Source organism: Oncorhynchus nerka, linkage group LG18 (assembly GCF_034236695.1).
Source record: "Oncorhynchus nerka isolate Pitt River linkage group LG18, Oner_Uvic_2.0, whole genome shotgun sequence".
Taxonomy (NCBI): Eukaryota; Metazoa; Chordata; class Actinopteri; order Salmoniformes; family Salmonidae; genus Oncorhynchus; species Oncorhynchus nerka.
In genome coordinates, this window is record NC_088413.1 from 59,140,840 (window position 1) to 59,405,793 (window position 264,954).

The window sequence follows — 264,954 nt, forward strand, 5'->3', positions numbered from 1 at the left end:
AGAATGGTCCCCCACCCAAAGGACATCCAGCCAACTTGACACAACCATGGTAAGCATTGGAGTCATCATGGGCCAACATGCTTTCGACATATTGTAGAGTCTATGCCCTGACCAATTGAGGCTGTTCTGAGGGCAAAAGATGATGCAACTCAACATTAGGAAGGTGTCCCTAATGTTTGTTGTACTCAGTGTATATCTGGTCTACATATTTGGATATGGCATGCTATATGTATGTTATGATATATGTACAACATACTATACATTCCCAAATTACTTGGTTAACCTGTACAGCATTTATTGCAGTTCTAATTTTCATAATTAATTTTCATACTTTTTTCATTCCCCCTTCACTCAAGAACAAAGATTTCATAACAATAGAGATACTTTAAATGTTGACCTAATGTAGTACTTTTGCGCCTTTGCCAAAGCTATTGAATGTTCTCTGTTTAGTTAGGCCTTGCTCAGTCCGCACCACAGGTTGAATCCAGATCTGGTCCCGCATGCCTTTCTGAATATAATGAATAATACTTTGAAATGTTTTCCAATTTAAAAGATACGTTTTAGCTGACACCATCCATCAGCATTAAACATGATGCAGTGATCTGAGAAGCAGACCCGTCTCCATCCAGCAAACATGTCACTCCTCAGCAGACTGCTGGACAGATGATCTGACCCCTCACCAAGTGATCACAGCCAGCATTTATTCAGCTTCTCATCACAGTCACAGTCACTATCCATAAGGGGGATGAAAACACAAATGTGGTTGAAGGAAACAGTAGGACAAACACAAACATGGCCACTACTACAGCCCTTATGGAAATCACTGTTTCTTTCTGCCAACTCTCCTCTGCTGTCCATTTCATGAGTGAGGTCATTCTGTCTTGTTAGAATGTGCATAGTCATGGTGCCAAACGCGAATGAGTCTGTGTTTATTTTCAAAGGGATCCTGAAAATGCTCCGAATACATCCATGGTTAACAGGGCTGTATATTAGTGCCACAGGCCAGTCCTAATTTGTGAACACTGACTGGCTTTCATCAGCTCACTCAAAACACACTATATTTTGTAAAACATTGACAGCCTTATGGTCCTACTTCCACAGACACACACTTCATTTAAACACACTCTTTTCTGAATGAAAGGTATGATTCCCAACAGCCATGGGGCAGCTGAAGAACATTAACCCAACACCTCCCAGACAGTACATTAAACGTTGTAACCTACAGTATATTTGTAAAGTGTGTCACCGTGTATCTGTAACTCTTCTCATTCGCAGTAGGAAGTATAGCTACACTATCTGAGGATCAATAAAAAATATTCATATTTGAGAGAAAATGATGTAAATCAATGTAACAAGGTAAAATGCTTGTTTCATTTCTCAGGGTTTACCTGTGTGGCTGCTTTCTGCCACATTCCAGGAGTCAGCCCAGTTAAGTACAACATGCTGAAAGGTAATTGTGAAATATTATTTTGTTCGTTCACAGGTTCTGATATTTGTTTTGTCTGTCCTCAGGTGCCTGTCTCCAGCTGTCATTCTGTACCTTTTTAACCAACCTTTTTCCTACAGTCTCAATAGGACAGTTCCCAGCATGGGCCAAATTTGAAAAGGACTGTGAAAGGACTGAAACTGGGTGACTCACTTTGACTGGAGGTTGTTTTGAGACCATCCTGGATGGTCTAGTGGTAATGCCACAGCCTCCTTGCCTATTCCCCTTTGATCCAACCTACCGCCTGTTGACACAACCTCTCTCTTTCCCCACTGTCATCCTCTCCTACTGTCCATCCACCATCAGTGCATACAGTGTAACAGATGACTGTTATAGTACTACTTCTCTAGTACAGTTATATTACACTCCTGGTTCTGGCATTTGCCCCTGGACCACAGGTTTTATAGTGTGTGTATTTTAAGTTTTATCTGAATTGAGAGCTATTTAAAGTATTCCTGCGGGGTGAAGTTTATGGTGTACAGTACATCTAGTGTAAATTTGTGAGGGAGTGGGGATGGATCCGAGAGGCCTTTGAGCAAGGAGGCAGCCTGACACCCTACTGATGTGTCCATGTTCCCACCACCTCCCAACCTTGCCTTCCTCCTTTTATCAGGAAGGCACTAACAATCTTATGACTACTGGGTCAACCCTTCCATGTAAGACAACGGCTACTGACAAAGTATCTGAAAAGCTACTGATCCTCCTGTGTTACGGGTGAATGTTGGAGACTGAGCGGTGTTTGGCTGCAGGTCATTCACGATATCTGGTGTCATGAGGGAGAAAGAAGTGACTGAGTGCACAAAAGAAAATCACCTTTCCTGGCACTTGGGCTGTGTAGGAGCATGTCTGTCTGCAGGCTTATTAAAACTTTGCTCCTTAATGACCGTTCACCCTTGAAGCCTGCTGGGTGCTCAGCAGCGCTCAGGAGCCGAGACCATGGAGCACAGGGCCTCTCTTCCTGCTCTCTCCTGACTGCTCAACTCTGTAGCCCCCATAGGCTGCATGAGGACTTGTAATATAAATACAACAACGGTACAGTATAGTAAACACATGGTGGTTGTTCGTCAACATGTTATGCAGATACAGTACCAGTCAAAAGTTTGGACACATTGACTCATTGAAGGGTTTTTCTTCATTTTTTAAAACTATTTTCTACATTGTAGAATAATAGTGAAGACATCACAACTATGAAATAACACATATGGACTCTTGTAGTAACCAAAAGAGTGTTAAACAAATCTAAATATATTTTAGATTTTAAATTATTCAAAGTAGCCACCCTTTGCCTTGATGACAGCTAAGCACACTCTTGGCATTCTCTCAACCAGCTTCACCTAGAATGCTTTTCCAACAGTTTTGAAGGAGTTCCCACATATGGTGAGCACTTGTTGGCTGCTTTTCCTTCACTCTGCGGTCCAACTCATTAGTATTTTATTTTATTTCACCTTAATTTGTCCAGGTAGGCTAGTTGAGAACAAGTTCTCTTTTACAACTGCGACCTGGCCAAGATAAAGCAAAACAGTGCGACACAAACAACAACACAGAGTTACACATGGAATAAACAAGCGTACAGTCAATAACACAAAATAAAAAAAGAAAGTCTATATACAGTGTGTGCAAATGGCATAAGGAGGTAAGGCAATAAATAGGCCATAGTAGCGAAGTAATTTCAATTTAGCAAATTAACACTGGAGTGATAGATGTGTAGCGGATGATGTGCAAGTAGAAATACTGGTGTTTCAGTCATGGCGTCAGCGGGAGTCGACTAGGGGCAAGCCTATGTGGACCAATCCTTCCCATGTCACCCTTGCCTCCCATCTAACACAAACTCACACCAGCTCTTGGCATTCTCTCAACCAGCTTCATGAGGTAGTCACCTGGAATGCATTTTAATTAACAAGTGTGCCTTGTTAAAAGTTAGTTTGTGGAATTTCTTTCCTTCTTTATGAGTTTGAGCCAATCAGTTGTGTTGTGACAAGGTAGGGGTAGTATACAGACGATAGCCCTATTTGGTAAAAGAACGAGTCCATATTATGGCAATAACAGCTCAAATAAGCAAATAGAAATTACAGTCCATCATTACTTTTAGACATGAAGGTCAGCCAATCCAGAAAATCTCATGAACTTTGAATGTTTCTTCAAGTGCAGTCGCAAAAACCATTGAGCGGTATGATGAAACTGGCTCTCATGAGGACCGCCACAGAGAACGAAGACCCAGAGTTACCTGCTGCAGAGGATACGTTAATTAAAGTTTCCAGACTCAGAAATTGCAGCCTAAATAAATGCTTCACGGAGTAACAGACACATCTCAACATCAACTGTTCAGAGGAGACGTAAATCAGGCCTTCACGGTCAAATTGCTGCATAGAAACTACTACTAAAGGACACCAAAAAGAAGAGACTTGGTTGCACCAAGAAACACGAGCAATGGACATTAGACATGTGGAAATCTGTCCTTTGGTCTGATGAGTCCAAATTTGAGATTTTTGGTTTCAAGCGCCGTGTCTTTGTGAGACACAGAGTAGGTGAACGGATGATCTCCGCATGTGTGGTTCCCACCGTAAAGCATGGAGGAGGTGGTGTGATGGTGTGGGGGTGCTTTGCTGGTGATACTGTCAGTGATTTATTTAGAATTCAAGGCACACTTAACCAGCATGGCTACCACAGCATTCTGCCACGATATGTCATCCCATCTGGTTTGCACTTAGTGGGACAATCATTTGTTTTTCAACAGGACACTGATATATTCTTGATACCATTTGCAAGGAAGCACTTTGAAGTTTGTAGAAATGTGAAATTAATGTAGGAGAATACAACACATTACATCTGTTACATGTTTATTTTATATCAATTTTTTATCATCTTTGAAATGCAAAAGAAAGGCCATAATATACTATTGCAGTCTAGGCAGTCTAGGCAGTTTTGGCCACTAGATGGCAGCAGTGTAAGTGCAACGTGAACCATTGCAATACGTCAGAAAATGTTATATCAAGTCTGCCCAAATGTGCCGAATTGGTCAATTGATACATTTTCAAGTACATAACTATAGAGAACATACAAAACATGATATGGTAATAAAAAAATAAGTTTACACACTCCCAGGAAGGACATACATGATGGAAAATTAGCTTCCAAACAGAAAAGACACTAACCTTCATACATCTAGATTGATGGGGAGGGGTGGTTCAAACTTTAGAACCGTTCTTACATTTGAATATAAAAATGTATTTTATCAAACAAAACGATTCCTGAATGTAAGTACATTATTTACCTTCAGAGGTGAATGTATCAAGCCAGTTGCCATGATAAAAGCATGGTATTTTTTACATTTACATTTACATTTAAGTCATTTAGCAGACGCTCTTATCCAGAGCGACTTACAAATTGGTGCATTCACCTTATGACCTCCAGTGGAACAGTAGTGCATCTAAATCTTTTCAGGGGGAGGGGGGGTGAGAGGGATTACTTTATCCTATCCTAGGTATTCCTTAAAGAGGTGGGGTTTCAGGTGTCTCCGGAAGGTGGTGATTGACTCCGCTGTCCTGGCGTCGTGAGGGAGTTTGTTCCACCATTGGGGGGCCAGAGCAGCGAACAGTTTTGACTGGGCTGAGCGGGAACTGTACTTCCTCAGTGGTAGGGAGGCGAGCAGGCCAGAGGTGGATGAACGCAGTGCCCTTGTTTGGGTGTAGGGCCTGATCAGAGCCTGGAGGTACTGAGGTGCCGTTCCCCTCACAGCTCCGTAGGCAAGCACCATGGTCTTGTAGCGGATGCGAGCTTCAACTGGAAGCCAGTGGAGGGAGCGGAGGAGCGGGGTGACGTGAGAGAACTTGGGAAGGTTGAACACCAGACGGGCTGCGGCGTTCTGGATGAGTTGTAGGGGTTTAATGGCACAGGCAGGGAGCCCAGCCAACAGCGAGTTGCAGTAATCCAGACGGGAGATGACAAGTGCCTGGATTAGGACCTGCGCCGCTTCCTGTGTGAGGCAGGGTCGTACTCTGCGGATGTTGTAGAGCATGAACCTACAGGAACGGGCCACCGCCTTGATGTTAGTTGAGAACGACAGGGTGTTGTCCAGGATCACGCCAAGGTTCTTAGCGCTCTGGGAGGAGGACACAATGGAGTTGTCAACCGTGATGGCGAGATCATGGAACGGGCAGTCCTTCCCCAGGAGGAAGAGCAGCTCCGTCTTGCCGAGGTTCAGCTTGAGGTGGTGATCCGTCATCCACACGGATATGTCTGCCAGACATGCAGAGATGCGATTCGCCACCTGGTCATCAGAAGGGGGAAAGGAGAAGATTAATTGTGTGTCGTCTGCATAGCAATGATAGGAGAGACCATGTGAGGTTATGACAGAGCCAAGTGACTTGGTGTATAGCGAGAATAGGAGAGGGCCTAGAACAGAGCCCTGGGGGACACCAGTGGTGAGAGCACGTGGTGTGGAGACGGATTCTCGCCACGCCACCTGGTAGGAGCGACCTGTCAGGTAGGACGCAATCCAAGCGTGGGCCGCGCCGGAGATGCCCAACTCGGAGAGGGTGGAGAGGAGGATCTGATGGTTCACAGTATCGAAGGCAGCCGATAGGTCTAGAAGGATGAGAGCAGAGGAGAGAGAGTTAGCTTTAGCAGTGCGGAGCGCCTCCGTGATACAGAGAAGAGCAGTCTCAGTTGAATGACTAGTCTTGAAACCTGACTGATTTGGATCAAGAAGGTCATTCTGAGAGAGATAGCGGGAGAGCTGGCCAAGGACGGCACGTTCAAGAGTTTTGGAGAGAAAAGAAAGAAGGGATACTGGTCTGTAGTTGTTGACATCGGAGGGATCGAGTGTAGGTTTTTTCAGAAGGGGTGCAACTCTCGCTCTCTTGAAGACGGAAGGGACGTAGCCAGCGGTCAGGGATGAGTTGATGAGCGAGGTGAGGTAAGGGAGGAGGTCTCCGGAAATGGTCTGGAGAAGAGAGGAGGGGATAGGGTCAAGCGGGCAGGTTGTAGGGCGGCCGGCCGTCACAAGACGCAAGATTTCATCTGGAGAGAGAGGGGAGAAAGAGGTCAGAGCACAGGGTAGGGCAGTGTGAGCAGAACCAGCGGTGTCGTTTGACTTAGCAAACGAGGATCGGATGTCGTCAACCTTCTTTTCAAAATGGTTGACGAAGTCATCTGCAGAGAGGGAGGAGGGGGGGAGGGGAGGAGGATTCAGGAGGGAGGAGAAGGTTGCAAAGAGCTTCCTAGGGTTAGAGGCAGATGCTTGGAATTTAGAGTGGTAGAAAGTGGCTTTAGCAGCAGAGAGAGAAGAGGAAAATGTAGAGAGGAGGGAGTGAAAGGATGTCAGGTCCGCAGGGAGGCGAGTTTTCCTCCATTTCCGCTCGGCTGCCCGGAGCCCTGTTCTGTGAGCTCGCAATGAGTCGTCGAGCCACGGAGCGGGAGGGGAGGACCGAGCCGGCCTGGAGGATAGGGGACATAGAGAGTCAAAGGATGCAGAAAGGGAGGAGAGGAGGGTTGAGGAGGCAGAATCAGGAGATAGGTTGGAGAAGGTTTGAGCAGAGGGAAGAGATGATAGGATGGAAGAGGAGAGAGTAGCGGGGGAGAGAGAGCGAAGGTTGGGACGGCGCGATACCATCCGAGTAGGGGCAGTGTGGGAAGTGTTGGATGAGAGCGAGAGGGAAAAGGATACAAGGTAGTGGTCGGAGACTTGGAGGGGAGTTGCAACGAGGTTAGTGGAAGAACAGCATCTAGTAAAGATGAGGTCGAGCGTATTTCCTGCCTTGTGAGTAGGGGGAAGGTGAGAGGGTGAGGTCAAAAGAGGAGAGGAGTGGAAAGAAGGAGGCAGAGAGGAATGAGTCAAAGGTAGGCGTGGGGAGGTTAAAGTCGCCCAGAACTGTGAGAGGTGAGCCGTCCTCAGGAAAGGAGCTTATCAAGGCATCAAGCTCATTGATGAACTCTCCGAGGGAACCTGGAGGGCGATAAATGATAAGGATGTTAAGCTTGAAAGGGCTGGTAACTGTGACAGCATGGAATTCAAAGGAGGCGATAGACAGATGGGTAAGGGGAGAAAGAGAGAATGACCACTTGGGAGAGATGAGGATCCCGGTGCCACCACCCCGCTGACCAGAAGCTCTCGGGGTGTGCGAGAACACGTGGGCAGACGAAGAGAGAGCAGTAGGAGTAGCAGTGTTGTCTGTGGTGATCCATGTTTCCGTCAGTGCCAAGAAGTCGAGGACTGGAGGGAGACATAGGCGGAGATGAACTCTGCCTTGTTGGCCGCAGATCGGCAGTTCCAGAGGCTACCGGAGACCTGGAACTCCACGTGGGTCGTGCGCGCTGGGACCACCAGATTAGGTGGCCGCGGCCACGCGGTGTGGAGCGTTTGTATGGTCTGTGCAGAGAGGAGAGAACAGGGATAGACAGACACATAGTTGACAGGCTACACAAAAGGCTACGCTAATGCAAAGGAGATTGGAATGACAAGTGGACTACACGTCACGAGTGTTCAGAGAGTTAAGCTTACGTAGCAAGAATCTTATTGACTAAAATGATTAAAATGATACAGTACTGCTGAAGTAGGCTAGCTGGCAGAGGCTGCGTTGTTGACTAAGTAGGCTAGTTGGCATTGGCTGCGTTGTTGACACTACACTAATCAAGTCGTTCCGTTGAGTGTAATAGTTTCTACTGTGCTGCTATTCGGGGCTAGCTGGCTAGCTAGCAGTGTTGATTACGTTACGTTGCGTTAAAAGAACGACAATAGCTGGCTAGTTAACCTAGGAAATCGCTCTAGACTACACAATTATCTTTGATACAAAGACGGCTATGTAGCTAGCTATGTAGCTAGCTACGATCAAACAAATCAAGCCGTTGTACTGTAATGAAATGAAATGAAAAATGTGATACTACCTGTGGAGCGAAGCGAAATGCGACCGGATTGTTGAGTGCAGAAGTTCTGTTCGGTAGACGTTGGCTAGCTGTTGGCTAGCTAGCAGAGTCTCCTATGTTAAGGACGACATAAAACTACACACTCTAAACTACACAATTATCTTGGGTACGAAGACAGCAAAGACAACTATGTAGCTAGCTAACACTACACTAATCAAGTCGTTCAGTTGAGTGTAATAGTTGTGCTGCTAATCGGTAGACGGTGGACTAGCTAACGGTGGACGTTAGCTAGCTGGCTAGCTGCAGGGCAGTGTAGACTGCGTTAGGACGACGAAATACGATAATTACGCAATTATCTATGATACAAAGACGGCTGTGTAGCTAGCTAAGAAGGAATCGCTAAGATTAGACAAATCAAACCGTTGTACTATAATGAAATGTAATGAAATGTAATACTACCTGCGGACCGAGTGCAGATGCGACCGCTCGCTCCAACCCGGAAGTGTAATAGCTACTGTAAATTGGATAGTGCAGTTAGATAAACAAGAATGTAATCTTTCTGCCCATATGAGACATGTCTATGTCCTGGGAAATGTTCTTGTTACTTACAACGTCATGCTAATCACATTTGCCCACGTTAGCTCAACTGTCCAGGTGGAGGGACACCGATCCTGTAGAGGTTAATGTCGTGTGTGGAAATCCCAGATTGGGTAATGAAGTTGTGAAAAAGGCTGTGAGTTGTATTTCCCGCTTCACAGAACACTTTGGTTTTGATGGTGGGACATAGCCTGTAGCATCTAGCAGATAAAGGTCATAGCCTGTAGCATCTAGCAGATAAAGGTCATAGCCTGTAGCATCTAGCAGATAAAGGTCATAGCCTGTAGCATCTAGCAGATCAAGGTCATAGCCAGATCAAGGTCATAGCCTGTAGCATCTAGCAGATAAAGGTCATAGCCTGTAGCATCTAGCAGATAAAGGTCATAGCCTGTAGCATCTAGCAGATCAAGGTCATAGCCTGTAGCATCTAGCAGATAAAGGTCATAGCCTGTAGCATCTAGTAGATAAAGGTCATAGCCTGTAGCATCTAGCAGATCAAGGTCATAGCCTGTAGCATCTAGCAGATAAAGGTCATAGCCTGTAGCATCTAGCAGATAAAGGTCATAGCCTGTAGCATCTAGCAGATAAAGGTCATAGCCTATAGCATCTAGCAGATAAAGGACATAGCCTGTAGCATCTAGCAGATAAAGGTCAGATCCACAGCTCCACAGCCTGAGTTGATAAAGCTGCCTCTGCACTGACTGATACAGGTTGACACAGAATAAAAGGAAGTTCAAAGAGCTGCCATTAAAGTGGCATGATGAATGGAGCCCTTTTTCCTAACATCTGTCTAAAGCACTGGGAAGGGAAGGGCGAGTGTCTTCCTGCCTGGAGGCCTCTGCAGCAGACTAGAGAAAGGGGCCTGTTCCCCAGCCTCAGAAACACTGCCTTCCCCATCACACTTCTCCACTCCCATTCCTCTCAGACTGTCCTCTCACCCAGGATCACATGACCCTAACAAGGTTTAATTGATTTTCATACACAGAGACAGAGAGCTTCAATCTTAGTGTTGCTGCGGAGACAGCGCTTCACTCTCAGTGGTGTCGCTAGCTATCAGTGTTTGCCTTCTGAGCTCTGACTTGAAGAGAACCTTACCTCCTGCTCTTCTGGAGTCTAATGATTAGTTATGTTTAGTGACAGAAATCCCTGTTGATCTCTTATTTGTGGTGTCATCCCTTGTTACCGTAAGCAAGCTCTCAGACGGCAAATCCTAACTTTCTCTTAAGTCAATTCACTTTGTCATGCGTTGATGTCAATGGAAGACTAAGTGATTCGTCCTATGAACAAAGCTCAAGTATACCTCGTCAGCACATTGTGCTGTAAAGCCTAAGTGGGATGTGTTAAGGTTTAATGGTTTGAAAAAGAATGCACTTATGATGCTTAATGGGAACCTATTAAGGTCAAATTTGCCTTATGTTGTGGGTTAAATCTCATCAAAATGTTCTGACCCTTAAACCTCATTGTTAATTGGGTTCAATTGAGGCTTATACTTTGTTGAGATCTCCTCCAATGGGTACTGAAGAGAGCACATGATGAACCTCAGCTTACAGTTAATCAAGCATGGGTTCTTTCTAAAACAAAATAACATTGTGGGAATGATTGATAAATCCATATGGAACCAAAATTAAACATTTTTGTTGTCGAATGTTACATACTATAAACATCTACCATAGTATGTTAAATGGATTGTCAAATCAAATAAAATTTTACTTGTCACATGCGGCAAATACAACGGGTGTAAAATAATAACACAAGAGGAACAAAAATACACAAGAATGGAGCTATATACAGGGAGTACCAGATCAATGTGGAGCTATATACAGGGAGTACCAGTACCAGATCAATGTGGAGCTATATACAGGAAGTACCAGTACCAGATCAATGTGGAGCTATATACAAAGAGTACCAGCACCAGATCAATGTGGAGCTATATACAGGGAGTACCAGATCAATGTGGAGCTATATACAGGGAGTACCAGTACCAGATCAATGTGGAGCTATATACAGGAAGTACCAGTACCAGATCAATGTGGAGCTATATACAAAGAGTACCAGCACCAGATCAATGTGGAGCTATATACAGGGAGTACCAGATCAATGTGGAGCTATATACAGGGAGTACCAGATCAATGTGGAGCTATATACAGGGAGTACCAGATCAATGTGGAGCTATATACAGGGAGTACCAGATCAATGTGGAGCTATATACAGGGAGTACCAGATCAATGTGGAGCTATATACAGTGAGTACCAGATCAATGTGGAGCTATATACAGAGAGTACCAGATCAATGTGGAGCTATATACAGGGAGTACCAGATCAATGTGGAGCTATATACAGTGAGTACCAGATCAATGTGGAGCTATATACAGAGAGTACCAGATCAATGTGGAGCTATATACAGGGAGTACCAGATCAATGTGGAGCTATATACAGTGAGTACCAGATCAATGTGGAGCTATATACAGAGAGTACCAGATCAATGTGGAGCTATATACAGTGAGTACCAGTACCAGATCAATGTGGAGCTATATACAGGGAGTACCAGATCAATGTGGAGCTATATACAGTGAGTACCAGTACCAGATCAATGTGGAGCTATATACAGTGAGTACCAGATCAATGTGGAGCTATATACAGAGAGTACCAGATCAATGTGGAGCTATATACAGGGAGTACCAGATCAATGTGGAGCTATATACAGTGAGTACCAGATCAATGTGGAGCTATATACAGGGAGTACCAGATCAATGTGGAGCTATATACAGTGAGTACCAGATCAATGTGGAGCTATATACAGAGAGTACCAGATCAATGTGGAGCTATATACAGTGAGTACCAGTACCAGATCAATGTGGAGCTATATACAGGGAGTACCAGATCAATGTGGAGCTATATACAGTGAGTACCAGTACCAGATCAATGTGGAGCTATATACAGTGAGTACCAGATCAATGTGGAGCTATATACAGGGAGTACAGATCAATGTGGAGCTATATACAGGGAGTACCAGATCACTGTGGAGCTATATACAGGGAGTACCAGATCAATGTGGAGCTATATACAGGGAGTACCAGATCAATGTGGAGCTATATACAGGGAGTACCAGATCAATGTGGAGCTATATACAGGGGAGTACCAGATCAATGTGGAGCTATATACAGTGAGTACCAGATCAATGTGGAGCTATATACAGGGAGTACAGATCAATGTGGAGCTATATACAGGGAGTACCAGATCAATGTGGAGCTATATACAGGGAGTACCAGATCAATGTGGAGCTATATAGAGGGAGTACCAGATCAATGTGGAGCTATATACAGGGAGTACCAGATCAATGTGGAGCTATATACAGGGAGTACCAGATCAATGTGGAGCTATATACAGAGAGTACCAGATCAATGTGGAGCTATATACAGGGAGTACCAGATCAATGTGGAGCTATATACAGTGAGTACCAGATCAATGTGGAGCTATATACAGAGAGTACCAGATCAATGTGGAGCTATATACAGGGAGTACCAGATCAATGTGGAGCTATATACAGTGAGTACCAGATCAATGTGGAGCTATATACAGGGAGTACCAGATCAATGTGGAGCTATATACAGTGAGTACCAGATCAATGTGGAGCTATATACAGAGAGTACCAGATCAATGTGGAGCTATAGTACAGTGGAGTACCAGATCAATGTGGAGCTATATACAGGGAGTACCAGATCAATGTGGAGCTATATACAGGAGTACCAGATCAATGTGGAGCTATATACAGGGAGTACCAGATCAATGTGGAGCTATATACAGGGAGTACCAGATCAGTACCAGATGTGGAGCTATATACAGGAGTACCAGATCAATGTGGAGCTATATACAGAGAGTACCAGATCAATGTGGAGCTATATACAGGAGTACCAGATCAATGTGGAGCTATATACAGAGAGTACCAGATCAATGTGGAGCTATATACAGGGAGTACCAGATCAATGTGGAGCTATATACAGTGAGTACCAGATCAATGTGGAGCTATATACAGGGAGTACCAGATCAATGTGGAGCTATATACAGTGAGTACCAGATCAATGTGGAGCTATATACAGAGAGTACCAGATCAATGTGGAGCTATATACAGTGAGTACCAGTACCAGATCAATGTGGAGCTATATACAGGGAGTACCAGATCAATGTGGAGCTATATACAGTGAGTACCAGTACCAGATCAATGTGGAGCTATATACAGTGAGTACCAGATCAATGTGGAGCTATATACAGGGAGTACAGATCAATGTGGAGCTATATACAGGGAGTACCAGATCAATGTGGAGCTATATACAGGGAGTACCAGATCAATGTGGAGCTATATACAGGGAGTACCAGATCAATGTGGAGCTATATACAGTGAGTACCAGATCAATGTGGAGCTATATACAGGGAGTACCAGATCAATGTGGAGCTATATACAGTGAGTACCAGATCAATGTGGAGCTATATACAGAGAGTACCAGATCAATGTGGAGCTATATACAGTGAGTACCAGTACCAGATCAATGTGGAGCTATATACAGGGAGTACCAGATCAATGTGGAGCTATATACAGTGAGTACCAGTACCAGATCAATGTGGAGCTATATACAGTGAGTACCAGATCAATGTGGAGCTATATACAGGAGTACAGATCAATGTGGAGCTATATACAGGAGTACCAGATCAATGTGGAGCTATATACAGGGAGTACCAGATCAATGTGGAGCTATATACAGGGAGTACCAGATCAATGTGGAGCTATATACAGGAGTACCAGATCAATGTGGAGCTATATACAGGGAGTACCAGATCAATGTGGAGCTATATACAGTGAGTACCAGATCAATGTGGAGCTATATACAGGGAGTACAGATCAATGTGGAGCTATATACAGGGAGTACCAGATCAATGTGGAGCTATATACAGGGAGTACCAGATCAATGTGGAGCTATATAGAGGGAGTACCAGATCAATGTGGAGCTATATACAGGGAGTACCAGATCAATGTGGAGCTATATACAGGGAGTACCAGATCAATGTGGAGCTATATACAGAGAGTACCAGATCAATGTGGAGCTATATACAGGGAGTACCAGATCAATGTGGAGCTATATACAGTGAGTACCAGATCAATGTGGAGCTATATACAGAGAGTACCAGATCAATGTGGAGCTATATACAGGGAGTACCAGATCAATGTGGAGCTATATACAGTGAGTACCAGATCAATGTGGAGCTATATACAGGGAGTACCAGATCAATGTGGAGCTATATACAGTGAGTACCAGATCAATGTGGAGCTATATACAGAGAGTACCAGATCAATGTGGAGCTATATACAGTGAGTACCAGTACCAGATCAATGTGGAGCTATATACAGGGAGTACCAGATCAATGTGGAGCTATATACAGGGAGTACAGATCAATGTGGAGCTATATACAGGGAGTACCAGATCAATGTGGAGCTATATACAGTGAGTACCAGTACCAGATCAATGTGGAGCTATATACAGTGAGTACCAGATCAATGTGGAGCTATATACAGGGAGTACAGATCAATGTGGAGCTATATACAGGGAGTACCAGATCAATGTGGAGCTATATACAGGGAGTACCAGATCAATGTGGAGCTATATACAGGGAGTACCAGATCAATGTGGAGCTATATACAGGGGAGTACCAGATCAATGTGGAGCTATATACAGGGAGTACCAGATCAATGTGGAGCTATATACAGAGAGTACCAGATCAATGTGGAGCTATATACATGGAGTACCAGATCAATGTGGAGCTATATACAGGGAGTACCAGATCAATGTGGAGCTATATACAGAGAGTACCAGATCAATGTGGAGCTATACACAGAGAGTACCAGATCAATGTGGAGCTATATACAGGGAGTACCAGATCAATGTGGAGCTACATACAGGGAGTACCAGATCAATGTGGAGCTATATACAGGGAGTACCAGATCAATGTGGAGCTATATACAGGGAGTACCAGTACCAGATCAATGTTCAGGGGTATGAGGTATTTGAGGTTGATATGTACATGGGAGGGTGTGACTAGGCTTCAGGAAAGATAATAATAATAATAAGAGTAAAATAAAGAACTGAGTAGCAACAGCATATGAGTGTATAAGTGTTGCTTCCAGTAACCATATCCTAAAATACTCAGTTGATTTCCTGCCTCTTGTAACGGTCGTCGTATGAAGAAGGTGTGGACCAAAGTGCAGCGTGGTACGTGTTCATGATTTTTATTAACTGAACACTGAAATACAAAACAACGTGAATAAACGAAAAACCGAAACAGCCCTGTAAGGTGCAGAAAACACTAAACAGAAAATAACTACCCACAAGACACAGGTGGGAAAAGGCTACCTAAGTATGGTTCTCAATCAGAGACAATGATAGACAGCTGCCTCTGATTGAGTACCACACCCGGCCAAACACACAGAAATAGAAAACATAGAACACAAAACATAGAATGCCCACCCCAACTCACACCCTGACCAAACCAAAATAGAGACATAAAAAGCATCTCTTAGGTCAGGGCGTGACAGTAACCCCCCCAAAGGTGCGGACTCCGGCCGCAAAACCTAACCCTATAGGGGAGGGTCTGGGTGGGCACCTATCCGCGGTGGCGGCTCTGGTGCGGGACGCCGCTGACCCCGGAATGGGGACCCTCACCGCGGGCCCCGGACAGGTGGGCGACTCTGGCAGCTCCGGACAGGAGGGCGACTCTGGCAGCTCCGGACAGGAGGGCGACTCTGGCAGCTCCGGACAGGAGGGCGACTCTGGCAGCTCCGGACAGGAGGGCGACTCTGGCAGCTCCGGACAGGAGGGCGACTCTGGCAGCTCCGGACAGGAGGGCGACTCTGGCAGCTCCGGACAGGAGGGCGACTCTGGCAGGAGGAGACGCAGCTGGGGAGACCTACAGGAGGCCTGGTGCGTGGAGGAGGCACCGGATGAACCGGGCTGTGGGGGAGCACTGGAGCTCTGTTGTGCAGCCTTGGCACCACTCCTTCAGGCTGAATGTCCACTTTAGCCCAGCCCCTCCAGAGTGCAGGCACAGGCACAGGTCGAACGGGGTTGTGGGGGAGCACTGGAGATCTGGTGCTTACCACTCGCACCTCTCCCTTAGGCTCAATGCCCACTTTAGCCCTGCACGGGCGGAGCACAGGCATAGGGCGAACTGAACCCTCCCAGCGCCCCGGAGACACAGTACGCAGAGCCGGTGCAGGATACCCTGGGCCGAAACGGCACACCGGAGACCAAACGCACTGAGCTGGCACAATCCGCCCTGGCTGGATGCCCACTCTCGCATGGCACTTGCGGGGGGGCTGGCATGTAGCACTCCAAGCTATGAGCGCGCACTGGAGACACCGTGCACTTCACCGCATAACACGGTGCCTGACCAGTACCACGCTGCTTCCGGTAAGCACGGGGAGTTCACTCAGGTCTATTCCCTGACTCCACCAATCTCCCCGTGTGCCCCCCCAAAATATTTTTGGGGGGCTGCCTCTCGTGCCTGCTGTGCTGCCTTGCCTCATATTGGCGATATTCCCCAGCCTGTCTCCAGGGTCCCTGTCCGTCCAATATCTCCTCCCAAGTCCATGAGTCCTGAACCCTCTGCTCCCTGTTACCACGCTGCTTGGTCCGTTTGTGGTGGGTAGCTCTGTAACGGTCGTTGTATGAAGAAGGTGTGGACCAAAGCGCAGCGTGGTAAGTGTTCATGATTTTTATTAACTGAACACTGAAATACAAAACAACAACGTGAATAAACAAAAAACCGAAACAGCCCTGTAAGGTGCAGAAAACACTAAACAGAAAATAACTACCCACAAGACACAGGTGGGAAAAGGCTACCTAAGTATGGTTCTCAATCAGAGACAACGATAGACAACTGCCTCTGATTGAGAACCACACCCGGCCAAACACACAGAAATAGAAAACATAGAACACAAAAACATAGAATGCCCACCCCAGCTCAAGCCCTGACCAAAACAAAATAGAGACATAAAAAGCATCTCTAAGGTCAGGGCGTGACACCTCTGCTTGTAAAATAGGTACTTGTCATCAATGAGTCAACCACCAAACATTGTGTATGCCTAATCTTTTTCCCAGAAGTAAAGGTAAACACACATTTATGTTCATTAGTCAACTGACTGCAATGCCTAGTAGTATCAAAATTAACATTTTGGCTTGTTTCGCAAATACTTTCCTGCATTTGCTGCATTCCCCCTGTCCTACCCAGCTCTGTCTCTCTCTGACTTAATGTATCAGGCTTTTGGCTGTTGAGTGGTGGGATTGGGAAAGAAAAGAACGGTGAAGAACCAGCAGACTATGATTGATTACTAAACACTTTTCAGCTTCAGTAGATTACAATTACTGTCAGGACAGGTCGCTGGAACATTAAACTGTAATTTATGTTTGTGTGCAGGGATCTAAATGAACATCTTTGATTGGTAGCACTGGTGCTCCCAACTTAAAACTGTTTAGGAGCACAACATAAAAACTAGGAGCACCAGAAATAAAGATATTTTTATTGATTGAGATATAGCCTATTTTATATACAGGGCCTGATTCATTCAGGGGCTTACTTGATTGGGTAACTGATTAATGCAACAACAAACCTGCGTAATAAATACATGTGACTGGTCAATTGTGTGATTCAGGGTCTGGGACCAAGTCCGAAGGGGGCCCAACAGGCAAAAAATATATATATTATGCTATTTTATATATTATTATAATTTTGTATCCAACTACAGGAGCCTGCTCTCAATGCTCAAAATAAACCACCACGCATAATTTAGCCACAGAGGATCAATACTTTATCAGAAATACATGCAGATATCTTAGAAAATTAAGGAAACACCAACATAAATTGCCTTGGCATAGATTCTACAAGTGGACCTAAACCATGCCAGGAAAATGCAACTCACACCATAACCGATACTTTATCTTGTGAGAAAATTTGTATATATGTTTTATATTTGCATGAAAATCTGTCGCCAATTGGATGGAAACCTAGTTGCAATGTTGTACATATGTGGAGATTTTAGGGGAATGTTTACACGTTTGACATCTACATTCACTCCTTTAACAACATGAGTCATTTCTCTAAGTAACCAGGTAAAGTACATGTTGGATAAGAAATACCACGACAGACCTAATGGAAACAGCACATTTGTCTGTAAACTTTCCAAATGTTGACTAAACAAAAGACGATAGGTGGGATCTTTTTTTTGTCGGTAGAATTAATTACGGCAGAAATTGAGGTGCAAACATCTTTATTCACAAATATTGATAGTAGACTTGGAGTCACGTGATGATATTGTGTGGTCCTCCCACTAAGATTTGGGAAAACATGTCATTTATTAGGCTACAGATGAAATGAGTTATGATGAACTTCACAGGGTGGTGAAAGTGCACGTTGATGAGGTTGAGGCTCCTTTCCAATAAATATCTAGGGTCTTCTTCTGATGACATGATGATCGATGATTGGCTGCCGTTTGACAAATAAACATGATATTGATCTTTATGTCCATAATATTGTCATCATGTAGGCTATACCCGCACTGTATCTGCCAGCTGTTGCCTGGAGCACGTGTCAAGACCAGAACAGGCACATTTGCTATATAACACAACATTGTTTGTGACAAAACTATCAGTAGAGTTGAAAATGCCCTGGAAACCCATTTAACTTGTATTTTTTATTCAGTACATGGGAATTTAACCGCAAAAGTTATTTTAATTTGATGGAAACATTTTTTCTGGTGGGAAAATACGCATATTGTTTTTATGTAGGTTTTAGAATATTCACATGAAAATCTGTCTGCAATTGGATGAAAACCTAGCTACTGGGTTATAAACTACTGAAATGCCAGTAACCTTCTGGAGTGTCACCACTCCCTCCGAAGTTGCGGTGCTCGTTGTCACCGGCCTACTAGCCGCCACCTATACCTTTTTTCTTTTCTGTTAGTTTACTCTTATTAGTTGCACATGTTCCTATTCTTGTTTTCTTGATTTTCTAGCCTATTTAAGCTTGTTAGGCCCGCTCTAGTTTGTGCGGGATTATTTTGTGTTCACATTTAGTGTTGGCTGTGGTTTTGTGCTCCGGACCGTTTTACCCTGTGTTTTGGGTTGGTCAGGGTTTTCCTCCCTGTGTTTGGGCATGACCGTTTGTGCTGGAATAAATAGCCTATTTTTTTGGAACCCTCTGCTCTCTGCACCTGACTCCTACCTTCCACTCTCTGCACCTGACTCCTACCTTCCGCTCTCTGCACCTGACTCCTACCTTCCACTCTCTGCACCTGACTCCTACCTTCCGCTCTCTGCACCTGACTCCTACCTTCCACTCTCTGCACCTGACTCCTACCTTCCACTCTCTGCACCTGACTCCTCCTTCCGCTCTCTGCACCTGACTCCTACCTTCCGCTCTCTGCACCTGACTCTTACCTTCCACTCTCTGCACCTGACTCCTACCTTCCGCTCTCTGCACCTGACTCCTACCTTCCACTCTCTGCACCTGACTCCTCCTTCCGCTCTCTGCACCTGACTCCTACCTTCCGCTCTCTGCACCTGACTCCTCCTTCCGCTCTCTGCACCTGACTCCTCCTTCCGCTCTCTGCACCTGACTCCTACCTTCCGCTCTCTGCACCTGACTCTTACCTTCCACTCTCTGCACCTGACTCTTACCTTCCGCTCTCTGCACCTGACTCCTACCTTCCGCTCTCTGCACCTGACTCCTACCTTCCACTCCAATTCACCCGTGACATGGAGATGATCAAGCAAATTATGTGAATCCAATATTTTTCTCCTCGCAGAAATTGTATTAAAATGCATTTTACTGCTCCTGGTTCAAGTATAACATCTATTTAATAAGGTCTCTATGACAATCATCATTGTGAGCTAAAGGAAAGGGGAAGCAGTCTTAATGTTTCTCCAACCTCAGTGGAAGCTTTATGGCCATGATGTTGTTTTACAACAAACTGCAAGCAGCGAACTACAATTTGATCTAATCCTTGTGCCTTTTTAAAACATTAGGTGATTGTTTACACATTATATGGAATAAACCTGGATGGTAGAGAAAAGGAAATCCATTAGAATTATGTGCCAGACAGTTGGCGTCTGTACTGCAACTTCTGTCTCACCTCTCCCCCATTTCTTTTACAGTAAGAACCCTCCTTCTAATGGACTTCCAGATGTGAGTCATTCATGCCATTGGTTATGAAGTTACAAGGAGTGTTTATGAAATTGTGCCGAATAGAGACATCAGTTGCCATTAGCCGTGGCCAGATTGTTGGGAGAAATAAGTGTGTGTTGTGTTTAGTGCTGAGCACATTTTTTTTGGGAGGGAATTATTACAACGCAGCAGATATCCATTTCTAACCTCCTGGGTAGTAAAGCTGCTAATGTGGAAAATGCTTGACCCAGATTTTCCATGCTCTGCTGGTGGAGCAGCGTGAATGGGGAGCATTGCTGTGATTCGAAAAAAGGAGCTAAAGGCAGCTTCAGAGCGCAAAATGACAATCTTATGTGGAAGCCCAGCAGTGGACCCATTCCAAATAGCACAGTTGACCAGGCCACAGCAGGGGCAGTGGAGAGAGGACTCGCATGGGCTTGTACCACTGGGTATGTTAGTGTGTTGTGCTGAGGCCACAGCAGGGGCAGTGGAGAGGACTCGCATGGGCTTGTACCACTGGGTATGTAAGTGTGTTGTCCTGAGGGTGAAGGGAGGAGGGAGGAGGGAATGGGAGGGAGAGGGAATAGGAGTTCAAAGGCCCACCCATCACATCCCGTAAACCCCCACACACCTCCCTCCTCCCTTGAACATGGGCTCTGGCAAAAGCCAATCAAAACATGATGACTCTCATTAAGTATTTGGAGTTCACCAGGGACAATGCGACAGGGAACAATACCCCCATCCCACAGCAAAGTGCACTCCCCCATTCCACAGCAAAGTGCACTCCCCCATCCCACAGCACAGGGCACACGCCCCATCCCACAGCACTGGGAAAACCCCCAACCCACAGCACAGGCCACTCTCTCCATCCCACAGCACTGGGAAAACCCCCAACCCACAGCACAGGACACTCTCTCCATCCCACAGCACTGGGAAAACCCCCAACCCACAGCACAGGCCACTCTCTCCATCTCACAACACAGGGCACTCCCCCCATCTCACAACACAGGGCACTCCCCCATCCCACAGCACAGTGCACTCCCCATCCCACAGCACAGGGTACTCTCCAACCTCAAAGCACTGGGAACTCCCCACAGCACAGGGCACTCCCCCATCCCACAGCACAGGGCACTCCCACATCCCACAGAACTGGGAACTCCCCTATCCCACAGCACTGGGAACTCCACACAGCACAGGGCACTCCCACATCACAGGGAACACGCCCCATCCCACAGCACAGGGCACTCCCCCATCTCACAACACAGTGCACTCCCCCATCCCACAGCACAGGGCACTCCCCATCTCACAGCACTGGGAACTCCGCACAGCACAGGGCACTCCCCCATCCCACAGCACTGGGAACTCCCCCATCCCACAGAACTGGGAACTCCCCTATCCCACAGCACTGGGAACTCCACACAGCACAGGGCACTCCCCCATCCCACAGCACAAGGAACACGCCCCATCCCACAGCACAGGCCACTCCCCCATCCCACAGCACAGGGAACACGCCCCATCCCACAGCACAGGGCACTCCCCCATCGCACAGCACAGGGCACACGCCCCACCCCACAGCACAGTGCACTCCCCCATCTCACAACACAGGGCACTCCCCATCCCACAACACCGGGCACTCCCCCCATCCCACAGCACAGGGCACACACCCCATCCCACAGCACAGGGCACTCCCCATCTCACAGCACAGGGCACTCCCCCATCCCACAGCACAAGGCACTCCCCATCCCACAGCACAGGGCACACGCCCCATCCCACAGCACAGGACACACGCCCCATCCCACAGCACAGGGCACATGCCCCATCCCACAGCACAGGGCACACGCCCCACCCCACAGCACAGTGCACTCCCCCATCTCACAACACAGGGCACTCCCCCCATCCCACAGCACAGGGCACACGCCCCATCCCACAGCACAGGGCACTCCCCCATCTAACAGCACAGGGCACTCCCCATCTCACAGCACAGGGCACTCCCCATCTAACAGCACAGGGCACTCCCCATCCCACAGCACAGGGCACTCCCCATCTAACAGCACAGGGCACTCCCCATCTCACAGCACAAGGCACTCCCCCATCCCACAGCACAGGGCACTCCCCATCTCACAGCACAGGGCACACGCCCCATCCCACAGCACAGGGCACTCCCCAATCCCACAGCACTCCCCCATCCCACAGCACTCCCCCATCCCACAGCACTTGGCACTCCCCATCCCACAGCACAGGGCACTCCCCATCCCACAGCACTTGGCACTCCCCCATCCCACAGCACAGGGCACTCCCCATCCCTCAGCACAGGGCACTCCCCCATCCCACAGCACTTGGCACTCCCCATCCCACAGCACAGGGCACTCCCCCATCCCACAGCACTTGGCACTCCCCATCCCACAGCACAGGGCACTCCCCCATCCCACAGCACTCCCCATCCCACAGCACTTGGCACTCCCCCATCCCACAGCACAGGGCACTCTCCCCATCCCACAGCACTTGGCACTCCCCCACCCCACAGCACAGGGCACATGCCCCATCCCACAGCACAGTGCACTCCCCATCTCACAACACAGGGCACTCCCCCATCCCACAACACCGGGCACTCCCCCATCCCACAGCACAGGGACTCCCCCATCCCCCCATCCCACAGCACTCCCCATCCCACAGCACTTGGCACTCCCCATCCCACAGCACAGGGCACTCCCCCATCCCACAGCACAGGGCACTCCCCATCCCACAGCACTTGGCACTCCCCCATCCCACAGCACAGGGCACTCCCCCATCCCACAGCACTTGGCACTCCCCCACCCCACAGCACAGGGCACATGCCCCATCCCACAGCACAGTGCACTCCCCCATCTCACAACACAGGGCACTCCCCCCATCCCACAACACCGGGCACTCCCACCATCCCACAGCACAGGGCACACCCCCATCCCACAGCACAGGGCACACACCCCATCCCACAGCACAGGGCACTCTACCATCTCACAGCACAGGGCACTCTACCATCCCACAGCACAGGGCACTCTACCATCTCACAGCACAGGGCACTCTACCATCTCACAGCACAGGGCACTCTACCATCTCACAGCACAGGGCACACGCCCCATCCCACAGCACAGGGCACTCTACCATCTCACAGCACAGGGCACTCTAACATCTCACAGCACAGGGCACACGCCCCATCCCACAGCACAGGGCACTCTACCATCTCACAGCACAGGGCACACGCCCCATCCCACAGCACAGGGCACTCTACCATCTCACAGCACAGGGCACTCTACCATCTCACAGCACAGGGCACTCTACCATCTCACAGCACAGGGCACTCTACCATCCCACAGCACAGGGCACTCCCCCCATCCCACAGCACAGGGCACACGCCCCATCCCACAACACAGGGCACTCCCCCATCTCACAGCACAGGGCACTCCCCCATCTCACAGCACAGGGCACACGCCCCATCCCACAGCACAGGGCACACACCCCATCCCACAGCACTTGGCACTCCCCCATCTCACAGCACAGGTCACATGCCCCATCCCACAGCACTTGGCACTCCCCCATCCCACAGCACAGGGCACTCCCCCATCTCACAGCACAGGGCACACGCCCCATCCCACAGCACTTGGCACTCCCCCATCTCACAGCACAGGTCACATGCCCCATCCTACAGCACAGGGCATTCCACCATCTCACAGCACAGGGCACTCTACCATCTCACAGCACAGGGCACTCCACCATCTCACAGCACAGGGCACACTCCCATCCCACAGCACAGGGCACTCCCCCCATCCCACAGCACTTGGCACTCCCCCATCCCACAGCACAGGGCACACACCCCATCCCACAGCACAGGGCACACTCCCATCTCACAGCACAGGGCACACTCCCATCCCACAGCACTTGGCACTCCCCCATCCCACAGCACAGGGCACTCCCCATCCCACAGCACAGGGCACTCCCCATCCCACAGCACTTGGCACTCCCCATCCCACAGCACTTGGCACTCCCCATCCCACAGCACAGGGCACTCCCCCATCCCACAGCACTTGGCACTCCCCCCATCCCACAGCACAGGGCACTCCCCCATCCCACAGCACAGGGCACTCCCCATCCCACAGCACTTGGCACTCCCCATCCCACAGCACTTGGCACTCCCCCATCCCACAGCACAGGGCACTCCCCCATCCCACAGCACAGGGCACTCCCCCATCCCACAGCACTTGGCACTCCCCCATCCCACAGCATAGGGCACTCCCCCATCCCACAGCACAGGGCACTCCCCATCCCACAGCACTCCCCCATGGCAGCTAGGGCACCCCCATCCCACAGCACAGGGCACTCCCCATCCCACAGCACTTGGCACTCCCCATCCCACCACACAGCACAGGGCACCCCCATCTCACAGCACTTGGCACTCCCCATCCCACAGCACTTGGCACTCCCCATCCCACAGCACAGGGCACTCCCCCATCCCACAGCACTTGGCACTCCCCATCCCACAGCACTTGGCACTCCCCATCCCACAGCACAGGGCACTCCCCATCCCACAGCACTTGGCACTCCCCCATCCCACAGCACAGGGCACTCCCCATCCCACAGCACTTGGCACTCCCCATCCCACAGCACTTGGCACTCCCCATCCCACAGCACAGGGCACTCCCCCATCCCACAGCACTTGGCACTCCCCATCCCACAGCACTTGGCACTCCCCCATCCCACAGCACAGGGCACTCCCCCATCCCACAGCACTTGGCACTCCCCCCATCCCACAGTATAGGGCACTCCCCAATCCCACAGCACAGGGCACTCTCCCACCCCATAGCACAGGGCATTCCCATTCATCCCAAAACACAGGGCACTCCCCATACCACAGCACAGGGCACTCCCCCATATCAAATCAAATCAAATGTATTTATATAGCCCTTCGTACATCAGGTGATATCTCAAAGTGCTGTACAGAAACCCAGCCTAAAACCCCAAACAGCAAGCAATACAGGTGTAGAAGCACACGCTCCCCATACCACAGCACTTGGCACTCCCCCATACCACAGCACAGGGCACTCCCCCCATCCCACAGCACAGGGCACTCCCCCATCCCACAGCACATGGCACTCCCCAAATACCACAGCACTTGGCACTCCCCCATCCCACAGCACAGGGCACTCCCCAATCCACAGCACAGGGCACTCCCCATCCCACAGCACAGGGTACTCCCCCATCCCACAGCACAGGGCACTCCCCCATCCCACAGCACAGGGTACTCCCCCATCCCACAGCACAGGGCACTCCCCCATCCCACAGGACTTGACACTCCCCCATCCCACAGCACAGGGCACTCCCCCATCCCACAGCACAGGGCACACGCCCCATCCCACAGCACAGGGCACATGCCCCATCCCACAGCACAGGGCACACGCCCCACCCCACAGCACAGTGCACTCCCCATCTCACAACACAGGGCACTCCCCCATCCCACAGCACTCCCCCATCCCACAGCACAGGGCACTCCCCCATCCCACAGCACAGGTCACTCCCCCCATACCACAACACAGGGCACTCCCCCATACCACAGCACAGGGCACTCCCCATACCACAGCACAGGGCACTCCCCCATACCACAACACAGGGCACTCCCCCATACCACAACACAGGGCACTCCCCCATACCACAACACAGAGCACTCCCCCCATACCACAGCACAGGGCACTCCCCCATACCACAGCACAGGGCACTCCCCCATACCACAGCACAGGGCACTCCCCCATACCACAGCACAGGGCACTCCCCCATACCACAACACAGGGCACTCCCCCCATACCACAGCACAGGGCACTCCCCATACCACAGCACAGGGCACTCCCCCATACCACAGCACAGGGCACTCCCCCATACCACAGCACAGGGCACTCCCCCCATACCACAACACAGAGCACTCCCCCATACCACAACACAGAGCACTCCCCCATACCACAGCACAGGGCACTCCCCCATACCACAGCACTTGGCACTCCCCCATCCCACAGCACAGGGCACTCCCCAATCCACAGCACAGGGCACTCCCCATCCCACAGCACAGGGCACTCCCCCATACCACAACACAGGGCACTCCCCATACCACAGCACAGGGCACTCCCCCCATACCACAGCACAGGGCACTCCCCCATACCACAGCACAGGGCACTCCCCCATCCCACAGCACAGGGCACTCCCCCATCCCACAGCACATGGCACTCCCCAAATACCACAGCACTTGGCACTCCCCCATCCCACAGCACAGGGCACTCCCCAATCCACAGCACAGGGCACTCCCCATCCCACAGCACAGGGTACTCCCCATCCCACAGCACAGGGCACTCCCCCATCCCACAGCACAGGGTACTCCCCATCCCACAGCACAGGGCACTCCCCCATCCCACAGGACTTGACACTCCCCATCCCACAGCACAGGGCACTCCCCCATCCCACAGCACAGGGCACACGCCCCATCCCACAGCACAGGGCACATGCCCCATCCCACAGCACAGGGCACACGCCCACCCCACAGCACAGTGCACTCCCCATCTCACAACACAGGGCACTCCCCCCATCCCACAGCACTCCCCATCCCACAGCACAGGGCACTCCCCATCCCACAGCACAGGTCACTCCCCCATACCACAACACAGGGCACTCCCCATACCACAGCACAGGGCACTCCCCCATACCACAGCACAGGGCACTCCCCCATACCACAACACAGGGCACTCCCCCATACCACAACACAGGGCACTCCCCCATACCACAACACAGAGCACTCCCCCATACCACAGCACAGGGCACTCCCCCCATACCACAGCACAGGGCACTCCCCCATACCACAGCACAGGGCACTCCCCCATACCACAGCACAGGGCACTCCCCCATACCACAACACAGGGCACTCCCCCATACCACAGCACAGGGCACTCCCCCATACCACAGCACAGGGCACTCCCCCCATACCACAGCACAGGGCACTCCCCATACCACAGCACAGGGCACTCCCCCATACCACAACACAGAGCACTCCCCCATACCACAACACAGAGCACTCCCCCATACCACAGCACAGGGCACTCCCCCCATACCACAGCACTTGGCACTCCACCCTTATTTACTAGTTTAGTAAAGTAATTTCTCTATTGATTTATGCTTGACTGATTCTATGTGAGTATGAGAGAGTCTCAGACTACGTTTGACTGATAAATGGAAGGTCTCTCATATATGGAAAATGTATACTTGCTGGAAAGTTATGGCAGCAGGGTCTTTCTTGGCCTAATTGGCTGCCAGCGTGATCTGCCCTTTGAATTGGTTCCAGTGGCATTTATCAACAAGGGCAAAGACATCATGCAGAGCTTTGTTTATAAAGGGGACACTTCTAAATCAAATTTCCAGAGACATGAGGACAGTCTGCCTTCCACACCATGTGCAGCAGAGACAAGGTGTTGACTTAAGAACCGATTCACAATGAATGTGTTTGTTTATTTCCTGCCTGGCTAGAATGGAAATGTTGATCTGAACAGAGATGTTTTTTAAGGGCCCATCTGGGTTGCCATGGACAAAATAACTCTGATGTGATAAATCTGAGACAACTATGAAACAGTCCTCTTCATGTTGGTCTGGTCTATGTCCGAGGTTCTGCTGCCCTTGATCCAAGTCCCCTGGCCCAAATCACACTTCACTTCAGCAGCTGAACCAAAACCAGATGAATGAGGAGGGCATGGAGCTGGGCAATTAAATCTCAAGCACCTTAACATTGTGATTTATGCTAATGAGAGGCAGCTGGCCTGATCACATTTCAAATTTCAGTCGTTATGTTTGGTAAACGAGCTTTTCGGAGAGTTGGGCCGACAGAGCTGGATGGGACCGGCGGGAGACCCTGTTAACCTTCAGCCCGTTGCATTCCAGCTTGCAGATGAGTTCAATCTCTGCAGGGAAGGGCCGGCAGGCGGCCCTCATGGGGCTCTCCATGCAGACCACTCAGGAGGGAGAGTGAGAGAAGATTCTATGAGGAAAGCCTGGCTTGTTGAAACACAGGCTCCATGTGTTGAAACATTGGCTTCCTCTGATTTCAGAGTAGGGGCCCCGTCCACTATAGACACAGTTTATTACACGGGCCAGAAGACACACAAACAGGGTCGCTGATTCCCTGCCGTGTAACCCAGAACATCAGAAACAAGACAAAGACTGTGAGCGCTACCCACACAACACATAGCCCCCCTCAAGTCAGGCAGAAACCTTACTGATCGGCCTCAACCAACACTGGACCCTGGATGGTCAGTAGGGTCATTGAGCCATACGTACGTATACCTAACAAACACAGACTCATAACACATGGAAAAATAAAGTTTGGCGGGATGATTTGAGTCCTTTTGTGCTGCAGAAAGGCCCTGACTTCAGGCCTTACCTCATTTGCTGCAGCTGGCCCCTGGATCCCTATAACTGCCAGGAGTTATCCATATCACACACTTTGCTGTGGGAGCAGCATGTAGATTATGTACTGGCAGTGCCTTTGCCAAGAAGATGTTAAGATCAAGCACGTGTCCAGTGATGAAGGTTTGGGAGGTTGAAAGGGGTGATTTTCATTAAGAGGTTGTGGATTTGAGGGAGCTCCACTCTGAAGTTCTTCATCTGATCACGTCATCTCTGTGTGGCTAGTGCATGAAGTCTTTGTTAACCTTAAACAACTCATACCCGCAAATGAATGAAACAATCATTCAGCTGTGAAATAATGCAGTGTGGATGTAATGCCAGTACTGGATGACATACTTGAAACTCATTGCCAAGGGTGCTGAGTTCTGTGTAACTTTGAAGTGTTACTAGACTCCCACTCTCATTTTAACATTGAGAAATGTTTCCACTTCTTCTCCAGCAATCCAGGAACTGAAGAATGACACACGCACACACACTCACAAAGTCTATATCGGTGTAGTGTAGTGCTCTCTCAAGCCAGTACTCGCAATTCCACACAAAACATTTCAAAAGCCAAGTATGAGTATCATGAAAGGAGAAGTGGCTGTCTTAAAGGCAGGTTACCGTTTTTCATCTTATATCTTGTTCTGGAGGCAGCTCTGCAGAGTGGTCACAAGTTGGCATAGCCACAAAGTCATACAATTTTGAATTTGCTGCTGGCCCATCTCGTGGAAATTGCGCTGTTCTGCCTCCAGGACAAGACTCATCCCAATAAATGTCAACCTTCGCCCATGTGACCTAGTTCCATTGCCCCCAATCTGACAGCACCTCATTCGTGCAGTACAAGCTGGGGGGGGCATCTCAGTCTTAGCACATTACAGTTATCTTCCACCGCTTCCCTTTGGTCAGGGAATGCCTCTTTTATGTAAAGTTTTTACGATGGAGGTCTAAAATGATATCTGCTCCAAGGAGAAGCTGTAACAATAAAAAAGATCATTAATAGAATGGATATTCTATTTAAGCTGTTCCAAAATGTTATTCCATTCCAAAACGAGTCCCATTTCTCTTCAACTTATAAGATTTGTATTCCCTCCCCTTTTCCCCGGGTCTTGACTGCTGCACAGCCTGTATTATGTCTGCAGTTGGGCAGCTAAAAGGGAGCAGAGGATCTTGGTACAAATGGCAGAAGGTAGCTAAGAGATTGACATTCTACACGGTCTCCTCCATCAAGGGTAGTCACTGAGGCTGGTTCAAATTGAACACTTAAAATTCCGGAGCCGTGACTTAGAATGTACTGTTGATACTTGATTACAATGAGGACCCTACATTCTGAGTGTAATAATACTGTTTGGGTTTCTAATGGGAACACTTGAACTCTGACCCCAAGGCAGCACTCTAATGGTGAAGGCTCATTCAGTCATTGTGCCTCTGACCAAACGAACACAAATGTGTCACTACTGGGACAGTTCCACTGACAGGAAAATCCTCCGGTGTTTGCTCCCGGATAGAATTGATTAGAAGGTGTCAGATCCATAGAATATGATGACTCAATGGCCCCACAATGCTGACCGCCTCAATGGCCTCTCATTTCACAGCACAGAGTGATCATTCAAGGGAGGGATCAGTGAGGCCCAAAGCAAAGGCACAAAGACCAGCCTGGCCTCAGAGCCATACAAAGCACACTTTACATATTTCTGAGCACCTCTAAGACGTATGACACCCACTAATGGTCTAGTTACTTTAGACAGAAACAAAAGTAGGGAGTTGGTCGGGGAGGATGGATGGGTGTAATCCGCGACAAGCTAGCAATCTGAAGGTTGCGTGTTCGAGTCACGTTAGGGACAGCTGTAGCATTTTAGCTAACCCTTCCCCTAAACCCTTATTCTAAACTTTACCAAATTCACCTAACCACCATTTATTTCCCTCCCATACTTTTTCTTTGTTGTTACAACACAACAAGGTGCTTAATGGTTTTCTGAGGTCCTTAATGATCTTCTTGACCTTGATTTGACACCGGGTGCTGTAGATGTTCTGGAGGGCAGGCAGAGTGCTGCCGGTGATGCGTTTGGCTGCATGCACCACCCTCTGGAGAGCCATGCGGTTGAGGGTGGAGCAATTGCCTTACCAGGCGGTGCAGCAGCCCGACAGAATGCTCTCAATGGTTCACCTGTAGAGGCTCATGAGGGTCTTAGGGGCCATGCCAAAATGTATGAAACGTAACTTACGCCATCCAATTTGTAAGCTATTGTACAACCAGGTAAGATATTTTACGACCGCCATTCCATTCATAGTGTATCCTAACGTAACATGTCACACTGAATGGAGTGTTACATATTTACATACATTATAATACGAAATGCCCTGAGACCATGTTGCCGAGACCGACATACTCTCACACACATGCACACATTACATTTACATTTAAGTCATTTAGCAGACGCTCTTATCCAGAGCGACTTACAAATTGGTGCGTTCACCTTAAGACATCCAGTGGAACAGCCACTTTACAATAGTGCATCTAAATCTTTTAAGGGGGGTGAGAAGGATTACTTTATCCTATCCTTGGTATTCCTGAAAGAGGTGGGGTTTCAGGTGTCTCCGGAAGGTGGTGATTGACTCCGCTGTCCTGGCGTCGTGAGGGAGTTTGTTCCACCATTGGGGGGCCAGAGCAGCGAACAGTTTTGACTGGGCTGCGCGGGAACTGTACTTCCTCAGTGGTAGGGAGGCGAGCAGGCCAGAGGTGGATGAACGCAGTGCCCTTGTTTGGGTGTAGGGCCTGATCAGAGCCTGGAGGTACTGAGGTGCCGTTCCCCTCACAGCTCCGTAGGCAAGCACCATGGTCTTGTAGCGGATGCGAGCTTCAACTGGAAGCCAGTGGAGAGAGCGGAGGAGCGGGGTGACGTGAGAGAACTTGGGAAGGTTGAACACCAGACGGGCTGTGGCGTTCTGGATGAGTTGTAGGGTTTAATGGCACAGGCAGGGAGCCCAGCCAACAGCGAGTTGCAGTAATCCAGACGGGAGATGACAAGTGCCTGGATTAGGACCTGCGCCGCTTCCTGTGTGAGGCAGGGTCGTACTCTGCGGATGTTGTAGAGCATGAACCTACAAGAACGGGCCACCGCCTTGATGTTAGTTGAGAACGACAGGGTGTTGTCCAGGATCACGCCAAGGTTCTTAGCGCTCTGGGAGGAGGACACAATGGAGTTGTCAACCGTGATGGCGAGATCATGGAACGGGCAGTCCTTCCCCGGGAGGAAGAGCAGCTCCGTCTTGCCGAGGTTCAGCTTGAGGTGGTGATCCGTCATCCACACTGATATGTCTGCCAGACATGCAGAGATGCGATTCGCCACCTGGTCATCAGAAGGGGAAAGGAGAAGATTAATTGTGTGTCGTCTGCATAGCAATGATAGGAGAGACCATGTGAGGTTATGACAGAGCCAAGTGACTTGGTGTATAGCGAGAATAGGAGAGGGCCTAGAACAGAGCCCTGGGGGACACCAGTGGTGAGAGCGCGTGGTGAGGAGACAGATTCTCGCCACGCCACCTGGTAGGAGCGACCTGTCAGGTAGGACGCAACCAAGCGTGGGCCGCGCCGGAGATGCCCAACTCGGAGAGGGTGGAGAGGAGGATCTGATGGTTCACAGTATCGAAGGCAGCCGATAGGTCTAGAAGGATGAGAGCAGAGGAGAGAGAGTTAGCTTTAGCAGTGCGGAGCGCCTCCGTGATACAGAGAAGAGCAGTCTCAGTTGAATGACTAGTCTTGAAACCTGACTGATTTGGATCAAGAAGGTCATTCTGAGAGAGATAGCGGGAGAGCTGGCCAAGGACGGCACGTTCAAGAGTTTTGGAGAGAAAAGAAAGAAGGGATACTGGTCTGTAGTTGTTGACATCGGAGGGATCGAGTGTAGGTTTTTTCAGAAGGGGTGCAACTCTCGCTCTCTTGAAGACGGAAGGGACGTAGCCAGCGGTCAGGGATGAGTTGATGAGCGAGGTGAGGTAAGGGAGAAGGTCTCCGGAAATGGTCTGGAGAAGAGAGGAGGGGATAGGGTCAAGCGGGCAGGTTGTTGGGCGGCCGGCCGTCACAAGACGCGAGATTTCATCTGGAGAGAGAGGGAGAAAGAGGTCAGAGCACAGGGTAGGGCAGTGTGAGCAGAACCAGCGGTGTCGTTTGACTTAGCAAACGAGGATCGGATGTCGTCGACCTTCTTTTCAAAATGGTTAACGAAGTCATCTGCAGAGAGGGAGGAGGGGGAGGGGGAGGAGGATTCAGGAGGGAGGAGAAGGTGGCAAAGAGCTTCCTAGGGTTAGAGGCAGATGCTTGGAATTTAGAGTGGTAGAAAGTGGCTTTAGCAGCAGAGACAGAAGAGGAAAATGTAGAGAGGAGGGAGTGAAAGGATGCCAGGTCCGCAGGGAGGCGAGTTTTCCTCCATTTCCGCTCGGCTGCCCGGAGCCCTGTTCTGTGAGCTCGCAATGAGTCGTCGAGCCACGGAGCGGAAGGGGAGGACCGAGCCGGCCTGGAGGATAGGGGACATAGAGAGTCAAAGGATGCAGAAAGGGAGGAGAGGAGGGTTGAGGAGGCAGAATCAGGAGATAGGTTGGAGAAGGTTTGAGCAGAGGGAAGAGATGATAGGATGGAAGAGGAGAGAGTAGCGGGGGAGAGAGAGCGAAGGTTGGGACGGCGCGATACCATCCGAGTAGGGGCAGTGTGGGAAGTGTTGGATGAGAGCGAGAGGGAAAAGGATACAAGGTAGTGGTCGGAGACTTGGAGGGGAGTTGCAGTGAGGTTAGTGGAAGAACAGCATCTAGTAAAGATGAGGTCGAGCGTATTGCCTGCCTTGTGAGTAGGGGGGAAGGTGAGAGGGTGAGGTCAAAAGAGGAGAGGAGTGGAAAGAAGGAGGCAGAGAGGAATGAGTCAAAGGTAGACGTGGGGAGGTTAAAGTCGCCCAGAACTGTGAGAGGTGAGCCGTCCTCAGGAAAGGAGCTTATCAAGGCATCAAGCTCATTGATGAACTCTCCGAGGGAACCTGGAGGGCGATAAATGATAAGGATGTTAAGCTTGAAAGGGCTGGTAACTGTGACAGCATGGAATTCAAAGGAGGCGATAGACAGATGGGTAAGGGGAGAAGAGAGAATGACCACTTGGGAGAGATGAGGATCCCGGTGCCACCACCCCGCTGACCAGAAGCTCTCGGGGTGTGCGAGAACACGTGGGCGGACGAAGAGAGAGCAGTAGGAGTAGCAGTGTGTTATCTGTGGTGATCCATGTTTCCGTCAGTGCCAAGAAGTCGAGGGACTGGAGGAGGCATAGGCTGAGATGAACTCTGCCTTGTTGGCCGCAGATCGGCAGTTCCAGAGGCTACCGGAGACCTGGAACTCCACGTGGGTCGTGCGCGCTGGGACCACCAGATTAGGTGGCCCTTTGACCCGGCCACGCGGTGTGGAGCGTTTGTATGGTCTGTGCAGAGAGGAGAGAACAGGGATAGACAGACACATAGTTGACAGGCTACAGAAGAGGCTACGCTAATGCAAAGGAGATTGGAATGACAAGTGGACTACACGTCTCGAATGTTCAGAAAGTTAAGCTTACGTAGCAAGAATCTTATTGACTAAAATGATTAAAATGATACAGTACTGCTGAAGTAGGCTAGCTGGCAGTGGCTGCGTTGTTGACTTTGTAGGCTAGCTGGCAGTGGCTGCGTTGTTGGCACTACACTAATCAAGTCGTTCCGTTGAGTGTGATAGTTTCAACAGTGCTGCTATTCGGGGCTAGCTGGCTAGCTAGCAGTGTTGATTACGTTACGTTGCGTTAAAAGAACGACAATAGCTGGCTAGCTAACCTAGAAAATCGCTCTAGACTACACAATTATCTTTGATACAAAGACGGCTATGTAGCTAGCTATGTAGCTAGCTACGATCAAACAAATCAAACCGTTGTACTGTAATGAAATGAAATGAAAATGTGATACTACCTGTGGAGCGAATGCGACCGGGTTGTTGAGTGAGGAAGTTCTATTCGGTAGACGTTGGCTAGCTGTTGGCTAGCTAGCAGTGTCTCTTACGTTAAGGACGACAAATAGCTGGCTAGCTAACCTCGGTAAATTAAGATAATCACTCTAAGACTACACACTCTAAACTACACAATTATCTTGGATACGAAGACAGCAAAGACAACTATGTAGCTAGCTAACACTACACTAATCAAGTCGTTCAGTTGAGTGTAATAGTTTTTTACAGTGCTGGTATTCGGAAGACGGTGGACGTTTGCTAGCTGGCTAGCTGGCTAGCTGCTGGGCAGATAGCAGTGTAGACTACGTTAGGACGACGAAATACGATAATTACGCAATTATCTTTGATACAAAGACGGCTATGTAGCTAGCTAAGAAGAAATTGCTAAGATTAGACAAATCAAACCGTTGTACTATAATGAAATGTAATGAAAAGTTATACTACCTGCAGACCGAAGCGCTCGGATGCGACCGCTCGCTCCAACCCGGAAGTCAGCTGACACACGCATGCACACAAAGTAAACATGCATAGGTTATGTAATACATGTATATCAATTTGTATTTGTATAAAAAATATAAACAGTTATTTATGTGTATTTGGATTTATAACATGACTCTTGGTTGCAGCCATATACTACTAAATAGTGCACTGTTTGTATTGTAATTTATGTTCTGAGTAACTGTCTACTGCCAGCTATAATTTTGTTCTCTGTTTGAAAATTGATAGGAGTGGCTTGGTTGTCATGCTGGAGTTTTTTGAGGACTCTGTGGAAAAGCTTCAGAGAGATCGAGAGACTCCCTTCTAGAACAACACACTCCTACAGAGCAGCAAGACAGTAGCAGAGAAACCCCTCACTAACTGACCCTCTGAACTCATATCAAAGCTCAACAGACAGAACACTCAATCCACCAAACTCATTGAGCGCATGTACAGTAGGCTATGTTATAGACCTAGGTGATAGTAGTGGTCGATGATAGTGGTCGATTAGCCGGGGAGTGTTTACTGCATAGACAATATAACGTGTTCTATATCTATGATGTTAGGAGCAACCTTAGGAGCCTCCCAGACAATAGAGGCCAGAGCCAGGCTAACCACCCTGATGCACAGGGCAACACACCAGAGGATCGGAATGAGCACCGTCGAATCAACCCCAGAGTCAGGAGACAACTGCATCTTCCGCTCTAATTAGATTGGGCAAGAGGAGAAGCGCTAATCAGCTCCAGTATATATCCACTACACATCCCATGTCAGCCCTGCTCACGCTGGACAGTACACAACCCTGGTCAGCCCTGCTCTCCTCTCCTAACACACTGGACAGTACACAGCCCATGTCAGCCCTGCTCTCCTCTCCTAACACACTGGACAGTACACAGCTCTGGTCAGCCCTGCTCTCCTCTCCTAACACACTGGACAGTACACAGCCCATGTCAGCCGTGCTCTCCTCTCCTAACACACTGGACAGTACACAGCTCTGGTCAGCCCTGCTCTCCTCTCATAACACACTGGACAGTACACAACCCTGGTCAGCCCTGCTCTCCTCTCCTAACACACTGGACAGTACACAGCCCATGTCAGCCCTGCACACGCTCTACAGTACACAGCTCTGGTCAGCCCTGCTCTCCTCTCCTAACACACTGGACAGTACACAGCTCTGGTCAGCCCTGCTCTCCTCTCATAACACACTGGACAGTACACAACCCTGGTCAGCCCTGCTCTCCTCTCCTAACACACTGGACAGTACACAGCCCATGTCAGCCCTGCACACGCTCTACAGTACACAGCTCTGGTCAGCCCTGCTCTCCTCTCCTAACACACTGGACAGTACACAGCTCTGGTCAGCCCTGCTCTCCTCTCCTAACACACTGGACAGTACACAGCTCTGGTCAGCCCTGCTCTCCTCTCCTAACACACTGGATAGTACACAGCTCTGGTCAGCCCTGTTCTCCTCTCCTAACACACTGGACAGTACACAGCTCTGGTCATCCCTGCTCTCCTCTCCTAACACACTGGACAGTACACAGCCCTGGTCAGCCCTGCGCTCCTCTCCTAACACACTGGACAGTACACAGCCCTGGTCAGCCCTGCTCTCCTCTCCTAACACACTGGACAGTACACAGCGCTGGTCAGCCCTGCTCTCGTCTCCTAACACACTGGACAGTACACAGCGCTGGTCAGCCCTGCTCTCCTCTCCTAACACACTGGACAGTACACAGCCCATGTCAGCCCTGCTCTCCTCTCCTAACACACTGGACAGTACACAGACCTGCTCTCGTCTCATAACACACTGGACAGTACACAGCTCTGGTCAGCCCTGCTCTCCTCTCCTAACACACTGGACAGTACACAGCTCTGGTCAGCCCTGCTCTCCTCTCCTAACACACTGGACAGTACACAGCCCATGTCAGCCCTGCTCTCCTCTCCTAACACACTGGACAGTACACAGCTCTGGTCAGCCCTGCTCTCCTCTCCTAACACACTGGACAGTACACAGACCTGCTCTCCTCTCCTAACACACTGGACAGTACACAGACCTGCTCTCGTCTCCTAACACACTGGACAGTACACAGCCCTGGTCAGCCCTGCTCTCCTCTCCTAACACACAGGACAGTACACAGCTCTGGTCATCCCTGCTCTCCTCTCCTAATACACTGGACAGTACACAGCTCTGGTCAGTCCTGCTCTCCTCTCCTAACACACTGGACAGTACACAGCCCATGTCAGCCCTGCTCTCCTCTCCTAACACACTGGACAATACACAGCCCTGGTCAGCCCTGCTCTCCTCTCCTAACACACTGGACAGTACACAGCTCTGGTCAGCCCTGCTCTCCTCTCCTAACACACTGGACAGTACACAGCCCTGGTCAGCCCTGCTCTCCTCTCCTAACACACTGGACAGTACAAAGCCCTGGTCAGTCCTGCTCTCCTCTCCTAACACACTGGACAATACACAGCTCTGATCAGCCCTTCTCTCCTCTCCTAACACACTGGACAGTACACAGCCCTGGTCAGCCCTGCTCTCCTCTCCTAACACACTGGACAGTACACAGCTCTGGTCAGCCCTGCTCTCCTCTCCTAACACACTGGACAGTACACAGCCCTGGTCAGCCCTGCTCTCCTCTCCTAACACACTGGACAGTACACCGCTCTGGTCAGCCCTGCTCTCCTCTCCTAACACACTAGAGTTTGGGTTGGAAATGATCATGACTCTGAAGGGGAGAAGCTGAGCAGAGCAGGAGTGAGCCTGGTGGGTCCAATGCTCCTCTGTCAGCTGTTACTCAGAGGAAAGACACACAGCGAAGTTATGATGATTGTCTTGCATGTAGCAACTTCTGTTCATTAATTCCCAAGAAACTAGGTCAAAGAAATACAAACATAACCTACTTCACTTACGTGGGATAGAAAAGAAATGGACAGACCATGCATGCTGACCCAACTAGCCATTTACTTTTGTGATTTTTGGAAGATGTGTGCAACAGTAATGGTGTTGGCATGGTGGAGACAGGAGATGAAAGACATACTGTATAAGTGTATCATTGTGGTTTGAATGGGATGATGCGGCCAACTCTCTGTTGGTTGTTTAAGATCTTATGGGAGAAAATAAATGTTGTTTCCAGACAGTCAAGGACAGGGAAACTGATGATGCAGCATGGATGAAAGGGGAAGATGAATGGGATTTGTTATATAACTTCTCTAGTTTTCCAAGAACTCAAATTGAGCTTGAACTATGTGTGCATTACCCATATCCCCCACATTGTGTGACACAAAAATCATATTGTTAGGTCAATGTTCAATAATGAGTGCTTGCTGTTCTACTACCACTCAATAGTTAGCCGTTTATTATTAAGTTCTATATTATACATGCATGACAAATTGACTTAATCTAGCATAGCCTACTCAATCTAAATTTGCCTTGATTAGAATGACCATTAAAAAAGACTCGCAGAATAAACAATTGTCTAATTCGCCGAAAATCTGAACGCTGTAGCATTCTGTGGTATCCAAATTGCGTGCTACACGTGCTTTTTATTCAATGGCAGAATAGAAGAGCATGTTTTATTAACACACAATGAAATATTATATCATACTGTAACTTGGTAGCAATTGTGTGGCCGCTGAGCGCTTGGACCGAGGGGGGCTGAGCGTAGGCATCAATAAGACCACGAAGGGGGAGTTTCTTCTTGTAAAATGCATGCAAAGCCTCCCAAAAATTCCCGGTGATTTCAGATCCAAGAAGGTGGTCATATCCATTGGAGCACCATTCAAAGTCGAGAACTTTCACTTCGAGTAGTACTGTGGCTCCAACCCTGGAATCTCATTGCTGCCCGCGCGCGAAAAAAACCCATGAACTATTACAGATGGATTAAAATGTATCTGACATAATTTTCATAATCGATTGTTTTTGTAAGTACAGGGAAGCTTTAGATTTCGATTTTATGAGCTTATGTTAAACCTGCGAATTGATATACGTATATTTAAGATATTGATATCCATTCTGCCCAATGCTTACCTGGACATTATGAGGAGCATTTTGCATGCTTGGGAAAGAATAGGACTACATTGCTGCTAAATCATTCTGTTCGCCTCAATTTAACCACTTGATATTGCGCGTGGCTATCGAAAAAACGGAATCTTGATAAGTCACCAAGGTACACGCAGCAGCAATTTATTTTTTGACAAAAATATGAACCGGTTGTGGATTGCAGTTTTAGTGGTTTTAACCATTGCAGTTGTACGAATGTGCGACTGTCGGAAGGACTCAACAGGTGGTGGACAGGAGATGTGGGATCAGCTCCGGGCGCGAGCTAGGGGGCAAGGTCACTCCGCAGGGGGAGCGAACGACGCTGACCCCGCCAGACCATCCAGAGAAAGCTCGCACAGGTCCTCTCACAATGTATCGCACTCCGGTCGCGGGGCTCCTGTGAGCTCATTATATCAACGAGATAACAGGCACGCGACGGTAATTAAACCAGTTCCAGCTCCCATTACAGAAGCTTCCCACCGGGCGGACGATTCCACCGTTGCACAAGATGCTGCGCGTAGAGCCGCAAGACAGCTCGGCACCCACCACTCATCACAGTACAGACCCCGAATAATTTACAGACAGAGCAACAAACCCAGCTCCACGCACACCAGGCGCCTTGCAGGGTAAGATTTGGCTTGTTATCGGTTGTAAAAAAATGCCTGCAGGAGTGCGTTTGGGTTTGTCTACAGATGTAGGATCTTAATTTGAGCCAGTATGCTACAGCAGGAAAATAATCCTTTAGGGGTTGACACATTTTTCGTAAGGGAAAATCAAGACTGACATTTCAAAGTGGAAATGACAAACTTCTCAAGCCTTTGTAAACCTCAAATGCACAAGTCAAATACACTACAAGTCTCCTGCAATGGTGTGATGACATTTAGATCCTACACATATACCAATAATTGAAATCCTGTTTTTTGTACTTAATACCTGCTGTCTCTTCCCGGGGTTGTAAAGTGAGTATAGGGTTCAGTGAGTGTATACCTAGGGTAGTTATGAACACCTGTATCAAGGCTACATCATTGTCATTGGTGTTCAGAGACAGTGATTGATGTTGGTGGCTTGTGGGGAATGTCATGAATAAGCACAAGTCCATTAGAGTGAAACTTTTGCTTAGTTGGTAGGCATACGCTTGCTGTTACTCTGCTACACAACAACGATTGTATTATACCATCGAGCAGGGTTCCCCAACTGGGAGCTGAATCTTGTTGGTGATCTGTAGTGATCTGTAGCCTATGCAGTTGTGTGCTTGCTAACTGCAAACTGGGTGCTTATATCACACATATAGGCTAGGAAACATTGGCTATATTGCCAGTGGTGTGTATTCATGGATGCCAAGGGAAGCCAGGCTTCCCCTTTGTCTCTGTATGTGTAGGCCATCTATCTGATGCTGTCTGGTCTAAAAGAGTATGACATTGTTGCGCCTCTAGCATTGAGTGCAAGGGAAGCCAGTGAGCATTTGGCCTCCCTTGATCATTTTTTTGTATAAAATAATAGCCAATCAATGTTGAGCTAAACTGAGTGAGCTCAACTCTGAATGGCCCTGGAGCACCAAAACAAAAGTGTCAAGGGAAGCCAGTTTGTATTTGGCTTCACTTCAATCACATCGCACCGAGAGCATACGTTTTAACAGAAACTCTTTGTGCATCTCGTTGTGTTTGTTGGCCTCCGGTGGCTAGCTAGCTAGCTAGAATTGGCCTTTTCCTAAATTAGCCATGGATGGAGATAGGGATTTGGACCCGGCCTTAGGCCTATATATCACGGTCGCAAGGCATATGAATAAACAGGTTATAGAGCAAGTAATGCAATTATCACGACACATAGGTTGTAATATGGCGTTTTTTTCTGGCTTGGCTTCCCCAGTGATTTTACCCACCTCTACTGTATATTGCTCTAGTCTAATCTAATTAATGAAACACTCTATGTACTGAAGAAAAATATAAATGCAACATGCAACGATTCAAAGAATTTACTGAGTTACAGTTCATATAAGGAAATTAGTCAATTGAAATAAATGAATTAGGTCCTAATCTATGGATTTCACATGACTGGGAATACAGATATGCATCTGTTGCTCACAGATACCTTTAAAAAAAGGTAGGGGCTTGGATCAGAAAACCATTCAGTGTCTGGTGTGACCACCATTTGCCTCATGCAGCGCAATCACATCTCCTTCACATAGAGTTGATCAGGCTGTTGATTGTGTCCTGTGGAATGTTGTCCCACTCCTCTTCAATGGCTGTGATAAGTTGCTTGATATTGGCGGAAAGTGGAACACACTGTCGTACACGTCAATCCAGAGCATCCCAAACATGCTCAATGTGTGACTTGTCTGGTGAGCACAGTATGCAGGCCATGGAAGAATTGGTACATTTTCAGTTTCCAGGAATTGTGCACAGATCCTTGCGACATGGGGTCGTGCATGATCATTCTGAAACATGAGGTGATGGCGGCGGATGAATGGCACGACAATAGGCCTCAGGATCCCGTCATGGTATCTGTGCATTCAAACTGCCATCGAAAAAATGCAATTGTGTTCATTGTAGCTAATGCCTGCCCATACCATAACCCCACCGCCACTCTGTTCATAACATTGGCATCAGCAAACTGCTCACCCACACAATGCCATACACATGGTCTGCGGTTGTGAGGCCGGTTGGACGTACTGCCAAATTCTCTAAAACAATGTTGGAGGTGGCTTATGGTAGATAAATTAACATTAAATTCTCTGGCAACAGCTCTGGTGGACATTCCTGCAGTCAGCATGCCAATTGCACACTCCCTCAAAACTTGAGACATCTGTGGTATTGTGTTGTGTGACAAAACTGCAGTGTATTTTTATCAACCCCAGCCCAAGGTGCACCTGTGTAATGATCATGCTGTTTAATCAGCTTCTTGATATGCCACATCTGTCAGGTGGATGAATTATCTTGGCAAAGGAAAAATGCCCACTAACAGGGATGTAATCAAATTTGTGCACAACATTTGAGAGAAATAAGCTTTTTGTGCATATTGAACATTTCTGGGATCTTTTATTTCAGCTCATGAAACATGGAACCAACACTTTACATGTTGTGTTTATATTTTTGTTCAGTGTAATTTCTCTTGTGTCTCTCTCTGTGTTTTCATAATTTTCAGTCGATTCGCAAGTCGCTGAATCTCACCTGAGATATCATCCGAGCTAGGGAAACAGCTCCCCTTTGTCTCAGTATGTGTAGCCCATGTATCTGATGCTGTCTGGACCAAAAGAGGGTAACATATTGTCGCCGTAGCATTTGATTGATTGATACCAGCAAGCATTTAGCCTCCCTTGGTTTTTTCTAAAAGTATTAGCCAATCAGCGTTAAGCTGAGCTCAACTGTGGGTTGCCCTGGTGCATCAAAACTTCCCCCAAGGGAGGCCAGTTTGGATTTGGCTTCACACCAATCAAATCACTTCCTAAGCAAAATGTCATTTTCAGAAAAACGTGTCTGTTTCTGTGCTGCTTATGTTTATGTCCTGCAGTAGCTAGCTTGTGTTGATGTCCTGCAGTAGCTAGCTTGTGTTTCTGTCCTGCAGTAGCTAGCTTGTGTTTATGTCCTGCAGTAGCTAGCTTGTGTTTCTGTCCTGCAGTAGCTAGCTTGTGTTTATGTCCTGCAGTAGCTAGCTTGTGTTTCTGTCCTGCAGTAGCTAGCTTGTGTTTATGTCCTGCAGTAGCTAGCTTGTGTTGATGTCCTGCAGTAGCTAGCTTGTGTTTATGTCCTGCAGTAGCTAGCTTGCTAAATCGGCCCTTTCTTAAGCCATGGATGGAGATGGGGATTTGGACTTTTGACTTAATTCTCTGTACAGGCCAATGATTATGACGGCGATTCTGTTCTAACCATAAATTAATATGTTGTGCCATTGGCCAAACAGAACCACCGTCGGTTTTGTCCATTAAAACCTATTTATTTTTGCTAAATGAACCCTCGTGCAGCCAACCCTGCTTGTTCCACAAGACAAAGGAAAGAGGTGTTTACATTATAATCAGAATGGACGTTAAAAGTTCACCTTGGGTTACAGACATTACCTGAATGTTAAATGGAATATTCTTGTTTGAGTATGTCTTTACAGGGCCGCTCACCGAGCCCTATAGGAATCAGGTTAAATACAGTACATGGCCAATTTCTGAGGGACACTTTATTAGCAATATGAGGATCCATTCTAATTGGGGGATGAAAGCACATACAGTGTATAGGCATGGTGAGGAATGCCTAGCAGACTCAATGTCTGACATTGAGTGCCCTGATTTCAACCCCCGTTCTGCTTTTGATATCTTGCTCAGGTAGGCTTTGTTGCTTGGTTCCAGAAAAGCAAACGCAACACATACATTGGTCTATGGTTCCCATAGCCTTTCACAGGGAGATTTAGAGACACTCAAGCACCAGTGTGTTCAGCACCAATGTCTTTATTACTGTAACTGAAAGCAGAGCATGAAGCACTTACGTCCACACAACACTATGGGCTTGATTCCATCATACTCGGTACTGTAACCAAAAACATCTTATTTATTGTGCTTTAAGAATGCACGTTTGAATTCATGTACTCAACAAGCCAATGTTACAAAATGTGAATACAAAATCAATTCCAATCCATGTGGCTGTCAACATGCTTTTTCACTGCACAAACAGCAGGGGCGCAACTTTCACTGGGGAAGGGGGCATGTCCCTCCCACATTCTGAAATTGCAATTTTGTCCCCCCCGGTTTTATCATTTGAATGTGATACAAAACGATGCACCGGTGTGCTTTAGGACCATGCGAACGCCTCCGAGTGATTGGGTAGGCTTTTTGGAGTGTTTATCACACTGGATAAAAAATAAATAATAATATTACGTCCCCCCCCACTTCTAAAACCAAAGTTGCTCCCCTGACAGAAAGAGTGTTATTATTTGTTTATCCAGAAACCTAGTTACTAGTTTGATTAAATAGGGCACTGTGAGTTTAAGGGGGTGTAACAGTTAAGGTGCCATAAATCTTCAGAGGCATTACCCCGTGGTAATTCACATTTTTTTCACCTCTTTCTGATTCATTAGCTTGAAATGAATCCTCTGCTGGTCGTTAGAGAGCGTGTGTCTGCATGACACATTTCCTCTTGGAATTCCCACTCTCTCCTTACTCACCATCTGGTTTCTGGTGAGCCCTCGGGGAGATGCAGTTTCATACGGTGTACCTGTCATGTCCTCTCCAGCAAAGTCTGTCAGGAAGACCGCTGACTGCTCCAGCTCAGAAAACTGCTCAGCCTGGCTGCATGAAATGGGTCATGACGAGTGCAAATGTGACATCATTGATATTTATATAGCTTTTATGAATGGTTTCGCTATGAAGAGCTTGGAATTCTTTTACCATGCTAGTGTACTCTCCATGAGGCTTTCAGGAATGATCCATCCATATCAGGGCTCTACAGTGCGACCATTTTATTCACATATGTGCCTAAATATTTCGCTGTGCACCCTGGAATTTGAACGTAGGCGCACCGGTGCACCTATAAAAATGAAGGATTCTAGCTTTAATACCTCAAATATTTTTTCTTGTGCTCCTACATTTCTTTGATTGTGCCTACATTTTTCAACTTAGGCACACATGTGCTCCTTCTAAAAAAGGTCAGCGTAGAACCCTGCATATAAGCATCAACATCCCCACAGACCTGGTCTGTTTTGTGTGGTTCATATTCATAATATATCTTTATAAAAATGTAGGACTATTTTATGGGAGGTATTGTTTTCTAAGTATTGTGTAGTTCTTGAAAAGGTAAAGGTAATTAATTACCTTCCTAGCAACTACTTTGCTAAAATCTGATTGGTCAGATGTGTATTAATTGTCAAAAGAGAACAGTTGACTTGATGCATGTTTGTGAATGTGGTCAGTTCATCATTAAATGTGCATCAGAGTAATTGGTCTCCTTCCAGTGTTTGTCTACACAGAGAGTCATCCATCCATCCATCCACAATCTAAAGAAGTCTCAAACTAGAAAAACAACAGCTGTCTGACCAGGTGATGTTAACAGGAGGCAGACAGTTCTACTGTATCCCTGTGTTTACACTAACAGTTTACTAGTCATCTCCTGACTCAGCCTAGATATCGTACCGCATCTGCATAAGTCATACAATCGCTCAACAAACTGCCATTAATATCTTGTGGCAAGATGATGGGAGGTCGATTTATACAAGCACTATTGTTTTAGGTTTGAATTTGCCCCGGAGTTGCTCTTGTGGTGTGGTGGCTTTTCATGTATTTCCCTGTAAAAATTGGCCAGTGCTGTTCTTACTGATTAAAGTATGTAAAGAATCCAGTTATTACAGTTTGCCTGGAGATTTATGTAATGCGCAGCCTGGCTGCTTTTCCTGTTTCTCCTCTTCCCTCCTAGGCTCAGATAGCCATGTATTTGTTTTCACTCTAGACTCCATGCAACACAGAGAGAGTGGTGTGTGGCTCTACACTCACAGATCGAGTTTCATGCTTTGCCTGAAAATGTTATTGCTTCAAATGTAATTATGTTCGAATCTCTAAGGTGCTCCTTCAATAGGCCAACCACATTAAGGGATGTGGAACTATAGTGGGGTCAGAATTAAATCTCAGATAGGAATGTTAAGGTTTGAGACCATGAACACTCAAACCATTATTCCCCTTATGAATTATGAATTGTGGGGTGCTGTATTTCCTGCATGCCAGTCCATTTTAAACATTACGTACAGTATATATTACATATCCCATTTCTGTCTCTCTCTCTGCAGGCCTAATGTATGTGGAGGTCACCAGTGCTGCTCTGGATGGGCTGTGGCTTCTGGGACCAACCGCTGCATAAAGCGTAAGTATTCATATCTGCCCTTAGGTAAACAATCATTCATGACTGTCTCTTGACCATCTCTCTCAATCACGTCTCAAGTTGTTAACTGCTCATTCTCAGGCTTGGCCCTGGGTATGAAACACACCAAATCCAATGCCTACGAAATGTGTAAGAATATAGTGTCAGATGGTATTACGAGTGTGTCAATATTCCCTCCATGGTCATGTTATTCATGTGGATTTGCATGTAGAGTTGTATCATGTAAATTACCAGTGTTTAGCATTTGGCTCACTCTGTTGGACGCAAGGGCTTCATTTAGGGTGTAACTGCACTATTTTTACCACAGAAATATTGGATCTTAACTGCCGCATAAAAGTCAATGGCAGATACTGGGAGGGAGTGAATAATTGCCCACTTTTTAAAACACAATTTCGGCAGAATTTTAACAGCTTACAAGTGTTACCACGCTTTTCATTGTAACATTCTTGACATCTGCCTTTTTACTGTTCTGTGGGTTGTTAAGTGCTCTGTATGCTTCCTAGTAGGGGCAGCAGCCTTAAAGAATCTCTTTTGTTGAGGGAGGATTGTGACCTGCAAACCAGCTCCTGGTTGCAAATATTATTCTACAGCCTACCAAAACATTTTGAGAATGTTTTTCCTTTTATTTGTGTCTGTCATCATGTTGCAGACTGAAATATCAGGATTTATAGGAGAAGCTGTTTAATAAAGAGTTATCTTTAAGCTTTACAAGCACAGAATGTGAAACCCTCACAACCTGCATTTCTAGGCTGAAACAGTTCCCACAAAGACTAGACAGCAGTACACACACACACACACACATACACTGTCCCATGCTACAGAAGCTGATGTTGTTTGCCTATCAACTCAGTCAATAAAGTCAACCTCATCCGATTGCAAAGCAAGCTCATTAGCCAGCCTCCTCATTATCTCTCTCCCTCCCACCTCTGGTTCTGCCTCTTTTTCTCAAGCCAGCTGAAGGCACACTTACAGAGGTGTCAATTACTTAGGTTGAAGCAGATTCACCTGCTAGAAAGTAACATGTCCCTTCTAAACCATTCATGTTAAACACAGTACTGTAGACCATCTAAGAAGGTCTCCATCCCACTACCATCTGGTATCTGTTAGTAGTTTGGCCCTCAACCAGGTGTGGCTGGAGGGTAGGGTACTATCAGCTGTGTAGTTAACCCCACACCATGACCCCGGGAAGGGCCCTGGCCTGGTGCTAACACAAGGACCCCCCTTAATGGAGAACCTCCTCCGTGGTGGTGGAAACCCCTCATTAACTATCACATTCTCGGAGTGTGTTACTGCAGACCCTAACAGGGCAGCAGTAGTTGGGGGCGGCCGCATGAGAAAACATTTGAACTAACCCTGGGGGAAAGAAAAGGATGTCAACTGGGCCATAAGTAAAAACATATCCTCACTGAGCCACGTCGAGAAAATTCTATGTGAAGAATTTGAAGTGGTAAGTTTCACCTGGGAAAGCGGATTTGGGACTGTGACTTTGGTGTCTTGTTGTGGTTTCTCAACAATACATGCTTGTTGAATCAGGTTGAAGTCACAGCAAACACTGTACATGGCAGGAGTTAGCTTGTTAGTTGTCCAGTTAGAATGCCGACAAGGATTTTTATTTTTATTTTTAATTTATTTATTTATTTTTAATTTAACCCCTTTTTCTCCCCAATTTCGTGGTATCCAATTATTTAGTAGCTACTATCTTGTCTCATCGCTACAACTCCCGTACGGGCTCGGGAGAGACGAAGGTTGAAAGTCATGCGTCCTGCAGTTCAGCACCCTTAACCACTGCGCCACCCGGGAGGCCCTAGGATTTTTAAATGTTATGTTTATAAAAGGTCTGGGTTTCTGTGTGTCCCCCCACACATACACAAATCTCTCTCACGCAAAATTTGGTAATGTACAGTTGAAGTCGGAAGTTTACATACACTTGTGTGAAGAGTGTGAAGGAATGTGAATGAATGTGTGTGGTGTCAATATGCGTGTGTGTGTGTGTCAGTGTGTGTGTGGTTAGAGTCCAGTGAGTGTACATGGAGCCTGTGCAAGAGAGTCAGTGCAACAAAGAATAATACAGTTGAAGTCTGAAGTTTACATACACTTATACCCTGACTACACTGCTCGCGTCGGGTGCGCGAGCGATGCAAAATAAATGTAGGAATCTGTATTATTCAATTATTGCACCCCCACTGCTCACGTGCGTCAACGAGCATCTGCGTTGCCAAGGGCTAAAATAGAAGTCAGTTCTATTTCTGATGCAGATCACGCTGAAAGTCCTGCCTCTCCCATCTCCTCATTGGTTTATAGAAGCAGGTACCCACGTGCCATCTCCTCATTGGTTATACCCACGTGGGTGATTGAAAGACGAACTGTTTTGCCGGTTGTCGTGGTAATACTATGAAAGTTAGCTAGCAATTAGCTAGCAAGTGCATGCTAACTAGCTAAATTGCCATACATGTTTAATGCTTTTCGACCTGTCCCCTAATTAATGTAATTGGTTCAGAGTTTGTTTTGATATTTTAGCCTACGTGTCGTGATCGCGTTAGGTGTAGAGTGCCACGAATTACTAAGGTGGGTGGAATCAGGCGCAGAGAGCAGGTTTCAGTTATTTGTCAGTTTATTCTCCGGCGCACAAACAATGGTCACGCCAACACACAGGGCGAATAAAATACCCAGCCCTAACACAGGACCAAATAGTCCGGAGAATAAAACACACGAAAAACCACCATATAACAGGATAACAAAAACAATCCCGCACAAAACAAGGGCGGGACAACCTACTATATATAAGGACGCTAATTAAACTAAAATACACACAGGTGAAACAAAGTTGTGGACAACAAAGTCAGGGTAATAGAGTGGCCATCACAAAGCATTGACCTCAATCCTATAGAAAATTTGTGGGCAGAACCGAAAAAGTGTATGCGAGCAAGGAGGCCTACAAACCTGACTCAGTTACACCAACTCTGTCAGGAGGAATGGGCCCAAATTCACCCAACTTATTGTTAGAAGCTTGTGGAAGGCTACCCGAAACGTTTGACCCAAGTTAAACAATTTAAAGGCAATGCTACCAAATACTAATTGAGTGTATGTAAACTTCTGACCCACTGGGAATGTGATGAAAGAAATAAAGCTGAAATAAATCATTCTCTCCACTATTATTCTGACATTTCACATTCTTAAAATGAAATGGTGATCCTAACTGACCTAAGACAGGGGATTTTTACTTTGATTAAATGTCAGGAATTGTGAAAAACTGAATTTAAATGTATTTGGCAGACTGCTTGACTTTTTCCACATTTTGTTATGTTACAGCCTTATTCTAAAATTGTTGAAGGATAATGAGGATCTGCACACAATACCCCATAATGACAAAGCGAAAACACGTTTTTAGTCATTTTTGCACATTTATTAAGAATAAAAAACAAAAATATTTTCTCTACATAAGTATTCAGACCCTTTGCTATGGGACTCGAAATTGTGCTCAGGTGTATCCTGTTTCCATTGATCATCCTTGAGATGTTTTTATAACTTGATTGGAGTCCACCTGTGGTAAATTCAATTGATTGGACATGATTTGGAAAGGCACACACCTGTCTTTATAAGGTCCCACAGTTGACAGTGCATGTCAGAGCAAAAACCAAGCCATGAGGTCGAAGGAATTGCCCTTAGAGCTCCGAGACAGGATTGTGTCGAGTCACAGATCTGGGGAAGGGTACCAAAAAACATCTGCAGCTTTGAAGTGTAAGAAGTTTGGAACCACCAAGACTCTTCCTAGAGCTGGGTGTCCGGCTAAACTGAGCAATCAGGGGGAGAAGGGCCTTGGTCAGGGAAGTGACCAAGAACCCAATGGTCACTCTGACAAAGCTCCAGAGTTCCTCTGTGGAGATGGGAGAACCTTCCAGAAGGACAACCATCTCTGCAGCGCTCCACCAATCAGGCCTTAGGGTGACCAGACGGAAGCCACTCCTCAGTAAAAGGCACATGGCAGTCCACTTGGAGCTAGCCAAAAGGCACCTAAAAGACTTTCAGACCATGAAAAACAAGATTCTCTTGTCTGATGAAACCAAGATTGAACTCTTTAGCCGGAATGCCAAATGTCACATCTGGAGGAAACCTGGCACCATCCCTACGGTGAAGCATGGTGGGGGCAGTATCATGCTGTGGGGATGTTTTTCAGTGGCAGGGACTGGGAGACCAGTCAGGATCAAGGGAAAGATGAACGGCGCAAAGTACAGAGAGACCCTTGATGAAAACCTGCTCCAGAGCACTCAGGGGCTCAGACTGGGGCAAAGGTTAAACTTAGAAAAGGACAACGATCCTAAGCAAACAGCCAAGACAACTCAGTAGTGGTTTAGGTACAAGTCTCTGAATGTCCTTAAGTGGCCAATCAGAGCCCGGACTTGAACCCGATCATCTCTGGAGAGACATTTAAATAGCTGTGCAGCGACGCTCCCCATCAAACCTAACAGAGCTTGAGAGGATCTGCAGAGAAGAATGGGAGATGTGCCAAATACAGGTGTGCCAGCTTGTAGCGTCATACCCAAGAAGACTCGATGCTGTAATCGCTGCCAAAGGTGCTTCAACAAGGTACTGAATAAAGGGTCTGAATACTTATGTAAATGTGATATTTCCCGTTAATTGTTTTTTATACATTTGCAAAAATGTCAAAAAACTTGTTTTTGCTTTGTCATCATGATGTATTGTGTGTAGAACGATTTAATCAATTTTAGAATAAGGCTGTAACGTAACAAAATGTGGAATGTTGATTGTTTATTTCTCTACCATAAGCTGCCTCCAACGTCGTTTTAGAGAATTTGGCAGTACGTCCAACAGGCCTCACAACCGTAGACCACGTGTCCTGAGCCCTGGTCCTTCAGCTTCTTCACATGTGGGATCGTCTGGGGGGGGGATTGGCAGGGCCTGGCTGCCAATTATCATGGCTGCATCCCTGCCCAGTCATGTGAAATCCATATATTAGGGCCTAATGAATTTATTTCAATTGACTGATTTCCTTATATGAACTGTAACTCAGTAAAATCTTTGAAGATGTTCCATGTGGTATTTATATTTTAGTTCAGTATACATTCTAATCAGGCTTTGAAGTTCATGTTTGACGCTGTTGTCTACATGGTCAGATGTGACCGTGGTCTGATCCAGTTGATAGCTTTCATAAGACATATAGCTCTTTGGGTTTTTCTGCTTGGATTGACAAAGGCCATAAAGTGATGCGAGATGTAACTGTGGCCAATGGCCATAGAAAAATGTCCAATTTATATTCATATTTATTTACAATCATCATTTAGCCTAGCTACACCCCACAAGACCGAAATGGTGCATCTGGTTTGGGGGTCATCCTCTGTTCTCTTTACAAAAAGAAGCCTCAGTCCCAGAGAGCAAGTTTTTCTGTAAAGCCCTAATACTGCTCCACACATTTTTGCATGATAAAAAATAAGTGCAGGTTCCTCCTTTTGCCAGAACCGGGTTTAGAAATGAACTTAGTCAGTGGCCAATATTAATTTACAATCACAATTCACAGTTTTAAATCAAATCATGAATAAATACTTCACCAGCAAACCAGTAATTCATGAAATGAACCAGGAATGGTAAGCAGTGGGAATGCAGTCCATCTTGATAAACAATTATTGCCAGAAAAAGAGAGGCTGAACATCGGATTAGTGGAATTCCTTTGCTTTGTATCGTAAACAGCCACAGTAACCTGTTTCCAAAATAGCAAACCCTCCAAATGAAATCAAATGAGGTAGAAAGAAAAGGTCACCTTGTTAGATGGAAGGACATTTATCTTTCTGATTTGTTGTCACAACCGTACCAGAATTGGAATCCAGTATTTATAATTCAGTAGATAGAAATAGACTCTCTCCTGTTCTACTCATGCTTCACTTAGATATCTCACTCTAATCTATGGACCTGTGGTATTGAAAGTAAGATTCACAGCAGTTATCACACAGTGAACATGATCTGGGCTACAGTATTACACAAAGTTGATCTGAGCATTCAGCTCTCATCTATTAGTAGTGTTTAGTTTTGGTTGGTTAGGAGGTTTATTCCTATTCCTCTATTCCTATCAAAGTTGCCATTTAAATCCTGACCAACAGGTGTTTACATACTGAGTGTGGCACGTGTCCACCGGCCATAGAGACAGGGCTAGCCCTTGGCATCCACACCGCCCGGGTCACTATGCATCAGTGTCATTGGGTTTGCAATGGCTTCTCCTCCCCACAATTTAGGACAGAATGCAGAATGCCTTTCACAGGAGAGAGAGTCCCCACCGTGCATCTGTGTCCTCCTGACCGTCTCACCCCAGCACACTGAGTTTATCCAGTGTCATGGCACAAAGACTTATCGATCCAGTAAGCTATTTCTGCAGTCATACTTACTGTACCTACTATAGTAAAGACAAAATAGTGCATGGTATGTATTGAATTATTTCATCATTCAACAAGTATCATCAGCCATGAAAGAATGGCCCCACCATGAAAGGCATAGCATTGCCTCTTGATTTAAATCCTTAGCTGTCTTTGAGAGGGCAGATGAAAGGTGCATCATTCAAGAAAATAAATAACGTTGTTCTCAGCCTCTTAAGTAGCCGGTGATTGACAGAGTGAAATGCAGTAGAAAGGAGGTTCTTTTTGATTTTCCTTCCAGCTTTCTTTGGCCTGCTGTGCTGCTCAGGGCCCCATCCAACCCTAAAATAACTCTTCAAGCAGAAAGTCTGCCTCGGTCTCTTTCATTCACCCATTCCTTGCTATTTCTCTCCCTCTTTCCAAACATACAATTCTCACGTGGAATGTTTCTTTAATTCCATCATATCCTCACTGCTGTTGGGGCTAGATTAAAGCCTTCCAGTGCACTTAGATTTGGAGACACCGTTGGGAATGATGTATATTTTGCGTCAGGCTGTGCTGTGCTGCCCACGCTCAGAATTACATACTTTGTAGTTACCTCATAACATAACATATGCCTATGTACATATGCTGTATGTATGAGTCGTGGGGTTGAAAACTGTTTAATTGGGGAAAATAGTCACATTTCACAGATGAATATAATATATGTGAAATTGTGTTCATTTACCTGTCAGTTCTTCTAAGAGTAATTTGTTTTACTGATTTGAGTTCTTTCGGTCCGTGTTGTCAAATAGACGGCTGGCTGTAGTGTACATGTTGTCCGTGCTCTCCCACAGTGTCTTCTCTTACAACACTGAGCCCCAGTGGTTTACAACCATCCTACTGAAACCACATACCTGTCTGGATCTCTCATTGGGGACCTGTCATGAAGCTGTCATTGGGGACCTGTCATGAAGCTGCCATTGGGGACCTGTCATAAAGCCGCGGTGTGAAACAGAGTCCACTTTTAATATATGTTCCTCTCACATCAACATGTGTCCACCAGCTGGTAAAGTATCAAGGACATACATGTGTGAGCGTTTTGTAAAGACTACCTTCACATAAAGACCTTCACAATCATGTTGGGTATTATAGATTCAAAAATGTTTTGGCTTGTATTAGTGGTGCTTTCTTCCTACTAAATAGATGATTGTGCTCCAGAGGCTAGGCATGCATTGCTACAGCTCAAAATATGTTTTAGCGTGAAGTCTGTCTTTGCATCCAACCAGTGCATATTCGAGCCTATCATTGAATCTGACAGTGTTCCTTTGCCTCCATGTCTGTGGGCCAGTTGCTCATCCTTATCAAAACCATATCTGCTTCTCAGCCAAGTCACCTGTATGAGGTTTTGTTGGGGGGAAAGATTTTTATGTTCCATTCAATTGTTTGAAGAGCATACACTGCTAAATGCATTAGCTGTATGAAAGAGATATCAGGCCAATATACTGTGGAAAATGTGGTTTATATGTATTGTCATCTAGCATCACACACACATAGAGTTCAGCCTGAAATATCTTTGAAAGGAAAGAGCATACTCAGTTTATGTATATAGGGGATGTTGACCAAATCTGCCTAATAATGTGGCTTGTCTTTAAGCCACTGGCCTCTCTGGTGACGTTGTTCAGTCAGGGGTGAAATAATTGCTACACAGACAGCTGTGTAGGCCAACTCTGCTTTACAGGCACACTGCGGATTAGCAGAGGGTTGCACAGTTCACAGTTCAGGGCATAACTCTCCCTGGCAGTCTGGATGGCTTTATGGGCCATTAGACAGATCCTGTAATCAATACACACACCATGCTCACACAGCCCTATCATTACCCACACACTGGACACTTTACATTACTCTTCCCAAACCAGGAGTCCTGCCTTCTCCTCACCAGTTGTTGTCTGTGTGGAGGTGGCAATCAGGTTCTTTTTGGGCCTCCTCTGGCCATATGTTTTTCTAATTGCTACCATGGACCACAACATAGCTAGAATGAGTTATTATGGACCACAACATAGCTAGAATGAGTTACCATGGACCACAAAATAGCTAGAATGAGTTACCATGGACCACAACATAGCTAGAATGAGTTACCATGGACCACAACATAGCTAGAATGAGTTACCATGGACCACAACATAGCTAGAATGAGTTATTATGGACCACAAAATAGCTAGAATGAGTTATTATGGACCACAACATAGCTAGAATGAGTTACCATGGACCACAAAATAGCTAGAATGAGGAACCATGGACCACAAAATAGCTAGAATGAGTTATTATGGACCACAACATAGCTAGAATGAGTTATTATGGACCACAAAATAGCTAGAATGAGTTATTATGGACCACAAAATAGCTAGAATGTGTTACCATGGACCACAACATAGCTAGAATGAGTTACCATGGACCACAAAATAGCTAGAATGAGTTATTATGGACCACAAAATAGCTAGAATGAGTTCTTATGGACCACAACATAGCTAGAATGAGTTACCATGGACCACAAAATAGCTAGAATGAGGAACCATGGACCACAAAATAGCTAGAATGAGTTATTATGGACCACAACATAGCTAGAATGAGTTATTATGGACCACAACATAGCTAGAATGAGTTATTATGGACCACAAAATAGCTAGAATGAGTTATTATGGACCACAAAATAGCTAGAATGTGTTACCATGGACCACAACATAGCTAGAATGAGTTACCATGGACCACAAAATAGCTAGAATGAGTTATTATGGACCACAACATAGCTAGAATGAGTTATTATGGACCACGACATAGCTAGAATGAGTTATTATGGACCACAACATAGCTAGAATGAGTTATTATGGACCACAACATAGCTAGAATGAGTTATTATGGACCACAACATAGCTAGAATGAGTTATTATGGACCACAACATAGCTAGAATGAGTTATTATGGACCACAACATAGCTAGAATGAGTTATTATGGACCACAAAATGGCTACAATGAGTTATTATGGACCACAAAATGGCTACAATGAGTTATTATGGACCACAAAATAGCTAGAATGTGTTACCATGGACCACAACATAGCTAGAATGAGTTACCATGGACCACAAAATAGCTAGAATGAGTTATTATGGACCACAAAATAGCTAGAATGAGTTATTATGGACCACAACATAGCTAGAATGAGTTACCATGGACCACAAAATAGCTAGAATGAGGAACCGTGGACCACAAAATAGCTAGAATGAGTTATTATGGACCACAACATAGCTAGAATGAGTTATTATGGACCACAACATAGCTAGAATGAGTTATTATGGACCACAAAATAGCTAGAATGAGTTATTATGGACCACAAAATAGCTAGAATGTGTTACCATGGACCACAACATAGCTAGAATGAGTTACCATGGACCACAAAATAGCTAGAATGAGTTATTATGGACCACAACATAGCTAGAATGAGTTATTATGGACCACAACATAGCTAGAATGAGGAACCATGGACCACAACATAGCTAGAATGACTTCCCATGGACCACAACATAGCTAGAATGAGTTATTATAGACCACAACATAGCTAGAATGAGGAACCATGGACCACAACATAGCTAGAATGAGTTATTATGGACCTCAACATAGCTAGAATTAGTTATTATGGACCACAATATAGCTAGAATGAGTTATTATGGACCACAACATAGCTAAAATGAGTTACCATGGACCTCAACATAGCTAGAATGAGTTACCATAGACCACAACATAGCTAGAATGCGTTACCATAGACGACAACATAGCTAGAATGCGTTACAATAGACGACAACATAGCTAGAATGAGTTATTATGGACCACAACATAGCTAGAATGAGTTATTATGGACCACAACATAGCTAGAAGGAGTTATTATGGACCACAACATAGCTAGAATGAGTTATTATGGACCACAGCATAGCTAGAACGAGTTACCATGGACCACAACATAGCTAGAATGAGTTATTATGGACCACAACATAGCTAGAATGAGTTGCCATGGACCACAACATAGCTAGAATGAGTTACCATGGACCACAACATAGCTAGAATGAGTTGCCATGGACCACAACATAGCTAGAATGAGTTACCATGGACCACAACATAGCTAGAATGAGTTACCATGGACCACAAAATAGGTAGAATGAGTTACCGCACTGTCTCTCCATATACAGTAGTTGTTTTTCTGTGGATGAGGTGAAAGGGTTGTTTTTCTGTTTACACATTGGTTTTGGTAGGCGAGCCTCTGTTGATGTAGGGCCACTAGAGAGGGGAGCAGAGCACTGCTACACTGCTCCAGCCATAGGAAGTCTGTCCAGTGTAATACATTCTTCAATTACATTTAGCTGTTTCTGTTTCTTTGTGTGTGATGTAACTGGTGTCATGATGCAGAGAGTGGATATGTCAGAAATCTCTTAAATGGAGAGACTAGAGAACTGCAAGACTTTGCTTTTTTGTTGATTTACTTAACCCTTATTTGACCAAGTAAGTTGACTGAGAACACATATTCATTTACATACATAACACCAAACAAAAAGCTATCCCCACCTCTGCGTCCCCCCCAACACTGTCACAGTTTATTGTGAAATAAACACGAATTACTTATTTGAAGTTCGTGGCACCACGTGGTTTTCTGTTTCATAACTCATATTCCAAATTCCAATTTGTTGTGGCTAAAGTTAGCTCAGTGACTAATGTTAGCTAGGCTATGGGTTAAGGTTAGGGGTAGGGGTTACGGCAAGGGTTAGATTTAGGTAACATGCTAGCTAAGTAGTTAAAGGGTTTTAAGGTTAGGGTTAGCTGACATGCTAAGTAGTTCAAAAGTAGCAAGGACTTTCAAAGTTGTCTATCATGCTATTTGAACACACAACATTTGGGTTATACACGTCGCATTATACACCTACCCAACCTCCCCGACAAACCCTCTTCCTATTGTTTCTGTCTTAAGTAACCTAAGGTCTTTATCTGGGATTGAAATGCACTGTATACAACATTTTTGTGGTGACTTTTTTCTTGTGTCTGTCACGAATTTCACGTAAGTAACTTTTATCTATTTCACAATAATTTGTGATAGCCTTACACTCTCCTGCACGCCAAAGTTTAGTCAGAACAACACACAGACAATCATATATCATGCTCCCTCCGGCTCTATGGCCGTATGGAAAACGTTGTGATGTTATCCCCAGGAGAATGGAGTTTGTGGGTTTTGGTGACCACGACCTCTCACGTTCTTAAGTTACACATACTGTAGTGGGCACACACCCCTAGATATCCCCCAGTACATTGCTCGTTATAGGCTGAAGTAGGGAGCCTGTGGGGTGCGGCGAAGAGACATAGTGTGGCTAAAGGTAATGCACACAATGTCATGGGTCAACCTCAGGTTAACTAAACCCCCCAGACAACTTGATGTGGTTGGAGAGAGAGTGAATGCCCTAACTACTGTATTCGGTTGAAAAACTGCACTGTGACAGAAAAAGTGAAAAGATATGAAAAGGGCACCTCCATTTTCTGAAAGATTACCCCTTAAGGATTTCCCATAAAGGGAAAAGAGCACAAAGTACCACAGAACTACCACAAAGGACCAGTCATCAGTCAGTCCTGAGCTGAGCTCCCTCACTTCTGCTGGTAATGATTAGGCTGCTAGATAGTGGTAGGTGAGAGGGATGATTCATAACTTCTGTTTTTGGATGATATATTGGGCAATGGACAGTGACAAACTCTGAAATTATTCTTAGGGATGTTAAATGATGGTAATGAAATGTGCAAATGCTCAATTTTGAAAACAATATAACCTGTGCTATTTAATAACCTAAATAATCTGATCAATATCAGGGGTGCTAAAATACTAGTGTACCACAATTCTGCTGAGACAATTCTGCAGTGTTACCTATTTGTTAGGAAACATTTTAGAATTGCTTCTTTCCACTTGTAGTACCATATACTACAAGTGGCAATATATCTAGCCGATCCCAGAATCCATAACACTTAACATATAAATGGCTTCTGTCCGATCTCTGGTTCTTACCCTTCAATAGAAATGATTTCACCTCCCAGAGCCTGGCCTACCGTTTAATTATTTTAAAAGACATCCGTTCAGAAGCAAAATACAAGAGTCCTTTCCTTAGTCAGTCCAAAGTTAAATAATTATGAAAATGTGCTTTAATAAAACCTCCTGGGAGCAGGTTTTTGTTGTATTGTAGAAGGTGAGGGAGCGTGGTAAAGTGAGGGCCAAGTGTTAGTGTTATGACTTCTCTCTGATATCACACAAACACGGCTCAGTGTTCCAGAGTTTAGCATGTTTCCATTCTTCACTTTGAACAGATATTCTTCCATATATTTTGAAAGGGCCCTTGGTGGTGAGCTCTTTAGTTATTTGTATTCTCTACAAAGTGAGCCTCAATCCTAATTTGTTGAATGGCTCCCTGGCCCTAATGTTCTGAATGGCACATCATTTCCTCCAACCGTAGATTGAGGGGTTCCCCAAGATTATCACTATTCCACTGTCGTTATTTATATAATTTTCAAAAAGCACCAATATCAAGTTAGCGGAGGTAGTATTGTTGACCTGTAAGATACATTTGAGACATTTTTATATGTGTTTGAGTTTCAAATTTCCTGGGCTGAGAGAGAGGATTGTAAAAGTTTGTGAGGTGGAGAGAGGGGGCAAATTTTCAGCAAATAGTAATGGCCTGAAGACATGCACTCTGTTGGAAACGGGAGCCCGGCCCCATGCAGTGAATAGTAGGGCTGGGAATTGCTAGGGACCTCACGATACAGTGCCTTGGGAAAGTATTCGGCCCCCTTGAACTTTGCGACCTTTTGCCACATTTCAGGCTTCAAACATAAATATATAAAACTGTATTTTTTTGTGAAGAATCAACAACAAGTGGGACACAATCATGAAGTGGAACGACATTTATTGGATATTTCAAACTTTTTTAACAAATCAAAAACTGAAAAATTGGGCGTGCAAAATTATTCAGCCCCTTTACTTTCAGTGCAGCAAACTCTCTCCAGAAGTTCAGTGAGGATCTCTGAATGATCCAATGTTGACCTAAATGACTAATGATGATAAATACAATCCACCTGTGTGTAATCAAGTCTCCGTATAAATGCACCTGCACTGTGATAGTCTCAGAGGTCCGTTAAAAGCGCAGAGAGCATCATGAAGAACAAGGAACACACCAGGCAGGTCCGAGATACTGTTGTGAAGAAGTTTAATGCCGGATTTTGATACATAAAGATTTCCCAAGCTTTAAACATCCCAAGGAGCACTGTGCAAGCGATAATATTGAAATGGAAGGAGTATCAGACCACTGCAAATCTACCAAGACCTGGCCGTCCCTCTAAACTTTCAGCTCATACAAGGAGAAGACTGATCAGAGATGCAGCCAAGAGGCCCATGATCACTCTGGATGAACTGCAGAGATCTACAGCTGAGGTGGGAGACTGTCCATAGGACAACAATCAGTCGTATATTGCACAAATCTGGCCTTTATGGAAGAGTGGCAAGAAGAAAGCCATTTCTTAAAGATATCCATAAAAAGTGTCATTTAAAGTTTGCCACAAGCCACCTGGGAGACACACCAAACATGTGGAAGAAGGTGCTCTGGTCAGATGAAACCAAAATGGAACTTTTTGGCAACAATGCAAAACGTTATGTTTGGCGTAAAAGCAACACAGCTCATCACCCTGAACACACCATCCCCACTGTCAAACATGGTGGTGGCAGCATCATGTTTTGGGCCTGCTTTTCTTCAGCAGGGACAGGGAAGATGGTTAAAATTGATGGGAAGATGGATGGAGCCAAATACAGGACCATTCTGGAAGAAAACCTGATGGAGTCTGCAAAAGAACTGAGACTGGGACGGAGATTTGTCTTCCAACAAGACAATGATCCAAAACATAAAGCAAAATCTACAATGGAATGGTTCAAAAATAAACATATCCAGGTGTTAGAATGGCCAAGTCAAAGTCCAGACCTGAATCCAATCGAGAATCTGTGGAAAGAACTGAAAACTGCTGTTCACAAATGCTCTCCATCCAACCTCACTGAGCTCGAGCTGTTTTGCAAGGAGGAATGGGAAAGAATTTCAGTCTCTCGATGTGCAAAACTGATAGAGACATACCCCAAGCGACTTACAGCTGTAATCGCAGCAAAAGGTGGCGCTACAAAGTATTAACTTAAGGGGGCTGAATAATTTTGCACGCCCAATTTTTCAGTTTTTGATTTGTTAAAAAAGTTTGAAATATCCAATAAATGTCGTTCCACTTCATGACAGTTTTATATCTTTATGTTTGAAGCCTGAAATGTGGCAAAAGGTCGCAAAGTTCAAGGGGGCCGAATACTTTCGCAAGGCACTGTACTTAGGTGTTGATACAATATGTATTGCGATTCTCACAATTCAATATATATTGCAATTCGATACTGCGCTTTTTAATTTTAAATTTTAAATTTCACCTTTATTTAACCAGGTAGGCCAGTTGAGAACAAGTTCTCATTTACAACTGCGACCTGGCCAAGATAAATCAAAGCAGTGTGACAAAAACAACACAGAGTTACACATGGGATAAACAAATGTACAGTCAAAAACACAATAGAAACATCTGTATACAGTGTGTGCAAATGAAGTAAGGAGGTAAGGCAATAAATAGGCCAATAGTGGCGAAGTAATTACAATTTAGCAATTTACACTGGAGTGATATATGTGCAGATGAGGATGTGCAAGTAGAAATACTGGTGTGCAAAAGAGCACAAAAACAAAACAAATATGGGGATGAGGTAGGTAGTTGGTTGGATGGGATATTTACAGATGGGCTGTGTACAGCTGCAGCGATCGGTAAGCTGCTCTGACAGCTGACGCCTAAAGTTAGTGAGGGAGATATAAGTCTCCAACTTCAGTGATTTTTGCAAATCGTTCCAGTCATTGGCAGCAGAGAACTGGAAGGAAAGGCATCCAAACTAGGTGTTGGCTTTGGGGATGACCAGTGAGATGTACCTGCTGGAGCGCGTGATACGGGTGGGTGCTGCTATGGTGACCAGTGAGCTGAGATAAGGCGGGGCTTTACCTAGCAAGGACTTATAGATGACCTGGAGCCGGTGAGTTTGATGAATATGCAGCGAGGACCAGCCAACGAGAGCATACAGGTCGCAGTGGTGGGTAGTATATGTGATAGACTGCATCCAGTTTGCTGAGTAGAGTGTTGGAGGCTATTTTGTAAATGACATCGCCGAAGTCGAGGATCGGTAGGATAGTCAGGGTATGTTTGGCAGCATGAGTGAAGGAGGCTTTGTTGCGAAATAGGAAGCCAATTCTAGATTTAACGTTGGATTGGAGATGCTTAATGTGAGTCTGGAAGGAGAGTTTACAGTCTAGCCAGATACCTAGGTTTTTATAGTTGTCCACATATTCTAAGTCAGAACCGTCCAGAGTAGTGGTGCTAGTCGGGTGGGCGGGTGCAGGCAGCGATCGGTTGAAGAGCATGCATTTCGTTTTGCTAGCATTTAAGAGCAGTTGGAGGCCAGTGTTGTATGGCATTGAAGCTGGTTTGGAGGTTTTTTAACACAGTGTCCAAAGGAAGAAGGGCCAGATGTATACAGAATGGTGTTGTCTACATAGAGGTGGATCAAAGAATCACCCGCAGCAAGAGTGACATCATTGATGTATACAGAGAAAAGAGTCTGCCTGAGAATTGAACTCTGTGGCACCCCCATAGAGACTGCCAGAGTTCCGGACATCAGGCCCTCCGATTTGACACACTGAACTCTATCTGAGAAGTAGTTGGTGAACCAGGCGAGGCAGTCATTAGAGAAACCAAGGCTGTTGAGTCTGCCGATAAGAATACAGTGATTTTACTGCGATTCGATCTTCCAAACATATTGTTGCAGAGGGACAAGAGAGAGCCATAAGAAAACGAGATTTTATCAGTCATGGGAATAATTGTGCTAAACCATGTTGTCTCGCAATTTCAAAAGAAGATGGAGAACAACCTATAAAAGGCAGAATACTGGAGTTTTGGCGAAGGTACAGCTGTCTAGCGCAAAAATTATATTACGATACTGACAAAAATTATATTGTGATATATTGTCAAATGATATCCCGATCTGTAACTGTATTGATTGTTTCTCCCATCACTAGTGGATCTTATTTTAATATACACAATTTACCACTAAATCAATCAAGAACTCATACAATACATTATCTTCAAATACTGTATATGCATGCTTTTTTAGAATGTTTTTATGGTCTGTTGTACAGGATTACTTTGGCCACAGAGTGAATGTTGTTTGGAAATTAGGGATTCTGCAGTAGTCCTCAGCTGTCATGGATTTGTTCAGGACTGTTATCCCCCTGACATCTCTCCCTTCCTTAAAACTGCCCTGAAATAACTTGGACTGGAGATTGATTTTAAGGACAGAACTTGGGCTGGAGATTGGTTTTAAGGACAGAACATGGACTGGAGATTGGTTTTAAGGACAGAACTTGGACTGGAGATTGGTTTTAAGGACAGAACATGGACTGGAGATTGGTTTTAAGGACAGAACATGGACTGGAGATTGATTTTAAGGACAGAACATGGACTGGAGATTGGTTTTAAGGACAGAACATGGACTGGAGATTGGTTTTAAGGACAGAACTTGGACTGGAGATTGGTTTTAAGGACAGAACATGGACTGGAGATTGGTTTTAAGGACAGAACATGGACTGGAGATTGGTTTAAGGAACTTGAACTGGATTTCACATTCATACAGTTACATGTTTGAACTGAGCTCACAAAGTAGAGCTGTGATTAATGGACAGTATCTGCTTGCTTGGATTACATGGAGTACATGCTTCCATTGAATGACCAGGTCCAGTAATGCCCACGTTTATGCACTTTTCAGACAACTGGCTCTGGAATCTGTTGCTTTAAATTGCTCATTCAGTCTCAGTCATAATTAACCACAACAATGACCCTGCCAGGTATATGTTTCCCAACTTCTGTTTAGTGTTTCAAAGAAAATGAGTATTTATTATTATTCCCCAATGCAATAATTAAACCACATATTTGTGAAATAGATGGAATGTGAGGCAATTAGTTTTAATGATGTGCAAGAAAAATCTGCACGACAGCAATTACCGCGACAAAGTGTTCACCAGCCAGGCAGGGAGGCAGGCCAGCCCCATGCAGCAGGACAGACCAAGGGAAGAGAGACAGACAGCGACACTGCAGCAGCCAGGCTTGTGTGGGACTCTAGTAAGAGTCAGAAGGGTCAGGGTCAGTGCCCACTACCCAGCCAAGCCCATTGTCAATTAATGGAATGCATGTTTGGTGCCACATTGTGTCACTTTAATGACTGCTGTTGGGCGACAGAGCTGAAGAGGGTCATGTATTCAGGGTCACATACACAAACTGTGATGTATACCAACTGTACAATTAGGCAATTTTCTAGGCCAGTTACACAAATTGATAAATTAGTATACATATTTGTTCCAATTCAGATGGCATGGTGTCAGAGTGGGTGTGGTGGTTGGGAGGGGTGGAATGGGAAGGGGGGGGGTTGCTCATTTACTGAACTCTACCTCATATGTCAATCAACTCCTTGGACTGTTTGATCCTCAAAGTTTTCCTCAAACCCTTGTAATCTCTGAGGTTGAACAGACTCTGGACACGATGATATATTTAACTCTTTGCCAAATAGAGACAAAGCATTTCTTATTTTATCCCATAGTGTACTAGAAAACTCAGATCACATACCAAGTTACATTTCCCTGACTGAATGTGTAGTATACTTCATCATCATTTCCCTGACTGAATGTGTAGTATACTTCATCATCATTTTCCTGACTGAATGTGTAGTATACTTCATCATCATTTCCCTGACTGAATGTGTAGTATAATTCATCATCATTTCCCTGACTGAATGTATAGTATACTTCATCAGAAAGGGCTGGATTTTCCCCAAAGCAGTTCAAACTAATGCTCTAGCAAATGTGTGGGTTTAAATAGACTTCCCCATAAACCACAGGAATATGGTCAAGGACTATTATTTAAATCCCAGTTTGTACCCTTTTGTCATCATGTTGCGATGATTGACTGTTTGTATTGCATACTCTCAATTAGCATACATCATGTTGTGAGAAAGTTGTGTTGAATTCAAAACCATGTGGTGCTAGTTTAATTCAAATTGCAGTTTCATGGCAATTTTAGGTATATTGCTCGGATACAATTAGAGAGAGCGAGAGAACAAAAGACTGAAGCCAAGCTGTGAGCAATAATGCCTGAAGGGGTGTGGTATATGGCCAATATACCACGGCTTAGTGCTGTTCTTAGTCACAACACAACGCTGAATGCCTGAATACAGCCCTTAGCTGTGGTATATTGGCCATATACCACAAACCTGCAAGGTGCCTTATTGCTATTATAAACTGGTAACCAACATAATTAGAACAGTAAAAATAAATGTTTTGTCATACCCGTGGTATATGGTCTGATATACCGCGGCTGTCAGCCAATCAGCATTCAGAGCTCGAACCACCCAGTTCATAAATTAGAATAATCATGTTCCTTGGTGTGGCAGTCAAGGACTCGGTCATCCTCATGCATTAGAGGACACCTAGGAGGTCCATTCGTCTCTTACACCAGACAAACTGGACCCCATGTCTGAATGGCATCATATTGCTAAAACAGGAAGCCTACAGCAGGTAGACCATGCAGCCCGTGGGGCCCTTAGCTACCAGCTCTCCTCACAGTGCCAAAAGCAGTGGAAGTTTTCCTGCCTGCGATCTGTCAGTGGCACGGCATCTGTGTCAATAGCATTCCACCACTGTGGACAGAGCAATGCAGTTTGCTTTAGCCACCAGAGAGTAGCAACCTGATTTAGTGTTTGAGAACAATGTCATCAATTCTGCAGTGCTATCCAGTGCATACATTTGTGTCACAAGATGGAAAGGTTGTTTGCTATGAATCTCATGCCACAGGTCTAAGAATAGTGTTCAAGTAGCCAGACTGAGGTGCAGGGAGGGCCCAAATTTGGACGTGTGCAGATTGTTTTGCCATAACCATGAAATTACCTCAACGATTGCTGTATTTGCAGAAAATTGAGAACTATTGTTTATACATCAATCGTTGACCAGACAAGGAAAACACATCCCCACATCCCCTGTAACAGCACGCATTAGATTTGGAATCAGTGACCAAAGGAATTTCTAGAAAAACTGCTGATCATTGGAGCACCAGCAGCATTAAGCACAGCCAAGGAGCTGAAGTGACTTACCTTAGTGAGAAATGGGTTAAATGTAAGAGATCACATACATTTAGACTTAACAGGGCTGTCTTGGGCTCAGGTGAAATTGAACATGACATTCCCTCCAGGCTTTGTACTATAAGGAAACCAGAGTAAAAGCAACGGCATGGACACACAACTAATTGGTCTTTGATTGAATCACTTAAAGTAAAGCTGGCTAGTGCTGAGATAATGTAGGCCATGTCTGGAGATGCTCTTTTATGTGAAAGGCCACATGTTCTAACATGACACCGTTAAACATCTGCCTCCATCTCTCTCTCTGCCCCCTGCAGCCGACTGCCAGCCCCCCTGCCAAAACCGTGGCTCCTGCAGCAGGCCCCACACCTGTGTGTGCCGCTCTGGGTTCCAGGGGACCCGCTGCGAGGAGGCTGCCCCAGAGCAGGTGTACATCCACACCGGAGGGTCCCTGAGGCGCATCCAGCCAGGCACCAACCCCTTCCAGAGGGAGCAGCCTAGGAGGAAACCCACGGAGAGGCAGGCCGTAGACAACCCCAGCCCTGAGACCACCAGACAGTCTCTCCAGCCTGTGTAAGTCCATCATTGCACTGTACCTCCTTCCTGATGGAGTATTTAGACATTTATAGATGGTTACTCACTGACCTTATTTATATCTGTTTAGCTGGAGGAACAATGTGTTTTCCCAATATAAGCTACACTCTTAGAATAAGGATTCCAAAAGGGTTCTTTGGTTGTCCCCATAGGAGAACCCTGTTGGGTTCCATGTAGAACTCTTTCTGGAAAGGGTTCTACATGGACCCAAAAGGGTTCTACCTGGGACCTAAAAAGGTTGTTCAAAGGGTTCTGTTATGGGGAGCAGCCAAATAACCCTTTTAAATAAAATAAAATACAATTTGCGTCAAATGCAACAGGTTGTAATGATGGGGCGGTGAGTCGGAAGCAGGTGAAACATTTGAATAAAACCAAGAACACGACACTAACTTAAGGCAGACCGCTGATACACAAGAACAATATCAACTGGTGAGTGAACATGGGAGAGTGACATATTAAGGGGGGGAAATGATGAAGGTAGTGGAGTCCAGGTATGAATCATAATGATTAACAGGTGTGTGTAATGATGAATCCCAGGACGGGTGGTTAGTACTCTGGCGACGCCGGAGGGGAGGAGCAGGAGCAGACATGACACAGGTGTAATCCTTACCATGAAATGGTTACTTTACGAGCTCTAAACCAACAATGCATAGTTTATTTTTTTATTTGATTTATTTCACCTTTATTTAACCAGGTAGGTCAGTTGGGGAACAAGTTCTCATTTACAACTGCGACCTGGCCAAGATAAAACAAAGCAGTGTGACAAAAACAACAACACAGAGTTACACATGAGATAGACAAACATACAGTCAATAACACAATAGAACAATCTATACACAGTTTTTTTCCCATTTTTTTTCACCTTTATTTAACCAGGTAGGCTAGTTGAGAACAAGTTCTCATTTGCAACTGTGACCTGGCCAAGATAAAGCATAGCAGTGTGAACATGGAGTAAACAATTAACAAGTCAACACAGTAGAAAAAAAAGAAGAGTCTATATACATTGTGTGCAAAAGGCATGAGGAGGTAGGCGAATAATTAAAATTTTGCAGATTAACACTGGAGTGATAAATGATCAGATGGTCATGTACAGGTAGAGATATTGGTGTGCAAAAGAGCAGAAAAGTAAATAAATAAACAGTATGGGGATGAGGTAGGTGAAAATGGGTGGGCTATTTACCGATAGACTGTACAGCTGCAGCGATCGGTTAGCTGCTCAGATAGCAGATGTTTGAAGTTGGTGAGGGAGATAAAAGTCTCCAACTTCAGCGATTTTTGCAATTCGTTTTAGTCACAGGCAGCAGAGAACTGGAACGAAAGGCGGCCAAATGAGGTGTTGGCTTTAGGGATGATCAGTGAAATATACATGTTGGAGCGCATGCTACGGGCGGGTGTTGCTATGGTGACCAGTGAGTTGAGATAAGGCGGGGCTTTACCTAGCAGAGACTTATAGATGACCTGGAGTCAGTTATAAAAATTAAGTAATAAAAATGGGCTAAATAAACTAAATAAATCAACTAAATAAACTAGGAAAAATAGTAAGACAATAAAAATAACAGCAACAATAACGAGGATATATACTGTAGAAGGGTTACCGGCATTGAGTCAATGTGCATGTAGGTAGGGGTAAAGGGACTATGCATAGATAAACAGAGAGTAGCAGCAGCGTGGGTGAAAAGTGTGAAGGAATGTGAATGAATGTGTGTGGCGTCAATATGTGTGTCAGTGTGTGTGTTGGAGTGTCAGTGTAGTATGTGTGAGTGTGTGGTTAGAGTCCAATGAGTGTACATGGAGCCTGTGCAAGAGAGTCAGTGCAACAAATAATAATACAGTTGAAGTCAGAAGTTTACATACACTTAGGTTGGAGTCATTAAAACTCGTTTTTCAAACACTCCACAAATTTCTTGTTGACAAACTATAGTTTTGGCAAGTCGGTTAGGACATCTACTTTGTGCATGACACAAGTAATTTTTCCAACAATTGTTTACAGACAGATTATTTCACTTATAATTCACTGTAGGTCAGAAGTTTACATACACTAAGTTGACTGTGCCTTTAAACAGCTTGGAAAATTCCCGAAAATGATGTCATGGCTTTAGATGCTTCTGATAGACTAACTGACATAATTTGAGTCAATTGGAGGTGTACCTGTGGATGTATTTCAAGGCCAACCTTCAAACTCAATGCCTCTTTGCTTGACATTATGGGAAAATCAAAAGAAATCAGCCAAGACCTTCACAAGTCTGGTTCATCCTTGGGAGCAATTTCCAAATGCCTGAAGGTACCACGTTCATCTGTACAAACAATAGTCCACAAGTATGAACACCATGGGACCACACAGCCGTCATACCGCTCAGAAAGGAGACGCGTTCTGTCTCCTAGAGATGAACGTACTTTGGTGTGAAAAGTGCAAATCAATCCCAGAACAACAGCAAAGGACCTTGTGAAGATGCTGGAGGAAACAGGTACAAACGTATCTATATCCACAGTAAAAACAAGTCCTATATCGACATAACCTGAAAGGCCGCTCAGCAATGAAGAAGCCACTGCTCCAAAACCGCCATAAAGGCCAGACTACGGTTTGCAACTGCACATGGGGACTAAGGTTGTACTTTTTGGAGAAATGTCCTCTGGTCTGATGAAACAAAAATAGAAATGGTTAGCCATAATGACCATCGTTATGTATGGAGGAAAAGGGGGACGCTTGCAAGCCGAAGAACACCATCCCAACCGTGAAGCACGGGGGTGGCAGCATCATGTTGTGGGGGTGCTTTGCTGCAGGAGGGACTGGTGCACTTCACAAAATAGATGGCAACATGAGGGAGCAAAATTATGTGGATATATTGAAGCAACATCTCAAGACATCAGTCAGGAAGTTAAAGCTTGGTCGCAAATGCATCTTCCAAATGGACAATGGCCCCAAGCATACTTCCAAAGTTGTGGCCAAATGGCTTTAGGACAACAAAATCGAGGTATTGGAGAGGCCATCACAAAGCCCTGACCTCAATCCTATAGAAAAGGTGTGGGCAGAACTGAAAAAGTGTGTGCGACCAAGGAGGCCTATAGGAGGAATGGGCCAAAATTCACTCAACTTATTGTGGGAAGCTTGTGGAAGGCTACCCGAAACGTTTGACCCAAGTTAAACAATTTAAAGACAATGCTACTAAATACTAATTGAGTGTATGTAAACTCCTGACCTACTGGGGAAATGATAAAATAAATAAAAGCTGAAATAAATCATTCATTCTACTATTATTCTGACATGTTCACATTCTTAAAATAAAGTGGTGATCCTAACTGACCTAAGACAGGGAATTTTCACTCTGATTAAATGTCAGGAATTGTGAAAACTGAGTTTAAATGTAGTTAGCTAAGGTGTATGTAAACTTCCGACCAACTGTAGATAAAGTAAAGGGGTCAATGTAAATAGTCTGGGTAGCCATTTGATTAACTGGTCAGTAGTCTTATGGCTTGGGGGTAGAAGCTGTTAAGGAGCCTTTTGGTCCCTGACTTGGCACTCTGGCACCGCTTGCTGTGCAGTAGCAGAGAGAACAGTCTATGACTTGGGTGGCTGGAGTCTATGACAATTTTTAGGGTATTCCTCTGACACCGTCTGGTATGTAGGTCCTGGATGGTAGGGAGCTCAGCCCCACTGATGTACTGGGCCGTATGCACTACCCTCTGTAGCGCCTTGCGGTCGGATGCCGAGCAGTTGCCATACCAAGCTGAAAGACAGGATGCTTTTGATGGTGCATGCCCAGTCTTTTCAGCCTCCTGAGGGGGAATAGGCATTGTCGTGCCCCCCTTAAGACTGTGTTAGTGTGTTTGGACCATGATAGGTCCATAGTGATGTGGACACCAAGGAACTTGACACGCTCAACCTTCACCACTACAGCCCAGTCGATGAGAATGGGGCATGCTTGGCCCTCCTTTTCCTGTAGTCCACGATCAGCTCCTTTGTCTTGCTCACATTGATGGATAGGTTTTTGTTCTGGCACCACACTGGCAGGTCTCTGACCTCCTCCCTATAGGCTGTCTCATCGTCGTCAGTGATCAGGCCTATCACCGATGTGTTGTCGGCAAACTTAATGATGGTGTTGGAGTCCTTCGTGGCCATGAAGTCGTGGGTGAACAGGGTGTACATAAGGGGATTAAGCACGCACCCCTCTGAGGGGCCCCCATGTTGAGAGTCAGTGTGGAAGAGGGGGGCCCGTCAGTATGTCCATTATCCAGTTGCAGAGGGAGGTGGTCATTCCCAGGGTCCTTAGCTTAGTGATGAGCTTGGAGGTCACTATGGCGTAGTCAATGAACAACATTCTCACGTAGGCTTTCCTACAGGGCAGTAGTCATTTAGGCAGGTTACCTTGGCTTCTTGGGCACAGGGACTATGGTGGTCTGAATTGATTTAGCATTGATTTGATTTAGCCCGTCTGGTATTTATAATCCGTAATGGTATGCAAGCCCTGCCACATCCGACAAGCATCAGAGCTGCTGTAGTGGAATTTGAATTTAGTCCTGTATTGACGCTTTGCCTGTTTGATGGTTTGTCGTAAGGCATATCAGGATTTATTTTAAGATTCCGTATTAGTGTCCCGCTCCTTGAAAGCGGCAGCTATAGCCTTTTTTTCTCAGTGCGGATGTTGCCTATAATCCATGGCTTCTGGTTGGGATATGTACGTACGGCCACTGTGGGGACGACGTTGTCAATGCACTTATCAATGAAGCCGGTGACTGATGTGGTATGCTTCTCAATGCATTCGGATGAATCCCGGAACATATTCCAGTCTGTGCTAGCAAAACAGTCCTCTAGCTTAGCATCCACTTCATCGGACCACTGAGTTTTTGCTTGTAAGCGGGAATCAGGAGGATACAGTTATGGTCAGATTTGCTAAATGGAGGGCGAGGGAGAGCTTTGTACGCGTCTCTGTGTGTGGAGTAAAGGTGATCTAGAGGTTTACCCCTATTTACACATGTGATATGCTGGTAGAAATGAAGTAAAACATATTTCAGTTTCATGCATTAAAGTCCCCGGCCACTAGGAGCGCCGCCTCTGGATGAGCATTTTCTTGTTTCCTTATGGCCTTTTACAGCTCGTTGAGTGTGGTCTTAGTGCCAGCATCGCTATGAAAAATATACAGTCGTGGCCAAAAGTTTTGAGAATGACACAATTATGAATTTTCACAAAGTCTACTGCCTCAGTTTCGATGATGGCAATTTGCATATACTCCAGAATGTTATGAAGAGGGATCAGATGAATTGTAATTAATTGCAAAGTCCCTCTTTGCCATGCAAATGAACTGAATCCCCCAAAAACATTTCCACTGCATTTCAGCCCTGCCACAAAAGGACCAGCTGACATCATGTCAGTGATTCTCTCGTTAACACAGGTGTGTGTTGACGAGGACAAGGCTGGAGATCACTCTGTCATGCTGATTGAGTTCGAAAACAGACTGGAAGCTTCAAAAGGAGGGTGGTGCACGTGCCGTCATCATTACTTTGCACAAAAAGGGCTTCACAGGCAATGATATTGCTGCCAGTAAGATTGCACCTAAATCAACCATTTATCGGATCATCAAGTACTTCAAGGAGAGCGGTTCAATTGTTGTGAAGAAGGCTTCAGGACGCCCAAGAAAGTCCAGCAGGCGCCAGGTCCGTCTACTAAAGTTGATTCAGCTGCCGGATCGGGGCACCACCAGTACAGAGCTTGCTCAGGAATGGCAGCAGGCAGGTCAAATCAAATCAAAATGTATTTGTTACATACACATGGTTAGCAGATGTTAATGCGAGTGTAGCGAAATGCTTGTGCTTCTAGTTCCGACAATGCAGTAATAACCAACGAGTAATCTAACATAACAATTTCACAACAACTACCTTATACACACAAGTGTAAAGGGATGAAGAATATGTACATAAATATATATGAATGAGTGATGGTACAGAACGGCATAGGAAGATGCAGTAGATGGTATCGAGTACAGTATATACATATGAGATGTGTAATGTAGGATATGTAAACATATAAAAGTGGCATTGTTTAAAGTGGCTAGTGATACATGTATTACATAAAGATGGCAAGATGCAGTAGATGGTATAGAGTACAGTATATACATATGAGATGAGTAATGTAGGGTATGTAAACATTATATTAAGTGGCATTGTTTAAAGTAGCCAGTGATACATTTTTTACATCAATTTTTCCATTATTAAAGTGTCTGGAGTTGAGTCAGTATGTTGGCAGCAGCCACTCAATGTTAGTGGTGGCTGTTTAACAGTCTGATGGCCTTGAGATAGAAGCTGTTTTTCAGTCTCTCGATCCCTGATTTGATGCACCTGTACTGACCTCGCCTTCTGGGGTGAACAGGCAGTGGCTCGGGTGGTTGTTGTCATTGATCTTTATGGCCTTTCTGTGACACCGGGTGGTGTAGGTGTCCTGGAGGGCAGGTAGTTTGCCCCCGGTGATGCGTTGTGCAGACCTCACTAGCCTCTGGAGAGCCTTACGGTTGTGGGCGGAGCAGTTGCCATACCAGGCGGTGTTACAGCCTGACAGGATGCTCTCGATTGTGCATCTGTAAAAGTTTTTGAGTGTTTTTGGTGACAAGCCGAATTTCTTCAGCCTCATGAGGTTGGAGAGGCGCTGCTACGCCTTCTTCACCACGCTGTCTGTGTGGGTGGACCAATTCAGTTTGTCCGTGATGTGTAAGCCGAGGAACTTAAAACTTACTACCCTCTCCACTACTGTCCCGTCGATGTGGATGTAGGGGGCTGCTCTCTCTGCTGTTTCCTGAAGTCCACGACCATCTTCTTTGTTTTGTTGACATTGAGTGTGAGGTTATTTTCTTGACACCACACTCTGAGGGCCCTCACCTCCTCCCCGTAGGCCGTCTCGTCGTTGTTGGTAATCAAGCCTACCACTGTAGTGTCGTCTGCAAACTTGATGATTGAGTTGGAGGCGTGCATGGCCACCCAGTCGTGGGTGAACAGGGAGTACAGGGGAGAGCTCAGAACGCACCCTTGTGGGTCCCCAGTGTTGAGGATCAGCGGGGTGGAGATTTTGTTACCTACCCTCACCACCTGGGGTCGGCCAATCAGGCCTGTGCAACAGGAAGTCCAGTACCCAGTTGCACAGGGCGGGGTCGAGTTTGGAGGGTACTATGGTGTTAACCTGTTGCGACGAGCAATCCCGTATCCGGGATCATAATTATAGCCTCAAGCTCATTACCATAACGCAATGTTAACTATTCATGAAAATCGCAAATGAAATGAAATAAATATATTGGCTCTCAAGCTTAGCCTTTTGTTAACAACACTGTCATCTCAGATTTTCAAAATATGCTTTTCAACCATAGCAAAACAAGCATTTGTGTAAGAGTATTGATAGCTAGCATAGCATTAAGCCTAGCATTCAGCAGGCAACATTTTCACAAAAGCAAGAAAAGCATTCAAATAAAATCATTTACCTTTGAAGAACTTCAGATGTTTTCAATGAGGAGACTCTCAGTTAGATAGCAAATGTTCAGTTTTTCCAAAAATATTATTTGTGTAGGAGAAATCGCTCCGTTTTGTTCATCACGTTTGGCTAAGAAAACCCCCCGAAAATTCAGTCATCAAAACGCCGAACTTTTTTCCAAATTAACTCCATAATGTCGACAGAAACATGGCAAACGTTGTTTAGAATCAATCCTCAAGGTGTTTTTCACATATCTATTCGATGATAAGTCATTCGTGGCAGTTTGGTTTCTCCTCTGAATCCCATGGAAAAATACATGCAGCTGGAGATTACGCACCAATTTCGACGGAGGACACCAGGCGGACACCTGGTAAATGTAGTCTCTTATGGTCAATCTTCCAATGATATGCCTACAAATACGTCACAATGCTGCAGACACCTTGGGGAAACGACAGAAAGTGTAGGCTCGTTCCTGGCGCATTCACAGCCATATAAGGAGACATTGGAACACAGGGCCTCAAAAATCTGGCTCACTTCCTGTTTGAAGTTCCATCTTGGTTTCGCCTGTAGCATTAGTTCTGTGGCACTCACAGAAAATATCTTTGCAGTTTTGGAAACGTCAGAGTGTTTTCTTTCCAAAGCTGTGAATTATATGCATAGTCGAGCATATTTTCATGACAATATATCTTGTTTTAAAACGGGAACGTTTTTTTAATCCAAAAATTAAAAGAGCGCCCCCTATATCGAAGAAGTTAAATGCTGAGCTGTAGTCGATGAACAGCATTCTCACATAGGTATTCCTCTTGTCCAGATGGGTTAGGGCAGTGTGCAGTGTGGTTGCAATTGCATCGTCTGTGGACCTATTGGGGCGGTAAGCTAATTGGAGTGGGTCTAGGGTGTCAGGTAGGGTGGAGGTGATATGGTCCTTGACTAGTCTCTCAAAGCACTTCATGATGACGGGAGTGCTACGGGCGATAGTCGTTTAGCTCAGCTACCTTAGTTTTCTTGGGAACAGGAACAATGGTGGCCATCTTGAAGCATGTGGGAACAGCACACTGGGATAAGGTGTGAGTGCATCTGCACGCACATTGAGGCAAAGGCTTTTGGAGGATGGCCTGGTGTCAAGAAGGGCAGGAAAGAAGCCAATCGGGGACAGACTGATATTCTGCAAAAGGTACAGGGATTGGACTGCTGAGGACTGGGGTAAAGTCATTTTCTCTGTTGAATCCCCTTTCCGATTGTTTGGGTCATCTGGAAAAAAGCTTGTCCGGAGAAGACAAGGTGAGCGCTACCATCAATCCTGTGTCATGCCAACAGTAAAGCATCCTGAGATCATTCATGTGTGGGGTTTTCAGCCAAGGGAGTGGGCTCACTCACAATTTTGCCTAAGAACACAGCTATGTATAAAGAATGGTACCAACACATCCTCCGAGAGCAATTTCTCCCAACTATCCAGGAACAGTTTGGTGACGAACAATGCGTTTTCCAGCATGATTGAGCACCTTGCCATAAGGCAAAAGTGATATCTAAGTGGCTCGGGGAACAAAACATTGATATTTTGGGTCCATGGCCAGGAAACTCCCCAGACCTTAATCCCATTGAGAACTTGTGGTCAATCCTCAAGAGGTGGGTGGACAAACAAAAACCCACAAATTCTGGCAAACTCCAAGCATTGATTATGCAAGAATGGGCTGCCATCAGTCAGGATGTGGCCCAGAAGTGAATTGACAGCATGCCAGGGTGGATTGCAGAGGTCTTGAAAAAGAAGGGTTAACACTGCAAATATTGACTCTTTGCATCAACTTCATGTAATTGTCAATAAAAGCCTTTGACACTTATGAAATGCTTGCAAATATACTTCAGTATTCCAGAGTAACATCTGACAAAAATATCTTAAGACACTGAAGCAGCAAACTTGGTGGAAATTAATATTTGTGTCATTCTCAAAACTTTTGGCCACGACTGTAGATGTAAACTCTCTTGGTAAATACTATGGTCTACAGCTTATCATGAGGTACATTACTCAAAATCAGGCGAGCAGAACCTTGAGACTTCCTTAATATTAGCGATTGCGCACCAGCTGTTGTTAAGAAAGAGACAAAGACCCCCCCCGATCTTACCAGAGGCTGCTGTTCTGTCTAGTAGATGCACGGAAAACCCAGCTAACTGTGTATTATCTATGTCCTTGTTTAGCCACGACTCAGTGAAACATAGGCTATTACAGTTTTTAATTCCTGTTGATAGGATAGTCTCGAACAGAGCTCATCCAATTTATTCTCCAGTGATTAAACATTCGCCAATAGAACGGAGGGTAGAAGTGGATTATCCACTCACCTACTCAGTCTCACTAGGCATCCGGCTCGCCAACCCCTGTAACCCCCGTCTCCTCTTCATACGAATGACGGGGATTTGGGCCTGGTCTAGGAGGAGCAGTATATCCTTTGTGTCTGACTCATTAAAGAAAAATAGCTTGTCCAGTTTGAGGTGAGTAAATGCTGTTCTGATGTCCAGAAAGTATTTTCAGTCATAGGAAACTTTTTCAAAAACATTATGTACAAGAAAAGTTAAAACCAGTACAAACACACAAAATAACACAATTGCTCAGGATCCCATAAAACGGTGGCTTAAAGAGGATAGGGGCTTTAATAGGATAGGTGCTTTAAGAGGATAGGAGCTTTAATAGGATAGGGGCTTTAATAGGATAGGGGCTTTAATAGGATAGGGGCTTTAATAGGATAGGGGCTTTAAGAGGATAGGGGCTTTAAGAGGATAGGGCTTTAAGAGGATAGGGGCTTTAAGAGGATAGGGGCTTTAAGAGGATAGGGGCTTTAAGAGGATAGGGGCTTAAAGAGAATAGGAGCTTTAAGAGAATAGGAGCTCAGTAAACATTGAATATGTAATACTGGGGTGGCAGGTAGCCTCGTGGTTAGAGCTTTAGGCCAGTAACCGGAAGGTTGCCGGATCGAATCCCCGAGCTAACAAGGTAAAATTCTGTCGTTCTGCCCCTGAGCAGTTAACCCACTGTTCGTAGGCTGTCATTGTAAGTAATAATATTTTCTCAACTGACTTGCCTAGTTAAATAAAGGTTAAATATAAAAAGAGGATAGGGGCTTTAGGAGCTCAGTAAACACTGAATATGTAATTCTGGACTTTTGCCCAGGATGCACACATTCTGGATTTTTAACACACTAAATAACGGCGTGACAGTCAAACATTCTTGTTTCTATTCCAAGCAGACAGTGGGCCTTTAAAGTGTAATCAATACTGATGTTCTAGATCACTGACATCTGAGATTTGTTTAAATGATTGTTGTTCAGAAGAGGATTTAAACCTCCGATGCCATTTATTTTGATCTATGATGGCAGTCTGACATGTGGGCATGCCAACCCCGAGGCGTATTGAAATGTTTTTGGCCGGTGTCATGGCACACTGATATCCTTCTTCATTTGAACATGGAACACGTCAAACTTGGACTCAAGTGTTGATTCTGCGGTTTATTCTGATAAAACGTTGCTCATATAAAAACCTCTAAGCTCCTCATTTATAAAGTACGAACACAATACATTTTTCTCATCTAATGAAAATCAGCCTTATTCTTGACAGGAGTAAGTAAAGGGAGTAGAAAGGCAAAGTACTCTCCCCACCACCATTAGTTACACTACAACAACAGTTACATAGACAATGTAATACATGCTGTCATGTAAGTGCAATGATATTCTCTGTGATGTATATGTACAACATACAGACGTTTTTTTATTCTGGTTTGCATTATGATTTGTGTTTGTTATTTGGTTGAATCAAACCAGATGAGCGGGTCCATATGTTAAATGTTTAATACTTAAGGCTTTATGCTGTGTAGAACCAGAGCTAAACAACCTAGCATGTCTTTCTTTCTTCACCATTGAAAAGAGCTGCTCCGTGGCTCAAAACCCATGAAGATCAACCAGATAGGAAAGTCACAGTAACGCTTGCCATTTGCTATGAATATATAAACCTGATTTGAATGAATAATGTATTTTCTTTGGGTTTGTGTAACACTACAAAAAAATGACATTTTTTCTATGACTCATTGGACTGGACTAATAATGACTGCCGATGCACATAGCGTGACAACTGGTCAGACTAGGCCCTCTCACAGCACATTCAGCTACTCTCAGAAGACCAGTAATCAAACCAGAGAATGGCATCAGACTTTTGGCTTCGACATCAGTCTATTTTTGTCGCAATTACTCTGGAAATGATACTCAACAGCATTATTCTGCTCACAACATTGAACTTTTTCCTCCCTCCGCTGTTTGCTTTAGGACGTTGTTAAGCCTGGAGGTCACTGCCAAATCTTCTGATTAAGGTTGTGTTATGGTTTGAACCGTACTTCTGACTGAGGGTGTTGAAATGTGATGCTTGTTTGTGTCTATGACTGTTCAGGCATATTGTTTGCTATGAATGGGATAGGTTTATCTTGTCAAATGCTTCTCTGCCTTGGATGAGAGCCCAATGGTTTTCTAATCCTCAGGCAGTTGTATAAAGTGCCATAATTAGTTTGAGCACTGAGGTCACCCTTCATTTTCAGCCAAAGTGTCATCTGGGTAATATCGTTTTCCGAAAACTCCGTATTCTATTCGATTAGAGTTGACGTTTAGGGTCCAGTATGTTCTAATAGCGAGTGCCTTTTACGTGGATATGTCACATCGTATTTCTGTGTTATGGAATTACTCTGGCAAAACCCCTCTGATGCCTGTAGTAGCTTGAAGTAACCCAAGTAAATGTTTTGGCAGATGTTTTCCTAAAGCAGTGTTACTCTTTTTCACTTGCATTGTTTCTTAGTCACGATACATCTTTAGTATGTAATCAATGCAAGGCGTGTGTCAAAAGTGCACAGTTGCTATACATATGTTTGCTTTGATATTCATTGAGTGGACATATTTGTAGCCCGAGTCACAGATTTGGGACAAATAAGAGCAAAACTGCACATTTTACATTAGAAGAGGAAGACACCATTACTGAGTCACACACAACTTGGCGATGTGCGGCTTGATCGCTCTTGTCTCTAATGGAGCTGACTAACACATCTCAGCAGGTGCTGTTAATCTGAAGATGAGCCATTTCCTATTCCACAACACAAGCCCACTCAAATGAAAGCTTGTGGACGCGCTGGCATAGAAAAAAGGGGATTTGAAGACAGAAACAGGGCCAAAATATGAGAAGTATAGAAAACAGTGTGTGTGTGGACATTTGGAAAATATTATTCATATAGCCCACTCGGAGAGTGGCAGCCCACATGAAAAAATACTACAGTTTACTATAGAATACTACAGTACTTACTATAGAATTCTATAGTAAACTGTAGTATACTGTAGAATACTATACTAAATACACACTGTATTATCCCTCGAACATGTGTAGTACTTACTATAGAATGTTGTAGTACACTGTGGAATAATATAGTAAATACTACAGTATTATCCACTAAAAAACGATGTAGTAAATAACACAGGAATGTCCGCAAAAACACTATAGTAAATACTACAGTATACTACAATCCACAAAAACACTACATTAATTACTATAGTGTATACTCTAGTTTTCTTTTACTAGAGTATTTATAGTATAGTTAACTGTATTCTACAGTAAATACTATTGTATTCGCTGTAGTGTTTTTGTTGACTTTAGTCTGGGGGAAAAACTACAGTGAAAACTACATTAAAGTCTCAAAAAACAATACAGTGAATACTATAGTATTTATACCATAGTATACTTTAGTATTTTTTTCATGTGGGAGGTTCACATTTGTCTGCATTTAGTTAGTAGAGAGCTGGTTCTCAGAATAAGTTTATGTGATGTATTCTGTTGGTCAGGTTCTAGTGAGCAACATTCTCCGCTCAGGCTCTGTTGAAAGCCAGAAGTGGAGCAATTTACCCCTGGATCATCAGGGGACCTGGGTCTTTGTCTTAGATATCAGGTTTTGGTTGTGCTGTGGTCAGAGGTGTAGGAGCAATATGAGGTCACTGAGTGAGTGTAAAGCGGTGCCAAGCCCAAATTAACGAGTCAGGGTAGCCACCTCTGCAAAGATTACAATGTCCTGCAGGTTTTACCCTCTCTCCTCTCTTGGCTTGGAGAAGGGCACAACATCCCCAGACCACTGCCTCTGCTGCCTCTCCTCTCCTGCCTCCAGCCTGTCCAGGCCTTTCCTGTTCTCCATAAGAGGGAAGGTGTGAGGTATGTCTGGGAAACAGATTTGGGTGGTTATGCCAGTAGCACCTAGTTGCTGACTTTGCCTGTATTGCCTGTTGGGTTGTGCACTGACAATGGGGGCATTTTTATTAGCGCCTTCAAGCGGAGCTGGGCTTAAGGTGGGCCAAATTGGCCAGCAGTGATAAGGGCATGAGAAGTCGCCTGGCTGGCTGACGTGGAGTGGTTTGGGAGTCCAGACGGCCTGCTCTCCAGACCTGCCAGTTGGCCTCCCTTGGTAATGAAATCACCCTGTGTGCACTGCGTCAGCAGCAGATGGGGAAAGCATACTGTCTACTGTATTTCGTGAAGTGGTTTGTCAACACATGGGAATATCGGGACGGTCTGTAAGACATTCCAGTAAAACAGGTGTAGATTTTTGCTGCACTTAACTCAATTTACAGAAGGCCTGTGTAGAGTAGTAAAAGAGGCCACTCGGGAAAGAAAAGAGTGTTCATGATGTTTGCAGATGACATGTTTTACTGTAACCATGCCAATAACATTCTGCATCAGGGTTTGTCACTGTTTCCACCTTTGTTGACTGGCTATCATCAGCAGGTGGAACGCTGAACTCTTCACTGCAGCGGATGGACAGTTCCTTAGGAATGGCCTTGCCGGCAGGTGTCACTGATCGGTAGTTCTGTCACTTGGCGCCATGCTTGGGTTTGTGGCTACAGCTGTCTAAACAACACGGTGATGCCATATTAGTTATAAAGACCTCTTTTAGTCAAAATTCGATCTGCACTTCATTCACTTTACCACTATATGGGAAGGCTGTTATATCCATTCCATTACGAATTGTCTGTCAGACTCTACTTGGAATTTGAAGTCGACTTGACTCATACAGGCAGAAATTCCCAGAGAGTGAGACACTTCAAATGTAATTTTACGAAACCCAAACGTGGAAAAATTTAAATGGCAATCCTGTAGCATCAGATGTTCTTAAAAATATGTTCTTTCATGGTCACGCTAGCAAGATCCCACTGTAAAGGGCCTCCAGCTCTCCAGCAGAGGAGGATAAACTATTATTGTGGATAAACTGCAAAGTGAATAATCAAATCAAAGTTTATTTGTCACTTGCGCCAAATACAACAGGTGTAGACCTTACAGTGAAATGCTTACTTACAGACTCTAACCAATAGTGCAAAAAAGGTATTAGGTGAACAATAGGTAAGTAAAGAAATAAAACAACAGTAAAAATACAGGCTATATACAGTAGCGAGGCTATAAAGGTAGCGAGGCTACATACAGACACCGGTTAGTCAGGCTGATTGAGAAAGTATGTACATATATGATGAACAGAGAGTAGCAGTAGCGTAAAAGAGGGGTTGGCGGGTGTTGGGACACAATGCAGATAGCCCGGTTAGCCAATGTGCGGGAGCACTGGTTGGTTGGCCCAATTGAGCTAGTATGTGCATGAATGTATAGTTAAAGTGACTATGCATATATGATAAACAGAGAGTAGCAGCAGCGTAAAAAGAGGGGTTGGGGGGGGAACACAATGCAAATAGTCCGGGTAGCCATTTGATTACCTGTTCAGGAGTCTTATGGCTTGGGGGTAAAAACTGTTGAGAAGCCTTTTTGTCCTAGACTTGGCACTCCAGTACCGCTTGCCATGCGGTAGTAGAGAGAACAGTCTATGACTGGGGTGGCTGGGGTCTTTGACAATTGTTAGGGCCTTCCTCTGACACCGCCTGGTGTAGAGGTCCTGGTTGGCAGGAAGCTTAGCCCCAGTGATGTACTGGGCCGTACGCACCACCCTCTGTAGTGCCTTGTGGTCAGAGGCCGAGCAAATGCCATACCAGGCAGTGATGTTGCAGCTGTAGAACCTTTTGAGGTTCTCAGGACCCATGTCAAATCTTTTTAGTTTCCTGAGGGGGAATAGGCTTTGTCGTGCCCTCTTCACGACTGTCTTGGTGTGTTTGGACCATTCTAGTTTGTTGTTGATGTGGACGCCAAGGAACTTGAAGCTCTCAACCTGCTCCACTACAGCCCCGTCGATGAGAATGGGGGCATGCTCGGTCCTCATTTTCCTGTAGTCCAATCATCTCTTTAGTCTTGGTTACGTTGAGGGATAGGTTGTTATTCTGGCACCATCCGGCCAGGTCTCTGACTTCCTCCCTATAGGCTGTCTCGTCGTTGTTGGTGATCAGGCCTACCACTGTTGTGTTGTCTGCAAACTTATTGATGGTGTTGGAGTCGTGCCTGGCCATGACCAACATTTCAAAGCAATTCATGGGTACAGACGTGAGTGCTATGTGTCTGTAGTAATTTAGGCAGGTTGCCTTTGTGTTCTTGGGTACAGGGACTATGGTGGTCTGCTTGAAACATGTTGGTATTACAGACACAATCAGGGACATGTTGAAAATGTCAGTGAAGACCCCTGCCAGTTGGTCAGCACATTTTATTTTATTTTTATTTAACCTTTATTTAACCAGGTAGGCTAGTTGAGAACAAGTTATCATTTGCAACTGCGACGTGGCCAAGATAAAGCAAAACAGACACATACAACAACACAGAGTTACACATGGAATAAACAAACATACAATCAATAATACAGTAAAAAAATCTATATACAGCATGTGGAAATGAGGAAGGATAAGAGAGGTAAAGGCAATAAATAGGCCATGGTGGCGAAGTAATTACAATATAGCAATTAAACACTGGAATGGTAGAATGTGCAGAAGATGAATGTGCAAGTAGAGATACTGGGGTGCAAAGGTGCAAGACATGCCCGGAGCACACGTCCTGGTAATCCGTCTGGCCCCGCAGCCTTGTGTATGTTGACCTGTTTAAAAGGTCTTACTCACATCGGCTATGGCGAGCGTGATCACACAGTTGTCCGGAACAGCTGATGCTCTCATGCATGCCTCAGTGTTGCTTGCCTTGAAGCGAGCATAGAAGTGATTTAGCTCGTCTGGTAGGCTCGCGGCTGTGCTTCCCTTTGTAGTCTGTAATAGTTTGCAAGCCCTGCCACATAAGACGAGTGTCGGAGCTGGTGTAGTATGATTCAATCTTAGCCCTGTATTGACACTTTGCCTGGTTGATGGTTCGTTGCAGGGCATGGCAGGATTTCTTGTAAGCTTCCGGGTTAGAGTCCCGCATCTTGAAAGCGGCAGCTCTACCCTTTAGCTCAGGCAAATGTTGCCTGTAATCCATGGATTCTGGTTGGGGTATGTACGTACAGTCACTGTGGGGACGACGTCCTCGATGCACTTATTGATAAAACCAGTGTGGTGTACTCCTCAATGCCATCGGAAGAATCCCGGATCCTGGAACATGTTCCAGTCTGTGCTAGCAAAACAGTCCTGTAGTTTAGCATCTGACCACTTTTTTTTATTTTGTATTTTATTTTACCCCCTTTCGTGGTAGTTACTATCTTGTCTCATCGCTACAAATCCCGTACGGGCTCGGGAGAGAGCCATGCGTCCTCCGAAACACAACCCAACCAAGCCGCGCCGCTTCTTAACCCAGCGCGCATCCAACCCAGAAGCCAGCCGCACCGGAGGAAACACCGTGCACCTGGTGACCTGGTTGGCGTGCACTGCGCCCGGCCCGCCACAGGAGTCGCTAGTGCACGATGAGACAAGGATATCCCTACCGGCCAGGCCCTCCCTAACCCGGACGACGCTAGGCCAGTTGTGCATCGCCCCACAGACCTCCCGGTCGCGGCCAGCTGCGACAGAGCCTGGGCGCGAACCCAGAATCTCTGGTGGCACTGCGATCCACTGCATCACCCGGGAGGCCCCCATCTGACCACTTTTTTCACTGGTGCTTCCTGCTTTGATTTTTGCATGTAAGAAGGAATCAGGAGGATAGAGTTGTGGTCGGATTTATCAAATGGAGGGCAAGGGAGAGCTTTGTACACGTCTCTGTGTGTGGAGTAAAGGTGATCTAGAATTTTTTTTCCCTCTGGTTGCACATTTAACATGCTTCAAGATTGCTTCGATCACGTGGACTGGGATATGTTCCGCATAGCGTCGGATAATAACATTGAAGAATATGCTGAGTTTATTAGCAAGTGCATCGGTGATGTTGTACCCACAGCAACTATTAAAACCTTCCCCAACCATGGATTGATGGCAGCATTCGCCCAAAACTGAAAGCGTGAACCACTGACCGGAAACATGACCGAATACTAACAGTGTAGCTATTCCCTCAGCAAGGCAATCAAACAAGCTAAGTGTCCGTATAGAGACAAATTAATGTCGCAATTCAACAGCTCAGACACAAGAGGTATGTGGCAGGGTCTACAGTCAATCACGGACTACAAAAAGAACCAGCCCCGTCGCGGACCACGATGTCTTTCTCCCAGACAAACTAAAGAACTTCTTTGCTAGCTTTGAGAACAATACAGTGCCATCGTCACAGCTCGCTATCAAAACCTGCGGGCTCTCCTTCACTGCAGCCAACATGAGTAAAATATTTAAACGTGTTAACCTTCGCAAGGCTGCCATCCCAGACGGCATCCCTAGCCGCGTCGTCAGAGCATGCGCAGACCAGCTGGCTGGTGTGTTTACAGACATATTCAATCAATCCTTATCCCAGTCTGCTGTTCCCACATGCTTCAAGATGGCCACCATTGTTCCTGTTCCCAAGAAAGCTAAGGTAACTGAGCTAAACAACTATCGCCCCGTAGCACTCACTTCTGTCATCATGAAGTGCTTTGAGAGATTAGTCAAGGACCAGATCACCTCCACCCTACCTGACACCCTAGACCCACTCCAATTTGCTTACTGCCCCAATAGGTCCACAGACGACGCAATCGCAAGCACACTGCACACTGCCCTAATCCATCTGGACAAGAGGAATACCTATGTAAGAATGCTGTTCATCGACGACAGCTCACCATTTGACACCAGAGTACCCTCCAAACTCGTCATTAAGCTCGAGACCCTGGGTCTCGACCCCGCCCTGTGCAACTGGGCCCTGGACTTCCTGACGGACCGCCCCCAGGTGGTGAGAGTAGGAAACAACATCTCCACCCCGCTGATCCTCAACACTGGGGCCCCACAAGGGTGCGTTCTCAGCCCTCTCCCTGTTCACCCATTACTGCGTGACTATGCACACCTCCAACTCAATAATCAAGTTTGCAGATGACACTACAGTGGTAGGCTTGATTAACAACAAAGACGGGGCGACCTACAAGGAGGAGGTGAGGGCCCTCGGAGTGTGGTGTCAGGAAAATAACCTCACACTCAATGTCAACAAAACAAAGGAGATGACCGTGGACATCAGGAAACAGCAGAGGGAGCAGCCCCCTATCCACATCGACGGGAGAGTAGTGGAGAAGGTGGAAAGTTTTAAGTTCCTCGGCGTACACATCACGGACAAACTGAAATGGTCCACCCACACAGACAGCGTGGTGAAGAAGGCGCAGCAGCGCCTCTTCAACCTTAGGGGGTTGAAGAAATTCAGCTTTTCACCAAAAACACAAACTTTACAGATGCACAATCGAGAGCATCCTGTCGGGCTGAATGACCGCCTGGTACGGCAAATGCTCCGCCAGAACCGTAAGGCTCTCCAGAGGGTAGTGAGGTCTGCACAACGCATCACTGGGGGCAAACTACCTGCCCTCCAGGACACCTACACCACCCGATGTCACAGGAAGGCCAACATGATCATCAAGGACAACAACCACCCGAGCCACTGCCTGTTCACACCACTATCATCCAGAAGGCGAGGTCAGTACAGGTGCATCAAAGCGGGGACCGAGAGACTGAAAAACAGCTTCTATCTCAAGGCCATCAGACTGTTAAACAGCCACCACTAACATTGAGTGGCTGCTGCCAACATACTGACTCAACTCCAGACACTTTAATAATGGAAAAATTGATGTAAAAAATGTATCACTGGCTACTTTAAACAATGCCACTTAATATAATGTTTACATACCCTACATTACTCATCTCATATGTATATACTGTACTCTATACCATCTACTGCATCTTGCCATCTTTATGTAATACATGTATCACTAGCCACTTTAAACAATGCCACTTTTATATGTTTACATATCCTACATTACACATCTCATATGTATATACTGTACTCGATACCATCTACTGCATCTTGCCTATGCCGTTCTGTACCATCACTCATTCATATATATTTATGTACATATTCTTCATCCCTTTACACTTGTGTGTATAAGGTAGTTGTTGTGAAATTGTTATGTTAGATTACTCTATCTCAAGGCCATCAGACTGTTAAACAGCCATCACTAACATTGAGTGGCTGCTGCCAACAAACTGACTCATTTCTAGCCACTTTAATAATAAAAATTGTATGTAATAAATGTATCACCAGCCACTTTAAACAATGCCACTTTATATAATGTTTACATACCCTGCATTACTCATCTCATATGTATATACTGTACTATCTACTGCATCTTGCCTATGTCGTTCGGCCATCGCTCATCCATATATTTATATGTACATATTCTTAATAATTCCTTTACACTTGTGTGTATAACGTAGGTGTTGTGAAATTATTAAATTACTTGTTAGATATTACTGCATGGTCGGAACTAGAAGCACAAGCATTTCGCTACACTCGCATTAACATCTGCTAACCATGTGTATGTGACAAATAAAATTTGATTTGATCTGGTAGAACTGATTTAAGTTTCCCTGCATTATTGTCTCCGGCCACTAGGAGCGCCGCCTCTGGGTAAGTGGTTTCCTGTTTGCTCATTTCCTTATACAGCTGACTGAGTGGGTTCAGCATCTGTGTGTGGTGGTAAATAAACAGCCACGAAAAGTATAGCTGAAAACTCTCTAGGCAAGTAGTGTGGCCGGAAATTTATCACAATATACTCTACTTCAGGTGTGCAAAATTTAGAGACTTCCTTAGATTTCGTGCACCAGCTGATGTTTACAAATATGCACAGACCCCCCCCCGTCCCGTCTTACTGGAGTGTGCTGTTATATTTTATAGATGAACATCCCTGTCGTCATTCAGCCACCATTCCGTAAAACATAGGATATTACAGTTTGATGTCCCGTTAGTAGGATATCGTACCTCATCTAATTTATTGTCCAATGACTGCACGTTGGTGAGTAGTATTGACGGTAATCTGGCTCTTTGTCCTCTGTACCTGCATCGCTTCCTCTTGCAAATAACGGGGATGTCGGCCCTGTGGGGTGTTTGGAGAATGTCCTGTGCGTCCTCCTTGTTGTAGAAACAGTCTTTGTCTAATCCGAGGTGTGTGCGATCGCTGTCCTGATATCCAGAAGCATTTTTTTGCCGTAAAATACGGTGGCAGAAAAATCATGTACAAAATAAGTTACAAATAATGCAAAAAAACCCACATAATAGCACAATTGGTTGGGCGACCGTAAAACTGCTGCCATTTCTTCCGCCGCCATTTTATGAGTGACAGTCAGGGGGTATCAGTGCTGAGTCAATGTGCGGCGGTACAGGTTAGTCGAGGTAATTTGTAAAGTGACTATGTATAGATAACAAACAGCAAGTTGCAGCAGTGTAAAAACAAAGGAGGAGGGTGTCAATGTAAATAGTCCGGGTGGCCATTTGATTAGTTGTTCAGCAGTCTTGTGGCTTGGGGGTAGAAGCTGTTAAGGAGCCTTTTGGTCCAAGACTTGACCCTCCGGTACCACTTGCCGTGCGGTAGCAGAGAGAACAGTCTATGACTTGGGTGACTGGAGTCTTTGACCATTTTTTGGGCCTTCCTCTGACACTGCCTAGTATATAGGTCCTGGATGTCAGGAGGCTTGGCCCCAGTGACGTACTGGGCCGTACACACAACCCTCTGTAGCGCCTTACGGTCAAATGCCGAGCAGACCTGACAGAGGTTCAGCGGAACGCAATATTTCCTGTGGGGGCCTTTGCTCAGCTTAAGTAGTGAAACTTCCTTCCCTGCCAGCAAGAGATCCTGGTGGTCACAGCCAGTCTGTCAGCCCGTTTTTATGAGGGTCAGGGCCAGCCATGAACCGCTCCATTCCAGGCTCAGCTGAATCGGTGATAAAGAACGGCATGGAGGACACATTCACTGCCTCCCCTGGGTCCTTCCTCTCTCCCGTCCCTCTCTGACATCAGGCCTCCACAGGAAACAGGCCAGGCCAGGGGCAGAGCAGGATGTGTGTGCAGCATGCACTGACATCTCTCCAAAGGTGATTTCTCTATGTGCTCCATGATTACATAATCACATATGGAGGAGGAGGAGGGACCTGGATCCTACTGCATGACATCCTAAATAGCAATCTTTTCACTTGTGCTAGCTTATCTGGAAATGGCAGATTTTTTTATGGAATATCTACATAGGTGTACAGAGGCCCATTATCAGCAACCATCACTCCTGTTTTCCAATGGCACGTTGTGTTAGCTAATCCAAGTTTATCATTTTAAAAGGCAAATTTATCATTAGATAACCCTTTTGCAATTACGTTAGCACAGCTGAAAGCTGTTGTGCTGATTTAAATAAGCAATAAAACTGGCCTTCTATAGACTAGTTGAGTATCTGGAGCATCAGCTTTTGTGGGTTCGATTACATATAATAATGATAATGGGCCTCTGTACGCCTATGTAGATATTCCATAAATAATCTGCCGTTTCCAGCTACAATAGTCATTTACAACATTAACAATGTCTACACTGTATTTCTGATCAATTTGATGTTATTTTAATGGACAAAAAATGTGCTTTTCTTTCAAAAACAAGGACATTTCTAAGTGACCCCAAACTTTTGAACGGTAGTGTATCTTACTGCAGGCTGTAACTGTTTTCCTCATATCGGCCCACCTTTGTTGCTGGTTGACTAATAGGCCCAGTGGTTACAGCGCTTGTTGACTCGAGGCTTTACACTGACCCACACAGTCACTTTTAAGAGGAAACTGTGGTCAGTGAGGGAGTTCTCCATGTTAATCATGGAACAGTCATTCCTTTTAGGCTAACCCCAGACAGACCACACCACTCTCACCACTGCAAGCTACTGTCAACATGCCACCGTAGGTGTTTACTGAACTGCCAGAAAGTATTACTGTTTCCACATAAAAAAATACTATAGTGTATACTATGGTAGGAATATTATAGTATTCACTTTAGTGTTTTTGTGGAGTTTACTATAGTAATCACTGTAGTCCGCAAAAACCCTACAGCGAATACTGTAGTGTTTACTGTAGTATTCTGTAGGCAGGTAGCCTAGCGGTTTAGAGTCTTGGGCCAGTAACCGAAAGGTCACTGGTTTGAATCCTCAAGCTGATTGGTGAAAAATGTGCCCTGGAGCAAGGCACTTAACCGTAATTGGTCCTGTAAGTCAAATCATATTTTCAAATCAAATTGTATTTGTCAAATGCGCCGATACAACAGCCTTACAGTGAAATGCTTCCTTACAAGCCCTTAACCAACTATGCAGTTTTAAGAAAAATAAATGTTCAGTAAGTCACTTTGGATAAATGACTAAAATATAAATGTATACTGTAGTATTTACAGTTTACTAAAGTATAAATACTGTAGTAAAACAAGAGTAATAAACTATAGTAATTACTGTAGTGTTTTTCCAGACTGTAGTACATTATAGTGTAGTATTTACTGTAGTGTTTTTGTGGGCATTACTTTAGTATTCACTGAAGTTTGTTTTTGTTTTATTATCTTTGACATACGTGGGTGTCATGCCCTGACCTTAGAGATCCTTTTTATTCTCTATGTTTGGTTAGGTCAGGGTGTGACTTGGGTGGGAAAGTCTATGTTTTATATTTCTTTGTTTTTGGCCGTGTGTGTGTGTGTGTGTGTGTGTGTGTGTGTGTGTGTGTGTGTGTGTGTGTGTGTGTGTGTGGTTCCCAATCAGAGGCAGCTGTCTATCGTTGTCTCTGATTGGGGATCACATATAAGTTGTAATTTTCCTTTTGGTGATTGTGGGATCTTGTTTTCTGTTTAGTTTTTTTCCCTGACAGAACTGTGTGCTTTCGGTTTCTCCTTTTGTCATTTGGTTTGAGTGTTTAAAAAAAAAACATTAAATCATGAACACTTTCCATGCTGCACTTTGGTCTCATTCCTGACGACAGCCATTAGAGTGGGGGGCTTTCTCCTACTGGAGAAATACTAAATGAGCAAATGTTCCATAACGTGTAGGTAGGACAGGGTTGTGATCAGAGAGTTCAAAGCTTCTGCTATTTTCTATACCCATAGGGAACTAAATATATGGTGTGTATATACTTTGACTGTACGTTTCTCATGTATGTGTGGCACAAACTGGGAAATGGGGGAGGGGAATTGACATGGTATATCCAAATTAAACACTAGTATTTTTTATAGTAAAATGTTTTATGTTTTTGGGGACTGTAGTGTTTTTGCAGACATTTCTGTAGTATTTATTACTTTGTTTTTGGGGGATAATACTGTAGTATTTACTATAGTACTCTACAGTATACTGCAAAATGATTTACGAAGTACTATACTACACAGGGAGATACTACAGTGTATAGTATACTACAGTTTACTATGTAATTCTATGTTAGGTACTATAGTATTCTCTAGTAAACTGTAGTATTTTTATGTGGGTTGTTAGGTGATATATCTGTAGCTGTTATTGTTGTAGAATTAGGAGCAGTGTGAGACATGGTATTAGCAGTAGGTTTGCTGGGAGGCCTAGTGAGGGTGATATAGATGGTTTTTCAGTATACAACACACTGACGTCAGGCACGGATGTGCACACATCAAGGATGCAGAAAGAGCGCCATCCCATCTGCCCCCATTTAACATAGCTTACATTTACGTAATTATTACTTTTAAATAAAAATAAAAACGTTTTGGGGTTCTGATATGCTTACAATGTTGTTTTGATTATTGCTTGAAAAGTCGCTAAGATGATGTATTTGGCTGTCATCTTTGCAAAATACCCATTTTGAATGCAGTAATCGTTAGCTAGAATGTCAACGGTCATTGACATAGGCTGTAGCAAATGCAAGCCAAAGAGCCATTTTACTGGTTGAAGTTGTTTTTAAGTGTAATGAAGTTGATTTGTGATGATGACACAAACATTATGTTAAGCAGGACATTCATACAAGCCTTAAATTCCAATTATAATCCAAACGTAGTGTGAAAAGCACTCATAAGCAACATGTACATGGCACTCTATGAGAACTTCTGTGTTCTGCCATTAACATGGCACGCATCGCTCTCATTTACAAACACAGAAAGGGGTCTATTAGCAATAGTGGTGGAATGGCAGCTGTAATGTTGAAAGCAAGGAAATACATTTTTCCTCATAACTACAGAGTAGGGAAAAATGTCAAAGAGCAAATCCCATGGTCGCTTTAGTTGAGGTCTCTGATACTCTTGGCACTTTGAATCCTGTATGCTCTTTATGCTAAGCCGTTCTGCCTGGGAAAGTTATCCTGCCATCTGGTAGTCAGCTATCCTAATCAGGGAGGAAGACCAAGAGTCATCCCCTTGTCTCCAGATTCTGCAGCCAAAAGAGTATGCCTTGAGCTGGGGGAATAGAGGGCTATGTAGGGGGAGTTCGGAATCAGTGTTAATTCCCATATGTCATAACTGTTTAACCTTTACCCATTTCAGTTCAATCTGTTCTTTCTAACCTCTGCAGGGATAGACTGTAGGGTGTGGATCCCTGATCTGTTTCACTAGTCTGGGTGTGAATGAACTTGAATGAGGCCTGGGCAGGGTTAGTGTGCAGTGTTAGGGAGGGAGGGACGGGCTGTTTGTCTTTGTGCTGATGCTACAAACTTGACCTCTGGCTCGACCCTGGTCACCGATGAGCACTTTCACTTGTGATGTGAATGGATAAGGGCATTGTGTTTCTCTGCCAACTCTGGATTACAGAACGTCACATGGCAACGAGTGCTGACTCTGCTCTGGAGGCTACTTTGTCCTCACATGAACCCTTGTGGGGCTTAGGATGGGAAGGTGTGGGGATGTTTGGAATTTGTACAAACCAGCTGTCACATTTAAAGTTACTTGTTTCTGCATACTTGTTTGTGTGTTTATGTTGGTATTCTATGGAAGAGCTGGTTTGTTGTATATCAGTCAAAGTTTACATTTGACATGAAATTGAGGGAAACAAAAGAATGTGAAACAGGAAATTAGAATGTTTCTGGTGATATTTAAATTGTAATTATATAAACATGTACTAACTGCAGTGTGGGTATACAATGCTACATACTTTTGCTACATACAATGGTACATATACAATGCTACATAAAACTATGACAGGCTTAGATGACTGATTTGGGAGAGGGAAGTCAACTCAACACAAAGAAAGTAGCCTTTAGCACAGACACAGGGATATTGGCAGAGTAAGACTGAAGATTAGAGTTTGTTCCCCTGTTGCAAAGATAAGCCCAACAAAGACCCATGAGTGGTTGACTTCCTTGTCAGGCCACAGGGAACAAAGGTTCTTAGAAAGCTCTGCAGCACGGAACAGATATGGCTCTATGTTCGCCAAGCTCTCTAGGGCCTCGTCAGACACCCACTTACTGCCACAGTGCCGGCCCAGCCTGGTCTGGCCCGGCGGGCTGTAGGTTCCAAGCCAAATCCTAATCCAACACATCAATCAGCAGGCCTCTCTGATGCAGCTGTCGTTAGCAGAGACAACAACAACAATTTATGTCCCTCCCACACTGCACCTCATCATCCAGCACAACATCGGTCTGAGTTCCCATGATGGGGCTTGGTGTTGAAAACAGGAATTATCAGTATGGCTGTGCATGCATGGGACCAGTTAATCCGCAGAGGTTAGAGCGCTGGATCCCTGGGGACTAAGGTTGTGTCTACACTTGACACTTACTTTTATTTTTTATTTTTTTACCTTTATTTAACCAGGTAGGCTAGTTGAGAACAAGTTCTCATTTGCAACTGCGACCTGGCCAAGATAAAGCATAGCAGTGTGAACAGACAACACAGAGTTACACATGGAGTAAACAATTAACAAGTCAATAACACAGTAGAAAAAAAAGGGGGAGTCTATATACAATGTGTGCAAAAGGCATGAGGTAGGCAAATAATTACAATTTTGCAGATTAACACTGGAGTGATAAATGATCAGATGGTCATGTACAGGTAGAGATATTGGTGTGCAAAAGAGCAGAAAAGTAAATAAATAAAAACAGTATGGGGATGAGGTAGGTGAAAATGGGTGGGCTATTTACCAATAGACTATGTACAGCTGCAGCGATCGGTTAGCTGCTCAGATAGCTGATGATTGAAGTTGGTGAGGGAGATAAAAGTCTCCAACTTCAGCGATTTTTGCAATTCGTTCCAGTCACAGGCAGCAGAGTACTGGAACGAAAGGCGGCCAAATGAGGTGTTGGCTTTAGGGATGATCAATGAGATACACCTGCTGGAGCGCGTGCTACGGATGGGTGTTGCCATCGTGACCAGTGAACTGAGATAAGGCGGAGCTTTACCTAGCATGGACTTGTAGATGACCTGGAGCCAGTGGGTCTGGCGACGAATATGTAGCGAGGGCCAGCCGACTAGAGCATACAAGTCGCAGTGGTGGGTGGTATAAGGTGCTTTAGTGACAAAACGGATGGCACTGTGATAGACTGCATCCAGCCTGCTGAGCAGAGTGTTGGAAGCCATTTTGTAGATGACACCCCCGAAGTCGAGGATCGGTAGGATAGTCAGTTTTACTAGGGTAAGCTTGGCGGCGTGAGTGAAGGAGGCTTTGTTGCGGAATAGAAAGCCGACTCTTGATTTGATTTTCGATTGGAGATGTTTGATATGAGTCTGGAAGGAGAGTTTGCAGTCTAGCCAGACACCTAGGTACTTATAGATGTCCACATATTCAAGGTCGGATCCATCCAGGGTGGTGATGCTAGTCGGGCATGCGGGTGCAGGCAACTTCTGCTATCAGAATCCGAAGATCACATTGAAAAGACTGGTCTCGACACAAAGGTCGCTTTGTAGTCTGATTGTGTTCAGATCTGGCTGACCACTTCAGGAGGTGGTCATGGATGCATTGTGTGCGGATTTCTCCTCAGTCTGGACCCAATCAGGCTACCGAAAGCGCATACAGTGGGCGACGTCATCAGCATTCCACCCACAAGACTCCAGAAAACGTGTTTTGGAACAGAGGCACCTTTTTATTATAATGATGGAGGAAATATGTTCCCAGCGTGTGAGGAATATGTTTGCTGGCCTCATAAATGCTAGCAAGCTAGCTAATATTTAGAAGGAAAAAAATGTTTGGCTGGAGTTATGCTAATCCGTCTGCAATCCCTTTAGCGTTGCTTGATGGCTTGCTGACTAGCTACAGAAGTTAGCAGTCTAGTTAGCTACAGTAGTTAGCTACTGCCATCAGTTGTTGGTGAGTTAATATCATATTTAGCGTATTCTACCGTTTGTAGAATGCCCACTGGCATTTTAATATAGCACGGGAAAAGGGAATTCAGACCCACAGGGGACACGGTAGACACATTTAAATGTAGGTGTGGACACATAACGCGCTTGGAATTTCATGATCAGAACTCAAAACAAATCAAAATCACATGTTATTTGTCACACACTCCAAATACAGGTTGACCTTACCATGAAATGCTTACTTATTTAACCAACAATGTAGTTCAAGAAATAGAGTTAAGAAAATATTTACTAAATAAAATGTAAAAAGTAACACAATAAAATAGCAATAACGAGGCTATATACAGCGGGGTACAGGTTAGTCGAGGTCATTTGTAATATGATCAGAATGCTAAAGCTGCATGAACTGTCAAGTCTAGATACAGCCTGAGGCAGTGGAACACAACTTCCAGCTCAAAATATCTAACCATGTCCGCCTCTGGTCCTTGGTGAGCACTAGCTAGTTTATGGTGTGCTGCTCAATAGGTGATTACATACATATCTGACATGTGTTGGTCCCCCACTGAAAAATTGAATTTATCGCCGGGTCTTGTTTCCAGATGTCGGAAAAAACGATTTTTGTTGGACATTTTTGCTGTTTTTAGGTTGTTCATGGCTGTGCATGCAATGGGACCAGTTAATCCAGGCAGAGGTCAGAGAGCTGGATCCCTGGGGACTGAGGCAGTGGAGCACACCTTCCAGCGCAAAATATCTAAATGACTTAAATGTAAATGTAAATGTCCGCCTCTGGTCCTTGGTGGGCACTAGCTAACTGATGGTGTGCTGCTCAATAGGTGATTACATATCTGATGTGTGTGGGTCCCCCACTGAAAAATATCATTTATCGCTGGTTCTTGTTTCCAGATGTCGGGGGGGGGGGGGAATAATTCTCTGGCCTTTTTTTGCTGTTTTTAGGTCGTTCTCAGTATAAAGAAATGTTTTGTATTGCTTTTAAATGAACTTCCTCGGGCTGTATTCATCAGTCTTCTTGTTTGTGCACCTGCTCAGCTTAAAGGGCCAATCAGCAGTTGAAACAATAACAAAGCGTTTCCCCCGCCACTGTTTCAGTAAACGCTGAGGGATGGGGGTGGAGAAATGGCATCACTCTCAAATTCATAGACAGACCTATGGATGCAAGGACTGACCATCCATGATATCAACATAGTTTTAACTCTGTTTTGAGGCTATACCGTGTTTGTTTACATTTACTTAGCTTACAAAAAATGGAGTAAAACAAGCTTATATTTTGGGTTAGGATGGGAACGACACTAAGCTCATGAGACATGTATACGTTAAATTCTTCAAGAATGAATGAGTACATACCATTAAAGGTAGACTCAGCAATATGATGGACACTACATGTATGTGGACAACTCATTTCAAAATCATGGGCATTAATATGGAGTTGATCCACCCTTTGCTGCTAGAGACTCCACTCTTCTGGGAAGCCATTCCACTAGATGTTGGAGTACTGCTTAGGGGACTTGCATCCATTCAGCCACAAGAGCATTAGTGAGGTCGGGCACTGATGTTGGGCGATTAGGCCTGGCTCGCAGTTGGCGTTCCAATTCATCCCAAAGTTATTTGATGGGGTTGAGGTCAGAGCTCTGGGCAGGCCAGTCAAGTTCATCCACACCGATCTCGACAAACCATTTCTGTATGGACCTCGGTTTGTGCACAGGGGCATTGTCATGCTGAAAGAGGAAAGGGCCTTTCCCAAAATGTTACAACAAAGATGGAAGCACAGAATTATCTAGAATGTCATTGTATGCTGTAGCGTTAAGATTTCCCTTCACTGGAACTAAGGGTGAGAAACACCCCCAGACAATTATTCCTCCTCCACCAAACATTACAGTTGGCAATATGCATTGGGCCAGGTAGCGTTTTCCTAGCATCCAACAAACCCAGATTCGTCCTTCGGACGATTCATCACTCCAGAGAACGTGTTTCCCCTGCTCCAGAGTCCAATGGCAGCGAGCTTTACACCACTCCAGCCGACGCTTGGCATTGTGCATGGTGATCTTAGGCTTGTGTGAGTCTGCTTGGCCATGGAAACCCATTTTATGAAGCTAATGACAAACAGTTATTGTGCTTACGTTGCTTCCAGAGGTAGTTTGGAACTCAATAGTGAATGTTGCAACCGAGGACAGACAATTTTTATGCGCTATGCGCTTCAGCACTCGGCGGTCCCGTTCTGTGATCTTGTGTGGCCTACCACTTTGCGGCTGAGTTGTTGTTACTCCAAGAGGTTTCCATTTCACTTACAGTTGATTTGATTTGAGTTGACCGGGGCAACTCTAGCAGGGCAACTCTGTGTCTCATTGAAAGTCACTAAGCTCTTCAGTAAGGACATTTTACTGCCAATGTTTGTCTATAGAGATTGCATGGCTGTGTGCTCGATTTTATACACCTGTCAGCAACGGTATGGCTAAAATAGCCGAATCCACTAATCCGAAGTGGTGTCCTCATACATTTGTATAAATAGTTTAGATGCAGAAAGTGAACAGCAAAGTGGGTCAATTTCTGCAACAACTACGAGCGTCGAAGCGTGAAGCTCAACATCTCTGCTGTTTTGGCCAAGCGACTACCACGATGTCAACAGCGTGAATCGAACCCATGCACATGTGCAGATACTGTGTGTGACTGGGTGAGAGTGAAGTCTTGCATATAGCTCATCTCAGTATCTGCAATGCTGCTCGTGACAACCTCATTTTGCTGAGTCTACCTTTAATTAACATCCAAAAATGGATGTAGCAACTACTGATTGAAAATCTAGGAAGATCTGACATTTCAGAACAAAACCATGCTTTTATTTTATTAGGACTTGGCATCACAGAACACCTCTTCCTGCTGAGCTGTCTCGCTATAATTTGGTAAATTAATTATCAGAGCGACTGTAATATATTGGAGAGGTTTGAATGGCCTCTCAGTTTTCCATGTCTTTTGGGCCTATTCCCTGAACCAGACAAACCACAGGCCTCTCTTCCCCTCCCATCCTGTCCAGGCACAGCTCTCTGGCCTGCCTCTCACAGCCTTACACTCCTCACGCTCTCCAAGAACCCAGGTGGAAATTGATGGACTGGCGAGGGAGTCACATAATATGGCCCCCTAGGGAGGGGAGGACGTAACAACAGATTATTTCACAGATTTTTGGCCAGAAGTAAACCGGACGGAAGTATAGTGGACAGAAATATAGTGGACAGAAATATAGTTGGCAGAAAAATAGTGGGCATGAATGTAGTGGACAGAAATATAGTGGACAGAAATAAAGTGGACAGAAATATGGTGGACAAAAATATGGTGGACAAACATATAGTGGACAGAAATATAGTCATTCACTTGCACATAGAGCATCTGTGGACCTCGTTGGAATCAAGTTTAGAAAAAGTATATTCTGATGTAAATCATGAGGGGGAAAATGAAGGATAAGGGTTTCAGTTCTATGTGGTTAGCACCTAAATCAAACCCATTAGAGTACCTTGTAGGGAGGAGAGGGGACTGTGCTGTGCTCACTCTCCTACCTCCGGAAGGCACAGTTTGTCCTCTGATTTAAGCCTTGTCCCCTGGGGGCACATAGAGGCTGAGGTAGGAGTTGGCACTTCAATACAGCTCACTGATTTAATCTACCTCTATTCTAATTCAGGATTCCTGGGAGGCTAGACAGGAGAACATGAATTAATCCAGCATCTACAGCTAGTATGATCCGCTCTGTGACGCACCCAGATTTTCATGAGGGGAAAATAATCTGCCAGGAGCCACAATTAGCCAAGCCATAATGACTAGAGGTGCTATCAAAGCACAATAGGCCAATCTTGGCTTGATGTTTGGCCCTGTGCAACTATGTAATGAGAAGACCCAGAACTCTCCCCTGTTCTGTGGTTAGAACATTATGTCCACTAACCAGGTGTTTTTCTCTTATGAGATGGGACCAACAATAGCACTAACGTGCAGTGTGGTTGGTTGCATGCATATACGCCGGAGAAAATACCTCAAAGTAACATCTAGTTTCAGGAGACAGGGTTGTTTAGGGATTCATCAAACACATAGGAAAAACACATGGGCGTGTTGTAAGGTTTGTTACTTGAATTGCAGTCGCTCTGGGTTTGAGAATGTGTGTGGATTACATGGGATAGAGGGAGGTATTTGCTCCGAAGTGCAGCCATGGCGGATGTTCAGCAGCACTGTTCAGGCTGCTTCCAACATGGAGGTCAGTGGTGCAGCTTCTATCTGCATAGCGATGTGTTATTTATTTCAACAGTTGGTTGGTGCTTTTTAATGTGGTGCCGATCTGCAGCCAGGAGAGGGTGAAACTTCAGTCAAATCCTCAGTTAGCTTCGTCAGCTGCTCGTTTGCTGCTCCCATAAAAAAAAAGTATTTTGGATAATGTCGTAATGGGAGCTCGCTAGAGAACGCTCCTCGTATCCCCCTGTGTCCTCGCTCCTGATTGAATCCACATATATCTGGTAAAATGTTACTACATGGCAAATTGATAATGAGGACATTGTTTCCTTACATCCCGTTAAGTAAGATCGAGGCAGATGTCAATAAACATGAATTGCTAAAGCCTGTGTCCAAAGGAACAACGGATAAGGTTTTATGACATTTTTGGATGAAGATGTATTGTTTGGTTGAGATACAAAGAAGCTCCAGTGTAGGAGCAACAGCTCAGCGCCAGTTCTGAAAACAGGCCAATGGCTTTTTTCTCCCCAAGCTTTCACTTTACACCACAACCCAGCAGATATGTAGGGCCCGGTTTATACGACTGACCACAGATTAAACCTTCACAGAGGCTATAATTATAGGTCAGGCTTTGATGTGACAGAGACTACTGGGTTATTTTAGGTTTTCCAATGAACACCAATGTTTCCGTGGCTCACTGAATTGTCCAAGTTGCCATGAGGAATAAGCTACAACAATACATGAAATAAGCCCAGTGCTGTCAGGGTATCATATTTATTATAGCCTGTTCAGTGTCAAGCTTTGAGGTCTTTATTGAAAGGAGCACAGAGAGAGAGCTCAATCCACCCATTGCATATGGGCTCTAGAAATAAAGCCAGGGAAATTAGATATGCCACTGGAGTGGTGGTTGACCACTGTGGGGGCAGCTGTGCTGCTATTCTGTTTAAGTAATAGAACATTCATGCTCTCACAGCCTCTTCTCACTGTTTCCCAAACAACCCAGTTGAATCTACAATGAATTTCCAGACAAATAAGAGATACAGTTGATGTCGGAAATTTACATACACCTTAGCCAAATGCATTTAAACTCAGTTTCACGATTCCTGACATTTAATCCTAGTAAACATTCCCTGTCTTAGGTCAGTTAGGATCACCACTTTATTTTAAGAATGTGAAATATCAGAATAATAGTAGAGAGAATTATTTATTTCAACTTGTATTTCTTTCATCACATTCCCAGTGGGTCAGAAGTTTACACACACTCAATTAGTTTTTGGTAGCATTGCCTTTAAATTGTTTAACTTGGGTCAAACGTTTCGGGTAGCCTTCCACAAGCTTCCCACAACAAGTTGGGTGAATATTGGCCCATTCCTCCTAACAGAGTTGGTGTAACTAAGTCAGGTTTGTAGGCCTCCTTGCCCGCACACACTTTTTCAGTTCAGCACACACATTTTCTATAGGATTGATGTCAGGGCTTTGTGATGGACAATCCAATACCTTGACTTTGTTGTCCTTCAGCCATTTTGCCACAACTTTGGAAGTATGCTTGGGGTCATTGTCCATTTGGAAGACCGATTTGCGACCAAGCTTTAACTTCCTGACTGATGTCTTGAGATGTTGTTTCAATATAATCACATAATTTTGCTCCCTCATGATGCCATCTATTTTGTGAAGTGCAGCAGTCCCTCCTGCAGCAAAGCACCCCACAACATGATGCTGCCGCCCCCGTGCTTCACGGTTGAGATGGTATTCTTCAGCTTGCAAGCCTCCCCCTTTTCCTCCAAACATAACGATGGTCATTATGGCCAAACAGTTCTATTTTTGTTTCATCAGACCAGAGGACATTTCTCCAAAAAGTACAATCTTTGTCCCCTTGTGCAGTTCCAAACCGTAGTCTGGCTTTTTTATGGCTGTTTTGAAGCAGTGGCTTCTTCCTTGCTGAGCAGCCTTTCAGGTTATGTCGATATACAGTTGAAGTCAGAAGTTTACATACACGTAGGTTGGAGTCATTAAAACTTGTTTTTCATCCCCTCTACAAAGTTATTGTTAAGAAACTATAGTTTTGGTAAGTCGGTTAGGTCATCTACTTTGTGCATGACACAAGTCATTTTTCCAACAATTGTTTACAGACAGATTATTTAATTTATAATTCACTGTATCACAATTCCAGTGGGTCAGAAGTTTAAATACACTAAGTTGACTGCCTTTAAACAGCGTGGAAATTTCCAGGAAGTGGTGTCATAGCTTTATAAGCTTCTGATAGGCTAATTGACATCATTTTGAGTCAATTGGAGGTCTACCTGTGGATATATTTCAAGGCCTACCTTCAAACTCAGTGCCTCTTTGCTTGACACCATGGGAAAATCAAAAGAAATCACCCAAGACATCCGAAAAACAATTGTAGACCACCACAAGTCTGGTTCATCCTTGGGAGCAATTTCCAAACGCCTGAAGGTACCACATTCATCTGTACAAACAATTGTACGCAAGTATAAACACCACGGGACCATGCAGCCGTCATACCGCTCAGGAAGGAGACGCGTTGCCATCAAGAGATAGTGAAGACATCAAAACTATGAAATAACACATATGGAATCATGTAGTAACCCAAAATGTATTAAACAAATCAAAACATATTTTATATTTTCCATTCTTCAAAGTAGCCACCCTTTGCCTTGATAACATATTTGCACACTCTTGGCATTCTCTTGACCAGCTTCACTCACCTGGAATGCTTTTCCAACCATCTTGATGGAGTTCCCACATATGCTGAGCACATGTTGGCTGCTTTTCCTTTACCCTGCGGTCCAACTCATCCCAAACCATCTCAATTGGGTTGAGGTCGGGTGATTGTGGAGGCCAGGTCATCTGATGCAGCACTCCACCAGTCTCCTTGGTCAAATAGCCCTCCCATAGCCTGGAGGTGTGTTGGGTCATTGTCCTGTTGAAAAACAAACGATAGTCCCTCTAAGCGCAACCCAGATGGAATGGCGTATGTAGAAAATAGTAAAAATAAAGAAAAACCCTTGAATGAGTTGGTGTTTAAACTTTTGACTGTTAATGTAAGTATTCAGACCCTTTGCTATGAGACTCAAAATTGATTTCAGGTGCATCCTGTTTCCATTGATTATCCTTGAGATGTTTCTACAACTTGATTGTAGTCCACCTGTGGCAAATTCAATTAATTGGATATGATTTGGAAAAGCCATTTAGGTAGCCATTTGATTAGCTATTTAGCAGTATTGTTTAACAGTCTTATGGCTTGGGGGTCAAAGCTTTTCGGGGTCCTGTTGGACTTGGTGCACTGGTACAGCTTGCCGTGCAGTAGCAGAGAGAACAGTCTATGGCTTGGGTGGCTGGAGTCTTTGAAAATTTGACACCGCCTGGTATAGAGGTTCTGGATGACAGGGAGCTCGGCCCCAATAGCCAGTCAGGATGCTCTCAAAAGCTGTAGAGCTTTTCGAGGATCTGAAGGCCCATGTCAAATCTTTTCCGTCTCCTGAGGGGGAAGAAGCGCTGTCGTGCCCTGTTCATCTATTGTTTAAATTCAACCCAGGATTCATCTAAACATAGACAAAACATATTCTGTAGGCCCAGGGTTTCAACCTCAGGTTTATTTCAAATGTAATGCTATTTGGTGATATTGAACTGTGTTTGGTTGTCAACGCAACCAAATATCAACATTTGAAGGATATGTATTTTCTGCTGCGATAGTTCCATCTGTGCCACGGACTTAGTCTGGCTTTAATTCCAGTTTGTTTACAAATTAATAATTTTTATATGTTGGATTCACATCTCGATTTCAACCAACCATTTTTAAGTTAAAGAATAGGACAAAATGAAATCAAAATTTATTTAAAATGCATTTAAAGTTTGATTCGATTTAGCCCTATTCTTTAACTTATATTTTTGGTTGAGATGGAGATGTTAATACAACATAGCCTATCAATTATTAATTTGTAGACAAACTGTAATTAAAGCCAGACTAAGTCAGCGGCACAGATGAAACTATCCAAGCAGAAAATACATCTTCAAATGTTGATATTTGGTTTCGTTGACAACCAAAAACTATTCAATATCACTTTTGAAATACAATAAATGAACTTGTCGACAACTGAAGTGAAAAATGATCTCCAACTCAACCAACAATACAAGTTAAAGAATCAGATTAAACCAGTAGCTCAGATGGAACTATCCAAGCAGTAGATAGGCCTCCATCCAATGTTCCTTCTCCCCCGGGAACTGCTGTGCAGAAGAAATATCAACCCACGCAGAGGAGCAAGATATTTTTATTTATTTATTTTTTATTTCACCTTTATTTAACCAGGTAGGCTAGTTGAGAACAAGTTCTCATTTACAACTGCGACCTGGCCAAGATAAAGCATAGCAGTGTGAACAGACAACACAGAGTTACACATGGAGTAAACAATTAACAAGTCAATAACACAGTAGAAAAAAAGAGAGTCTATATACATTGTGTGCAAAAGGCATGAGGAGGTAGGCGAATAATTACAATTTTGCAGATTAACACTGGAGTGATAAATGATCAGATGGACATGTACAGGAAGAGATACTGGTGTGCAAAAGAGCAGAAAAGTAAATAAATATAAACGGTATGGGGATGAGGTAGGTAAATTGGGTGGGCTATTTACAGATCGACTATGTACAGTTGCAGCGATCGGTTAGCTGCTCAGATAGCAGATGTTTGAAGTTGGTGAGGGAGATAAAAGTCTCCAACTTCAGCGATATTTGCAATTCGTTCCAGTCACAAGCAGCAGAGAACTGGAACGAAAGGCGGCCAAATGAGGTGTTGGCTTTAGGGATGATCAGTGAGATACACCTGCTGGAGCGCGTGCTACGGGTGGATGTTGCCATCGTGACCAGTGAACTGAGATAAGGCGGAGCTTTACCTAGCATGGACTTGTAGATGACCTGGAGCCAGTGGGTCTGGCGACGAATATGTAGCGAGGGCCAGCCGACTAGAGCATACAGGTTGCGGTGGTGGGTGGTATAAGGTGCTTTAGTAACAAAACGGATGGCACTGTGATAAACTGCATCCAGTTTGCTGAGTAGGGTATTGGAAGCTATTTTGTACATGACATCGCCGAAGTCGAGGATCGGTAGGATAGTCAGTTTTACTAGGGTAAGTTTGGCGGCGTGAGTGGAGGCTTTGTTGCGGAATAGAAAGCCGACTCTAGATTTGATTTTAGATTGGAGATGTTTGATATGAGTCTGAAAGGAGAGTTTACAGTCTAGCCAGACACCTAGGTACTTATAGATGTCCACATATTCTAGGTCGGAACCATCCAGGGTGGTGATGCTAGTCGGGCATGCGGGTGCAGGCAGCGAACGGTTGAAAAGCATGCATTTGGTTTTACTAGCGTTTAAGAGCAGTTGGAGGCCACGGAAGGAGTGTTGTATGGCGTGGAAGCTCGCTTGGAGGTTAGATAGCACAGTGTCCAAGGAAGGGCCGGAAGTATACAGAATGGTGTCGTCTGCGTAGAGGTGGATCAGGGAATCGCCCGCAGCAAGAGCAACATCATTGATATATACAGAGAAAAGAGTCGGCCCGAGAATTGAACCCTGTGGCACCCCCATAGAGACTGCCAGAGGACCGGACAACATGCCCTCTGATTTGACACACTGAACTCTGTCTGCAAAGTAGTTGGTGAACCAGGCAAGGCAGTCATTAGAAAAACCGAGGATACCGAGTCTGCCGATAAGAATATGGTGATTGACAGAGTCGAAAGCCTTGGCCAGGTCGATGAAGACGGCTGCACAGTACTGTCTTTTATCGATGGCGGGTATGATATCGTTTAGTACCTTGAGCGTGGCTGAGTTGCACCCGTGACCGGCTCGGAAACCAGATTGCACAGCGGAGAAGGTACGGTGGGATTCGAGATGGTCAGTGACCTGTTTGTTGACTTGGCTTTCGAAGACCTTAGATAGGCAGGGCAGGATGGATATAGGTCTGTAACAGTTTGGGTCCAGGGTGTCTCCCCCTTTGAAGAGGGGGATGACTGCGGTAGCTTTCCAATCCTTGGGGATCTCAGACGATATGAAAGAGAGGTTGAACAGGCTGGTAATAGGGGTTGCGAAAATGGCGGCGGATAGTTTCAGAAATAGAGGGTCCAATATGTCAAGCCCAGCTGATGGTCCAGGTTTTGCAGCTCTTTCAGAACATCTGCTCTCTGGATTTGGGTAAAGGAGAACCTGGAGAGGCTTGGGCGAGTAGATGCGGGGGGGGGGGGGGGGCTGTTGGCCGAGGTTGGAGTAGCCAGGAGGAAGGCATGGCCAGCCGTTGAGAAATGCTTGTTGAAGTTTTCGATAATCATGGACTTATCGGTGGTGACCGTGTTACCTAGCCTCAATGTAGTGGGCAGCTGGGAGGAGGTGCTCTTGTTCTCCATGGACTTTACAGTGTCCCAGAACTTTTTGGAGTTAGCGCTACAGGATGCAAATTTCTGCCTGAAGAAGCTGGCCTTGGCTTTCCTGACTGACTGCGTGTATTGGTTCCTGACTGACTGAACTTCACCTAACTTTCTGGTTTTCCCCTTGTGTGAATTGTGATCGAAACAACGCAATACTAGCCACTTTCAATGCAATATACCGAAACAAAACAAACTATGCAAGAGATTTCTTGTAGGCAGAGCGCATTGGAGTAGGATTCTAATTGCTTTGACAGGGACGACTCAGGCCCATACGCTACACAGATTGGTGCACCATAAACAGTCAGAGCTGCAGTATCCCTATATGCAAATAGACCCTTTCCATATATATATCTGTACCATTCACTTTGAACACTACACATTGGCTGCTACTGTAGGCTGAATGATAGTACAGCTATTTCCATGTTAAAATGTTATGGGATGCATTTTCTCCAATGTTTTTTTTTATGGTAGGCCACATTGGTAGGCCTACATTATGATCACATAGCCACAGTAGCCTACTTGGCCACTGTTAGAACTGTAACTTAAAGCAGTTACAGCCTCGATGTTCCCAGTAAAGGCGCACCAGAAGTGTCTGAAAAGATTATAGGGAACATTGCCTACATCTCCTTTAAATGTTGATATTTGGTTGCGTTGTTAACCAAACACAATTCAATATTACTGTTGTAATACAGTAAATAGGTTCAAATTAAGGCGATCTTACAAACTAATATAAAACAAACCTTAAAATGTGTAACACATCCATGGTGACATTTTGAGGTTACTGTAACTAGAAATGTAATCATATAAAGTGTGCATTTTCAAGATAACATGCATAGGTCGTTGCAGGTCTGTGGAGATTTTCACAATTGCTGTAATCACATGCACCATGTACTTCTAATGTAATCTCAACTACCATCCAGGTCATTTGATTCTGCTAATAGATGAAGCACAGCGATTACACATGAATACGGCATTGTATTTCCATTTGTGCGTCCCTGTGCATTGAAATGGTTGAAAGACATTTGGGTGAAAACAAAAAACGGACATTGTTTTTACATTGTATTTTGATTGTGCTTTTAGATGGTTGAAAGCTTAGTGATAAAGCATTGGAAATGCAACTTTTTATCTTTTGGCTTTTTTGAGTGAGTTGTAATTGATCAATGTCTCAACCAAATATGACCCATATCCACGTTGAAATGACATAGTGTGGCCAGTGGGAAGCTTACAGTAAAGAATGACACAGTTCCCTGTTCAAGCTCATTCTCACAATATACTGTACCCATAAATCGTCTCTACTTTGATTGCCAAAAAAGGTGTTCACAGTACAATGACTGTGTAGTACAATGTTATCACTGTTGAAGCCACAATCTGTAAATTCAATAACAATTGGCCCATTTGCCAGGTTACTGTTGTTCCTCCAAATGAGTCTGATGAGCTACATATTCAATCTTCAGCAGTCAAGTGAAGTTCTCTCGCTTCTATTTTCTCATAATGAGAAAACATGTACAAACTTGGATTTCCACTTGATTTTTGATGACCATAATTTACTTTCCTATTTGCCAACTAGCCTTCAAATTGTTCCTAATTGCGAGCGATGGAGGTAAATGGAGACATTAACGCTGGAATCCTTACTGGTGAAACAGCTACATCCATTTGGGATATTACAACAACAAAGAAGTTACTCAGACACAGTTTTTTCCCCTCGGACATCATTGCACATACGATTAAAGAGCACGTTATGTACTGAACCCCGTTATGTACTGCACCACGTTATGTACTGCACCCTGTTATGTACTGCACCCCGTTATGTACTGTACCCCGTTATGTACTGCACCCCGTTATGTACTGTACCCCGTTATGTACTGCACCCCGTTATGTACTGCACCCCGTTATGTACTGCACCACGTTATGTACTGCACCCCGTTATGTACTGCATCCCGTTATGTACTGCACCCCGTTATGTACTTCTGCCGTCAAACAAGCTTGTTTAGACAGTCGATACAAAGCCAAATAGCTTTTTCCAACATCCATATCGGTCTACACTGAGTGTACAAAACATTAGGAACACGTTTCTAACATTGAGTTTCACCCCCTTTTGCAATCAGAACAGCCTCAATTTGTTGGCGCATGGACTCTCCAAGGTGCTGAAAGCGTTCCACAGGGATGCTGGTTGTGTTGACTCCAGTGCTTCCCTTGGTTATGTCAAGTTGGCTGGATGTCCTTTGGGTGGTGGACCATTCTTGATACACACAGGAAACGGTTGAGCGTGAAAAACCAAGCAGCGTTGCAGTTGAAACATTCTAACCTAACCTGCCCAGGGACTGCGGTTGAAAATGAGCCGGCTGGCTAAAGCCGGCACTTTTACTGAAACGTTGATTCATGTGCACTGTCCCTGTAAAAATAAAATCAAACTCAAACTCAAACCAGTGCCTGGCACCTACTACCATACCCCGTTCAAAGGCATTTTATTATTTTTTCTTGCCCCTTCACCCTCTGAATGGCACACATACACAATCCATGTCTCAATTGTCTCAAGGCTTAAAAATCCTTCTTTAACCTGTCTCCTCCCCTTCATCTACACTGATTGAAGTTGATTTAACAAGTGCCATCAATAAGGGATCATAGCTTTCACCTGGATTCACCTGGTCAGTCTATGACATGGATAGAGCAGGTATTCCTAATGTTTTGTACCCTCAGTGTATTTTCTGCATTAATCTGCCTGTCACTAGCCAAAGCCATGCCATTAGTTGTGGGTTCTGAGTACAGTATTTTCAAACAAATCTAGTTGAAAAGTGAGCATTGCCAGGGTAAGACAGTTGTGTCGAACAGAGTCTCTCAAAGTTCTGAGAGAGCTGTATGAAACCTGTTTGTATGAAAGCCCTGTGCATCTTTCCAGGCCACCTGGAAGTCCAACGAAACAAGATTCTGTTATTGAAACACATTAGTCTCTAACTGACTGATTTATGATATATTTAGTGTGGATTAGCAGTGATCAGACAGCATTCTGGAAGATGCTACAGTATGTCCTGTATTGTCCTGAACTATGGATCCTCTTTGCATGTTTACCAGGTTGACAATGTGCAGTAGGCCCGTGATGATCAAATCAAATTTTATTTAGCAGATGTTAATGCGAGTGTAGCGAAATGTTTGTGCTTCTAGTTCCGACAATGCAGTAATAACCAACGAGTAATCTAACCTAACAATTCCAAAACTACTACCTTATACACACAAGTGTAAAGGGGTAAATAATATGTACATAAAGATATATGAATGAGTGATGGTACAGAACGGCATAGGCAAGATGCAGTAGATGGTATCGAGTACAGTATATACATATGAGATGAGCAATGTAGGGTATGTAAACAAAGTGGCATAGTTTAAAGTGGCTAGTGATATATTTTTACATCAATTTCCATTACTAACGTGCCTGGAGTTGAGTCAGCGTGTTGGCAGCAGCCACTCAATGTTAGTGGTGGCTGTTTAACAGTCTGATGGCCTTGAGATAGAAGCTGTTTTTCAGTCTCTCGGCCCCTGCTTTGATGCACCTGTACTGACCTTGCCTTCTGGATGATAGCGGGGTGAACAGGCAGTGGCTCGGGTGGTTGTTGTCCTTGATGATCTTTATGGCCTTCCTGTGACATCGGGTGGTGTGGGTGTCCTGGAGGGCAGGTAGGTTGCTCCCGGTAATGCGTTGTGCAGACCTCACTACCCTCTGGAGAGCTTTACGGTTGTGGGCGGAGCATTTGCCGTACCAGGCGGTGATACAACCCGACAGGATGCTCACGGTTGTGCATCTGTAGAAGTTTGTGAGTGTTTTTGGTGACAAGCCAAATTTCTTCAGCCTCCTGAGGTTGAAGAGGCGCTGCTGCGCCTTCTTCACAACGCTGTCTGTGTGGGTGGACCAATTCAGTTTGTCCGTGATGTGTACGCCGAGGAACTTAACTTACTACCCTCTCCACTACTGTCCCGTCAATGTGGATAGGGGGGGTGCTCCCTCTGCTGTTTCCTGAAGTCCACAATCATCTCCTTTGTTTTGTTGACGTTGAGTGTGAGGCTATTTTCCTGACACCACACTCCGATGGCCCTCACCTCCTCCCTGTAGGCCGTCTCGTCATTGTTGGTAATCAAGCCTACCACAGTAGTCTCGCCTGCAAATTTGATGATTGCGTTGGAGGCGTGCATAGCCACGCAGTCGTGGGTGAACAGGGAGTACAGGAGAGGGCTCAGAACGCACCCTTGTGGGGCCCCAGTGTTGAGGATCAGCGGGGTGGAGATGTTGTTACCTACCCTCACCACCTGGGGGTGTCCAGTACAGTACCCAGTTGCACAGGGCGGGGTCGAGACCCAGGGTCTCGAGCTTGATGACGAGTTTGGAAGGTACTATGGTGTTAAATGCTGAGCTGTAGTCGATGAACAGCATTCTCACATAGGTATTCCTCTTGTCCAGATGGGTTAGGGCAGTGTGCCGTGTGGTTGCGATTGTGTCGTCTATGGACCTATTTGGGCGGTAAGCAAATTGGAGTGGGTCTAGGGTGTCAGGTAGGATGGAGGTGATATGGTTCTTGACTAGTCTCTCAAAGCACTTCATGATGATGGAAGTGAGTGCTACAGTCGTTTAGCTCAGTTACCTTAGCTTTCTTGGGAACAGGGACAATGGTGGCCCTCTTGAAGCATGTGGGAATAGCAGACTGGGATAAGGATTGATTGAATATGTCCGTAAATACACCAGCCAGCTGGTCTGCTCATGCTCTGAGGACGCGGCTGGGGATGCCGTCTGGGCCTGCAACCTTGCGAGGGTTAACACGTTTAAATGTTTTACTCGCGTCGGCTGCAGTGAAGGAGAGTCCGCAGGTTTTGGTTGCGTGCCGTGTCAGTGGGCACTGTATTGTCCTCAAAGCAGGCAAAAAAGTTATTTATTTAGTCTGTCTGGGAGCAAGACATCCTGGTCCGCGACGGGGCTGGTTTTCTTTTTGTAATCCGTGATTGACTGTAGAACCTGCCACATACCTCTTGTGTCTGAGCTGTTGAATTAAGACTCTACTTTGTCTCTATACTGACGCTTAGCTTGTTTGATTGCCTTGCGGAGGGAATAGCTACACTGTTTGTATTCGGTCATGCTTCCGGTCACCTTGACCTGGTTAAAGCAGTGGTTTTTTTATTGATCAAGGGGTTAGTTTGAGAATAGGGCTGGCCGATATTGCCAAAATATCATATCGCAATATTTTTCTCATTTTTGGCAGTATGTGACGGTATTTGATGTTTCTGAATGGGTGGAGCAGGGTAGTGGTGGGGTGGGTCTACGTGGTGAGGGGTAGAGCAGGGTAGTGGTGGGGTGGGGTGGGGTGGTTCTACGTGGTGAGGGGTAGAGCAGGGTAGTGGTGGGGTGGGTCTAAGTGGTGGGGGTAGAGCAGGGTAGGTGTGGGGGTAGAGCATGGTAGTGGTGGGGTGGGTCTAAGTGGTGGGGGGTAGAGCAGGGTAGTGGTGGGGTGGGTCTAAGTGCTGGGGGAAGAGCAGGGTAGTGGTGGGGTGGGTCTAAGTGGTGGGGGGTAGAGCAGAGTAGTGGTGGGGTGGGTCTAGGGGGTGGGGGGTGGAGCAGGGTAGTGGTGGGGTGGGTCTAGGGGTGGGGGGTGGAGCAGGGTAGTTGTGGGGTGGGTCTAGGGGGTGGGGGCTGGAGCATGGTGGTAGTGTATCTGGGACCATCAGATGAATGTAGGCGCTGCCTGGGGCCTAGCTTAGAGTGCTGCTGTTTCTGACGTGCACCACTAGCAGAAGTGATCTGTTTTGAGAGCCCCCCTAGTATCTGGCTGTTCCTGGTAGCACAACAAAGCCTCCTCGCAGAATATCACAACGAAAACATCGGTTTCTATACCCCCCACTTCAAAGAATGCCTGCCATTTTACTTGGCAGGGTTATTGTAATTTAAAGCTATTAACAACTCGATTTACGGGAATCTTCTTCAGTTCCTGGTTCTGTCCTCTGTTTTGATTGGGCTGTAAACAATCAACACAGGGCGATATCGCCCCCTAATTGGCCCCTGATCCCTCTCTTATTATTGTCAAATGCCACGGTAGGAGCAGCCAATCACATTGCCTGCCACTTTTTGCAAGACGTGTTATGCCTATGTCGTAATGCTGAAATAGGTTTGAAGATCATAACAACCCCTTTCCATAATAATTATAGGCCTACAGTCTAATGCTTAGGAGGGGCTACGATATGTGTTTTTCTACCAAGCAGGACTAGACTGTTACAGTGATTAGTGATTTCCCAAACGTGATAACTTCTAATTTTCTCCCACATATGTAGAATGACCAACGAAAGCAGTCACTGCCAAACCGAGCTTCTCGCTCAGAATGATTCCAAAAAGTCTGTTGTAATCATCCCAGGGCTTTCTTCAGGTGTTTGAACACAGATTGTCTTGTGTGTTTAAGGTCCTCTGAGATCCGCCAGAGTTTTGATTTCTTTACAATGATAATGCTGTAAAGTAGAAGCAGGCCTTGCTGGTACTGGGTTAAGACAGTAAAGACCCAGGCCTTGTCTCCATCCGGATCTCACCTCTACCTGTAGTGTACTCTAACTCTGAGGGGTGAAAGCATAGGATAAAATAGGGGTAAAGCCAGAATTAGAAGATATTTTAATTTGTGAAACGCCTTCCATGCAAACTCAAAACCCAACAATGCAATAATCAATAACAATGTAATACTAGAAAAAACACAAGAAATAAGAATAAATATGAAGAACACAATAAAGTAAGCAGGGCCAGTTCATATACCATATTTACAATGTGCAGGGATACTAGAGTGATGGAGGTAGATATGTACAGGGGTAAGGTGACGGATACTAGAGGGATGGAGGTAGATATGTATAGGGGTAAGGTGACAGGGATACTAGAGTGATGGAGGTAGATATGTATAGGGGTAAGGTGACAGGGATACTACAGTGATGGAGGTAGATATGTATAGGGGTAAGGTGACAGGGATACTAGAGTGATGGAGGTAGATATGTATAGGGGTAAGGTGACAGGGATACTAGAGTGATGGAGGTAGATATGTATAGGGGTAAGGTGACAGGGATACTAGAGTGATGGAGGTAGATATGTATAGGGGTAAGGTGACAGGGATACTAGAGTGATGGAGGTAGATATGTATAGGGGTAAGGTGACGGATACTAGAGGGATGGAGGTAGATATGTATAGGGGTAAGGTGACAGGGATACTAGAGTGATGGAGGTAGATATGTATAGAGTGATGGAGGTAGACAGGGGAATGGATGGAGGTAGATATGTATAGGGGTAAGGTGACAGGGATACTAGAGTGATGGAGGTAGATATGTATAGGGGTAAGGTGACAGGGATACTAGAGTGATGGAGGTAGATATGTATAGGGTAAGGTGACAGGGATACTAGAGTGATGGAGGTAGATATGTATAGGGGTAAGGTGACAGGGACAGGGATGGACTAGAGTAGGGGATGGAGAGTGATGGGTAGATATGTATAGGGTAAGGTGACAGGGATACTAGAGTATGGAGTGATGGAGGTAGATATGTGGAGGTAGATAGGGTATAGGGGGTGACAGGGATACTAGAGTGATGGAGGTAGATATGTATAGGGGTAAGGTGACAGGGATACTAGAGTGATGGAGGTAGATATGTATAGGGGTAAGGTGACAGGGATACTAGAGTGATGGAGGTAGATATGTATAAGGTGACAGGGATACTAGAGTGATGGAGGTAGATATGTATAGGGGTAAGGTGACAGGGATACTAGAGTGATGGAGGTAGATATGTATAGGGGTAAGCTGACAGGGATACTAGAGTGATGGAGGTAGATATGTATAGGGGTAAGGTGACAGGGATACTAGAGTGATGGAGGTAGATATGTATAGGGGTAAGGTGACAGGGATACTAGAGTGATGGAGGTAGATATGTATAGGGGTAAGGTGACGGATACTAGAGGGATGGAGGTAGATATGTACAGGGGTAAGGTGACAGGGATACTAGAGTGATGGAGGTAGATATGTATAGGGGTAAGGTGACAGGGATACTAGAGTGATGGAGGTAGATATGTATATAGGGGTAAGGTGACAGGGATACTAGAGGGATGGAGGTAGATATGTACAGGGGTAAGGTGACAGGGATACTAGAGGGATGGAGGTAGATATGTACAAGGGTAAGGTGACTAGGCAACAGGATATAAGATAAACAGAGTAGTAGCAGCTTGTATGTGAGTGGGTGTGCGTGTGTGTAGAGTCTGCATAAATGTACGTGCATATTACTTGTGAATGAGCAGATGATGGAATGAGTGTGTGAGTGTGCAGGGCCCAGTGAGTGTGCATAGAGACAGTGCAACACTAAAAGGTCAATAAGGATATAAGGTTCATTTGTTTTGACAGCAACATATGTTTCTAACAACTTTATATCATCCATCACACGCATGCACACACACGGCCCCTTAGTATGGCTCTCAGACGTTTGTCATTTCATTTGCTGAGTGGTAAACGTAATTATTATTTGGTCTCACATGAATTCCATCATGAAGTACTCAAAAGCCTAAGGTCTATTGAGGTGGGGAACAGTTCAGTTGGTAATTAGTTGTTAGTTGTTCAGCTGTGTTTTAGCTATGTAGTCCTATTCACAGCTCTCACAGCATTTACACAGAAAGCCCAATTCTGATCTTTTCTTCACTAATTGCTCTTTTGAACAATCAGATCCGCTCTGAAAAAGATCTGATGTGATTGGTCAAAAGAATAATTAGTGGGGGAAAAAAGATCAGAATTGGGCTGCCTGTCTATACGCAGCCTAAAGACGTTTTTGTTTGATTTTGGACACAACATTTCGGAGCCGAAGTCTACGCTCCTTCGTCCGTGATTGGTCAACAGTAGGGATTCTTCAATAAAGTCTACGCTCCTTCGTCGGTGATTGGTCAACAGTAGGGATTCTTCAATAAAGTCTATGCTCCTTCGTCTGTGATTGGTCAACAGTAGGGATTCTTCAATAAAGTCTACGCTCCTTCGTCTGTGATTGGTCAACAGTAGGGATTCTTCAATAAAGTCTATGCTCCTTCGTCGGTGATTGGTCAACAGTAGGGATACTTCAATAAAGTCTATGCTCCTTCGTCTGTGATTGGTCAACAGTAGGGATTCTTCAATAAAGTCTATGCTCCTTCGTCTGTGATTGGTCAACAGTAGGGATTCTTCAATAAAGTCTATGCTCCTTCGTCTGTGATTGGTCAACAGTAGGGATTCTTCAATAAAGTCTATGCTCCTTCGTCTGTGATTGGTCAACAGTAGGGATTCTTCAATAAAGTCTATGCTCCTTCGTCTGTGATTGGTCAACAGTAGAGATTCTTCAATAAAGTCTATGCTCCTTCGTCTGTGATTAGTCAACAGTAGGGATTCTTCAATAAAGTCTATGCTCCTTCGTCGGTGATTAGTCAACAGTAGGGATTCTTCAATAAAGTCTATGCTCCTTCGTCTGTGATTGGTCAACAGTAGGGATTCTTCAATAAAGTCTACGCTCCTTCGTCGGTGATTAGTCAACAGTAGGGATTCTTCAATAAAGTATTTGTTGTCATTCAACGAGAGATGACTCGCTTTCATACACATTTTTACATTGGGAAATACTGCACCAAACATCTTAGATGGAAAATTGTACGTCTAAGAACTCCTCGACAAACACGTACAAATTTATGACGTATTTCTTGAGTTGTCTTAGATTAATTTAGACTATTTTGAGGAAGTGTATACTGGCTACGGCGTCTCAAAATGGACAAACTTTTTCGGCTGCTTTTTTTCTTGTTTTTCAAGCGAATGTCTTTTAAGACCACTCGTTCGGTTCGGCTAGTCGACTTCAGCTAGGTGCCATGCGAACTGAAGCATGCTGGCGCCTTAAGAGATCCCAGCCTGGTTTATTACTACCAGCCTGGTCCGTGGAGTTCAGGAACACATATCTGTGTGTGAGTGGCGACATGAGACTCAAGCCTGTATTTCTATTTTGGACTATGGAATGCAAGAGCAAATTCAATACATTTGTTTCAACTAATTCAATCATTCCTCATTGCTGTCTTTTGTTCTTCATCATCATGATGATAATGTGTCCCTCCCTGTCATGGCAGATACTGATTTAATTAAAATGGCATGGTATATCATTTTCTACTGAGTGTGGACACATTTTTTGTTTGTGTGAATTCACTGGTTTTACACACCAGCCAAGCTTCTTGGAGAGCGCGATGTTTCCCTTTTGATATCATTTTGTACGGAATATTGTTTGTACGGCTCACCTCATGCTGTGAGGAAATAGTTTGCCATTGGGAGCAAAAACGTCTGGCTTGGCCCAGGAAGTGAAGTGAGGCAGGATGCGTGCAGGCCAGGTGTCACACTCAGGAACAGAAGAAAAAAAACATCATGACCTGGGCTTGACTGGCAACCGTACCGCCATGCACCTCTCCCCTGTTCCAACACCCGGCTGATTGATGACTGATACAAGCACATCAGGTTTCCCCAATGTCATTTCCTACGGAGAGGGTCTCTAGTAGGGGAGTCAGGAAGGACTGGGTCAACAGCTGTCAGCTAGGTGCATGTTGTCTTTCTGAAGGATGGTTTATATGAGGACCGTTTGTCTCCATTTCTCCTTTTCACTGAGGGTCATGTTACGCTGGCAACAGGAATGTGGTTTGGACTCTCTGAATAGCAACATGCTGAGTCTTGAGCTGCTCAGTACAGCTGAGGCGGTGGGTTTGTAGTTTAAGACAGAGGACCCGGCAGCCAATTTAGTTAGATGGTGTGGAGCAGCAACATCCTAAAAGGACCGACCCAACACCTGACATAAACCATTCACATTTGAAACAGGTATATTGTTAATGAACAGTTATTATACACTTTTACAGCAATAATAGGGCTATTGCACACTTTACATTACAATGGCCGTTAACTTGGCATGATAAGTATAAGCATTTGCGTTTCTGATAAGCAATGAAAACACCCCCGAAACGGGAGAAACCAATTACCAGGAGGCCTGTAAATACAATGCTAAACATTTCTAAATAGATTATAAAGGTAACCTGACTGCCATTTGTTCAGTCAACAAAAAGTACAATGTGTGATGGGACTAGTGATGGCATAGGCCTAGCTAATTTAACAAGCAATGTTTGTACCAAACAAACAATTGTTTGGTGAGAAATCGAGGGAAGTTCCCAACGTCATGTGACGCATATTCAGTGTGTGTGTGTTTTTTTGTGTTTGTGTGTGCCTGACTGAAAACACATATGTAATGAATGTTATTGTGATTTAAAAAAAAGTTATATATTTTTTACCCCCTTTTTCGTGGTATCTTGTTAGTAGCTACTATCTTGTCTCAACACTACAACTCCCGTACGGGCTCAGGAGAGACAAAGGCCGAAAGTCATGCGTCCTCCGAAACACAACCCAACCACACTACTTCTTAACACAACGCGCATCCAACCCGGAAGCCAGCCGCACCAATGTGTTCGCGGAAACACCGTGCACCTAGCGACCTGGTCAGCACGCACTGCACCCGGCCCGCCACAGGAGTCACTAGTGCGCGATGAGACAAGGATATCCCTACCGGCCAAACCCTCCCTAACCCAGACGATGCTAGGCCAATTGTGCTTCGCCCCATGGACCTCCCGGTCGCGGCCGGCTGCGACAGAGCCTGGGCTTGAACCCAGAGTCTCTGGTGTTACAGCTAGCACTGCGATGCAGTGCCTTAGACCACTGCGCCACCCGGGAGGCGAATGTTATTGTTATTCTAAATCAGTGGTTTCATTTCATCCTTAAATAACTTGAAGCGTTGCAGGTGTACAACTGTGAGGAGCTGATTCTCTGACTAAGGGCTTGGGTCTGTCTCCTCTCTGTCTTGTGTTGTAGTCTGCAATGTGGTCGGTGGGAGACCAGACCAGTGGGATGCAGATGTTTTAAGGGGTGAAGTAATTCCCGTCCGTGGTGTAATGCTGCCCACAGAGCCCAGGTAGAGGAGGTCTGACAGGGAAAACACGTGCCTGGTCCACTGCTCTCACATGAGCTCAGCTTCTCCCCCGCACACTGCTGCTGTTTGTAATTACACCAAATCAAATGCTCACAGCACAGGCAGCCAGAAGTGTGACCGCTTTGTTCTTCCACCAGATTTGTAATACTTCCTCCAACACTGTTTAACACTCGGGCTGATGCCCACCAGGCACACACACACACACACACACACACACACACACACGTGCAGATGGATCCAAAGGGAAATCATGAGTGTTATTCACCCAATTCCCGGATGCTTTATTTTCTCTTAATCAGTGGTGACTGGTTGTATATTACAAAATGCCTTTTATACTAAACATAATCTTCTATTAATTAGCCATGCACATGCTGCTCTGACCAACAACAGATGAGAGACAGTGGATTACTGTAGGACCTAAGTACGGTATAATATTCTTGATTCAATTAAAGCAAAATATGTAAAAACATATGGAATCAATTAAGTAATGCTATGACCTAAGACAAATATAATTCTATGACCTAAGACAAATATAATGCTATGACCTAAGACTGATATAATGCTATGACCTAAGACAGACATAATGCTATGACCTAAGACAAATATAATGCTATGACCTAAGACAGATATAATGCTATGACCTAAGACAGACATAATGCTATGACCTAAGACAGATATAATGCTATGACCTAAGACGGGTATAATGCTATGACAAATAATGATGGCGCCGGAGTGGCTGGCTGCTGTCTTATCGGCTCAAAACCAACCATGCCATTTTTTTTTTTTTTTGCGTTGTTCGTAACTTGTTTTGTACATAATAATGTTGCTGCTACCATCTCTTATTGCTGAAAAGAGGTTCTGGACATCAGAACTCCGATTACTCACCTCAGATTAGACGAAGAGTTTTTCTTCAATGAGTCGGACGGGAGGGATATACTGCAGACACCCGACCAGATCCCCATCAGACTGAGATTTCAGGGTGCCTTGTCAAGACCAGGCGACGAGTGGCTAATCTGCCTCTGCCTTCCATCCTGCTAGCTAATGTTCAATCGCTGGAAAATAAATGGGACGAACGGGACATTAAAAACTGTAATATCTTATGTTTCACCGAGTTGTGGCTGAACGACGACATTAAGAACATACAGCTGGCGGGTTATACACTCTATTTACATTTACATTTAAGTCATTTAGCAGACGCTCTTATCCAGAGCGACTTACAAATTGGTGCGTTCACCTTAAGACATCCAGTGGAACAGCCACTTTACAATAGTGCATCTAAATCTTTTAAGGGGGGGGTGAGAAGGATTACTTTATCCTATCCTAGGTATTCCTGAAAGAGGTGGGGTTTCAGGTGTCTCCGGAAGGTGGTGATTGACTCCGCTGTCCTGGCATCGTGAGGGAGTTTGTTCCACCATTGGGGGGCCAGAGCAGCGAACAGTTTTGACTGGGCTGCGCGGGAACTGTACTTCCTCAGTGGTAGGGAGGCGAGCAGGCCAGAGGTGGATGAACGCAGTGCCCTTGTTTGGGTGTAGGGCCTGATCAGAGCCTGGAGGTACTGAGGTGCCGTTCCCCTCACAGCTCCGTAGGCAAGCACCATGGTCTCTATCGGCAGGATAGAACAGCAGCCTCTGGTAAGACACGTGGTGGGGCCTATGCATATATGTAAACAACAGCTGGTGCACGATATCTAAGAAAGTCACAAGGTTTTGCTCGCCTATCTACCAAGAGAGTTTTCATCTTTATTTTTTGTAGCTGTCTACATACCACCACAGACCGATGCTGGCACTAAAACCGCACTCAATGAGCTGTATACCGCCATAAGCAAACAGGAAAGAGCTCATCCAGAGGCGGCGCTCCTAGTGGCTGGAAACTTTAATGCGGGGACACTTAAATCACTTTTACCTAATTTCTATCAGCATGTTAAATGTGCAACCAGAGGGGGAAAAAATCTAGACCACCGTTACTCCACACACAGAGACACATTACAAAGCTCTCCCTTGCCCTCCATTTGGCAAATCTGACCATAATTCTATCCTCCTGATTCCTGCTTACAAGCAAAAATTAAAGCAGGAAGCACCAGTGACTCAGTCTATAAAAAGTGGTCAGATGAAGCAGATGCTAAACTACAGGACTGTTTTGCTAGCACAGACTGGAATATGTTTCGGGATTCTTCTGATGGCAAAGAAGAGTACACCACATCAGTCACTGGCTTTATCAGTAAGTGCATCGATGACATCGTCCCCACAGTGACTGCACGTACATACCCCAACCAGAAGCCATGGATTACATGCAGCATTCGCACTGAGCTAAAGGGTAGAGCTACCGCTTTCAAGGAGCGGGACTCTAACCCGAAAGCTTATAAGAAGTCCTGCTATGCCCTCTGACAAACCATCAAACAGGAAAAGCTTCGATACAGGACTAAGATCGAATCGTAGTACACCGGCTCCGACGCTCGTCGGATGTGGCAGGGCTTGCAAAATATTACAAGCACAGCCAAGAGCTGCCCAGTGACATGAGCTTACCAAACAAGCTAAACTCCTTCTATGCTCGCTTCGCGGCAAGTAACACTGAAACATGCATGAGAACATCAGCTGTTCCAGACAACTATGTGAGTACACTCTCCGCAGCCGATGTGAGTAAGACCTTTAAACAGGTCAACATTCACAAGGCCGCAGGGCCATACGGATTACCAGGATGTGTACTGCGAGCATGCGCTGACCAACTGGCATGTGTCTTCACTGACATTTTCAACCTCTCCCTGTCTGAGTCTGTAATACCAAAAAGTTTCAAGCAGACCACCATAGTCCCTGTGCCCAAGAAGACTAAGGTAACCTGCTTAAATGACTACCAACCCGTAGCACTCACGTCTGTAGCACGCCATGAAATGCTTTGAAAGGCTGGTCATGGCTCACATCAACACCATTATTCCAGAAACCCTAGACCCACTCCAATTTGCATACCGCAACAACAGATCCACAGATTATGCAATCTCTATTGCACACCACACTGTGCCTTTCACACCAGGACAAAGGAACACATATGTGAGAATGCTATTCATTGACTACAGCTCAGCGTACAACACCGTAGTGCCCTCAATGCTCATCACTAAGCTAAGGACCATGGGACTGAACACCTCCCTCTGCACTTGGATGCTGGACTTCCTGATGGGCCGCCCCCAAGTGGTAAGGGTAGGTAACAACACATCTGATCCTCAACACGTGGGCCTCTCAGGGGTGCGTGCTCAGTCCCCTCCTGTACTCCCTGTTCACCCATGACTGCATGGCCAGGCACGACTCCAACACCATCATTAAGTTTGCTGATGACACAACAGTGGTAGGCCTGATCACCGACAACGATGAGACAGCCTGTAGGAAGGTCAGAGACCTGACCGTGTGGTGCAAGGACAACAACCTCTCCCTCAACGTGATCAAGACAAAGGAGATGATTGTGGACTACAGGACAAGGAGGACTGAGCCCCATTCTCATCGACGAGGCTGTAGTGGAGCAGGTTGAGAACTTCAAGTTCCTTGGCGTCCACATCACCAGCAAACTAACATGGTCCAAGCACACCAAGACAATCGTGAAGAGGGCATGACAAAACCTACTCCCCCTCAGGAGACTGAAAAGATTTGGCATGAATCCTCAGATCCTCAAAAGGTTTTACAGCTGCACCATCGAGAGCATCCTGACGGGTTGCATCACTGCCTGGTATGGCAACTGCTCGGCCTCCGACCTCAAGGCACTACAGAGGGTAGTGCGAACGGCCCAGTACATCACTGGGGCCAAGCTTCCTGCCATCCAGGACCTCTATACCATGCGGTGTCGGAGGATGGCCCTAAAAATTGTCCGACTCCAAGCCATAAGACTCCTGAACATCTAATCAAATGGCTACTCAGACTTTTTTCATTACCCCCCCTCCCCCTCTTTTACACCGCTGCTACTCTCTGTCGTTATCACTTTAATAACTCTACCTACATGTACATATTACCTCAACTAACCGGTGCCCCCACACATTGACTCTGTACCGGTACCCCCCTGTATATAGTCTCACTATTGTTATTTTACTGCTGCTCTTAATTTTTTTGTTATTCTTGTCTCTTACTTTTTGGGGGGTATTTTCTTAAAACTGCATTGTTGGTTACAGACTTGTACGTAAGCATTCCACTGTAAGGTCTAATACCTGTTGTTTTCGGCGCATGTGACAAATAACATTTGATTTGACCTAAGACAGATATAATGCTATGACCTAAGACAGACATAACGCTATGACCTAAGACAGACATAACGCTATGACCTAAGACAGACATAAATCAAATCAAACTTTATTTGCCACATGCACCGAATACAACAAGTGTAGACTTTACCAGTGCAGTTCAAGAAGAAGAAAATATTTACCAAGTAGGCTAAAATATAAAGTAATAATAAAAAGTAACACAATAAGAATAACAATAACGAGGCTATATACAACGAGGCTATATACAGGAGGCACCGGTACTGAGTCAGTGTGCAGGGGTACAAGCTAGTTGAGGTAATCTGTACATGTAGGTGGGGGCGATAACAGACATAATGCTATGACCTAAGACAGACATAATGCTATGACCGAAGACAGACATAATGCTATGACCGAAGAGAGACATAATGCTATGACCGAAGACAGACATAACGCTATGACCTAAGACAGACATAATGCTATGTTTTGTGTGTCAAACTCTCACAAATACAGTAGGACGTAATGTTTAACATGTTGACCATGTGTAAGTGGCGGTGTTCTGTATGTTGTTTGTGTTTGTTTAGTGACTGCTGTTGAGAGAGAGTTTTAAAGGATCTGGTGTCATCTGTCTTGTTACCAGGACCCAGGTGAGGCGAGGACCAGCCGACACTTCGTCTCCCCAACAGACTGGGACGTCTCGCACAGTCAAACGATACCCATCATCCACTGGCCCCATCACCTCCAACGCCCTGCCCAATGGCAACGGACATGACAATGGGAAGGGGAATGGTCGTAACGGCCACAGACCCACCACCAATGTCCACACCGACAGACAAGTCAACGATGCAGTGGCGCCAGCAGGTAATGACCAGAAAAGAAAAAAAGAGTTTCATCCAAGTCGATACCACTGTTCTTTATTACCCTGCTTTCTAACAAAGTTAAAACAAATATACCCTACGGTATGCAGGACACATACACACACACACATTTTTGTCCCGCACCATTGGTTAGAGCCTGTAAGTAAGCATTTCACTGTAAGGTCTGTACATGTAGGTGGGGGCGATGACAGACATAGTGCTATGACTGTAAGGTAACCTGTTGTATTCGGCGCACGTGACAAATAAACTTTGATTTGATTTGACACATACACACAGTGAATTTCTGTCTTCGCTGAATGGAACATTAGATTTGGGGGGGGAGTGGTGTTGGCTCCGTCCCAGGCTCCCCTCCCTCCCTGTGGTTTTCATCACATGAGCGACAGATGTTTGATATCTGCTCTCTGCTCTGGAGTGTCTGCAGTGTTCAATCACTGGACAGCCGTGCTCCCTCCCTTAGGACCCAGAGAGGGAGGTGGGAAGAAGAGGGAGGCACCACGGTCCTCATTGTCACCTCAGCCCCATGACAGGCTGCACCCTGACATAACCCTCCCCCACCACCAGAAACTTCCAGAAACCCCTCCAACCCTCTCAGAACAGAACAGAGCCCTCTGTAAAGCTGTCTGCTGTCTGAGTTTCTCTTGTTTTTCCCTCCTACTAGGGCAACGGTGTTGAACAGCTTCCCACCATTACAGGTTTACTCACACATCTAGAACACCTTTTCCCAATAATAAAGGCTTGGAGGACAGGCATCCTCTCAGCTGTACCATTCCATTGCCAAGGCACTGACACAAACACACTCACGCATAAACAAACACACACACGCCCAAACACACACACACTCATATTAACCTCCCCTTCTGTTGGGCTAGCCAGGCAGGAGGGCCAGAGATTGTGTCTGTCTGTCTGTCTGTCTGTCTGTCTGTGGCTTGTTAAGAATGCAGCTCTTCTCCAGCGCAGCGCTGCTCCTGCTCACCCAGGTCTCTGTGTGTCGCTGTGCTCCAGGGGCCAACCTTACCTCCAACCTGGACCGCATCAAAATCGTCTTCACCCCCATGGTGTGTCGGAGGGTGTGCAGTGGCGGCCGCTGCTACAACAACTGTGAGAAGGGTGACACCACCACCGTCTACAGTGAGAACCAGCACCAGCCACCCAAGACCCAGGGCTTCAGACTCTGTGAGTCCCCCCCCCACTGTCTGAATGTAGTCCAGGGGAAAGAGGGGATCCTGATAGGTAAACCCATTCCCACTGCGGCACTGTCAACACTGAATAGCAGGCAGTCAGGGAAAGAGACGGGACAAAGTGGGGGAGATTATGCATGGTCGGGAACAGTGTGAAAGAGAGAGAGATGGGCAGAGGGGAGAGAGCGAGGGAGAGGGGAGAGCAGATTAAGAGCAGGTCTCCCTGCCCATTGTGTTGCAGGGCTCAGTGGAGGGGGTTAAGCTGACCACACACGTGGAAGCGGCGCTCTCACGCTCCCAACACTTAGCACAGTCTTTTTGTGGTTTACGTCTCGCTCTCAGCGCCACTGTTAACCATTTAACGTGCTCACTGGGAGCAATGGAGGGAAAGAAACAGAGAGAAAGAGCGAGGGAGAGAGAAAGAGAGGGAGTAACCGCGTGAACAGGATTGTATAGGGATTACATTAAAGCTGCCATTTATCCACAGGCTTTGCTACAAACTCACACAGGAGAGTAGTCTCCCTCCCTGTCTCTCCATGGTGGGGGAGAACAATAACCAATGCTGGGGTTCCGGCCCTGTTTCCATAGTGTTCCCCTCAGCCCATACCACACAACTAAGGCTCACAGTAATCACTCAAACTGATTAGAAGTGAAGAGCGCCCATATCAAATACACACACGCCGCCGCTGCCCCACACTTAACACACTAAGCTCCTCATGGGAGGAACTGGCTGAGTTCTGAATAGATAAACAGATTGTTTTGCAGATTTATGCTCCCATTAATAGGTTTTGGGAAAATGTTAACTTACTACAAACACTTCAATGGCTTGGCAGAGAAATTTCACAATGCATTCCTTGGAACTTCTGGGTGATCCTGAGAAGTAGTTTGTTTTTATGTTTGATTTTATTTTAAAGAAATCTCTGACCATTAAAACATCTGTAAAAAGACTCTGTTAAAGGAAATTTCTCGACATCCAAGCTGGCATTTTGTTGTTGCTGAAGTGCGTGTTCCTCAAGGAATGTCAAGTGGGCAGCGAACAGTTATGTCATGTTGTTATGTTCCCAATGTGGGGCAGTAAAAACTAGGTGGATAACATCATTACACTGTTGGGCTCCCTGGATTCACAACATTGAACAGTTATTCTAAACCCTGACATTACTGGGACAAGAGACTTAGAGAAGCCATTTAACAATGCATTTCAAAGACATCCGTGGTGGTGTGGCACGGGCCTGAATTGTATCTTCCTATCTGTCTGGTAGGTAGAGGTTGGGTAAGAGAAAAAGTCAGGTTGTTGTCTAGGAATAATTCCTGCCCCATGCTGAGGTTAACTAGGGCTAGGCGGAAGTTGAAGCTGGGGACGGGACTGCATCTGCGGCAAGACTGAGACTGTGTCTGCGGCGAGACTGAGACTGTGTCTGCGGCGAAACTGAGACTGTGTCTGCGGCGAAACTGAGACTGTGTCTGCGGCGAGGCTGAGACTGTGTCTGCGGCGAGGCTGAGACTGTGTCTGCGGCGAGACTGAGACATTCCTATATGCATACCTAAATAATGTAGATACATGACGTGAAGCCACATAGAATTTTGCGCTTTGTGTGCAACAAAGCATTCCTTAACTAGCCCACAATATCTGCTGTGTGGATGGAGCAGTCAACAAGTCGAGAAGTCATTTGAAAGCGTAATGGCAAGATAATGGAATTCATTGCCCTTGATAATCAACCGTTCTCTGTCGTGGGTGATGTTGGCTTTCGCCGACTGGTCGAGCACCGGTACACACTACCAAGTGTGCTATTTTTCAGATGTTGCCCTACCGGAGTTACACAGTAATAGTGTCACTGCTATTAGCTTCACGACATACATACTATGGAATGTCGTTTGGGTCTTTGCAAGTCAAAAAAGATACAGTAGCTCTGTCAAAGCTGTACAAAAAAGCATGCAAACACCGGCCACAAACGATGAGTTTACAATACCGTGTTGGTAATAAAGCATAATTTGTTCGACCGCAACTTCTGGGGTCGTGAGCTTTAGCTTGGTACCTAGCTAGTACCAATACAAACCAGCCTGAAAACAATGACCAGTAGCAACTGCAGTCATTTTCATTATTCTTAGCAATGATTTAGGAATCCTTGTGAGTAAGTATTAGCTAGGTTGCCACTTGTTGTTCGCCTATTGAAATTGAACATTAGTTCATGAAAATAAATAGCTAGCCAGCTTCTTAACCCTGTTGCCCAAAGTGAACATTATAAGCAGCCAACTTGCTTCATCTGGCTAGTGAGGCTCGACCGGACCAGGTTATGTGTTGTGAAGCTAGCCACAATAAGGATTAGGCACAATAGTGGAATTTGCGGTTTGCCTTCAAAATAAAAGTGTCATTGACAGTGATGCAAATGAATACAAATAGTAGAATTATTCCATAGATTTATTTTGAAGGCTAACCGCAAATTCCACTATTGTGGCTAATTCTTATTGTGGCTAGCTTCACATAGATGCGTCCGACCACAATTAATCAAATAAGAACTGTCTTAAAAATGTGGGTTATTTTAGATGATGACACCTAGCTATATAGTTAGCTAGCTAATAGCTACTGAAACAGATGTAGTTTTGCTATGTTGTTTTGGGAAGAACATTGTTTGCATCCATGAGCTAGCTACCTTTCTTTTATGACCATCACTGTAGGTGCACGAGACAACTTTACCAGCATCATAGCATACGTATCGATGACTCGTTGTGACATGTGAAATACGAGTGATAATGTAATCAATGTGTAATAAATACGTAACAAATTCATGAACGTGTTAAATTATGTGAGCTGCAGTCATATTCAGGTCATGACTGGTCAATAGGGTTATTTGACACGTCAAATCGTGTTATTTGTTAAATAGTATATTTCTTGACACGCAAAGACCCAAACGGTGTTCCATTGAAATCCTGGTTGAGAATGAAATGACGGAACAAAAGAACAACGAAACAGCACAGCAAGTAAGTGACAGACATAGGTTTTGATTGTTTTACTGGTAATGGGGAAATACGTAAATGCCAACAAAATAACCTTTTGGTCAGTGTGGTGTGTGTGTAACCTTTGATTTAACTAGGCAAGTCAATTAAGAACAAATTCTTATTTACAATGACGGCCTACCCCGGCCAAACCCGGATGATGCTGGGCCAATTGTGCGCCGCCCTATGGGACTCCCAATCACGGCTGGATGTGAAACAGCTGGATTCAAACCAGGGACTGTAGTGACTCTTCTTGCACTGAGATGCAGTGCCTTAGACCTCTGCGTCCATGTGTGTGTGTTAACTATTTAACTGTACTAGATTACTTAAAAGGCCGCAAAAATGTTAAATATCGGTATCGTTATTTTTGGCAAGGAATATATTGGATATTGGTATTGGCCAAAAATGTCATATCAGTGCATCACTAGTCAGGATAAGTCTAGATATGTAGCATAAAAAAATTGAGGTAATTTTTGGTACTTTTGGACCAAAAAGGGCATCAACCTTTTTTATTTTGTTCACTTAGAATATCGCCTTTTATTTGGGCAAGGCTGTTAGCGATTTTTCATTTTCCAGGCTCAAGTATGAATGAGTTGAGGTTAAGGTTTGAGCTCCTTTGTATATCCTGGTATGGAGCAGGTATGTAGGACACTGGGACCTTTGCCAAGAGATGAAAATGCTCACACTGTCAAGCACCAGCTGCTTCTCCTTGTAGAGGAAGATTGCAGGGTTGCAGGGTGTAAAGCAAAGTAAATCAAATCAAATTATTCAAAGAAAGACAGTGTTATGTAGGGATTCAATAGTCTTATTATGAGGCCACAAGGCAAGACCCAAATGCAGACACAGGAGTCAGATGGTTGAGCTCCGATATTTATTACAACAAAAGGGGTGGGCAAAAGGCAGGTCGGGGACAGAGTTCATAAACCAGGTCAGAGTCCAGGCGATAGGCAGGCTCGAGGTTAGGACAGGCAGGGTGGTCAGGCAGGCGGATTCGGCGTCAGGACAGGCAAGGGTCAAAACCAGGAGGGCTAGGAAAAAACAGAGACAGGGAAAAACAGGAGCTAGGAGAAACACTGGTTGACTTGGCAAAACAAGACGAACTGGCACATAGAGACAGGAAACACAGGGATAAATACACCAGGGACTAATGGGGAAAACAGGTGACACCTGGAGGTGGGTGGAGACAATCACAAAGACAGGTGAAACAGAACAGGGCGTGACACTTATCTGCTCAAGAACCAATTGCCTTACTCCTTTGAAATAGGTGAGAGTTTCATTGTCAACAGAGAAAGTATCAAATATAGGAGTGTGTACATTCCTTATTTTCTTGAAACCTGGGTGTTTAAATGAGGCACATACACACATCATGGGACAGCTGAGAAAGGCTTGGCTTAATAGGGAGGGGTGATATTATTAGTGTGTGTTGCCCTCAGGGTGAAGTTGGAACTTCATAAACCCATGTCAAATGAGGTGTCTGCTCGTGAATGTGGTTATGTGAACATTCCATTCCAGAGAACAAGAAGTCTCCGTACACACTTTCTTTCAGAACTATCCCTCCTGCTTCTCATTGTGTGTATGGGTATAAGCATAAATCAACTAATTAAAGCTGGCGGTTTCTTACACCAACTAACCTTTCTCTTTGGTAATGACCTTGGTCTCTCTTGCTCTCTCTCCCGCAGTCTTCTGTCAGATCCCCTGTCTGAGTGGTGGGCGCTGCATTGGCAGGGACCAGTGCTGGTGCCCATCAAACTCGACAGGGAAGTTCTGCCACCTCCCGGCCCCCCCTTCTGCCAGACCAACCCTCAGCCGGAAGGACGGCAGCCTGGCCGGACTTAACTCCTCCTCCCACTCCATGTACACCCTGCCGCTGTCCAATCAACAAGGTAATCACCTAGCCATCTGTCTGGCTGGCTCGACGGAACACAAGGACACAGTCTCTGGCCAGGTCTCCAGGTCCTTCCCAGCCAGGTCTCCTGTAGACACACTGTTTCCTCCAGTTCTGCTCATTTTACTGCTGTCCTTTATAAATTGAATTAATCATGCCCTCTCAACTGTTCTGATTCTGTTTGAACTAACTCAGGTTTATTTGTTGATGTGCAACAGCCCATTAGTAACTGTGCCGTAATCTACCTTTGCGAAGCAGCAGTGACTGGATTCTCAGTAGAATATGTAATGGGGTGTTTTGAGGATAGTGCTCCATCTATCAACAGAAGACCCTATAGTGAATGAGAAACAGATCATGCCCTAACCAGTGCCATGAAGAGCAGGAAAATGAGCAGCCAGCGGGGTGCTGTGGGATTATTTAAAATGTCCTTGAAGAGGTAGGCTTTTAGATGTTTTCGGAAGATGGGCAGAGACTATGCTGTCCTAGGTTCAGGGGGAAGCTGGTTCCACCATTGGGGTGCCAGGACAGGGAAGCACTTGGACTGGGCTGAGCGGGAGTTGCCCTCCTATAGGGGTGGGAGGGCCAAGAGACCAGAGGTGGCAGAACGGTGTACTCGGGTTTGAGCAGAGGCTGAAGGTAGGTAGGGGCAGTTCCTGTTGCTGCTCCATAGGCAAGTAACATGGTCTTGTGGTGGATGCAAGCTTCGACTGGAAGCCAGTGGAGTGTGCAGAGGAGCGGGGTGACATGGGAGAATTATGGAATGTTGAACACCAGGCAGCCTGCAGCTTTCTTGATAAGAAGCAGGCGTTTGATGGCACAAGTGGGGAGCCCAGCCATAAGCGAGTTGCAGTAGTCCAGACGAGAGATGGCAAATGCCTGGATTAGGTCCTGCTCTGTTTCCTGTGTGGAGTAGGGTCGAATGTTGTAGAGCATGAATCAGACCATCTGGTAGGAGCGGACTGCCAGGTAGGATGCAATCCAAGAGTGTGCAGAACCTGAGACCCCCAGCTCTGAGAGGGTAGAGAGGATAATCTGATGGTTCACGGTATCGAAGGCAGCAGATAGATCTAGGAGGATGAGAACATAGAAGAGAGAGTCAGCTTTGACTGGTTAGGGTCAAGAAGATAGTTTTGAGAGAGATTGCGAGAGAGTTGGTCAGAGACAGCACGCTCAAGTGTTTTGGAGAGAAAAGAAAGAAGGGATACCGGTCTGTAGTTTCTGACTTCAGAGGGGTCGAGTGTTGGTTTCTTGAGGAGGTAGGCTATATGATCACATTGGTAATAGATCAGTTGTTGTATTACATGTGAGGCACAGCTGAGTGAGCATACATTTATATCATTTGATTTTAATTTAAATTTTACTGGCTGATGGTGCCTGCATCTGATGGTCAGTCTCAGCAGAGGGAGAGAGCAGCAGACTGATGTTTTGCCTCTCAACGTCTCTCCACTCTCCCTGTCCTCCACTGACACTGACCAAAAAGGGAGACCTTCTTCCAGCTGATGGTGTAACTTGTGTCACACCACATTATTTCTGCCTCATGCACAAATTCATATTGTTACTCCTATGAACAGAGAAATGTAATTATCCCCCCTCAAAAAACAAGCCGCTAATAACAACAACACAAGCCTATAGATGCACTTTCCAACTCATTCATTACTACTGCAGTGCTTGTTGTAGCGCGAGTGGAATTATGAAGAACACACGTTTTATGGCTCATAAAAGTGTTGAGTAAAAAGTGTTGACAGTGCTGAGTAAGAACTTAAACATGAACTCACTCATATAAACAGCAGCTCTTTAATGTATTCGTTGACGGTCTCTCTCTAGTCATGGTTTTAAAAGTTTTGAAATCTCACAGTATCAATTTTGCTGTAGATTTCTTTTATGCCTGCTATGTTACTGCAGACATGGTCATCTGAACTATCCAAATAGCCAAATAGTAGGCCTACGTGCACATGATTTGCTCACCGGGCCCGCCGGGAAGACAGAGTTTGTACCTTCAGACACATGAAATGGTTCAAACACCTGGTTGATGTGCTAACAATCATCTGCAAGTTATGAGCAGTCAGAAGTTCACACATCAAGTAGGCTACTGGGCAGCACTTAAAGTAGATGGCCCTAGTAAAAAAAACAGTACTAGACAACACCAGATTAAGACCTTTAGCTATGGAATGAAGCACTTTAGTATGTTTTAAGTGCCCTTTCAATTGTACTGTATCTCTATATGCTAAGACCTGGCTTGGGCTGAAGAGGTTATTTAAAGCCTTTTGGGAACATCCTTTGACAATCATTGAATTTCAGATTTTACTGCAAGGTCAGGTCCAGGACATCATGTTTTTTACCATGTCCATCCAGCCTGGGTTCAAAGGTGTTTCTGCTGGTGTGATGGTAGAGAGTTTTGCCTGACTGACTGTGCTGTGCATTTTGTGTCCTGTCCAGTCTCTCTACATCCGTCCCTGGTGAATGTCCACATCCAGCACCCCCATGAGGCTGAGGTCCAGATCCACCAGGTAGCCCGGGTCAAGCTTGGCCAGAGACCCCCCGCAGCCGAGGGGGGTCACTCTATACAGCAGCGCTCCCAACCTGGCCTTGGCAACGGCAATGGGCATGAGCATGGGCACTCCAATGGAAACGGACACGGGAATGGGAATGGCCACGGAAACGGACACACCTTAGCCAACGGGAACGGCAGCAGCAACTCCAGACCCCGGCAGAACGGATATGTGGGAAGGTGCTTCCAGGAGACTGTCGATGGACAGGTACAGTGATGTACACTGAACACAGTCAATTATAGTTGATGATGATCCTAGCTAGGGCTGTGGAGGTCATGACATTTTGTCAGCCGTTAACTGTCATACAAATAACTGCCGGTCTCACGGTAATTGACCCTTAAATAATAAAACGCGTTTAGTATCTGCGGGCTTCCACGCATAGCCTACAAGCCACTGATGCGGACCTTTGGAACATCTACATTTTAAAAAGTCTAATAAATGTATTTAATATCGCCTACACCTGCACAATAAATACATTATTTATTTTAGACAGGTCTAAAGGAATGATGATATGAAGAAAATGTTGTTTATTTCAGAAGAACAGAATAGCGTATTCTGAGTTGTCCTTATGTTAGGGCCTGATATGACTGTGGGCAGACAAGATTTGCTAAGATTTCCCCTACCATTATTTTATAATAAGAATAATACAATTGAACATAGCTGAATAAAATAGAAAGGATATTTTGTCCAAACGTTTTTCGAGGGAATATGCACATGCACCTATTCTGTGTCGAGCGGTTAATTAACAAAGTCACAATTTGAAACAGGTCCTACTATATGCTTGATTTATAATTATTCATGCAACTTTAATTGAGATTCAAACCTTAGCCTATATGTTTTGATTTCTAATACATTGTAAGGCTGCATGATGCAACTCTAATGATGATTTGAAAATAGGCTACGCTAACAGTTAGTTGTGATACACACCTTATATAGGCCTATGGGCAAGGCTACATGATGCGTGTCACTATGATTCTCACTCATCAGACTATTCTCAATGTAATCATGTCTTTAAATACAGTATACTAAATAATATATGTGTGGAATTAGTTTTGGTTTAGAATGGGCCGTTATCATGCACCTGTCGGAACAAGAGCAGGGGAAAAAAGACGTCATCAGTATGCACTTGAATAGCGAATGGAGGATGCTAGGATGCTAATAGCGAATGGAGGATGGAGGATGCTAATAGTGAATGGAGGATGCTAGGATGCTAATAGCGAATGGAGGATGCTAGGATGCTAATAGCGAATGGAGGATGCTAGGATGCTAATAGCGAATGGAGGATGCTAGGATGCTAATAGCGAATGGAGGATGCTAGGATGCTAATAGCGAATGGTAGGCTACTCTGTTGTAAAGCAAACCAATGTGCTAATATTAGGAAAGTTGAGAAATAAATATAGTAGGCCTTAATAAAGGCCATCAACTTAGTTTTCTCATGCAATTGGATAGTATAGCCAATAGAAATGTTGCATAACATGGGTTTATAAGAACACTTATTTCATTCCGTTCATCAACCAGATATGAGGAGCTGGCTCTCGCTCCACAACAGGTGATCCTTTTCTACTCAAACTCTGAATGCAAGAACTCTTAAGTGTTTGATTTTCAATTTAATTTGCATTGACATCAGAGTGATTAGAGGGACAGTAGAGCCCTGAGTACCAGGCCATTAGTGAGTTTGGTAGACTACTAATGACCATCAGTGGCATCAGAATGCAGTTTTGGAGAAGCCTAGTTACCATGACTGGTAATATGGTCAGGATGTTTGCCTAGTCTTTGAGGTGAAGACCAAGTTTGGCTTCTGTGTGTTTTACCGTTTGTGCCGCAGGGCAGCATACCTACCTTCCCTCCTCTGTCTGTCTGGTAGAAGCTGCCTATGTTCGAATTTATCCTGCATCCAGTTATGAGTTGTCAACACATTGGTCATCTCATGTTCCCCTCCCAACACACACAGACGTGTCAGAAGTTAGTTATGAGTTAGGCCTGAAATGAAGGGAAAAGGAAGGAGACTGAAATCCACTACTTGTCTCAAAGACAAGGCGAACTGCTACACCCACAATGCATCTCCTTCACACTCTCTCACACACACAGAGTAAATAAAGACAGAGCAGTGGTGGCCAGTGGAGGAAGAAATTGGAGGACAGGCTCTTTGGAATGGCTGGAATGGAATGATTGGAAAGGTATCAAACTCATGGAAACCATATGTTTGCGATACCGTTCCATTCCAGCCATTACCATGAGCCGTTACTCAGATTTCTAACTCCACTGGCTGCCACTGGTAATTAGAGTTCCTCACGGAGGTCCTGTACAGGCAGCATCTGTTGGCTAGGCTGTAAGAGATGCTCCTTCCTTTGTGTTTCCAACCCTAACGGTAGTTTCCTCTGTAGAGCTGCTGCCAGGCCAGTGTTGGGCTATGTGATATCTGCTGCTGGACACAGAGCAGAGGAGCAGAGGGAGAGTATGTTTGTGCTGGAGGGGATCTCTCATTGTCTATGCCATGTCTTCATCCTGCGGTTGCTTACTGGTTTTCCTCAAATAAGATCTCTGTTTGGTCTTGACTGACTTTGCCAGTGCGTGCCCTAGTTAGGTGTTCCATAGCAATGTGTCCTTATCTTTTCTTCCAAAAGATCCATGAGGCACCATTTGCCAGGCAGTGAGGTTTGATAATAATCTCTCCAAAATTAGCCAAGCTCCTTAATTAAACAAACCATGCCAGCAGCAGCAGCAGCATTACAGCTATTTGTGGATCAGCCTGATTGTGTCCTCTGCTGCTGTCTAACCAGTCTCAGGTGTGTTCTGTTCAGCTCACTCTGTCCACTTTCCGATGGGAAGACTCACACACTACTACACACCCATGCATACACACACAGCACACACACAGCACACACACACGCACACACACAGACACACAGGTATTCCACACACACAAATACAGTGACGTTAAGCAACATACTATCAAATGAGGTGGAAAAGGAAGGTGTCAGTGATGTGTCCTGTGTTGTGTGAGTGTGTTGAGATGTGTATGTGTTGTCATTGCAGTGTGGGAAGCCTCTTCCTGGCCTGACCAAACAGGATGACTGCTGTGGAAGTGTGGGAGCCTCATGGGGCCTGAACAAGTGCACAGAGTGTCCAACCAAACCAGGTGAGTCCCCTCACATACTGAACACACTGAACCACTGAACCTTCTCCAGTGCTTTACCTTGTGTTATATATTTGTTATGATGTGTTAATGTAGCTAAACATCTCCTTTTACTTCATTCATAAACACAATGTATCTCGGAGAATAACAGTCAATTACTTTAACATGGGGTGATAATTCAGGATGATTGCTGATTTGTGTATTCTAGATTAGAAGGATTGTGCCTCGACTTCATTGGCATCGGGACTTACTTGTCGTCTTATTAGAAAATTAAGCAGTTTGGCAGGAGTGCCACCCAGCCTGCGGGCAGGCAGAGAAAGAGGCTGACTCTCCCTCTCCTACTTTAAGTAACAGAAGAGAATGAACCGCGGTGGTCCCTGACCATAGCTGCCTGGACTGTCGCTGCTGTGTGTTCCCTCATTGTGTTTGTAGTAGAAGAGCACTCCTGACCCCTGATGACCCCCCCCCAAGGACCCCCAAGTGCTGTTACTGGAGCTCTCTAAGGAGGTGTGTGACGGTTGGGAGAGACTGTCCCTGCCCTTCACTGTTAATTCCTATCAGGAAGAGGTCTGGCTGCGGTAGATGTCAATTGCCTGCACAGGGTGCTGTCATAGCCTGTCCCTGTTTAGTGTGTCTGTCTGCCGGAGCTCTAATCGTGAGCAGACATCATCTCACTCAGGTCCAATTCATCACAAACACAAATCTATTCTTCTCTTCTCTCTGTGCCAGAATCTCTCTCAAGACCCACATCAGCATCTCTTTTGGATTCCAGATGGTTTCATCTCCTCTGTCCTGTGAAGTGGGGAGAAACAGAACTATCCCTCCGTTCTCTCATGATGTAGTTGTTTAGGGGCAGCTTGGGCCTCGGTCCCAGGTCACATGCAGAGTCAGATGAGAGAATGAAAGACAAAAAGAGAAGGATGAAGCCACATAGGTCCCATGCTAGTTGGTATACTTTGAAGGACTTAATAGGGAATACTTGGCATTTCTTTCCAGTCTTATTGTTCCCTGTATAGAAATATGTCCAGAACTCGCTTTAACTGGCTTGATTATACTTTGTATAACTAAAACAAGTGGACAAGCATAAATTAAGAGTAATCATTTTGTCATCCCGTACATCTCTCTGGGACTGGTCAGGTCAGTCAGTTGAAGGCTTGATGACAAAAATCTGTAAGGAAGTCATTTTGTCATGTAAGTTATTGTGGACATCGACGTCTTGCTCCCAGACAAATTAAACAACTTCTTTGCTCGCTTTGAGGACAATACAGTGCCACTGACACGGCCCGCTACGAAAGCCTGTGGGCTCTCCTTCACCGTGGCCAACGTGAGTAAAACATTTAAATGTGTTAACCCTCTCAAGACTGCCGGCCCAGACGGCATCCCTAGCCACATCCGCAGAGCATGCGCAGACCAGCTGGCTGGTGTGTTTACGGACGTATTCAATCAATCCCTATCCCAGTTTGCTGTGCCCACATGCCTCAAGATGGCCACCATTGTTCCTGTTCTCAAAAAGCTAAGGTACAGTAACTGAGCTAAACGACTACCGCCCGTAGCACTCACTTCTGTCATCATGAAGTGCTTTGAGAGACTAGTCAAGGATCATATCACCTCCACCCTACATGATACCCTAGACCCACTTCAATTTGCTTACCGCCCCAATAGGTCCGCAGACGACGAAATCGCCATCACACTGCCCTATCCCATCTGGACAAGAGGAATACCTATGTGAGAATGCCGTTCACTGACTACAGCTCATCATTTAACACCATAGTACCCTCCAAACTCGTCATCAAGCTGGAGACTCTGGTCTCGACCCCGTCATGTGCAACTGGGTCCTGGACTTTCTGACAGGCCGCCGCTGATCTTCAACACTGGGGCCCCACAAGGGTGCTTTCTCAGCCCTCTCCTGTTCTCCCTGTTCACCCATGACTGCGTGGCCATGCACACCTCCAACTCAATCATCAAGTTTGCAGACGACACAACAGTGATTGGCCTGATTACCAACAACGACGAGACGGCCTACAGGGAGGAGGTGAGGGCCCTCGGAGCATGGTGTCAGGAAAATAACCTCTCACTCAACGTCAACAAAACAAAGGAGATGATCGTGGACTTCAGGAAACAGCAGAGGGAGCATCCCCCCATTTACATCGATGGGACAGTCGTGGAGAAGGTGGAAAGTTTTAAGTTCCTCAGCATATACATCACAGACAAACTGAAATGTTCCACCCACACAGACAGCGTGGTGAAGAAGGCACAACAGCACCTCTTAAACCTCAGGAGGCTGAAGAAATTTGGCTTGTCACCAAAAACACTCACAAACTTTTACAGATGCACAATCGAGAGCATCCTGTCGGGCTGTATCACCGCCTGGTACAGCAACTGCTCTGCCCACAACTGAAATGCTCTCCAGAGGTTAGTGAGGTCTGCACAATGGTGCAAACTACCTGCCCTCCAGGACACCTACACCACCCAATGTCACACGAAGGCTAAAAAGATAACCAAGGACAACAACCACCCGAGCCACTGGCTGTTCACCCCACAATCATCCAGAAGGTGAGGTCAGTACAGGTGCATCAAAGCTGGGACCCAGAGACTGAAAAATAGCTTCTATCTCAAGGCCATCAAACTGTTAAACAGCCATCACTAACATTGAGTGGCTGCTGCCAACATACAGACTCAAATCTCTGGCCACTTGAATACATTTAATAAATGGATTTAATAAAGGTATCACTAGTCACTTTAAATAACACCACTTTAATAATGTCTACATATCCTACATTACTCATCTCATATATATATACTGTATTCTATACCATCTACTGCATCTTGCCTATGCCGCTCAGCCATCGCTCATCCATATGTTTATATGTACATATTCTCATTCACCCCTTTAGATTTATGTGTATTAGGTAGCCAATACAATTTGATTTGATACCTTAGAGAACTATTTATGACTCTTTATAGCTTGTAAGAAACTGCTAAATGTTTTTTGCACCCCATGGCAAAAAGTGTAGAATTGTAGGAAATAAGCTTTAAACGTGCAACATTTCCTCTCCAACAACAAGAGGGGTGTGGACAGTTTGTGTCATGAACGGTGCTTGTGCCCATAGAAATAGACGTGGCGCGTGCTCACATGCACAGGGGAGTGCGGGATGTTCCCCAATGCTGGAAGGGGGGCCCCAAGTGAAAAAGCTTGGGAACCTATGGCTTAGACCACTTGTTCCACCTACTGTTTCCAGAACCTTTTAATGTGTCTCCTCTGGTCAGCTCTAAGTCAAATCAAATCACATTTTATTTGACACATGCGCCGAATACAACAGGTGTAGACCTTACGGTGAAATACTGACTTACAAGCCTGTAACCAACAATGCAGTTTTAAGAAAATACAACACAAAAAAAGGTAAGATAACAATAACAGATCATTAAAAAGCAGCAGTAAATACCATTGCAGGGCTATATACAGGGGGTACCCGTACAGAGTCAATGTGTGGGGGCACTGGTGTCGAGGTAATTGAGGTAATATGTAAAGAGTTATATGTACAGAGTAATTAAAGTGACTATGCATAGATTATAACAGAGAGTAGCAACAGCGTAGAAGGGGGGTGGCACTGCAAATAGTCAGGGTAGCCATTTGATAAGCTGTTTAAGAGTCTTATGGCTTGGAGGTTGAAGCTGTTTAGAGCCTCTTGGACCTAGACTTGGTGCTCGGGTACTGCTTGCCGTGTGGTAGCAGAGAGAACACTCTCTGACTAGGGTGGCTGGAGTCTTTGACCATTTTTAGGGCCTTCCTCTGACACCGCCTGGTATAGAGGTCCTGGATGGCAGGAAACTTGGCCCCAGTGATGTACTGGGCCGTACGCACTACCCTCTGTAGTGCTTTGCGGTCGGAGGCCGAGCAGTTGCCATACCAGGCAGGATGCTCTCGATGGTGCAGCTGTAAAACCTTTTGAGCATCTGAGGACCCATCCCAAATCTTTTCAGTCTCCTAAGGGGGAATAGGTTTTACCGTGCCCTCTTCACAACTGTGTTGGTGTGCTTTTACCATATTAGTTTATTGGTGATGTCAAGGAACTTGAAGCTCTCAACCTGCTCCACTACAGCGCTGTTGATGAGAATGGGGGCGCGCTCTGTCCTCCTTTTCCTTTAGTCCACAATCATCTCCTTTGTCTTGAGCACGTTGAGGGAGAGGTTGTTTTCCTTGCACCACACTGTAAGGTCTCTGACCACCTCCCAATAGGCTGTCTCATTGTTGTCGGTGATCAGGCTACCCTGAGAGGCCCCCTGTGTTGAGGATCAGCATGGTGGATGTGTTGTTACCTGCCCTTACCACCTGGGGGCGGCCCGTCAGGAAGTCCAAGATCCAGTTGCAGATGGAGGTGTTTAGTCCTTAGCTTAGTGATGACCTTTGAGGGCACTATGGTGTTGAACGCTGAGCTGTAGTCAATGAACAACATTCTCACATAGGTGTTCCTTTTGTCCTGGTGTGAAAGGGCAGTGTGGTGTGCAATAGAGATTGTATCATCTGTTGGTGCTGTATGCAAATTGGAGTGGGTCATGGGTTTTTGGGATAATGGTGTTGATGTGAGCCATGACCAACCTTTCAAAGCATTTCATGGCTACAGACGTGACTGCTACGGGTCGGTAGTCATTTAGGCAGGTTACCTTAGTGTTCTTGAGCACAGGGACTATGGTTGTCTGCTTGAAACATGTTGGTATTACAAACTCAGACAGGGAGAGGTTGAAAATGTCAGTGAAGACACTTGCCAGTTGGTCAGCGCATGCTCGCAGTACACGTCCTTGTAATCCGTCTGGCCCTGCGGCCTTGTGAATGTTGACCTGTTTAAAGGTCTTACTCACATCAACTGTGGAGAGAGTGGTCAAACAGTCGTCCAGAACAGCTGATGCTCTCATGCGTGTTTCAGTGTTACTTGCCTCGAAGCGAGCATAGAAGTTATATAGCTCGTCTGGTAAGTTCATGTGACTGGGCAGCTCTTGGCTGTGCTTCCCATTGTAGTCTGTAATAGTTTGCAATTGCTGTCACATCCGACGTGTGTCGGAGCCGGTGTAGTACGATTCCATCTTAGTCCTGTATTGATGCTTTTCCTGTTAGATGTTTAATCGGAGGGCATAGTGGAATTTCTTACAAGCTTCCGGGTTAGAGTCCTGCTCCTTGAATAAATCAGCTCTACCCTTTAGCTCAGTGCGAATGTTCCCTGTAATCCATGGCTTCTGGTTGGGGTATGTACGTACAGTCACTGTGGGGACGACATCCTCAATGCACTTTTTGATAAAGCCAGTGACTGATGTGGTGTATTCCTCAATGTCATCGGAAGAATCCCGGAACATGTTCCAGTCTGTGATAGCAAAATAGTCCTGTAGTTTAGCATCTGCTTCATCTGACCATTTTTTTTATAGACTGAGTCAGTTGTGCTTCCTGCTTCAATTTTTGTTTGTAAGCAGGAATCAGGAGGATAGAATTATGGTCAGATTTGCCAAATGGAGGGCGAGAGAGAGCTTTGTACGCGTCTGTGTGTGGAGTAAAGGTGGCCTAGAATTTTTTTTCCTCTCTGGTTGCACATTTAACATGCTGATAGAAATGAGGTAAAACTGATTTAAGTTTCCCTGCATTAAAGTCCCCGGCCACTAGGAGCGCCGCCTCTGGATGAGCTCTTTCCTGTTTGCTTATGGCGGTATACAGCTCATTGAGTGCGGTTTTAGTGGCAGCATCGGTCTGTGGAGATACATCCCTGGATGTATCTCTCTGCTCCCTGTCTTTGTCTTCAGTCTTAACTCTGATTCCCACACCATTCCCACATCTTTCTCCTGTTGTTCTCCCTCTATCCGATGGCAAGGATTCACTGAACTCTGACTGATTTGTTAAGAGATTTCCCATCCAAGACACTGCCAGACTACATTGTTATTTTTGGTAGTTAAAGTATTATTATTGTTATATGGAGTGGAGAAAGCCATGGTGCAGTGGGGAAACTAATGGGTTTGTGTTTTTGGGAAGGACGGAGGTTGACGTAATGGAGGTTATGACAGTGAGATGTGCTTGTCAGTCCCAGGCCTACACTGTGGAAGCCCCAGCCCTGTTCAGCCTTGTAGGATCGAATGCACTGTAAACCCACATGCTGCAAATTCCAATGCGTAATGAACTCCAGTTAAATAAGACCCTGGTCCATCTCTCCTTTCCCTTTGGAGAGACTGTGCCAAACCTTTTTAAATTTCAGGTTTGGAAAGGTTGACGTGTGTCCTCTCGCAGGAGAGGAGATGGAAGCAGTTAGAGCAGCTTGTCCCCCTGGGATGCAAGATGAAACCTGATTGGATGAGGAAAGGCAAGTGTTAGGTATGTAGTTAACAGCTAATTTGCTTTCGAAGTATATTAGGAAACATATCTAATGAAGTGAATCCAGCTCTTTGTAGATACAGTAGATCAGATCACTAAAATGATAGTGCCCGAGAAGCCGGTGTTTGGAGGCCGGCTGGCTGGTCGTTCGTTCTGTTTAAGATGTTTTCTAGTGACATTTATTTGGATACATCCATAACAATTAGTTAATGATGCGCGATTTTGCCTGGCATAGAAAATGTGCTCTCTCGTTAGGACACTGTTGTTCAGAGGAGCTAGCCAACAACCCCGCACACACAATCACTGCAAACAAGCTGCATTTAATTTTGTTTTACCTGTTTTCTTTTACCTGTTTTATTTGTATATATCCATAAAAATGATGCCAGCTGATTCATGATTTCGACTGGCTGAGAAAAGCTGTCTGCCTGTCTGTCTCATCCCAACTAACGACACGTTCATTTCTATAGCACAGCTGGAGATCAAATTTCAGTATTAAAACAATGTTGCAAATGTTGAATAGACAGACAGCAAGGTCTATACAAATTGAAGTTCAGAACCAAATGCTAGTCTAAAAGAAGATAACGTCTAGATGCTTATTATAGTGCAGATCAAGTTTATAAATTGCCTGGCTGGGCTGATGAGACAGTATATTGCTCAGTGAGATGGAACAGAGTAAATAGGCATTTCACCGTCATAGCTTTAGCCGGTGGTAAATTGTGGAATAGCCACCGGCTGCTGGAATGTAGTTTTAACCAATCAGCATCCAGGATTAGACTCTCCCATTGTATAATGACAATGGTCTATCAGTGTTTCAGACTTTTTGGAACAGGGACCACCATGCTCTGGTTTTCTACATTGATCACTTTAAGTGAAAGGTTCATCATGTAAGATAATCTGAGACACTTGAGAAGAGGCCACTGGCTCTGCCCTGAGTGTGACTCTTTGACCTGGTGTGAGAGTGACTCTATATGGAGTATATGGTCACCCATAGTAATTCTATTTCTATGGTGCCACTAGGGTTGGGCAGTATACAGTCAGAGACTGTATAAAATGTTCTCAATGGGCTCATTAGCATTTAGCTGGATACCACCTAATCGCCACCACTCCCTGTGTGTTCCATGGCTTATGTAATTCCATAAAGCATGCCTCCGGTTGTCTCCCTATCTGTCATTCCGGGAAGTCTTCCCTCTCATTGACTCTTCTACTCCGGGACGCTGGGATGCTTCCCAGGGAGCAGGATCAGAGGTACCTCGGGCCCACATAAATCACAGTCCCAACCACAGGAGCCCTGGCCCTGGAGCCACCTCCTCCCGAGGCCACTGAGGTCACACCGTGATGCCACAGCATGATGATGTCAGCCTCCTGGCCCTCTGCCCCTCCTTCCTTGACCCAACCCCGCCCCACCAGGCCTGCCCTATACTGAGAAAGCACCCTCTCTTTGACTCTGACTCTCTCTCTCTCTCTCTCTCGTTATCCCTGACCATTAGATCACTAATATAAGATGAGGAGGAGGAGAGGGCAAGTTGCAAATTGACCCACATGAGATCATCCCTCCCAGTCCCATGGAGAAATGTTGAATCTGCCATTCATTTAGGACCAAAGCATGTGCGTGTTACTTTTTATTAGCAGTGATCAAACATTGAACACTTGTTAATGACCAAGATCAAAACCGAGCAATGGGTGTGACTTTGCTAAACATCTGCTGTGGTCCGTGCCAAGGTTCCAGGCTGCTCTCTCTCTTTACTGCTGCATCCGCTCTCTCACGGTGATTAGACAGAGACGTTTCCATCCTCTGATACGTTCGGATTCGTTCTGTGTTGATTTAGTTTAACGCCGGGTGTAAACAGTGTGAATCTTTTAGATAGACAGCGGTGTGGCCAAGGAGGGCTGACTTGGCCTGGCTGCTCACAGGTATAAATCCTAATGCAGACATAATCTATCTGTCCCAGAGAGCACCGCTGTCCAAGGCACCGTGCCAGTGAGTTGGAGGCACATGGAAATGAAATGTGTGTAATAAGATACATGTTAGGCTTGTTCATCATAGGGTATGGACTGTACCATGTCGTCTCTTGGCCCTTGCCCCAGTGGTAAATATTTCATGTCGAGTGGCGGCGGTGGGGGATTATGAGAGTGTGTCTGTTTTTAAATGGGAGGTCACAACCACACTGCCATGGGCTTCGTAAAGAAGGGAGGAGAGAAAATGATAAACTGTCAAACTACGAACAAAGATGCAAAATGCATCAAATGATGTTAAACACTGAGATAATGAATAGGATGTTTTTGAATAAGGATTCAATCAAACCGAACATGATTGAGATCAATGCCTTGATCGAAGCAGCTCAATTGTCTATATAGAATGTCTGCCACAACATGGTAATTGTTGGTGCCTGTGAACACACAGCTGGGAATTTAATTTACTCAATATCAAACTTTTAGCTGGTATACTGAGTTTTTTTGTAAGACAAATGTTTGCTTTGCATTAGTGTATTTATGTCTGGGACTGATCTCATCATGGGGATGTTGATGTAGGGCTAATTATTTACATTTGAGTTATTTAACAGACAGTCTTATCGAGAGCGACTGGTCCCCTGTGGGAGTCATTGCAAGCTCCATGCTCTACCAACTGAATCACAGGGGACCTAGGCTCATGTGACTGTCTCATCTGATGTCCCAGCGCTTGACTGGCTGGCTGCTACTGAAGGTCTTATTTACAGGGCTGGTGATATGGACCATGCCAGATTGGCAAACTTGGCGTGTGCCAAACAGACATTCGGCTTTGAAGGCAATTTACTTCCCGTTAGCTGTTTTCTCTAATCAGCCGTTGGCCTGGAGGCCAGAGGGAGATGACTTCTTTCTCATCTTTGTCTCAAAGGGAATGAAACAACTCCTTGTGATTAAAGAGTTGAGTTTGGTTTGCCCCTTGGGTCTCCCCATGGCGCCAGTTTGTCCCATGGCGGTTTGTTCTCAGAAAGCATGTCACTCATGTCTGTTGTGTTCCTATAGAATATCTAACGTTGGAATGGAAAGGGAAGATTGTCTCCCCTTCTCCTGTGGATTGCATCCATTCCCCCACTCTGGTCTACCTCTTCTTCTCAGGTTCTCCAGCTGAGGTTCTGGATTAGCCTGGAGGTAGGGAGTGACTGGGGGCAGGCCTCATGGGGGAGCTGGATATTGTGGGTTCAGTACAGTGCTATGCCTGTGAAGGATGTGCCAATCGGACCTCAAAATAGGCCTCTACATAATGATTGCACTAAATTTCCAATTAGATTTCTGTCAAGCAGAACCCATTTGACTAGCTAGACCTGCCCCTCTTCCTCCCCACTCCCCCTCTCTCTCCTTACCATCACTCCTCTTTTGCGTAACCTCTCCTCCTCTCTAAATACCCTCAGTAAACCCCCACATTGAAGCCTGTCCTAAGGTAGCTTTGACACCTGTTTTAGAGTAGAGCTTTCACTGAAATTGATTTGGCTCTCAAAAGAAAGCAATGCCACCTACTAAGAAATTGCATATGACGCTAAAGCTTCTATATGTATCTTTTTGGGTGACCAGACCAAATTCACATAGTAATGTGAGTTATAGATCTGCCATTCATTGAAAGCAAGTCTAAGAAGCGGTAGATATGTTCTATATGCGCTATTTCTATGCTTCCTGTTCTTAAGTTTCGTTTTGCGTCTTTTACTTTCGGTTTTGTACACAAGCTTCAAACATCTGAAAATACAATATTTGGGGTTTGAAAATATATTTCCCAACGGTTTAGATTAAAATTAGGCAAACTATTAGAATTTTAGCAACCAGGAAATGGTGAAGCGATTTCAGCATATTGCACAGTTAACTGTTTACAAGCAAATAGAGCTGAATGGTTGCAAATAAAATTCCTGATGCAATTTCAAGATGACTGTTGAAGTACAACAAATCAGTCAGGGGTGACAGTCTTTTGCAGTGAATGAATGAAGGGGGATACAAGTAAGGCCAACCGTCTGTGTCCCTGTGCTTCCTCTTTGTAAAGCACAATGAATATGCACCAGTCTGGTTTCTCTGTCCCAGCATCCATGTAACCAGGGGGAACACTAATGATGCAGCAAGGTCACTCTTGCGTTCGACTGCTTTGGGATCTGTGACAATGAACATTGTCTGGGTCAACATGACGGCATGTCAAAACCATTCCACAGTGGCATTCTACCCACAAAACATCCTGAACTAGGATATATGCTAGATACATAGCCTACAATAGATTTCGCTCTTTGGGTATGTTTGTTGTCGATTGCACTAGCCTATAACTACAGCCCAGAGTTTTTCCTGGTAGGGTAGTTAGGCAAAACTTCTGGTCCTATTTATGCAGTATATTTTTGGTTTGCCATTGTCTTTAGCAGTGGGTTGACCATAGACATGATGACTTGTCATCTCAGGTAACCTGCTGGTGAAGCTACTTCAGACAGACCTGCTCTCCTCTGTGTTCTCTCTAGTCTCTCAGTACTAATAAGCTTGACTGGGAGGCCCGCCCCCTGCTGGGCATCTCTTGGCATGTGCTCCTGCAGTCACTCAGGGCAGAATCTGATCCTGTCCTCATGGGGGGTCGCACCTGCACCACCCACTGCCCCGTCACAACAGCTCATTACCCAGATGCATCCCTGGGGATTCCATGGGTGCAGGACGGGGCGGGCAGACAGGAACAGGCGCTTCACTTTGACACAATTATCTCCGACCCAACAGAGGAGCTCCCGTCTGGTCTGACCCACTTCTGATCTGCTGTGTGAACCTTCAGGTACTTCCACTAGCCCTGCCTGCTCCACAGCCCTGAACGCACACTGCGTTGTGTCTGTCTCACAACCACTCAGATGGGATAACATGGAAAATGATTCAACACCATAAATAAGATTGTAGGTATATTCCAGGTACCCAACAAGACTTCACCCTCCTCATCCCTGCGATATTGATAGCCTGTTGATGAACTGAGGATCACCAATCCCACAAACGGAGAGAACTTTTGTAGCTGGATCTGGAATCGGAATTCCACCTAATTTTTTTCAAATTAACAGCTTATTACCTGTGTATGAAGGTAAAGGAAAATAAATGGCAGGGGTTCCCAAACAGAGGAAGAGGAGGGCTGACTGCAGGGTCTCTGTGTGGTGTGTGTCCTACAGTGCTTCATGGTGAGGTAAGGGCAGATGTGCTGATGTGGCTGTGGGGATCCCGGGCCTGTTTGCATGAAAGGGGCTCTTGTCAGGTCCTGTTGACCCACCGTCTACTTGCCTGTCAGACGGCCTGCGACACCACTGTCTGTCAGACTACCTGTCTGCGACATCACTGTTTGTCAGACTGCCTGCCTGCGACACCACTGTCTGTCAGACTGCCTGCCTGCGTCACCACTGTCTGTCAGACTACCTGTCTGCGACACCACTGTCTGTCAGACTGCCTGCCTGCGACACCACTGTCTGTCAGACTGCCTGCCTGCGACACCACTGTCTGTCAGACTGCCTGTCTGCGACACCACTGTCTGTCAGACTGCCTGCCTGCGACACCACTGTCTGACAGACTGCCTGCCTGCGACACCACTGTCTGTCAGACTGCCTGCCTGCGACACCACTGTCTGTCAGACTGCCTGTCTGCGACACCACTGTCTGTCAGACTGCCTGTCTGCGACACCACTGTCTGTCAGACTGCCTGTCTGCGACACCACTGTCTGTCAGACTGCCTGCCTGCGTCACCACTGTCTGTCAGACTGCCTGCCTGCGTCACCACTGTTTGTCAGACTGCCTGCCTGCGTCACCACTGTCTGTCAGACTTCCTGTCTGCGACACCACTGTCTGTCAGACTGCCTGCCTGCCTGCGACACCACTATCTGTCAGACTGCCTGTCTGCGACACCACTGTCTGTCAGACTGCCTGCCTGCGACACCACTGTCTGACAGACTGCCTGCGACACCACTGTCTGTCAGACTGCCTGTCTGCGACACTACTGTCTGTCAGACTGCCTGTCTGCGACACCACTGTCTGTCAGACTGCCTGCCTGCGTCACCACTGTCTGTCAGACTGCCTGTCAGCGACACCACTGTCTGTCAGACTGCCTGTCTGCGACACCACTGTCTGTCAGACTGCCTGTCTGCGACACCACTGTCTGTCAGACTGCCTGTCTGCGACACCACTGTCTGTCAGACTGCCTGTCTGCGACACCACTGTCTGTCAGACTGCCTGCTCGCCTGCGACACCACTGTCTGTCAGACTGCCTGCTCGCCTGCGACACCCTAAATATTGATGGTACTTATGGAGCTCACATATAAAGTTTGTCATACTGTGTACGTGTTTCAAGCTATGAATGAGAATGTGTGTGTGTGTGTAGACAGTATATGCTGGAAAATTTCTATCAGATGAGATCTCAATATCCTTTTCAAAGCTTGTGTTTGGCGCGATCTGATCAACTGGAAAAGACAAGAATGGTCTGGAAGTCACATGAAGTCAACATTTTTTTACTCTTCGACTGGATGTAAAGGGAGTGAATACATTGTACTGTCCCATCATGTTGAAATGAAAAAGACACCCTAGCCAGACTACAAAATTATGAGGAGGGCCATTCTCCTTTTAACATGTGTCTGATGATATTCTAGGAGGCTCTTCGTCTGCGTCTCCTCTTTCAGTTTTCCATAACTGTGAAATCTGTGACTAATCACATTGCTCCTGTCCAACATTCAGCTCCGATTTGCACCTACCTCAATCCCACCTCAACCCCTTCCCCCTATCCCTACAAGTGACGTCTCAGTGATTGCCATCTGATATTGAGAATAGCCTCCTTCCTCAGTACCAACAACTAAAGGAGCATGCCGAATTAATAATGACATCATGTTTTCAGGCCTCAGCAAGTCTATGGCTGCGCTGGGGGCATGAATGGACACAGAGTACAATGATGTACAATACTGGCTCTGTTTTTCTGTATATGTGTCCCCAGGGTCTATGTAATATGATTATTAATGATGTTGTGTGTTGTTGATGATTTTATGTGATGGCAGTACTGTCTTATAACTGTGGTTGATGGGGATCCATTTACATGGCAGCGTTTTGGTGTCCCGCAGGGCCCAGCTGTGGGTCCCCATCTAATTTCTCCCCCCGCTAAGCTCAGCACATTTGTAACATATGGTCCCCTGCTAGACATGAACCATCCCTCTCCCTCCATCTGTGTGTTATGGATGCAATGCTTTTTAAAGTAGACAAGCAGAATGTGATGTCTCTTTCTCTGATCAGTGCTTTTTCTTTTTCTCTTTTATCCCACAGCGTATGCAGTGATTGCGAACGGCCAAGTGGAATGCCCCAAGGGTTACAAGAGGGTGAACCTGACTCATTGTCAAGGTAAGGGGACGAAGATGACAGAGATGAAGATGATGTCCTGTTGATTTGCTTGTGTTTAGTTATACCATTAGCGCAGTGGTCACCAAGTTAGTCAAGCTCACTTTCACAGTCAAAAAGCAAGTTGAGCATATTGGCTATATGCCTGCCCTGACAATATTGTTCTTCTCAGACCATATTATATCTCAAACTTGAGTTTTGATAACAAAATAGATCAGTTGGTGTAGCACTTGCGAGGCAACGCTGAGCATAAAATGAAATTATTTGCTAATTATTTGCTTTTTATTTGACTGGACTGATGGTACCTGCTTCTGATGGTCATGGTGCTTTCAAGACAACTGGGAACTCGGGGGAAAAAACTATCAAATCATGATGCCAGTGATCTTCAGGTCAAAAAGTCGGAGCTGTAGAAAGATGCCAACGATTCGAGTTGGATGACCACCCGGCCAAAAAGTCCCAGTCGCATCTTGTTTTTTTGGGGGGAGTTCCAAGTTATCTTGAACGCACTGAAATTGTAAGTCAGAGATATCCGAATTCCCAGTTGTTTTGAACACGACATTAGTCTCAGCAGAGGGAGGGAGAGAGCAGCAGAGGGTCTGCCTCTCACGGTCCCTACTCTCTCCTTCCATTCCTCTGGTGAGACTGACCAGAGAGAGGAGACACCGTCTTCCACCGGATGGCAAAACTATAGTCGCACCTGCACAAATTAATGTAGTTCCTATGACCAGAGAAAGTTAAATATTCCTCTATATTAAAATAGACACTACCAGCTGCTAATAATGATAAAAAACGCAGGGCTATCGCTACACTTGGCTACTCATATATGGCAGCTGTATTGCGAGTGGAAGTAGGGAGAAGCGCGTTTTATGTTTTTAATCTTGTTGAAAAGTGTTGACAGTGCTGAATAAAAACTTAGATATGATCTCACTCATAAAACCAGCAGTTCTTTGCTGTGTTCTTTGACATTCTCTCTCTGGTCAGTGTTTTAAACCGGGATGCTGGCCTTCTAGGCAGAGTTCTTCTGTCCAGTGTCTGTGTTCTTTTGCCCATCTGAATCTTTTATTTTTATTGGCCAGTCTGAGATATGGCTTTTTCTTTGCAACTCTGCCTAGAAGGCCAGCATCCTAGAGTCACCTCTTCACTTTTGACATTGAGACTGCTGTTTTGCGGGTACTATTTAATGAAGCTGCCAGTTGAGGACTTGTGAGGTGTCTGTTTCTCAAACTAGACACTCTAATGTACTTGTCCTCTTGCTCAGTTGTGCACCGGGGCCTCCCACACCTCTTTCTATTCTGGTTAGTACCAGTTTGCGCTGTTTTGTTCTGTACACAGAGTTGTACGAGATCTTCATTTTCTTGGCAACTTCTCGCATGGAATAGCCTTCATTTCTCAGAACACGAATAGACTGATGAGTTTCAGAAGAAGAAGAAGAAGTTCTTTGTTTCTGGCCATTTTGTGCCTGTAATCGAAACCACAAATGCTGATGCTCCAGATATTCAACCAGTCTAAAGAAGGCCAGTTTTATTGCTTCTTTAATCAGAACAACAGTTTTCCGCTATGCTAACATAATTGTAAAAGGGTTTTCTAATGATCAGTTAGCCTTTTAAAATTATAAACTTGGATTAGCTAACACAACGTGCCATTGGAACACAGGAGTGATGGTTGATGATAATGGCCCTCTATGTAATGTAGATATTCAATTAAAAATCTGCCGTTTCCAGCTACAATAGTCATTTACAACATTAACAATGTACAGTGCATTTCTGATCAATTTGATGTTATTTTAATGGACAAAAAATGTGCCTTTCTTTCAAAAACAAGGACGATTCTAAGTGACCCCAAACTTTTGAACCGTAGTGTATGAACATAAAATAAAAGCTGTCAAGGACACTTTATGCTGTCCAAAATAGTGACAAGAGTTGCCAGCAAACGCAGTAATTAATTTAACTTTGATTCAACTTGCTTTTTCTGATCACTTCAAGATGTTAACTAACAGTCCCTCATTTTTGAGACTGAAAAACCAAACTGACAGATATTCACAATATTTACTGGCCAGCTTCAAAGTCTTATTCCCATTCTGCTGGAGCTCCATTCCCAAAAATCATTTTGAATTTCAGCCTTTAGAACAACTGCCAAGCATGCAAAACGGAGATTCTTCTGGGATGCTGTCATTATTATCAAGCAGGTGTCCTCCTTGCCAAAGTGTGATTCCTCACAGGAGGAGAAAGAGTCTGGTGTCATATTGTGTGTCTGAGCACAGACGTGATTCGCCCTGCTCTCTCTTTTTGCTCCTGGTGCTGGGCTCGGGGGCTTACAGTGGGCCTCGCGTCACAGATAGAATGGCCCCTCAGAAATACAAGCTGTTTTGTGACCTCAGGAGAGGCCTGTGTCTTCCAAACACTCCAGAAAAACACTGTAGAGGAACTGGTTCGGCTGGAGTCACCTATAGGGCTTCTTATGTAATGGAACATCTATGGCCTCACTGTCAGACGTTTAGTATGGGCTGAATCATTCATTTATTTTTTACTCCCGGTCTGAGATATGGCTTTTTCTAGAGAGAATATAGGCAGGACGACAGGCAAGCATTTCCATATTGGGCTTTTGAGGAATAACACATTGCTGTTCAGCTAAGGACAGGTCAAGTTCTTAACTGAGAAACATGCATCTCCAATTAATAGCAGCTTTGGAAAGGTTTGGAAAAGGATCACTCACTATTCCCAAGTCCTCGAATGGATGGGGTATTTGCCTCATGACTTATGTTTAGTGTCTGATTCAAAACATTTAAACAGCTCTGTCTTATTTGACAGAGAACCTCCCAGTCCCCACTCTAGCAGTACTCAACAATAATCCTGGATATTACTGTTAAATAAAGTATGGCTAGGTATTTCCTTTACAATGGCAGTAAATAATTATCATGGTTGTTTATGTGAATCCTCTACAAGTTTATTTTGGCCCTGCAGTCATAAAGTAAGAGATTACAGGTTGAGTGAGTTCAGGACAGGCAGGTTGTCAGTTTTAGCGCAGTCAGGGGACTCTTTGGCTGGAGTCATCATTCTGCGTCATTACTACAATAACAATGGTGTCATGAGAAACCTGTCGAGGAGAACTCTGATGGACGTCTGTGTGTTCCATCTGTACCGTGTACCATAAAAGAGAATGTCTGCGGCAGAATGAGCGCGCGACCAACCATGAAGTCAGATAGGTGTTGAGATTAGTGGAGGTCATGACAGGCTTTCATTCTCGTCAGTTCCAATCCCTTACCCTCGACCAGACTGTAGCACTAACACTATCCTGAATCAACCTAACCCTGGATTACAGACCCCATGTGATGAAGGAAGGCTGAGCCGAACGTTGAACTTCAGCCTTCAGTTCATCATCCAGATAACATACAGCTTAAACCGGTCTCAAGTAGTCCCTATAGTCCCACAGCGCCTCCACAGCAGTGTTGTTGTCTCTCTAAGTGCGAGGTAGCAGAGTTACGTTTCCCCAAGAGAAATGGTTTGGTTAGAGCTCAGTGTATAACCCCATGACAGCAGTTGTCCATTGCATCTTCTTTATGTGCCGCGTGGCTCACCCAAACAGGAAATATTGTCCGCCCATTTGCTTACAATTGAGTCAGCCTGTTTACATCATTAATAACAGAGGGGCTGGGGAAAGGTCAGCTAACGTTATGACCTTGAACTGGTTCCCCTTTTAATCCCCCATACCACCAACACACATGCATGCACACACACACACACACACACACACACACACACACGTGTAATTGTGCGCCTTACTTCACAATTGAATTTAAATGAGGCCTAACTGAATGATAAGGAGGGTGATGAGGTTGATTAATGATGAGTTTGTGTTATGCCTATTTACAGTTGAAGTCGGAAGTTTACATACACTTAGGTTGGAGTCATTAAAACTTGTTTTTCAACCACTCTACAAATGTCTTGTTAACAAACTATAATTTAGGCAAGTCGGTAAGGACATCTACTTTGTGCATGACACAAGTCATTTGTCCAACAATTATTTACAGACAGATTATTTCACTTATAACTGTATCACAATTCCAGTGGGTCAGAAGTTTACATACACTAAGTTGACTGTGCCATTTAAACAGCATGGAATATACCATAAAATGATGTCATGGCTTTAGAAGTTTCTGATAGGCTAATTGACATCATTTTAGTCAATTGGTGGTGTACTTGTGGATGTATTTCAAGGCCTACCTTCAAACTCAGTGCCTCTTTGCTTGACATCACGGGAAAATCAAAAGAAATTAGCCATGACCTCAATTCTGGTTCATCCTTGGGTGCAATTTCTAAATGCCTGAAGGTACCACGTTCATCTGTACAAACAATAATATGCAAGCATAAACTCCATGGGACCACGCAGCCATCATACCGTTAAGGAAGGAGACGTGTTCTGTCTGCTAGAGATGAACATACTTTGGTGCGAAAAGTGCAAATCAATCCCAGAACAACAGCAAAGGACCTTGTGAAGATGCTGGAGGAAACAGATACAAAAGTATCTATATCCACAGTAAGAGCGTCTGCTAAATGACTTAAATGTAAATGTAAATGTAAAATGAGTCCTATATCAATATAACCTGAAAGCCTGCTCAGCAAGGAAGAAGCCACTGCTCCAAAACAGCCATAGAAAAGCCAGACTATGGTTTGCAACTGCACATGGGGACAAAGATCGCACTTTTTGGAGAAATGTCCTCTGTTCTGATGAAACAAAAATAGAACTGTTTGGCCATAATGACCATTGTTATGTTTGGAGGAAAAAGGGGGAGGTTTGCAAGCCGAAGAACACCATCCCAACCGTGAAGCACGGGGGTGGCAGCGTCATGTTGTGGGGGTGCTTTGCTGCAGGAGGGACTGGTGCACTTCACAAAATAGATGGCATCATGAGGGAGCAAAATTATGTGGATATATTGAAACAACATCTCAAGACATCAGTCAGGAAGTTAAAGCTTTGTCGCAAATGGTTCTTCCAAATGGACAATGACTCCAAGCATACTTCCAAAGTTGTGGCAAAATGGCTTAAGGACAACAAAGTCAAGGTATTGGAGTGACCATCACAAAGCCCTGACCTCAATCCTTTAGAAAAATTGTGGGCAGAACTGAAAAAGCGTGTGCGAACAAGGAGGCCTACAATCCTGACTCAGTTACACCAGCTCTGTTAGGAGGAATGGACCAAAATGTACCTATCTTATTGTGGGAAGCTTGTGGAAGGCTACCCAAAACGTTTGAACCAAGTTAAACAATTTAAAGGCAATGCTACCAAATACTAATTGAGTGTATGTAATCTTCTCATCCACTGGGAATGTGTATGAAAGAAATAAAAGCCTAAATAAATCATTCTCTACTATTATTCTGACATTTCACATTCTTAAAATGAAGTGGTGATTCTAACTGACCTAAGACAGGGAAGTTTTACTCAGACTAAATTGCAGGAATTGTGAAAAAATGAGTTTAAATGTATTTGGCTAAGGTGTATGTTAACTTCCGACTTCAACTGTATCAGCAGCAAATCATTTGACCACACACCTTTGGGGTTGATACCATTTTCTTTTACGTTTTACTTTGTAAAAAGAAGCTGTTATGGGACAGTTTTATTTGCTATCTCTATCACTAATCGAATGTATTGTAAGGGAAATGAAAGCATGCTATGTGTTGCAGTAGACCTTTAGAGTAATGCAAAACATATCCTTGACTATCTAACTTAGTGATCGGGAAACAAACGATACCAGTCAGCCTGCGCAGCTGGTCCATCGAAACTATACCGAAACTAATATCACACATAATAAGAGTTAGCCTATAGGCAAAATGAAATGGACAATCTGATGAGCATATTCTGCAGGTTCTATTACACTTACATTTGTCAAATAGCTCTCATAATTCAAGAGTTTAGTTTAGTTTATTAATTCGACCATCTAAAAAATAACAAGCACACATAAAACTTGAAAAAGCAATACATGCACATGAGTAAAATCATGGAGGATAACACACAATAAAGTCTGGGACTTATTACCATTGTTCAATCATGGAGGATAACACAATAAAGTCTAGGACTTATTACCATTGTTTAATCATGGAGGATAACACAATAAAGTCTGGGACTTATTACCATTGTTCAATCATGGAGGATAACACAATAAAGTCTGGGACTTATTACCATTGTTCAATCATGGAGGATAACACAATAAAGTCTAGGACTTATTACCATTGTTTAATCATTGAGGATAACACAATAAAGTCTGGGACGTATTACCATTGTTCAATCATGGAGGATAACACAATAAAGTCTGGGACTTATTACCATTGTTCAATCATGGAGGATAACACAATAAAGTCTGGGACTTATTACCATTGTTCAATCATGGAGGATAACACAATAAAGTCTGGGACTTATTACCATTGTTCAATCATGGAGGATAACACAATAAAGTCTGAGACTTATTACCATTGTTCAATCATGGAGGATAACACAATAAAGTCTGGGACTTATTACCATTGTTCAATCATGGAGGATAACACAATAAAGTCTGGGACTTATTACCATTGTTCAATCATGGAGGATAACACAATAAAGTCTGGGACTTATTACCATTGTTTAATCATGGAGGATAACACAATAAAGTCTGAGACTTATTACCATTGTTCAATCATGGAGGATAACACAATAAAGTCTGGGACTTATTACCATTGTTTAATCATGGAGGATAACACAATAAAGTCTGGGACTTATTACCATTGTTCAATCATGGAGGATAACACAATAAAGTTTGGGACTTATTACCATTGTTTAATCATGGAGGATAACACAATAAAGTCTGGGACTTATTACCATTGTTTAATCATGGAGGATAACACAATAAAGTCTGGGACTTATTACCATTGTTCAATCATGGAGGATAACACAATAAAGTTTGGGACTTATTACCATTGTTTAATCATGGAGGATAACACAATAAAGTTTGGGACTTATTACCATTGTTCAATCATGGAGGATAACACAATAAAGTCTGGGACTTATTACCATTGCGGTCCTCTTGAGACGAGATGGCTAGGCAAGATCGAATACAGTTAAACACAGTATGGCATTGAGATAATAAAACATAAAAACAAAGAAGAACAACATCTATCTCGTCATTCCAGTTATATCGTAGGGGTTATTCATATGGGCACAGAAGACATCAAACATATTTTTACTTTATTTTTAAAGCTGCCCAGAGAGGACGTCGTTGTTATGGGCAGAGGCAACTCATTCCACTCTGAGGCTCCAGTATACAAGACAGTACCTTTCCCAGCATTACTCCTGAACCTGTATAAGCACACATCAGCAACACCTGATCTGGTGCTGTGATTGTGTGCATCCCTAACATGAGGAAAGTAATCACTTAGATATCTGGGCGCAGAACCATAAATACTCCTGTAAACCAAACCTAGTCTAATCTGGGACACCCTAGCCTCAACAGGCAGCCAGTTGAGTTCCTGAAAGCAGCTCCTGCCTATGTGAGTACGTGGACTCACCTTCAATACTACCCTGATCAGCTTATTATGGGCTATCTGGAGCTTCCCCTTCATAAGCTTAGATAAGCCCCCAAAACAGGAAGTACTAGTGTAGTCAAAATGGCATTGAATGAGGGCAGGGGCTAGCACTTTCATGGAGTCCTTATCAAGCAGCTTGGACTTTCTAGCCAAAAAGTTAGTCCTGGCATTAACCTTCCCTAGCACCTTATTGGTCATGCTCACACCTCCCAAGCTTCCATCAAGGATACATCCCAAGTAGCTAACAGAGGTTTTAGTAGTCAGCACCTCACCCCTTAACTCCACTCTGATTTCAGACGACCTACTCAATTTAGGTCTGGACCCAAAGTTAATTGCCTCAGTTTTCCCTAAGTGCAGAGATAGCTTATTATCTCCAAGCCATTTGCTAATGTTAGTAAGCTCTGTGCTAAATATGCTCTCCAACATAGTTTTACTTTAGTGAGACACCAGAAGTAGAGTCATCGGCATAAAGGAAAAGTTGGCAAGAACAAGCGTCTTTCATATCGTTAATATACAGTAAAAACAGTAGAGACCCAAGCGGTGCAGCTCTATTTCCAAATGTCACTTTTCCCAAGAATATCGGTGCTGCCTATGCTTTCAACACATGACCACCCGCGCGGCAGCATTGGTCTGGCAACTAAGCAAAAACTAGTAGCATAATAAACGTACCAATTTAAATATGCTATTTTGTCGCCAATGGATCAATCAATCAATCAAATGTATTTATAAAGCCCTTTTTACATTAGCCGATGTCACAAAGTGCTATACAGAAACCCAGCCTAAAACGCCAAACAGCAAGCAATGCAGATGTAGAAGCACAGTGGCTAGAAAGGCAGTTTTTCCTAGCCACCGTGAACGGGCAATAGACACCAGATAGAAACTGATAATTGTGTATGTGACTTCAGTGAACTGAATGATGAGGAGGGTGATTTAATTTAATTGATCTGAATGATGAGGGTGAAAAGGATGATTTAATTTAGAACAATAGTGTCATTTTGATGAAGAACTGTGGGTGGTCTAATTATTTTACTATGAAAGGCTGGACATGGTGTATAATTTCCCCTGGGAGAGTGAACTGAGTACAACATACAATGTGTGTAGTTCACAATGGCAAGCCGAACCAAACAAATGGAATCTAGATGAGTTGGAGTCAGATGGAGGATCAGATATTGAGCTTGAAATCGACGTTGCTGATGAAGAGCCTTCATCTGATTCTGATGTTGATATCGAGCCTCTGCCTTCGATGCTGAGCGCCTCAGGAAAAACAGAACAAAGCCAACTGAGACGGTGATCTCAACTGCCACGGTGAGACAGGAATCTGTGAGGGATGGCACGGTGAGACAGGAGTCTGGGAGGGATGGCACGGTGAGACAGGAGTCTGGGAGGGATGGCACGGTGAGACAGGAGTCTGGGGGGGATGGCACAGTGAGACAGGAGTCTGTGAGTGATGGCACAGTGAGACAGGAGTCTGGGAGGGATGGCACGGTGAGACAGGAGTCTGGGAGGGATGGCACGGTGAGACAGGAGTCTGGGAGGGATGGCACGGTGAGACAGGAGTCTGGGGGGGATGGCACAGTGAGACAGGAGTCTGTGAGTGATGGCACAGTGAGACAGGAGTCTGGGAGGGATGGCACGGTGAGACAGGAGTCTGGGAGGGATGGCACGGTGAGACAGGAGTCTGGGAGGGATGGCACGGTGAGACAGGAGTCTGGGGGGGATGGCACAGTGAGACAGGAGTCTGTGAGTGATGGCACAGTGAGACAGGAGTCTGGGAGCGATGGCACGGTGAGACAGGAGTCTGGGAGCGATGGCACGGTGAGACAGGAGTCTGGGAGCGATGGCACGGTGAGAGAGGAGTCTGGGAGCGATGGCACGGTGAGACGAGTCTGGGAGCGATGGCACGGTGAGACGAGTCTGGGAGCGATGGCACGGTGAGAGAGAAGTCTGGGAGCGATGGCACGGTGAGACGAGTCTGGGAGCGATGGCACGGTGAGACAGGAGTCTGGGAGGGATGGCACGGTGAGACAGGAGTCTGGGAGGGATGGCACGGTGAGAGAGGAGTCTGGGAGGGATGGCACGGTGAGACAGGAGTCTGGGAGGGATGGCACAGTGAGACAGGAGTCTGGGAGCGATGGCACGGTGAGACAGGAGTCTGGGAGGGATGGCACAGTGAGACAGGAGTCTGGGAGCGATGGCACAGTGAGAGAGGAGTCTGGGAGGGATGGCACAGTGAGACAGGAGTCTGGGAGCGATGGCACAGTGAGACAGGAGTCTGGGAGGAATGGCACGGTGAGACAGGAATCTGGGAGCGATGGCACGGTGAGACAGGAGTCTGGGAGGGATGGCACGGTGAGACAGGAGTCTGGGAGGAATGGCACAGTGAGACAGGAGTCTGGGAGGGATGGCACAGTGAGACAGGAGTCTGGGAGCGATGGCACAGTGAGACAGGAGTCTGGGAGCGATGGCACGGTGAGACAGGAGTCTGGGAGGGATTGCACAGTGAGACAGGAGTCTGGGAGGGATGGCACGGTTTGGGTAGAACAGAGATGCACATGTTGCTGCACATCAGAGATCGTACTGTTGCTCATGCACACAGAAAAGGAATCAGTAGGTGGGCTATGTCTATGGATGAACTGTAAGCATTTATTGCACTCTTGTATGTCCACGGGGCGTACGGCAGAAAGAGCACGGATGTGGATTCATTTTGGTCTGATTGGTATGGGTTGGACACAACCGCTTCAGAGAGATTGTGCGACACCTGCGGCAGGTGCACACGATACCATGCCCTTGAAAACAGTGCAGTACAACCGATTTGTTTGTGGGGCTTACTCACACAAAGCCCCGAAGCTGTGTGCTGATTGTGGACCCAAAGCATGAAGAGAAGATGAGATTAGTTAATGTGTAAGGGCATGGGTATAAGGGCACAATACAGGGTCCGATGCAATCAACAAATTACTGTTTTTATATCTTGTCATGAATATATTTGATATTCATTTATGCAATTCATCCTTTACAATTGTTCATGCAGTGGTGCTTTTGTTTAGGAATACAGCAAATAATTTTTCATTTCTACTTTGTCAAAATAAGCTGTAACTGGACTTAATTAATTACTATATCTTTATTACTAATCAAATCTACAAATAAAGTTGATCAAATGGATTACACTGTAATGTTTGTATTGTGAAGGAAACGAAAATATGCTATAGGCCTACATTTTTTCTAGGACTTTGTATAATTATACTAAATATATTCTTGACTAACTATTGTTGTTATTTTTATTTTATATATTTCCACGGCAACATTCTCTAGCGGGTACTTATTGTCACACCTGCTTCCGCTCCCCCTCCCTGGCGCTCGAGGGCGCCAGGCTGCCCATCATTACGCATACCTGTCACCTTCTTTACGCGCATCAGTGCTTCATTAGACTCACCTGTACTCCTTCACATTTTGATTCCCTTTCCTATATCTGTCTGTTCCTCTGTTTCATCCCTGTGTCAGTATTATTGTCATTATGTTTTTCATGTCCAGACACTATTCTGTCGTCTTCAATCATCTGTCCTTACACTTTTAGGCTGAAAGGTCAGGCAGTTCTAGGGCATCTATCATTTGTCATCTAGGGCATCTATCACATGTCATCTAAGGCATCTGTCATCTAGGGCATCTATGATCTGTCATCTAGGGCATCTATCACATGTCATCTAGGGCATCTATCAATGTCATCTAGGGTATCTATCACATGTAATCTATGGCATCTATCACGTGTAATCTAGGGCATCTATCATATGTCATCTAGGGCATCTATCAATGTCATCTAGGGTATCTATCACATGTCATCTAGGGCATCTATCACGTGTAATCTAGGGCATCTATCACATGTCATCTAGGGCATCTATCACATGTCATCTAGGGCATCTATCACATCATCAAGGGCATCTATCATATGTCATCTAGGGCATCTATCATATGTCATCTAGGGCATCTATCATGTCATCTAGGGCATCTATCACATGTCATCTAGGGCAGCTATCACATGTCATCTAGGGTATCTATCATGTCATCAAGGGCATCTATCATGTCATCAAGGGCATCTATCATATGTCATCACTTGCCAGTAGCTCATGGTTTTGATTACTTACACCCCATATTACTACTTGGGCATATCTCAATGTGTGATGATGACAAATGACTAACTTCCTCCATCTTCTCTAGCTGTCAGAAACGTTGTAGAATACAACACATTTTTGTGTATGGGAGTCTGTAATAAATGTAGACTTAGGGATGAGAGTAAGTAACTTATTCCTATACATGAAGATGTGTAATTGGATATGAGATCATTATTACATAATGAAAGAGGTTTTTGTTAGTCACGTTGTTTTCTTTTGTTGCCATCCTGACACCAAAAACATTGCCTCGATGCCTTGTTATAACCCAACAATCAGATACTGTACTATTTATTTGATGTATTTGTTGAACCTTTTTTAACTCGGCAAGTCTGCCATGGTGTGTTTTCTTCTCCTAGACATCAACGAGTGCCTGATGAACGGGATCTGTAAGAACGCTGAGTGTCTGAATACCAGAGGAAGCTACAGATGCACCTGTAAACCAGGCTACATGCTGGACCCTGCCAGGAGCCACTGTGTCTGTGAGTACTCCTACTGTCTGTTGCTATGACTGATGGCCTGTCTGTCATATGGTGTTTCCTTGGTGTGTGAAGTCTGTCTGATGAAGGTGTATATGTTTTTTTCGGACAGCGGACAAGGCTGTGTCGGACCAGAGGGGGATGTGTTACCGCTCAGCATCAGCAGGGACCTGCTCTCTGCCTCTCACCCAGCACATCACCAAACAGATCTGCTGCTGCAGCCGTGTGGGCAAGGCCTGGGGCACGGCCTGGGGCACGGTCTGGGGCACGGCCTGCGAGAGGTGCCCTCTGCCAGACACAGGTACCCACACACACAGATCCTACTTCTACCACTCTGTCTATTGCGCTCTTTTTCTCTAGTACATGTGGTGGAGATGGCCACTCCAATCAATACTTTGATTACACTAGGTGAACATTTGTTGGCTGGGTTGGATTTTAAAGGTGGTATGAAATGTGTGATCTTAATGAAAACATACGTGCTACTCAACACAACAGTCGGCTTCACTCACCGTATTATGCTGGCTGTCTCGGCCCGCCAGTCATGTAATGCAGTTCAAAGAAAACCCTAAGTGTTTCATGTGGAATAAGCTCAAAACAACAGAACCTTCATATGTCAAAGCTGCATAATGTTAAAATAGTGGAAGTCAATCTTGTATCACACAGGTTCTTGGAGGTAAATGACAGTAATAGTCCAGCTAGCAACCCCCCTTCGAAAAGAGAGTCAGGCCAAATGAAACATGGAAAATTGTTTTTATCCTATTTTATACTTGCAGATTTTATCTTCAAAGTCAGAGAAAATAACATTATTTAGAGTGGTGCCTGTTTCGGTGAGTGATTCATGGAGGTTGTCGCAGATCAGATATTTGAGAGCCAGACCAGACCTCCATGGTGCTCTGCCAGACTAGTACTCTACTCTGTGGCTCTGTGTGCAGATATAGTCCACATACAGCCTGAGTACCCTGAGTCAGACACTGGCTGTTGTATGACCTGACAATCTGTTCGAGCCATGTTGAACACAGAGAATCCCGACTCATTATTAGTAGCCTGGTAATAGGAGCACGTTGACTTCACATCATGTCAGACTTAAGGCTCTGATATGTATACAGCCACAAACCCCCAGCTCCATCCGCATTATAGACATCAGTCAGGAGACTATCATCATAGCCACACTTCCTGCACTTAACCACAATGCTATCAATATTAGAGATTCTCCGTCCTTTATAACATTCACCTCTGTTCCAGGGGCCTCTGTTCCAGGTCAGACAGGGGACAATACTGTTTAACTGTAATAGATTTACCCCTGCTGAAGTCTGTTGGGCTCCAACACAAAGAGATGCAATCACCCTCCTTTTACCTCTTCAGTCAGTCTTCTACTGCCCAGAGTTCAAAGGTCAGATATGTTATATGATCCTCTACTTCCCCCTTGGCACTGCCCTGAGTGTCTGACACATCCAAATCCACCCTGTGATATCCTCTCTGACGGCTGTCACTGCCCTGGCAGCTCCCTCCCTGGCCATGGCTGAAAACCAATCCCCTTCACAAAGGAGAGACTACAGTATGGCATGCTGTATATAATGGTATTACACGGATGGCTTATGGTATTGCTGCGAACACCAGACAGAAATGCGATCCATAATTACTGTCTGGCAGCGTTTCATCTTAGCTCAGGAGCACAAGGGGGGAATATGGCCTTATGATGTTTTCTATGGTTCTTTGTTTGCCCCTGTACGCCTGCAGACCATTTCAAGGAGATCTGTCCCGCTGGCCACGGCTACACATACTCACGCTCCGACGTGCAGATCTCCCTGAGACAGCTGGAGGAAGAGGAGCTGAGTAGGACAGGTGTTTCCTGGGAGGCCCAGAACCCTAGCCACCCCCAACTGCCCCAGCAGCCAGCTCAGCCCACGCAGCAGCTGCCCCACATCCAACAGACCCCACAGATCCCACAATACCCCCACCATCCACAGTACCCCCAAGAGCTCCCACAGCACTCCCACCATCCAGAGCACCCCCAGACACCTCAGAACCCTCAGTACCCTCACACTGTACAACAACCCCAGTACCCTCTCCATCCAGACCCAGACACACAGCATCCTGCTGAGGAGACCCACAGCCAGCCACAAGGTGAGAACAATCATAATATTATACATACTTTGTGGCGTTTGTGTCGACCACTGATAATATTATTTCTACAACACACTGTACTAAAATGGATTTAAAGTTGCAAGGTTACACAATGGAAACCCTTTTAGTAGACAAGGATAAAGTAGCTATTTACACAGATGAAAACATCAACAGGATGTATTTTATCCACAAATAACGCCTTTATCCTCATCTACTCAATATCAAACAGTATTTGCTTCCTCTATCTGTCAGAATACACCTCCCTTAAGCGTTTGAACAGAGGACTTAATCCACACAGGTCAAACATCTGCGACCTCTGGATCTTCTGTGAAACATTCTTCTGATTTGCAGTTATGAGATCATTTATCGCCATGGCCCGAGAAAAATGATTCATAGATTGTGTCTTAATTATCTAAGATACCTATTCTCCCTTCTTTATTCCATGGACTGTAGTGTACATTATTATCAGAGTCCAGGTCTTCTCCCCGGCTTAAGGGATAAATGTTTTATTAGAAACAAAGACCTTAAGATGGCTTCTAAACAGTAAAATGTCCGATGAGAACATAGATCGATATCTCAATGGTTATATGTGATAATGCAAACAGAATGTCAGCTTTCTCTACTGATGAAACGGCCTCTTCTCTGTCTCCTAACAGATGTGGAAATACTGAACCCGGTGAGTTCCTCTTCCCGGAAAAAACGCACATGCTTTTGAAATGTTTATTGTAGAAAAAGCTTCCAGCATCTCTCAGCTGTAAGACACATATGGTATTAGGTCTTTCCATACAACATATGAAGAACATATTTGAGTTTGATGGTTATAACGTGTCTTAAAACCCAATTATAACCCATTCTTGCTTATTCCACAGTCTCCTGTTGCGACAGACTCACCATTGAAGTACTCAGGTAATTTATCTCATTTCCAATTCATCAAAGAACCTTGTCACAATGGTGTCATATTCATAACTCATAATGCCGGTTTCAGCCTGTCATTTACTGTGGTGTTTTTACACAGTGGTCCTGTAGGTCATGGTGCATTGATAAAGCAAATGAGCATGCCAGAGAAAACAGAGGTTTTACCATGCAGTAAGGCACGTGGGGTCCTGATCTATTTTCTATAAATCGCTCACACACAGCACACAGCAGAGGCAGCCTGCCCCGCTACTCCCCTGCCAATGAAATTGATAAAGTATATAGGTTGAATTGATCTATGAGTCCCGCTGATGTCTTTTATTGTGCTGTTTTTAGCCAGCAGAAAAGGGCATCTTTCATCTTTACATCCCTGCCATGCTACCGTAGGATGACCTTGTGAGTGGTTGTCATGACATTGCCGGTTGGAGAAGCAGATACTATATCAGTGTCTCTCTCTCTCTCTTTCCCTCTCCCTCCCCCTCTCTCCGTCTCTCTCCCTCCCCCCAACTCTCTCCAGTAGATGTGGTAGAGAAAGTCACTCCTGACTCTCCCGTCAACCTGGGGCCTGAGTCTGAGGGGCAGCGTACAGCCTCCATCATCGTGGCCACTCAGGTCACAGGTGAGAGTCATGGTCACAGTACACTGCATGGCCACGCCACTTCAATGAAATTACGTTGAACCAACGTGGAATAGATGTTGATTTGACATCACTGTGCCTTCGACATCCACTGATGTTACGTTAGTAACAGTACATTAAAAGATGCAGTTTTATTTTGATTTGATGGGGTGAACAGTCTACTCATAATTCTCCCCAATAACTATTTAAATGATGACTTGCAAGTCAACTTTATTCTTTCTAGATACAGATGGGATCTCAATGAATTTGTGAGTTGTGTCCAACAGGCCTGTTTGATAGACATTTCTGAGGGCTGACCTGTAGTTTAGCAAGGGTCTCTTAGTGGACTCACTCCTCCAAGCCAACTTGGCTTCAGGCTTCCGAGTAGCACAGAGGGTGAGAAACCAGAGAGAGGGCGAGAAACCAGAGAGAGGGCGAGAAACCAGGGAGAGTGTGCCTTTTGGCAGAGATAAATGGACTGGACAGCTGCCAGGCGCTGGGCCTGAATGAAAAGAAGAGAGAGAAGACTGTGTTAGTGACTCGCGGTCATCCTATGGAGAGGGTCAGAGCTCTGAGCCAAACCCAGTAGCCCACCCTCAGCTTGTGCTTACAAGAACCACTTTGGACTGAAACAAACAACCGACAAGTCCAATGACAGGCTTAACAGTGCGTTGCCCTTCTTCTCGTTCGGACCCTTAATGAGCGCCCCCTGCCCCCTCTTACAACACTACACCAACCTGTCCTCCCATCCAAGGCTCCACCATAAAACAACCTGAATGTTTCCATGGAGAATAACATGTGGTGGACGAGTGAATTAGGAAGAGTTGTGTACAAAGGTTTACCCAATAGGATCGGACGAACACGGCATGTCTATGTACTGAGGTATTGTATTGAATGTTCACACAGGTTACTCAGTGTCAGTATCTCCTCACAGATATTGACAAGTGCGCCATCACTCCAACCATATGTGGCCATGGGCTGTGCGTGCCAGTGCAGACAGGCTACACCTGCTACTGTGACCCCGGCTACAAGCTGAGCGCGCTCCAGACCAACTGCATCGGTAAGACGGGAAGAGGTGGGTGGGTAAAGGGGGCTTCTCCGAGGGTTCTGTCAGCTCTCCATATCATTGTCTCAACACGAGCTTCGATGTTCACACCACATACTATACAAGCACAGAGGCCTTGAGAAATCAAGAGCCAAGTGAAAGCAATCCCTGTGTTTATGTTGACCCGTTATGCGATGCCTGACAACACGGTCGGAGTGATCCAGGGAGCTGCCACGGAGCTTTAATCCGTTACCTCACTCTGCAGTCGCCGTCCAAGCCCTGCTCTGGGCCATCACGAAGGAATGCCTGCACTGTGGAGGGGCTCCAGAGTGAAGGGTTGGAAAGTGCAAGGTCTTCAGTGGTGAAATGTAACTGAAATGTAACACTCTGGCCTCTCCTCCCACTCCACTCTCTCTCCCACTCCACTCGCTCTCTCGCTCTCTCTCTCTCACTCTCTCCCCCTCTCCCTCTCCCTCTCCCTCTCCCTCTCTCTCTCCCCCTCTCTCCCTTTCTCCCTTTCTCTCTCTCTCTCTCTCCCTCTCTCTCTCTCTCTCTCTCTCTCTCTCTCTCTCTTTCTTTTTCTCCAGATGTGAATGAGTGTGAGGAAGACCCTTGTGGAGGGAAGGGCCGTTGTGTGAACACCTTTGGCTCCTACACTTGCCACTGCTACAGCGGCTACAGCAAGGTCATCACCCAGAACAGGAAGTTCTGCCATGGTAAGAGGAGGAGGCAAAGCATGCTGGGTACTGTAGTTTTAGCTGTAGTTTCCCTGCTCTCATACCAGAATAGAACTGGTAAGGACAAATTCAGACAAGCAATGTTCCTCTAAGCCAGATTCGTTGAACAAGTCTTCATTGTTACTCTGACTTGTTGGGGTGATTCTGTGCAGATATAAATGAGTGTGACATGGCCAACAAGTGCCAGGATGGGGACTGTTTCAACACAGAGGGATCTTACTCCTGTGAATGCAAGAGTGGCTACGCCAAGTCCTGGAGGGGACAGTGTGAAGGTGAGTCCAGCACAGAGACAGATAGGCTTAACACTCTGAACTAACAGAACATCACACTGCAGCTTGGCCAGCGGTGTTTATTGACTGCCCTGGGTTCATGTCCAGTCCAGCCACAGAACAGCCATTGTTGTATTTTCCTTAGTTCTGTGCCAGGGGAAAAACAATGTAGAGACTTTAAATTGGAGGCCGTACCAGAGGGGGGCTGTTTGCATGGGTATTGGTCTGTGTGTGTGTAAATGCAGACTGGATCCAGCTAATCGAAGGCTTGTTTTAATGGTATTTCCTCACCTCCCCTCTCCCTCCCCTGTTCCCTGGCCAGATGTGGATGAGTGCCGGGACCCCCACTCATGCCCCAGTGGAAGGTGTGTCAATGCCCCAGGCTCCTTCCAGTGCCAGGCTTGTGGCCCCGGGTTCAAGGCTGCCAGAGGGAGATGTCTGGGTAAGATGGGCCTCCAAAGGCCACGCCTGGAAATGAACTGGGTTTCCCTCTTAAACTTCTTTATGATTGGATAATATTCCCCCAGCCTGCCTGGCACACTTTACGTGAGCAAAGCTTGCTGTTGGTAACACCAGAAATGACCAATAAGACGTCCTCAGTGCAACAGTGAAGGGTCTTAAGGACGTTTTGACAGGCCTGATACTCTACAGTTTGCCATCAAATTGGACACAGCTGAATTAGATTTTTCACTAGTGTTTTAGCTCAAAAGTCTGGAATCATTGAGGATTCTAGAAGAACTATCTCAGGGCTTGAGTGAGTGACTCCTAGCCTAGGTCCTCTAATCTCTCACGTTTTAATTGTTTATTTTTTTACACTTCAAATACAAACTTATACATATAACAACAACTTACAGACACACACAAACAATGACTACATCTTATCTGCCCAGACCCACATGCTCACTCCCCCATCCCTCATTATCGTTTGCCACTTGGCCTTAAATTGTAGCAATTTGTTTTTTCTCGGTTGCCAATGGTATTTCAATAATAAATCATTTGATTTTTCCATTGTGTCAATGATGGCGGATTGATTGACTTCCAAGATTTTAGTATACGTTTTTTTCAAGATGAGTGATAAGAAGAAAATCCTCCTGCCCATTGGGTCTCACTACACCCCCATATGCCATGTCTTGAAATATGCAGACAGATGGATTCAAAGTAAGTTTACATTGTAATACAGTACTTCTGACAGACAACTTTCTAGCTCGGCCCACAACTTCCAAGACTTTATAGCATTCCAAGACTTTATAGCATTCCAAGACTTTATAGCATTCCAAGACTTTATAGCATTCCAAGACGTTATAGCATTCCAAGACTTTATAGCATTCCAAGACTTTATAGCATTCCAAGACTTTATAGCATTCCAAGACGTTATAGCATTCCAAGACTTTATAGCATTCCAAGAAAGCATGGATTATTGAGTCTTTATTAGTTTTACACTTGAGACATGACTCTGCCTGAAGAATTTGTGAATTTGGTCTCTTGTATAAAAAATTCTATACATTAGTTTAAAATGGATTAAGCATAAATGAACTGTAATTTCATTAGTTATGCTCCAACTTTCCCACCATCTTGTGCCAACATCAGTTCTTTTTAAGTCTTGGTTCCAATAGTTTATATTTTTTTCTAGGAGATTGTCAGTTGGATATGCTCTCTGCAAGGTTTTATATATCTTACCTATCATATGAACATCCATTTCTGACTCAAATAAGATTCCCTCAAGGTTGCTCTGATGTCCAAAAGTGATATGCCTCTTTCAAGTTGCATGTTTTTAAAACGATCTACATTGGTCAGTCCAAAATGTCTTTTTAATTCTGCCATGGAAATACATGTACTGTCACCAAGTCATTTATGGTTTCTATGCCTTTTATGTTTCTATGGTTTCTAAGGCTTAATATGGGATGTTGTATTTTCAGGGGACTACCACATCACCCCAACCACAGTGCAGAGTAGCAGTAGAGGCCTGGTGGGCCTTGAGTGATGGCAGTGAGTTAGTGACACCTAGGCTAGGTCCTCCACTCTCTCACTCTTTCCCTTCCAGTGGCTCCATTATTTGTGTAATATCTGCCCCTCCTGCTCTCCCCACCTATCCCTGGCCCCCGGGGCCAGACCCATATTGTTTAAACACATCGCCTTGTTATTGCTGATCTTTTCATATCATCTGCTGCTGTAAAAGATTGTTTATAATACTTCATTTTGGGAGAGTCTAAATATTTTCCCTTGGCCTCAGCCTTAAACAAACAGACGATTATTTTTTTGAATGGCTCTGGCCACTGCAGTGGAGTCCGGAGTGAGGACTGAGTGAGGACTGAGTGAGGACTGAGTGAGGACTGAGATATATGGAGGGGTTAATATTACCCCACTGTTAAATTGCCCTGTCAGACAAACAGGGCTGTGGTTATTCACCTATAGCCCTGCCTCTGTTACACTATAAATCCTCTGAGGGTTTATACAGCTCCAATACACAGTCCATGACACACTATACAAGGTCTGTAGCATGCTGAAGGAGCCAACAACACAGCGTTACAACCCCCCTAACCTTGAGGTGCTCATGTTACATAAGAGGCACTCCTGGCTGGTATTGTGTCATCTTCTCCCTCTCGCCACTACCATCCCCACTCATCAAGAAAAGGGTTGAATATTTGAGCTTCTGAGGTGATTCATTTGTCAAATTCAAGTTCTCCCAGTCAGTGATGTAAAGTACTTAAGTAAAAATACTTTAAAGTACTACTTAAGTAGTTTTTTTGGGTATCTGTACTTTACTTTACTAAAATTGTGCTATCTGGTTTGCTTAATATAAGTATTTTTCAATTATTTGTACATTTACTTTTGATACTTAAGTAAATGTAATACCAAATACTTGTAGGCTTTTACTCAAGTAGGATTTAACTGGGTGACTTTCACTTTTACTTGAGTCATTTTCCATTAAGGTATCTTTTAATCAAGTATGAAAATGGAGTACTTTTCCCATCACTGCTTCCAGTCCGAACTCACATGTGAAAGGTGAACGTAATGTTCAGTCAGTTTTTGACATTTCTAGAATGTCTTCCCAATGATTCCTATGACTAAACAAGGCTGGAGCTTACCTCATGGGTTCTTTGATTACTTCAATCTGATTACTTTCCCTTCAAGGAAAGTACTACATTAGCTCCACTGTTGTCTGCTAAGAGGTCTTTAAACACATACAATCAATCCTCTCATAGCGTTCAATGTTATGATGTGGAGTATAACTAGCTGCTGAGAGGCGCTTCCTCTGGAAATGAGGTGGAACACAGGAGTTAAATAAACCCCCACTAAAAGGACCAGCAACAGGCTAATATCCACATGGTGAAGGAACTCAACTCAACCAGGGACCATGTATGCAAGCAGCAAGTGTGTTCCGCATGTTTGTTTCCAGCATCTGCCTTAGTCAGTTGCCTGTACACTCTTTACACTCTTAGAAAACCTAAAAGGGTTCTTCGGCTGTCCCCATAGAGAACCCTTTTTGGTGCTAGGTAGAACCCTTTTGAGTTCTATGTAGAAGCCTTTCCACAGAGAGTTCTACATGGAACCCAAAAAGTTGAACCTGGAACCAAAAATGGTTCTCTTACGGGGACAGAACCAAAGAAACCTTATGGAATCCTTTTTTTCTAAGAGCGTAGGACAGTAGTTGGAATCCAATTGGCTGCATAAATGGATAAGCCTAGTTGGTTGTGCGATAGAGAGAACAGCTCCAGCCCCATGTCAGACATATCGTAGAGGACTGAGAGATGCCAGGAGATTGCAGAAACAAAGTTTTGGGCCGTACTGACAGACGTGTGGCTAGAGCCACCGCAGGCAAGGCAAGGCACACACAAAGCCCTGCCTGTGTTCCACTGGATGTTTTCAGCGCTGTAGCCGTCTGTTTCTACTGTCTCATTCACCTCACATTAAAGCTGCCTGCACAGCTGTGTGGAGAGAGTTCAACTCTGCCCACTCACACACACACACATCTCCATGCTCGATCCACACACGAGATAGAGCTGTCTGGCACATGCTTAGATCCATGAAATACAGTTTTTGATTTATGCCTTTTGGAGTCTACTTTAAAACAATGTTTTTGCATGAATGTTTCTACACAAATAAAGTGTTTCTGCCGTTATCCTGTGTATTGACTTAGAGCATGAAGTGGAAAATATTAAGGCAGGGCAATGGATAACGACAAACATTCACGGTAACAGTGTATTCCTACTGATCATGTCATGGGTTGTGGGTGTTTTTGATACCTGTCATGGTGACTTTAATGTTAGTGACCTGTCTCGCCCTCAGACGTAAACGAGTGTTTGGACCAATCGGTGTGCTTCCATGGTAGGTGTGTCAACTCCGAGGGCTCTTACAGCTGTAACTGTTACCAAGGATACCAGGCCTCTTTGGACAACAACAGTTGTCAAGGTACTTGTTTGTGAGAACAGTCACACATACATTTCCCAGGTTTGGTCTTAAAGTGACAGTTCTCTGAATGGGCAATAGTGCTACTGAAGAAGCCTTAGAGGTCCAGGGGCTTTCAATAAATGTTGTTAACAGTGAGGAGCAGTGGTGGTTTAACGAGGTCCTCCTCCACACTGTCTTTTCTCCAGATATGGATGAGTGTCTGCTCCCTGGTGCCTGCCTCCATGGCAGGTGTGTCAATCTGGATGGCTCCCACAGGTGCAGCTGTAACCCTGGTTACCAAACCACTCCTGACAGCAGGGCCTGTGAAGGTCTGTAAAGGATTAGATGTGTGGAATATGACTCTTCACGGTATAACGCTGCTCTCTTTGAGCCCTGAGCTCTCTGTGGCTTTTTTAATGCCTCGTCATTGTTTTATTAGATGTCGATGAGTGTGCTACTCCTAATGTGTGCCCCGGGGGAATTTGCACTAATACCGAAGGATCCTACTCATGCAAGAACTGCAGCCCGGGATTCCAGCGATCAACTGATGGACGGAGATGTGAAGGTACTGTATGTAACCTGTACAACCTTTAGTGTTTCAGTCAATGGTATAACTACCATGTCAGATAGTGTGCAGCAACCTACTGTACATTCTTCATGGTAATCCGTGTCCTTGTTCCAGATGTGGATGAGTGCTCCCAAGCAGACATGTGTCTAGGAGGGGTATGTGCCAACACAGAGGGCTCCTTCACCTGCACCAGCTGTAAGGACGGATACCGGGTCTCCCAAGACATGCAGAGGTGTGAGGGTGAGTCCAGTGAAATCCTTCCCCAGCTGGCACATTCACCCACCCCTTCTTAGACTTGCACTTTGCGTGTATCAACTGTATCAATAGTAGATCTTGTCTGTGCTTGTCTGCATGTCTCCTCCAGATATTGATGAGTGCCAGTCTGGGTCTGTGTGTGCTAACGGAATCTGTCTGAACTCTGAGGGCTCCTACTCCTGCATCACCTGTCCCTCAGGCTACAGGGTCTCCCTTGATGGAGAGCTTTGTGAAGGTTTGTCCATCCTCCCTGAAACCACATCTAATGGTCTGTCCTGAAGGAGTTGTATGTTACCGACCAGTCTGAGTTTGTTTGTTATTTATTGGAACAGATATTGATGAGTGTGCGCTGCCCACTACGTGCCCCAAGGGAACATGCACCAACACAGAGGGTTCTTTCATCTGCACCACCTGCAGGCCAGGCTACAGAGTGACTGAGGATGGGCTGGAGTGTGAAGGTGTGTTACGGTATGCTGTGTAAGGATGTTGGGTTCTGCCCTCGGCCCTGCGTGTGTCAGACATAAGAGAGGGTGCCAGGAACACCCCACTGGGCCCAGTGTGAGTCCAGCCAGGCCTCTCTCTCACACATTGCCTGTTTTAACAGCAGGCTCAGGTTGTCTGTAAATGGCATCAGGTGTGACGACTTGGACAGAAAGCCCCTCTCCTGAGCTAAAGATCCCAAAATAGTCCTCCCAGACATCACATCATAACTGGGTTCTGGATCCCTCTCTCTCTGGCACCATGTGTTCAAAAGAATGAGCCATAGGCCTCAAATATAACACAGTGAAGTCAGCCTGTCCCACTGATAGATCAGCTGGAGAGATAGATGTGTTGACAGTGGAACTTTATGCCATATCATTTGTAAACTGATCAAAATGATTACATGCGACACACTGTCATGTCTTCCACCAGGCCTGCTGACCTCTGCGACAGCTCAGGGATGTAGTTAACAGGGCTTCTCTCTGTCTCTCTGTCCTGTTGTTCAGATGTGGATGAGTGCTTGGTGGCTAACGTGTGCCCAGGCCAGCTGTGTAGGAACAGTCCCGGATCCTTCTCCTGCAGGAGCTGTGGGACTGGCTTTACCCTGTCTGAGGACAGCTCCCACTGCATGGGTAAGACTGCCTAACTAAACTCTGGGAAACACTTACCCCCACCCTCCCCTTCTTCTCCCCAAGAGGAAGACTACAGATCCAGTCCTTTATTATTCAATGTTATTTCATGGAAGGGTGGATCGAGACTAGGACGAAGATATCCTTTTTGAAATGTTTTGCTCTGGGAAAATCCTGAAAACAAGTTCAATTCAGATTTTGATTGGGTTTTAATGGATGTCTCCATGCCAGGAAAGGATTAACGGCCTAATTTGAAATTAAACCGACCTCTGCCCTGCTCGTATGTAGTCAGCACACACTGTGGAGCCATTTCAATCACTTAACAATGGAATGCACTATTTTCCCAATATTAAATATAATCTGTACCAGAGCAAGGAATTTCCAATGATCACATAACAGAGAGCCAGGTGTTTGTGTTGAGGTGAGTGTTTGTTGATACAGTAATTATACCCAACCTGTAATAGCTTGCTGTTTTGGAATCTATGCCTGTCCTGCGTACTTAGTCTGTCTCTCCATCCTTTTTAATAAAGCACTGTCAGCGCAAGCTAATAAAGGAGGCTTTGCTTACTGTATGTGCAGACTGACTCCTTGCATTCAGCCATTAGTCATGTTATCAGGCCAGAGACTCTGAGAGGCTCTCTCCTTGCATTCAGCCATTAGTAATGTTATCAGGCCAGAGACTCTGAGAGGTTGTCTCCTTGCATTCAGCCATTAGTCATGTTATCAGGCCAGAGACTCTGAGAGGCTGTCTCCTTGCATTCAGCCATTAGTCATGTTATCATGCCAGAGACTCTGAGAGGCTGTCTCCTTGCATTCAGCCATTAGTCATGTTATCAGGCCAGAGACTCTGAGAGGCTGTCTCCTTGCATTCAGCCATTAGTCAAATCAAATCAAATGTATTTATATAGCCCTTCGTACATCAGCTGATATCTCAAAGTGCTGTACAGAAACCCAGCCTAAAACCCCAAACAGCAAGCAATGCAGGTGTAGAAGCACGGTGGCTAGGAAAAACTCCCTAGAAAGGCCAAAACCTAGGAAGAAACCTAGAGAGGAACCAGGCTATGTGGGGTGGCCTGTCCTCTTCTGGCTGTGCCGGGTGGAGATTATAACAGAACATGGCCAAGATGTTCAAATGTTCATAAATGACCAGCATGGTCGAATAATAATAAGGCAGAACAGTTGAAACTGGAGCAGCAGCACAGTCAGGTGGACTGGTCATGTTATCAGGCCAGAGACTCTGAGAGGCTGTCTCCTTGCATTCAGCCATTAGTCATGTTATCAGGCCAGAGACTCTGAGAGGCTGTCTCCTTGCATTCAGCCATTAGTCATGTTATCAGGCCAGAGACTCTGAGAGGCTGTCTCCTAGAACTGATAGGCTAGATCTGACCTCACTCTCTCTCTCTCTCTCCTTCAGACATAAACGAGTGCCTGTCCATGGGGGTCTGTCCCATGGGCATTTGCAACAACACAGAGGGCTCTTACTCCTGTATGACCTGTGACCTTGGCTACACGCTGGCGCCCAATAAGCTCTCCTGTGAAGGTACACATTTTTTTACTAGGGACTAAACTCTAATGTCCCTTCACTCATGCTGGAAGTTCTCCTATTATGCTGAGGATTTATTTCCAGTCAGTCACAGCTCTGCATGGTAGACCAACACTGATATGAGTCGTCATAATTCCCTGAAGTCAATTCTGAAAATGATGTATATTCTTGTGGGAGGTTGTGACACTTTCCTCAAAGTTTTGGCCACATTATTTGGGAGGATAAACTGAGAACCCACTTGGATTAATAGCCAATGATCTGCCATCTGTGGTGTGAATGTGTCACGCTACATTAGACTGTATGGTATGTGTGTTTCCCCTCCGTGTCCCCTCCCCGGCAGACATCAATGAGTGTGAGGACAGCGGTCTGTGTCTGGGAGGACAGTGCACCAACAGCCCCGGCTCCTACAGCTGCTCCTGTCCCCCGGGTCTGGAGCTGGTGGATGGGACGTCCTGTAGAGGTACACACACAAACACATCAAAAGTGGAATTCTAGAATCCCAACACAACCACAGAGACAAGTACAGTGCCTTCAGAAAGTATTCATGCCCCTTGACTTATTCAATTTTTTTGTGTTACAGCCTGAATTCACAGTGGATTACATACATTTTTTCACCCATCTGCACACAATATCCCATAATGACAAAGTGAAAACATGTTTTTAGAAATGTTGGCAAATTTATTGATAATGAAGTAAAAAAATCTGATTTACATAAGTATTCACAGCCCTTTGTTATGACACTCCAAATTAAGCTCAGGTGCATCCAATTTCCTTTGATCATCCTTGGGATTTCACTTCAACTTGGAGTCCACCTGTGGCCAATTCAATTGTTTGGACATTATTTGGAAAGAAACATACCTGTCTGTAAGGTCCCACAGTTGATACTGAATGTCAGAGCAGAAACTATACCATGTATAAGGAACTGTCCGTAGATCTCCGAGGTAGAATCGTGATGAAGCATATATCTGGGGAAGGGTATACATCAATTTCTAGAGTGTTTAAATTTTCCAAGCGCACCGTGGTCTCCATCATTGGCAAATTAAAAAAATATGGAACTACCAAGACTCTGCCTAGAGCTGGCCGTCCAAACTGAACAAGAAGGACCCTGGTCAGGGAGGTGACCAAGAACCCAATGACCACTCTGACAGAACTACAGAGTTCCTTGAGATGGGAGAACCTGCCAGAAGGACAAGTCTCTACAGCACTTTACCAATCTGGGCTTTATGAGAGAGTGACCAGACAGTGTCAGGGACTGGGAGACTGGTAAGGATAGAGGGAACAATGAATGGAGCCAAATACAGACAAATCTTTGACGAGAACCTGCTTCAGAGTGCAAACGACTTTAGACTGGGGCGAAGATTTAAGTTCCAACAGGACAATGACCCCAAGCGTACAACCAAAGCAACGCTGGAATGGCTTCAGAACAAGAATGTGAAAGTCCTTGAGTGGCCCAACCAAAGCCCAGACTTGAATCCGTTTTGAAAATCGGTGGAAAGACTTGAAGATTGCTCTTCACCGCCGATCCCCATCTAACTTAACAGAACTTGAGAAACTCTGCAAGGAAGAATGGGAGAAAATCCCCAAATCCAGAAGTGCAACGCTGATAGACATACCCAAGGTGACTCAGAGCTGTAATCACCCCCAAAGGTGCTTCTACAAAGTATTGACTCAGATGTATGAATACTTATGTAAATGCGACATTTCTATATTTCAATTAATACATTTGCAAAAATGTCTAAACATGTTCTCACTTTGTCATTATGGGGTATTGTGTGTAGATGGGTGAAGTCAGGCTGTAGCACAACAAAATGTGGAATAGACAAGGGGTGTGAATACTTTCTGAAGGCACTGTAAGTACAATGAAAAAGCTCTTTATTGCTGATCTTAAATGGCATTAGTTGATTAATTCTGTTTTAAACTAAGCGCCCAGTTAAACGTTTAAGGAGGCTAGGAGTTAGGACTGCGGTATAGCCTGAATTTAACATTGAGCCCAGAGGAAAAACTAACAGCTGCAGAGTTACTTCACTCACACAGAGCATTGGTTTACATTCGTGCAGGGTTGCCCACCGTACGTGGCTTCGTTGAGGGATGTGGCGTTGGTGTTGAAACTGTGTTCCCCAACAACTCTGGTGGGGAACCTCCCAGTGGCTGTGTACAGTACTTAGGCTGCACTCACTCTGGAACAAACACTTTCCTTTAGATGGTGCTTTTGTGAGCGTTGTACAGGTCCACTCTCTGTAGTCGAAAGCTGGACGGCAGACTCTCCCTGCTGCGCCAGGCGTGTCCCCCATGTCTGTAACATACAATTAGAGCATGTACTGACCTACAGCTTGGCATCACACACACTAGGCAAAAGCACTTTTCTTTAGTGTTCTAGAGAGCGTTGTAATGTAGTCATTTTCTCCCAGGCGGTCAGTGGAGAGAGACAGAGGTGCAGCGAGAAGTCAGAGTGGAGAGGTTCCAAGTCGAATGGCGCGTTGGAGGTAAGCGTCCATTTACTTTTGCCTCTAGTTCTGGGGGGCGTGTTTAGCAATTAGTTCGGGGAGGGAGGACGTGATAGGCATTGACAACAGCTGTCTCATGGTCAATATAGTCCATGCCAATCTGTAGAATCACCACACAACCTGTGAAGCAAGTAAATAGTTCATGCTATTCAATTTCACACGTGAGAATGGCAATCGTACATAACACAGCACACATGAGGCACACAGGCACTCATAAAATAGGAGATGCTAGCAAAATATGACATGCTGATAAGTAATATTATAAATATGCTGATAATATAAAGTATACTGAACAAAAATATAAATGCAACAATTTCAAAGATTTGACTGAGTTACAGTTCATAGAAGGAAATCAGTCAATTGAAATGTATTAGGCCCTAATCTATGGATTTCACATGACTGGGAATACAGATATGCTTCTGCTGGTCACAGGTAGGGGCATGGATCTGAAAACCAGTTAGTATCTGGTGTGACCACCTTTTGCCTCATGCAGCATGACAGACACATATCCTTCGCATAGTTGACCATGCTGTTGGTTGTGGCCTGTGGAATGTTGTCCCGCTCCTCTTCAATGGCTGTGCGAAGTTGCTGGTTGTTGGCGGGAACTGGAACACGCTGTCGTACACGTCGATCCAAAGCATCCTAAACATGCTCAATGGGTAAATGTCTGGTGAGTATGTAGGCCATGGAAGAACTGGGACATTTTAAGTTTCAAGGAATTGTGTACAGATCCTTGCGACATGGGACCGTTCATTATCATGCTAAAACATGAGGTGAGGGCGGCGGATGAATGGGACTACATTGGACCACAGGATCTCGTCATTTCCATTGATAAAATGGAATTATGTACGTTGTCCGTAGCTTATGCCTGCCCATATCATAACCCCACCTCCATCATGGGGCACTCTGTTTACAACGTTGACATCAGTAAACCATTCGCCCACATGACACCGTACACGTGGTCTGCGGTTGTGAGTCCTGTTGGATGTACTGCCAAATTCTCTAAAATGGCATTGGTGGCTGCTTATGGTAGAGAAATGAGCATTAAATTCTCTGGCAACATCTCTGGTGAACATTCCTGCTGTCAGCATGCCAATTGTGCACTCCTTCAAAACTTGAGACATCTGTGGCATTGTGTTTGGTGTCAAAACTGCATATTTTAGAGTGGTGTTTTATTGTCCCCAGTACAAGGTCCACCTGTGTAATGATCATGCTGTTTAATCAGCTTCTTGAAATTCCACACCTGTCAGGTGGATGGATTATCTTGGCAAAGGAGAAATGCTCACTAACAGGGATGTAAACACATTTGTGCACAGAATTTGAGATAAATAAGCTTTTTGTGCATATGGAAAATGTAGGGGATATTTTATTTCAGCTCATGAAACATGGGACCAACACTTTACATGTTGCGTTCAGAAAGAGTCAGTATCATTTGTGACACAACTATCCTCTCTCTGGGGATGTCCTTAGTGTGTATCAGTCATGTGGATTTGGAGGAAATGGGACAGTTAAATCTCCTGTTCAGCTGTGGATGAGTGTCAGTCTAGGGTGATCAGTGGAGAAGGGGACTGTCTGAACACAGATGGTTCCTACCTCTGCATCTGTCCCTATGGATGCACCACAGAGGGAAACGGCTGCCAAGATGAGCGAGAACAAGCTACAATGCTAGGATTATAACTAACTACCAACTGGTTTGAATGCATTACCACAATTAGCACGAGCCACAAGTTCCTCCTGTCTGGGTAAGGACAGACCGTGCATGCAGAGGGCAACTTGTACTCCCTGACCCTGTCTCTCTCTGGGCTGACCCCTTTCCCCCTTGCTCTCCCCACAGCTCCAGCTCCAGTTAGGCAGCAGGGATCAAACCCAGCCATTTTTTCTAATAGGCTATTGCCAGACATCAACAGTCTCACTGCTCCTCCTCTTTCACCTCCAATTGACCAGGTTTTATGTCATTCCAGCCGCACCCATTGCCCTGGTCACACCAGAGAGAGAAATGCTGCTCCTGACTGTTGGCCAGAGCACTAGCTAGCCTTTCACTGGAACTTTCTGGAGCATTAGCTGTCAAAATACAGAGGAATGGAGCACTCTGGAAGAATCAATATGAAAGGAATGTAACTCTGGCTAAAGCTGCATATTATTGATTCTGGCCTGTGTTACTGCTGAGAGGTATCGAGCATTAGCGTAACCCTGAATGACAAATCATTGGGCAGTACACTGAGCATGTTATCGCTGTGAAGCAGGCAAGCATGGAGCAGGGCCACTCTCTGGGGGTGGAAGATCCTGGAGAGGGCTATAGTGGGTGAGGGGCCCATGGTGCGAGGGGACTGGACCTCTTCCAGGCCATACGTACCCGGCAGGCTAGGCAGCCCCTCCCCAGTGCCCTGTGATGATGGCTGGGCTTTCCCTTCAGTCTGCTGGGCTGTGGCCATGTACTGTAGCACCAGACATCATCCACAATAGTGAGCAAGGCAGGTCCAACCTGCACTCCCCTGGCCCTCCGCCACAGCAAATATTATCCTATAAATCAGAGGCTGGGCATATATATTCAGGTCGTCTGCCATTGTGTGTGCAGTGCTGACACAGTGAAAGCCAGGCCTCTCTGCCATGGGCCCTGCAGGGAGAGGAGAAGGGGTGCATGGGAAGGAGGGGTCAGGTGAGCCCGAGTGGTTGGCCTTCTGGTTGGCTCACAGGTGAACTGGCTGGATGGCTTGCTGCTTACAGGGCTATGGGTGCTGGTACTGTCTGGGACATAACCATGGACAGTGGACTAACCTCAATAAATCATAAAGATGAACTACTAATCACTAGTCAATCTAGTATAACCTGCCATACAGCTCTGTTTTAGATAAATCATTGCTGTAAATGTTTGTATCGAATCACATGGCTATTAAACCGGAACATAAATTGAGGTGCTGACCCATACTGTTTTCAGAATGTTTTGTTCTCTTTACCTCTATATGTGTTTACTGTCTACATTGTAAAATTTGTCTCATTATCAGCCCTTGGCAAAATATGTTTTATTTTTGTTGCTTTTCTGCCTTGACCCCACTTATTAGGCTATTCAGTCCAAATACCTTGTAAGTTGTGTTGTAATGTGGCAATTACACCAATCTACATTTAATCAAGCATATAGCCATCATTATATGCGTTTTACTAGTCGGAGGGAATGTTCCCAGACCAATAGCTAGGTTACATACTGTTTTCATATTTTGCCAGTACCATAAAGTGTTCCAAATGGACAATGTATCTTATGCTCAGACAAGCCCTTGATTGCAGACATGTATTATTTTCTTCATGTTAAGAGAGAATGAGATTCTCGGTGGCTGACTGATTCATAGTACACCAAAGAAGAAAATACGCCATGACTTTCATAAACAAAGAACACATTCTTTCACACTTTCCTCTCTTCTTATCCCCATTTCTCTCTCTCTCTGTCTCTCTGTCTCTGTGTCTTTCTCTCTGTGTCTCTGTCTTGCTGTGTCTGTCTCTCTCTGACTTTCTCTCCCCCTCTCCTGCTCCTCCTCTTTCCCTCCAGATGTTAATGAGTGCAGTAAGGACGGCGTGTGCTCCCATGGCCAGTGTCTCAACACAGATGGCTCCTACCTCTGCCTGTGTGAGGCTGGCTTCAAGTACTCTGCAGACACAGCTGACTGTGAGGGTAAGAACACTCTACCAACTTCATAACTCCCTCACTCTACCCACAATCCACTGCTTCTGCCCCAGCTGAAACACAGTGTTTTCACAACATTTCAGAAGAGTTAATAGAACATTCCGGTCCCTTTAGACCAGAGTCCGCCCTGTGTGTGAAACGTTTTTGTAACGATTGATTATGTAGCTGTAGTCAATGCAGTGTCAATGGTGACATTCCCTCAGTGAGAGTCCAACTATGGCCCAGAGGCTTTCCTCGGGCTGTAGTCTTGCGCCACAGGGAGCTCCCTGTGGCTGGAGCTCTGCTCCCCATCTTCCCTTGGGGAGTATGAATCACCCCATTGTGGGATGGAGGTGTTTCTCCCTCTGGAACGTGTCCCTTTGCTTCTTCACAAGTTCTTCGGTTCCTGTGCAAATATTGTTCTTGGCCATGCCCAGTGTCTGCTGCTGAGCACTGAGGACAGCAGCACCACAGGCCTCCTGGCCGGGCCTACTCATGCTGGGGAAACATTGTACTGTGAGGAGTGGAGGGGGAATTGGATTGGTGATTGAGTGAGTGAGTGAGTGTGTGTGCATGTGTGTGTGCATGTATGACATAAGCACATGGATATCTCAGGCCTCCTGGCCGGGCCTACTCATGCTGGATATCCATGCTGCTGTGAAGGGTGAAGAATAGGAATGATGTGTGTATGACATTAGTACATCTTTCTCTCCACAGATCAGAACGAGTGTAAGGAGTATGGTAGCTCGGTGTGTGGCATCTGGCTCTGTGAGAACACCATTGGCTCGTATCGCTGCTTCATGGGCTGCCAGCCTGGCCTGTATGGACAGGACAACCCAGACTGTGGTAAGTAAGTGGACCACAGGCCCTGTGCTTAGTCAACAGGCAATGTACTTACATAGTGGACAGCTGAAGGCACTTGAATATCAGCCTTACTGCTCATTCACCTTGGGCAGTTGTCTGAAAGAAACACTCTGCGTTGTCTCGATGGCCCCCCTAGCCCACCCCCATCCTACAGAGATACCGACATCAGCCTGGCACTCACACACAAAAAGGCTCATGTGAATCAAACGCTATCAGGTGCACTCAGCCTTCCTGGTCAGGGGAGCAGAGTGAGGGGAAATGGGCCCTGAAATTGGGCCACTTGATAATAGGGCCAGGTCTCATCCTCCAGACAATGGGGCTAATGGAGGTTTTTTGGCAAGGGCGATGGGTATAACCTGATCGCCACTGTTCTCCTCTCTAAGTGAGGCAGGGCTGTCATCTGATGGGACATACGGTGCACCCCACCCCTCCCAGCCAGCCTTTGCCCTCCTCATGCCATTGCGACAGACACCCAGTCGGGTGGTCACCTGGTATGGCCTGGGAGGGGTGGAGACGACCGTCACACCTCTGGGTCTAACATTTGTCCAACAACAACAAAACATCCCTGTCTCCATGACAACAGAAAACAAGCCCACCTGTGTGTTAACTGGCAAAGACAGACCATCAGTCTGTGTATGTGTGTGTCTATGAGAGATTGACATAATTTGACTATATTCAGAAGAGTGTTTGATTAGTGCTGGACCACGCCCGTTTTCGAAGCAGTTTGTATCGGCGGTGGCTGGCGCTGTTGTTCCCCTCTGCTGGTAAACTTCTCAGTTACCGTAAAACATGAATCAAGTCGGTTTTAGAAGAGGCATAGCTGACATTGAACAAAACCATACAGGCCAAGAATTTGCTCTTATCAAAATGGCTTCCAAACAGGCAAGGCCAGGACTGAAGGGCAGAGTGTGATGGCATGATCTACTGGAATGATCGAGTGAGCCCCGGATGGGGCGGACTGAGAGAGAGGGTGTTGAGATGCGTTGAGCACCATGTTATATTCTCATCGCCATGACTCTTTATTTGACTCACACTGGAGAGCGGAGCGGCAGCACACCGGGGCCGATGACAGAGCCTGGCTTGGTGTGGCCCTCTCCCCTCGGAGGACTATGATGTTGTGTGGCTGGATCCCATCATGGAGGGGCCTGTTGTGAGAGGTGGCCAGATCCAAAACAGCTGCTCACAGCCTCCTCACCTCTGTTTTACCATTTAGCGTCAACATGGCCCATCCTCTGCTCGCAGAGGCTCAATTCAATACAGTCTGAATAAGTTCTGTGATGTAAATACGTGCAGATGGTAATTGCATTAGGGCCCCACCGGGTAGCCATGTTGTTGTGTAACTGTCTCCTCTTACTTATCTAACCACCAATAAGGTTTTTCCACAGCAGCTTGACTGTTACGATCACACATTGTGGATCATGATCCACCACACTGTTTAGGTTGAGCCTGTTAAAACTCAACAGTCCAAATTATAACACCCCAGAGCATTGTGACAGCTCCATCCTCTCTGATCCAGTCCAGTGATGCAGCCAGCCGTGGCCATCTCTGATCCACTCTCTCTTCACCTCTGTTCTGATGCCAGCCTCCCTCCTCTCTTCCAGGCTACCCGGCATCTCCCTGGGACATACATACAGTACATCCCCACAAAGCATCACAGACATTGACCACAGAGCTTCTCCTCCCCTCCAGTCCCTGGCCTCAACTCCCTCAGCCTGGGCTGTGGAATCTGAGGAGCAAGCCCTCTCGCCTCTCTCTCGCCCCTCCACAGCTCAGCATCTTGCACAAAGGCCACTTGTTCCAGGGCATTATGTGAGGTTATGGGAGATGCTGCCGTCACCCCAATAAAACGTCCGGGGAGGGAGCTCAATTACTCTTAGACATTTTTGTCTGCTTGTAAAAATCCTCCAATATTTAAGAAGGCCATACGCTGTAATTTGCCATTTCTCAGAGGGGCGTTGATTTATTTTTACTCCCGGGCCTCCGATGGGGCGGCGGTTGTCTTTGGCTCTGCTCACCACACTCAATTTGTGACCATAATACAAAATGGGAAAACAGACGTTCTCCTCAGCAGAGCTTCAGCTGCCACTGCGCTCTACCTCCATCCATTGGGGTTGTTCACTCAGCCCTGCTATGACAGCCTACTCTATAGAGTGACGAAGGTAACGTGTTATGTAATCCGATTACTTTCATATGTAGTAAAGTTACGCGGTACTTTTTCAAATTGGGTAATACTATTACAGTTACTTTGTCAAACAATGTTTGCATTACTTTCTGAATTATATCTCTACCGGGCGCGTGTTTCCATGATCCGATCTTGACTTGTTTCCTCATTTACTTCTCGAGTAAGCAGAGAAAGGTCATGACTACAGCTGTTATGGTGACCGTATTACCGCCACACCAGCGGTCAAGAGTCATGACCGCAGTCAAATTCCATGTGAGCATTTAGTCATGGTAACTAGGCTTCTCCAAGCTCTGATGCTGCTGATGGTCATTAGTAGCCTATCAATGGTCTCTATTAAAAAGAGGAGGATCCCATCAGCTTTCTATAGGCTAGGCCTACTATATTTATTTATCAACTTTCCTAATATTAAACACATTGCTTTGCTTTACAACAGGAGTATAGCCTACCTAGCTGGCATGAATATGAACCATGGGGAAAGTGTCCTCCATTTAAGGGCATAGATGACATATTTTGTTGCCCCTGTTCCGAGACGGGTGCATGATAATGGTCCATTCTAAATCAAAACAAATTTCACACATGTATTATTTAGTATATGTAAAGACAAGATTCAATTAAGAATAGTCTGATGGGTGACAATATTATCCTATAGTGTGTTTTAAGTAAGGCAAGATAATAATATGCCCAGTGTGTGAAGTCGGTCAAGAAACAGGCCATGCATTTTTTTGTGCGACTTTTTCAAATCATAGTCACACACCTCATGTAGCTCAGCCCATAGGCCTATATGTTTTGATATGGTTTGTATCACAACGAAAGTGGCAAAATAACTGAGGATCCCATCAGCTTTCTATAGGCTAGGCCTACTATATTTACTAACTTTCCTAAAATGAAGCACATTAATACGCTTTACAACCGCTGTAGAGCCGAACTGGCATACATAGGCAGCCCTAGTCATGACAGCTGCTGTCCATAGAAATGTATAGAGGGTGCACCTCTGATCGTTGCCATTGATCGCTTCGGTCATAGCAAAGTCCATAGAGGGCTTTCCCTTCTAGTTGCAAGTGTGCCCTCTATACATCTCTATGGGTCCGTGTACTTGCGATCTATAACCAGAACTGGCGGCTCAAGAGAAAGATTTTGAATGAAAAGATAGGAAATCTGTACAGATGCTTGGCTTAAAGTATATATGGCTAATTAAGCAGCCAATATATATAGTGTAGCACTTGTAGACTTCCACAGGAAAGCCGTGCAACAGATGAAAGGGGAAACTAGTGATCAAACATGAGTAAGTAACCTATTTTTGGTAGGGCTTACCTTGCTCCCTTCGACAGTCAAACAGTGAGATTTTTTAATGAAAGTAACATAACTGGTAATATAACATGTTACTTTCCACACAGAATAATATTGTAAAGTAACGTGTTAGTTTTGTTAAATGTAACGAGTAATATCCAACTTATCCCAACACTGGTGAGTCCTGTATGAGAAAAGCAGTGTGTGATATTCAATGTGTTGGAAAAGAAACCTGCATCTCATTTAGATCCTGTCTTTCCAGCTGTAGTTCGGCGTTGTGGCTATCAATTTTGTGTGGCTACGGCTTGTCTTTAATAAGGCATAGAGGGCTGGAAATGGTTTGTGGTCACACTGTCTCCTACCTCCCACACTGACTAATGTATGGAAATGTGACGCGTTTCAAAAGACATTTAGCCCGCTGTGGTCACTGTGGTCTAGATGTTGGGCAATGGGCGTGCATACACAGTTTATAAAACAGGGTTTAACCCAGGAGGTGACCCAGGTCTGGCGGGGTCGGGAATGAAACAACGGATGAAACAGGGAAAATAAATATCCCTCCTCATCCCCGACCAATCCTACGCATCAAATAACCCTGGCCTGGGTCCGATCAGGCCAGGGTTTAACCAGGGAACCAGGAGTAGGGGAGACGTGTGAAGGGTGAGCCAGCAGTCAGCTAGCCTCACAGGCCCACCATGTGCTCCACATTACAACACGGCACAGAGACCCCCACTTAACCTGCTCACCTGATCTAGCCTGCACCATTACCAAGCCGGGTTGATCCACATTCAGGAAGGGGCTCCCGGGTCAGACCATTAGGAAGGGGGGGGTGTAATGGAGAAGATGGCCCTAGATAGCCTGTATTGTTAGAGTATGCATTTCCCATAGGCCATCTGGCCTCAGGTATTGTATTAACATGCTCACTCTCTGGCTGGACAGTCAGTCTTAATTAAAGAGTTTAGTAGGTCTGTTAGTCCAAGCGTTTCGAAGGATCCAAGTCAAAGACATGGCCATGGAAAGACTTTTAAAGAAATTTGGCCCAGACATTTCCCTTGGTCCCCGAGATGATGATTTGATAGCATCATGCACCACACTACATGTAAAAATGGGAACATTGTTTCCATGTTTCAGATGGATGAAAACCTTGAGGCAGACACTGATTATTTCATGTAGCAGCTGAGTGCTTAATGACCTTCCTGAGAGACCTCCCAGCTGGCTGCATTACTTACGCTGACCATCCAAAACCCCACTTAAGTTTTTCACATATGCCAAAATGTTCTTCAGTGTTACAGTATACACCTCATCTTACTACAAGTCTGTGGCAAGGCCCCAAAGTCCAAAAGTAAACATTTTAATGGGGAAACGGCTACATGTTTTTGATAATTGCCACATCCAATAGGTTTGTAAGCACAAAGTTCGGATTTTGGTGGCTCTTATTTATGTCCCAATGTCAACTTTTGTCTTCATCATGTCAGAGTCATTTGGCTGACATCACTATTAGCACCATCTTCTGGATGGCTTTGCCTCTCCCTGCCCCCTGGACAGTGGGTCAGGCCTCCCAGAATGCACTCCTCTGTAATGTAATAGTAGAGCAGGGCCCAAGCCAAGCCCTCTCCGTCCCTGCTGAATAGATTGCTTAATGCAGTCGCTCTGGCTGACTCTCCTCATTCCTCGAATGATGCAGCATTTATGAGAGCTAGGAGACAGAATAAAAATCTGATAGACAATATGTGAATGTCATTTATTTTTTTCCTCTACAAACCTGCTGACTTATGTAGCCACTGTATTTTCATTTGCTCCCAATTGATGCGTTAGCATGTTTAATAAGACACACTGGGCTACTAGATGCCCTGAAGGTGACGTATACTTTACTACCTACTGTACCTGGCATTATGTCATGCCCATAACGTTGTGACATATAGCGAAAAGAATACAGTACCAGATACTTCTCTATTTCCCCACTACTGTAAATGCCCTGTAAACCATTAGCTTTTGCTGAGTCAGGCGTTTTGATTCTAATTAGAAAATAACACACACAGCATGTGGCCTCTATCAATGGAGATGTTGGCAGACTTCCCTCAAATTCCTCAACAAAGGTGCCCTTCCAAAAAAAAAATGGTTTTATGAATGTGGCTTTTGTGTGCGTTTTACCCCTGTGTGATCTCTAGGGCAGGGTTTGGTTTTTGCCCGATCACTACACAGCTGACTCAAATAATAAATGCTTGATGATGAGATGGGGGGGGGGGGGGCACATGTGTTAACATAGAGAAGTGTTGTAGGAACATAATAATGGTTGTGTCACATAACCTGGTGACTTGGCCAGTGCACAAGCAGGTTAACATTGACCAGTGATCAAACCATATGTTTGTTTTTTTAAACAATTATAATCAGTCTGGCCTCTCTAAGAGTATCTGTCTTTGGCCTCTGCGCTGTGCAATGTACGCCAAGAAATACGAAATGATGTATGTGAGAAATTGCTAACAAATGTTCCCTTAAAACAGAGGGTGGTTGGGAATCAGAGCTGTTAGCACTAGTGTTATATGATCCAGTGTTAAGGTCCATACATTCCTCTGCTCACACATTCAATGTACACACAACAAGGTCTTTCCTCTGGCTTCGTTAAACATGCTCTATGATATATGGCTATCCATGAGAGCAGCTGCACACAGTTGCCAGGTCTGGTCCGCTCCATCCTTTTGCACGCAGAACATATTCTGAATGAGTCCAGATCAGCTCCCCTGTTTAGATTTCTTGCATGGGACACATTTTTTGGAATTACAAAAGTAAGATGTCAAATTTAAAAAATAGGGAAATTTAGGAAACAATGCGGGCCTGTCAGAGTTGTTGCACGAAATGTGTATTCATTCAAATGTTAGTTACCCGTAGCCGGTTTGACAAAATGTCTCTGAAGTAACTTATGTGGATGTGCAGGCCCCTCCATGTCTGTAAACCAGTCCCATGTTGTTACATAATCCAATACCTCACTGGGCCAGAAAGTAACCAACAGGTCACTTCTCACTCCATAGACCCCAGCAGAGGAACCCTTAGATCCTAAAGGCTTCCAGATGCTGGCTGTACTTTAACACAATGTAGCCATGCTGAGAGGCAGCCCTTTACAGACGTTTCACTGGGCTCATTGATGGCCATCGGAGTCAGCTGAATGGATTCAATCAATTGATCCGTGTCCCCCACAAAGCTGTAAACGATCCCATTCTCCCCCTGTATTCATTTGACATGTTATGATGATGGTGATTGCTATTGCCAGTTTTAGCGGCAGTAGTGTTTATTTTAGTATTGCAACACACTCTCATTAGCAAGCCAGTCATGTGAAATGGTACAGTTACACACATGTAGCAGAGAAACATTGGAATGTGTTATTTTATGCTCACCGTTGGGTGCCCTCTTGTTTAGATATCGACGAGTGTGTGAAGGAGAACATCTGTGGGGACCATGGCTTCTGTGAGAACACAGACGGCTCCTACCGTTGTCAGTGTGACCGAGGCTACACCAACCCCCCTGGTGACGCCGGGGCCCATGGCTGTGTAGGTAAGTAACTGTTAAATGATTACACTCCACTGGTTAGCATGGTCGGTTACTGTACACGGTACCAATGTGCAGTACGTACTGTATTCATTGTACATGGTGGTATGTGTGTTTGCGAACGTGTGTGTGTTTGTACGCACACTTTGTGTCTGTGTGTACATGCTTTGCATTCGTGTGAGTGAACCTCAGTGTGACTTTAACCCCTCTCTCCCATTCCGTGGAGACGTGAACGAGTGTGAGATGAGCACAGCGCTGTGTGGAGAGGCCCTGTGTGAGAACGTGGACGGCAGCTTCCTGTGCATCTGCCCCAGCGACAATGAGGAATTTGATCCCATCACCAGCCAGTGCCGCCCGCAGGGTAACAGCACACACAGGGACTTGTGGGACTTAAGGGTTCGTCCTATCGCTGGGGGATTGAATTTTCACTGTCTTCACATCTGGGGAATAAATTGCAGGAAAGAACAAATTGCAGAAAATCTATTACAGCTATCCTTTACAGAATTGATTTGCTGTGCTCAGAGAACAACTCACTCCAAATTCTCCCTCATGGTCAAATCTCCCCCAGTCAAATTCCCCCGAAGACATACAAGGATAAGGTATAGCTATTGGCAAAACTGCCATGGAAAGATCTCTCTCAGAAACACTAACAGTGTTCACTGTAAACAGATTACTGAAATAAAGGTCAAGCTTACCTTGTCTGTGACATTGGCTTGTCTTTAGCCATGACATGGGCATGAATACACAGACGGGACATATTTACATTAATTAGCAGCATGCTCTCGACGGGGATGTTTTTGTTCTCGTTCAGTATTAAACCGCAAGTTTGCCTTGTGTACTTTGACCACATTTGACTTTTGACGTGTGCTAATCAATCATGTCAGAATGAATGGTGTGTTGATTCCTATGCCAGTGTTTCCATTTGGCCCACTGCTTAACTGTGAATGCCTGAGAGCATGTCTGTGGATAAATGAGCAGCTGAAGGTACTCCAGCCTACTGCCCGCCTGCCCTACTGTAAGACATGGTTCTCTTGACCAGGGGAAATAGTGGCACTCTTTAATACTGTTAGACGTGGGGCTAATTAGACTGACTCATTCTCACTGATATCATGATGGCAATAAATATGATATCTAGTGGTAATAGATGTAGTCTTTACTCTAGTAATTCAACTAGTCACAATTTATTCTGCAAATCCCCTCCAATTATTCCCCTCTGCATCTATTTCTCTTCATGAGTGGTCTGATTGTCCCACAGCTGCTACAGATGAAGATGCTCCTCCTCATCCTCCTAAGCCAGCCTCGCCCACGGAGGAGCAGAGGAAGGAGTGCTACTACAACCTGAACGATGCTAACTTCTGTGACAACGTGCTGTCTCGCAACACCACCAAGCAGGAGTGCTGCTGCACGGTGGGGTCCGGTTGGGGGGACGACTGTGAGATCCACCCCTGCCCAGTCCCAGGGAGAGGTAGGCTTACGACAGTAGGATTTGGGACTGAGTGACACTGCCAAGACAGATTCAGATACAACTTTTCACATACTGTATGCTTACTCCTTCTCAATACATTATGTATGATGCAGTGTTACAGTATGTTTGTCCATTCATTCTTGTTTGTTTCTTCAGAGGAGTTTAACCAGTTGTGTCCACATGGTAGTGGTCTTCTGCCCCAAGCTGTTTTCTCCCACAGCCTGGAACAGCAGAGTTTCAAAGGTACTTTACTCCCATGTTGCCTCCTCAAGCCACTGGCTTCTGTTTGCAGTCGGTATACCTGAGGTTTCACCGTTTTCCTTCTCCCATAACTTTGTACCAACGCAAAGAAAATGGCAGTTTCAGCTCCCCTTTTATTTCCACCCATGGCAGCTGTTAAAAACATCCGGCATAATTTCCCACCTCATTTATGGTTCTCTTTCAAGCTAGCCCTTTACACCGTGACGGGATACCTGCATACCCAGCTAATTAAGCACAAGTGTTGCCCCCACAGCATGTTCTTATAGAGAAGGCTGTCACGAGCAAGGTGCCATGCTCATTTTACAGTAGTGGTTAGGATTTCAGTGGTGTAGCTTGTTACAGCACATGCATAAAGTAAACATTCTATAGACTATAGACATTCACCTTGGCCTACACAAAGGCAGATTCTAGAGGTGAAATAGGAAAGAAAAGGTGATTTTGTGTATAGTAGAATGTGACTTTATTTGAACAGGTATTGATGCTTCACTCCTCTTTTCCTCCCTCTTGTTCTCTCTCTCTGTGTTTGTCCGTCTCTCCTGTCTCTCTCTCTCACCAGATGTGGATGAGTGTAAGATGTTTGGGCCAGATATCTGTAAGAATGGCCGTTGTTCTAACATCTTCTCCTCGTACTCCTGCTTCTGCCGTACAGGCTTCTACTACGACAACATCCGGCTGGAGTGTTTGGGTAAGGGCCCCTCGCTGTCACTCTGCTTTTCCCTGTTCCACCAAACCTGCTCCTTATCTCAACTTTTAGACCCAGTTGTTGACGTGTGTTTATGTGTGTGTGTTCCAGATTATGACGAGTGCCTGACAGAGAAGGCGTGTGTCTGTGGGGTGTGTGTGAATACCCCTGGCTCTTTCAACTGCTTCTGCAGTCCTGCTCTGGTCCTGGACACCACCTGCCGCCACTGCATCAGCGTCAACACCACCGAGGGTGCGATTCAGACACACACTCTCTCTCTCACACACACACTCACACAGCAGCAGCAGCAGCACACTTACAGATAAACTACATCCTCCATCTCAGTTTATCCAGATGAAATGGTTACCAGCCAGATTATTGATTCGTCTGTTCAAAATTGACAACATAAAGTTTGTAAAACCTCCAACTCCATCCTTTCCTCTTTTGTAAATCACTCTCTTCCCTTCTTCCTTCCCTCTCTCATCTCTCCTCCATCGCCTGCCCCACAGAGATTGATGAGCCTGATGAGGACATCCATCTGGACATCTGCTGGCGGGACATGATAGAATTGTATGTGTGTATCCAGCCTCTCATCGGATGGAGGACCACCTACACAGAGTGCTGCTGTCTCTATGGAGTGGCCTGGAGTGAACAATGTGCCTTCTGCCCCAGTAGGGACTCTGGTAAATAACAAATGGCAGATGTAGTTGTCATTCATAGTTATTATGTAGCTGAAATCATTTGTGTGACCTGTGATGGTTTGTAACGGTCTAAATGCAACACTGATGTGTGTGTGTGTGTGTGTGTGTGTGTTGGATCAGATGACTACGCATTACTTTGTAACCTGCCTAGGAGAAGGGGCTCTGACAGTCTACGAGAGCGGCCAGGCAATGAGTACGGCCCTGGTGTCGAGGGTCCTGAAGGGCCCTATGTCCCCCCCTACTGGGACAACTATGAAGGAGTGCCCATCTCTGGGCCTGGGGGTACCTACTACAACCCAGAGGACACCCAGGGCAATACCAACGACTATGGCTCACGAGTGAGAGACAGAGAACCGTCGCTACGCGTTCCCATCCACCGGCCAAGAGAGTTCCAGCCTCACCCTGTAGACTCTAACAATGGTAACCTCATTAGAAATATATATATTCTTTAAAGACACATTTATTCATATTATTGCTAATGCATGGTGAAATGCTATCTCTGTAGGGACTCCTAATTATTTCATATTCTGTTTGCAATCAGACCACTATGATGGCTTTGAAGGCCTGCGAGCAGAAGAGTGTGGTATCCTGAACGGCTGTGAGAATGGCCGATGTGTGCGCGTGAGGGAAGGTTACACCTGTGACTGCTTTGATGGATACGAGCTTGACCTCACCAAAATGGCCTGCATCGGTAGGTTCTTCTCCCAGTGTCTCATAATGAACCAACTACATTCAGTCTCAGATTCTCCTCTGTGTTTCAAGTAAATGTATCATTGCTTTTTGGAATTCCTAGAAACAAATTATTCAATGATCTGTTCCATTTTCCCACAAAAATAATGTATGTTGTGGGGCTAAGATCAAACCCTGCTTTAGAATGAAGAAGCCTCCCCGAGGTTTATGCCTTTTGGAGACGGGTCTCTCTTGGTGAGGTAACTCACCATGCAATATCACGCAGCCCAATGAAAGACTCACATTTACAATCTTGCTTTGGTTATTTTTAATGGGAAACTGATCAAAGTACTCCGAGTGGATTGTTCTTTACTCTCCTGACTGAATATATAGACACACCCTGCCAACAGGCCGAGAGGCCTTGAATCGCAGCCACATCATGTAATACATGGATATTACACATTTTAAATGTGTCGTGTTTGTTTAATTTGAAAGTGAAACCCCTCTCATAATGATGTGCTGAGATTACTGAATGGACCAGGACTCTATCCCCATAGAGAATCATCAGCCCCGAGGCCAACACAGGGCGAATGGAGTCGATTCCCACTTTGTGGTTCTAATTTGTGAAAACACTTGTGGGAGCGAAGCTCTCCTTTCCAAGTGTCATATTATAAATACCACCAACATTTCCCACACAGAAATTAGGTCAACAGAGAGAGGAGGTTTGAGTTTGACTGCAGAGAAATGACACCAAACCTCCCATGCCAGATTAGGAAATAGAAACCACTTGAAGGCCAACAATGTAATAGCATTTTAGTGTAAGCAAAAACATCTGAGTTGTCAGATGTACTGTATGTATGGCCAGAGAAGAGTTCATGTCTTCATCAAACCCAAACACGCAATACGACGCCATGCTTGATCTGTGTAAATGATTAGTGTAAAGATGTGCTGCTGCCTTTCTGATAACATTGCATAACATGTATACAGAGAAGGGGGGCAGAAAGAGATGGGTGTGTGACAGAGAGGTGAAATGAGTGAACAGGGATATTGTTCATGTGGGAAGAGAGAACAAAAGTGCTGAAGTGATACGTATGAATGTATTTTTCATACAGTGCCTTGCGAAAGTATTCGGCCCCCTTGAACTTTGCGACCTTTTGCCACATTTCAGGCTTCAAACATAAAGATATAAAACTGTATTTTTTTGTGAAGAATCAACAACAAGTGGGACACAATCATGAAGTGGAACGACATTTATTGGATATTTCAAACTTTTTTAACAAATCAAAAACTGAAAAATTGGGCGTGCAAAATTATTCAGCCCCCTTAAGTTAATACTTTGTAGCGCCACCTTTTGCTGCGATTACAGCTGTAAGTCGCTTGGGGTATGTCTCTATCAGTTTTGCACATCGAGAGACTGAAATTTTTCCCATTCCTCCTTGCAAAACAGCTCGAGCTCAGTGAGGTTGGATGGAGAGCATTTGTGAACAGCAGTTTTCAGTTCTTTCCACAGATTCTCGATTGGATTCAGGTCTGGACTTTGACTTGGCCATTCTAACACCTGGATATGTTTATTTTTGAACCATTCCATTGTAGATTTTGCTTTATGTTTTGGATCATTGTCTTGTTGGAAGACAAATCTCCGTCCCAGTCTCAGGTCTTTTGCAGACTCAATCATGTTTTCTTCCAGAATGGTCCTGTATTTGGCTCCATCCATCTTCCCATCAATTTTAACCATCTTCCCTGTCCCCGCTGAAGAAAAGCAGGCCCAAACCATGATGCTGCCACCACCATGTTTGACAGTGGGGATGGTGTGTCCAGGGTGATGAGCTGTGTTGCCAAAAAGTTCAATTTTGGTTTCATCTGACCAGAGCACCTTCTTCCACATGTTTGGTGTGTCTCCCAGGTGGCTTGTGGCAAACTTTAAACAACACTTTTTATGGATATCTTTAAGAAATGGCTTTCTTCTTGCCACTCTTCCATAAAGGCCAGATATGTGCAATATACGACTGATTGTTGTCCTATGGACAGAGTCTCCCACCTCAGCTGTAGATCTCTGCAGTTCATCCAGAGTGATCATGGGCCTCTTGGCTGCATCTCTGATCAGTCTTCTCCTTGTATGAGCTGAAAGTTTAGAGGGACGGCCAGGTCTTGGTAGATTTGCAGTGGTCTGATACTCCTTCCATTTCAATATTATCGCTTGCACAGTGCTCCTTGGGATGTTTAAAGCTTGGGAAATATTTTTGTATCCAAATCCGGCTTTAAACTTCTTCACAACAGTATCTCGGACCTGCCTGGTGTGTTCATTGTTCTTCATGATGCTCTCTGCGCTTTTAACGGACCTCTGAGACTATCACAGTGCAGGTGCATTTATACGGAGACTTGATTACACACAGGTGGATTGTATTTATCATCATTAGTCATTTAGGTCAACATTGGATCATTCAGAGATCCTCACTGAACTTCTGGAGAGAGTTTGCTGCACTGAAAGTAAAGGGGCTGAATAATTTTGCACGCCCAATTTTTCAGTTTTTGATTTGTTAAAAAAGTTTGAAATATCCAATAAATGTCGTTCCACTTCATGATTGTGTCCCACTTGTTGTTGATTCTTCACAAAAAAATACAGTTTTATATCTTTATGTTTGAAGCCTGAAATGTGGCAAAAGGTCGCAAAGTTCAAGGGGGCCGAATACTTTCGCAAGGCACTGTAAGTACTGAGAGTCGGGCATCCCTCTATAGGCCCCTCTGTCGCCAGAGAACTGTTGTACGTGACTATGGTCCCATCCTACCACCCACACTGACCAGGCCACTCCGCTGGACTGTTGACACAGGACATGTGGAGGGAACAGATGCAGTGAAATTGGTCTACTCTCTTAACACTGCCTGTCTCCTTTTCCTGCAGACATAAACGAGTGTGAGGACATCAGTGATAAAGTGGCGCTGTGTAAGAACGGGGCCTGTACCAACACTGAGGGGTCGTACAAGTGCACCTGCCTGCCCGGCTTCCAGGCCTCCGCCAAGCCCCATGAATGTATCCCAGAGGTCCCATTGTCTGGCCTCAGAGAGAGTGGCTGGAAACTGAGAGTGTAGCTGTTGGGAGGTTCTACACCCCGCCCTCTCACAGGGCCAAGCACTAAACCTCCAAGAACTCTGAAACGTCCACGCTTATCCCCTAAACACACACACCGACACACATGCAATTCTCTCATCATATTTTCTTTCTACCACACAAAGATACTCATTCACATTTCCACAGGGGACCAGAAGCTATGCAGTGAGTGTATTCCATGGGATATCCTATTTCTTAACATTTGCATTTTGCCTTAAAGGGATTTTATTCAGTGACCCCAGACAGTTTGCTATGCATACATACATATTTTATGCATTGTTTTCTCCTCCATTTATATTTTGGGTTAATTATTTATTTCATGTACATGACAAGACTCTGCAAATTTACAATGAAAACCATTTCAGAGGGGGCATATGATTTATATTGTCTTATTTGTCAGACCAATAGACTTTACTAATGATGAGAGGAATCGTTTTTGAAGTTGGATAACTAAACCTGGAGGAAGCTGATTGCATGCCACATGTTATTCATATTGTAACATAATAATCACATTGCTATACAGGGAGTCACTTTGAAACCACTTTTTACTTGTATTTGGGATGCTTTTGTGGTCAGCGAGGCCTAGAAAAAGAACCAACCACTCCTTCCACTGGTCTTCTGTGTTTCTCTGGGTCTTGAAAAACCACTTGGACTTGCATAACAGTCCTTAGTCCTCATCCTCCAAGCTAAAAGGTTCCAATGGTGACAAGGTAGTCAGTCTCAAGAGCAAGAACTGGGATCAAACAAGGTCCAGCTCATCTTCATAGGCTGTTACAATGTTGCTTCAATCTGTCACCAGCACAAAAGTATACTGAAGAAAAAAAGGGCATTGAGTATGAGCTTGGAAAGGCTGTAAATGTATATGATGGTCTATGATAGATATGTAATATGTTTGTATAGGGTCCACTAGCACTTTCCCACTAGTCAGAGTAAGAGACACGTACAATATCCCGAGGCAAATTTTCCTCACATTCAACCACACATTCACAATTGACTTCAGATCCCATGATGCATCTCTGAATGTGAGTAAAGGCTTTGTTGAAAAGGTTTGGGATATTTTGTACAGATCTAGTACTATGTATTAATTTGTTTGTTACATTCTAATAATGCATATAGTGCAACCAATATTTTTGTTTGACAAAAAAAATCCAGCATTACAGTTTAGCAATATGTAGATTTATATATATTTCTGTTAAAATGTTTTTAAACATATCTTTATGTATGAGAAAAGTGGTTTACACTGTACCAGATAAAGTGTATGTATTCTGCCCTGTGGAGCAGACATTGAAATGTAATTTTAGGGGAATGGCAGCACTGTTTTCAACACAATGTGGTGCCATTGATCCTACAAGTACAAAACAAAGACATGCCTTTTAAAATGCAACCATTATCTGTTGTGCCATTAAAACTAAGCCTTTTTTGCCTTTCAAATAATCTTACTGGAATCAGCATGTCATTCTAGAGACGTTTTTCAATCAATTTAGTGATCACATTCAGCATTTCCAATTAAAAATAAACATTGTCCTTCGCATTCAAGTCACTAGAAACACATGATTGCTGATTGGTCATGTTCTCAAACGTTCCATTCAGAGAGATCTTTCCAGAACCTATCTTATACACATTTGGAGGATGCCTTCTTTTCAATGGCTGATGCCCTTGGCCTGTATTCAAAGAGATGTTTACGGTCTGTACTCTTATCTATACTGTATGATTCATGCCTCCACAAGTCTTACATTGATGTTATACAAATTGTGAACATGTATTCGATATTACTTAAGAAAATATCATGTTCATTCCTTTTGTTTACCTCTAAACTATAGTTACTATCAGTCATCAAAATAAAATGTGAAAATATCTACATTTCTCTCCCTTATCTGTGGAATATGCTACACACATTACACAATAATATACTTCATTACAATAATATTTCTAAACCGTATGTTTATAATGCAAATATACTGTACTTTCAGGGCAAATGGAGAATGTTATGTGTTGTGAGCATCCGTTGACAGTGTGAGCCTGTGATTTATTGTGCTCTGACGCCACCCAGTGGCCTTCTAGTACAGCTCAAACACGGGACAGTGCAAAACAAATCCTTGGGACGTCCCTACCCTAAACCCTAACCTTAATTGCTACCCTTACCTTAACTAGAACCATAACCTACCCCTAACCAATTTAAATGTCAACTTCAATGGGATATAAGGTCCCAAGGACTCCGGATAGCACGGACCACTCAACCACAGCGTTTGGAAGGATTTTCCCACGGTTATGAGGCTAGTACTGAATTTCAGTTGGACACAGGGAAATTGTGTCGATATCGATTGATCCTATTTCTTTCGTGAAGGATGGAAAAGCATACATATCCCAGAAACCACGCGCTGTGCCGCTACATTTGGAGCGTTGAGAAGCGACTACATTGCGCGCGTGCGTGGTGTGCACTTTTTGCAGATATTTTCTGAAACACATCGGGTAATTTTGACATCTGTGCACCGTGTAACGCAAACGCAGAGAGGAGTGCATGCAAGGATAGGACTTTTATTGTGAGAAATGCTTTTTTCCAAAGCCGATTTTTGTTTTGTGCCAACAATCACAGGCTGTGAAGTCCTGCTTTTAATGCATTGAATACACTGAATATCACGTGAAAAACAAGAATGAGAAGAACTGATTAGATGTACATCCCCTTTGGGCTCCCGAGTGGCGCGGTCTAAGGTTCTGCATCTCAGTGCTTGAGGCGTCACTACAGACACCCTAGTTCGATTCCAGGTTGTATCACAACCGGCTGTGATTGGGAGTCCCATAGGGTGGCGCACAGGTTGTTCTTAAATGGCTTGCCTAGTTAAATAAATAGCTCGCTGTTTCTGCGAGCTAGCTTGTTACAATGCTAACTAGTGTGTAAGGATAACATTACAAGTGATACATTCATTGTCATTTATGCCAAGTTCTTACTAGTTAGCTATTCCCTGTACAATGTAATAGGGGACTTGTTGGGCTGCGTTTGTTGGCTATGTTGCAGCAGGCTGTCACAAGCATTCCACTGATAAGAATGATTATTTCCTAAGTTATCTTTGAACAGTTAGGAGGGTTCAAAGAAAACCAATTGACGGACCTTGTTCCAGTTGTAATGAACAATTCTGAAGGAGTCCCCAAACTCTCAATGGAATATTGAGGATCACATCAAAACCAAATGTAGCCTACTTTCCTTTCAGATTTTTTATGGTGTTCCCACTGATTGATATGTGATGTTGTGTGTGTGCTTAATGCCTAATATTATTTTTTTTGTTTTTGTGTGTGTGTATTGATAGTGCCCAACATTAGCCTTTCATTGCTAAAGCCCCACTTCCTGGAGTTCAACATTATCATGATCAGGGTGAGAGAACAAAAGAACACACATCTCACTGTACTTCACATTTCCCCACATACTTATTGGATTAATTACAAGGAAATGTCTATTGTTACAGGGTAACAGTGGGTTGAAGCCCAGAGACAATGAAATGAACCCTAAACCCTGGCCAATCAACTACCAGGTTAGCATGTTGAATACTTAAGTGTGGTTTGACAGTCCCATAAAAAGATGAACTTATCACTGTGCCTTTGTTCTGTTTCTGTAAAGGGATAGAGGTTCTCAGGAGTGAATGAGACGGAATACTGTGTCTACCTGTTAGGGAATCCTGTAAGTACCTCTCTCCACTCAGAGTATGCTAACCCTGCTATAATATAGCTAAATCTGGAACTCCTCTGCAGGTGATCTGGTGGCTGAACCTGGTCAGTCTGGGCCTGTATGTGGTTATGGTGGCAGCAGCCTCTCTGGCCCGCCGCAGTCCAGCTGGACAAGAGAACAGTAGGTAGGAGGATTTAGAACTTCCCTGTCACTGTCATGAGTAACTTATTTTGAGTACCTCATTCTAACACTGATGTGTATGTGCAGAGCATTGTTGCGTGCTGATGGAAGGTGGAGGACTGCTGCTCCTGAGCTGGCTGGCTGCACTACGTACCCTTCTACACCACGTACCCTTCTACACCACAGGCCACATCCTTTACTACCACCACTACTTCCCTGCCATGCTCTTCAGCAGCATGCTAACAGATACAGTGGGCCTACCACAAAAACACATGCTCCCCATAATTCCCCCGGTCATGTAGACCAACTCAGTGGCCTTGTGGTTAGTATCGGTCCTTGGAGTGGAAGGTTGGGAGTTCGATTCATACCAAAAGACAAAAAATGTGATCCGATGCGTCTCTGCCTGGAGCCACCACAGCATCAAGGAGATCGATTGGGGGTAAGGCCATCAAGCTGCCTCATGCTGCAGAAACAGGAGGTAGGCTCCTGCTCCAATGAGCTGTTCCGGCTCGCACAAGGCTACTTACAGTTGAAGTCGGAAGTTTACATACACTTAGGTTGGAGTCATTAAAACTCGTTTTTCAACCACTCCACAAATTTCTTGTTAACAAACTATAGTTTTGGCAAGTCGGTTAGGACATCTACTTTGTGCATGAGACAAGAATTTTTCCAACAATTGTTTACAGACAGATTATTTCACTTATAATTCACTATCACAATTCCAGTAGGTCAGAAGTGTACATACACTAAGTTGAGTGTGCCTTTAAACAGCTTGGAAAATTCCAGAAAATGATGCCATGGCTTTAGAAGCTTCTGATAAGCTAATTGACATCATTTGAGTCAATTGGAGGTGTACATGTGGATGTATTTCAAGGCCCACTGTCAAACTCAGTGCCTCTTTGCTTGACATCATGGGAAAATCAAAAGAAATCAGCCAACACTTCAAAAAAAAGATGTGTAGACCTCCACAAGTCAGGTTCATCCTTGGGAGCAATTTACAAACACCTGAAGGTACCACATTCATCTGTACAAACAATAGTACACAAGTATAAACATCATGGGACCACGCAGCCGTCATACCACTCAGGAAGGAGACGCGTTCTGTCTCCTAGAGATGAACGGACTTTGGTGCGAAAAGTGCAAATCAATCCCAGAACGACAGTAAAGGACCTTGTGAAAATGCTGAAGGAAACAGGTACAAAAGTATCTATATCCACAGTAAAACTAGTCATATATCGTCATGACCTGAAAGGCCGCTCGGCAAGTAAGAAGCCACTGCTCCAAAACCGCCATAAAAAAGCCAGACTACGGTTCGTAACTGCACATGGGGACAAAGATTGTACTTTTTGGAGAAATGTCCTCTGGTCTGATGAAACAAAAATAGAACTGTTTGGCCATAAAGACCATGTTTGGAGGAAAAAGGGGGAAGATTGCAAGCTGAATAACACCATCCCAACCGTGAAACACGGGGGTGGCAGCATCATGTTGTGGGGGTGCTTTGCTGGAGGAGGGACTGGTGCACTTCACAAAATAGATGGCATCACGAGGAGAAATTGTGGATATATTGAAGGAACATCTCAAGACATCAGTCAGGAAGCTAAAGCTTGGTCGCAAATGGGTATTCCAAATAGGCAATGACCTCAAGCATACTTCCAAAATGTGGCAATAGCAGAACACCCTGCTAGAGTGCTGACCTGTGGCTCTGCCTACACTATTCCCACTGGCTGCTCGGAGGAGGACAGGCAATGCTATTCTTCACCATCCTCTACAGGTGAGTTAATAATACGGCCTCCTTGTTATTCATACTGTTGATATGCCTTGGAGCTTAATAAAATGTTAACTGTGTATGTTCTGTTAGTGTTATTGCCTACAGTATGACATTGGAGCAACAGTAAATCTACACAAAAAAACATGAACCAATTTCAAAATGTATGTTCTTTTCAGCTTACATTTCAGTTTCCTCTCAGCTTTTCTAACCCATGCAGATATGACCTGTTTAAACCTCTTGTCTTATGGTATGAGAGGGCTGCTAGCCCATGACCCTGCCAGGACCATGGCTGGCCTGAAGTGAATGGACTCCTGGAAGTTTTAGTCAGGTGAACAGTCAGGGAGTCTGACTGACATAGTGATATTTTTTTTTTTATCAGTGGTATTTTATTGACCGCTAATGATGTCTACTAAACTGCCTTAACATGTTTAGTTTTTTCTTGACTGAGTTGCAATAATGAGCTAAGTGCCTAAATACATTTGAGAATGCAAATATTCTATTTAAATGTTTTATGATATGAATTAATGAACCTGTTTCTCTTTTTATAATGTCAAATATTGACTGTTGTATTTCTTTTTTCTTTGAGCAAAAATTGCAAGATAAACAATCTTAGTGTTCACAGTATTGTATGAATCTTTGGCAAGATAGTGCTTTCAGTGATTTTCAGTTCTGCAATGAAAGGAATCTGATACTTTTCAATACAACCGTTCTTTACCTGTTGGTTTGTATATCTTTTTGTTCATTTTAATAGTAAATATTAATGGCCTTTTTCATTGCTCTTGGTGTGTCCCATTTTATTTTTGTTGCAGTGTATGGGGCTCCAGAGTGGCGCAGCGGTCTAAGGCACTGTATCTCAGTGCTAGAGGCGTCACTACAGACCCTGGTTTGATTCAAGGCTGTATCACAACCGGCCGTGATTGGGAGTCACATCGGGTGGCGCACAATTGGCCCAGCGTCGTCCGGGTTAGACCGTCATTGTAAATAAGAATTTGTTCTTAACTGACTTGCCTAGTTAAATAAAAGTAAAATGATCTTATGTTGTGTGGTTATGAATAAATACTCTTATACATTTGATCATGTGTTTGTGACAAGTTAACAGACATCATTGTCTTACTTCTCAAATGCAGAAAAGGAGCACTGAATGTCATAATTTCTCTCTATATAGTTACAAGCAATGGATATTTTTGGAATCCATATTATACCTAGGATATATTGTAGGCTGCTGCCATGTAATCACCTAGAGGTTCATCTAGATTTTTTTATATTTTGAGCATAGTCACAGATATGAATTTTTTTTCTTAGATATTAAATGATTTATATTGAACAATATAAATGCAACAATTTTACTGAGTTACAGTTCATATAAGGAAATCAGTCAATTGAAATCAATTCATTAGGCCCTAATCTATGGATTATGGCCCACCCACTTGGAAGCTAGGACCCCACAAAAGGGCTTTATTACAGACAGAAATACTCCTCAGTTTCTTCAACTGTCCGGTTGACTGGACTCGGATGATCCCACAGTTGACGATGCCGGATGTGGAGGTCCTGGGCTGGTGTGGTTACATGTTGTCTGCAGTTGTTAGGCCGGTTGGACATACTGCCAAATTCTTTTAAATGATGTTGGAGAGGGTTTATGGTATCTGGCAACAGCTGTGGTGGATATTCCTGCAATCAGCATGCCAATTGCACACTCCCCCAAAACTTAGACATGTGGTAATGTGTGACAAAACAGCACATTTTAGTAGCCTTTTATTGTCCCCAGCACAAGGGGAACCCGTAACGATCATGCTGTTTAATCATCATCTTGATATGCCACACCTGTCAGGTATTATCTTTTCAAATGAGAAATATTCACTAACAGGGATGTAAATACATTTGTGCAAAAATATTGAGGTAAATAATTATTGTGTATATTGGGAAATTCTGCGATCTTTTATTTCAGCTCATGAAACATGGTACCAACACCTTGCGTTTATGTTCAGTAGAAGAATATTTGATGCAGTAGTGTGGCACTGTGATACATATGCCACCTGCTGACAGACGTTTGTAGTGCAGCCTGGTGCAGACACGTCAATCTGAAGCAACATCAACCCATTGGCTGCATTCTATCACGTGTGTGGATCTGAAAATGGCGTCTCCAAATGGAGGTAAATTCTAATTTCGTTGTTGAGTGTATAAATTGACATCTTGATACCGAGATGCTAATGTACCAGTATGCTTCGTATTTCTATTTGCTGAAACATTCTGAGTTCATATGTTGTACAAATAATGTCTCACGTTTTTCACCAGGCTATGCTCACACAACAGGTTATGTCAGACAAACCAAAACAAGCCTGCTAGCAATGCCCTTCTTCCTACTTGATAACTATGCAGTTTGTCTTATTAGCCATCTCGGCCTATCCAATTTAACAGTAACGGCAATTTTAATGGACACTGCCATAGCTAGGTGGTCAGCAAAGGAACAGTAGCTGTAATGACTAATTCATGTGCATGCTAGTAGCTAGCTACAGACCGTACGCCAAATAATGTGATATAACCAAAGATTGGGTGTCCAATACTGGGCGTTACAAGAAAGCCCCATACAAACCACCACCAATAGATTTGTCAACTAATATGTTCTTGGCAATGCTTTCTAAGTTATTGATTCTGTGAAAAAAGTACCTATCTTAGCAATGTCCGTTTCCAGTTGCTCAAAGATCATCCATGTTTTGTACCTTGCGAGGGAGTCCCTCTCTGTTTTAGCTGCTGCACATCTAGCATTTCCCAACATCTTTGCAGGAAATCTATGTGATGACAGTGCATCACAAAGTGTGACCAAAACACAAGGTCTTCACACATGCAAGTGGCGTATCTCACTCGATGCTAAACATGGATTTAATATCTGAGTTTTTGCCGGATTTTGTAGAACCACCTGTATGGAGGTACATTTGTGTCTTTTCCATACACCTGCAACTGGAAATGGACATTTCTAAGATACTAGTAAGTTCTTGATTCAGTGAAAAAAATTAAGGCAATAACTGGTTAGTTGAACAAAAAGGTCTGTCTAGCTATAGAATGTAGACACCAGTAGTTGGAACTGGTTCAGGGAACAGAACCGAAAATAAAACAATTTTGAGGAACAGAACTGAGAACGAAAGTAATCTATACTGTTCCGGAACGAACCAGTTCTTACCGTTATTTTACATTTTCCAGTCCCACAAAAAAACGCAACAAGGCGCCAATACATAGTCCTCACTGTTACTCAGAAATGTATTCCAGTGTCTGCCTGCCAGCAGAACATCTTTGCCAGTTTTTGTGTAGACTACCTTCCCCTCCCTCCGAAGCATGCATAGTCTAATGTAGCTACTGACATTACGTGCATGATTTAGAAATTAGGGAGATATTTTTTAATTAGAGAACAATGGCTTAACATTTTCAATGTCAGTTAAGGATACTATAGTTATCACGTTTCACATTGGATTTATTAACTACAAAAACGTAAGACGTCTTATTTTAATTCTGGTGCCACTCTGCTCACACAAGTTTGTCTGGTCTAGCGGTCAAACTCTAGGCAGCATTGTGTGTAATGTAATGGAACTGAGAGTCATGATCAAGAGCTAGCTCTGGTCCAAAGTTAGTTAAGCCAACTCTCTGAAGTTCAAAGACATTCAAAGTTCCTTCATAGAAGCTGCTCCTCCGTAGGTATAATTCTGTGGGCCTAATTCAGACAATGCATGTCATAAAAACAAGATGCCCAGTGCTCACCTGCAAAATTTCAGTCGCATGTCGCACCCTACACTACACTTGTCTGTCCAATGCATGTACATAGCTTTCCCGCTCCATAGCAAGCAGCTCTATCCATTGGTGAACTAATTTAATGTCGTTTTCAGAGGACTAAAAAGGAACAGAAAGGAACGATATAAACCGTTACTTCTTTGGGGTTCGAAACGGGTCAGAACTTTATTTTGCTGGTCGGACCAGTGGAACGGAATGAAAACAATAATGGTTCTGTTCAGAACTAAACTATTGGAAAATAATTCCGGTTCCAACCCCTGGTAGAGCCTTAACAAAGCCTGCACTCAAACTCACTACATGGAGAAGAAAGGATTATGGCTCCTTTCATAACAGTATGTTAAATTCAAACCCAAATCCCTAATTACTTATACTAAATGAGCCCTGTTAATGTAGCAAGCAAGCGCAATGACTCAGCGTGAACAGCACTTAGCTAAAGGCTGCTCTTTCACATTTATTAGTGTTGAATCGGTTGATGACGACTAAAATACATTTTCCCCCTTTGTAAGGTGATGATTTTGAGTCCTCTCTGCTGAGTTTTGAGAAGCTGGATAGAGCATCTCCTGACCTATGGCCAGAGCAACGTAAGTTTGTCTTCTCCTCTGTGTTCGCTTCATAAAGCCTATCATTTCAATTTACTCATTCCTGATTCTGATTCTCACACAGTGCCAGGAGTTGCAGAATTTGCTGCATCTTGCAAAAATGTGAGTGTTTTCCCAAGATCTATAGCTAGCGTTGATAAATGAATAGACCTACATGGCTGAGAGAATGCACATTCTTCTTATTATTTTTTGTCTTGCAGCCAATTACCAATTCTCCACCCAAATGGATGGCTGAACTGGAGAGTGAGGACATTGAAATGTTAAAAGGTAAAGTACAGTAGTGTCATATGGTACACTTACTGTTGAGCATTGCCTACCTGTGAAAATAGACTAATAAGTATTCACTGACTGTACTCCAACTCTATTCCTCCCACAGAGCTGGGGAGTCTGACCACAGCAAACCTGATGGAGAAGGTCAAAGGGCTACAGAACCTGGCCTACCAGCTGGGCCTTGAGGAGTGTAAGTATACACACATGATACACATACACACTCACAACCAGTTGGGGACCAGAGCCCTGCACGAGCATATATTTTAAGGCCTACCCATGCCCGTGATACTCAGGCCCTACCCTACCCGGGCCCGATTGCTTCTGCCAAATTTAAGGCCCTGCCCGAAATTAGAAATAGTTTCCTCCGTTAGTAAATCCATAACTTTCTCACTGCGCGCTGCTCAATCTGCATGCGCTCTGCTCTGCTGGATCTGTGAGTATCCATAGCAACGGCTCCGCTTGAGCTGCTCTGCTCATTGACGAGACATATATAGAGAGCGGTTAGCTACTTTTCATCACTCTAAACTCTTACAAAACTCAATGAACTTGATTATTTTCTGTGAAATAATCTCTCTCGTTTTATATTTGACGAGGTTGAAGCGCTTCTGACACCATGTTGTGATCTTAGTCAGATACTGTTGACTGTACTGCGCAGCAGAGCACAAGGAAATGACTCCGCTTCAAAATGTTGATGATCAATTTCGTGATGCCCTGCCCGTACCCTAGTTATTGATGATAAAACAGCCCTAACCAAGGCCCATCAGGCTCGGGTCGTGTAGCAGAGCTCTAGTTGTCATTCCATAGGCAACCTCTAGATGGTGCTGCTAGCCTTATGGCCAATTTATGTCTGAACAGTCAAGGAACATCTCAAGTATTTGCTACAATCATTCAACTCATTTTACATTTCACGAAGTAGACACCGCTTATTAAGATTCAATGTATTTCTACTCTTTCTGAATATTGTTATGACTTAGACAGAAATAGATTGTAAATGGAGAGTATTAGTGATTCGTCATGAAATCCAGACAAAAAAATAACGTGATTTTTGTAATTTTCACAAAATGTGATCCATAGAATAGTCCATTGGAGGATGGATTGTTGAGATATATTTGACATTTGTATCTAAAAGCTTAATTGAGAAATAATTAAAGTTGGCATATTTATGACAATTTAGCCTTAACCAAAGACTCCATCATTGTTCATCTTTCATCAGATGCTACAAAGCAACAAAAAAATTGTCATTTTAAGCTTTACCGCTTGCTCTGTAATATTTTGATTTAAATATATATATTTTTTATGAATATTGAAACTTCTAAACATGAAAATATATTTTTTTAAATATTTAAATATAATGCCTTCAGAAAGTATTCATACCCCTTGAGTTATTTTACATTTTGTTGTTACAGCCTGAGTTTTTTATTTATTTTTTAAGTCAGCCATCTACAGTACTCACAATACCTCATAATGACAAAGTGAAAACATGTTTTTAGATTTTTTTGTTGTTGCATGTTTTGGAAATTAAATACAGAAATGTCTCATTTAAATAAGTATTCACCCCTGAGTCAATACATGTTAGAATCACATTTGGCAGCGAATACAGCTGTAAGTCTTTCTGGGTAAGTCTCTAAGAACTTTGTACAACTGTATTGTACAATATTTGCACATTATTCATTTTTTTATTCTTCATGCTCTGTGAAGTTGGTTTTTGACCATTGCTAGACAACAAGTCTTGTCATAGATGTTCAAGCCTATTTAACTAAAAACAGTAACTAGGACACTCAGGAACATTCAAAGTCGTCTTGGTAAGAAACTCCAGTGAATATTTGACCTTGTGTTTTAGGTTATTGTCCTGCTGAAAGGTGAATTTATCTCCCAGTGTGTTGGAAAGCAGACTGAACCAGGATGTTGCCTGTGCTTAGCTCTATTCTGTTTATTTTTTATCAACAACAAAAAAAACTCCCTTGCCGATGACAAGCATACCCTTAACATGATGCAGCCTTCACCATGCTTGAAAATATGAAGAGTATTTCAACACAACATTTTGTAATCAGGGTATAAAAGTTTATTTATTTGCCATATTTTGCCACAAGGACAAATGTCCTTTGTTTCTCTTTGTCATTTAGGTTAATATTGTTTAGTAACTACAATATTGCCCTCATGGTGAAATCCCTGAGTGGTTTTCTTCCTCTCCTGCACTTGAGTTAGGCAGGACGCCTGTATCTTTGCTGTGACTGGTTGTGTTGATACACCACCATGTCATTAATAACAACATGCTCAAAGGACTATTCAATGTCTGCTTTTTACATTTTGACTCAAGACATTTCAGCTTTTCATTATTAATTCATTTGTAAAAATGTCTAAAAACATAATTCCTCTTTGACATTATGGGATATTGTGTGTAGGCCAGTGACATAAAATCTCAATTTAATCCATTTTAATTTCAGGCTGTAACACAACACAATTTGGAAAAACTCAAGGGGTGTAAATACTTTCTGAAGGTACTGTAATATCTGCTAGTTTAAAGTTATGGCTATTTTATAGAGAGAAATTGGCAGTAGTAGGCAATCACAGCCCTCCTTTTACTTGTATCATTGCACGTCAGCAGAGGGCAACCATTTTGAATGCATTTTCACATTAAAGGGTAGTTAGCATAAACTTAGCCACATGTAACAAATGGATTTACATTAGTATACGCATCAACATTTCCAATGCAAAGTTACACCTCACTTTTCAAAACTTGTTTTGTTATTAAATAAAATGGATGAGAATTCCGAAATCATGACGGAAACATTTTTGCGGGATGTGAAGGTATATGGAGGACCCGGCAAGCCAGCCTATTCCCTATAATGTAAACTCCAGCAGAAATTACTTCAAATGTATAACTTAAAATTAAACCAAATCGTTTGCACTCATGACTACGGGTTTCAATTTAATTTTCAGCCAATTTACAAGTAAATACTTGGATTTATTGTTACAAATCAGCTTCCTAGGTTGCCAGCCAACTAGCCTGCTAACATTAGCCCTACTTGCATGCTAAAGTTAACCCTACCAGCCTGCTAAGCACTTCATGAGTCAGCCACTTGCTATCAACACCAACTTACAGCTACATTAAAGTACTGGAGTGACTGCGGTTCCGACATGCCGTAGCTACTGATACAAATATTTCTGCGCAGGTGCAGGAATTTGTTTTACTTAGCTGCTGCACACTGCTGCCAATGTAACTTCTGCTCTGTGCTCCCACTGTTCCGCTGCCACTTCCATGGAGGGGGAAACTTCATGTTGTGCACTAAAGATATGGTCGAAATGTTCCAACTATGCATTCCATGCCTCAAGCGCGATTTCATGTTTTTTTTTCAGTAGGGGTGTTAAGCTACATGCAACTATCATGTTGTACACCAAAGACGTGTGCAAAGCTCAAGGCAAGGGCGGCTACTTTGAAGAATATAAAATATGTTTTGATTTGCTGAACACTTTTTTTGCTTAATACATGATTCCATATGTGTTGTTTCATAGTTTTGATGTCTTCACTATTATTCTATGATGTAGAAAATGAGTAGATGTGTCCAAACGGTTGACTGGTACTGTAACTCAGTGTAAAACTGCAGCAATTCAACATTGCATTTAGAAGTCTGGTAATGTAGTGGCAGGTCTCACATAACACAACAAGTATTGAAGCATGTGATGGATGCAAAATGTGGATTGACAGATTTTCTGCATCCATTGTCTTAATCCATAAAGTGTGGATTAGAGAGATGTAGCCTAGCTAAGTGCTCCTTTTTTTTCCTAAAAGGAATATGGGTACTTAGCTCGCTATGGACAAGCACACCATGCACAAACCCAGAAACAAAACGCTGTGACAGAGATTTGATACAGACTTAAATCATTTCCTCTCAAAGTATTTTTTTTGCTGCCAAAATTAAAGTATCGTTGAATTCTAACTATGCATTTAACATTGGCTGCACTCGTTCTGCACACACTCTTGTTGTAGAATAGAGCACTCCCTTAAATCTATGCTCTCTGGGTGGAGTTCTACCTTAAATCTGGACTGGATTTAGCCTCCATTCAATGCTTAAACAGAAACTGTAATCTTGTACAGTGAGGATGAGGAACCCTCTGCCCCCCTTTGTGATTCAGGGAGATGTAGAGCATGTTGGTTATGCAGAGGGGGTGCAGGGCTGATAGGTCCCGCTCCACAGCGAGCTCACCGCTGATTTGTCAAATTCCATAAAGACAGAATGATTAAAGTAGACTCATTCTGGAAAGGATTATTGCAAACATGATTTGTCTGGGCTTTGCCCTGCTCGCTCATAGAAATGAGAGAGATATTTTTGTTTAACGGCAACGTTTATGTTGATCAAGCAAGCTACCTCGAGATATAGTGCATGACTTGACCGCTTGAGTGACAATGAATTGCCTCAAAGTGCACGTAGACTTGGTGGGGATGACAAAAGCAATGACACTGCTCGAATGTCTCATTATTATGCAGCAGGCATTATGAAAGCTCAGATTAGTGTCATTGATTTCAGCATAGCTGTAGATAACACATTTTATCTGCTTATTCCAGGCTCATATTTACAGGTCAGGATCCGCTCTGTCTACCACACATATTATAGCTAAATATTATAACTAAATACAAATGAAACAAGCTGATCATACAGTCTGATCCAGGGTCTGTGGGACCAGTCTCACCCAAACGTGATGAGCTTCATTTACAGGAAAATGACGCTATCTGATGTTCCTCACATTTTTCAGATCAGCTTGTCTCTTGCCCTGAGCATGCAGTGATCTGTTAATGTTCTTTCATTTGATTAAATGCTTCATGTTGTCTACCATACGACATATTTGTTAGTTATAAAGATGTTAGCAGCCATAAAGGAAGAAGGAAGGGATGTTGTCTTTGCAACCATGTCATGTACCTCGGGATGAAGTAACACAATGATGGTTATTATCGGTCTCAGAGCATCTTGTATTGATGCCTTTTTAATGTGCTCTGGTTTAATTTTCTTGTTTTCCCGGCTGTCAGAGGAGGCCTTGTAAATCTCAGCTACTTTTTCATGTTTGTTTCCTCAGAGAACACAAACCAGGGCAGGGGACACAATTTACTACCCCCCTTTAAACATGTGGCCCATTAAACTGAGCTGGTTAATGGGCAGAGAATAATCAGCCAGTGAAATTACCCACCTTGATGCCTGTGGAGGAAGGGGAAGGGCCAGACGTAGACACCTCTGACCTAAAGGACACTGATTTCACCTGAACCTTCAGAAGGACTTGGAACACCAGCCTAATGTCATGTAAAATGGCTAAATGTAGCCTAATCTTTGGAGATCCAAAGGCAGAATACCTGTAGAACAGAGGCCCCAAGTGTGGAAGGCAAGTGGAGCAGCACTGCATGTATAATGGGGCAAAAAAGTATTTAGTCAGCCACCAATTGTGTAAGTTCTCCCACTTAAAAAGATGAGAGGCCTGTAATTTTCATCATAGGTACACTTCAACTATGACAGACAAAATAAGAAGAAAAAAAATCCAGAAAATCACATTGTAGGATTTTTTATGAATTTATTTGCAAATTATGGTGGGAAATAAGTATTTGGTCACCTACAAACAAGCTAAATTTCTGTCTCTCACAGACCTGTAACTTCTTCTTTAAGAGGCTCCTCTGTCCTCCACTCGTTACCTGTATTAATGGCACCTGTTTGAACTTGTTATCAGTATAAAAGACAGCTGTCCACAACCTCAAACAGTCACACTCCAAACTCCACTATGGCCAAGACCAAAGAGCTGTCAAAGGACACCAGAAACAAAATGGTAGACCTGCACCAGGCTGGGAAGACTGAATCTGCAATAGGTAAGCAGCTTGGTTTGAAGAAATCAACTGTGGGAGCAATTATTAGGAAATGGAAGACATATAAGACCACTGATAATCTCCCTCGATCTGGGGCTCAACTCGTCGTGTTTGGAGGACAAAGAATGCTGAGTGGCATCCAAAGAACACCATACCTACTGTGAAGCATGGGGGTGGAAACATCATGCTTTGGGGCTGTTTTTCTGCAAAGGGACCAGGACAACTGATCCGTGTTAAGGAAAGAATGAATGGGGCCATGTATCGTGAGATTTTGAGTGAAAACCTACTTCCATCAGCAAGGGCATTGAAGATGAAACGTGGCTGGTTCTTTCAGCATGACAATGATCCCAAACACACCGCTCGGGCAACGAAGGAGTGGCTTCGTAAGAAGCATTTCAAGGTCCTGGAGTGGCCTAGCCAGTCTCTAGATCTCAACCCCATAGAAAATCTTTGGAGGGAGTTGAAAGTCCGTGTTGCCCAGCAACAGCCCCAAAACATCACTGCTCTAGAGGAGATCTGCATGGAGGATTGGGCCAAAATACCAGCAACAGTGTGTGAAAACCTTGTGAAGACTTACAGAAAACGTTTGACCTCTGTCATTGCCAGCAAAGGGTATATAACAAAGTATTGAGATAAACTTTTGTTATTGACCAAATACTTATTTTCCACCATAATTTGCAAATAAATTCATTAAAAATCCTACAAAGTGATTTTCGGGATTTTTTTTCTCATTTTATCTGTCATAGTTGAAGTGTACCTATGATGAAAATTACAGGCCTCTCTCATCTTTTTAAGTGGGAGAACTTGCACAATTGGTGGCTGACTAAATACCTTTTTGCCCCACTGTGTATTATGCATGCACATATGTGTTTGTATGGGCGTGTGTGGCAGGCCCCATTCCCCCCCCCCACACACCCGATGGCTGTGTGATGCTGCCACAGTGTTCCCCAGGGGGGACCTGGCGCATGCCTCCTCCCCAGACCCCAGCTGCTGCCTCGACCTGTGATGAATGCCCCTGTTGTGGGCCGCTGAGCTCGGCATCAGGCCCTGGGTCCCAGGAGAGTGCTGACTACTGTGATAAGTGCTGTTATTGGAGGTAATTGAAAGGGGATTGGTCCTGAGGGACAGGCCTCAGGCTGCTGCTCTAACACACTTGTAGGTTTCACTGATCCCCACCACCACCGGCTGACTGGACTGACTGAGACTTGGCTCCTTGCTAATGCAGTAATATCTTTAACTATGATGTGGCCAAATATGGAGCCAAGCAGCTTCCCTATGCAGAGACCGTTTACTGTAGACTGATATCATTTTTTCTGTATAATTCTTTAGAGTCAGATGATGAGGACAAGTACTGTACAGAACCAGCCTCCTGATTTTTCACTGCAATGGATTTATTGTAGGAAATAGATTCAGATTTAAGTAAAATTTGGCACATTATTTTTTTTTTGTGCGTGTTAAAATTTCTAAATGGTTTGAAACAGAATTAAAAAAGATTTTCATGCAGGAATAAAAGTGAATATTTGCAAATTGGCTATTAACTTCACCTATACAATATCATATGCCTAGGACTATACATCCCTTTCAGAAGGGTACATAAAACATTGGCAAGTCAAATTCAAGGACTTTCAGGAACTTTTTTAAGCAGTTCATTGAAGGACCTCTGTTATAGAATTGTAAAGACAGAATTTAATAATATAGACCCCCCCCCCCCCCAAAAGAAAAGCATTTAAGAAAAAATATTTGGGGGGGGGGGGGTCTTGCCAATGCATTGATTTTCAAATTATTATTACATTCTAAAATATGTGAGGATAATGTGGACATTACCTGACTAAATAGATTGGATGGCCATTTTTCTGTAGCCTATGTGGCCGACGCAGGCACACATAATAAAGCCATGAATAGCGATAGCATTCATCTCACCGTTTGAATCTCACCATCTCTGTTTTTATCATGAGAAAGTGAGCAAAAAACAGGTTCCTTTTTTATTGGAAGAATTTGTCAATCAATTGAAGTGGCAGGAAACAAACGAAAGTGGCCACATCTCACAAAAACGGATAAAATTGAGCTCATGGAAAATTATAAGGGAGCAGGAGAACTTATGAATTGGCTACAATATGTACAAGGACTTTTCAAGCACCAAATTGATTAAATGTCTGATTTTCAAGGTGGGCCTATTCAAATACTTGAATTTCTGACCTCCAAATTAAAGTTCAAGTAGGCTCCTTCAAGCCCCTTGTACTGTTTAAAATTGCAGGTGTAACATGGAAAACAAAATGTATTTCTCATGTTATTGCATTACCAAGTTATATTGTGAGTAAGCCCACTGGGGTATGTAATTTGTCATTATATCCAGAATAATTAATAGGAATAGCGTTGGGTGTTGCGCAAAGGCCAATCTTACACAATTGAGCGCAGTAGACTCGGTGTCCAATCCGAGGCACAAAAATACATGAAAACATGAACTCATTACCTTAATACTTTCTCTGTTCAATCTAACGAGACCCCTGCTCTAAATCAAGCAGACAACAACAGATTACCAACATCATTTCGCTAGGGATTTTAGATCCAGCGTGAATCCAAGCACAACTGTCTTCACCAGCAACAAGTGACACACAAATGATTCCTTGCAAACTCCTTTTTTTCCAGCACTTGAGCTGTTGTTGCATGGCATGCGCTATCACAACAGCTGTTTGTCACTTGACTGTCCTTCCCTCATGGATCAGATGATGATGTGTGAAAATATCATGGTGTAACTAATCAGCTGGACACCAACTGCCCATCGAATAAGTGTTATACATAATTATTGAAGAACCACGTTAATGACAGTATTGATTTAGGTTTTATGTATCAAGGTAAGGTGACACTTTCGGTTAGAAGCATGCGATTTTGCAATCTCATACATCATTTTTGATTTGTGTGCCCATGAAAACTGTTTTCACCCCGTAACATAAGGAGACACGAAATGTTACCTAGTTACACTGCATTTCTGCGATCTCTATACAAAAAACTGTCTGACAGCTAGATTCAGGATTCTTACAGGGTTCAAGTTCAATATCTAATTTAACTGATTCATACTTATTATATAATGACAACTTGCACTGCCATAAAAGCAAGGACAGAAAAGTAACGTTTTGTCACACAATTTTTTGACAAATCCGTCAAGACACCAACCATGATAAAGGGTTAAACAGGTTTTAAATCAACTCGTGAATTTGATTGAATATAGCTGTGTTCTCCCCGTATATCTTCATGTAATGAGATTTAAAAAATGGCAGATTATTATCAATGACTTATCAGCTGTAACAAGTTGTCTAGTGTAGGAAATCCTCACTGGTGCACTAGTTTATATAAAGATCCATTTGCATGTCAAAGTGCTTAAAGTGCATATTAGTCTAAGATCTTGTTAATTTTGAAGTATTGCACTTGAATAAAATACTTTCTGTCTCTGGTTTTTCCTTTTGGCTGCCTGTAGCTGTGGACAGAGGGGTGGGGTTGCAATTTGGTGTGGAGTGGATGGAAAGAGTCTGATGTGATTTTAGTCGCCTTCTGCAGAACTCTGCACAGGTGGACAGATGACAGGTCTTGCTGCTGCAACATTATTTTACAGCAAGACCTGCCAATCTTCCTCAATGAGGCTGTCATAATCATCCAGGTAATCCTCCAGGTTTGGTTTGATACAAGGGAACGCCAGTCAAGACCGGTCCTGCTTAGTATTGGCTGGCGGTGACAAAGAGCTGTCCTGGTCTAAACACCACTGTGCTGCCACCACAGTACAGCCAGGATGACCTCTACATCCCTGCCTATGTGGAGTTGAGGCTGAAGGTCAGTACTGACAGCTCCTAATGGCCCAGCATCAATCTCCTTCCTATTAAGAGGCCAGGGCTGCTGAATATGATTGCATTCACACTGGCCCATGGTGCTAATGTGCCTTCATCAATCCATCAGGGCGGCCTGAGCGACCGCGGGGCGGGCCGTTATGAAGTTCTGCTCCCTGACAACCTCTGAATGAGGAACAGGGGACCCACCCCCTCCTCTCCTCCTCTGTCCTCCTCTCCGCACCGGCCTACTTTATGAGCTCATAGTGGAGATAAATAGCAAGGCCCACCCGCTGGAGAATTCTCCGTGGTGAAGACGCCATTAGATATGGCGTGATGGGAAACTGAAACGAGTCAAACGATGATGTGTGTTGATAAGTTTTCTGTATATTTTTTTGCTATTTGAGATACATACTTTGGGGGAAATGTTGTTTGGCTTGAGGAAATTAAATTGCTGGTATGAGAAAATTGTCCCTAAAAGAAACATTTCTGTTTAGCAAAATATGTACCAAGTTAATCCAGAAGCCTCAAACCAGTGTTGCATGGTTAACGCAGTTAACGGGGCGGCAGGGTAGCCTAGTGGTTAGAGCGTTGGACTAGTAACCGAAAGGTTGCAAGTTCGAATCCCCAAGCTGACAAGGTACAAATCTGTCGTTCTGCCCCTGAACAGGCAGTTAACCCTAGGCCGTCATTGAAAATAAGAATTTGTTCTTAACTGACTTGCCTGGTTAAATAAAGGTAAAAAATAAAAACACACAGTTTAGTTTCCTGACTTTGTTTAGTGCAGCTGTTGAAGCATGTAGCGACAGTCAGTGCTGAATCGTAATCATACAATCAGAATTGTGGTTCATCAAACTCTTAATTCTTCAGTTCACTTTTAGCAATTTTGAATGTTCAACTATTACACTAAGATTGTCTAAACAGCCTAGAATCTATGGTGAGGTGCCCTCTGTATCAGTGGTGAAGGTGTGTATCATGGTAGAGGGAAAGAGAGCTGCACATACCGCCTGTTCTTCAGCCCTGCCTGCCTGCCGCCTCCCTGAGCAGATCGGAAATGACACCTCATTTCCATAAACGCATTAGGAATTCATTGGATTTTCTTTCCCAGCTAATCATAGTGGCGGTGTAAAACCTTTTAGGCATTTTAATGAATGAATTTTGACTGATTGCCTATTAATAAGGACACCTCTTGAACAGGGATAGGCTATGGCATGGGTGGGGAGGTGTAGATGTGTTTGTTTGTGCGAGCGTGTGTGTCTCAGTGCACACAGGCAGGAATATATTGGAGGGAGAGAAGAGGGGGGAGAGGAGCGCTCTCGGTTGGGACATAAAGAGGAACCAGTGGCTCCCCTGGGAAATCACTGGCTGTGTCTGCATCTTAAATATCCCTGTGAAGTATCAATAAGTAGGTAATTGAATTGTGAACACAAACATGAGCGTCAGGTGTAGGCTATGTTTTGCGAGGCGGGTGTGTATATGGGAAGGGGGGGGGGGGAGTGAATGTGTTAATGGGGGAAGGAGGGGTTTGTGGGGGGTGTCATCCCCAGGTCCCAGGGGAAGTGGACAGTGAGAATGGATGTTAAATCCATTAAGTAAAGCTTACAACCAGTAATAGCTGAGTGGCACTTAAAGATGGGCAGCAGGGGTCAGATTAGTCTGCTTGAGTCTTAATGATAGTGAATTGTGGAAGTCGGGGCTGGAGGCTGGGACGCCAGTTAACCCAGGTGGTCATCTGTCTCTAGGACTAACAGGGGCCTGGCTGGCACCTCTGGCGTGTGCCTGGAGAGGTGAAGCGGCTTCACCATGATTACTACCATTCTACACAAGGGGGGAGTTGATGTGACAATGACACCCAGATCATCCACTCCAAATGGTAGGAAGGTGACACATTTAGGCTATACATTTACATTGGGATTAATGCTATTTTGAGAAGTGCTTGTGGACGAATATTGTATTCAGTATTGGATATTCATTTGGTTGAGGGGGACATTTTGTCATTTTATTTCCCATCAGTCCCACATTGTGATGGCATCCCCAGGCCAGCCCAGCCAGTGCTAAATGATAATTAGAGCTCAACTAATCAACAGGGTGAAGACATGGCCCTCACAATCCATAAGGTGTTATTTAGTATGGCTGGCAGCTGTAACAAGTCACTGATAAATAAGTATAGAATTAGTGATTGACCTTTGTAATCAACTAAACACATCTCTAACTCCCTCTAATCAGTATTGATTGCCCCTGCTGTGTAACAGCGTCTATGTGTGGGCATGTGCACATGCATCTGTGTGTGTGTGGGGGGTGTCTGCGATCTATGTTGGTGTCTTCCACTCCGTGTGTGAGAGTCCAGTTGCCTGAGGGTGGCTGACCGGCTGATCATTTCTCTTCCCGCTTTTAATATTTATCTTACAATGCAAATCATTCGAGTTTCTATGTGACAGAGGCGGATGCTAAACTGAACCCGTAATTAATGAGTGGCTCAGAGGGGTTAGTCTTCATCAAGGGGGGGGTCTACAGCCACAGACCAGGCTGCCCTAATTTATTGTTGGGGGGATCGAGAGAGATACGGAGGGAGAGGGCCACCAGTCTCTCCCATTAGTAGGCCTCTCCAGAAACCAGTGGTCCATTTAACACGCTCTTAGCAGAGTGATCAGAAAGATAAACTGGGATTAGGAGACCAATGACTCAATAGTATTCTCTAAAGCAGGGGTATTTAACTGTTAGGGTGTTTTCACATCTAGTCCTCAGTCCTCTTTAATGTGAACTCGGAAAAAAAAAAAAAAGCAAAATAACTCTGTTCTCTTTGTATTCACACTGCCCTTGCATTTGCATGAGGACTCAACTCTTTTGCCAGTTCACTTCACCTTTTTTGAAGTCTGAGTCCTCTTTGCATTCAAATTGGTATGTCCTGCAAGGAACCAAGATATTTTTCCAACATTCACTCAATGCACTCTGGGTAAAAGTACAGGACAAGCCATTCCATCAGAACGTGTTATCGGACAGCTAGATAGACCAACATTTTGTAAACTAATTGATTTAGTTAAAAAAAACATTATTGTATTCAGAAGATAATATTAACATGTAAATATCATTGATAACAGATTAAATAGCAGAATCATTTACTGGAGATTAAATAATGCTGTAGGCCTACCTGAAAATTGTGCACCCAATGTAAGCTACTGCCCCTTTAAGAGATGGAATGAATTTTGTACCTTATGTTTTGATGATCAGCAACTATGTTGTTGTCTTCTCACACCATTCAAACCCCACAATTGAATAATCAGTTTATGAATCTCTCTTCAAATCAAATTTTATTTGTCACATACACATGGTTAGCAGATGTTAACGCGAGTGTAGCGAAATGCTTGTGCTTCTAGTTCTGACAATGCAGTAATAACCAACAAGTAATCTAGCTAACAATTCCAAAACTACTACCTTATAGACACAAGTGTAAGGGGATAAAGAATATGTACATAAAGATATATGAATGAGTGATGGTACAGAGCGGCATGGGCAAGATACAGTAGATGGTATTGAGTGCAGTATATACATATGAGATGAGTATGTAAACAAAGTGGCATAGTTAAAGTGGCTAGTGATACATGTATTACATAAAGATGCAGTAGATGATATAGAGTACAGTATATACATATACATATGAGATGAATAATGTAGGGTATGTAAACATTATATTAGGTAGCATTGTTTAAAGTGGCTAGTGATATATTTTACATCATTTCCCATCAATTCCCATTATTAAAGTGGCTGGAGTTGAGTCAGTGTGTTGGCAGCAGCCACTCAATGTTAGTGGTGGCTGTTTAGCAGTCTAATGGCCTTGAGATAGAAGCTGTTTTTCAGTCTCTCGGTCCCAGCTTTGATGCACCTGTACTGACCTCGCCTTCTGGATGGTAGCGGGGTGAACAGGCAGTGGCTCGGGTGGTTGTTGTCCTTGATTATCTTTATGGCCTTCCTGTGACATCGGGTGGTGTAGGTGTCCTGGAGGGCAGGTAGTTTGCCCCCGGTGATGCGTTGTGCAGACCTCACTACCCTCTGGAGAGCCTTACGGTTGTGGGCGGAGCAGTCGAGGATGCTCTCGATTGTGCATCTGTAGAAGTTTGTGAGTGCTTTTGGTGACAAGCCGAATTTCTTCAGCCTCCTGAGGTTGAAGAGGCGCTGCTGCGCCTTCTTCACGATGCTGTCTGTGTGGGTGGACCAATTCAGTTTGTCTGTGATGTGTACGCCGAGGAACTTAAAACTTACTACCCTCTCCACTACTGTTCCATCGATGTGGATAGGGGGGTGTTCCCTCTGCTGTTTCCTGAAGTCCACAATCATCTCCTTAGTTTTGTTGACGTTGAGTGTGAGGTTATTTTCCTGACACCACACTCCGAGGGCCCTCACCTCCTCCCTGTAGGCCGTCTCGTCGTTGTTGGTAATCAAGCCTACCACTGTTGTGTCGTCCGCAAACTTGATGATTGAGTTGGAGGCGTGCGTGGCCACGCAGTCGTGGGTGAACAGGGAGTACAGGAGAGGGCTCAGAACGCACCCTTGTGGGGCCCCAGTGTTGAGGATCAGCGGGGTGGAGATGTTGTTGCCTACCCTCACCACCTGGGGGCGCCCCATCAGGAAGTCCAGTACCCAGTTGCACAGGGCGGGGTCGAGACCCAGGGTCTCGAGCTTGATGACGAGCTTGGAGGGCACTATGGTGTTAAATGCCGAGCTGTAGTCGATGAACAGCATTCTCACATAGGTATTCCTCTTGTCCAGATGGGTTAGGGCAGTGTGCAGTGTGGTTGAGATTGCATCGTCTGTGGACCTATTTGGGCGGTAAGCAAATTGGAGTGGGTCTAGGGTGTCAGGTAGGGTGGAGGTGATATGGTCCTTGACTAGTCTCTCAAAGCACTTCATGATGACGGTAGTCGTTAAGCTCAGTAACCTTAGCTTTCTTGGGAACAGGAACAATGGTGGCCCTCTTGAAGCATGTGGGAACAACAGACTGGGATAGGGATTGATTGAATATGTCCGTAAACACACCAGCCAGCTGGTCTACGCATGCTCTGAGGGCGCGGCTGGGGATGCCGTCTGGGCCTGCAGCCTTGCGAGGGTTGACACGTTTAAATGTTTTCCTCACATCGGCTGCAGTGAAGGAGAGTCCGCATGTTTTAGTTGCGGTCCGTGTCAGTGGCACTGTGTTGTTCTCAAAGCGGGCAAAAAAGTTATTTTGTCTGCCTGGGAGCAAGACATCCTGGTCCGTGACGGGGCTGGTTTTCTTTTTGTAATCCGTGATTGACTGTAGACCCTGCCACATACCTCTTGTGTCTGAGCCGTTGAATTGAGATTCTACTTTGTCTCTATACTGACGCTTAGCTTGTTTGATTGCCTTGCGGAGGGAATAGTTACACTGTTTGTATTTGGTCATGTTTCCGGTCACCTTGCCCTGATTAAAAGCAGTGGTTCGCGCTTTCAGTTTCACGCGAATGCTGCCATCAATCCACGGTTTCTGGTTTGGGAATGTTTTAATCGTTGCTATGGGAACGACATCTTCAACGCACGTTCTAATGAACTCGCTCACCGAATCATCGTATTCGTCAATGTTGTTGTCTGACGCAATACGAAACATATCCCAGTCCACGTGATGGAAGCAGTCTTGGAGTGTGGAATCAGATTGGTCGGACCAGCGTTGAACAGACCTCAGCGCGGGAGCTTCTTGTTTTAGTTTCTGTCTGTAGGCAGGGATCAACAAAATGGAGTCGTGGTGAGCTTTTCCGAAAGGAGAGCGGGGCAGGGCCTTATATGCGCCGCGGAAGTTAGAATAGCAATGATCCAAGGTTTTTCCAGCCCTGGTTGCGCAATCGATATGCTGATAAAATTTAGGGAGTCTTGTTTTCAGATTAGCCTTGTTAAAATCCCCAGCTACAATGAATGCAGCCTCCGGATATATGGATTCCAGTTTGCAAAGAGTCAAATAAAGTTCATTCAGAGCCATCGATGTGTCTGCTTGGGGGGGAATATATACGGCTGTGATTATAATCGAAGAGAATTCCCTTGGTAGATAATGCGGTCGACATTTGATTGTGAGGAATTCTAAATCAGGTGAACAGAAGGACTTGAGTTCCTGTATGTTGTTGTGGTCACACCACGTCACGTTAACCATGAAGCATACGCCCCCGCCCCTCTTCTTACCAGAAAGATGTTTGTTTCTGTCGGCGCGATGCGTGGAGAAACCAGCTGGCTGCACCGACTCCGATAGCGTCTCTCCAGTGAGCCATGTTTCCGTGAAGCAAAGAATGTTACAGTCTCTGATGTCCCTCTGGAATGCTACCCTTGCTCGGATTTCATCAACCTTGTTGTCAGGAGACTGGACATTGGCGAGAAGAATACTAGGGAGTGGTGCACGATGTGCCCGTCTCCGGAGTCTGACCAGAAGACCGCTCCGTTTCCCCCTTTTACGAAGTAGTTTTTTTGGGTCGCCGGCTGGGATCCATTCCGTTATCCTGGGTGAAAGGCAGAACACAGGATCCGCTTCGCGAAAGTCATATTCTTGGTCGTACTGATGGTGAGTTGACGCTGCTCTTATGTTCAGTAGCTCGACTGTATGTAATGAAACCTAAGATGACCTGGGGTACCAATGTAAGAAATAACACGTAAAAAAACAAAAAGCTGCATAGTTTCCTAGTAACACGAAGCCTATAGATCAATATATTGCAAACAAATCATCTCAACATTCGTGTCAGTACAAAACTCCACGTATATTTTGGAAGTAGTCAATATCCAAAAGCAGTTTTTTCTACGAACCTGCACATCATCTTCTCTCTCCAATGTGAGGGGTTATAGCAGGGGAAACAGTGTTGCAGTAGTCTAGTGTGAGGGGTTAATGCAGGGGAAACAGTGTTGCAGTAGTGTAGTGTGAGGGGTTATGGCAGGAAAAACATTGTTGCAGTAGTCTAGTGTGAGGGGTTAATGCAGGGGAAACAGTGTTTCAGTAGTCTAGTGTGAGGGATTATGGCAGGAAAAACATTGTTGCAGTAGTCTAGTGTGAGGGGTTAATGCAGGGGAAACAGTATTGCAGTAGTCTAGTGTGAGGGGTTAATGCAGGGGAAACAGTGTTGCAGTAGTCTAGTGTGAGGGGTTATGGCAGGGGAAACAGTGTTGCAGTAGTCTAGTGCGAGGGGTTATGGCAGGGGAAGCAGTGTTGCAGTAGTCTAGTGTGAGGGGTTAATAAAGGGGAAACAGTGTTGCAGTAGTCTAGTGTGAGGGGTTAATGCAGTGGAAACAGTGTTGCAGTAGTCTAGTGTGAGGGGTTAATGCAGGGGAAACAGTGTTGCAGTAGTCTAGTGTGAGGGGTTAATGCAGGGGAAACAGTGTTGCAGTAGTGTAGTGTGAGGGGTTATGGCAGGAAAAACATTGTTGCAGTAGTCTAGTGTGAGGGGTTAATGCAGGGGAAACAGTGTTGCAGTAGTCTAGTGTGAGGGGTTATGGCAGGAAAAACATTGTTGCAGTAGTCTAGTGTGAGGGGTTAATGCAGGGGAAACAGTGTTGCAGTAGTCTAGTGTGAGGGGTTAATGCAGGGGAAACAGTGTTGCAGTAGTCTAGTGTGAGGGGTTAATAAAGGGGAAACAGTGTTGCAGTAGTCTAGTGTGAGGGGTTATGGCAGGGGAAACAGTGTTGCAGTAGTCTAGTGTGAGGGGTTATGGCAGGGGAAACAGTGTTGCAGTAGTCTAGTGTGAGGGGTTATGGCAGGGAAAACAGTGTTGCAGTAGTCTAGTGTGAGGGGCTATGGCAGGAGAAACAGTGTTGCAGTAGTCTAATGTGTGGCGCGGGAACCCGGGAGGCTTTGTGTTCACATTGCGCTAAAAAAGGGAACTGGGCCTGCCGAGTGGTGCAGTGCTAGATGCGGCGTCACTACAGACCCGGGTTCGATCCCAGGCTGTGTCGCAGACAGTCGCGACCGGGAGACCCATGAGGCAGCACACAATTGGCCCAGCATCATCCAGGTTAGGGGAGGGTTTGGCCGACCGGGATGTCCTTGTCCAATCGCACTCTAGCGACTCCTTGTGGCGGGCCGGGCGCATGCGCGCTGAATTCGGTCGCCATGGTGTTTCCTCCGACACATTGGTGCGGCTGGCTTCTGGGTTAAGCGAGCAGTGTGTCAAGAAGCAGTGCTGCCATAGCATCGAATAGTCCCCACGATATGAAACTGTTGAGGGAAGTCAGGAACCAATACACGCAGAAATTCTCATCCTGTAGCTCTAACTCCAAAAAGTGTTGGAACACTGTAAAGTCCATGGAGAACAAGATCACCTCCTCCCAGCTTCCCACTGCACTGAGTCTAGGTAGCACCGTCACCACTGATAAATCCATGATAATCGAACATTTCAATAAGCATTTCTCAACGGCTGGCCATGCCTTCCTCCTGGCTACTCCAACCCCGGCCAACAGCTCCGCCATCCCCCCGCAGCTACTCGCCCAAGCCTCCCCAGCTTCTCCTTCACCCATATCCAGACAGCAGATGTTCTGAAAGAGCTGCAAAACCTGGACCAGTACAAATTAGCTGGGCTAGACAATCTGGACCCTCTCTTTCTAAAACTATCCGCCACCATTGCTGCAACCCCTATTAGCAGCCTGTTCAACCTCTCTTTTGTATCGTCCGAGATCCCTCGGACCGCTGCTGCGGTCATCCCCCTCTTGAAAGGGGGTGACACCCTAGACCCAAACTGTTACAGACATATATCCATCCTGCCCTGCCTATCTAAAGTCTTCAAAAGCCAAGTTAATAAACAGATCACTGACCATTTCGAATCCCACCGTACCTTCACCTCTGTGCAATCCGGCTTCCGAGCCAGTCACGGGTGCACCTCAGCCACGCTCAAGATACTAAACGATATCATAACCGCCATCGATAAAAGACAGTACTGTGCAGCCGTCTTCATCGACCTGGCCAAGGCTTTCTACTCTGTCAATCACCGTATTCTTTATCGGTAGACTCAATAGCCTTGGGTTTTCTGACGACTGCCTCACCTGGTTCACCAACTACTTTACAGAAATAGTTCAGTGTGTCAAATCTGAGGCCATGTTGTCCGGACCTCTGGCAGTCTCTATGGGGGTACCACAGGGTTCAATTCTCGGGCCGACTCTTTTCTCTGTATATATCAATGATGTCGCTCTTGCTGCGGGCGATTCCCTGATCCACCTCTACGCAGACGACACCATTCTGTATACTTCTGGCCCTTCCTTGGACACTGTACTAACTGACCTCCAAACGAGCTTCAATGCCATACAACACTCCTTCCGTGCCCTCCAACTGCTCTTAAACGCTAGTAAAACCAAATGCATGCTTTTCAACCGTTCGCTACCCGCCCGCCCGACTAGCATCACCACCCTGGATGGTTCCGACCTAGAATATGTGGACAACTATAAATACCTAATTGTCTGGCTAGACTGTAAACTCTCCTTCCAGACTCATATTAAACATCTCCAATCCAAAATCAAATCTAGAATCGGCTTTCTATTTCGCAACAAAGCCTCCTTCACTCACGCCGCCAAACGTACCCTAGTAAAACTGACTATCCTACCGATCCTCAACTTCGGCGATGTCATCTACAAAATAACTTCCAACACTCTACTCAGCAAACTGGAAGCAGTCTATCACAGTGCCATCCGTTTTGTTACCAAATCACCTTATACCACCCACCACTGCGACCTGTGTGCTCTAGTCGGCTGGCCCTCGCTACATATTCATCGCCAGACCCACTGGCTCCAGGTCATGCTCGGTAAATGCTCGGTAAAGCTCCGCCTTATCTCAGTTCACTGGTCACGATAACAACATCCACCTGTAGCACACGTTCCAGCAGGTATATCTCACTGATCATCCCCAAAGCCAACACCTCATTTGGCCGCCTTTCCTTCCAGTTCTCTGCTGCCAGTGACTGGGTATTCCTTAAAGAGGTGGGGTTTCAGGTGTCTCCGGAAGGTGGTGATTGACTCCGCTGTCCTGGCGTCGTGAGGAGTTTGTTCCACCATTGGGGGCCAGAGCAGCGAACAGTTTTGACTGGGCTGAGCGGGAACTGTACTTCCTCAGTGGTAGGGAGGCGAGCAGGCCAGAGGTGGATGAACGCAGTGCCCTTGTTTGGGTGTAGGGCCTGATCAGAGCCTGGAGGTACTGAGGTGCCGTTCCCCTCACAGCTCCGTAGGCAAGCACCATGGTCTTGTAGCGGATGCGAGCTTCAACTGGAAGCCAGTGGAGGAGCGGAGGCGGGGGTGACGTGAGAGAACTTGGGAAGGTTGAACACCAGACGGGCTGCGGCGTTCTGGATGAGTTGTAGGGGTTTAATGGCACAGGCAGGGAGCCCAGCCAACAGCGAGTTGCAGTAATCCAGACGGGAGATGACAAGTGCCTGGATTAGGACCTGCGCCGCTTCCTGTGTGAGGCAGGGTCGTACTCTGCGGATGTTGTAGAGCATGAACCTACAGGAACGGGCCACCGCCTTGATGTTAGTTGAGAACGACAGGGTGTTGTCCAGGATCACGCCAAGGTTCTTAGCGCTCTGGGAGGAGGACACAATGGAGTTGTCAACCGTGATGGCGAGATCATGGAGCGGGCAGTCCTTCCCGGGAGGAAGAGCAGCTCCGTCTTGCCGAGGTTCAGCTTGAGGTGGTGATCCGTCATCCACACGGATATGTCTGCCAGACATGCAGAGATGCGATTCGCCCTGGTCATCAGAAGGGGAAAGGAAGATTAATTGTGTGTCGTCTGCATAGCAATGATAGGAGAGACCATGTGAGGTTATGACAGAGCCAAGTGACTTGGTGTATAGCGAGAATAGGAGAGGGCCTAGAACAGAGCCCTGGGGGACACCAGTGGTGAGAGCACGTGGTGTGGAGACGGATTCTCGCCACGCCACCTGGTAGGAGCGACCTGTCAGGTAGGACGCAATCCAAGCGTGGGCCGCGCCGGAGATGCCCAACTCGGAGAGGGTGGAGAGGAGGATCTGATGGTTCACAGTATCGAAGGCAGCCGATAGGTCTAGAAGGATGAGAGCAGAGGAGAGAGAGTTAGCTTTAGCAGTGCGGAGCGCCTCCGTGATACAGAGAAGAGCAGTCTCAGTTGAATGACTAGTCTTGAAACCTGACTGATTTGGATCAAGAAGGTCATTCTGAGAGAGATAGCGGGAGAGCTGGCCAAGGACGGCACGTTCAAGAGTTTTGGAGAGAAAAGAAAGAAGGGATACTGGTCTGTAGTTGTTGACATCGGAGGGATCGAGTGTAGGTTTTTTCAGAAGGGGTGCAACTCTCGCTCTCTTGAAGACGGAAGGGACGTAGCCAGCGGTCAGGGATGAGTTGATGAGCGAGGTGAGGGTAAGGAGGAGGTCTCCGGAAATGGTCTGGAGAAGAGAGGAGGGGATAGGGTCAAGCGGGCAGGTTGTTGGGCGGCCGGCCGTCACAAGACGCGAGATTTCATCTGGAGAGAGAGGGAGAAAGAGGTCAGAGCACAGGGTAGGGCAGTGTGAGCAGAACCAGCGGTGTCGTTTGACTTAGCAAACGAGGATCGGATGTCGTCGACCTTCTTTTCAAAATGGTTGTGAAGTCATCTGCAGAGAGGGAGGAGGGGGAGGGGGAGGAGGATTCAGGAGGAGGAGAAGGTTGCAAAGAGCTTCCTAGGGTTAGAGGCAGATGCTTGGAATTTAGAGTGGTAGAAAGTGGCTTTAGCAGCAGAGAGAGAAGAGGAAAATGTAGAGAGGAGGGAGTGAAAGGATGTCAGGTCCGCAGGGAGGCGAGTTTTCCTCCATTTCCGCTCGGCTGCCCGGAGCCCTGTTCTGTGAGCTCGCAATGAGTCGTCGAGCCACGGAGCGGGAGGGAGGACCGAGCCGGCCTGGAGGATAGGGGACATAGAGAGTCAAAGGATGCAGAAAGGGAGGAGAGGAGGGTTGAGGAGGCAGAATCAGGAGATAGGTTGGAGAAGGTTTGAGCAGAGGGAAGAGATGATAGGATGGAAGAGGAGAGAGTAGCGGGGGGAGAGAAAGCGAAGGTTGGGACGGCGCGATACCATCCAGTAGGGGCAGTGTGGGAAGTGTTGGATGAGAGCGAGAGGAAAAGGATACAAGGTAGTGGTCGGAGACTTGGAGGGGAGTTGCAATGAGGTTAGTGGAAGAACAGCATCTAGTAAAGATGAGGTCGAGCGTATTTCCTGCCTTGTGAGTAGGGGGGAAGGTGAGAGGGTGAGGTCAAAAGAGGAGAGGAGTGGAAAGAAGGAGGCAGAGAGGAATGAGTCAAAGGTAGGCGTGGGGAGGTTAAAGTCGCCCAGAACTGTGAGAGGTGAGCCGTCCTCAGGAAGGAGCTTATCAAGGCATCAAGCTCATTGATGAACTCTCGAGGAACCTGGAGGGCGATAAATGATAAGGATGTTAAGCTTGAAAGGGCTGGTAACTGTGACAGCATGGAATTCAAAGGAGGCGATAGACAGATGGGTAAGGGAGAAAAGAGAATGACCACTTGGGAGAGATGAGGATCCCGGTGCCACCACCCGCTGACCAGAAGCTCTCGGGGTGTGCGAGAACACGTGGGCAGACGAAGAGAGAGCAGTAGGAGTAGCAGTGTTGTCTGTGGTGATCCATGTTTCCGTCAGTGCCAAGAAGTCGAGGGACTGGAGGAGACATAGGCGGAGATGAACTCTGCCTTGTTGGCCGCAGATCGGCAGTTCCAGAGGCTACCGGAGACCTGGAACTCCACGTGGGTCGTGCGCGCTGGGACCACCAGATTAGGGTGGCCGCGACCCCACGCGGTGTGGAGCGTTTGTATGGTCTGTGCAGAGAGGAGAGAACAGGGATAGACAGACACATAGTTGACAGGCTACACAAGAGGCTACGCTAATGCAAAGGAGATTGGAATGACAAGTGGACTACACGTCACGAGTGTTCAGAGAGTTAAGCTTACGTAGCAAGAATCTTATTGACTAAAATGATTAAAATGATACAGTACTGCTGAAGTAGGCTAGCTGGCAGAGGCTGCGTTGTTGACTAAGTAGGCTAGTTGGCATTGGCTGCGTTGTTGACACTACACTAATCAAGTCGTTCCGTTGAGTGTAATAGTTTCTACTGTGCTGCTATTCGGGGCTAGCTGGCTAGCTAGCAGTGTTGATTACGTTACGTTGCGTTAAAAGAACGACAATAGCTGGCTAACTAACCTAGGAAGTCGCTCTAGACTACACAATTATCTTTGATACAAAGACGGCTGTGTAGCTAGCTATGTAGCTAGCTACGATCAAACAAATCAAGCCGTTGTACTGTAATGAAATGAAATGAAAAATGTGATACTACCTGTGGAGCGGCGAAATACGACCCCGGATTGTTGAGTGCAGAAGTTCTGTTCGGTAGACGTTGGCTAGCTGTTGGCTAGCTAGCAGAGTCTCCTATGTTAAGGACGACATAAAACTACACACTCTAAACTACACAATTATCTTGGGTACGAAGACAGCAAAGACAACTATGTAGCTAGCTAACACTACACTAATCAAGTCGTTCAGTTGAGTGTAATAGTTGTGCTGCTAATCGGTAGACGGTGGACTAGCTAACGGTGGACGTTAGCTAGCTGGCTAGCTGCAGGGCAGTGTAGACTGCGTTAGGACGACGAAATACGATAATTACGCAATTATCTATGAAACAAAGACGGCTGTGTAGCTAGCTAAGAAGAAATTGATAAGATTAGACAAATCAAACCGTTGTACTATAATGAAATGTAATGAAATGTAATACTACCTGCGGACCGAGTGCAGATGCGACCGCTCGCTCCAACCCGGAAGTGCGAGCGGTCGGAAGATGTACATAGTCCATCTGTAAATAGCCCACCCAATCTACCTACCTCATCCCCATACTGTTTTTATTTTATTTACTTTTCTGCTCTTTTGCACACCAGTATCTCTACTTGCACATCATCATCTGCTCATTTATCACTCCAGTGTTAATCTGCTAAATTGTAACTATTCGCTCCTATGGCCTATTTATTGCCTACCTCCTCATTCCTTTTGCACACACTGTATATAGACTTTCTTTTCTCTACTGTGTCATTGACTTGTTTGTGTTATTGGCTTGTTTATTGTTTACTCCATGTGTAACTCTGTGTTGTTGTCTGTGTCACACTACTTTGCTTTGTCTTGGCCAGGTCGCAGTTGCAAATGAGAACTTGTTCTCAACTAGCCTACCTTGTTAAATAAAGGTGAAAAATAAAATGAAGTACGGCTTGGTGGGGTGGTGTTTTGGAGGACATGTGGCTCTCGAACCTTCGCCTCTCACGAGTCCGTACAGGAGTTGCAGTGATGGGACAAGACTGTAACTACAAATTGGATATCACGAAACTGGGGAGAAAAAGGGGTAAAAGTAAAATACATTTTAAAAATAAGGGAACCAGACCGCAAAATTCAAACAAACCGAACTCAGACCACATATCGAGATGGTGTCAGTTTTGGTTCGCTTTGGGGGCTCTTTTGATGTGTCTGAGTTCCTTTTGGAGTCTTCACACTCCACAAAAAATGTCTGAAAAGGACCAAGTGTGAAAACACCCTACAATGTCCGGAGCGTGCTGGTTTTCTGTTCTGCTTGATAATTAATTGAACACAGGTGTTCCAGGTCTAGAGGGCAACAATGAGAAAATGCAGTGGAACTGGCTTTGAGGTCCAGAATTGAGTTTGAAGGCTCTAGAGCTCCTGTCTCCATTCACATGAAGTATGTCATTTGTATATGAACACAATACAGCGATAAATCTATAATTTTAGATTATAGTTTTATCTACACTCTTGTCTTTTTATTTAGTGTCATCAAATACATGGTCATAGCAGACTACTAATCACGCTGTTGGATCTATCTTCTCTATTTAACGTGTAGATCTCTGTGCAGTGTGTAGGCCTAATTAGTGATATTTAACACTGTTGTGGTAGCCTTTGGCTCACCAAGCCCAACTCTTCCAAATAGGGAAATTATATCTGTGCACCAGTTGTTTTGGGTCATCCTAAGTCATTACATCCCACCTGATACTGATTGTTTCATTCGATCTAAGACCCTCTCTGCCTGTCTGTCCGGGGGCTCTGATTATTTTGTTTAGTGTTATTCGAAGAGACAGCAGCGCCACACAAAATGTATCAATCCCAATCCAATTAGCGTCATGTTAACCTGATGATGGACACCTCAAGGTGAAGCGGCCCTTGCTCAGCCGGGGCATTATCATTCCAGGCTGGGCGGCTCATCTAAATTACAATCCACCCTGGTTTTTCATTAGCCGCTAACCCCTTCACCGCTCTGCACAGCCCAACAAACACCCAGACACCCAGGCTGCTCATCAGCTCTGGTGTCAGGTTCAACGAGCAGAGACAGACACTTCTACAACTGTGGACCTTCTGTGTTGGTGGGAAAGCTTGGGACTGTGGTATTTGTATGCATGTTTTTCCAAAAAGATACCAGATGGAAGGGCCGCTGCCCACTTGAAATGTGTTGCCTGTATTGCTCTTCATGTCCTGGTGGGTATGCTTAGCAACTGTATGAAGGAGGTGGTTTTTGTGCAGGTTCGAAGAGGTGATCCCTGCTCCCCTCTTGGCCCTGCCTGAGCTTTGTTTCTCTGCTGGTGCTAAGAGCCTTCTTCTCTTATTACCAAGAACAAAGAGTAATTACTGGGTCTGGATGAGGCCTCTCCAGGGTCACACTGATGCTGGAGGAACATCCCTGTAGCTTCCATTGTGACATAATCTGGCTATTGTTGACTGAAAACCTCCTGAAATACTCTCCTTACCAGATAGAAGCAAAGTGACAAAAGGCCTTCAGTTGGGGCCAATCTGTTGTCGCGCTACAGTATGGGGTTGGCACGGATCCAGAACTATTGCGCAGAGCTTGTTTTGTAGACCCCCACCAAGGGCTTTTCATTATGTCTCTACAAAGTACTTTTCCCTGTTCATAGGCTTTTCTAGCTAACCTTTATGGTCTGTGTATATGATCACTGTCTTCAATTCTTACTATGGTATTTCAGTGGTAAGTGTATAGTAATGGCAGTCAGTGAGGAAAAATGTGCCAGAAATGGCCAGAAACACTTATTCTGGTTAAAGACCGTTTGTGCTGTTCTGTGAAGGGAGTAGCACACAGCGTTGTACGAGATCTTCAGTTTCTTGGCAATTTCTCGCATGGAATAGCCTTAACTTCTCAGAACAAGAATAGACTGACGAGTTTCAGAAGAAAGTTCTTTGTTTCTGGCCATTTTGAGCCTGTAATCGAACCCACAAATGCTGATGCTCCAGATACTCAACTAGTCTAAAGAAGGACAGTTTTATTGCTTCTTTAATCAGAACAACAGTTTTCAGCTGTGGTAACATAATTGCAAAAGGGTTTTCTAATGACCAATTAGCCTTTTAAAATGATAAACTTGGATAAGCTAACACAACATGCCATTGGAACACAGGAGTGATGGTTGCTGATAATGGGCCTATTCCATAAAAAATCTGCCATTTCCAGCTACAATAGTAATTTACAACATTAACAATGTCTACGCTGTATTTCTGATCAATTTTATGTTATTTTAATGGACAGAAAAATAGCTCTTCTTTCAAAAACAAGGAAATTTCGAAGTGACCCCAAACTTTTGAATGGTAGTGTACATACTGAGATGCTTGAATACCTGTATCTGGCTGCCTTGAGACGGCAATCACAATTGTAGCTTATTGTCTTTGGTAGCTAGTCTGCATCTTAGGTTGTTTTCCATGCCCAGAATGGAACAGATGTTGGTGTAAATTACCTCCCTGTTAGACATCTCACAAATGAAATGCATGCTTTGCATTGATAAGTGGTTCTGCTCTGAAGTGGGGGGCTGAGAGATGGAGTGCTGTAGCTTGTTTTAGTCTAAAACCCTGGTCAAAGCATGTTTTGACAGCATACGGTTTGTAGTGTTCCCAGTAGTGACGCACGGGTTGACTCATAACCCGTTGTCCCCGCGGTTATATGCGCAGGGTGGACGGGTTTAGGATCATTAAATATTGTGTGGCTGCAAGGCATGTGGGTGGTGGGCGGGTTGAATAAAGAGAAAACAATACCTTAAATCTATAAATGTATTATTCTTGTGCAATTTATATGTATAGGCTACATGAAGGTTTTTCTTTCATTAATTTAGGCTGTCTGGTATTAGTGCATAAGCCTAAGCTTAACTGTACGTGCGCCAAATAGCCTACACGCCAATCACCTAATGCTTTTGGGAAGTTCATCTCAATCCATGGAGGCAAAATGGACATTGTCGAAGTTTAATTCATTAAGACAAAAGCTGTGAAAGGAGAGTTGAAAATTAACAGAAGGGAGGGCCAGAAAAAGTCATGTTTGGGAAAGATTTGGTGAAGTGGTAAAAGAGGATGACAGCGGTGTGTGATGATTGTGTGGTGCTATATAAATTCGACAGTCACAAAATGGGTCTTCACATAGGCCTATGGCATGTCAAGGGAACTGTAGCCTACTGTTAAGATGGGTTCAATGGAAACTGAAATCTGGATACACTCTGTAGGTCTATAACCTCTCACATAGTCTTAATATTAATTCCTGCAGAATAAAAAAATCACTGCAGTAAAAAAAGACATCAAATGTAGGCAAAATGTGGACTTGGGAACAGGAGTGGAGAAAAATAATAAATTTATTTCAGCATCTTCAAATCAAATTTTATTGGTCACATACACATGGTTAGCAGATGTTAATGCGAGTGTAGCGAAATGCTTGTGCTTCTAGTTCCGACCGTGCAGTAATATCTAACAAGTAATCTAACAATTTCACAACTATTAAGAATATGTACATATAAATATATGGATGAGTGATGGCCGAACGGCATAGGCAAGATGCAGTAGATGGTAAAGAGTACAGTATATACATATGAGATGTGTAATGTAGGATATGTAAACATTATATAAAGTGGCATTGTTTAAGTGTGACTAGTGATACATTTATAACATCCCATTATTAATTATTAAAGGGCTTGAGTTTAAGTCTGTATGTTGGCAGCAGCCACTCAATGTTAGTGATGGCTGTTTAACAGTCTGATGGCCTTGAGATAGAAGCTGTTTTTCAGTTTCTCGGTCCCAGCTTTGATGCACCTGTACTGACCTCGCCTTCTGGATGATAGCGGGGTGAACAGGCAGTGGCCCGGGTGGTTGTTGTCTTTGACGATCTTTTTGGCCTTCCTGTGACATCGGGTGGTGTAGGTGTCCTGAAGGGCAGGTAGTTTGCCCCCGGTGATGCGTTGTGCAGACCTCACTATCCTCTGGAGAGCCTTACGGTTGTGGACAGAGCAGTTGCCGTACCAGGCGGTGATACAGCACGACAGGATGCTCTCGATTGTGCATCTGTAAAAGTCTGTGAGTGTTTTTGGTGACAAGCCAAATTTCTTCAGCCTCCTGAGGTTGAAGAGGCGCTGTTGTGCCTTCTTCACCACACTGTCTGTGTGGGTGGACCATTTCAGTTTGTCCATGATGTGTACGCTGAGGAACTTTAAAACTTTCCACCTTCTCCACTACTGTCCCGTTGATGTGGATAGGGGGGTGCTCCCTCTGCTGTTTCCTGAAGTCCACGATCATCTCCTTTGCTTTGTTGACGTTGAGTGTGAGGTTATTTTCCTGACACCAGGAAACCCTTGAGACACTTGAGAGAATGTGAATGCTCAGATACCATCTGTAGAGGTGCTGTCTTTATCAGCATCATAAAATCTGATCGTATTTCAACCACATGAAATATGCATCGAAGCTGAACTCAAATCTTATCAGAAACACATTGGGTCGTTTTCACAGCTTTCTATTTCCGTTACAACCAGTCAGACAGCCGTCATTTGGACGTTTTGTAAAGAAAAACGTTTCCTTTTTGTGTGTGTGTGTGTGTTATTGCATTGCTCCGTGAAATAAGATGACAGAGAGAACTTTACCAATGTCAACTAAATTGAAGCATTCGTTCTATCAATCTATTACATTATTCTGTTGAGCAAGGGTTTATTTAGTGTTCTAGGGCAATGACAATAGAGAAGGTGCATGTATTTAATTATAGACTAACAAATAGCCTACCCAAATGACGGAAATTATACGCAGAATCATACACTATATATACAAAGGTGTGTGGACACCCCTTCAAATTAGTAGATTTGGCTATTTCAGCCACACCCGTAGCAGACAGGTGTATAAAATCGAGCACACAGCCATGCAATCTCCATAGACAAACATTGGCAATAGAATGGCCTTACTGAAGTGCTCAGTGACTTTCAAAGTGGCACCGTAATAGGATGTCACCTTTCCAACAAGCCAGTTCATCAAATTTCTGCCCTGCTAGAGCTGCCCCGGTCAACTGTAAGTGCTGTTATTGTGAAATGGTCATGTCTAGGAGCAACAACAGCTCAGCCACAAAGTGGTAGGCCACACAAGCTCACAGAACCTGACTGCTGAAGTGCGTAGTGCGTATAAATCGTCTGTCCTTGGTTGCAACACTCACTAATGAGTTCCAAACTGCCTCTGAAAGCAAAGTCAGCACAAGAACTGTTCGTCGGCAGCTTCATGAAATGGGTTTCCATGGCCGAGCAGCCACACACAAGCCTAAGATCACCATGAGCGATGCACTTTGGCTGGAGTGGTGTAAAGCTCGCCGCTATTGGACTCTGGAGCATTGGAAACACTTTCTCTGGCGTGATGAATCCCGCTTTACCATCTGGCAGTTCAACAAATTAATCTGGGTTTGGCTGATGCCAGGAAAATGCTACCAGTCCCAATGCATAGTGCCAACTGTAAAGTTTGGTGGAGTAGGAATAATGTTCTGGGACTGTTTTTCATGGTTCGGGCTAGGCCTCTTACTTCCAGTGAAGGGAAATCTTAACACTACTGTACGACTAGGGTTGCAAAATTCCGGGAACTTTTAATTCCCTGGTTTTCCAGAAAGTATGGTTGGAGAATTCTGGATTTCCTGCTTATTCTGGGAAATCTGCAACTGGGAATTTATTGAAAGTTCATGGAATTTTGCAACCCTAGCTACAACATACAATGAAATTCTAGACGTTTCTCTGCTTCCAACTTTGTGGCAACAATTTTCTATATTTGCTGGTTAGGATTGGGTGTGGATTTTATCTATCACACATAGTCGGGCGGTTGCGGATGGGTTATTAGCAATTGTGGGCAGGTGAACAAACAGCAGACCCGTGCATCACTAGTTCCCAGAAGCATATAGAGAATGAGTGGAAATACTTTTAATTAACCAATTGTTTTTAGGTAGGTTACCTCAAGTTGAATAAGAGGTGCTCCAAAACGTTTGATTTCTGAAATGTTCAGTTGTTTGTATTTACATTGTATCATTTGTTAATTCTCCAGCCAGGGAGATGACCAGGGGGAAGTTCCTGAACATCCTGGAGAGACCCAAGAAGTGAAGACCCCAGGACTGCTCTTTACACAGTAATGTCTGCAAAGAGAGTAATACAACACCCAGACGACTGATTTAAGAATCAGACTTATGCCTTCATGTATACACTCATACTACAACCATCATCAAGTTCCTGGACTTTTCATTCAAATAGAGACAGTTGGGCTAAATTCACTCACTGCAGAGTTCTCCTCTAACAGACCCTACACACTCTATGCAAATGGGGAGTGTCGTATATGATTCGTTCCAGAATTTGATCCACACAAAGTACGTAGAGCATTATGTATTTGGAGCATTATTTTCACCCCCTGTTGCATAATTAGGTGAGACAATGCCTCAGACTGTTCCTAGCTTGAGATGTTGCAGGGGCTCTGGCCGCGCTGGGGAGCAGTCACTCTCACAAGTTGCAAATCTCCACAGGCCACTAATAAGCCCCTAATTGTCTTTCCAATTGACACGGACAGCGCCATCCACTGTCCAAGGGGCTGCACCCTCTGCCTCGTTTGCGTAAAGTGTGTAACGTCCTTAAGAGTCCAATGACTGCAACACTTTTCACCTCCTGTGGTCCTTAAAGAAGGTTTCATTTACTTTTATAATGATTTGAAATGGTGAGTCACTTTCAATTTCCTTTTTAGCTAGCTCGTAGGACTGTTTTGTAAATGAGTGTATATTCTGTATTTATTCATATTTTTTATTTGTATTTGGAGCATTATTTACATTTTGGTAATTTGTAGAAGAAAATTATGTAATAAAGTCTTAAAATTTTAAATATTTTTCCTCCATCATTTTAGAGCTGGGCGATATGACCAAAATATCACATCGAAGTATAAAATTAAATTAAATTTGACGGTATGATTGTAGTTTATGTTTTTTAATAAGAAAAGTTTTACATTTGCTTCATGAGTAGTGCTTGACCCTAGGGTTGCAACACACACATTCTAAGTTATTTTAATGGGTCTTTATCCATTCTGATTGTTTTATAATGTTAAATTGGTCTTCAACCAAAAATAATTTATAAATTTCTGCATTTCCTGCACTGATTTTGAGATCATTTCCACGCTGCCAAGTAGAGCTACACATATGGGTAGTCAATCTAGGCTTTATTTTTAACCAAATGTTGCAATTGTGATTTGACTTGTGATTTAGAGCAAAACACTTGGGTGAACTGTTGGAATCATGGAAATAGAATGATTAGGAACCAACGTTTTGATAAGTGTTTCCTAGGGAACCCTATAAGCTTTGGTTACATTGAACGTTTTCTCTAATCTACTTCATGTAGTTTACATTCTTGCTTCATGTATTCCTCTATGATTTAGAAGACACTGTTGCACAAACAACTTGCTGATTTAGGTCTACGCAATCATTGCAATTATCAGGCTGTATAGCTAATTACGTTTGCTCGGACAGTACATTTATTAGCAAGCTAGCCAACTAACTAGTGATTAGCATTAGCGGCTAACAAGATTTAGGCCAAACTTCCTAAGAAAAGACAAACCAGCTGTTTGCAGATGTAAGAAACACAAACGAAAGTGTAATTATAGAATGCTAGTGGATTTATATTAAGAAGCAAAGTGAAAACAGCATCGTCATCAACATTGACCATGCAGACTGAACGCGCGTTTCTGGTGGTCGAGGAACAACAAATACGCTCCTTGAGTGACGGGACGGGGTTCGGTCTGTGTGGAAAGCGGCATGGAGAGGGCAGAGAGAGATGACTCATGTAGCAAAGTAAACGATACTGAACAAAAAATATAAATGCAACTTGCAACAATTTCAAAGATTCTACCGAGTTACTGTTCATATAAGGAAATCAGTCAATTGAAATACATTCATTAGGCCATAATCTCTGGATTTCACATGATTGGGCAGGGCCCAGCCATGGGAGGCATAGACGCACCCACTGGGGAGCCAGTTCCAGCCAATCAGAATTTGTTTTTCCATACAAAAAGGCTTTACTAGAGACATAAATACTCCTCAATTTAATCAGCTGTCCGGTCAGCAGGTGAAGAATCCAGATTGGGAGGTCCTGGGCTGGCATGGTTAAGAGAAATAAGCCTTTTGTGTGTATGGAAAATGTATGGGATCTATTATTTCAGCTCATATTACATGGGACCAACAATTTACATGTTGCGTCTATATTTTTGTTCAGTATATAAAAATGGACTTTACACACAGCTTATCACATTTAGCAAACCAAACATTCAAATACCGTTATAGGAGGTAAAGTAAAAACATAAACCGGTCTGTGCGTCAGTACCGGTATATCATAAAATACAGTATATCGCCCAGCCCTACATCTTTTAGTGTAGTAACATATTTATTAATCAACCGAATTGGAAATCAACCTCAGTGTGCGTCTGTGGATACAATTGCATCTTTCAATGGGTTAGGATACAATGGAATTCACTTCAGAAACTGGTTTCTTGATGCGACAGTTTTTGGGGGGACTCAAACTTTTAATTAGGGCAATAACTTCATGCATGTGCCACTCCATAGACACTCTGTTAGAGCACCTCTCTGGCGTTGGACATGTAAGGAGCTCTGACATGAGAGTGCTTCCCCGCTACAAGGGCATTTTTCCATTTAATGAGGATTGGAAGTAGAGGCCCTACACAAAACAATGCGTAAAAATAATATTACTCATTCTCGTCCCTTTTAATGAGAGTTGACATAATTACTAGGACCATTTCTTTTCTAATTAGCACACTTCCAGCGACGTCGGAGCTAGCGGCCAGGCAGAAAGGGAATCAGACAGGCATGCTGAATGGTAAACAAAAAGAAGTCCGTCCAGCATAATTAGGTGAGACAATGTCTCGGACTGTTCCCGGCTGGAGATGTCGCAGGGGCTCTGGCCGCACTGGGGAGCTCTCACTCTCCACAAGTTACACATCTCCACAGGTTGCTAATAAGCCCCTAATTGTCTTTCCGATTCACACAGACAGAGGCTACCCAAGTGGCTGCACCCCCTGCCTCTCGCACGGACCCAGCTTCAACTCTTACAAAATAACGATTATATACAGTACTAGTCAAAAGTTTGGACACACCTACTCATTCAAGGGTTTTTCTTTATTTTTACTATTTTCTACATAGTAGAATAATAGTGAAGACATCACAACTATGAAATAACACATATGGAATAATGTGTTTTTGGAGTAACCAAAAAAGTGTTAGACAAAACCAAATATATTTTATATTTGAGATTCTTCAAAGTAGCCACCCTTTTCCTTGTTGACAGCTTTGCACACTCTTAACATTCTCTCAAACAGTCTTAAAGGAGTTTCCACATATGCTGAGCACTTGTTGGCTGCTTTTCCTTCACTCTGCAGTCCAACTGAGGTCGGGTGATTGTGGATGCCAGGTCATCTGATGCAGCACCATCACTATAGCTCTTACACAGCCTGGAGGTGTGTTGGGTTGTTGTCCTGTTGAAAAGCAAATGACAGTCACTCTAAGCGCAAACCAAATGGGATGGCATATCGCTTCAGAATGCTGTGGTAGCCATGCTGTGTAAGTGTGCCTTGAAATCTAAATAAATCACAGACAGTGTCACCAGCAAAGCACCCCCACACCATCACACCCGTCCTCCGTGCTTAATGGTGGGAACCACACATGCAGAGATCATCTGTTCACCTACTTTGCGTTTCACAAAGACAAAAATCTCAAATTTAGACTCATCAGACCAAAGGACAGATTTCCACCGGTCTAATGTCCATTGCAAGTTCTTGAAATGTTCCACATTGACTGACCTTCATGTCTTAAAGTAATGATGGACTGTCGTTTTTCTTTGCTTATTTGAGCTGTTCTTGCCATAATATGGACTTGGTCTTTTATCAAATAGGGCTATCTTCAGTATACCAACCCTACCTACCTCATAACACAACTGATTGGCTCAAACGCATTAAGAAGGAAAGAAATACCACAAATTAACTTTAAAACAAGGCACACCTGTTAATTGAAATACCTCATGGAGTTGTGACTACCTCATGAAGCTGGTTGAGAGAATGCCAAGAGTGTGCAAAGCTGTCATCAAGGCAAAGGGTGGCTACTTTGAAGAATCTCAAATATAACATGTATTTTGATTTGTTTAACACTTTTTTGGTTACTACATTATTCCATATGTGTTATTTCATAGTTTTGATGTCTTCGCTATTATTTTACAATGCAGAAAATAAAGAAAACACTTGAGTGAGTAGGTGCGTCCAAACTTTTGACTGGTACTGTATTGTGTGTGTGTATATATATATATATATCATTTCCCCATTCCCAGACAGCGTGTGTGTTTTCCTGTGTGTGTTGGAGACTCCTGTGACGGGCAGGATGGGGTTAGGGGAGTGGATGTGCAGCATCGACTGATGGGCAGGAATTTAAGCAGGTGGTGAAGGTGGTGATTGACTCCGCTGTCCTGGCGTCGTGAGGGAGTTTGTTCCACCATTGGGGGGCCAGAGCAGCGAACAGTTTTGACTGGGCTGAGCGGGAACTGTACTTCCTCAGTGGTAGGGAGGCGAGCAGGCCAGAGGTGGATGAACGCAGTGCCCTTGTTTGGGTGTAGGGCCTGATCAGAGCCTGGAGGTACTGAGGTGCCGTTCCCCTCACAGCTCCGTAGGCAAGCACCATGGTCTTGTAGCGGATGCGAGCTTCAACTGGAAGCCAGTGGAGAGAGCGGAGGAGCGGGGTGACGTGAGAGAACTTGGGAAGGTTGAACACCAGACGGGCTGCGGCGTTCTGGATGAGTTGTAGGGTTTAATGGCACAGGCAGGGAGCCCAGCCAACAGCGAGTTGCAGTAATCCAGACGGGAGATGACAAGTGCCTGGATTAGGACCTGCGCCGCTTCCTGTGTGAGGCAGGGTCGTACTCTGCGGATGTTGTAGAGCATGAACCTACAGGAACGGGCCACCGCCTTGATGTTATTTGAGAACGACAGGGTGTTGTCCAGGATCACGCCAAGGTTCTTAGCGCTCTGGGAGGAGGACACAATGGAGTTGTCAACCGTGATGGCGAGATCATGGAACGGGCAGTCCTTCCCCGGGAGGAAGAGCAGCTCCGTCTTGCCGAGGTTCAGCTTGAGGTGGTGATCCGTCATCCACACTGATATGTCTGCCAGACATGCAGAGATGCGATTCGCCACCTGGTCATCAGAAGGGGGAAAGGAGAAGATTAATTGTGTGTCGTCTGCATAGCAATGATAGGAGAGACCATGTGAGGTTATGACAGAGCCAAGTGACTTGGTGTATAGCGAGAATAGGAGAGGGCCTAGAACAGAGCCCTGGGGGACACCAGTGGTGAGAGCACGTGGTGAGGAGACAGATTCTCGCCACGCCACCTGGTAGGAGCGACCTGTCAGGTAGGATGCAATCCAAGCGTGGGCCGCGCCGGAGATGCCCAACTCGGAGAGGGTGGAGAGGAGGATCTGATGGTTCACAGTATCGAAGGCAGCCGATAGGTCTAGAAGGATGAGAGCAGAGGAGAGAGACTCCGTGATACAGAGAAGAGCAGTCTCAGTTGAATGACTAGTCTTGAAACCTGACTGATTTGGATCAAGAAGGTCATTCTGAGAGAGATAGCGGGAGAGCTGGCCAAGGACGGCACGTTCAAGAGTTTTGGAGAGAAAAGAAAGAAGGGATACTGGTCTGTAGTTGTTGACATCGGAGGGATCGAGTGTAGGTTTTTTCAGAAGGGGTGCAACTCTCGCTCTCTTGAAGACGGAAGGGACGTAGCCAGCGGTCAGGGATGAGTTGATGAGCGAGGTGAGGTAAGGGAGAAGGTCTCCGGAAATGGTCTGGAGAAGAGAGGAGGGGATAGGGTCAAGCGGGCAGGTTGTTGGGCGGCCGGCCGTCACAAGACGCGAGATTTCATCTGGAGAGAGAGGGGAGAAAGAGGTCAGAGCACAGGGTAGGGCAGTGTGAGCAGAACCAGCGGTGTCGTTTGACTTAGCAACGAGGATCAGATGTCGTCGACCTTCTTTTCAAAATGGTTGACGAAGTCATCTGCAGAGAGGAGGGGGGAGGGGGAGGAGGATTCAGGAGGGAGGAGAAGGTGGCAAAGAGCTTCCTAGGGTTAGAGGCAGATGCTTGGAATTTAGAGTGGTAGAAAGTGGCTTTAGCAGCAGAGACAGAGGAGGAAAATGTAGAGAGGAGGGAGTGAAAGGATGCCAGGTCCGCAGGGAGGCGGTTTTCCTCCATTTCCGCTCGGCTGCCCGGAGCCCTGTTCTGTGAGCTCGCAATGAGTCGTCGAGCCATGGAGCGGGAGGGGAGGACCGAGCCGGCCTGGAGGATAGGGGACATAGAGAGTCAAAGGATGCAGAAAGGGAGGAGAGGAGCGTTGAGGAGGCAGAATCAGGAGATAGGTTGGAGAAGGTTTGAGCAGAGGGAAGAGATGATAGGATGGAAGAGGAGAGAGTAGCGGGGAGAGAGAGCGAAGGTTGGGACGGCGCGATACCATCCAGTAGGGGCAGTGTGGGAAGTGTTGGATGAGAGCGAGAGGGAAAAGGATACAAGGTAGTGGTCGGAGACTTGGAGGAGTTGCAATGAGGTTAGTGGAAGAACAGCATCTAGTAAAGATGAGGTCGAGCGTATTGCCTGCCTTGTGAGTAGGGGGAAGGTGAGAGGGTGAGGTCAAAAGAGGAGAGGAGTGGAAAGAAGGAGGCAGAGAGGAATGAGTCAAAGGTAGACGTGGGGAGGTTAAAGTCGCCCAGAACTGTGAGAGGTGAGCCGTCCTCAGGAAAGGAGCTTATCAAGGCATCAAGCTCATTGATGAACTCTCCGAGGGAACCTGGAGGGCGATAAATGATAAGGATGTTAAGCTTGAAAGGGCTGGTAACTGTGACAGCATGGAATTCAAAGGAGGCGATAGACAGATGGGTAAGGGGAGAAAGAGAGAATGACCACTTGGGAGAGATGAGGATCCCGGTGCCACCACCCCGCTGACCAGAAGCTCTCGGGGTGTGCGAGAACACGTGGGCGGACGAAGAGAGAGCAGTAGGAGTAGCAGTGTTATCTGTGGTGATCCATGTTTCCGTCAGTGCCAAGAAGTCGAGGGACTGGAGGGAGGCATAGGCTGAGATGAACTCTGCCTTGTTGGCCGCAGATCGGCAGTTCCAGAGGCTACCGGAGACCTGGAACTCCACGTGGGTCGTGCGCGCTGGGACCACCAGATTAGGGTGGCCGCGGCCACGCGGTGTGGAGCGTTTGTATGGTCTGTGCAGAGAGGAGAGAACAGGGATAGACAGACACATAGTTGACAGGCTACAGAAGAGGCTACGCTAATGCAAAGGAGATTGGAATGACAAGTGGACTACACGTCTCGAATGTTCAGAAAGTTAAGCTTACGTAGCAAGAATCTTATTGACTAAAATGATTAAAATGATACAGTACTGCTGAAGTAGGCTAGCTGGCAGTGGCTGCGTTGTTTACACTACACTAATCAAGTCGTTCCGTTGAGTGTAATAGTTTTTACAGTGCTGCTATCCGGGGGCTAGCTGGCTAGCTAGCAGTGTTGATTACGTTATGTTGCGTTAAAAGAACGACAATAGCTGGCTAGCTAACCTAGAAAATCGCTCTAGACTACACAATTATCTTTGATACAAAGACGGCTATGTAGCTAGCTATGTAGCTATCTACGATCAAACAAATCAAACCGTTGTACTGTAATGAAATGAAATGAAAATGTGATACTACCTGTGGAGCGAAGCGGACCGGGTTGTTGAGTGCGGAAGTTCTATTCGGTAGACGTTGGCTAGCTGTTGGCTAGCTAGCAGTGTCTCCTACGTTAAGGACGACAAATAGCTGGCTAGCTAACCTCGGTAAATTAAGATAATCACTCTAAAACTACACACTCTAAACTACACAATTATCTTGGATACGAAGACAGCAAAGACAACTATGTAGCTAGCTAACACTACACTAATCAAGTCGTTCAGTTGAGTGAATAGTTTCTACAGTGCTGCTATTCGGTAAACGGTGGACGTTTGCTAGCTGGCTAGCTGCTGGGCAGATAGCAGTGTAGACTACGTTAGGACGACGAAATACGATAATTACGCAATTATCTTTGATACAATGACGGCTATGTAGCTAGCTAAGAAGAAATTGCTAAGATTAGACAAATCAAACCGTTGTAATATAATGAAATGTAATGAAATGTAATGAAAAGTTATACTACCTGCGGACCGAAGTGCGGATGCGACCACTCGCTCCAACCCGGAAGTAGGGTGAAAAGGGACTGTTTAGCTCAGGTAGTGTAGAGCTGACTGGTTGACACTGGTTTACATGGCCTATTGCTGAGTTGGCTGGTTAACACTTGTTGTTACTGGCTGATGTACATTGATCAGTCTACTGAGCGTTGACACAGTAAGTGACCTGACGTTCACAATATGCTGCAATCGCTGGTGGCTGCCTGTCATGCGAAGCCTCCAGTCCAGCCAGACATGCTCCTCAAGAAACAGGTCATTCCCCATGGAGGGGTCGTCTATACAGAGAGAAAAAAAGTCCTCCATCCATCAACAATACATAGACCTGACCTCACCGAGCCTCGCTGCCCCGACAAACGTCAATCCGATGTGCCCTCAGGCCTTTAATTAGCTGTCAATTAGTGCAAATTAATCAACTCCTCGCCTAGTTAAGCAATGCCGGCAGGCAGCTCCCAAACACGCCATTGTAGAGGAGCCATGAGAACTGGAGCTTGCAAACTCACTTTGCATCAGGGGGTCATCACGCCCTTGGCAGCGCTTTGGGGAAAGAAAAAAAACAGAACCTCTTGCAGTGTTTTAGTTTTCCCTTGACTCGGCACAAGATGTGTTCTGTCGTCAGGACAGGCTCCCTGTTTCAACACAGAGCTATAGAGTTAGGAGCCGGGCTTGATTCAGAACTATAACAGCTGAATCACAAGATGTGTTCTGTCGTCAGGACAGGCTCCTTGTTTCAACACAGAGCTATAGAGTTAGGAGCCGGGCTTGATTCAGAACTATAACAGCTGAATCACAAGATGTGTTCTGTCATCAGGACAGGCTCCTTGTTTCAACACAGAGCTATAGAGTTAGGGGCCCGGGCTTGATTCAGAACTATAACAGCTGAATCACAAAATGTGTTGGATTTACCTGCTGGCACAGTCTGATTAGAATTGAAAAATGCTGCGTCTCGTTCGTTATATCTGCACAGTATAGGGTGAATGCAGATGTATGGTTGTGTGAGCATCAGTGATCCTTCATTTAGATTGCATAGTATGAGATATCAAGTTCAAGCAATCTGCAGGGGCTGTGCAAGTGCATAGTTATGTTACTTATACAGCTCATCATCTAGTGACCTTCCTGTATACTGAAAGTTCTTTACCTATTCATTATAAATAGACATCAAGCTTTTCCCATCAAAATGACAGCAGACTGAAGACTCCATTCATATTCAAAGGGGGAGGTTTTTGTTTGAGACATTAAGATATCTGGTGAAATGGAAAGTGACAGTTAAACATCCTCTGGTTTGATCTCTCGTCTATGAAGGTCAAGAAGTTTACTTCAGATGACCTCAGTTTGTCTAACACACTAGATAGTCATATTTGGAATGGCTACGTAATAATGTGCTTTAAAGATGAAGCACACATTTGTTTATTTCTTCTCCATTTCAGCCTCCTATGGTCGAGTTGAAATCTTAACCTATATATGTTTCTCATTTGAGGGCAATCTGGTTTACACAACATGACAACTCTCCCACAGTAAGATGGAAACAGAGGGAAAAGGGGAACAGAACAGATAAACACATTTTTGCAACAGCTGTTTGCCTTTTAATCTGCAGCCTTCAGATCTTGTGGTCTTTGATGAGCAACCAAATACACGAATGACTGAACTAAATCTTCCCTTAATCTAGAGCCCTATTAGACTCTCCTCTCCTCTGCATGTAAATCAGGGTGGAGTCATTTTCATATGGAGATGGGTTATTAAAAGCCATACTGAGGGTCTCTTGCAACAATAAACAACAAAGCCGCGATAGATTGCAACAGAAGTGGAGTGAGGGCAGGAACACGCGGTGTAATTGACAGGTCATCCTGACTCACGGTTCCATGTGAATAGATGGGTTTATCTCGACTGGCTGATGCGTCATTAGCATATCCTGATAACATTGATTTCTTCATTACCCGTAATGAAATTTCCACTTAATAGCCTCCTAATTAGTTTCAACTGGTGATCGAGTAATTGTTGCGGTAATGTTTTTCTCCTTCTTAATCAGTGGCTCAATTTTAACTGTTTGATGTAGTTTACAATATTTATTTTGTTTTAGCGTCCATGTCTCATTCACCCCATTGACTAGATCAGATATGGACATAATCACACATTTCAAGAACAAAATGCAATTTAGCCTGCCAGAATAACCATTTTACCAAACGTTTCCTTTTCGACACAAATTGCCATGCCCTAATGGCTATTTACAGTGCCTTCAAAAAGTATTCACACCCCTTGACTTTTTCCACATTTTGTTGTGTTATGGCCTGAATTTAAAATGGATTAAATAGAGATTTTTTTTTAATCATTAGCCAACATACAATACCCCATAATGTCAAAGTGGAATTATGTTTTTAGAAATTTGTAAAAATGTATTAAAAATGAAAGCTGAAATGTCTTGAGTGAATAAGTATTCAACCCCTTTGTTAATGGCAAGCCTAAATAAATTGAGGAGTAAAAATGTGCTTAACAAGTCACATAAAAGTTGCATGGACTCACTCTGTGTGCAGTAATAGTGTTTAACATGATTTTTGAACGACTACGTCATCTCCACCACACCCACAATTATCTGTAAGGTCCCTCAGTCAAGCAGTGAATTTAAGCATAGGGAAGTTAGTAATGACACTTTGGATGGTGTATCAATACACCCAGTCACCACAAAGATTCAGGCGTCCTTCCTAACTCAGTTGCTGGAGGGGAAGGAAACAGCTCAGGGATTTCACCATGAGGGCAATGGTGAATTTAAAACAGTTACAGAGTTTAATGGCTGTGATAGGAGACAACTGAGGATGGATCAAAAACATTGTAGTTACTCCACAATACTAACCTAACTGACAAAGGGAAAAGAAGGAAGCCTGTACAGAATAAAACTGTTCCAATACATGCATCCTGTTTGCAACAAGGTACTAAAGTAATACAGCAAATCCAATGCAACACATTACTGAGTACCATTCTCCATATTTTCAAGCATAGCGGTGGCTGCGTCATGTTATGGGTATGCTTGTATTCGGGATACAAAATAAGCAGAATGGAGCTAAGCACAGGCAAAATCCTAGAGGAAAACCTGGTTCAGTCTGCTTTCCACCAGACACTGGGAGATGAATTCACCTTTCAGGTGAAATCTACAATGGCATTGCTTACCAAGAACAGTTTTAATTTAAATCTACTTGAAAATCTATGGCAAAACCTGAAAATGGTTGCCTAGCAATTTTTAAAAAATTATTATTTAACTAGGCAAGTCAGTTAATAACACATTCTTATTTACAATGACGGCCTAGGAACAGTGGGTTAACTACCTTATTCAGGGGCAGAACGACAGATTTTTACCTTGTCAGCTCGGGGATTCGATCTAGCAGCCTGTCGGGTACTGGCCCAACGTGATATTTCTATATTTCGTTTTCTATACATTTACAAAACTGTCTAAAAATATGTTTTCACTTTGTCATTATGGGGTATTGTGTGTAGACGGGTGAAATAATATATATTTCATAAATGTTTAATTCCGTATGTAACACAACAAAATGTGGCATAAATCAAGGGGTATGAATACTTTCCTAAGGCACTGTATCTACATCGAAATGGGGTTATCTTCAAACGTGTAAATGATATATTGAATGAACCGCTCTGTAGCCATGGATAGGTCGGTTTTAGCCTGACGTAAATCAGAGAGCATGTGGGCTAATGGTATGAGGTGTCTTGTTTACACATGATAACCCACACCTGGCTCCAACGGGATTATAACTCTATCAGTAGCCATGGCTGGACATCATCCGTAAATGTTCACATTCACAATAACATCAAGTTCCCATCGAATCAGTATGTGTCATTTCTTGTGGAATAACTAAGTAGGCATAATACCTAACGCGTTTCTTGTCTACTTTAAACCAGGACATGTATTAATCTATTACCACGTGGCACTTAGATAAGATCGGAGTTAGCTTTGTCCCCCTCAGATAGTTTCAACTCATTTCCATAAATTATCTGGGTGTAATTATCTGTCCAGATGTCCAAATTGTCCCACACACATCTCCAAACGCATCCAAACCCTATGCGGAAAAAAATGATTGTATGACTTATTTGACCCATTAGTAGGCCTAATCGTACAGCTTGACAAAAGAATGCTGCCATATACAAGCATTTAGCTACACCAAGAGCATTTCGCTACACCCGCAATAACATCTGCTAAATATGTGAATGTGACCAATAAAATGTCATTACATTCGAAACGAACTAAGTAGGTCACTCTGTGAATTCAACCAAATGAAGTATACTATTTCTCTCAAATGAAACGACTTATTCTGTGGAAAAGACCTCTGAGATATAGGATAACGAATGCTATTGCAAGGAGAAAAGGTGGCTATCTAATCTAATTTATTGTTGGAACAATTATACGAATAATGCCAATTTAATTTATATAAAATCTATGTTTTTCAAATAGCCTAATTCGATCAAATTTAGAACAAAATAGTCGAAATAGATTTTGACGTTAAAATAGGCCTGCCTACATGTTCTCTCCAAATATGTAACCTAAACTGCCTTTATTCAAACAAAGTGAATTGTGCATATACATTGCGTTGGATTGCACCAGGGATTAAAATGTGAATTGAAAAGAAAAGCAATTAGCAAGACAAATAAAGAAATGTATGTAACACATTAAACATCTGATAAAATTGTGACATTTTTGATAATGGTAATCATCTTTATTCATTTGATTTCACTTTATGAACATCGTGCACGCATGCTTAGCATGCTCCCCATGCATCAGTAACCTTTGGGGTTTAAGAGGTTTAATACAACTCGGACTATCCTTTTCTAAACGATTGAAAGTGAAACAGTAGGCTAATGTTGCTTTTGTTTGTATAATTAATTAGACACCACGTTGTTTAATAAATAGATTCTAATAGGCCTAAGCGTTGGTAGCCTAATTTTCCATTTCCTATGTGAAACATATATCTCCATAATCTGTAATGTACTGCCGCTGCTGTGAAATAGCAGTCTGTGGCAAGGCAGAGATGTGTGTTCGCGTCCAGCTGTCGTTTTGGAGAGGCTTTGATTTCTGTGTGGTTTCCACTGTAGCATCTGGAGATCAATTATCCGTTCATGTGAGGCAACGGATGGACATGGAGATCATAGAAGATAGAAGTAGCACTAGAAACTGGTCTGAAATATATTCAATGAAGAGGCTAATAGCCTAAACACTGACTAACATGCATCTTAATTTTATGAAATCAAATCGGTAACTTAATCCAGATCCCAGGTCGATTCAATCCCTCTCAAATAAGTGTAATCCTGCATGAAACGTATAATATCGAGATCACGTTTAAATACCAGAATTATTGTCATATTCTATGTACAGTATAAACGGTCACACATATCAATGAAAAACATAGCAAACGGCGTGTGGCTATATATTTTTCTCAGTACATTGGATGGATAGCATAGCTTCGTATTAGCCTACATTCTTCAAGTCAGTCCACCTGTTTCATCTTCTTTATCCGCAGGCGTTTTGGGTTAACCTGACACTCTGGTTTGTGTAGCCTACCTACAGCCTTATAATATATCAGTTATTTCGGAATAAGCCGTTTCCAAAGGCGCGTAATAATGCCTGATGCGCAGGAATCCGGAAAAATCCCTCGTAGCTGATTGGCTGCTGGACTCTGACTCTTGTTGGGATGGACCTGTTGGATAAAAGGACCATTTTAGAGAGTCTCGAGTGATACATCGTGGCTAGTGCACTGGGGACCGACCTGTGAGCCGATACAAATAGGGAATAGGCCAACTATCGAAGACACCATGACAGGTAAACAAGGAGCTGCGGTGCTATCGGAAACGTTGAATATATCCAAAACTTCCTCTATCGGTGCTAACGGAGGGAATAACAGCCTGCACCAACAATCAAAGAACAGCGCCACGCACCCTCCCAGATGCACGGGATTCGGGATACAGGAGATTTTAGGGCTGAATAAAGAGCCTTCGACGGCCCCGAGGAGCGCCTTGCAGTCGCTGCCAGCTGGGGCGCACCTGCTTGCCGCCAGGTCAATGCTTGGCCCCGCTGGTGTAGGAGTTGGGATGGGATTAATCGGGCCTGGAGGGATTCCGTCATTCTACAGGCAACCAGCGTTTTTGGAGGTCCTGCAGGATGCGCAGAACGTTCACTTGCAAACCCACAATAGAACTGTGGGACATCTGGACCACAGCCAGTCCCCCAGTTCAGGTAGGAATTGCAGTCGTCATTACATTAAATACTTAAAATATACAGTTGTATTATTAGTAGTAGTAATAGTAGTACTATTATTAGTAGTTAGCTTATTATTCTTATTAGTGGTTGTAGTAGTAGTAGTAGTAAGCTAGTATTAGTATTCATATTATTATTAGGCTGAACTTTAAAAGCACAATGGATAACCATAGGCAACTTATAATATAAAATTATACTAACAATAATACAAATAGGCTACTTATGTCAGTATTATAACAAGAAAATAATATAATAACATCTTTGTTATACGTTGTTTCTGAGCCTACTCAAATTTAACACTACAATTGTGATAACATATTGAATATGTCTAATTCCTCAAACGAGTCATTCACGTTTTCTAATATTCACAGACTCAGAAGATGTGTCATCAAGCGAACGAAAACTCTCCAAGAACTCATTAAGCCAGAGCAAGAAACGGAAGAAAAGACGGCACCGGTAGGTGTTGCATTCCAACACATGATAGGTCTATTGTTGTTTATCAGAACGCTTCAAATTGTGAAGCGCACGTTTCAACATTTTTTTGTTTGGCCTAACGATATTTGTTTTTTGTTTAGGGCTTTTGAACTGTCTTAATTCAAGAACAACTATTTTGAATGTTGTGAAGGCTATTGTGACAAGATTGAAAAATTTGAAAATGTATTGAAGAATTGAAAAAGTAGCCCATGCTAATTACTGAGCTGACAAACAGCTTGTCCTTTTCCAATATTAATAACCTTGTAACAAATATGGAATTACATTTAATATAGGGTCTAGGCCTAGATGTTATAAAGTTAATACAAATTATTTTTATGTAGTTAGGCTTACAACTCATTTCCTTATTTAATGGTCTTTGGATTCCATTTTTCCATATAGCAAATTAATGATTTAGGCCTGCAAGTGTGAATTTACAGGCTAGTCTATGCTAGTCATGCATTTTTGTTAATTAATTTTGATGTACATTTGTTTTGGGGTGTGAAAGCATCAGCGTTTTGTTGCGAATCAGCCCCGGTCAATTCATGATGCATGGGCCTATTTTGAATATAGACTTTTTACAATCGAGTGTATAGACCTAATAGTACACCATATGGATATAGCCTACCTTTTACTTATTAAAACGTTTCATAAAGATATAGGCTGAGTCTGTGTAGACTTTATAATTCCTTCATGAGGGGGGTGAGACATTGAAATGGAAATAGATAATTTCCTTTCCCTCCAGCATAAAGAAAGAAAGGGGATTGGAGCCTGCTAAATGTTTTGCTAATCTTTTTTTAATTGATCCATTTATTTATACTCACTTACCGAGTGCATGAAAATGATGCAATATCCCTACACGTTGTTTTCTGGCTTACATGCATTGGCTACTGAATACTTGTTATTGTAATGAAATACTATGATCGGGCAGCTGCTTTTGGGTGGCATGTGGAGGAGATGGTCGCTGCATTGAGTTAGGCCTACTCTATTTTTAAAATGCACCATTGTTTTGCATGTACCTAAGATTAAATGCATACCACCAAAACCTTTGTATATATAAGATGTACGGCATGCATTGGGCCACCGTGCAAATGAAGGTGTGCATTTGTACAGCTGATCTGTTTAAATGAAATAAGAGTCAACCGAGCTTTTGCCTATTTATTTGCATTGCGACCATTTTTTCAATGTGGACAATTTACATATTTCATATTTCTTCAGAACCATATTCACATCTTACCAGCTCGAGGAGTTGGAGAAGGCCTTTAATGAAGCTCACTACCCAGATGTGTATGCAAGAGAGATGCTGGCTATGAAAACAGAGCTTCCTGAGGACAGAATACAGGTATGACAGCAGGCTGTTGGTGTTGGCAGTTTCTTATTGTATATCATGTCAGAGGATTTCTTTTTTTCACTTGAGTTCTTCCTCCCCAACATAAATGCATTCAATTTATTAGCATAAACTAAAATAGCATTTAAATGTCTCAGAACAGCATTATTCATGTTTATAGCCTATTATTTTTTATTTATCTACTGGATAAAATGACTGGAATAGTATGTCAGATATAGTTTATTTTTTATTTTTTACATCTTACTCAGTGTCCTTGCAAAGAAAATCAAACTGGAATATTGTTACTCTGCAAAATATTTAATACAGGAGAACTAATTGTAAAAAATCTTTAATAATTCCTCTTCTTTTTAATATATGTTCTTCATTTATCTTAGAGCAAGCACTATTAAGCACTATTGATATCTGTCACTAGATACATTGCGACTGTGATCTGCTTTTGATATTGACATTGTTAGCATTATTCTCTTGGAAATAATCATAATTCAATGTACATGATAATGGTTGTAGTTTTGCTAACAAATGAATGATCAGTTGGGCCTTAAGGGCCCAATGCAGCCGCTTTTATATCAATATCAAATCATTTCTGGCTAACAATGAAGTACCTTACTTAAATAGATTACCATTAAAATGGGCAAAATTAGCTATTTATCAAAAAACTATTTCTCAAGCAAACATTTGGCTAGGACTGTCTGGGAGTGGTCTGAGGGAGGAGGGGAAAACTAGCTTTCATTAGCAGAGAGATTTGGAACTCTCTTTGTTATTGGTCTATTAACCAATTTACCACATGGTGATGTCACCATGGAAAGCCAAAACTCCTGTGGAATATCATATCATTCCTTTATGGGCAGAAGGTGGTTTTGGGGTCCATGGACAGAGTACAGGACACTAATGGCCGGAATGGAGGAAATGAAATGGCATCAAACACCTGGAAACCATGTGTTTGATGTATTTGATACCATTCCATTGATTCCACCCCAGTCATTACCACGACCCCGTTCTCACCAATCAAGGTACCGCCAACCTCCTGTGCTGCTGGTGATGTCATCACACCAAACAGGCTGAAATTTCAGGAAGTATTTTCCAACAGCTCTTACACTAAAAGGGCATTACCATCAATTTCACAGCATTAGTCCAACCTCATAATATACAGGTAACTGCCAAAATAAAAGACACACTTGAGTAAATTATGGATTCAAAGTATAGCAGGGGCTTAATTTTTTGAGTTAATTAAGCAATTAAAACATCCCATCATGCTTAGGGTCATGAATAAAAATGCCCAGTTGCACATTATTTTGGCTACCATGGCTAGAACTAGAGATCTCAGTGACTTTCAAAGAGGGGTTTCAAAGGAGCATAAGGGGTTTAAAGTGTGTGTGTGTGTGTCTCAGTCACCAGATCTCAACCCAATTGAACACTTATAGGAGATTCTGGAGCGGGGCATGAGACTGCGTTTTCCAACACTATCAACAAAACACCATCCTTCCATCCTTGCATCCTTCCAATAGAGTGCCAGACACTTGTAGAATATTAAGATACTATTAAGATACTTTATATTGGTATTTCCTTTATTTTTTCAATTACCTGTATATAAAACATAGGAAAATGAAGATTTTGACTGCACTGGACCTTTACGTTGAAATAGACTCGTCTCAACATTTTTGGCTTTAGGCGTGGGATCTAAATAACCTTGATCCAGACTAAAAAGCAGGTATTAAAAAAACAATGAATTGCCTAAAAAATGAAAAGTGGAGTGATCTAGGGCTAGCCTACTCTGCACTTGACGAACTAGTTAACCACATAATGTTTTACGGAGGATGCAAGTGAGCCCACGTAAATCGATCAGAGATGTCAAAGACACCTCCAGCAGCATCCTCGCCAGAGCAGATCATCTCTCATCAGGCGCAGTTGGATGTGAAACAATTTGTTCTCGGAGAGGAGCACTAACGACCTAATCATGCTATCAAGGCGGAAGAAGATTGCGGTGTGACCTGGACCATCCATCTGCCCGAGCGCCTTTTAATTTCGTTCTCATTAAGGCTCTTCGCCGCAAATAAATAATAAGGAAATAAATAAATAAACGTAGGCTATTCCTATCCTAAATAAAATTAACACCCAATTTTCTCATAGATTGTAATTAGTTAAATCAGACGAGCTTGCCTTGTTCCAGGGGGAGGCTGGCTCGAGACACTGGGAGTTCAGACGAAATAACTACATTGAATTTATTAGCACGGGTCAATAGCGCCGTTCCCCCGAGTCCCGCTCGTTTAATTTCCCGTGATATTTGCCCGCCTGTCCACCATCGATTGGGCTTGAAATTAACTTATTTTTCAATCAGCCTCGGCGTGCCCTAGGGGTCGCTTCTGCTCGCAGCTTCCCCCTCGGCTTCCTTTGAGGGCCAGAGAAACAATTTCTCATAAAAAAGTATCTTGTATGAAATAAGGGCTATCATCAGAATTACCAGAAAAAGGTTCTAAATGGTTTTGATCATTTTCAATTTAATGTCTGGTCCCCCTCCACAGTCGAGACATCTCTGTGCTTGCCCCTCTTATTATTTTTTGCACTGCACATACAGCCATCAGAAGTGGCCAAGGCTGTTTAACAGCTCTGTGTTGTGCTATGAAATCAATTTGGCCTCTCACTGAGCTGACAGATAGCCTGGGGGCCCCAACCACTAGTCATGGTTGGGCAAGTGAAGTATCTTAATGTTTTAGTCACTATCCATCTACACTACCTCAGGCTGGGGGGAGATAGGGACTGACAGAAGGCAGAGATCATTCAGAGACCACCAGCAGCCTGTATGGGAAATCAATGTGCTGAATCAAATCACATCAGTTTTATCTTATCACCACACATTACATAAGAGATCTTACAGATATCTCAAACAACACAACACTGAAGTGAATGTAAACTGGAATAATAGTGAGAGAAACAAGACCAGATTAAGTTATGTAGTTTTCACAAATAAAATAAGATAATTGTCATAAAGGGCCATTAGGTCTGCCAAAGATTGGGCTGGATTTTTCACAGGGTGGACAACCGTGTCACAATGTGATGCCAGTGCTAGAGCCAGTTAAAGGTGGTGGTGTCTGTCAGTTAGTAGACTCATTGATGCTGCTTGTGTCAGTGTGTCTGAATATTGCTAGTTTCAGTGTTGGTCAGGGGTACTGAATAATTCTTCCTGGGTTACAGGTCTGGTTCCAGAACCGCAGGGCCAAATGGAGGAAGAGGGAGAAGTGCTGGGGACGCAGCAGTGTGATGGCAGAATATGGGCTGTATGGAGCCATGGTCCGCCACTCCATCCCCCTACCGGATTCCATCCTCAAGTCTGCCAAGGATGGCATCATGGACTCCTGTGCCCCATGGCTGCTTGGTATGAGACTAATGTTTTATCTACAGCAGGTTTCACCCTCCATGCTTACTCTCAGATATTTTCCACATTTTACTTTCCTACTTGTGATTGTGGGTTGTGTCCCTCGTCATTCAGGGAAGAGGCCAAACACACCATTTCATACTTGATTTCATCTTTTCATCAAATGAAATGATCAAGATATCATAATTTACATATCGCTTAGTGGGAGAGAAAAACTATTCAGCAAATATTTACTATCGTTTTACACTTATTATGAATCCTCAATTTGAAGATCATATTCCTATAGCTAAATCAGAACTATTTCTTTGCTTACTATTTTCAGTTCAAGATGGCTTTCCAATCAGCAGACGCTTTTCTAAATCCGAATACCCACAATTCTTTACAGGGATGCACAAAAAGTCCATGGAGACCACGGTCGTCCAGCCAAAAGGGAAGTCCGATGTTCCCCAGCAGCCAGCCATTCAGAGGGCTGAAGAGTGCGACGTGGAGGAGAAGAGGGCGGAGGGCAAGTCACCCATCTCCAAAGAGGAACTGAGGGAGAACAGCATCGCAGCACTCAGGGCAAAAGCACAGGAGCACAGTGCCAAGGTGCTCGGGACTGTTACATGCGAGAGACCAGAGAGCAAAGTGGAGAGACAGGCGACAGAGGAAACATCTAGTGGCCCTTTGAGTCCAGTGGAAGAGCCCAAGAGTCCATAGACCTTCACTTTGTACAGACTTTGCAGTGCCCTTGACTGTGCTCTAAACATCTGTATGGACTCAACTAGATTGATCAGTATTACAGTGTTCTCTGAGAGGTTTTTACACGTTGAACATCCTAGATCTCTATTATACTGTTTTAAAATGACCTGCTTTATACTGGTCTTCCTATTGGAAAGATTACATATCTACATTTGTATTTTATTGACTAAGAAAAACCCCAATGCACTTTCTGTCTTTCTTACTCACTGACATTGATACAAATATTGATGCTTACATATTGTTGAAAAGGGTTTAATATGGGGTTAGCAGTCCATACAGATGTATATTGCTGACAACCCCTATAACTAGAAGACACCCACTTTACACATTTCTATCATTGAATATTCTTAAATGACTAATTCAGTGTGCAAAGTGCATACTTGTGTTTGTTATAATGAACCAATTAGGACATTTGTTGATATATAAGTTTGTTGATATATAAGTAGCCAATCTCTGAAACTATACTGTACTCTATATTGAATTCGCAGCATCCATAGTGTTGATGCTGACTGTGTTTCTTGTCTAGTCGCTCCACTGAAGCGACTAGACATCTGTGGGATGAGGATGTACGAAAGGGAAACCATTATTCCACTCATTTGGAACACACAAGAATTAAAACGTTGTCTTACATTGTTCTTATGCTGTATATAATGGAGATAAAGACGGCTCACAAAGGCACTGTTAAAATATACTTTCGTGTAGTCTTTAAATGTTTGTGTTTTTGTTTCACAGTCTGTATAGTATGCAATACAAAGTATGAAACCATTGTTTATGAGGTCTGCTGTTACATTATTTTGTGTATTACCTCATCACAAAGCCAAGTGGCCAGGTGAACCTGCACGAGAGAAGCTGTAGGTCTATAATTATTGATATTATTCACTACCTGGGCTTACTTATGATATTTACATCTTCCGTAAGCAGCAAGAAGTAAGTCCTGGACTGCTGTACCAGACAAAGGATGCTCTAAAATCCACCAGAGTTGTCCTTGTTGTCATTCCCTGTGCATGATGCTCCGTTGGTCATGCTCATTAGAAGGTGGCTAGCTGGTCCTATAACTGAACGCTCTGCCTGTTCCCAGGGCAGCCATGTGTAGCACTGTGTTCTGTCTGCAATCTGTTGCAGTTGAGAGACTTCAATCTCTCAAATTAAACTATGGGGCCGATGCATGAGGACCATATGGAAGAGCCAGTGAAACAGCCCAGATGAGAAGCTCTCAGCCTGTATTAAAGGCACCTGCTCTGATACTTACCAAGAACCTTATCAGGCTCTAGTAATGCTTTTTTATCCCCTCGTTTCAGATGTTTAGATCACTTATCCATCCCAGCTTTTTTTATGTATGCACATACTGCTAGCTGCAAAGTTGAGCTAACGTATATGCATTGGTTCACAAGTCAACAAGGGCAAGGGATTTAGATTCGATTTATTAAGAGTGGATGCAAGATGGGATCAATCAGATTGCATGTTGAATCAGATTCACTCCTCAGTGGCAGATGAGTGTCAGTAGGCATCAACACGTTTGCACGCCAGAATATTATAATAATCTTTGGCTACGTTTACACAGGCAGCCCAATTCTGATCTTTTGTCCAATTATTGGCAAAATACCAATTAGTGGAAACAGATCGGAATTGGGCTGCCTGTGTCACATGTTAGGGGAAATACTGGCAATATCTAACTGACAGAAACAAGCATACATAAATAATAATGATAAGGAAATAGCATTACTAGAGGCAGTATAATAGGAATATTAAAACATTCCAAATAAGTGTTGTATTTCATTTGGAATGTTAAGGATCTTGACCACTTTATAAATGGTATTAGGCCAACTGTAGTACTAACAGCCAGATGTGGGGATGCAGCCTGCTCAACACTAATCTCCTATAGTGTATCTGCAGCACTCTGTCCATCCTGAATCATCACTACTGGATCTTTGATTCCAGCTGCTCCTCATCATCATTGACCCTGTATGGCTAGTGCCACTGTCATTAGATTTACCCTGTTCATTTGACCCTAATTTAATTAAGTGTAATCAATTAAATGACATCTGGTGTGATAATGACTGATTTGTGTAAAAAAAACACATGTTTTAGGAACATCGATTTCATTCATTGAGGGATATTTGCCACTATTGATTCAATGGTCCAGTATATTAAAAATGCCTGAAATTTCAGATCACATAAAAAAAAGCCATTTACAATGTACTCGGAAAGTATTCAGACCCCTTGACTTTTTCTACATTTTGTTATGTTACAGCCTTATTCTAAAATCAAATCAAATCAAATCAAATGTATTTATATAGCCCTTCGTACATCAGCTGATATCTCAAAGTGCTGTACAGAAACCCAGTCTAAAACCCCAAACAGCAAGCAATGCAGGTGTAGAAGCACGGTGGCTAGGAAAAACTCCCTAGAAAGGCCAAAACCTAGGAAGAAACCTAGAGAGGAACCAGGCTATGTGGGGTGGCCAGTCCTCTTCTGGCTGTGCCGGGTGGAGATTATAACAGAACATGGCCAAGATGTTCAAATGTTCATAAATGACCAGCATGGTTGAATAATAATAAGGCAGAACAGTTGAAACTGGAGCAGCAGCACAGCCAGGTGGACTGGGGACAGCAAGGAGTCATCATGTCAGGTAGTCCTGGGGCATGGTCCTAGGGCTCAGGTCCTCCGAGAGAGAGAAAGAAAGAGAGAAGGAGAGAATTAGAGAACGCACACTTAGATTCACACAGGACACCGAATAGGACAGGAGAAGTACTCCAGATATAACAAACTGACCCTAGCCCCCCGACACATAAACTACTGCAGCATAAATACTGGAGGCTGAGACAGGAGGGGTCAGGAGACACTGTGGCCCCATCCGAGGACACCCCCGGACAGGGCCAAATAGGAAGGATAAAACCCCACCCACTTTGCCAAAGCACAGCCCCCACACCACTAGAGGGATATCTTCAACCACCAACTTACCATCCTGAGACAAGGCTGAGTATAGCCCACAAAGATCTCCGCCATGGCACAACCCAAGGGGGGCGCCAACCCAGACAGGATGACCACATCAGTGAATCAACCCACTCAGGTGACGCACCCCTTCCAGGGACAGCATGAGAGAGCCCCAGTAAGCCAGTGACTCAGCCCCTGTAATAGGGTTAGAGGCAGAGAATCCCAGTGGAAAGAGGGGAACCGGCCAGGCAGAGACAGCAAGGGCGGTTTGTTGCTCCAGAGCCTTTCCGTTCACCTTCCCACTCCTGGGCCAGACTACGCTCAATCATATGACCCACTGAAGAGATGAGTCTTCAGTAAAGACTTAAAGGTTGAGACCGAGTTTGCGTCTCTGACATGGGTAGGCAGACCGTTCCATAAAAATGGAGCTCTATAGGAGAAAGCCCTGCCTCCAGCTGTTTGCTTAGAAATTCTAGGGACAATTAGGAGGCCTGCGTCTTGTGACCGTAGCGTACGTGTAGGTATGTACGGCAGGACCAAATCAGAGAGATAGGTAGGAGCAAGCCCATGTAATGCTTTGTAGGTTAGCAGTAAAACCTTGAAATCAGCCCTTGCTTTGACAGGAAGCCAGTGTAGAGAGGCTAGCACTGGAGTAATTTGATCAAATTGATTGGTTCTAGTCAGGATTCTAGCAGCCGTATTTAGCACCAACTGAAGTTTATTTAGTGCTTTATCTGGGTAGCCGGAAAATAGAGCATTGCAGTAGTCTAACCTAGAAGTGACAAAAGCATGGATTAATTTTTCTGCATCATTTTTGGACAGAAAGTTTCTGATTTTTGCAATGCTACGTAGATGGAAAAAATCTGTCCTTGAAATGGTCTTGATATGTTCTTCAAAAGAGAGATCAGGGTCCAGAGTAACGCCGAGGTCCTTCACACTTTTATTTGAGACGACTGTACAACCATTAAGATTAATTGTCATATTCAACAGAAGATCTCTTTGTTTCTTGGGACCTAGAACAAGCATCTCTGTTTTGTTCGAGTTTAAAAGTAGAACGTTTGCAGCCATCCACTTCCTTATGTCTGAAACACATGCTTCTAAGCAAGGGCAATTTTGGGGCTTCACCATTTTTCATTGAAATGTACAGCTGCATGTCATCCGCAAAGTTAACATTATGTTTTCGAATAACATCCCCAAGAGGTAAAATATATAGTAAAAACACCGAAATTTACAGTTGATTTGTCAAAGGACAAACCATTCACAGAGACAAACTGATATCTTTCCGACAGATAAGATCTAAACCAGGCCAGAACTTGTCCGTGTAGACCAATTCGGGTTTCCAATCTCTCCAAAAGAATGTGGTGATCGATGGTATCAAAAGCAGCACTAAGGTCTAGGAGCACGAGGACAGATGCAGAGCCTCGGTCCGATGCCATTAAAATGTAATTTACCACCTTCACAAGTGCCGTCTCAGTGCTATGATGGGGTCTAAAACCAGACTGAAGCATTTCGTATACATTGTTTGTCTTCAGGAAGGCAGTAAATTGATGCGCAACAGCCTTTTCTAAAATTGTTGAGAGGAATGGAAGATTCGATATAGGCCGATAGTTTTTTATATTTTCTGGGTCAAGATTTGGCTTTTTCAAGAAAGGCTTTATTACTGCCACTTTTAGTGAGTTTGGTACACATCCGGTGGATAGAGAGCCGTTTATTATGTTCAACATAGGAGGGCCAAGCACTGGAAGCAGCTCTTTCAGTAGTTTAGTTGGAATAGGGTCCAGTATGCAGCTTGAAGGTTTAGAGGCCATGATTATTTTCATCATTGTGTCAAGAGATATAGTACTAAAACACTTGAGCGTCTCTCTTGATCCTAGGTCCTGGGAGAGTTGTGCAGACTCAGGACAACTGAGCTTTGAAGGAATACGCAGATTTAAAGAGGAGTCCGTAATTTGCTTTCTAATTATCATAATCTTTTCCTCAAAGAAGTTCATGAATTTATCACTGCTAAAGTGAAAGTCATCCTCTCTTGGAGAATGCTGCTTTTTAGTTAGCTTTGCGACAGTATCAAAAAGGAATTTCGGATTGTTCTTATTTTCCTCAATTAAGTAAGAAAAATAGGATGATCGAGCAGCAGTAAGGGCTCTTCGGTACTGCACGGTACTGTCTTTCCAAGCTAGTCGGAAGACTTCCAGTTTGGTGTGGCGCCATTTCCATTCCAATTTTCTGGAAGCTTGCTTCAGAGCTCGGGTATTTTCTGTGTACCAGGGAGCTAGTTTCTTATGAGAAATGTTTTTAGGGGTGCAACTGCATCTAGGGTATTGCGCAAGGTTAAATTGAGTTCCTCAGTTAGGTGGTTAACTGATTTTTGTCCTCTGGCGTCCTTGGGTAGACAGAGGGAATCTGGAAGGACATCAAGGAATCTTTGTGTTGTCTGTGAATTTATAGCATGACTTTTGATGTTCCTTGGTTGGGGTCTGAGCAGATTATTTGTTGCAATTGCAAACGTAATAAAATAGTGGTCCGATAGTCCAGGATTATGAGGAAAAACATTAAGATCCACAACATTTATTCCATGGGACAAACCTAGGTCCAGCATATGACTGTGACAGTGAGTGGGTCCAGAGACATGTTGGACAAAACCCACTGAGTCGATGATGGCTCCGAAAGCCTTTTGGAGTGGGTCTGTGGACTTTTCCATGTGAATATTAAAGTCACCAAAAATTAGAATATTATCTGCTATGACTACAAGGTCCGATAGGAATTCAGGGAACTCAGTGAGGAACGCTGTATATGGCCCAGGAGGCCTGTAAACAGTAGCTATAAAAAGTGATTGAGTAGGCTGCATAGATTTCATGACTAGAAGCTCAAAAGACGAAAACGTCATTAAAATGGATTTAGTACTTTGTTCAAGCACCTTTTGCAGCGATTACACCCTCAAGTCTTCTTGGGCATTAAGCTACAAGCTTGGCACACCTGGGTTTGGGGAGTTCCTCCCATTCTTTTCTGCAGATCCTCTCAAGCTCTGTCAGTTTTAATGGGGAGCGTCGCTGCTCAGCTAGTTTCAGGTCTCTCCAGAGATGTGAGATCGGGTTCAAGTCCGGGCTTTGGCTGGGTCACTCAAGGACATTCAGAGACTTGACCCGGAGCGACTCCTGCGTTGTCTTGGTTGTGTGCTTTGGGTCATTGTCCTGTTGGAAGGTGAACCTTTCATCTGACCAGATAACCTTGTTTCTCATGGTCTGATAGTCTTTAAGTGCCTTTTGGCAAACTCCAAGTGTGCTGTCATGTGCATTTTACTGAGGAGTGGCTTCTGTCTTGCCACTCTACCATAAAGGCCTGATAGGTGGAGTGCTGCAGAGATGGTTGTCCTTCTGGAAGGATCTTCCATCTTCACATAGAAACTCTGGAGCTCTGTCTGAGTGACCATCAGGTTCTTGGTCACCTCCCTGACCAAGGCCCCTCTCCCCTGATTGCTCAGTTTGGCCGGGCGGCCAATTCTAGGAAGAGTCTTAGTGGTTCCAAGCTTCTTCCATTTAAGAATGATGGAGGCAACTGTGTTCTTGGGGACCTTTGATGCTGCAAAAATGTTTTGGTACCCTTCCCCAGATCTGTGTCTCGACACAATCCTGTCTCGAAGCTCTACGGACAATTCCTTCGACCTCATGGCTTGGTTTTTGCTCTGACATTCACTGTCAACTGTGGGACCTTCTATAGACTGGTGTGTGCCTTTCCAAATTATGTTCAATCAATTTGAATTTACCACAGGTGGACTCCAATCAAGTTGTGGAAACATCTTAAGGATGATCAATGGAAAAATGATGCACTTGAGCTCAATTTCGAGTCTCATAGCAAAGGGTCTAAATACTTATAAATAAGTTATTTCTGTTTTTTCATTTTTTTGTACATTTGCAGGTATATACGTCATCAGATACATCATCAGAGAGTGCAACAGAACATTGTACTGTCTACACTCGGTTTGTTGTTTATATTTAAACATTTTCATTAAATCGACTAAAGTCGAACTAAAGTTTTGTTCCTAAAGATTCCACAACGCGGTTAGCCTTTACGGCTGGGCATGCAAGTTTGTGTTCCTTTTTTGCGAGGATTCCGCGAGTTCTAGCTGGCTGTGCTACAGACACCTGTCATCGTCGTGGGAAAGACTCATTGTTATCTTATCGTAAAACAACTGGTTCCAGTAAGGATCCAATCTGGATACTAAAGGAGATCCTGAGGGACATCGATGAGTACCAACAGCTTTGTGCTATGGAGGAACAACATACTCCATCATGGAAAGATCCAACCACCTCACAAAATAACTTTAAACCTGACAAAAAAAAGAAAAACAGATTAATCTGCATACACGGACAATTTACTTACCATTAAGGTAGAGGCTGGTGCTCTGGCTGGAATCCACGCAACACTGGAAACATTTGTGAGGAGTGTGAGCAGGGCTGAGGATGAGTTTGGAGTTCAGCCAGAGTAAAATTCTCACGCTCCAAAGAGAAAACAATACACTCACAGCCAAGGTAAAAATACATGATCCCAACATGGATTGTCTACTCAGGGAAAACAGGGTGATGAAGGAGTCGCTACTAGACATACAAAGTTGTAGCATGCGTGAAAATATTATTTTCCTGGGATTCCCGAGGACGCATCCAATAACCCACAGGGCGCAATTAGAGAATTCATGCAATCCGCCTTGAAACTTCCTATAGAGACTGTAAACAAGGTGGCTTTCCACCGAGTACACAGACTTGGAGCTCCGAGTGACAAGACCAAGGGTCCCCGACCGATCATCGCAAAATTCGAACACTACCAACAAAAGGAGCTGTTCAAAAGCAGGGGAAGGGAGCTTAAACCTGTTTGGGATAGGGGGCAGCAGTTTCACTTTTGGATGAATAGCGTGCCCAGAGTGAACTACCTCCTACTCAGTCCCAGATGCTAATATATGCATATGATTAGTAGTATTGGATAGAAAACACTCTGAAGTTTCTAAAACTGTTTGAATGATGTCTGTGAGAATAACAGAACTCATATGGCAGGCGAAAACCTGAGAAAGATCCAACCAGGAAGTGGGAAATCAGAGTTAGCGCTCGTTCCAGTGCTTTTCTACAGACAATGGAATTCTCCGGTTGGAACCTTATTGATGATTTATGTTAAAAACATCCTAAAGATTGATTCCATATATCGTTTGACTTGTTTCTACGACCTGTAACGGAACCTTTCGAGTTTTTGTATGGACGTAGTGCTCGCGCCTCATGAAGATGGATTACTGGGCTGAACACGCTAACAACAAGTGGCTATTTGGACATAAATGATGGACTTTAGGGAATTTTATGGAACAAATCAGTTATTTATTGTCGAACTGGGATTCCTGGGAGTGCATTCTGGTGAAGATCATCAAATGTAAGTGAATATTTATAATGTTATTTCTAACTTCTGGTGACTCCAACATGGCAGATATTTCTTTGGCTGGATTGGGCTCTGAGCGCCGTATGCTTTTTCTGTAAAGTTTTTTTGAAATCTGACACAGTGGTTGCATTAAAGGGACCAAATTCGGTCTCAATGACTAATTTCCAAGGGAGATAAACAAATGTTGTAAGAGACTGTATCCAGTACAAAGACAACAAAGGGAGAATGGCTAGCGTGTCTTTATCATTGTGGACAAACTCTTTATAGATGGACAGCTATTCTGAGACAACTACATAACACCGTGGCTGTACTAAATTCAACAGGGACTTCAGGTTAAGAAAAAAAGAAGGTATGGGAACTGTACAAATGTCTGAACATTATGAAGTGGATATGAACATACACGTACTCAATTAGATGCTTGCTTACACACAGACTTATACATACACACACACCTGATCTCGCTCTCTTCTCTCACTCTCTCTTTCTCTCTTTTCTCCTCTTCTCTCCCTCTCTCTCTATTGTCGAGAACTGTTTTATAATTGAATATGTTTATTGTTTATCTTTTTTTATGTATTTGTCTACAAACGTATATATGTTTACAACAAGCAAGGGGAAGATATCAGAATAGGGGTATTGGGAAATAATAACATATTGTACGGAATACATTTATACTCTAGTGAAGCCGTCTCGAGAGTATTGCAATGTCTCTTTCATGATCATGTGAAACGTCAATTGCTATGGAAATGCTGGGATGTGTTTTTCAATTATGTTAATTAAAGTTAAGTATGATGCAACTATGATGGTGATACAATATGGATTACAATTATCATCATGAATATTAAGGCTATACGCACTACATGTTACACACATAGACACTCAACCATGCAAATTGGCAGAGTTATTATTTATTTGGCCATCACATATTATAGTCTTAGTCTTATACAGACATTGTACACACTCTCACTATATTACATTCAATATCATACACATCAACCTACTCAGATTTACTACACACATAATATCTTGTCTCAATTTTCTAAAATCTGTGGCATTGGCTCCACAGGCAAGGGAATAAAACAAATATTGCCAGAACCTATTTCTTGAATTCTAAATATCAGACATTTGAAAGCTCTAGTTTTGACCTTCATAATACCTCTGATGGCAGTAACTTTACAAGCACTAATTATGGTCAATTTAGACTGAGAATAGTATCTAGTTATGGTAAGGGGAGAAATAAGTATAGCCAGTTATAATTGTAACGGTTTAGCAGATTATAAAAAAAGAAGTTCAGTCTTTACATGGCTAAAAGAAAAGGAATATAACATATACTGTTTACAGGAAACTCACTCTACATCCTTAGATAAAGTTGCGTGGAAAAAGGAATGGGGTGGTGAAATAATATTCTGTCATGGACAAAGGAACTCAAAGGGTGTGATGATATTAATTTAACAATCATTTGATCTGAATGTGCAAATAGTCAGGAATGATTCGCAAGGAAGGTGGATCCTTTTGAATATGAAAGTGGACGAAAAAGAGATTTGGCTCATTAATCTATATGGTCCAAATCTGGATGATCCACACTTCTTAGAAAACATTTATACCAATTTAATTGAACTTACAGGCAACAAATGATCTAATCATTATGGTAGGAGACTATAACACAGTGATAAGTATCTCAATGGACCGTAAAGGTAATCACTCTACAAACTATCATCACCGTGCCCTTAAAGAAATCACTAATATTATGGACACATTAGAAATAGTGGATATTTGGAGACTAAAAAAACCCGACCTAGTGAGATATACATGGAGGAGACTTAATCAAGCTAGTCGTCTTGACTACTTTCCTGTCTCTTTCTCTCTTGCATCAAAGGTTAAAAAAGTTTTAATAGGAGACAGAATGCGATCAGATCATCATCTAATTGGCATTCACATAACTCTTATAGATTTTCCACGAGGACGGGGA

The 264,954-nt window shown here is 44.5% G+C and overlaps 3 protein-coding genes across 7 annotated transcripts; all 3 read left to right on the forward strand.

The window, feature by feature from the left end:
- The first annotated feature begins 38,842 nt into the window (after positions 1–38,842).
- Positions 38,843–195,840, forward strand: LOC115146789 (latent-transforming growth factor beta-binding protein 2-like). 2 transcript variants are annotated; one of them, XM_065004237.1, is made up of 41 exons: positions 38,843–39,747; positions 45,875–45,948; positions 65,928–66,183; positions 121,658–121,878; positions 122,898–123,068; positions 127,744–127,947; positions 130,386–130,705; positions 133,535–133,637; positions 147,243–147,317; positions 159,384–159,506; positions 159,616–159,804; positions 161,241–161,627; positions 162,284–162,303; positions 162,497–162,533; positions 163,060–163,158; positions 164,090–164,215; positions 164,788–164,916; positions 165,090–165,209; positions 165,529–165,648; positions 169,494–169,616; positions 169,802–169,924; positions 170,035–170,160; positions 170,278–170,403; positions 170,528–170,653; positions 170,751–170,876; positions 171,405–171,530; positions 172,942–173,067; positions 173,411–173,530; positions 175,479–175,553; positions 179,113–179,235; positions 179,944–180,072; positions 186,968–187,102; positions 187,323–187,457; positions 188,352–188,561; positions 188,718–188,804; positions 189,379–189,507; positions 189,616–189,756; positions 190,014–190,187; positions 190,326–190,625; positions 190,747–190,896; positions 193,774–195,840. In XM_065004237.1, the coding sequence occupies exons 1-41, from the start codon at positions 39,284–39,286 to the stop codon at positions 193,959–193,961; spliced, it is 6,336 nt and encodes a 2,111-aa protein (XP_064860309.1). In that variant the 5' UTR covers positions 38,843–39,283; the 3' UTR covers positions 193,962–195,840. The 2 variants fall into 2 exon arrangements, with proteins under 2 accessions (XP_064860309.1, XP_064860310.1); XM_065004238.1 differs by lacking the exon at positions 175,479–175,553.
- Positions 195,841–201,663: 5,823 nt separating this feature from the next.
- Positions 201,664–235,045, forward strand: LOC115146237 (protein lin-52 homolog). Of its 3 annotated transcripts, none has more exons than XM_029688197.2 (6): positions 201,664–201,736; positions 203,870–203,944; positions 204,027–204,064; positions 204,163–204,229; positions 204,339–204,422; positions 234,228–235,045. In XM_029688197.2, exons 1-6 carry the CDS (start codon positions 201,718–201,720, stop codon positions 234,281–234,283), a joined length of 339 nt encoding a protein of 112 aa, XP_029544057.1. In that variant the 5' UTR covers positions 201,664–201,717; the 3' UTR covers positions 234,284–235,045. The 3 variants fall into 3 exon arrangements, with proteins under 3 accessions (XP_029544057.1, XP_029544056.1, XP_064860311.1); XM_029688196.2 differs by lacking the exon at positions 234,228–235,045 and adding an exon at positions 212,721–214,575; XM_065004239.1 differs by lacking the exon at positions 234,228–235,045 and adding an exon at positions 206,073–207,140.
- A 13,102-nt stretch (positions 235,046–248,147) lies between these two features.
- On the forward strand, positions 248,148–255,412 carry LOC115146648 (visual system homeobox 2-like). 2 transcript variants are annotated; one of them, XM_029688712.2, is made up of 5 exons: positions 248,148–248,691; positions 249,084–249,168; positions 250,402–250,525; positions 253,721–253,901; positions 254,224–255,412. In XM_029688712.2, the coding sequence occupies exons 1-5, from the start codon at positions 248,271–248,273 to the stop codon at positions 254,598–254,600; spliced, it is 1,188 nt and encodes a 395-aa protein (XP_029544572.1). In that variant the 5' UTR covers positions 248,148–248,270; the 3' UTR covers positions 254,601–255,412. The 2 variants fall into 2 exon arrangements, with proteins under 2 accessions (XP_029544572.1, XP_029544574.1); XM_029688714.2 differs by having other exon boundaries at positions 248,149–248,691; positions 254,287–255,412.
- The last annotated feature ends 9,542 nt before the right edge of the window (positions 255,413–264,954 follow it).

Bases quoted from the DNA above. Each gene is read 5' to 3' on its own strand.
- LOC115146789 (XM_065004237.1), top strand. From the start codon at position 39,284: ATGAACCGGTTGTGGATTGCAGTTTTAGTGGTTTTAACCATTGCAGTT. The intron at 164,917-165,089 runs GTAAGAGGAGGA...GATTCTGTGCAG, and splicing joins GAACAGGAAGTTCTGCCATG to ATATAAATGAGTGTGACATG. The intron at 170,404-170,527 runs GTGAGTCCAGTG...TGTCTCCTCCAG, and splicing joins AGACATGCAGAGGTGTGAGG to ATATTGATGAGTGCCAGTCT.
- LOC115146237 (XM_029688196.2), top strand. The intron at 203,945-204,026 runs GTAAGTTTGTCT...ATTCTCACACAG, and splicing joins TGACCTATGGCCAGAGCAAC to TGCCAGGAGTTGCAGAATTT. The intron at 204,065-204,162 runs GTGAGTGTTTTC...TTTGTCTTGCAG, and splicing joins TTGCTGCATCTTGCAAAAAT to CCAATTACCAATTCTCCACC.
- LOC115146648 (XM_029688712.2), top strand. From the start codon at position 248,271: ATGACAGGTAAACAAGGAGCTGCGGTGCTATCGGAAACGTTGAATATA. The intron at 248,692-249,083 runs GTAGGAATTGCA...TAATATTCACAG, and splicing joins CAGCCAGTCCCCCAGTTCAG to ACTCAGAAGATGTGTCATCA. The intron at 249,169-250,401 runs GTAGGTGTTGCA...ATATTTCTTCAG, and splicing joins CGGAAGAAAAGACGGCACCG to AACCATATTCACATCTTACC.